Source organism: Barbatula barbatula (genome assembly GCF_947034865.1).
Source record: "Barbatula barbatula genome assembly, chromosome: 5".
NCBI lineage: Eukaryota > Metazoa > Chordata > Actinopteri > Cypriniformes > Nemacheilidae > Barbatula > Barbatula barbatula.
This window is the reverse complement of record NC_136769.1, coordinates 13,792,160-14,080,517: the sequence shown is the minus strand read 5'-3', so window position 1 is coordinate 14,080,517 and position 288,358 is coordinate 13,792,160. Positions and strand designations below refer to the sequence as shown.

Below are 288,358 nucleotides of genomic sequence, written 5' to 3'. Positions count from 1 at the left end.
GTACCTACCGGCACCCCCCCCTTCCTCACTTCATCAACGCTACAGCCACAGGCCCACCAAGAGAGGAATATCCTTACCTGAAGGACGGAGAAGTACCTACCAGCCCCCGCTTCTTCATTGCGTCCACGCTACAGCCACAGGCCCACCAAGAGAGGAATATCCTTACCTGAAGGACGGAGAAGCACCTACCAGCCCCCGCTTCTTCATTGCGTCCACGCTACAGCCACGAGCATCCCCACCCCTGCTTTTATCCCTTTTTAGATTAATAAAGAAACTTACCTTTTAAACTCATCCTTGTTGTCCGCCTCTTGGTGTTCTCTGGTGTCTGCTCCTCCGGAGTGTGGTAAATAACCCTCGGCCCTGTCACCGGGTGACACTAGTATTTGTCAAATTTATCGCTGTAAACTGAATAATCATGAACATTAATGACACAAGGAAGATCTGAATATAAAATCCCCTCTGTGAACTCACTGCCTATGTGTAACCGGGGCAACAATACCATATCCTCCGTTGCTGTGGGGGGCGCTCTTGCGCGCAGGTATGATTGCAGTGTACGAAAAAGACAGCGAGCGAGAGAGACATCTGCCGTTAGTATAGCCAGGCTTTTGGCGAGGAACCGATAATATTAAGAAAAAAAAACAGTTTTGCAAAAGTAAGTTTCATTAACAGTCTTCTGATTTCCCGATCACCGTGAACACGTGCGTGTGGTAGATCGCCAAGTGGAGTATACGGGCCACAGTGTTGGTGATTGCGCAGGGGAGAGTGATACGTGATTGTGCGCGGAAGTCAGCAGCTGTTTCCGGTTACGAAGAGTGCGCTAGCATTACAGAGTATACAAGTCACTACCGTTGTTTATTTGGGGTTATTTCTTTACTTTATTTTCCAAGAGAAGTTTAATGTTATTTTATTTGTTAAGTGACATTTTTGTGAACTACTTTTGGGTTTTCATTGTTTTCTTTAAATATTGTTCATCCTCTTTCACGGAAAGGGAAACTCCACAGACTTTAATGCTGCGTTACTTTTGTGTGGCGTGGTCACAAATAAAGAATCTTTTAAGAAGCTGGCTGTTGCGTTTGACACTCTTCATCATATAGGCCCATTAGCACGGTCACATTTGTATTTGGTGCCAGTGAGAACTTTGTCATTTGCTGGTTTAAATGCTTGTAAACAACTCAGGGGCCGTCTCAAACAGTATAGAGTACACGGCCCCAAACTATCATCACAATTCTGGAAAAACAGAGGGTTATCGTGGCTCCAGCTGTCCCCCACACTTCCTCAGTGACAGTACATCTGATTAGATTTACGTGAGGACGACAAGTACCCCCACATCTTTTCTCTTTCTTACATAGGGGAAATAGACAGATTGACAAGGAAAGATAGGAGAAAAGGAAAAAAGGGTTAGAAAGACAGAGACACAGAATGAGAGAGGATGAGATTTCATTACTCACGTCTGATGCGGGACCCTTATCTGCTCCGGGGCAGGAGAAGGTGACAAACTCATGGCAGCGCTTGTGCACCACAAAGCAACAGACTAGAGGAAGGAAAGGGAGAGAGACATTTAGAACCAGACCACAGGGCACTTAGGAGACATGTATCTGTTCTGACAGCGGTTTTGTTTGATAATGGCCTGAGCTCATCCATGGGATTTAAAAAAATATCACTGCTATTCATAATTTACATAACATAAAAAACATATTTTACAGATAGCCAATTTGAATGAATTTGTAAGATTTAATTTGTACCTTTTTAGTATGATTTGCTTTTGTGCCAGTGATGTAAGGTTTAAGGGTGGGGTTAGGTGAGGGGCTTCAGTATAACTTTTTCTAATAATTACATTTTTATATGATTGACATTGTAGGAATTCATACGAATAAGCCTCAGGTTTTCAGAAATAAGGCCATATGCATATTACAGGATGGCACTGTACTATTTTCTAGCTATAGCATTTAATGATGCATCATACCAACGATATCAGAAAGATATTAGACACAGGGTTTGTTACACAGCCATGCTGTTACCATGAATCTTTGACCTCAAAGTCATATCACGAGTAATTGAGTCATTGGTTGCCCAATGCATAGTATCAAGGTTCCCAATTTTGTATCCATCAATTAATGACGCCTTATCTGAACAGACTGGCAAAACATTATACAATTTTAAACACAAATCAACCATTTTAAAGAGATGATAATATAAAGTATTGATTAAATGTATACCTTGAATGAACTGTAGAAGTTGCTTTTAATAAAAACATTTGCCAAATGCTTAAACGTACTTTAAAGATGACTAGAAGGCACTCACTGAATTAAACAGAGTTGTGAGGTCAATGTGCTAAGGCCTATGACAGCAGTGTAACTCCTAAACCTTGTCATACAATCCAGCAGCGAATCGTATACAGACTATACGTACGATGTCCTTCTGAACACATCACAAATGACATCAACACCTCTGCAGTGTGACATATTGAGGTCATTGTAAGTGCAATATCCTTACTGCTGCAGGTCACACTGTTCGCTGCAGGTCGCCGGCTGTATTTCAGCTACGCGTCTCGAAAAAGAATGAATATTTTTGATCCCCATCAGACTTGAGTAATTATAGCCATTTCTCTCTGGATATTACATAAGAAGTCTCACACATCTACAGTAATCTCACAGGATTCCGCAAAAGTCGACAGCAACTACAGCCAAAACACAACAGCCAAACTTCTGAGACTGAACAGCCACGGTCACCCACACACCAGAATTAGTCCAGTAAAAAGAGAGAATGCAGAAGACAGATTTGGAAGAGGACTGAAGTGTGTTTAATCAACGTTTGCTCTTTTTATCATTGCTTTTATCCTAATCCGAGCAATGTCCAACTTTTTAAGTTAAGTACAACCTTTGATCAGAGCAGAACATTGAAGTACCATTTAGTTATGAAAAATGTTCAGTTAAGTTTTCAGAATAATGACATCAAAAAATGCTTCTTTGCTGAAGTAGATAACGTATTTATGAAACTCTGTAGAGCAGTTTGTCCGTTTAGGGCTACTGTAGAAAAAACATAGCAAATTCCATGCAAGTGGACCTGCGGTATATGTAGAGAGAAATAGCTCGTTCAACCCCACACTGGGTCAAATAAACCTGGAAAATATTTATATTTGACCCAACAACACAACCCAGCATTGTTGAAAAACAAACCCAACAGATGGGTTTGTTTCTTTTTGATACAACACTGGCTTGAACATTACCCAGATTTTATTAGAAAAGTGCATTAGAATGAGTGCATCAGAAAAAATATATAAACGTCCATTTTTTAAATGTCTATTCTGCATAGCACTAGTGTACAAGCAATGTTCTAAAAATAAAATTAAAAATATATAAAAAACATGCAACAAATGACCAACAGCTTGTTTGCAAATAATGACAGTTGTCATATTTCTTTATGATTTTTATCTTGGTTTGCATGTATATAGAAAGTCTAGCATCTCTCTTCAAAGGGCCTACTGAACGCTTGCATAACATCCAGCCTGGCAGGGAAGAATCGGCCTTTAAAGGAGTTTCCCTAACTCTTTCTCCCTCCGCCACTCTTCAAATGTCACAATAAGAGACCGGCTCATGTAGCAGCCTGCAGCCCTTCATAATTAACCAGCCCATTAAATATCCATGCCACGCTAGCAGCTCAAGACCTAGCAAATGCACCCATGCTAAACACCCCACTTACAGCACCAAACTGTCCCAGAGAACACTGTCACAGTCTAATTCAACTAACTCAGAGAGGGGGGAAACACAAGGGCTTGTTTTCTGCTGCTAAACAGCCAGTCGCTTATAGATAAACAGCAATAGCGCACACCCACGTACTCATACACTTACAGCTCTGAGAACACCCACACAAACACACATGCACTCAACATCCAAGCGTTTCTGCCTTCTGGACAACTGTGAACCTTAAAAAAGAGCCTCCAGTTATAGCAAGCGAAGTCTGGACGGAGGAACTGTAGAAGAAGAACCTTTCACGATTTTAATTCACACTGTGAAGAGATGTCCTAGTTATCCCACGTTATGACAAAAATGACTAGATATTGAATTCAGCCCAGCTGTCCGATAGATGCGGAAAAGGAGCGAGCATACTTGTCTACTAGTAAAAATAATATGCAGCATGCAAAAGACATTCCTTGTGCAACATCATGAGGTCTCCAGGACTGCAACAATCAAATGAGGGAATGGCTGAATATTTTAAACGTCTTGGTTTTCTTGTCCAGACACTTGGTTTAGTATTGACTAACACTAACATTAGTTAGTGATAAAATTCAAAGCTTTGGCATTTAAAGAACAGTTGACACTTAACACTTAATAAAATAAAAACCACAGTTGTGATGACTACTTTTCCATCCTATACCATGTTAATATCTTTTAGTCACAAACTAAAAGTTATTGTGGTCACACAGAAATGTCACACGATACAGATGAATACTTTTGTCTCTGTAGTAGATTCAGTTTAACATTTGTTTAAAACTCTTCATAGCAACAGGAAGGAAACTGATAAGTAATTAAAAAAGGAGAAAAGCTAGGGGGAATAAATGCAACACGATTCTCTTCCTAATTAAGTTCATATGCCAACTTAAAATTTGTATGTCTTTTTCCAGCCATGACTGGGTTTGACTGTGTGGAAAAACGATGCTCTTTAATGAGAAGACACCTAAAAAAAATTCACCATTTAGGACACAAAGACCTGCAGTGATTTCTTATAATGCAACATTCACGCACTGTGACACATGACATTTCATTTCTTACTACACACAGACCTCATTCAAAAAAATATAAACCTGAATTACTCTATATCTCTAAACATCAAAGCATTAAGAGACTGAATCATTTTAAACGAAGTCAACAAATAAACAAATAAAAAAACACTCCCCACACACCATTACATTCACATCAACACCATCATTCTGCTTAAATCAAAACAAATGTGACACTTGATCACAAAAACAGTCTTTAGTAGCACGGGAATATTTGTGACAGTAGCCAGCGTCACAATTATCCATTTTTATTTTATGCCCAAAATCATTAGGAAATTAAGTGAAGATCATGGTCCATGAAGATGTTTTGTAAATTTCCTACTACAAATAAATAAAAACTTTATTCTTGTGAGTGTATACAGAAAAATTGCTCACATAAATGGCGAGGTACACGCCTACAAACTTCACTCACTGCTGCCTGCTATTTGAGAATGAATTCCCCACTCAAGTTTGACATCTGTGTGAAGCTTAGAATTTTAGTTTTTTGGTTCATTTACCAGATATCAACCATACATCAATGGAAAGCTTATTTATTAAACTTTCAGATGATGTATAAATCTCTATTTCGAAAAATTGACCCATAAGTTTTGTTGTCTAGTGTCACATAGATTTTTTCAGTCATTACAGATTTTTCCTTCTAACCGAAATGATGTATAGATTTCAGTGATTACATTTTGTCTGGTAACCTAAAGGATATTGATTCACAGGTTGAAAGTCCCATAATGGGAGATGTCTATTTTGTCATCCCTTTACTCTATGAAAGTGTAATTTAAATTAGTTTAGACAAAAATGTCAGCAGTGAGGCCTGACAAGATGATGTGCACATGAGCTGAAACTTTGAGGCGGGTTGCTTATACATGAGAAGCGAGTTCAAAACTGGCTTCCAACACTTCTCCCGATCACATTATATCCCAAAGGACATTCTAAATGAATACAATATTAAGTTTCATGTTCATAACCCAAACAGACAAAAATAAATCATCACTACACGGATTGACTGAATGAAGGCGTTTCACCAAGCGAAAAAATCATTCGCCACAGCAGGCGATCCACGACCAGTCAAATGAAAGAGAAACATACTGCGGGAAAAGTCTAGAGTTCGTCAGATATCCCCTGCTTCCCATATGGCCTTTATATAATACAGCTGCTGAGAACTCAATCAATGAAACCTCCACCCACCACGCATTAAGCCACTCAATAAAGGAGCTGAGCACAAGGCAACAGAGAAGACTTGTTTTTTTTCACGACTATGTATTCTTTCATTCTCCTTCTCTCACCCCCTCACTTTGATCTATTCTCAGGCTGGCACACCGGTTCGCCATTCCAGCGTTATACTGCCCTAGCACTGTCACTCGCACGGCGAATCATATGCATTCCAATGAATCCTGGCATTGAGGCATTATAGACACAAACAGATCCACACACACCTCATCCATTCTTCAGCCAAAGCGTGTCTCACGCAGGCCGCAGCGTTTCTCCCTGAAATCTAGATAATGACAGAGAATGGCTTTCCCTGCTAATGATTGTCTGGCAGCTGATGTCTGTCACAGGCTTGGCTGAACGCTTCGAGCTGGCTGAGAGAGAAGTGGTTCCTGTTAGAACAGAATATACATGCCAGAGACAGTGCGAGCACCTGTGTCTCTCTTTCTCTGCCCAGCCGAGAAGATGAGATCTTTGTTTGAGGATCTTGGGCCAGAGTATCCTGGATCGTGGCAGCGGCACATGCTTGTGTTTTTTAAATATAAAATAGATATCTGTAATCGTTTATTCATAATAATGTCGTTCAAAACCGGGATATGACTCTTTTTTTCTGTGGAACACAAAAGAAGATATTTTGAGAAATGTTTCAGTGGTTTTGTGCCCATACAGTGGAGGTCAATGGGGCCCAATGTTTTTCTTTCAGTGTTCTGCAAAATATCGTCTTTTGCATTCTGCATAAGAATGTCATTAGTACATGATGAAAGGACTTTTTTGGGAACTATACTCTGAAAAAGGTGCTATGTAGCACTAAAAGTGGTTATTGGCTCTTGATCATAGGGGAACCTCTTTAAAGGTCCAGTCGGTAATATATTGCAGGCAAGGTTGCAAATTGCAACCAACCGCTCACTCCACCCCTCCCTTTCGAAACACTAAGACAGCTGACAGAACATAGCAAATTACATGCAAGGGGACCCGCAGTGTATGTCGATAGACAAAATAGATAAAAACATAACGCTTCATTGTGTATGCTCTTTATACACCTCTCTAAACATAGCTATGCATATTATATTGCATTTCTATCAATAGATCGTCCCAAAAATGACACACTCTACCTTTAAGTGCTCCATAGAACCGTATCTTGGTTCTTCAGCGGTTCTTTGGGATGACTGAGGTGATATTAAGCAGTGGTTCTCAACAGGGGGGCCTTGGGCCAAGGGGGCCTCAGGATGACTCAAAATAGTTTAATAAGACAAATTGAGCATTGAAATACATTTTACAAAATACGGTTTATACAAAGATTCATTTTTTCAAAGTTCATTGAAAGCTGATCACATCCCTTCAGAACTGTATGATGTCACAACAACTGAGATCAACAACTGTCACAACAAATGATGTCACAACAAACAAAAGCAGAACCCCATCTTCTGACCTTGCATTCACTAAACGGATTGACTCTTCAGTCAAAGATGTATAAGGCAATAACTGTATAAGTCAAATAACAAAGCAAGAAGGAGAGAGGTAAAGACATAAGGGTGTTCAAGAAGGTGTTCTCTTTTTTTTCTACAGATGCAGCAAACGATTGTTCACGAAGAAAAAAGGTGTTTGATTTTCACCTTTTCTGCTTGTGGTAATGGGAGTTATGCAAGTGAGTAGGACCGGCCTACGCACTAAATAAAAATACTGCGGGCCACTGAGCGCTACGCTGTGCTTACTGCAGAGATGCAGGCCTGGGGTCAGTGAGTCAGTCATCAATGCACAGCTGTCCTCAACTTCTCTATTCTCACTACACACACACAAACACACTCATCCTCCTCTGTACTGCGGCCTGCAGCTATAAATGTAGTGTAGCTCTCCAGCTCTGTGCTGAATGCACCAACGATAAATGATGCCCTTTACAAACATGTTCAAAATAAGGATCTGAATGATATCTGGGGGTGAGAGGATCGGTAACAAGCTATCGGCTGGTTTAATGAAGCCACACATGCAGTGCAAGAGTCCAAGAGTGTAGTAAACAAAACAAATGGTGTTTACGTTATACATAGGGAACTTGAATGTTCTGTTTTAAATCAAATGACCAACAGGTTAACCAGTGAGACGTCTCTCCTTCATATATTCAGTTGCCTATTGTGTGATGTACACTTCAAAACTTCATCTTGACTTTGCAAAAAGTCATACTGTACTGCATACGTTTTGACTGCTTATGACTCCTCCCACAATAAGACAAAACTGTATCAAAGGATGACAGCTGACATAATCATTTCATCTGAAAAACAAATTAGCAGCCATCTCACGATAAAAATATTCTAATGGTATCATCATTGTAGCGTAATACATTATAACACTCGAGTCACAGGTGATTGGGTTTAAAGGAAGTACGTGTGTGTACCATTACAGGTCTCCACTCAAACCATCCCATCTATCTGAAGAATCCTCTCCACTGACTGCTTGTACGGTCGCTGAAGAGTCTCTCTGCACAGCATACCACCCCCTCTGGACCACGACCCCCACCGCTATACCTGCTTCCCTGCACAACCCTCCCCCCACCACCCACGCAAACACACACACACAGACAAACAGCGACTCCGGAATGGACCGACGAAAAAACCTATAATACACATGAAGATAAGTGGGACACAATGGAAAAGCTTCATTAAAAGGAGGATACAGCTTGTAAAAGCATTAAAATCGAGAGAGAAGCTAAAGGGAAAACACAAATGGGACATTGATTAAATTAACCTGCTATTCTGTCCAGAATACATCAGGCAGTGGTCTAGTTTTGGTTTGAGTGACCAAGACTAAACTCACCTTATTGTGTGTATAGAACACTGGAGTATTACATTAATATAATGTTGAGTAAAAAGATAATGAGTATGACATTATAAATATGTTCTTTTGTTGCAAAAGAACATCACACGTCAAATTACATTTCAAATGTATACTTCTATATTGGCATAATGTAACGCTTGTTGTAATCTAAACTGTCTTTTGTAATGTTGTCCATTTATTTTATTGCATATAGAGTAAATTGTGCAAATCTATAATGTAGACTTAATCTTTTTCATGCTGTACAGTGCGCACACCGTGTTTACTAGAAGGTGTGACTCTCACATCGTCCTGTTTATACAACAGCTTACAATTACAATAGCAAGTTAGCAACCTGAATACTGTCTACATGAATGAATAACTAAAGTCAAACTACTACTGTAAATAACACCTTTAACCATGACAGTGATAAATGTAAACTGTCCCTCTGGCTAATAACTGAACTGTGTGCGAATGTAAATGTATATAGAAATCTAAAACAAAGTTGACAACCGTATTCTAATAAAAAAACTGAAAATAACTGAATCTAATGTGCACTGTAACCTCCACACAACCTACTGATCTAATGACATCACATCCGTAAGACCCAATATGCAATGATAACAGCTGCATGTGTGCTGAATTTACAGCTACCGATGGCAAAGGTCAATGTAAATCATTCATGAATAACGATCATCGATATACAGTAAAACCTCAAAAGTGAGCGGTCACGTATGTGTGCACACGTTAATACTGTAGATCCCGTACAGTTAAAACAGAGAAGAGATCTTTCAATTGATCCAGAGTTCATCCCGGCACACAGAACACTGTTCTGGCAGGGTTGAAAAATAGACCTTATCAAATCTTATAAAAGAGACATACTTTTAAAAATAACTTGATCCAGTAAAAGGGAGTGATGTTTACTTTTGTACATTACATGCATTACTTTCTTCTTTAGTGTATGAAGAATCAAGTATAGAAAACTGACCATCTCCAATTCAATTGAAGAGAAATAACTGCTATTCCTATTAAACTAATGCCAGGTACTATGTGGCACATGACTTCAGAATCAGCGAGTGATCTGTCATCATAAAATATATGATCTTGGCCACAGGTCTATTTAAAGTGTATGAATTACCTTATTTATGTAACAGATACATACAGGTGTGAAATGATCACGTCTGTGAACGATGATTAATCTGAAGTAGAAGCTAAAACAAACTTCGAAACCAAAGGGACGTTAAATATACTTGAATCTAGAACTTTTACTCACACGTTTGCTTGCTGACCCAAAAAACACTTCTGTTTAGCTGAATATAATCTAGAAGCGGTGATATTTGGGACAGTGTATCCACAAGAGTGACAGAAGAAGAGACAGAAGGGGAGAGGGAGAGAGAGAGAGAGAACTTCAGGAGTAGTCGTGTACTATAAGGCTATCCATCTCCTGTTGCCTAGCAACTACAGCAAGCAGGAGTCCTATGGGTTAAAAGGGTTTTAGGAACACTGCTGTACTATAGCCAAATCCTTCTTCTCACTGCTCGTACATGTCTTTACTTTCCCACTCATTATCAGCAACATCTACACACCCTTTGTACTGTCACTCAAGCATCATGGTGTATAACATATTGACATACCCTGCAATTATGCATATAGCATCATCTATGTGATCAATGTGACAGTATGAATAAAAAGTGAGACATTGAAAGATGCACACATTAAACTTCTGATGAATTTTCAATGGAAACCTACATGTACATGATGTGCTTATGGTCCCTCCTCAGAATGTCTGAAGAACGACATTCAGGGCAGATATTAACAATACTTATAATATAAATTATATGCAATAGGCAATAAATATGTAAATAATATCTCGTTTATCCATACTTGGCTTTTTAACCTTCATTGTCACCACATATGAAACCTATCTATGGAGGTGTCACATCAACAACACAAGAGCACTTCAAGGCCATGACAGCTCCTATTTGCAATTGTATTGAATACAACACGACATTCAATAAAAAAAAACATATTCAACTTCTACCCAAAGCCTTTTATACTGCATGTGGTGTAATGTTATTTGAGACATATTTCACCATAAACATGTGCTTAATCAATGTAAATAAAGTATTTGACATTTCAAATCAGTGGAAAGCTTGCATATGCATACTCCAATAAGGTCAATTAAATTGCTTGCCAGAGGGAATTTACTGCATTAACATCGAACAAGCTCATACAAAAGCATCAATACCCAGTAGGGTCAATTCTGAAAGAATTTCAGTGTGCTTTATTTTGAGGGAAGGAAGAACTAGGCACAGCTAGGGGTCTTGTGGTTAAACCAAGTAGATTATTCAATGACAGAAGCTAATAATGATAGTGGGGTAAGGGTGATCAATAAAATTCAGATATACTGTATTTCATGTTAAATTATTTTCCGTATGCATTTTAGTTAGACAGCATATATGCAAGGTTTAAATAAAACAACGCGAAAACTGTCAATTTAACAAGCATATACAGTAAATAGTTAATGCAGATTACCGCTAAATATCTGTTCTTGAATCAGTCTAACACACTATTTAAGGTGATTTTTCTTTCATCATCTACTCACCCTCTCAACCCGTTTAACTATATGTTCTTCCACAGAACACAAAAAAAGATATGTTAAATAATGTTGTTAACTAGCACCCATTCTCTTGCATTGGTTTTGTGTCAATACAATAGAAGTGAATGGGTGACGGCGCTGTTCGGTTACCAACTTTCTTCAAAATATCTTCTTTTGTGTTCTGCGGAAGGAAGGAAGTCATACAGGTTTGAAATGACATGAGGTGAGTAAATGATGAAAGAATTTTCATTTGTGGGTGAACAATCACTTTAAGGCCAACAGTAATGCAACAAAAATAGCAACCTGAAACCATCACATTCTGCATGAACAACATTCTCTCTGATCTCGTCTGCTGAAGCTGAAATCTGTTGAGCTTTACAGTCTGCCTGCTGGTGAGCTGAATAGCTCCCTAAAGTACATTACATTCTGAGATAAATATCAGTTGCTCTTAAGACATTTATACCTTCCTATATTCCATCAAACCCATTATGATTCTGGTTCCACTCGGCTAAAGTAGGTTAAACATACACATCGCTGCTTTTTGACATATTTTTAAACATTCAAGCAGAACCTCACACTTACTCAGCTCAGGTAAAGACAGTGGCCTAAAAAGAGCCCCTGTGTCCTAACATACTTGCATTTCAATTAAATGTGTGACTGATAGCCTAGGGAAGCCTCAGTGGATAGAGCATGGCACTAGCAATGCCAAGGTCGTGGGTTCAATCACAGGGGTACACTGGTCCACATAGAGTATAACAAATGTATAGTACAATGCGATGCAAATCACTTTGGATAAATGTGTCTGCCAAATGCATAAATGCAAATGTTAATGTAAACCCAGCAGGCCCATTCTGAGATTGTCCATTTTAATATGTGACTGACTGATTGATAGTGAACCTTAATACAAATACACCTGTAGTTTCACCCCTCAATGTCCCTATGCTCTGCTAGATGAGCTACAACAGCACATACAGTGTGTTTTATAGCTGTAGGATTCTGCTCTGAAAGTGATCATACATGAACACTTCATCAAACATTGAAGATCCTGCCATCACTTTAAGACAAAAACTGGAGGGTACAGAATATTGGATGGCATAGATGCTCCATCTGTACTGGATGAATGGCAGCAGTATTCTGCTCGAGACGTTGTCAGTTAATATCTGGGCAGCATGGCACTGGGGCTTTTCTCTGGAGACAGGACTGTGATCTCCATTCCGACAGCAATCTCAGTGCTCTTTGAATCATTGTCAGTCACTGTGATAATACTGAGAATCAACCACAGAGCTACAAGGAGAAATTACACATGCTGATAGATATATGACAGAATCCCACACTCAAAGCACTAGCACAGTTAAGTGGAGGCCTGGGTGGGTGGTGAATATCTAAGATGCCAGGTAAGTGCTGACATCTCACACAAATGGCTGGAATACACTACAAGACTAGACATCATAGACTTGCAGACACACTAACGGATCAAATCTGCAGACTGGAACAGACTGAAAATCTGGACAAAATCTAAGCAAAAGAATCTGAAACGTGTTTTTTTACAGATCTGACTAAATACATTTGGTATGTTTATAGGTGTGTCGGTGTTGCATCGAGATGGCAATATTTTAAAATGTCAGAGTGCCGCGTGCACACCGCGGGTCATTTGACAAGAGAAAGCTGCATGGCTGGCGATTTTAGATGCGAAATGTGAATCGCTCCTTAGGTCGCTTTGCTCAACTGGTAGAACATTCAATTCAATTCAATTTTATTTATATAGCGCTTTTCACAATTTGCATTGTTCCAAAGCAGCTTTACAGGGGAAAAACGAAAAACCCAAGAAAGGGTAAAACACACTACATGGTGTTTTATATAATAAATCCAATTATTCTAGTAAATAATATCTAATGTCAGCATCTCCTGGTGGTTTATTTAGCATATTTTGCATTAAGTGAATGCTTGGCTGAAAAGATGCGTTTTTAATCTAGATTTAAATTGGGCGAGTGTGTCTGATCCTCGAATAGTGTCAGGAAGGCTGTTCCAGAGTTTAGGTGCTACGTATGAGAAAGCTCGACCCCCTTTGGTGGATTTAGTTATTCTAGGTATTATCAAAAGTCCTGCATTTTTAGATCTTAGAGAGCGTGATGGGTTGTAGTGTGATCGAAGCTCTGTTAGGTAGGTAGGGGCTAAACCCTTTAAGGCTTTATAAGTGATTAAAAGTACTTTAAAGTCAATACGATACTTAATGGGTAGCCAGTGAAGGGTTGATAAAATTGGGATTATGTGATCGTATTTGCTGGACCTGGTTAGAACTCTGGCAGCTGCGTTCTGAACTAACTGTAGTTTGTTTATTGATGATGCAGGACAAACACTAAGTAGCGCATTACAGTAGTCAAGTCTTGAGGTCATAAATGCATGAATAAGCTTCTCCGCGTCAGCAACACACAGAATATGTGACAGAATAAACTTGGCAACATTTCTTAGGTGGAAAAAGGCTGTTTTTGTGACATTTGAGATGTGATTTCGAAATGACAGGTTGCTGTCTAATATAACGCCTAGATCTTTTACTGTATTTGTTGGAGTAACAGTACATCCTTCAACTTGCAGTTTATAATCAGAAATATTTGGTTTGCGTGTCTTTGGTCCGATAAGTAATATTTCTGTTTTATTAGAATTTAAAAGAAGGAAATTACAGGTCATCCAATGTTGTATATCTTCAATGCACTCTGCCAATTTGGATAGCTGGGAGGAATCATCTGGTCTTGATGAGATATATAGCTGAGTATCATCTGCATAGCAATGGAAGCTAATTCCATGTTTTTTAATAATGTTTCCGAGGGGAAGCATGTATATGGAGAACAGCATGGGTCCCAGAACCGATCCCTGAGGTAATCCATAATTTACTTGCGTTAGATTGGATGATTCCCCATTTAAATGGACAAATTTATGTCTGTCTGACAAGTAGTTTCCTAGTTCATTTGGGTCTAAGTTTGGTTTCTTGATTAGAGGCTTAATGACGGCCATCTTAAAGGGTCCTGGGACATGGCCTAGATTAATTGACGAGTTGATAATGTTATAAATGGGCTCAATTGCAACAGGTAGTAACTCTTTTAATAATAGTTGGTATGGGATCTAGTAAGCAAGTTGTTGGCTTAGAAGTTGCGATAAGTTGAATTAAATCTTCCTGTTTTATTGGTGAAAAACGCTGGAGCCTTTGTTTTGGAGCGATGGTTGGTGCTAATTCATAGGACAGATTTGGAGGTTGAGTTTTTACAATTTTGTCACGAATGTTTTCGATTTTCTCTGTAAAAAATGTCATGAATTCATTGCTACCGAGGTGCGACAGAATAGCCAGGTCAGGTGGTGTTTGTTTATTTGTTAATTTAGCGACTGTGCTAAATAGAAACCTTGGATTGTTTTTGTTGGTTTCTATGAGGTTACGAAGGTGCTCAGCCTTTGCTGCTTTTAGTGCCTTTTAATAACAATTTGCACGCTCTTTCCACGCCATTTTAAAGACTTCTAATTGCGATTTTATCCATTTGCGCTCTAGTTTGCGTGTTTCTCTTTTAAGGGCGCGAGTGGTGCTATTGTACCAGGGTGCAATATTTTTCTCATTAATCTTTTTTTGACTTCGTAGGTGCAACAGCTTCTAATGTGTTAGAGAAAATAGTACCCAATTTCCTGGTCATGACATCCAGCGATTCTTTATTTATTGGTATGGTTATTAAAGGAGTCAGATCTGGCAAGCCCTTTGCGAAGCTATCTTTAGTAGCGGAGGTGATTGTTCTACCCTGTCGATAACGAGTTAAAGGGCTGACTCCTGACGTGCGCAAAGTACCCGTTATAAGATAGTGATCGGTGACATCGTCGCTTTGAGGCATAATATCTATATTGGTTAGATCGGCTCTGTGAGATATAATCAGGTCTAGTGTATGATTAAATCGATGAGTGGGTCCTTTAATGTGTTGTATTACTCCAAAAGATTGTAGTAGTTCTGTAAACGCCAGTGCTAATGCATCGTTAGCGCTATCTACGTGGATATTAAAATCTCTGTCAATTAGTATTTTATCAACGTTAACCAATAGGTCCAATAGGAAGTCCGCAAACTCTTTCAGAAAATCAGTATAGGGACCAGGGGGTCTATACACCGTAGCCAATGTAAAAGAAAGCAATGGTTTTTTACTTTTGTTAGGAATAATTATGTTCAACGCAAGCACTTCAAATGATTTAAATTTATGCTCTGTTCTCTAAGTTACAGTAAGAAAGTTTCTAAATATTGTAGCGACGCCGCCACCCCGACCAACCGGACGTGGCTCATGCATATAACAGTAACTTGGTGGGGTACACCATTTAGGCCGAAATAATCATTTGGTTTAAGCCAGGTCTTGGTAAAACAGACACAATCAACTTCAAGGTCGAGGGTTTGATAACACAGTGTAACCGTTTTTTGTTTCGCCCAACCTTTTTATAGTTTTTGTACAATTCTGTGGTGCTTATTATTTTGATAATATTTATTTTTATGTAGCATCAATGTTTTTGTTTACACTTTATTTAGCTCATGTAAATTTCGAGCTTATATCATTAATTACGATATATCGCTATATTGCAAATAAACAAAAACTGTACTATCTAATATTTTTTTTAAAAATCAAATTGTCACTGTCAGAAATTTCTAGAAATTTGAAAGGATGGGTGACTTCATCTGGAACTTGGTTGGTGAGGAAAGTATTAGTCATAAAACACAAATGTACAATTCTGAATTGTTGGACAACTCCTTTTTGAGTTACTGTTGTTTGTGAATGTCAACAGTTTTGATTCAGGTTTGACTTCCAGGAAAAACTCCCTTTCATATACACACCAGAAAAAGAAGTAAGTTTACATAAAAACATAAAACCAGAACAACCACAACACTATTCTCATACTAACACAGCTCCAGCATAGCAAGCAGTATCATTTAAGACTTTACTTCCCTTTGCTCTGCCCATTTTCTTACCAACATGTGTCACAGTTTATGTGTATGGCTTGGGTGTGAGTGAAAACTTCTAAACTTACAGCTAATGATGCTAATGTGTTGAGGGTTGTGATGCCTTTGCTAGGGGATTGCTATGTGGTTTCTAGAGGGCTCTGTTGCCAGATGGTTAGTTACTACTTCCGCTATGTAAAGTTGTATTGGAATTCAATTCCTAACCTCATGCAGCAAAATAAATGCTTGCCTTAGTAATGACAATAAAGGCCCAAGACACGAGGCCTCAAACTGTAATTGAGATGAGAGTGGACCGCCTCACTGATAGAGTGAGATCTCTCTGATGTCCCATTTAAAAGTTAGGCCAACTAACACAGAGATGGTCCCCTCAGGAGCTTAAGCCAGCCTGTTTCAGACACTCAGACAGAGAATGTCTCTCCTGTCCTCCTAACCCTCTTTCCATCCTCCAATGGACAAATCAAATGAAGACACTGGGACACTTCGAACAAGCACCTGACCAATCAGCTTGTACGGTGAAGGTCAAAACTCAGTCACTTTGGATTTTGGACATGGAAATGTATTTCAAAAAGCTCTCGCATTTAGTCTTTGGCTCCTCGGCTGAGCCATCAAAACGAAAAGCCAAACTGGAAGATATAAATATTAAAAAGGATGATTTAATATATAGAGGAGTGAGCTGAATAAAGTCCAGCAGAGAGGAATATAGCTCATGCATCTTGTCCTGTGAGACACTGGAGCCATTAGGTCAGACATGTTTGTTCTAAACAAAAGGATCCTGTTCTGCAGTAAACAACCACACAGTGTCAGTAGAGCACGATTCCTCCCGACGGTAGCTTGAAAAACACCGGCATTATCTAATCTGACTAAAAGCAGCGGTTATGGCTAACAGAGTTTCCGAGCTTGTTGAACATGGAAGCACTTTACATGTATGGCGTGTATTGTTTTATTACGCATATTCTTTATCTGCAATGTGACTCTCAGCAGACCTTTTTATTAGGCCCTGAATACTGAACAGGTTGCTCTTATAGAGCTCTTGTGTTTGTGTGTAATAATTGCCTCTTGAACACTCAGAACTCGGCTAAAACGTCAGCGATCAGCTGATGGCTATTCAGATTTACCTCCTAAACCGAATGTAAATTAGATCACAGCAATGATCCGAAATGAATCATTTAGATAAAACATACTGAGTGACAGTGGTAGAATACAGACGGACCAGAAATACACGTATGCTATGCCATGTGAAAACATGAAAATACATCGGTCAGTGCTCTTTTTAATCCTGCTTAATCTCGTTCTGTAGAAACAAAGTTTAGTTGTTTATGTAAGTGACAACACAACTGAATTCACAACTAATAACATCCCTTTAAGTATTCTCCATTCATTAAAGGGTCAGTTCCCAAAAATGAAAATTCTGTCACCACGCAAAAGAAGATTTTGAAGAATGTTGGTAACTGGCACCCATTCAACGGTTACCAACATTCTTCTAAATATCTTCTTTCGTGTTTTGCAGAAGAAAGAAAGTCATACAGGTTTAAAATAAGTAGGGTGATTAATTGATGACAAAATGTATTTTGGGGTGAATTATCACTTTAACATTACAGAACAAAAGGCCAAATTTTTAACTATTTATGTTAACCATACAGGGTTTTATAGCCTAATCTAATCCAGTTAACTCAAAGTACCTGATATATTCTTTAATAAACCCTGAAACCAGTAAACAAAGACTTAAATGTAACATCAAGAACTGGTTAATGCTTAAAGACCTACAAACCAACTCAAAGGCATTATATAGCAAAACAATGTTCTAAGATAATAGAAAGCATTCTTTGTGAACCTTAAAGTTATAAAGAACATCTTTGAAACCTTTATTTTAAACACTGTAGATACGCCCAGTTTAAAACAGCCCATCTCTATATAACAGCTTTGGATAAAAAAAAGCGTCTGCCAAAATGCCTAAATAACAGAAAGCGGATGTTCGCACCTGCTCATGTGCGACACGGGGCAGCCCGGTGAGCAGACAGGGGCATCTCTGCAGTCGCATTCATTAATCACCTCCTACTCTATGCTAATTACCTCCACCTCCCCAAACACCTAACCCAAGCTGTAAATGAGCAGATCTGTATCAGAGCTCCAGGTGTACTCCACGAGCTTTATGGGTAGATGGGCTCCCGCTGAGCAATGACACTCATTCCTCCAGATGTGTACACAGCCACAAATCCGGTGCATTTGCAGGCTGTCGCTCTTGTACTCTCTTTTTGATATCTCTCACGCTGAAATGAGATTGAATCGAGAGCAAATGGAGCATCATGAATCTCAAGAGATCCAAAATCTTACACGTTTGCTGAAATTCTTTTATTAAGAGCAAATTATTTTAGCTCTGGATAGATCAAATCCCTCTGTACATACACAGTGTGTCAAAAACATCTCATTTCCAATTTTCACCAAAGAGGGCAAACATTATAGACAAAGGTAATATTTTCATGAAATGTCTGCTTAGATGGTACATACACAGACTCATTTCATAAGGAAAAAAGCAAAGCCTTATGTTGCCATTGATCATTTATAGTTTTCCTCTCAAAATGAGGCTACGGTCTACATCACCTCATTTCAAAGCTGCTAAAATGGAGCGAACACATGAATTATTCTCGCAAAAACAGGGCAATGACGTAGTACATCTCATGCAATGATCTCTGATGATCGCTTAGCTATGTTCTGCGTTTCAAATACCACAGATCGCCCGCACACCCACACATAACCCCCCCCCCCAAAGCACCGTTCCACGGAACACTTGTGCTATTTATAGAAGCTTTAAACGACCCACACTTTCAAATGTGGATATGTTCTGCCTTCACATAAGATCAGAGCGAGGTGTGAGACACCCCTGCATTACAAATATATCAATGTAATTTTAGTGGGCTTCGGTTTTCCAAGCATTTAGGCAGAAGGTGAGTGGCGAGATGTGAACTCATCAACGGAGGCTTTTTTTTATGATTTCAGGCATATAAATAAGGAAAACGTCAGTCAGAGGAGCTAGTCTGGGTTAACAATATGTCATTAGTCGAATTTAAGGAGTATTCCAAATTCTGTCATCGTTTACCCACTCACAACAAGCCATTTAAAACTGTATTTCTGTGGAAACCAAGACAAAACTTTTGAAGAAGGTTCTTGGTCTTTTTCATGAAATTACAATGAATCGGGAATGAAGATTTCAATATTTAAAATGGACCATGAAAGTATAAAAACATGCATTTATGGACAAACCTTTAAAAATATACAGCCACTGAAAAAATTAAGAGACCATTTCTATTTAAAATTTTGGAGAAATACGGATAGTAGTTCACAGCATTAAACGAAAATGATAATTTTACCTAAACACATATCTATAAATACTACATTTCAAAGTATGATTTTGTAATGGTAATTTGTCCACAGCTGTATACTTGAGTCTGACCTTAAAAATAAACTTTGAATTATGATGTTAACTCCAGGTCTTGGATCATTAAAAAAAAGAATCAAATAAAAGCAAAATACAGACAAATATGTCTCTCGACTTCAATTCTCTACTCTGAAAATTTCACTCGTCACTTTATGCAAAGTTCAAACACCCCAGTACCCTCCGTTCAAGACTTCACTTTTTCAACTTCCTGTTCTCTTGCTACTTACTCATTCTTTCTGACCACTTGTCAAATTTTTCATCTTTCGTTTTCTCCCGCTCTCCTCCGTCTATCCAGCAGCAGCGTTACACCAGCTCTTCATGAAACTCGTAATTTTGCAATTAGGAATGAGGCGGCAGGAGAGGCTCCTAAGCAGCTGGCTCACCGTCAAGCTGACAGAAAGAGGAAATCCTCTTGTATTATTTACTCACTGTTCCCCACACACTGATGATTAAGGAAGGACCAGATCACAGCTGGGCTGCTTTTCCATAAGAACCTTCCTAAGCCTTCTCTCATTTACTTTCTCTTTTTTTATAAACACACTCATAATAGAAGTGCGAGCTGGTGGGAGAGTGGTTAAACTTGCAATCTGTCTTACTTTACTGCTGGTAATATTTCTTTGTGGCTTCAACAGTGAAGATCAGCAGAATAGTAAATAGCCTGTTAGTCTAGACTAAGGGTGTGTTCAGATTTGTAGTTTGGTTCGTTTGGTTCTTTTGGGCCTGACCAAAAAATAAATAAATACATGTAGTCCTGGTTTGCTCAGCGTTCGGACTGGCATTAAAACAGCAAACCTAAAGATACCGAACCTAACTGCTTACGTGAAAGGTCGCAAGGTGAAAGCTCTTATGATTTATATTTTAGAGCGGAACTTAGCGGACATCTAAAACAATGCTGTGTGCTGGGATATACTGTACGCTCTGTACGAGAGTTCGTTTGAAAGCGGACCGAGACCCATCATTTCAGCTGTCTCGGTGCGCTTGTTTGGTGCGCACCAGGGTTCGGGTGGCAGGATTCACACTTACACAAATAAACCACACTAACAGAGCAATCGGAGCAGAGTTCATTTTAATCAAACCAAAAAGGGCATATGTGAACACACCCTAAAGCTGCAGTTCCTGTATTTTCACCAGAAAATTAATTTAATTATGAATTAATTCTCTTGGATTGTGTAATGAATGCAACACATCAAGGTTGCTGCTCTAATCCCACATCAGGGTGACCCAAGAACTGTAGAGCGAGTTACACGACTGTACTGCCCTTGAGCACGGCACTTAACTGCAGGTTCCTCTGGAGGACTCAGTCTGTAATTAATATACGGCAACAGACCATGAATGGGGAAAAAACTCCTAAATGAAAGAGAGTGTCACACAATGTTTCTCCCTATTAAGAAGTAAATGTAAAAAGTAACTAAAGTCTAATGCAAGATTTGATAGTATAAACTAAAGGCCATGGCATGTAGGCATAAATATAGTTCACCCACCATCCTGTTATTATCTCATCATTCTGATTTTGCCTAAACAATGTTTGTTTTGTAGATGAAATAAAGTAAGGATTTATCTAGTAAAACATAGGCTTCTGTTTTCCATATAATGAAAGTAAAAGGGACCAGTTGTTATCATGCTTAGGACAGCGAACATAAAAGCAGCCTGCACAATTTATGGTATACGGACACAAATATGGTACAAACAAACTGATCACTGTCCACTCTCAGTGTTTGTAAAACAGCCAGCCAACTGTGTGCATTAAGCTATCTTAAAATGATTAAATATTTTGTGACGTGAGTAGATAATAAAATAATTTGTCTAAAGTATTTCTAATAACTATTCCGACATTTATCCAAGTTCACATTTACATTACACTTATTCATTTGGCAGAGTTCAGCCCCTTATCACAGTTGAGACATTGTGTTCAACAGAACGCCGCTCTTTTGTACACAACCTTCTGTAGGCAGAACTCCAGCAAAGACCCTCGGATTCCAGCAAGTCTAAGCTTGTGCCGAAGAATCTCTCGCCAAGCACCAGTGGGGTCCAGCACACCAGATACAGAGCTGCTCTCACAAATCAATGGAGAGCTTCAACGAGTTTAGAGGGAATAGGAATAGAGATAATGACTAACATGGTGAGAATCAAAGTAGGGAGAACCAAAACTCCACATACTCATCTGTGCACCTTTAATTAGAGCTTGTACCAAAGCCTATGGTGGAAGAACGAAGACGCACAGCATCGTAGAGGGAGCCATTGACCTGCTGTGACCAGTAATTGCAGACACCTTAAAGAACATATAGTTCCTTAAGTGCGTAAGGAGGGAACACAGATTAAAATCACTTTTCCTGCATAATTTCCACTTGTACAGAGGTGTGCGCAATTGTCCTGATGTTGATCATTCACACAAGAGGCAAAAAGAAATGCCAGGTACACATTTTATGCACAGCATAATGTATTCACCTTACCTTTAATCATTGATCAGATACGTTTATCCCTTTCAAATACCATTAATTTATTTAGTACAATTTGCACTTTTACACAATTAGGATAAAGCTAAATCCAACCTGATATGGTCTTCATAAAGAATGCGGAAAAATCTGTTTGAATTATCCCTAAACATTTTCGACATGATTCCACATGGGAAATGAAAATCTGTTTATACTTGAGAAACTATTTGAAAGGGGTCCCTCAGAAATTTGGCAATTAGACACAATTAGACACCTGAACACCTGCGGTGAGGATATTGAACAAATCCGAACAGCCGGGAGCATCATCTTATCTTATCCTAGCTTATCACTTTGTCAAGACATTCAGAGGTACAAATGATAGATTCTCCAATTTCATGTGACAGAAGGAGATGTGTGCTTACTGGCAAATGCTCACTGAGGCGTATTAAAGAAAATATGTTCAACGCTTAACCACCTAATATGCATAACAAATGGTTCCGTGATCTTTTTAGTAGGTTTTCCATTCATTTGGCTACATTTATGTTCCTGCGCTTCCTAAAGCACCACATCTGAAACAATATCTAGCAGAGCAAGACATGACAGCAACAGGCGGAACTGTACACTTGCTGGAATGTTGTGAAATATGAAATGAACTGTAAGTTCCTACCTTGACACTGAAATCCTTGTTTCCCAAATCCCCTAAAAGAAAAAAAAGCAGTTTTTGACCATTGACACTTCACATGCTGACACTAAAACAATAAGCCACTTGTTTGACCTGTCTCACCGAGAATGACTCACAGATTCCAGTCCTAATTTTGAGTCATAATAAAATTCATTATCCATCGCTTACACACTTGTTTCGACTTTGACATAACATTCATTACTTCGGGTGAGTATTAAAACGCAAGAAAGCATTTTTATAAAAGAGCGTTGTCCACTATAAACAAATGAAGCAGTGTTAAAAGATGTCCAAATAAACATCTACTGTATATTTTTAATAAACTGGCAATGCTTGTTGAGTCATAATAAACATCTTATCGTAAACATGTAAACACTTCTTTAAAGCGTTATCTTGCGCACGTGACCAAACGACCTCTTTATGAAAAGACATTGCTTTGACAGTAACAGGTTCACTTCAACAGGCAATAAACTGTCATTACAGAGCCTTCAAACTCTCGCTTACCAGATAAAGTCCGTGCAGTGGCTACAGAAAGTAGGTTGCTTGAAGAAGCGGGCGATAAACTTATGATTCTTCACTTCGTGTACGTTTTTCTGTCTCAGGGCACCTTGCCGGGCGAAACCCCTCATGGGCTCGCTTCCCTCCTCTCCATCGCTGTTGGATTGCGCCGGGTCAGACATTCTCGAGTTCTCGCAAACCTATACGCCGGAGTGAGTTGTGAGGAGTGCGACCATGTAACGCAAAGCTTCAGACTGCGATGAACTGTCAGCCTCTACGCTCGGCGTCCCTCTCCGCCCAAATGCCCTCCTTACGCACCGGCTTCTCTCACACACGCGCACACACTTGCACGCACTCTGACGTGGCGTCGTGGGACTCCTCCCCCCTCCTACTCATTTACTTTTGGCAAGCAGAGCTGATAGAGATTGTGTCAGCCCTCTTGCATTTACATGAAAGCTCTTAAAAGCATGAAGGAAAGACAATAAGAAACATTTCCATGTAGCTTCTGAAACAAATATGCTAATGAAAGCAACGGATGTAGGTGATAAGGAACTGACTTCATACCAATTGCTTAAAGGATATGGAAATATAATCGTTTACATTTTGTTCTGCTGCTTCTTGTCTATAGGGCAAGATATGAATATGTCAAATATAATAAAGTTGGTGGGTTACGTTCTGTACAGAATGCATCAAGATGTCTCTCAATGCTGGTCTACAGGTGATGTCCCCAAAGCCTGATGCTGCACAGAGAGCAATGTTATTTGGGGTGGTTACTCACCTGAAATGACGCCTAAGCTTTGTAACATACATTTTTGGTTCTGTGTCCCACCTGACTCTATTCACTCGAGATGTTTCATTCCCGTTCTGTGACGCACTGTGAGTAGGAGGCGAGGACATCCAGCGTCTGAGAACACAATGGCACCATGCACTTACAGAAAGAGGCTGATGTTCTCATATGTCTGTTGATCGTATAGTGCGATTCATTCTTCTTGACAAACTGCCGTACTCAGATATGATGCTTAAACCCTTTTGATAAATAAGTGTACGCTAGACTTTAGAGATGCAACTTTGTAAGCTAGTGGTTTGGGACAGTTTGGGAAGTAGCGTGTGGGAAATACCAGTTATTCTGGGACATACAAAATACATACATAAACACATCCATGAGCTACATAGCTCATAAAATCAAGACTTGTGCGTTTTACCTCGTGTGCCAGTTAAACCCTGTTACAATGCAATATATGCATTAGGGAATTTAGAGCCTTCCCTTCTTGGAAGTCTGATCAAAAATATGACATTTAAATGTGAATGACACAAAAGAAGACATTTAAGTAGTGCTGGTAACCGAAAAACAGCAGTACCCATTGACTTGCATTGGTTTTGTGTCCATACAATAGAAGTGAATGTGAACTGTCATTGTTCGGTTACCAACATTCTTCAAAATATCTTCTTTTGTTTTATGAAAGTCATACGGGTTTGAAATGACAAGTGGACGAATAAATGATGTCAGAATTTTCATTTTTGGGTGAACTATCCCTTTTATTTGGCTATTCAAAAGGTGTGAGATTTTACTGTTTAGATATACATCTCAACATGTTAATGTGTCAAGTGATTTTTCCTCTCATCTCTAGTAAACGCTTCAAAGTTTATGGTTTCAAACTTTGACACCAGACTTTGACCATTTCCGACAGCATTTACTCTATAAAAATGTTCAAGCAGTGGTGTTAAATTCATATCTGTTGCTGATAAACGTCTTTATAGCCATGGTGTTGCCTGCATGCTTATCTGTCAGTTTTGTATCTAGAGCCATTGTGAATGTTTGTTGCTGTAAAGTGAGACTTGTGTCCGCATGTAAAATGGACACAAATGCTTCCTAAGATTTCAGAGTTTTGCATTGATTGAGATTGATTGGATTGAGAGCGATACAGTGTTAAGTGCACAGAGATCACCTGTTACGGGTAGATGCCCACTATCTGACAGCAAAAAGAGCAACTTACCTGCTCTGTACACCCACAAAGCACTACACTTCTTGTTGGCAGTTGCCCACACATGCACACACACCTACAACCTTGTAAGCTACAGTGATACAGTGAGGTTGACAGAGGTTCCTGATAAGAACACAACTGTAGAAACCTATTGTGCATGTAATTTACCTATAATAAAATATTGTATTATATATAAATAAATAAATATATAAATATATGCATTCTATAATGTGATAAGTATATATTTTGTGTTTGGTCAACGGAGAACTTCAATAGCAAGACTTAAAAGGTGAAATTCTGCCCTCTACTGTTAGAACGTCTGCATTAAAATAGGCACAATGTACGGCAGGAAAAACAGTTTTTTAGTTTGATTTTACTATTATGGAATGTCACTGCACTTGATTTTTGTATAATGCAGACTTTATTAACATTTGCATACAAAACTCCGAAATATGTCCACAAATATTTTCTAGTGCTTGATCTCTTTTCCCGTAGACTACTCTCGAGCTAAATGGAAAAGGTTTTTTTCTTATGGTTGCTATGGAGATGCCTGTATATGCTGATATATATTTATAGGACGATCACATCCTTAATGTACTTGGATTGCTTTTTTACCAACGGTTTTAACCATGGTAACCGCACAGATATTAACATTTGGTGGTTCACATGTGAAAAGCATGATTTTTCATAGTCAGGACAGTATTGTCACATCCATAACGCTACTTATTCCTCCTGAATAAAGAATCTATTTTATGTTCTATAAATAGTCATCCCTTCTCCATTCATTGGTTTTATTGCTTCAGGATTGTGCATTTTATTTCACAGAAATTCTACAAAGGTTGTCGTCTCCCAAAAAACTCTCTCTTTTTGTCACATCCATAGCACATGTTTATTTCCTATTTTTTTAAATAGAGGACTTGTTCATAGACTGACATTTTGTTATGTTTAGACTATCAAAAAGGGTTTAGTAGAATATAAACAGATGGTTCAATATATTCATAACAAATTCATTCTCTGAGCATTTATATATCAGGTCCATAACGTTGGAATTGCCCTTATGGTGAAAAGCAATGACTTGAAAACCGTTTGAACAACAATTAATAAAAACACAAAATGTAAAACAGACATAGAAATCACTTTATTGAGGGAATACCAAAAACAAATTTATTACCCAAAGCCTTAATGTCACTTAATCTAACTGAAGCTAACAGCAGAATAAATTCCACTGTGCTCTCCATGGTAAATCTGTGTGAAATCATGAATCCTTGCATGGCTTCAAATGAGGTAAAAAAGAAAAAAAGGAGCAAGAAGGAACCAGGCTGAAAAGTCAATCCCTGCTTCCCACATACTAAATGGTCAAAATATGAAACAAAAGGTAGAACGTAACAACCAGTTACATAAAATAGGAATAGAAAAAAGCCATTGTCTGTAAAATGCAAGGATTTCATTTTACTCAGTTACTTGCAGTCAGCATGTCAGATCAGTAAAGCAGGGGCATCTGTATGTCACACCACTGAATGGATATAGAGGATGCACAGCTCATGTGATGCTCTTTCATTACATCTTTCCGCTCGCTCTACTACCAGGCCATAAGATTAAATGACGACCCATAACATTGACTCAGAGAAAAATGAGACATGGTAAATGTTGAACAGGAGATGCAAGTGGTTGGGTTTATTGTGACTGGGTAGACAGCCTCTCCTCGGGGGTGTTGTCAGAGGCTGGGGGTTCTGCTGGGGGTCCAGAGCTGCTCTCAGACGGAGCAGTGCTATCGCTGGTGCCCTCATCTGTGGCGCCCTCTGCAGGCTCGAGTTGGGCTGCTTTCTCTACAGGTGTGGTAGAGGCACCCTGCTCTGCCTCCTGAGGTCCTTCAGGTGGCTCAGCAGGATTCTCATCTGCAGAGAAGACACCATACCGTTCAGTTAAGACCAAAACATTTTTGAATCTTTAGACCATTTAAAAGGGTAAAACTGACCCGTATCCATAGGGGTGGGCTTGTCTTCTCCATCCTTGGTCTCGCTGGAGGAAGTCTGTTCTGCGCTTGCATTGGCCTGGGCACTGGATGCCTGCTGATCTTCTTGAGCAGCTCTCTCGACCTGCTCCGCTGCTTCCTTCTCTCTCTCCTCTGCTCTCCGGCGAGCTGCCTCCTCTGCAGCAGCCATCTCAGCTGCCAGCTTCTCCATGTCCACCTCCACCTTCTGACTGCACAGCTATTCAAATGCACAAAAAACACACATCAGTCACTGACAGTGCATTTGCCATTCAAGCTTAGTCTAAACAGGAGGGCTATTAGTTCACAACAAAACCAGATTTCACACCCGTTTCAGCTCATTGTTGAATGAGTCTGTGCTCTCCAGGAACCTTCTCTTCTTCTCCTGATGTCTGTCCTCGATTTGAAGAAGCTCTGCTTCTAGCTTTCTCTAGAATGATACAAAATAAAGACAAGCACGTAAAGTGTGAAAAAGTCCTAGGCTTAATGCTCATGTGTGTCGGTTAATGTGTCTACCTGGTGAACCATGAGGGACTGGACTTGGCGTTTGAGGACCTGCATGCGAGCAGTGGTCACCACAGAGCGAACATCTGGCACCACAACTTCACTCAGAATGTCGCTGATCAGCCGGTGGTTCCTCTGGAAACGAGATGCTGCTATATGCTTCATGGAGAACCCGTCGTCATAGTCTACACAACATACACAGTGGCTGAGTTTGGGACACTTCGTTAACAAAAATTAACTAAAAGATAAGGTGTAATCTCTCTCAACCCCCGAACCCGCAGCTGAACAATACTGTGGACTCTGTATCGTACCAATTAACATGTGATAAATCGCCAATCTCACCATCAGGGTCCTCAGCAGGTTGGATGCTCATATAGGGCTCGCCTTTGTCTAGTCGTGACTGCCTCTGCCTGCTTTCCTCCTCTAGGGCAGCTTCTGCACGGTTCTTGGCATTGACGTATGCCAGGTAGGCTGGAGAGTTGTGGTAGGCCTTCAAAGAGTCATTATACTCAATCTGTGGGCAGATAAATGGCTTAGTGCTCACGTAAGATTTTATGAAATGCGTTGAAATAAATCTCAATTGAAAAAGGAGAAGCTGTCTTTTTTGAAAGCGACATACCTTCTCGGCTTCGTATTCGTTTAAATAGTCCTGTTTTTCCTCATCGGTGAGGTCTCTCCACATACCACCGATGATCTTTCCAATCTCCCATAACTTCAGGTCAGGATTAGAAGCTTTAACTTGGTCCCAAACCTTTGAGAGAAACAGGTGTAATTTCAGAGTCAAAAGAAACCAGTGCGGGATCCTGGAGGCCGCCAATAAAAGGGGGAGGGGTTGAAAATAAGCACCAATAATGTCTTCCTTCGTGCAAAAGATGAAAGCATGAAAGTATGAGTGTAGTGGAGCTGAATATAATGCACAGAGAGCATTTTTAAAGCTCACTATTAGTAGTTACATTGCATGTTATTTTGCAGAATTTAACTTTTAATGTTCTGTCAAATAGTCAAAGTGCTTGTCCAATCAATAAACATTTTAATAACAGGGACTATCAAAATCCCAGGAGGACACAAAAGCACTGTAAATGGATCTCAACAATTCTGGTTAACTTTCACTGTATGGGGAAAAGCAACACATAAAGGGCCAATATACTCAAATGAAGGCAGTTATTTATTCTCCCTTCTGTAGGAGTTTTTTCAAGAATGTTGGCAACCAAATTACTCCGGTTCTCCATTGACTTGCCTTGGTTTTGGGTCTATATAATAGCAGTGAATGGGTACCGCAGTTGTTCCGTTACCAACATTCTTCAAAATATATTTTTGCATTCGGCGTAAAGGTTATACAGGTTTGAAATAACAAGGGTGTGAGTATAATGGCAATTAAATTTTTTTGGGTGAACTGACACTTTCACACTAAATAATGCCTGTTTCGCTGAGGAATGAGATAAATAATGTATTAAAAAATCAAAATCAAAAGCATTATATCCATCCTTTATACACCATTTTTGCTCACTACAGAACGAAAACGATGATTGGTAAGCTCCCCAATATGCAGAAACGAAACAAAGAGATCAAACAGAAGTATTCCATGAATTCATGATTAGATGTTGGCCTCCCAGTCTTTTTCCAACAGACAGAGATGAAAGCAATGAAGCGATGTTGAGGTCTACCCTCAGGAAGAGCGGGGTCAGGCCATTGTCCGCCCCAGCGTTCAAGCTGTTTGCAGAAGCACTCTTCTCAGAGTTTCAAAATACAAGCAGTAAAAGCAGACACCGTGGGTGTCTTACCTTCCTGCTTACCTTCCGGCTATACCGCATGTAGGGCATCAGCGGCTTGTCGGGCGGTTTGGGCGGCTTAGGAACGGTGATCCCCGAGGAGTTCTGTGGGAGAAAAGAAAGAAGCCCACCAGGGGTGTAAGAGATCACAAAGTCATAAGACGTCATCACTAAACACAAAAACTGTCATAATGGAGCACTATGAAGGAAGGGACAGCAGGCGAGAGCACGACTAAAAACAATGACAGCATGATTTGCTTTGGATGTGGAACAGATGACGTACCTGTACGACACACCACATTATCATTACACTGACAAGGCCATGCATTAAGCTATTTTGGAAACAAAGCAACTGTCTTTAATGGATTGTTTCCCTAAAATGAACCAGCCAAAAGCTAAAACGCCCCAAGCTTGCTAGGAAGCTGTGCCAAGTCACCAGCGCATGATGCAGCGAGCCAAAACTGTTTGGCACGGGCATGATGGCCATGCCAGCAGACGGGCATTAGTTCTCGTGCATGATGAAATGATAGGATGGCCAATGGGGAAGGGAACGGTTCTGAGAAGCAATCACTTAATCCAGAGGCCGTCCAATTACACCAATCTAGAAATCGATTGAGTGACTACTTCACAGAAACCAGAGGATCATGAACACTACTAGTTGAGAGCTAGACAACTACCTAAGACTACCCGAAATACTTGACAAAAATCTGCACTCTACAAAATCTGTACAGTTGTAAGATCATTTCACTATTTTAAATATAGGTCTGGCTGGTTTGCTTTAGCGTCCTCTTGTTTATGGTTTTAGTCCCTCTGCTGTCGCTATGGCCCTAGTTGGCACCGGTCCGACCATTACCCTGTTGTTCCCGCCGGGGTTCCCTCCCAGCCTGTAGTTGTTGTAGGCCAGATGGCTGTATGGGTTGTACCCCACAAACCCAGGGGTGGTGGGCATTTGCTGATGGAGACAAATGAGACAAAACACGAATGAGAAATGACACAAACAAGGAAGGAAGGGACAAAAAAATGAAAAGGAAAACCGGTTTTGCTTTCTGTCGTGATTTGCATAAACCATGCAAAAAGCAGCAATCATTGATAGCAGCGCAACCTGGCATTATTCTACATCCATTCGTAGCAAAGCCACAGGCACTATGGTTGGTGTTGATGGGCCGGACTCAATGAGGTGCTAATAGGATTCATTAACTGTACTGGCTTTAGAAATGGAATATATGAGCCAAAAATGCCGTGTTAGCATACTTCCTTCTCTCCTAATAATCATTTTGAGGACTGGGGCTGTAATCTGACCAAAATAACAGTGTCTGCCGTGACTGGGACATAAAAACTAACAAACTGTGATATGGAAATATTTCACCCCTTACCTTTATAAAAATGACAAATTTTCTAGGTGTACGAAATCACAATTAGAATGGTATTTCAATGCTAAATTTATTGCTAACAATTTGCAATGCATGATGTCAAATCAAATCCTTTTAATGAAAATGGGCTTGTTCGACTTCATGTGGCATCGCAAGACAGACAAAATGTGCAGTTTCTCAAAATCAGCTGCGAATGCCTTGAGATTACTACACACTTTAGTCTTACTGGCCAAACTGTTCATGTGTATATATGACGTGTTTTGCGCGTTTATTCTGTGTTACCTGAACTCGCACAAATTTAAGTTCTATATCACCTTTGATGTCCATTGTACTTATCTTAGTGCAAAAACATTTCCATCATATTCACTTTTCAGTAATAAAGACAGCAAAATCCCATGGTCAGCCGAAGGTTCAGCACACTACGGAAAGCACGAAGTGTCTGACCCGATGGCCATTTCTTACTCCTCCCCCACCAGCAATGGGCAGATCTCGCCAGTCGGTGGGAGGCTATGGTTCAACTCAAACAAGCCTAATGGGTCAACTCTCCTTGCATAAAAACAGCCACCCCATGTAATACTGTGACCTTTCATGTTCCCACAATCCTCCCATCTCTTAGTAACCTAAGGTATAGGTTTGGATGATGGAGGGGAAGGGTCATATGGTATGATTGACATGTACTGGATACTTACTGTTGTGGGGGCTGGGGCAGGGGGAGGGGCATAGGATGGCCGTTCTGTGAGAGAAAGAAGGGGGAATGTACAGGTTGTTACAAATTTGCACAGGCCCCCTTGGTATAGCCACTGGGCAAAAATGCAGTTGTCACTTTTAAGTAAAGCCTGCTTATTAGTGACATTTGCACAAATTAAAAACGCTTTAAAGGCCATTACAGATGTTATTATACATCTGGTTTTACCCAAATACTAGGACAAAGCACACCCAGATAAAATATCTGGCAACACTATAGTAAGGTTGTCTTTTGTTTACATTCAGCAATTATTGATCTTTGTTAATGCAAAAACGAGTGTTCATGTTAGTTCATTGTGCATCACAGTGACAGGTCACCCAAAAATGGAAATTCTGTAATCATTTACTCACCCGTTTGTCATTTCAAGCCTATATGACTCTTCCGCAGAACACAAAAGATGATATTTTGAAGAAAGTTGGTAACCGAACAACACTGGCCCACCCATTCACTTCTATTGTACGGACACAAAACCAATGCAAGTGAACGGGGGCCAGTTAATAACATTCTTCAAAAGATCTTCTTTTGTGTTGCGTGGAATTAAGTCATACGGGTTTGAAATGACACGAGGGCGAGTAAATGATGAAGAGTAAACTATCGCTTTAATGTTAACAGATGCAGAACGTTTACTTGTATTAGTAAATGCTGAAATTAACATGAACCAAGCTTAATAAATACTATTATTTACGATATTAATAAAGTATTGTTCATTGTATGTTATGTTAGCCAATGCATTAACTAATCTAAACAATGCAACCTTATTGTAAAGATTTAGGAGTTATTTATAACAAGTGCAGAATTTTCTTAATATACCAATTTTGAAGGTTTAATAAATAATGGGCGGCATTTTAACAACAAAGGTCTAAACTGACAGTTACATGAAATGTATTCTTACTTGACATCTTGTTTGTCGGATTGAGGATATCAGGCTATGCCCATCATTTAGTTCTGTAATAGGGAAAACACGTATTAGTCATACTTTCATTTTGCTAAATCAAGCTGTAAATATCGAAGACTTTTCAACTTCATTAACTCAACATGATGAAAACATATACTATTCATTCGCTTGAGAAACACCCTCCGGTTTGCTACAAATGTTAGGTTTAGAAACGTTACATATAGGACCACTCAATGTGTGTTGTATGAACAAATACTTCATAAATATTGATAGGATGTGTGTTTAAAAAGAGAAATACGCATGTTTATATGATTCATCTCAGCCCCGTGCTGTATACGGATAATAGCGCACACAATGAGGCGAGTGAGCTTACAGCTCGCTAAGACATGTCCTTATGAAGAAACTAAGGCAATTGTAACATATATTGAGATATGTCTTTAATTGAGTATTATTAGCACAAATGTGAGGTAACGTGGCGATCTATAAGCTTTAAAAAGACAGTAATGAGAGCCGGTTGAGATGCTAACATGCACAACATCAATGAATGAAACAGGCTAACACTAACGTTCGATGCTAAACACGGATCTAACGAGAGAAGACAAATCCAGTCGTGTACTTCGGTAAGAAAACGTGACTTTAAAAAGCCACGATTATAGCATGTTATGTTTAATACTGGAACAATCATCTCGCATTACTTATTTTATTAACGAAAGTCGTGGTTATCGAAACAACGTTAGCAAACCGGTTAGCAAAATCCGAGAACCGTTTTATATGCAAAAACCATAGCGCACCTAAAAAATAAAGAGCCTATATTACACTACCGCTATATTATAATATGAATGTATGCTGCTTACTGAAAACAATAACATATGTGGAATAAAATGTAAGATGTTTGCGAATGCTCACCCCTACTTCTTTGTTCCCTCAATGGTGCTCACTGCTCCGCCAGGATATGACACACTTTGAGCTTCATCTGAACAGCTTTTCTAGCGCCCCCTTTTGGTCACAGCTGATACTGCGGACGACGCTGCGCAGACCAACCAGCGCATAATAAAGTACCGCGAGAGCGAATGCTTTGGAGTCGCGGTACTTTGATGTCATACCGATTGATCTGCGCAGCGCCGCATGCAGTCAAACATGCCAATAATGAAACAATGATTTGATATGCTTTTCTAAAAGATAAATCTACAACCGTTTGACAATTATATAGCTAAATCCAAGTCACTTCACAGAAGCACATGCATGAACACCCATAGAAAGTGTCAGTTTCTCCAACATTTTAATGACATTCACAACTTTTTCAGTTTTACATAACCCCATTCCCAAGCTATCATGAGTAAAGAGATAACCACTTCATTGGCCAGATATCACTCAGTTCATTTATCACTGTAAACACTAACTTAAGGAAGGCAACATGCTCAAAATAGTCCAAGGTGTAGGCTTGAAATCCCCTTGTTTGCCTGATATAAAAGTTTATATCCTTGTGCAGAAAGCAACACACGTCGAGTGCACCTGCTTTGTGGATGCAAACAGTGTCATGGTGGACTGTACCTCAGCAGCGTGCTGAAAATGTACACTTTTATTTGTCCATGTGAACAATATCCTGGCTGATAGAACTCCAGTCAAAAAAGATAAATGAGCAACTGCTTTCACTGTCTCTGATTGATGTATAGGCTACTATTATAAACATATAAACAAGTTTAAAAGTAGTTTCTTTTATATTGAAGAATCCTCTTTTCCTTTGTTTTATTGATAGATTCATCTTGCAGTATTTGATCAAACGTCTTCTGTCCGTCCGCTGTATTCTGCAGCTGCTGCCGGAAATCCCAAAGTAACTAATCAATGTCAAACCGTTACTTCAGAAGCCATTCGTTCACTGAAAAGAGCAGCAGAGAAGACGTGTCAGATATCTGCTAAATCAGATTTTCCATTTCGGTCTGTTTCAAGAGCAATTGTTATAATAAAGCAGTTCAATAATGAGATCGCTTATTTATATTGAACATTGTATATTGAGCATGCATTATTGCAAAAAATTGCTTACGATACATTTCGCGCATGCTATTTATGTGCAGTGTGTTGGTAAGACAGACCTCTATACTGCGGCTTCATCACACGATTGTTGGGACAGTCTCTTCTCTGACTAAAGTTGATGTTGGTGCGGATGCAGCGCTGGTGGAGCAGCTGCGGTGGTCGCATGTTGTCACCCATACTCAGGAAGATTTGAGACGGGTTATTTTGACTGAGAAGTCGAAGAGATTGCATCTGATGACAGTAAAGAGTGTTAAGTGCTTATCTCCTCATGTAACAAAGTCAAAATCATCAATCAATTTCCCAAACTGTAAATGTCCAAAGTTAATATTTGACCAATGTACTGTTACCTCTATCTGTGAGATGTATATTGGCCTATTCATTAAGATCCAGGTGGCTGTCTCAAGGCACGGTGGAATAGTTATGGACCCCTCATATGTGATAAACCGAGAGGTTTCTGGATACAGCTCTTCAATATCAAGCCCCATCAGTAAGTACGCGTCATCTGAAAAGATATCAAATAACTGAGATCTAGGCTGAGAGGTATCACACGCATTATTATAAAATACCAAAAGGATTTCAAGACGCCTAGATATATTCCTACAGGATATAACAGGATCACTTCAGCATTATTAGATGCAGAGAGGATACAATATCACAATATAACATCACCAGTTGCATTGATAAAGGCCATTTTTGCAGACTCACCTCCGCCTCTGCTATCTTTGTCACTAAAATTTCCTTCTGTGTTATGAAAAGTACCCCAAGTTTGTAAGAGAATACAAAATAAATGTAAACTTCCCCAGGCCATAGTGTTAAACATTATTATAAGTGGACACTTACGTTTATATGTAATCCTTGTAACGGTCTCTCGGCTCAGCATTCGGTTTAGAAATGAATTAGTAGGCTCTGAAATCTGAAAGTAATGGAAAATTAAAAAACACTATACAAACCAGATCTGCTAATTTATCACCCTTGAAAAATAACTGAAAAACAACCAACTTTTTTATCTGATGCCAGCCACACTAATGGTTTCAGGAGACAAGGAATATATCAACCAATTTGATTTCTTTGGTCCTTTTGCACTTGACATACTATAAACTTGAGTGTGAAAAGTAATTTGTGTTCCTCAGAAAAAAAACAATAACATGAGCTTGTCACGACAAAAGGAGTAAATAACGGCAGATTTTTCACTTGGGGTGAACTATCCCTTTAATAAAACATGGCTTTGTTCAATACATTAATCACAAATGGCATAAGCTACCGCTGAGACCTTTCATTATGAGATAACAGTATCTCCACTATACACATTAATTGTCTTGTAGAATTCATTCTGGTGCATCTCGTGTTTTTCCGATTATTGAACACGTATGCCTTTCATCCAAGTGGCTTCATTAGTTATCTTTCGATTCTTACGCATCACGATCACTGTGTGAAACCAACACTGCATCCTTTCATCTCAACCCTGGCTGTTCTGCCTCAATTTTCTCAAAAGGCACGATATACACCATCAGGGAGGCGATACCCACAGAGATTTGCTAGTCGTAAGATGTCACAGTGTGAGATAAAGTTAAATGCTGGCCAATCGCCACCATTTTCCCTTCAGTTAAGATGGAAAAGACAAAATGTGAACTGATGGTCTAAAATAAATTCTACATAACATTCTACAATGACCCAGACAACTAAAAGTTATTTTCAGACATGATCAATAATGTTTTAATTTGTACTAATTACTAATATTTATTTATTTGCTAAAATGCGGAATACAAAATTGCTTGGTAACATTTCATAATAGCTTTTATTAACAGTCTAATGCATTTTAATATAGCCTCAGTGTCATTTTTGATTTTCTTCACACTGCAAGTAAACTAATGCCTAAAAGATAGCAATAAAATGTAAATCAATAAAACGCTTTATTGTGGTAATGTTACTTTTATTAATCAATTCCTAGCATTATGCACTGTGTATGAGGAATTTTCAATCTGAAAAACTGCCTTTAGAAAAGTATGTTTCTATTTTACATATCAAAAATATGATTTGTTTATTAGCAATAACTAATAATGTCAGAAAAATGTTTTGAGGAAATGTTTGTTGCATGGAATAGTGTTTGTTGCATGTAAGCAATATTGTGCATCAATGGAATGTTCACAAATGCTATGAATGCTAACTCTTTGGATAATTTATTGATTTAATAATCTGATCTATTTATTAATAATCAATTATTACTTACTGTATTTTCAATATTAAATTAAAACGTATATTGTAAATAAAAGTTTTTAATTCCGGTTAGAATCGTCATGGAATATATTGCTGCTGTCCTTCTGAAACTTTATCTCCATATTTCGTGATTTAATCTTTTTGCCATAAATGATTATTATAAGTCACCCTCTAAGTTTGTCACTGGGTTTTGCAAATACTGTATCTACCCAATAAAAAAGTACTTTTCAAGTAAAAACACAGTATTTAATGATTTAAAAGTACAGTGTTTTTCCATTTTCTCAAAAACAGTGCATTTAAGGTTTTTTAAGGACAGCAACATCATATATCATATAAAGTGTGGATGTACGAACTACTGGTCTTATAAGCATTATATCATGATCGTCAATAAAAACGTTTTAATATTCAAAGGACCTGAACCTACTAACCTTCATGAAAATAGAAACAACCGCAATTCCATTAGGGCCCCTGGCAGCATCACTGTAATTTAAATACAAGTCCTGATTGTAATGGATGAGCTGGACCTGTAAACAGAAGAAAACACTTTAGATAACACCTGCAGGGTAAATGTGCATATGGAGCCATAATATTACGACTTTACGTCTCAAACAGTATATATCTGCATTCATAAATTAACTTTTAACTGTCAGCTAGTAATCTTACGTAACACAGTAACGAGTTTCAGTACATCACTCTATATAAATATTTTGCTTTGTTTTGCGTAAATTGTTAATGATTTGTTAATGGGAAACATTATGAAGTTCCTTTATGCTCCTCCACTGTGTTTTATCGTTATTTCAGTGCAGCTCAATGGAATCAGCAAGATGGAAGCCAGCAAAGCTGGCGCTTAATTTTCAGTTGCTCAAAATTGCATTGGAGCTCATTAGAAAATATGCTACAGTCATCAGTTATAATGAGCTCGCCTGTCTGCCTCAAAATGAAGTTGTTGGAAAGCTGTTGCCCATATAACCTCATTTGGATTAGGAAAATTAAGTGAGGCTGCTGACGGCAGTGAAATCAGAGGTGAGGTGTGGATTACACCGGACGGTACTCGCTCGAGTGGCAGCATGTAACTCTTAAGTTTAGGCAGTTATTGGATATGTGTTACTTGTATAACCTGATGAATAATCTTGACCATTTACGAAAGGCTCTTGTTGGAAAGTTTGTATTTCCGGCTCTTGTTGGAAAGTTTGTATTTCCTTTTGAAGTATAAGCTAAGTAGCTGGTTTTGCCTTAGGACCCAGAAGTCGTGACCCAGTATGTACCAATATTGTTTAACACACAAAATGAAATGCCAGCCAATAATTCACTGCACAAAACACTATTCTCTGTTTGACCTTGTTGCAGGTATATTATTGGATGAGGTCACAAAGCTCCATGTAGCCATCTGCCTAATGTGGCTATTGCTTCCACACCAGTGATAGATGAATTTGCGCCAAATATCATTATGCTTGAATGTCCAGACTCTGACCCTTAAAATGTTTCTCTTTCCTTTTAAAAAGTTAATAAGCCTATTTTGTTATTTTTATTGCGCTGTGCACGATTTTATGGTTATCTGCATTTTATTGTTTGCATTAATCATTGCATTTCCCTGCTGTACTCAACCCTATCAAAACATTGACCCATTTTTGGGTCACAAACCACTGAAGTAGTCTCCGACAAAGCTTTAAAAAGCCACCTGCCTTTGTGATGCATGGGGTTCATATACACATAAAGCTGCTGATCTCATTCTCAATAGAAAGTTTTTCATTTCTCAACTATACAAACTGGAACATGCAGTAATTGACAAAAGTGATTTCCAACTTCAGAAGACTCTTATGCAACACAAATATTATATACAAAATGTTACCAAAAAAGAGGATCAACAATTCGTAGCCTTGGAATTATAAGGTTCTATCTGACATTTTTGTCAAAATTTAATTATTCACAAATTTAATAACACTTATTCTAATTTATTTACATCATGTGATGTCTTTTCTTAACGTTGTGTACATGTTGTTTTTAGAAAACAAAAGGTTTTATATGCAAAGACAAATTGAGCTCAATGTTTTAAAACTGCCCAGAATGTATATAAGGAGTAAAGATGCAAAACATTTAAAATCTGGAAGGCGACCTTGTCGTTTCAATTAGCGTTTATTATCAAGCACCTACATTTACTTTCAGCAATAACAGATATTTCAGACTGGGCAGAATGTGGTACTCATCAGGTTTTGAAGCAAAATGAACTGAGTAACATATACAATGTGTGTGGAGCATTTACTCAACATCACAATCTCCTTTTTGACGGAGGTGGCTTTTGGGGGGTTTTGCATCTGAACTCTTCATATAGAACCTTATATTCCAAGGCAACAAAATATTAATAACAGATAAAATTGTGGTAACTTCTTTTCTTTATTTCCATTGAGCATTTAGTTTTCTGAGCATTTTGGACCATATCTACACCTCATATTTAGTTTCATTTCACCTCAGGGGGCATTAAAAGCAAATATTGTATTGCATATACAGTCAAGCTTGCTGTTGTTCACTTTCTTTAGTTTCAATTGCACGGTTGCCGGTGCAACCCTCACTTTAGTACTAACCTTTCTTCTAAATCCAGAATAAAATACATTTCATTTATGCTCAATAGCACTGCACAGTACACATTTTCTGAGAAATTACTGCTCGGATGTATCACTCTAGTGAAAGATGGAGCAAATGACACGGCTTTGAAAGATTTTTCAGAGATCACTATGTTCAAATGAAATGTCATTGCGGTCTTGTAACTCTATTTCACCTTCCAGTTATTGGAAAGTCGACAGAGGAAAGTCGATCTTTTGAGTCTCGTTCGAAAAATCTGTGATGAAAGGGACTTACTTCATTTTAGCTAACATCATTACCTTCAGTGCCAATGCCTTTAAAGGTTTATCAGACTATCTAGACTTTTGAAAGCCAGGTTTAATTTAATCCCACAGCAGTGATGTATTTCCAGGCTCTTTGTTAGCTCACCTCTCCAGGGAAGGCCTGGCCGTTGAGCAGGTGCTCTGAGCCCCGGCTGTCCTCGCTGCCAAAATGAAGCCGGATCTCCTCCAGCCTGTAGCTGTAGCTCAGCGGCCCACCAGAGATGTTCACCAGGTGCGACTTGTCTGGGCGCAGGGATACGTGTCGACCCGTGTTATACATGGTTCCGCTGACCTGTTAAAGCACCTGGGTTATATTTCATGGATTCAATTTTTCTGCCATTCTCATCCCTGACCTTTTTGATAAATTGCTGTTCCGAGTGCCTCAGACTTACCTTGTTTATACAATACGTAACCTTACTGCAAGAAAAATAATAATTTTCAGCTGGTTAGGCTAAAAGGAATTATCTGCAATGCTGGACATTGTGCCTGCAGCGTGAGGAATCCCCAGAAAAAAGCATGAATGTAGTAAACGGATTAGTTCGGAAAGACCGAGGGGCATTTCAAGGTAAACATGGCTGGCAGGTGAAAATGCTAAGGTAGAAACTATACAGCAAACAGTCTAGGCTGCAAAAATAGTACATGTGAAAAGATGTCCGTTTAAAGTTGTGATTACTAATTAAGAACAACATGTATCTGATTATGGCACACTAGTGAACAGGAACACCTTTCCAAAGAGCTGTAAGTGTATTCACAAGTGTATTTTAATGAGGAGGATTTCAAATTAGCCAATATGGATGGCTCATTTGTGATCTAGGGAGAGTTTAAGAAGTGCTGATCCCTCAGGAACACGAGGATAAGCAATGAATTTAGCCCAACTCTTTTATCTCGATAAATGCGAAGCGAGTGGTAATTAAGCTCACTTTGGTCCGTGGCCCGATATAATTCAATGTAAAATGGAAAGTTAAGCGGCACTAAACTACGTCACGCTATTATGAATGACACTCATTCTTTTTCCGCATTAATCTGGACTATCCAAGACAGACGATCGAGATAAAGAAGAGAAGCAATCCAATATTTCCACTCAATAACTTAAGAATGAATGAATGAAAGCCTGGCAGGTAACATCGTTTGTCCATCTAGAAAAGACTTCAAAAGTCAACGTTTCCGTTACAGCCTTAGAGTTTCCATGCATAAATTCCCGTTATATAACAGCCCCCCTCCACCCCCCGCCCGGTAACTAATGCAGCCAACCAATCAAACTCACAAAGAACAATTCACAAAGAACATTTAGGTCTCCAATGGAATTTTCTACAGGAAAAAACAGAAAACACAGCCATTACAAGCTCCAATGAGCAAAGCATACATAAATGTAATTAGGTCTCTTGAAATAGGACCAGAAACATCTCACGAGAATATCGCCAACTTTTATTTGGGCTCCTGTCTGGGATACTAATGTATTATTGAGTGAAGATGAACTACGGTATATCGTCTATAACCACAACCTCTCGAAGCTTCCCTGGAGAATCCTTCACTGACATCCCCTGTCAGCACAGATGGTGCGTCTGCTTAATCTCCCCCAGCAGATGCACAGCAGCATTAATCATAAAACAGGATGTTAAATGAGGAATTAACTCTTTCCCTCCTTCGTTCTGAACTAAATCCCGCCGTTTGCTCTCAGTGGATCTACATCTTTTACATTTCACTTATAATCAATAATCGAATGCCGGATCCGTGTCAGTCTTGTATTGATTTAATTGCAGGTAAATGGGTTTGGTCACACTAATATGCTAGCAGATAACAGGTGTGCCGCACTGAAAGCAAGCAATTTTCCATGCCAGTGAGTATTTGTGATCTCATTACTACACCGCTGTAACAAACTAGCAGTTTAGAGCATTAGCCATCAGGCCGGCACATCTTCAAAGACTTAATTTGGAAAGCTTTACCGCAATGCCTTGCAAATATAATTGAGGATCTGGTTCGTTGGCCGGTGGAGTATAAACCCGCTACTTTAACATTCAGCTGCACACTTTAACAACCTAAACAACTGCCTGTCAAATAACAGCAACCGAAATGAATACATGGGTGATTACATTTGATAAATGGACTGGCCATGGCAGTTTATCTAAGCTAGTGGTTTATAAACCAAACGTGTCTAAATCCCTGTGAATTATGGGACTGGACCAGAGCAAAGAATGATGAAATCTACTCCTTATAGAGCTGTCCGTCTTCTAGCCGTTTAAAGTTACAGATATTGTAGACGAAATTATAAGGCGGCGTCTATCGTGGTGTTATTGCTATTCTAAGCCATGAGTATGATAAAGGGCTTTATCGTTGCCATTACTTACCTTTCGTTGCCCGGCGTTGAGCCGGAGCGGGCCAAGGAAGGGGTCAAATATCATTCGACTGGTTTCGATGTTTATAGGCGACTGTCTCTTTCCAATAGCGCAAAGGTTCCACGCAGTGTTAACCAGTCCCCAGAAAGACGGCACTGATAAAATATAAACATAAAAACAGAGTCCTGAAGATGTGAGAATTACATTTCAGGCTTTAAAGTAAACATTGTTGATTCAATAGCTGTGGGCTGCTCGCTTTGCTGTTTTGAAAAGGGTCACGATGGGATATGTTTGGGATTATCACAGATTGCTCATCCCGAATTTAGTCTGTGAGTCTCATCCACGGCGTAGATGTGGGTTGTGGGTGATATTCAATATTTGGTCTAGCAATCAACTTCACTACTTACTGTGCTGATTGTCATTTCAAATGAGGTCGATAGCGTGCAGGACTTGCATCCAAGTCAAATAACTATGTTAATGTGCTTCAGTTTACAAAACAAAAAAACATAAAACCCACACAGATGAAATTAGTCAGCAACATACCCAAAGGACAGGCTTGACCTTATGATTAATTTATTCTCCGAGATATTTTGCTCTTCTAAAAGCAACTATGCAACTCTTTTCCCTGATGGGAGAGAGATGTTTGGTGCATTGAACCGCAGAATGCAATATGGCCGAAGGAAACATCAGCCCGACACCAGGGGAATCCCTTCCATTAGCAGGAGCCATCTATTGTGAGGTGCGAGAAACGTGTGCCTGTGTGAGAGAACAGGGTACTGTGTTTGTGAGCCTGCCCATAAACCTCATTAGATCATCGGCATCTAGACCGTTTCATTGCAAACAGCATCACCTTTTGTCCCCATAGGATGTGATTATAAATTAATCCAGCAGTTAGCTGACCTGATTTGCTGACCAGCTCTGTAGGATGTTTCCAGTGAAACTGAACTAGGAAATATAAACTAAATACGTTGAAGAATTAAATTAGAATGAGTAAATGCATTAAATGCAAAGATTATAGGATGCGTTGAAATAGCACACAAGCTCTGTTCAGTGTAATGCATCGAAGCCCAGTACTCCTGTATTTTCAGCGTTGCTTTGTACAGTGACCCAAATAAATGATTGTTTCCATAACTGTGATCTAACTAAAGCGTAATCCTGCTTTTGTCTGACATCCTGACAGCCACAGAGCTCATTACGTGGAATCTGTTTTTATTTTTTCCCTGTTGAAATTCCTCTTTCTGTGCTTCCTTAAATGTCAAGGACAGACGGAGTAGGAAGCTGCTAATAAAAGCGATATAAAAATCTGCTTATTTGAGTAGAAGCTTAGAGTCCCAGCTGGACCATCATTTTATTCATTCTGTACATTTATAGAGCTTGCCAAAAACAAGGCATCATTGTCTTAAAGACATAAAGTTATAATCTTAGAAGGGAAATGGAAAACACTTTAAAAGGCTGTTTCAAACAGTTTTATTATCTCATTTGTCTCTCCAAGGTGTGTAGTGAAGTTTGTTTTGTGTGCCAAGTGTCATAATTGAGTTTTTGTGGCCATTATCAACCCTTCTCTCTCTGAACAGTTTTGCTGCGATGGCTTTATGTAAACACCCTTCTCACTCCGGAATCTCATGTGAAATGAGATGCGGCACTTTACTGTGCTCACACACAGTATACTTTGAATTGGTCCGTCATTTAATAACTGTCTATTTGCACATCATTGTGATAGATTAAAACAAACAGTTCTTCTGGTATTTTGAGAAATAGTGTCTGTCATACTGTGTGGATTACTGTAATGGTTTGTTTATATATTAGTTGTGAATCCGCACAGCTAAATCTCTCAGTCCATTGTTGAGGTCAAAGCACTAGTCGTTGGGTTTGGAGTGATACAGTGATTTCGCTGTAGCAATTGATGAGTGCTAGACAGATGGCACCCTCATCCTCGGGGATCTGCGCCAGATTTGGCTTTGGGTTCAATACAATAATGAAAACTCTCTCAAAGTGGTTTTGGGGTATGACAAGGGAAAAATACTGAATAGTCACATTACAACACAATGCAACACTATAAGCGCTGATGTTGCATCATATTAAAAGTTGCATAAATACAGCAAGAGTGCATAAGTTCAAATGCTATTAATGTTTGCTTTTTACCTATTGCAGACCTTTGTATTTTTGAACATATGAGAGGTTATAGGCACATTTAATTGTTGAAATGGAGCGATAAGGCAATGTTTGCTCTGTTCAAAGTTTCTTGGAAAAAGTGTTAATGGAGTGTGTTGAAAATATACATTTAATCATAGTGGTGAATTGCTTCTGAGCTCTGCGTAATACTAGAACATGAGCGCAAACACCAGAAACGCTAATTATTGTTTATCTTTCAAAAATGTTAATGAGTTCAAAGCAAGCAATGAGCTTTCCAAAGCAAACGCTATTAGCTGAAACCCCCCAAACATAAATTAATGGTTGCCAAATGGGGGGAAACCAAGGTAAAGATGAATATAGGCACATTTTTTAAATTAAAGACCAAATTAACATTAAAACCATTTAACCCTCTTGTGTCAAACACCACATGGTCAATCTAAAATGAAATAAAAGCAAAATACAATTTTACAAGCAACTGGATTTCCATAATGAAAGTAGGGTGCCCTGTAGCATGTAAGTATGATGTTGCCGTCAATCCAACAATCCACCTCAGTATTGGGATGCTCAGCTTCTGTAGAAATGCATCGAAAATGCTTGCTCACCTTGGGTTTGGCCAAACGTGCTTTTATAAAATGACAGCTTTTTGCGACCTTGTACCTTTGCAAAAGCAAATGCACAAGCATGAATAATAAATACAAACACAGACTGTACATATTAACATCGGAAATGCAAGTAACTTCCCACACAATTTCTCATTAATAACTTAATCTGTTATTTAAAAAAATCAGTTTGGAATTGTTATTTTGTACCCAGTAACATGCTTTGCAAGTTTTAAAATTAAAGTTGTAAAAATTCTGTCTTCATTTACTCACCCTCTTGTAATTTCAAACCTTTATGACTTTCTTTCTTCCGCAGAACACAAAATAGATATTTTAAAGAATGTTGTTCACTGGCACCCCTTCACTTACATTGGTTTTGTGTCCATACAATAGAAATGAATGAGAGCCAGCGCTGTTTGTACATTTACATTTATGCATTTGACGCTTTTATCCAAAGCGTCTTGCATTGCCATGTCCTATAAAGTTGATTCAAAGTATGTGGAATCCCCTGGGATCGAACCCAAAACCTTGGCAATTGCTTGTGAAATGCTCCACTGAGCTACAGGAAAGCTTTGGTTACCTACTTTCTTCAAAATATCTTCTTTTGTGTTCTGCAGAAGAAAGAACAGCATAAAGGTTTGACATTACAAGAGGGTGAGTAAATGGTGACACAAGTTTTATTTTTGAGTGAACTGTCACTTTAATATATTACTGTATAATATACAATATGTATCTTAATATAATATATTTTGTGTGACTGTAGTCTATGTCTGTGAGTCATGAGGGAGGAGGTACATAGAAGGATGTTTATGGTTTGAGGAAGTACAACACTGAGAAACACTGACATAATGGATCTTGCCCATAAAGTACTTGCGCATTAGGGTACTAAGATTAATACCACAATTACGCCGGCAACTCAAGGCCATTGGTCAAGATCTCAAAAGCAAGAATACAACTAATAATCTTGAAATTTAAAATAAACTTGCGCTGTTCCCTAGCTTCGGATAGCACACCAATGGATTGGCCGCAGTTTAACCAGCAAAAAGAAAAGTAGAACATGTCACGTAGCAGTCTCGGCTCTTAACTCATAATCAGCTCTAAAACAGGACAGTTATTCATTCATTAATATGTACACTTTAAACAGGCGGTTTATGAATATGTAACATCATACCTCAATGAAGTTATTTTAAATCTGACTTTGAAATGAAGCCATGCCCTTTAATTGTCTGAGATGAAAGTGTAAACACTGTGACTCTGTGGTGCTTCTATAAAAACATTCATCTGTCTTTTTACATATCCCAACCAGTTCGACACTGCAACACTTAACATTAGCCACGTTATGAGCGAGATCAATTTAACAACAAATGTGAAGTAATATACAATAATCACATACATTATACGCAATAACTGTTCTTCGCCGACTGAACCAAGTGTCACAAGCACTTGAGGCGAGCGCTTAAGTTAAAACGATTAATAGTAAAACGCCTTCAGTTTTCTCACATTGGACAAGGAAATGAATGCTTCACATAAGAGTAATGTCTTAAGATTAATCCAGACATGTTGTGGGGGGACGCATGACATTTGCTTCTTGAAAGCTTTCTCATTTTCTTTCTTTCACCGGTAGTCTCAAGGACATTTATGCAATATTAACCCAGTAGCTTTTCTCTCTCGCAGAACACTTTCAAAAGAGGTAAATTTCGGTGCAATATATATATGTATGAGTTGCTATAGGGCTTACTTGATATCCAGTGCAGTTATGATTGATGCTATAGCCTGTGTCCTTGTACAAGTTTGCCTGTTTTGAAGTATTCCTCAGGAATCATCTCGGATTTTACAGCTCTGTCTGCTGTAGATTGTTTTTATTAAAAGCTTTTAAGCATGCAGAAGAGGAAAACACCATTAAAGTTATCACTAGTGTTCAAAGAGCTCTTTTGATGGCTACATACATTTATTCGCCTTATACATAGCATTGACTGGACAATGAATTACTTCAAATAAAACTCATAAAGTGCCTCTGCTGCAGTATACATGAATCAGCTGAAACCTGCTGTAAATATGGATTACATGAAATGTATTTACTCTTAAACCCAATGAGGCACTTAAAGTCGGGGTGTGTAATTTTTACAACTAAAATACTTCCTTCCATTCCACCTTAGTGTGCGAGACAACTACAAATAAGCCATGTGTGCGTGTTAACACAGTGACGCAGCAACACTGGCTTTATCAAAAATGGTACATTACTTTTACTTCACATTTAAAAGAACAGTTCACCTAAAAATGAAAATTCTGTCTTCATTTACAGGTTCCAAATCTGTATAAATGTCTTTGTTCTGATGATCACAGAGTTCAGATTCTTCCAAATATTCTCCGTGTTCATCAGAACAAAACGATGTATACAGATTTGGAACATCTCGATGATGACAGAATTTTCTTTTTGGGGGGGGTAACCCTTTAAGTTCTCCATCGCATGTAACATGCTGTTAAATACCTTTTTACATTGTCTGTTACAATTCATATATTATACTGTGCATGTGTGAGTCAAGTAGAATTAAATATTCATATGCACGGAAAACTGTTGTGATAATGGTTTATGACAGCACGCAAAGCCTCTGTGAAAAAAGTAGGTTTCGTGCAAAGCTTGCAAGCTTTAGTGTGACAAACGCCATGACTTTTGACAGGATGCATTCTGCATAGTCTTGTCTTTTCTTTAGTTTTTTTAAAAGGCTTACCTGGTATAAAGCTCCCTTGGACAACATCTTTGTAAGCCCACCAACCATCGTGAAGCTTTGATGAGACCGGCTGTGCTGCGAGAAAAGAGAAGATTCACACATCACTCACCCACGGCTCTTTGAAAATACAGTCACACCTGTGAAAGACCTCAGCTCCCCACGGAGAGAAGTTTTTGCTGTCAAACGTCACGATGAAGCCGTTTCTTCCCACATTTGAAGGCCTCTCAACAATCTCAGTTAGAATTACTTATACCTGAGCCAACAAATTCGACTAAGATGTAGATATATGTAAACATGGTATAGATTTATATTTGCCTAGCGTAAGGTTTAATTGGCCGAAAAACTAATTTGAGAGATGACAACAGAAGCATCCTTGCTTAGCTATAGGCCCTATCAGCGGAGAGGGAAAGTAGGTCACAGAGGCAGCAGACTCCAGCATTTTGAATTCACTCTGTTATCTCACATCACTATTCACCTCACCTCTCTCCCTCAGGCTCCAGGCTGCAGCTTGCATCATATCCACTGCCAAGTCAAGCACCCAGGGCCGCTCTTTAATACACCGCACCACAGCCCTACCCTCACACCAGCTCACTTTGATGTGCCCATCAAGAACGGGGCAGAGGATCATTCGGCAGCAATTTGCCTCCATGCCAATCTATCGACATCTGTATCTGGAATATGAGAAGCTTGTGCATTTAGTTTGAGCCACTCATTGGAAGGCGCTATTCGGAATCACGGTCGGCATCTGGAGCGTATGAAGGATGGACTTGGTTTGCATGGATTTGCTACATGTGCAGGTGAAAGGCCTGAAATTCACACACTCAAGTGAGCCCCAGCTACCCTATATCCTCTAAAATACATCCTTGGAGTGTTAAATCGAACAGAACATAGCGAGATTTATATAAATACCTTTTACATAAAGAAGGACTCTGTTGTGCGGCGGTGACCCCTACACTTCTAAATATGAATCTCTCTTTCTGCATTTTGGACACGCGTGAGTCATTGAGACAATATTTACTGGAAATAAGAAAATAAACCACATGCATTTGACCAGGTGGCACAGGCACCCACAAAGTATTCGATTTAGCTCATATCAAACTTTGTGTCTTTACAATGAGCCACTTGCATTTCAAATATATTGGACCTGCAAGCACAGATCCCACTCTTTGAAGATCTAACTTGTGTTTGTGTTTGGGAGATGTTCAACCCCTGAAGAGAAGATGACGTCAAACTCACGACTGCCAACCCACTGTGGGTACTTCAATAGCAAGTGCAAAAGACTCGAGATGAGCCTTACTTGAGCTTCAGCACATGAATCACTAACAATCTGCCAAATAATTTTTTTTCTTTGAAAAAACGTTTTATCCTTTATACTCTGATCACCAATAGAGCATGTATAGTTTATATATTGTATGATATGTGTTAAAATATTTTAACACATTCATTTCCACATTATGAACGTTACACCAAGGACAGATGTGCAGCAAAATGATCAGGATGCCAAATACGAAAACGTCCACACAGAAAGGCTCTAAATACGGGTGAGAAAATGTAAATCGTCCTTTTTCCATTTTTAAACGACTACAGTAAACATTTAGGCTAAACATTAAACATCAAGCATTGCAATGTAAATGTGTTATAGAGAATCACCGAGCCTATCAATATTAAACGATTTACATTTGTACGTCGATGCATTATCAGGCAACTGCGTTAAAGATAGAATACTGCACTAATAAACGTAAACCACTTAACTATTAAGAGATTCCCCCTTAAACACAACTTACCTTCTAGAAAGATGACATTAATGTTGAGAATGAGAATGAACTCCAAAACGTGCGGCATTATTCATTCAGTCCGTGTCCATCACGCTCGTCTTCGGGTTGTTAACTCTATACGACTTGCTGAAAGTGTAAAGCGGCACAAGCTCCGTCACTCGCTGGTATGAGCATCATCCTGTAAGTCGCGACCCCGGACGCTCAATTACAAAACGCCTGCTCCGTACACAGAAACTTATAAGTCTGGATTTTGACTAGACGCTGTCGGTCGCGCAGACCGCGGAAGAAAGAAAACGTGTGAAGGTTTCCTCGTTCGTGCTGTCTGAGTCGCGGATGCTGTTGCTGCGCTACCTGCCCGCGGATGAGAGGTTTAGCGCGCAGGAGGGGCTCGCGCTCCCGTGACGCTCGCTTGAGAATGCGGTTAGTTTGGACATCCATTCAAACTCTAATGCGATTACTCTTATACACGATTACTAATCATCAAATTCATGTTAATTACTAACAAAATTAGTAACGTGGGCTGAGAAAAATCACAATACGTGCACTTATTATTAGAGAGAGATCATGCTTTGAGCACTGAAGCTGCCTTTACAGTTTATTGACAATGAGAGAACACGAATGACTCGAAAGACATGGCAGGCTTGTAAACAGACACTTAATTGGTAACACATTTCGTTTTAAATACAAAAATCAATCACTGTGTAAAACATTAGATCCACAAAGTCAGGACAGGTCACAACAATTTTACTTGGACAGATACCTTTTCATCACACACATACAAAAAAAAAGCCTGTAATATAACCAAAACCTCGAGTGTGAAATTCAGTAAAAAGGGACAAGAAGAGAACAATATAAAGCTCAGTGGAAATCAGAACGATGCTGAAACAAGCCGTGTTTGAGAGGAGGTCCCAACAGCATACGCTAGGAATATGTCTTTGTTTTCTGGTCTGCGAATGACAAGATTAGCATTCACAATTGGAGTACTATATTTGTGTTAGTTTGCTGTTAGCAAAAATGAGGACTTTTGAAACCATCCATGTTGCATGACCTGATGCGAGATAAAAATCCACCTGATGGCTGATAAAATCCATTAAAATACATAAACCAAGAAGCTAACGGAGGAATGAAAGAATGAGTCATAAATGGCCTAACAGTTTTTGTAGAAAGTCTCCAGAGAAAATACAACACTTGGAGCACAGAATGTACAAATCCTCAAAGAGTTAAAGGCAAACGAAAGAAAATCAAATGCGGTAGCTGTACAGCATACACTGATAGGTCTTCGGCTAAACTGATAGTTCACCTAAAAATGAAGAAGATATTTTGAAGAACGTTGGTAACCGAACAGCGCCGGTACCCATTCACGTCTATTGTACGGACACAAAACCAATGCATGTGAATGGGTACAGCCTTACCTATATTCTTCAAAATATCTTCTTTCGTGTTCTGCAGGAGAAAGAAAGCAAGGTTTGAATTGACAAGAGTTTAAGTAAATGACAGAATTTTCATTTTTGGCTTAACTGTCACTTTAAGGAACTGTAACAAAACAAACGGTTTGCATCCTCACAACTCACTTTGGCTTAATTGTATCTGGGATCCAGACAAAGTTCATATCAAAATCAAACAGAGTTGTATTGATTTCTAAAAACAAAACGTTCTCTAAAGCCTTCTGTCTCTGAGAGACGTATCGGAGCGCTTTCATCCGTAGTACGGTTTGTTGTCTGTCCAGCTTGTGATCCAGTGCTTCTTCTTGGTGTCAATGATCAAAAAGCCCTCATTTACGTGGTACTGTTCCATCTTACTAATCTTCACTGCGTGGTGTTTCTGCAAAGTGTTGAAATTGGCAGAGCGCTTAAAAAATCCACCCTGTAAAACAACAGAGAACATGAGACAGCATGCTTTACATCACAGCAAGGGTTAAACAGCTTATTAGAAAACGGTGAAATCTACATGAACCATTCGAATGCTGGGAAACCATCTACTGTTTACGATTATTCCAAAATGACTTAATCTTTAATAGATATACAAATTATATGCATATTTATTTACTACTACTACTACTACTACTACTTATCTAATTCAACCTGGATTATTAAAAAGATTTATGGATTGCACCTATTTAAATATTCACTATAGGAATGTCGATGTTTTTTAAATGAATCTAAAGCCAAATCAAGATTTATGATTGCGACATATTTAAAGCCCAGTTTTGTTTTTTTAATGGGACCTTTAACCTGCTTCCCCCAAGCAGCCTATTTCAATAATAAATATGTCAACACAGGAGAAAGCAGCATTCGTTGAGTGATGTAATTGGGTCTTATACATTATATAACAACTGAGAAAACTCAACCAAAACTATAAAGATATGGAAACAGAATGAGCGTACAAAACCCAGCCATGGATTCTACAGCGGGTTTTGAAGCGGAAAGGAAAGCTTGTTTGTTCTGCAAGAAAAGAAGTGATCAGAAAGAGTTTGTTGCCTCGGCTGAAAGCAAAGCTCTCTAACAGAGACACAAAGAAACGAACACGGTATCACAGAAGGAAATTATTAGTCATGTCAAGGGAAGAAAGACTTCACAAGTTGGATTAGAGCAATATGCAGTTGCTGTTTTAAGACATCCGTGTATCTCCAAGATAACAGCATCAAAGGCCTGAGGACATAACAGAGTTTCACGTATCAATTTGTTTCAGAAAAAAAAAACATTGCTTTTGAGAGCAATGATTAGACTCAGAAACAGACACAAGGGAGGTGTTAAATTGCGTCTCATGGCACAACAGGAAAAGAGAAATATAAGATCGGCAGAGCTTACGCAGAATAAATTATTGTTAATTAAGCAAAGCATTTTAGAGCTGGAGAGCTGTTGACTGTGACACCTACAAACTTTGCAATTTGTGACAGAGGCCCAGTAAGTGCGACAAATCTCAGTCATCCTCTGTAAGCCGGTCATTTTCTGATGGCTGAGTTTTCATCTCTGCCTTCTGGGCCTTGGCCTCATAAAGCTCTCTGGTGTTGGCCCTCTTGAAGAAACCACACTGGGGAACAGGATTCAGATATGAGCAGTTAAACAAAACAGAAGATATTGAAGAAGAGATCCAGGCTTGAAATCACTCAACTGTTCTTCTAGAACATGGTGTACAACAGATTCAAATATATAAGCACAAATGAAATCTATCTGTGTACCTCAGTGTACAGTAAGCTGTAATCTCTACTGTTTATATTTTAATTGTATTTTGAAGATATTGTCCTGTAATGTGTGTTGCACCATCCTGTTTACCACAGATTTCCAAAGGCGTTGAGAAAGCGAATTAAAAATGTGTTTTTCTATAGTGAGGTCAGAGACCTGAAAGGCTTATATTTTGCAGCTTATTAATTGAATGGTTTTATTTGTATCTTTAAATTATATTATTAATAGGGCTGTCCAACGATTCATGATTTCCAGAATAAACGCATGTGTTTACATAATATATGTCTGTGTACTGTGCATAGAAATTTTGTTTTTAAAAACACAAAAACATACACAAATGTATATTTATTTAGGAAATATTCATAATTAATGAAATATATATCATATACAGGTATATATCATAAAATATAATGTTATTTATTTATATTTTCCCATATTATTTTATATATATATATATATATATGATATATTTTCATGTATGTGTTTATAAATACACAATTAATATGCACAGTACACAGACATTTATCATTTAAACACAAACTTTTAATTCGAAAGAGATTAATCGCGATTAATCATTTGACAATTAACATAATAAAATATGAATTTCAGATTCGCATTTTGTATGTTTCTATTGCTTAAATGACAGTGTGCATTCCAGATGGCATGAACACCACATGTTCGTGTAAAACTTGATGATCCGTGTTATCACAGCATGATGTGAGAACGCTCCAAAAAGCACCTTGTGTGTCTCTATGGAAGCAAGGACAACCTGACCTTCTGTATGACCCATTAGTGACCTACAAAACATGCATAGCCTAGTATGTGTGCAAGTATATTTAATTCGCTTTTTTATAAACTTTTAAAGTTTACCGAGATTTTGAGCTCTAGATTTCAATGTGGACTTTTGAATCCCACTGTTCTGTATCTACATACATCACATAAAAATGTAACTATTAAAATGTGTGGCAGAATGTGTTGTTGATCCTCACAAGTTGTTAAAGGCGTTCAAGCATAATAATGTGATCAAGTGAAGTTGCCATTCCATCCTGAATCACACATGAATGTGAGAACACAATGACAGATCCTCACCTTCCATAAGAGAATGACAATCAGACTCAGCAGCATCACTCCTGCCAGCACAGACACAATGATAATCCACATAGGCGCTTCATATGCCAGTTCTTCAGCCAGTGCCGGATCTATTGCTACTGTGAACTAAACAGAAGAAAAATCTTTGATGTCATTTACCGGGAAACGTAAACTGAAAAATTGTGTCATTTTCATATTTATTAGATTTTCCCTCGCTTAGGCTAAATGTATGCGAGAGCGAGTTCTACAAGAAGAGGAAACTATAAGATGTTGAATTAGTACCTCACGGGTGTCGTTGATCATCTTGATGGTAGCTTTGTCTGTTTTTAAACTCAAAGTGGCATTACCAATTACAAATACCCTTGCAGCAGGATAATCCTGAGAAGACAGCAGTAGACACATTATTTTTCACTTTAGAAATTGTGTTACTAACATGTTTGGTAACATTTTGTGACCTAGTTAGCCATTTGAAGGGATAGTTCAACAAAAAAAGGATGTTGTTCAAAACCTATACATTAGAGCTTTTTTAAAACAAGGTAGGCTATTTTAAGATTCTAATCTTAAATGTCTCAGTGGTTTTGTATCAATGAATGAGGGCCAATGTTGTTTGGTTAGAAACATTTTTCAAAATATCTTCTTTTGTGTTTTGCAAAGGAAATCATACAGGTTTAGAAATGAAGGTGAGTAGATAATTGAATAATTTTATTTTTGCATGAACTATTCCTTTAATGGTATATTTGTTTATCAAAAATATATAAGTTGTATATAATGTAAATATCTTAAACCAAAAGATGAAAATTAACCCCTCATCCTCATGTCATTACAAACCTGTATGACTTTCTTTCCTCTGCAGAACACAAAAGAAGATATTTTGAAGAATGTTGGTCATCAAACATTGGCACCCAGAGCTGTTACTAGTTTAGAGAAAGGTGGTAACAATACTAGGGGGCCCCACAAAACCCAACAGTAATACTATAAAGTAAGTTTGTTTTGTAAATAATTTTACTACTTGAATTGTATACATGACATTTTAATGAAATCCAAAAAAGTGTAATTTGGCAAAAAATGGTTTTCTAAATAATTGTGAATTCCCCTCCCCAAAATGGTTAATCGTATAGTCTGAAAGTCAGACACCTAGCTCTTGAACAAAACCAATCAGAGTTGAGGCTCTGCCGCGGCAGGCAGCTCAGCTGAAGTATGCTATGGTGAAGTTAAAGAGCAGGAGTCAGAAATGTCATAAAAAGGAGAAAGGAACGCAGAGAATTGCTGTATAGCAGTCTATAAAGACGTTGCTTAAAACGTAGGGCTCTGTAATTCCCGCGATGTGGAACGGAGAGCTCATGGAGTTGTCAGTATCTGCATCTAACTACAAAGACGTAAACAAATGAACATCTCCGAGCTGTTTTGAGAGTTAACGTCACGGTTTCCTTTGAGAAAAGCTACTTATCTCGCACTGAAACTCAAAGGTCTTCGCAGCAGCCCGAAAATAAAAGTCTGGTTAATTTACATGACTACCTTTTTTAAATTTTTTAATGTTAACTTCAGTTATTTGATAATAGACTGATTGAAAAGACTATTGTACAGTACTGCTGGTTATTTTTACATCTGTTTTATTGATTATTATTTCATAACGTATGTCTTTTAAAAAACTAATGAAAGAATAATAAAAGTCTTGGTGCATTTGTTTAAGACAATGTTTATATAGAAGTTCATATAACATTTAATTAAAAAAAGGGTTTACAACAACACTCCCATCTTCTATTAGATGTAACTGGACTAGGTCAAAGTGCTATGACATAAATAAAACTTGATATAAAATGTCCCTCTGTTAGTTGGAAGGCGGTGGGTGCTCACATACACATTTTTTCAGGGGGCCCACAATTCACTAGCTACGGCCCTGCTGGCACCCACTGACTTCCATTATTATGGACACAAAGCCCCGACACATTCTTCATAATATATTATTTTGTGTTACACATATATAGTCATATATAGGTTTTGAATGACATGAGGGTACATGAATGATGACAGAATTGTTATTTTTGGGTGAACTATCACTTCCTGTATCTAAAGTACAATACTTGTTGTATGAACAGAACAGCAAATTATTTTAGTATAAAAGTTTCCATCTTGCATCAATTAATTTATAGATAAAATATTAGAGCAGAATATACAGTAGAAACCAGAATATAGATAAGTAAAAAATGAATATTAAGAAATATTTGTATTCACTGCAGAAATGTCCATGACCTTTTAAGATATTTAATATGTAATTATTTCCTGGAATGTCTCAGGCTAAAATCTAAAAATGTGAAACGCTATGAACCCACAATAAATTTAAGTGAGCACAAACTTTCAGATTTATCCTTCAGAGTCTAACATCTGACAAGCCTGCAGTGATGAGATGAGTCGTGGTGAAGTTTTGTCTGAACACTGACCTCAAGCATGGTGCTGTTCCATAAGTGTGCTCTGACAGTGAGTGTGGCTGAGGTGTTCATGTCTAGCAGGGGGCAGGTAAAGGTTTGACAGAGTGCAGTACCTGTGGTACAATCCTGACATTGAGAGCCAATGAGGAGTGACAGAAAAACACTTAATTTGTTTGAAAAAAACCTGTTAAGTCTCTGTTGTACACTTGATCATGCAAACTAGCAGAGAAGACATGCCAGTTTTATACAGTTGCCTAGCAACCAAACAATGGTTAAGGAGACTGATATATTCACCAGGTTGACAGTTCTCCTGTGGACGCCCCGTGGGATAAGAAAGGCCCGTGGCTCAGATGGTTCAGATTCAATGGAGGTCTCGTCTCTCTTTTTCCTTCCAGACTTGTGCTCTGACACCTATCCATGAGACATAATACATACACATAATTATCAAGGACATTACATTAAGTGCATTAGAATAAAAAGATATCGTTCTGTAACATTAAATCATATTGATGAGCATAAATCAGTTTAATTGTGTAACAAAGGACAGAGTTGAAGGTTCCAGGAGCGGAATAGCATTGGTTTAGATTCTTCCTAAGGTAAATCCTATATGGCTTATATTTGGGAGAGATTGCGGTGAGAGGTGCGGGTTGCACATTTTTGGAAAGGACGAGCTTCACAATCCAGTGCTCTCGCTTTGTGATTCAAAGGTAAATTACACAAATTAAAACCCTTTCATAAATTTCTCACCATAAGATCCACACAAGAAGAGGAATTTAGGGCACTGATAGTAATTTTCATTGTATAATGCCAACATTATGGTAGGAATGTCATTTGGAAGTTTAGAAAGACACTAAAGTACATAAATGATAACATAAACATTCATTTATGTGTGAGCTTGCCCTTTAAGAGCACTGTATTACAAAAAAAAACTGACAGTCATACATCCAGTTACTTACTGTCCTATTGAGAGGGTTTATTATGTTTCCTGCAGGGACACAAAAGGGTTGGGATGTTCCTGTCATCTGAATCTCTGACAGGTAAAGTAGCCACTTCTCATTGGCCACAGCATAGGGCCACTGAAAGACAATTTCTAGATGGCCCAGATTTCCTGAAAGAGGTTTTCCTGAAAGCACCACCTGCGGATAGATACACACACACTACACTGAGTAACTGTCTTTATTAACGATAAAACTAGTTTTTAAATAGCAGTGTGTTCTCATAACTGTTAAAAATAGGACATAGAACTATATTGTGAATTATTATTTTATTTTTAAAAAAATTATACAAAATTATTTATCAGTTGTTATTTTGGACATCTATGATTAAATATTGCAGGTCCTTTTACAGCATATTGAATCATTGTCTTGGTGAAATGGCAACCCTGACACAAAATCGTGAGAACTCATCGTGATTTTGTTTCTCATATCTTGTTTTTAATGATTTATTTGTGATATGTGAGTATTATTTTATTTATACAGTGCCACATGGACTAGAGAAATAAAAACCTTTAGACGTCGTAGAAAACATCTACTAATGATAACATTTCAATTGAGGTAAAAGTTGTTAGCAAGCAAGCTGCGCCGGATTTTCTTTTACATAAGCCATATTGTTTTTCCATTTCAATTAAGAAAATGTGTGATGTTATCCGTGGTATTCCTGTGCAATTTTAAATCCCTGTCTAGCAGTTTTTGGGCTGTGAGTTACCGAAAAGGGTAAAAATGGTCTTACCGTGAAGTTGAATTCCACTGGGCTTCCCATGTCGCTGGTGGACTTTGTAGCCGATTCCCCCACGAGTTTGCCACTGAATTCTGTCCTAAACTCAGAGGGAGATCTACAGAAAAAGAAAAAGTGAAGATTTTTAAACAATCTATAAATAGACATAATCCGATTTTTATGTAGCTCTTGCAAGTCTTTAAAGTCAGCCAAAAAGAATACAAGGTGCCAGGCTAAAATGCTAAATTCACAACTGTAACATGAGTCATTTTTGACGTTACTTTGAAAAGCAGTGAAGATGCGCTGAAATGCTTTAAGCGTAAAATAGCACATAACTCACACAAGAAAGGTAGGCCGGAGGTTGTATTCCACCATCAGCATTTTCGACAGGGGCTGTAGATCATTTTGATCACTCCGCCTGAGAAGTACAAATGCAATCATCAGCAAGTGTCCAAATCTGAATCAAACCTTTTCAACTTTATCTTCATTTAGTTAAAGCAGTAAACCTGACTAATGAATCACTTTGGGGAACTTGCAATGCTTATGCACTGGATTCTCAGTAAGAAGCAAAAATGGCAATTTTAATGATATTAATAGGTGTACCATGAATAAAAATATCCTTTTTTTACAGTTCAAGTTAACAATCTATCTTAGAATCTCAATTCATTCATATCCTTTCCGTACGTCGAGAGTTGCAACTCGGTCTGAATCTCCGGCATATCTATCATGATTCCCGTCGTTTCAAAGGTGATCTCAATCTCGACCTGTGAAAGACAGAAGTGACCACAACAAATCACTTTATCCATCTTAAAATCCATTACAGCTCTCCTAGTAATGCTATCCATTAGTAATTTAGGCTCAATTCAGGTTCTTTTACCACATTTACTGACACCAATAAATAATCCTCGAGGATCATATAAAACACGTTGAATACTAGATGTAATCCATGCATCATAGTGTAGCTCTATATCGTGTTATACATGTCTATAAATGGATGTGAGTTCGTAGTCATGAGAACCCACCTTCTGACTGCTTTTGAAAGGATCTCCCAGTGGACACAGAAGAAAAGGCAGACCCGGAGATAACTCAACAATCAAGTTCTGTAAAACCACAAAACCATGGACTGAGTAAAGAGATTCTAGTATAAGAATATGTATATACGTATACAGTAAGTGTGCAGAAATAGTGAAAAACGGGACTGGTTCACCCTTAGAAAGGTTAGGGGGCAATAAGACCCCATTAACCACAAGAGCCAGATATGAATTCTCTTTAGATCAATGATACCCGTAAACTATGTGCTATAAACAGCATCTTTTATCATAATGATATATATTTGTTTCTAGTTAAAACTCCAATATGTCATTTATTTGGCTCATTATACAACCTTGTAGACAATAGAATTTTAATGTCTATTTAGTCATGTGTATTTCCCAATGCAAGACTCATCTTATTTGATTACTTTCTTTTTCATCTGGAACTTGATAGATGCATAACACAAAATGAGATTACTCATAACAAATAAATGATAAGCATCACTGCAAAAACAATCTGAGATTATATAACACTTGAGTTAAAAACAAAAGACAGAATTGCATTATAAATGTGACTGGATGAGCCTCATTTGAGGCCGTTATATAAACAGCTGAGACACACACACATTTTGTTTAATAATGCGTTAATATGCCAACTCGCTATTAAACAACCTAGTTACACAGCGTTTACACTGGACACAAGTGTTACATGACAACATGTAAATCCCTCCCACTATGATGCTGGTATACTATTATAAAAATGGTACAGCAGAATGCTGAAACATTTGTGGCTGTCTGTGAAATTAAGGATTAAATCTCAAAATCTATTATTAGATTAAAACTACTCAAAAGTTTATTTTTCTACCAGAAGTTAAGTTTGGGCCATCTATAGAACAGATTTTGAGAGAGTATTCAAATTGTCATTCATTTATTAAATTATCATTATTATTTAAATACTGAAACTCATTATTTTATTGTAACTATGTATTTTTGGTGTAAAATAATAAATGTAAAATTGACACGGCCTTACACAGTCTATAATTAAAATGTATATTTTCATTTTATGTGGCGCCATATTGTCCAGTCAAGAAATGAAATGTCAAAAAAAGGTTTAATATTGTTAAACCTTAAATTGTCGACATTTCTGACGCTAAGGTTATTTTATGTACCTTTGCAGGTATACAGAACATAATATAAAGTTGTACCTTTTGGGGTCCATTATTGTACCCTGAGGAACAAATTTTAACTGGTATTATTATTATTAGGACCTATTGTGTACATGTACACAAAAAGTACAACAATTTATTTGTTGTATACCTGTTAAGGTACAAAAAGGAACCTTTAAGGTTACCACCCCAGCGACAGTTTTTAATGACGGTGTGATTTTTTTTATACAATGAAGAGTAAATGAGAAACTGGTATGTACTGTGCAATGAATTATTGTATGTTTAGACAGAACTGACTTGTAATGAATAAAAACTCAAATTATCTTAAGGCCTTTGGTTCTTACCTTGGGGCTCAGACTAGAGAAACTGAGTGAGGGGGGAATAGTGACATTTAAAACAGCACTGTAAGCATTTTCTGCTCTTCGGTCCTCTGATGGAAAGTTGGTTACTATTACCATCAGCCTCAGCTTCTTCACTTCAGTGGTGTAGAGGAAAACCTGCCGCCCATCCTGCCTGTAGAAACAAAACAATGTTTATTAATAAAGCAGCATCACGAAACCAAAAACCCTGCAGGTATACTAAACACCCAAAAACCCTGTTTGGCCGTTGTTGGACATAATTCATTTGACGTCTGTTATATGATGTCTTCATTCAGTGTGGGTAAAAGGGAAGACATTTGCATCACCAGTCGCCCTTGTAGGAATTAAAGATCTGATTGGCTGTACTCTCTATACAGTAGCATTGCCATTGATTCAGTCTGTGAACTGAAGCACTGAATCATCTGTTTCTCCTTTCACATGAAGAGCAATACGTGACTTACGTGGGAAACGGTCTGTGCTGCTCATCTGTGTACACAGCTGTCATTTGAAGGTTGCTCTCGCATTTGTTATCCGGTCCACAGGCTTTCTGAATGTGAATCTAAAGAACGAGACGGCATTGGTTGTGCGGAGCTGAAAACACAGCCAGGTGGTGCAGGGCAACCATTAAGTTTCTAATAAAACTTTATTTGCGCTCCAGCAAAGCAAACTGTGCGATACCTCAGTCCTGCCTGTCAGAACTTCCTTCTGGCTGATCACAGGAAAAGCACTGAGATCCTCCACCGCAGCTCCGGCTGAAGGAGGAGGTTCCAACAACGACATGTTCAGCAAAAAAACTATCGGAGCCACTTTGTCTTGAATGTTGGACTGTCATAGTTAGACATAGACACAGATGTTAAGCCTCATACTGACAGACAATTCCAAAACATATGAGCTTCTGTATCAAAGAGCAACAATATGAAAGGTTGAAAAGCGGCCTCGTTTCATACCGCAAGCTCGAGAGTCAGAGAACGACATTCACCGGATGGTTTAACGGAAATGCTGCCCTCTCTCTCATGGAAACGAACACGAGCACTCCGATGAAAGGGATCAGCATCTACTGTATATAGAAAAGCTGGCAAAACAACAGAGCTTTCTTAGAACTACACGTCGGGTCTGAATCCAGACACTCAGAACATAAAACGGCACGTCGAATCATGCTTGTAGGATGCTTGGACGTGTATTTAGGGCAATACATTGTGATGTGGCACTTACTAATACTCTTCTGGGAACTGGTACTGCCCGTGCTTAGTGTGTAGGAGAGACATATTGTTGCTTTTATACTGGAGTGAGAAAAAACAATTGTATGGTTTTAAACAATGCATTGACTGGAGAAAAGAAAGTCTGACATGGGGGAAATCACAAATTAAACTTTTGGAATTGTTTGTCTATATTCTTTTCTCAAAAACCTAGCATATGTGCCAACAAAGATGTTTTTATCAAATCACTGAACTGTGTGTATTTCTATGAAAGTCAACTTTTGTACCAGGAATCACAATCATTGGGGTCAATAACTTCTGGTGTCACAGTAAAAGTCTTCTTTAGGTGAATCACAGGACGGGCCCTTATGAGGAAAACCGAAGAAAATACAGTAAGATACAGTTCCCAAAATGCTACACCAATACATGTAGTTTATCTTGGAATTTCTTTTATATTTGCCAGCTTTATGTTTCCCAACTTCACTATCAACTCACCTAAGCAGGACCACACGGTCATCTAATGATCCAACCAATATATCAGGGTAACTGTTGCCGTCCACATCCAAGCCACCACTGATGGAGTAACCAAATGTCTGGAATCCAGCACCTATGATATCTTTACCCTCAATGACCTGGGAAACCATGTACAAGCTGAATGTTATTCATGTACAGTATGTTTTAAATGCACGCTCACTTTCGATCAAATAGTTTTGTTGTATAGTTGTATTGGTGTATAGTAACAGTTATTTGGAGGGGGAGGGGACATTTCAGATTTTAATGAAAGATTATGCATGCACATGCAATAAAAAATAGATAATAATTTTAATAAATAAATAATGACCCCACATGGATTAATCACTCATAATAAAACTGCATTATTACATTAAAAAATGTGAATTGTCATTTTGATTTCATGGCCACTTCATTAACGTTTATATACAAATCTTTAATATTTTGCAGTGATCCTAGAAGTATACATTAAGACCCGGTCTCACAGAAGAGGCTTAAAGTTAGTCCCAAACTAAAATAAATTTTTAAAACTTGTCCTGAAATATTTTTAAACATATCAGTGCCATTGTTCTGTTGCAAGATAAAAGCAACATAAATATCTTAATTCATCTAAGGCATAGTCCAGGCTTAAGTTAAGCATTGTCTGTGAAACCGGGCCAGTGTACTGTAAATAGGATAAAATGCATAAAAACCTGCATTAAATAAGTAGGATCAAATTTGATTTATTTTAATGTTTCTTTAAACTCTTACCTGACTAGGCGTGTGTGATATGCCATTTTTGTTGCCCATCCATACAGACACAGTGCCTGACTCATGATACGGAGCCCCAACAGCAAAATCTGTGACATACAGAAAAGAGTGAGAAAAACAATCACTGAGAAAGTACATCTTAGTAAAGCCACAAGAAGGCAGCAGAGTGAAATGTTCTTGGCCTCAGCATTTGCCGTGTCTGACTGACCTCACACATAACAGTGAATTACTGCAAATGACCATCACATTAGAAACCAACATTCATGTTCCTGTCATGAGGTATGGACAGAACCCAAGTGCAGGCAGCGGTTTGTTTGAAACAGCAACAAGGTAACTCCAATGGAAGGCAGGGTATCAGGACAGACGAGGTGGGTAAACGTGCAAAATGAACCGACAAGGGACAGAGGGAAACTGGGGCTTGATAAAGGGGAACACTAATGAGGACTGAATACACAGGGAGAGTGGCAGCAGGTGACAGGAATGAAACACTAAGGGGAAGATTGTCGGGGACGGTGACAGGACTAAACACTAATGCCGCTAACAGGGAAATAAGGGGGCGGGGCTTAAGGACGCGACACCGGAGAGAGAGCATGGCGTTTCAAACCAAAACAATGCTCTTTCTCCACACAAAACACATGGGACTGACATGATCCTGCCACAAGACTCGAAAACCAAGACAAGGAGAGGCAGGATCATGACAGTTCCCTACACTTATCTAACACTGGGTGCAAAACAAGCAAATCTTACTCAGATCTTACCTTGGAAACCGTCCTGGTTGACATCACCGATAGCCACAACAGCCATGCCAAAAGCAGAGTCTTTAGACCCGTGGAGGACCAGGTCTGCATTATTGTGAAAAAATCCCATCTGGTTCATATAGATATACACCGCCCCACCTTCAAGTTTACTCCGCTCAAAATAAAAGGGGGCTCCGACAATCAGATCCTTCCAACTGTACGGATAATAAGACTTCATTAATGACTTCATAATGTCTAAATCAAGGATTTTGTTTTATCGATGACCACTAGTTATAAAGAAATAAGCCAAGAATTGTCTTTACCCGTCATTGTTAAGATCCACAAGAGCAATGCTGTTGCCAAAATAGGATCCAGTTTGCTCCCCCATGAGAGTAATATTTACTTGGAGTTTTCCTTCCATGCCACTGGATTTTAAAGATTTAGCTATTATCACTGATCCATTGGCTTCATGTCGTGGGGCTCCTGTTACCACTGTGTATTCCTTAGTGCTTAATATCCCATGATCCATTGCTACGGAGTAACCTGGCAAGAAATGAATCAATCAATAAATCAAGATCAATCACCAATAGCAAAGTGCAACTTTCAGTTTTAATATGCTGTTAGGACAATTCTTGACACAATCTGTTGACACAATAAAATTGGAACTCGAAAAGAAAAATATCTATCCATTACATGCAATCACTGTGTATTTATTATCTACAGTAGTAAATAATGAGTGATTGGTTGCAATTATGGAATAAATGTCCATCACTGATTCTTGAGATGGGACTGATTCATGAAATTGGTGAAATATGCTTGCTATCGAAAAGAAAAGAATTGGAGAATTTAACATTTTTCATAATATGGAAAAACAGTGTATCACTTAGCTTTACTGAACACCATTGTTAAATAACCACAGACTTAACACTGTTGGCAAATTATTCAAATAAAGAACGTGCTTTTAAGTATGTCTGACATATTTGACACAAGTAATTAATAAATGTAACATTTTAGGACAAATAAAATCATAATCCATTATCTGAGACCTTTGTCTATACACTGATTTATTCCTAATTAACGAAGTACTGCAAATAAATAACAATAAAGATGTGTTCTTTCCCTTATCTCAAGAATCAGTGCTATAAATCCTAACCACTAACAAAACCAATGTAATTGTTTTGTTTCACAGGGAATGCTTGTACTGATTAAAACTAATCCGCCATATCCATTAATGAAAAGACAAGGTATATTTTAAGAGATGATATATTATTGAATATTATAGAAACACTATACTCTGCTTTGGATAAGAGTCAAAATATGGTCATATAAATCAGAAAATGAACATTTTCGTAGCATACATTTTCTGTTGAAAACCAGTAATGAAGTACTAAAATATGCTTGTCAACATAGTATTTATTCATTTAAAAAGTACAGTGTATTTTTCATTTCCTGAATCAGGATCAAGAAGGACAGCAACGACATTAAAGCTGTGCCACTGTCTTACCAATATAAATATTCCCTTTATCCAAATCTGGAACCTTGCTTTTCAGTGTAAACCATACATCTGAAGGATCATGCCACTTCAAAAATGCATTCCCTATTAAGAGAAAAGGGGAATTTAACAAACGTCATTCATTATGCAACTGATTTAAAATATTGGTTTACTGGACGCAAACTTCCCTTACCTTGCCAGTTGTAGCAACCGGGCGCACCTACGATGACGTCAGTCTGAGTGAAGGCAGAAGACATTCCAGCAAGACACATGCCCTCATTGTCTTTATTTCCACTGGGGTCACACAGCTCATCGTGTGACTGCCATTGATGGTCATCCTTGTCATACATTAAATTATTTCCACGGATGAAGCACTTTCCAATCATACGGAAGTTGGATGACATGTTCCTGATATAGCGATGACCACAAGCCTATCAGAGAGATAACATTTTTTCAAAATTCAGTTGCAACACACGGTAGAGTAAATGACGACCAAACTTTTTTACCAATTTAAGAAGGGGGGATTATTATGAAACTCACCAATACACGACCACCTGGATGACTCTGACTGGCAACAGACACACCTAGCCACATTCCTTCTATTACCTCTATGTTAGGGTTTGGCATGTCATCAGGATCTGCACAAGACCAAGCACACAATGATCAGTATATTATATAAGCTTGAAGCTGTTTTTATTAAAAAATGCTTAGTGGTTAACGATACTAAACTATGACCAATACTCATTTAGCTTATTAGTCTTTCAGGAAGAATTAGTGGAGAAATGTTACATTTATGTTAATAACACACACGCTTCAATTATTCCTTCAGCACTCTGTATTAGATAAGTATCTGTGTAAATATATTTTTCTAGTCATGCAGGTTTGGAGTGACATGAGTAAATAATGATGGAATTTCATTTTGGGTAAACTATCCCTTCATATTTGTATTAAAAATAGCCTATAATATAACAAAAAACTTTCATACTTTCATAAAGTATAAAATTGACAATAATGCTTTTAAATAATTTATCAATTGCATATTTCAAATGTAAGTTTGGTGTGAATGGTTGGAAAATTACTTGATTTAACAAGGTTCAGTCTTTTACAGTCTTTGGGATCTGCTGTGATTGGACAGGCATACATATCTCCAGTCTCATTGGCAGGCAGCCCAGACTCCGCCTTCTCCTTAGGTGCTCCTACAAGAAGTCTGGAACAAGCAAAAACCGTATTCAGCTAAAGCCTGTCCTGTGGCTATATATTAAGACACAGCTGTCACAGAGACACGTTAACGGTTATTTAAGAGAAAAATGCACACTTTTAAGCAAAGGACTTAAATTCACATTCAGCTGTGTATCTATCACTTCATTTTATTTCATCTTATCTTCAAAACTTAGCGTTCACTGCAGACAACCTTAAGCACGTCTAACGCACATCTGTCTGGGCTTGTTGGGCTTTGTCAAATGATTTTGACTGGAAGGACTTGTCAGAACCCATTACCGCAGGGGCACAATGCACATAGTCAAAATTCTGGTGAAATCAGCCAAGTTAACTTTATCCCCAAACTTAGAACATAAATATAGAAGTAAAGCATTTTTGCAAAAAGACACTTATTTAAGTACATTTAAGACACTGTTGATTGTAAAGTAATTGCAGTGCTACATTATTTTCATGACAGTTACACAGGTCTTTAACTACTATTAACTTCTATGGTCCAGTCTGTCATTTTTTGGAGTATCTATTGACAGAAATGCAATATAATATACATATCTCATACCACTAGATATCACTACATTTCATACACTGGACCTTTAAATTTGGCCGTTTAACCTACAATATATGAAAAAGCAATAAACAAGGTAAAAACACACGTAAACTGATGTCATCACTACTTTTCTTTAATCCCACAGGCGTGAAATTACAATGTGCACCCTGCATTCTTAACCTTCATGCTCTGGAACTGACGTGTGACTGATGTGATTTCAATCACAAAACTATGCATCATTAAAACACAGACATCCAGATCTTCTGTAATGGATCAGATAAAATCCTCAAGAGCCTTTAAAATGTGGGCCAAACATTTCATTAAAATATAATCAGTTTCATTTCAATATTTTTCTGAGAGTATCACTCCAGAAGAGATGCCTGCATTAAAGTTTTATGATTTTTGTACACATGCTTTAGCTGTTTAATCCACCTTTCTCCCTGAGGCCTCATAAATATTCCGCTGTGTGAAGGATGAGTGCTCATCAGATCATGACTTGTGTCTAACTGGATTATAAATGTCCGATGCGGTTCATTCGTCGTCTTTAAAATTCAGGGTGTTGTTTTAATGGAAATGTTATGTCATGAGAGAAGTTACGTTATATGTAACAGACGAGACAATAGCATTATGTTAGCATTATTTAATCAAGTGTTTAAATACTAGTGACAGATGATGTAGGTATTTAATGCAAAAAGCGAAATTTAAAGGGGTCATATGGCACGGCTAAAACTAATATTATCGTTTGTTTTAGATTAAATGCAATGTGTAAGCATGATTTAAGGTTAAAAAACGCTATATTTTCCACATACCGTGCACGTTTGAATCTCCTCTTCGCCCCGCTCGTTGCTCTGAAAAGCATGGTGTGCTATGATTGGCCAGTAAAGCAGTGGGTAGTGATTGGTCAAATACTGCAAGTTTGTGACGGAAACCACATTTGGAACATCAGGTTCCAAAGCAATTGTACTGACAGGTACACCCACCTTACTTGCGTAAACATTTGGGCGGTCTTAAATCATACCCCGAACTGACGTAAATTTTTGGGGGTGTGGTCACACGAGGCGTTTCAGGCATGCACGACCTGCATCTTTTAGAATAGATAGAATGCATCTTTTGTTCCGATACTTACATTTTGGAAATTTTACGTGTCCAATACATGCACGGGCAATTTATAACACACCAAAGACAAAGAAAAACACGTATTTGCATCATATGACCCCTTTAAGGCCTGACATACAGGTAAATACTAAACGAGAAGCATCTCCATACTTCAATAGTTCAGTTAACTGCAAGTAACTGCAGCCCACGAATGCACGCAAGCGCATTAACATTTGTTAATGTTGTCACTTTGAAAACGTGAAAACATATACTGCCATTGCTGTTGGATAGTGTAACTGTAAACTGTAAATCATTTGATATATTTTGGTTTTCTGTACAGTTCAATTTGTTACCATCCAAATATTTCCGTTGCCCATGAAGTGAATATAAGAATTATGAAAAACACAAACTATGAGGTCTCCTTGGCTCACTTTGACATTCCTTCCATTATTCTTAAAGTGGGTTTATTCTCATTTACTTGTTCATATGCATCACACATTGTGATGAGGTAGACTGTGATGAGGACACACAGTCAAAGTCAAGGCCAGATGAAGGAGACAGACATAAGCAGACAATGAAAGACAAAAGGTGAGGTAAAAGATAAAATCCCTCCCTGTGGGCTTTATTTCATTTGGACCCTCGCTGTCACCCCCCTCAAACCACCAGCACTACCAATCTGCTTGTGTTCCTGCCTCATGGTTGTCATGTGACTCTAAATCTGGTTTCATCAAGGACAACACAGGAAATGAGAAAGTCAGGAAAAAGGTGAATGATAAAGAAGGAATGTCCTATTCTCCCTCTTATCTGCACAGTAAAAAATCACAACCTATTCTTTCCAGGTTAAATTCATGATACATATCCTTGCTGTAAAGAGATGGGATATTTGTTTCTGTCTGAAAATCAAATGGTGTCATTTAGATTAAGGACAGCAGACACGTAATCATTAAAAATAAATCATTTTTTAACATTTAATGTCAAAATTCTTTAAAGGGGTTTTAACAAAATAGAGGTTGGTAATTTGTTGATCCAACTTAATGCTATGCAAAATACAATAGTATAAAAAAAACTCCAGGCCAATACAAAATGACCCAAAATATGTCTACAAACGTCCCTCCACATTTTCAAGTCAACAGTGTTTAGTGTTTACAAACCTCCCACATAGGGCCCACTATTATTCCAAAAGACCACATGTAATCATAATTCAATACACAGAAAATGTTTCATGTGAATCAATGTAATACACTTTATTTACCCTTCCATATGTATAAAGTATAGTCACACATTAATTTAGTGCTGATGAAAATACAAAATCAAACTGCACAGTAAAGTACACTTAAGGGCAAGTTATGGTTGTTTGTAGGACCTACGCCGTAGCCTCTACCCCATAGGCAACGCGCCGGTTTTGCTTAATACTGGTGCGCTGTCCAACATATTCTGGTGCAGCCTTCAACCCATGTGTAAACAAGACCCGACCGCTGTCGCGTTGCGCCGTATTCCATAGCCAGAATCTGTCGATCTATACTGTCAATACAACCATTTGAAATCGCCCCTAATATATAGTAAATAGTTTAAAGGCCTTTATATGAATAAGCGCGTGATCACTGTATATAATGTAAAGCTAGACAATGATGACAGAAAAAACGGATGTTGCATTAATGGTATTACATGTATTTATGTTGACAGTCCTAAAATTAAATAATCTTATTGACAGCTGTATAACAAAATTCTTCCAATCCTAACCTGTGGATAAAACAATCCGGAGCAACAGTTACAAAATAAACCAATTCCACAGGAAAGCCACAGACCGGCTCGCACCGCTCCAATATGGCGGACAACATACATATGGTGGCCCAAAGAAAAAGATGCTAATGCTAATCTAGTCGATGTCTATGGTTTGAGAAGCATTAGCAGTGATATCGGCAAGTAAAGTCACTTTACATAAGAACAAATAATTGACTTGGATAATTCATTCGGAAATGCATTTGAGTAAACATGACGCTATCGATCACTGAGTTTTTTTTACCTGGGGGAGGGGTTCAAACAGAACAATCACAGCATTTGCATTATCCCTTGAGTTGATGGGTTATTATTTTTTGAGAGGCGCATTTCAGGCTACGTAGAGCTACGAACAGCCTACAGCATAGGTCCTATGCATGATCATAAATTACGCTAATTATTAAATTACGCTATAAATTAGATATTCTCAAGCTTATCTTAAAGGAACTGTGTGTAATAATTTTACTGTAAATCAAAACAATACCTTCATATTTTCAAAGACATTTAGGAAACATGCTAAATTCATATAAATGCAATAGCGAGTTATTCCACTCTGAAATGTGCGTTCCGTGCAGGAATGTCTGTTTTTGTTTTGGTCCGTATGTCCCCGCCCACTGACAATTTACCCACTTGTGTATTTCGATACCTCGACTCCCAGTAAGCGATAATCACTGCATATTGCAGCAAACAAACGATGTGGGTCAGAGCAGATTCCACCCTTTCCGGTACTATTACGTTGCAAACTTAAAAATAAAGAATTACTATGATTTTACAACTTTCAAGGAGTAATATATAATTTTATTACAGTTATTTATATGAGACAGCAATATGGCCCGTAAATGCGATCAAAATTTAAGGTCAAAATTACAGTTTCATTGCAGCTTCAAAGGGCTCTCTAAACGATACCACATGATGAATAAGGGTCTTATCTAGCGAAACGATCTGACATATTCTAAAAATAATTTAAAACATACATGCTTTATAAACACGAATTATCGCATTGCTCTCTCAAGAAAATCCATCTCATCTTCTCCTCAAAGTTCAAAACATTAGTCCGACATTATTGTTTTACCTTTTAACTCCCTTTTTTTTGTAAATGGCGTTTGACTTAGTATTTGCACATTCAACTTGTAAAACTGACTCTGTACTTTCGCCTAAGTCAAGCGTGAGTTTTCAATGTAATTACATATTATGTGAAGTCATGAATGCGCTTCGCAGAACAGAGCAAGGCGAGCATTTGTGTTTATAAAGCATTTACATTTTCAATTTTTTTTAGAAAATGATGAGCATTTCACTAGATAAGACATTCATTGTCCGTTATTGTTTAAAACCCTTTGAAGCTGCACTGAAACTGTAATTTCGACCTTCAACCGTTTGGAGTTCATTGAAGTCCATTGAAGAATAATGCTGGAATGTTTTCATCAAAAACCTTACTTTCTTTTCGACTAAAGAAAAAAATACATAAACATCTTTGATGACAACAGGGGTTAGTAAATTATCAAGAAAATGTTTGTTGAAAGTGAACAATTCCTTTAAGAGTTTATGTAAGTGTCTGGCAACTCCTGTGAGTGTCGAGTCTGAGGCGGAGGAGGCGCGGGGAAAAACACTCACCAATATTTTGAATTTGGACTGCGATATCATGCTCAACCGCTAGTTGTCAATGTTACATACAGTTTCCTTAAGAAGTTATAAAAACTACATTTAACGAATATCATAGTGCACTTTGTCTAGGTGAAGGATGAAGCAGTGCAAACCAAACGGGGGTCAATGTCTAGCAAGTTTATTCTTCTTACTAGTTTCACATGCCCTGGCTTTACCAGAAATCTGAAAAAACTCCCAAATCAGTCTGAGACACGAGGAAAGTAAAATTTAGCCATGAAAAAACTAATTTAGAATATAAGCATATAACTCAAAATGATAACACTTATGATGTACTATCTGAGAGACCGTCATAAGATGCCATTTATAAATACTATATTCTCAAGATCAACTGCAGAGAATACACAATCAGTTTAATACAAGTCGCATGACGTGGATTTTAGTAGAATTACACACAGGTCACCGTCTAGTACTTGTAGAGCACCACATTCCTCAGAGGCAAATTATGGAACTGGCTGAGGAGCTCATTTGCACTGGTGCTTAATGTTATATAGGCTTTGAGAGTACATGATTTAACCCGAATAGATGCTAAAGAAGGTGTAACATGCTAAAGTTGTGTCTGGCGTCTCTCTGAATGAGGCGCACAGCCAGAGTTCACATTGCAGTTTTATTTGGTCTCCGTGTGTGAAAGTACATGTGAAAGTAAGTCCTATTTTAAGGGCCTGGCCTTTAAGTACAAAAACACAGCCCGCAGAGAAAATATTTCACTGCTGCGCTCTGAATGAGATTGGCATGCTATAAACAAAATGCTTGATTTGGAGTTAAAACAGTAGCGCACAGATTCATGTTTAGACAGGTAAAATCTCCCACATGTAGCCTACATGACGAATGAATGAAATGCAACCAAAATCAAAATCAAAGTGCCCACATTTTTTTTAACTTTTTTCATTTAACTTTTTTCAATGCACACAAAAAATACAAAATCAACTGTTTATCATTCAATAATCCATATGTAATCTATATAGCAAAATTAATGATTAACACTGTAGCAGTTTAAGTGATAATCAACCAAAAATGAAAATTCTGTCATCATTTACTCACCCTCATGTTATTTCAAACCTTCAAAACTTTCTTTCTTTCGCAGAACACAAAACAAGACGTTTCTTCTTTTTGGTAAACATACAGCACTGACCCCTTTCACTTCTATTGTATGGATTCAACACCAATGCAAGTGAATGGAGTCCAGTTAACAACATTTCAAAATATCTTCTTTTGTGTTTTGCAGACGAAAGAAAGTCATACAGGTTCGAAAAATTTAATTTGGGGTGAACTTTCATTTCAAAGCCTTTAAATAAAAAGTTATTTAATAATCTATCACAAGACTCAATAATGCAGAACTTTCACTTGATAAGTTAATTTACCTCTTCACCACTAAAGGTGTCTTCAGAAAAGTTAGGGCTGCTCTGTGACTGCTAAAAATTCTTTGCAAAGACGTGATGTCCATAAAAGATTACACCTGCTCTGACCCACCTCTGTCCCTAGTGTCAAAACAAGTTTATCCCCTGCAACTGTTCAGGCAGTAAGTTACTGGACCTCAGCAGTTATCTGGAGTCAGTTTAGACAGAATTGTACTCATTGGGATTTAGGAACAGAGTAAAGATCTTAATTGTTCTTATTACTCAGTGTGTTCTATCAGTAGTCGCTTCTGCTGCTCTTGTTAAATTCATTGCAGGGAGGAAACAGATTATATGAGCACGTGGGACAAATGTCAAAGATCAGACTCCATCAGGAAGAATTGCCCCAACGCTAGACGTCCTTGTGTACTTCTCTACCCAGAGCCACACGAGGACTGACCCACATCTTTATGCATTTGACCAGATGATGAAGGTCTGGCCGGTTCAATTATATAATTGCGATTGGTCTTGGTTCTCAAATCAAATCAAGATGATCTCGAATGGGTTGTGTGTACATTCATCTTCTGAATGGGAGGAGGGGTCATCTTTTCAAAATGTGTAAAAAAATATTTTTGTCAATTTAACAATTTATAGAATTTTATTTGTATTTTTGTCAACTTCACTGTTCCTCTTAACATTTGTTTTTAAAACAGGATCGGCAAAGATGGATCTCTTGAAGGTGACAATGACAAGCAAATAGGAAGTCAACAGCAACACATAGAGAGTACACATTAGCTGAGAGTGTTCTTGTACCTTTATTTACATCTTTATATAAGAGACTTGGTTCTTAACTTGTTGTAGGTTTTAGGATGTCACTTCTGAATGCTCTAAAAATACAGATGTTAGCATTGTTAAAAACTGATTTAACACCTGAAGTGGGAAATACTGTAGTGTTGCTGTGTTATGTGTCAATCTGTCAACAATAAGCATGCCATAGCAGTTTATATATTCTAAAAATAACCAAAATGTTGCCGAAAGTTCAGAAAACAAAACATAAGTCATTTATTGCTTTTGTTATGGCCTTATTTATTGTATATTTGCTCAAAGTTGGAGATTGTATTGTGTGACACATCAAAACCTTTTATGAGTCAGTGGATTTACATGCACGGCTGACTCCCTTTCTGAATTCTCTGGAATTCTTATTTCCTGGGGATATGATCAAATTGAAGTGTGCAAACCAATATGCGTGTCTACTGTAGATCTACATGCGCTCACACGCTCAGTCACATTTCAAACTACATCTGCAATAAGGGTTTGGATACACATTCTGCACAAGATGTAACACCATTCCCATCAGCAAATTGAAGATGCTTGTACAGTTTTCTCTGTGCAAGCCATCAATATGAAAACATACAAGGTCGCAGGCAAATTATTTTCAGGATTAATTCAGCTCTTTATTTCCTACCTATAATGTTATGTAATACAAGTACTATACGATAAAATATTAAATTAAATAAAGTAAATTGTTATGTAACCAAACACAGACCACAGGTTATCTCTGGGCCAACACATACGTCGTCCGATGACACAGTCTGTAGTAAAACTGCTTAAAAGTAAAAGTCAGCTTACCATTATTTGTCATTTTGATAACCATTGGCATTATCATAATATCGAGGAAGGTTTGTGGTTACCACCAAATAAAACTATGGTTAAAGTGTAAAAAAGTAACGTTAGTGTTGTTTTAGGTGTAATTGTTAATAAAATAAGACACATTTGAGGTTACCTGACCTACTTTGGTCTAAGTTAGAATCTTGATAAATACTTTTCTCCTTATCATTTACTATTGCGTAAGAAGAGTCCAGAGAATAGCGCAAGCTATAAAGTTACTTCCGTCGATCTTGTGAAATGCTTGTTAATAATTGACATGTGTTCATTTATCGCCACACCTTGAACAAATAGAAACCACGCTCATCCATTGTTGTAATAATATGAATTGGAAGAATCATAAGTGCGCGGCATCATTTATAACTTTTACACGTTATCGATCTCTATAGAAAAATATACGTTTCAGCTCGCAAACGAATAAGCAATGCATCTTTCAACAGGTGGACATTTCTTGTTTATCCCCTTACTGACAACGAAAACCCTACTTACAGGTATCTCTGCTCTCCAACGAACTGTTTGTGCAGTGAAACAGAAAATCCAAATAAACTTCCAGCAGTTGTTCCCTCTTTGACGACTGGAAACCTCACATCCAAGTTGAGCGCATGACAGCAGCGAACAGCGCAGAGTGTCAACATCAGGACGACCGCGTTTACATGGACCTTTCGGCGATCAAATACAGTCATTTTTGATTTAATTGTTTTAATCCTCTGTACGTGGGACTGTAATTTCGTATTTCTTTTGTTTGTAGAGTCCGAAAGCACATAAATCTGGCCTGGCGTGAAAAGGAACAGGCGCCGTAAACTAGTAATTCTTCCGGGGTGTGCGCTGATAGGTAAAGTCTGTACTGGAGGGCATTGAATATTACGGCCACCTTGATAGAGGGCATGCACGTGCTAGACTACACACACCCAGTTTCGTTTAATGCATCTGTGATCTCATTCAACCGCGTTTTATTCATCTAATTCAGATACCTTGATTTAAAGGGAAATACTGTCATCATTTACTCACACTCAGATTGTTCCAAACCTGTATAAATGTATTTGTTTTGTTAAACACAAAGGAAGATATTTGGAAGAATGTGAGTAACCGAGCAGATCTCGTCCCCCCTTTTCTGCCATAGTAGGGGGAAATACATTCTGGGGGACAATTTGCTGACATTCTTCCAAAGATCTTTCTTTGTGTTTAGGAGAACAAAGACGTGCACAGGGTTGGAACAATCTGAGAGTATTTTGGGGTGAACTATCCTTTAAATCGTGTTCAATCTTCCAGCTGTATTTCTGTGCCTTCAGCTTTGTCCTTTACTTGCCTATAAGTATCAACTTGTTGCTTTAAATCACAGCAGTTAACAGTTCTTCTGCGGTGTGAAATTATGGATACATGTCTTTCTGGTTATTTATATTACACACGACACATCAATATTATACGACACATCAAAGCTATGTAGTCTAAATTTATTCAGGGGACACAAAAATACATCATAAGATCGCAAAACGATTTAAAAAAGGCGAAACTGTAATAAATCTGTTAGGCAACCCGCAGTGCTGCACACATAGAGCTGCTTGTGACTAATGCATGGAGATTTACATCCCTCTTGGAGTCATAGCATTGCCTGAGGAAACCATTCAAATTAGCAGCATTAAATTGATATCACCTAGAAGTGTCAGAAAGGATCTGTGAGGTTCTATGTTGTACTGAGACTTAACCTTCACCATGCCCTGGGGCTATACTGATTCAGCCAAGGGAATATGCCCAGCAAGCATGTATTTCGGGAATCTATGACACTTGCTCTTTTTAAAGAATCAGCCTGCGTGTCCTTATCCGCCCTCATTTTGGATTGTTCATGCTAAACGAGTGATGCTGGCAAAGCTACAAATCCTTATAAATAAAAGTGGCCCTCGATTTCAAGCTAATAACAATAGCCTTGATAGAAAATACATTTAAGGACTGATTCTTATGTTGTTCAGGTTTGGTCTCTCTTATCTTGATGCGAATCATGCTGTCTGTCCTCAGGAAACACAGTCATTGATTAGAATCACAAGATGCTGTGGGAAAGACGCTTGATTTACTTCCTTGTTCTAACATGCGAGGTCATGTACCAGCTCCAGACATGTTTTTACACATAGTATGTACCAAATAATCTCTGATATGTCTGGTCTGGGTATAGTTCTGAGAGTAGAGATGGGTAAATATCTCAGTGTATCATTAATGGAATAAAAACACAAAATAAACGGAATAAAAACACAACAATATAAGTAAGAAACTAATTAATTAGACTATATGTATGAAATGACATAAACTTTCACAGATGGTGTAGACCATTTGTCTTTTTTTAATGACAGCTCCCAAATAAAAATGCAATTACACTTTTTTCATGGCTAAATTTTACTTTCCTCGTGTCTCAGACTGATTTGGGAGTTTTTTCAGATTTGTGGTAAAGCCAGGGCATGTGAAACTAGTAAGAAAAATAAACTTGCTAGACATTGACCCTCGTTTGGTTTGTGCTGCTTCATCCTTCACCTAGACAAAGTGCACTATGATATTCGTTAAATGTAGTTTTTATAACTTCTTAAGGAAACTGTATGTAACATTTGACAACTAGCGGTTAACTTTAGTAATGTTAAAGGGGGGGGGGGCCCTTCCTTGAACCGCCACCTTAACGTGGTGGAGGGGTTTGAGTACCCGAGTGACCCTAGGAGCTATGTTGTCGGGGGCTATATGCCCCTGGTAGGGTCTCCCAAGGCAAACAGGTCCTAGGCGACGGGTCAGACTAAGAGTGGTTCAAAAACCCCATATGATGTTTACAAAAACAAGGACCGTGACGTCGCCCGGTATGGCGCAACCGGGGCACCACCCTGGAGCCAGGCCCGGGGTCGGTGCTCGTATGCGAGCGCCTGGTGGCCGGGCCTTTCCCCACGGGGTCCGGCCGGGCTCAGCCCGAAGGAGCGACGTGGGGCCGCCTTCCCGTGGGCTCACCACGTGCGGGAGGGACCATAGGGGGTCGGTGCATTGTGGATCGGGCGGCAGTCGGAGGAGAGTGCCTCGACAGCCCGATCCCTGGACACGGAAGCTAGCTCTAGGGACGTGGAATGTCACCTCGCTGGCGGGGAAGGAGCCTGAGATGGTGCGGGAGGTTGAGAGGTTCCGACTAGAGATAGTCGGGATCACCTCTACGCATGGCTTGGGCTCTGGAACCACACTCCTCGAGAGAGGATGGATACTTCATCACTCTGGAGTTGCCCATGGTGAGAGGCGGCGGGCTGGTGTGGGTCTGCTTATAGCCCCCCAGCTCTCCCGCCATGTGTTGGAGTTTACCCCGGTGAACGAGAGGGTCGTTTCCCTGCGCCTACGGGTCGGGGTTAGGTCTCTCACTGTTGTTTGTGCCTACGGGCCGAACGGCAGTGCAGAGTACCCGACCTTCTTGGAGTCTCTGGGAGGGGTGCTGGAAAGTGCTCCGACTGGGGACTCCGTCGTCCTACTGGGGGACTTCAACGCCCATGTCGGCAACGACAGTGACACCTGGAGGGGCGTGATTGGGAGGAACGGCCCCCCTGATCTGAACCCGAGCGGTGTTCAGTTATTGGACTTCTGTGCTAGTCACAGTTTGTCTATAACGAACACCATGTTCAAGCATAAGGGTGTCCATCAGTGCACGTGGCACCAGGACACCCTAGGCCGCAGGTCGATGATCGACTTTGTGGTCGTTTCATCTGACCTGCGACCATATGTTTTGGACACTCGGGTTAAGAGAGGGGCGGAGCTGTCAACTGATCACCACCTGGTGGTGAGTTGGATCCGATGGCAGGAGAGGAAGCAGGACAGACTCGGCAGACCCAAACGTACTGTAAGGGTCTGCTGGGAACGCCTGGCCGAGTCTCCTGTCAGAGAGATCTTTAACTCCCACCTCCGGCAGAGCTTCAACCAGATCCCGAGGGAGGCTGGAGACATTGAGTCCGAGTGGACCATGTTCTCCGCCTCCATTGTCGAAGCGGCCACTCGGAGCTGTGGCCGTAAGGTCTCCGGTGCCTGTCGAGGCGGGAATCCCCGAACCCGGTGGTGGACACCGGAAGTAAGGGAAACCGTCAAGCTGAAGAAGGAGTCTTATCGGGCCTGGTTGGCTTGTGGGACTCCTGAGGCAGCTGACAGGTACCGGCAGGCCAAGCGGACTGCTGCCCGGGTGGTTGTGGAGGCAAAAACTCGGGCCTGGGAGGAGTTTGGTGAGGCCATGGAGAAGGACTATCGACTGGCCTCGAAGAGATTCTGGCAAACCGTCCGGCGCCTCAGGAGAGGGAAACAGTGCCCTACCAACGCTGTTTACAGTGGAGGTGGGAGGCTGTTGACCTCAACTGGGGATGTCGTCGGTCGGTGGAAAGAGTACTTCGAGGATCTCCTCAATCCCACCGTCACGTCCTCCATTGAGGAAGCAGAGGCTGAGGGCTCAGAGGTGGACTCGTCCATCACCCAAGCCGAAGTCACTGAGGTAGTCAAGAAACTCCTCAGTGGCAGGGCACCGGGGGTGGATGAGATTCGCCCTGAGTACCTCAAGTCTCTGGATGTTGTGGGGCTGTCTTGGCTGACACGCCTCTGCAGCATCGCGTGGCGGTCGGGGACAGTGCCTCTGGGATGGCAGACCGGGGTGGTGGTCCCTCTTTTTAAGAAGGGGGACCGGAGGGTGTGTTCCAACTACAGGGGGATCACACTTCTCAGCCTTCCCGGGAAAGTCTATGCCAGGGTACTGGAGAGGAGAATACGGCCGATAGTAGAACCTCGGATTCAGGAGGAACAGTGTGGTTTTCGTCCAGGCCGTGGAACGCTGGACCAGCTCTACACCCTCTACAGGGTGCTGGAGGGTGCATGGGAGTTTGCTCAACCAATCCACATGTGTTTTGTGGATTTGGAGAAAGCATTCGACTGTGTCCCTCGCGGCATCCTGTGGAGGGTGCTTCGGGAGTATGGGGTCTGTGGTCCTTTGCTAAGGGCTGTCAGGTCCCTGTACGACCGAAGCAGGAGCTTGGTTCGCATTGCCGGCAGTAAGTCGGACCTGTTCCCAGTGCATGTCGGACTCCGGCAGGGCTGCCCTTTGTCACCGGTTCTGTTCGTAATTTTTATGGACAGAATTTCTAGGCGCAGCCAGGGGCCGGAGGGTGTCAGGTTTGGGGACCACACGATCTCATCTCTGCTATTTGCGGATGATGTCGTCGTGTTGGCCCCTTCAAACCAGGACCTTCAGCATGCACTGGGACGGTTTACAGCAGAGTGTGAAGCGGCTGGAATGAAAATCAGTACCTCCAAATCCGAGGCCATGGTCCTCAGTCGGAAAAGGGTGGCTTGCCCACTTCAGGTTGGTGGAGAGTTCCTTCCTCAAGTGGAGGAGTTTAAGTATCTCGGGGTCTTGTTCACGAGTGAGGGGAGGAGGGAACGGGAGATTGACAGACGGATCGGTGCAGCTTCTGCAGTAATGCGGTCGATGTACCGGTCCGTCGTGGTGAAGAAAGAGCTGAGCCGCAAGGCGAAGCTCTCAATTTACCGGTCAATCTACGTTCCTACTCTCACCTATGGTCATGAGCTTTGGGTCATGACCGAAAGGACAAGATCCCGGATACAGGCGGCTGAAATGAGCTTCCTCCGCAGGGTGGCTGGGCGATCCCTTAGAGATAGGGTGAGAAGCTCGGTCACCCGCGAGGAGCTCGGAGTAGAGCCGCTGCTCCTCCACATCGAGAGGGGTCAGCTGAGGTGGCTTGGGCATCTGTTACGGATGCCTACTGGACGCCTTCCTCGGAAGGTGTTCCAGGCCCGTCCGACCGGGAGGAGACCCCGGGGAAGACCTAGGACACGCTGGTGGGACTATGTCTCCCGGCTGGCCTGGGAACGCCTCGGTGTCCCCCCGGAAGAGCTGGAGGAAGTGTCTAGGGTGAGGGATGTCTGGGCATCTCTGCTTAGACTGCTGCCCCCGCGACCCGGCCCCGGATAAGCGGAAGAAAATGGATGGATGGATGGATGTTAAAGGGTTGATACATTTCCATGAGCCAGTACAATTCATACAGTTACAAACTCTATTGTTGGTTTGTAAGTGTTGTCCAGAGGCTGTTTGTTTCAGTTGCTTTATTTCTGGTCACACTTTTATTTGCAAATGTGTCCAAGACAAACCTCAAAGCAACAGACCACAACCACTTTCAGGCTATCGAAATAAAGAGTGAAGACATCCGTTTTTTAAAGTGTGACAAGTCTCTTGTGGTCCACACTGCTGAATATATACAGTTTGAGTGCCATCTACTGGCCGACAGTAGAAGTGTAGAGGCCTTTCGATATGGATTCTTGCTGATTTCAGCTTATGGTTTCCCACAAATTGTTGATTTGTTGTTATATATCATGTAGATGTAGTTGTAATCATTAATGCCGTTATTTGTATCTCACCGTTTGGAATTGCATGTTTACAGATGTGAGGGACTGGCTGTGATGTGTCTGCTTTGACAGTTATTGCTGTTATCAGCATGTCTGTGTTTTTCTTTGATGTACCATTTATTAATACAGTGTGTACATGGAAATACTCATTTAGTAACATGTGGTTGTCATATAATCTGTTTTCTAAGAGAAGGCTCAGGTTTTGGTCTCTATTATCTTCGCCGTGAATCATGTTAAACATTAATTCGACTTTTCTTTTCTTCTGTCGGTCCTCAGGAAACACAGTCATTGTTTAGAATAACAAAATGCTGTGGGAAAGACGCTTGATTTACTTCCTTGTTCTAACATGCGAGGTCATGTACCAGCTCCAGACATGTTTTTACACATAGTATGTACCAAATAATCTCTGATATGTCTGGTCTAGGTATAGTTCTGAGAGTAGAGATGGGTAAATATCTCAGTGTATCATTAATGGAATAAAAACACAACATAAACGGAATAAAAACACAACAATATAAGTAAGAAACGAATTAATTAGACTATATGTATGAAATGACATAAACTTTCACAAATGGTGTAGACCATTTGTCTTTTTTTTAATGACAGCTCCCAAATAAAAATGCAATTACACTTTTTCATGGCCCATTTTAACTTTGTAATGTTAAAGGGTTGATACATTTCCATGAGCCAGTACAATTCATACAGTTACAAACTCTATTGTTAGTTTGTAAGTGTTGTCCAGAGGCTGTTTGTTTCAGTTGCTTTATTTCTGGTCACACTTTTATTTGCAAATGTGTCCAAGATAAACCTCAAAGCAACAGACCACAACCACTTTCAGGCTATCGAAATAAAGAGTGAAGACATCCGTTTTTTAAAGTGTGACAAGTCTCTTGTGGTCCACACTGCTGAATATATGCAGTTTGAGTGCCATCTACTGGCCGACAGTAGAAGTGTAGAGGCCTTTCGATATGGATTCTTGCTGATTTCAGCTTATGGTTGTCCATAAATTGTTGATTTATTGTTATATATCATGTAGATGTAGTTGTAATCATTAATGCCGTTATTTGTATCTCACCGTTTGGAATTGCATGTTTACAGATGTGAGGGACTGGCTGTGCTGTGTCTGCTTTGACAGTTATTGCTGTTATCAGCATGTCTGTGTTTTTCTTTGATGTACCATTTATTAATACAGTGTGTACATGGAAATACTCATTTAGTAACATGTGGTTGTCATATAATCTGTTTTCTAAGAGAAGGCATTAGATTTAATCATTTTAAATATACTTTTTCAGGCTCAATATAAATCATAACTATGTTGAAAATTAGATGTCAGCGAGGGAAAGGTGCAGGAAAAAGGAAACAAGTTAGGTTAAGCTAAGCTAACAACACTGAGACATTTCAGTCATATACTTTAACCTAAAATATGTTATTTACATGATTTCACAACAAACCAAATTAGCTATTGTATTTAAGTAAAACAATATTGAATTTACTGAATCTGACTACAAGAGGTTACAAAAGGTACCAACCGTGATAATCAGTGAAGCTTTTGGATGCCTTTATCCTGAAGATATGACAATATTTGAAACTCTGCATTTCAGCAACTTGCATGTTTAGTAGCAAGGGCACTGGCGAGAAGGTCAGTCCGCTATTTTAAGCACAAACCTACATCCTCATGCCCTAACAAAAACAATTTGCCATCCAAAGTGAGAGATTTGGAGAAATTAGCGGTGTGTGTACATTTTTGGATGAATAAATTGAATACACAACATAAAAAAATGTTCAAGCATTGTGAAAAAAGGAAAAACACAAAAACAATAGAACATTATTAAACTGATACTTCACCCAAAAAGGAAAATTCTGTCATCATTTACTCACCTTCAAGTTGATCCAAATCTGTATAAATGTATTTGTTCCGATGAACACAGAGAAAGATATTTGGAAGAATGCTTATAACTAAACAGATCTTCCCCCACTGCCTTTAAAAAAAAGAAAAGTTGCACACACAAATATATCTGCGAAAAAAACATCCCACTTCTTTTCCTCACTTAACATTATGATGTCATCCTTCAGCAGATGGCAGTATGCTGCATTGTGACGTGTGCTTATGTTGGGAGCTGCCATGAACAACAGTAGTGTGGAATGGAGTAACATAATACTGCAGTTGCCTCTCAGTACTAATCAATGAAGTACACATGCTCATGTCCTATGGTATTAACACACTACTAGTCCTATGAGGATGAAAATCCACGAACATGTATGACGACATTCATCTGCCTAGCCAGGTATATTTACTAGTACATATGATACAAATATTCTAGGTTACTGTAGCTTTGATTATCTTTCCTTCAGCATAAAAATAGACAACACATTTAAAGAAAACAAAACGCATGTACACAATATTTGTTTGCAAATGCAATTTTTTATATAAAGTAGATAGAAGAGTTGACCAAAGTCATTGCACGAACTCACATTCATACACACCCATATACTGTAACAGATTGCTTCTTTAAATATATTTTAGTTACATCTCATTTTTGTTTCATGTTGCTCAACAAAGTTCACGAAACGTGAAACCTAAGGAAAAGAGAAAAATCAAATTCCAGTTTGTTTCTTGTTGCTATACAGTTTTTTTAAGAATGTTACATCAACCACAGGAATTGCATGAAACATAATAACACATTTTTGTTTCTTAAATTGTCCATGACAAGAGGAAGAGTTTATATGCAATTGATGCCCCCTTTCTCACCCTTTACTATTACGGCCAGTTATCCTTACATTTTATTCTAGCCACATATTCATAGTAGTACAGCATCAATGCATATACAGTAATTTGCCCCATGTAGTGTACAAGACTTTATTACATTCAGCTAACCAATGATAAAGGTCTTGCTTATGGGTAGGACATGATCTCTGCATCAATAGCACCATCAGTATTTACCAGAATATGGCTAGACATAAACATGGGTGATAAATGTAAATGCAAGATACCAAAAGGAAAAAAACTGTACAGAAATAAATGATGGACTTAACAGAAATAAATGATGGACCTGTTGTCTGTTAGTTTTTTCCATAACTGATCTTTAAAACTTCACGTGTGCATAAACTTTAGCAGTTAGATTTACATGTATATTGCTAAACATAGTGCAATCAGGTCACAGTTTTTGATCAGTTGTGTGCTACAGGAAACTTATCATAGTGAAATTACATCCTGACACATGTGTTAAATAACACATGCCAGTGTGTCAGCATTTGCATATTGAAACACTGCTTTTTACGGAGACTTGTCAAGCCTCTGAAAAATCTATTCAACCTCTTCTGTGAAAATTTTGTTGGACCTGTGAACTGTTCAAAGTCTTTCTCTGATCATGGTTGATCATCCTTGACAAGTCCTTGTTCTCGAGCGGTAGAACTCTAACTAAACTCTCATTTATGGGAATGCCGGCATTTCAAAATATCTCATCAGCAAACACAAATATTAACACTGGATTGTAATGTGTGTCACATTAAGTAAGTAATGTACTGTATGCATACTAATGAACTTCTGGTTATGATGAATTATATATAAAACACTGAAATCGTTTTTCTTTTCTTTGTTTTGTTATTTTTTACAAAATATTTGTGACATTTTATGTCTTCCGGTAATGTCTTTCGGTGATTTCCTATTTCTTTTTTCCTTCAAAAATATCTATTCCTTATGAGAAGGCTACAAAAGCTTGCTGTACATTTGGCTGCTGTTCTGACAACTTTAACTTTTATGTCTGTATGGCACATTAGTTTGGAGCACTGTCCAAAAGAAAATCATACAAAGATTGTGACCATCAAATCATAAACAGTGATCTTTAAAAGTGTGTGGTTGGTCAAAGAAGCATGCATTAACACCCGTATAAGAACATACAGTACTTGTTTTTGAAAATACAGAAAATATCCACCTTGCCGGTAATTTGCTCCCCTTTAAAGATTTTCTGTTCTCTTGAAGATAAGAAGAGGGCGTATAATGGAAACAGAGGGATGTTCTTTCTTGAAGTTGGAAATTCCATTCTGTTGAACATCGTGCAGTCAGTTTGTCATCATAAATAATTTGACCTCCGATACATTTGTTTGTCACTCATCACAATGGTTTCACACCAGTTGGACAGAACATCTCATGAAATGGTTCTATACCTGCTGCAGTTTGAGACCCAGACCTTCTTAAAGGCCACTAGGATATGCTAAACAAACAAAACATCTTGAAGACATGATGCCATGCAAGAGACAGCCTGACCAGTAGTTCATGGGATCCTAACAAAGGAATTTATCAGTAACTCAGTTGAATTTGTTGTGTGGGATTTATGTTCATGGAAAAACTGTAGTACCAAGAAGCTCGAACGAGCGCTGAGGTTAAGCTGAGTCTTTGGTTTGCTTCGGTTTTGAAAGGGTTGCTAGCATGGCTCCACTGAATATGTCCTGTTTTCACACTAGTTAGTCTGTTTTGTGCACAAATCTAGGCTTTCAATTCAGGGGTTTTCGTTTTTATTGTGAACAGAATTACTGAGAATTAAAAATGACAGGTGGTCATGTTTTGATCTAGATGTGATTATTTCAGGAAGATCAACATGCTGCACTGTTGGTCAAGATTACTCCTTGTCTGTTGCTATGGTGATGAAGCGTCGGCTATATCTGGCAGTTGACCTTAAAATGCCACACAACTGGTCAGATAACACCTTCTTGTTTGTGGTGGTGGTGGTGTCCTGGTTGAACCTCAGCAAGGTCTTTATAAGGTTTACAATGTCTGATCCAAAGTCATTCATTGCTACAAATAAGCTTCAAAACTATGCTCCGAAGCTTCAATTTAATAAAGATTGAATACTAATACTGACACTAAAGAGTTTTTTTTATTGTTTTTTTATTTACAAAGCTCACTTATCGATCAAGGCCTATGAGCAGTCGGCTCTCTTCTTCTTTCTGACTCTCGTTCTTAAGGTCAGCAAAAACCTGGGTGAAGTAATGCGGGTCAGAGTTAAGCTGAAGCATTTTGCTACTCATGCGATTGATGATAGCCAAGCTGCGATTCCAGAAGGCATCTTTGTCTGTCTCCGCCAGAAAGGGCTTGAGCGGGTAAGAAATCTCATTCCCCATGTAGGAATAAGACAGGTAGAGGCAAGTGAGGAGCTCAGCCTGCAGCTCGCGCTCGCTGGACACCTCCGCTGAAATGACCTCACGGCAGAGCATGTACAGGAAGACCACATTAGCTGGAGTAATAAAGCCCTGGTCCTGCCAACCCTGCAGCAGTAGGGACCGGTCTACGCTGCGCAGCCACAATACAGGGTCAGCGGGGGAGAGGCGCTTCAGTCGGTAGCAGCGTCGGCACAGGAACTCACCAAGACTCCTTAGCAGCTCGCTGGTGGAAGCCTGCACGATCACTCTTTTGGGTGTGCCTGCATTGGTGGCTTGGCCCACAGATCCAGTGATTGAGGTCCTTTTTGCAGTTGAGGCCACATTTGCTGTGGTCTTAGATGTGGGTATGGAGTTCACAACTGGTTCCTGCGTGAAGTTGGAAAGATTGGCAAAGGACTGGGATTTCTTCAGGTTTTGGCTGTTGAGGGTGCCCACACTTTCTTCATCTTGACTGTCACCAGAGGCCAGCTTCTTAGAGCCCTTTCTTTTGGCTGAAGCCGCCACTATGCGCTTCCATGGCAGGACATTAATGAGGGACTGCCGTTTCAAGCCCTTGTCCTTGGCGTTTTTGCTGTTCTGCACAGCTGTGTAATGTGCCAGAGGGGGTGGTATTTCATCAAAGAGGCCAGCCTTACGGTAGCTCGGAGAGACTGAGAGGACAGTTCCCATTATGCCTTTATTATAAGGAGATGTGTAGATATGGAATATATGCCTGATAAGAGAACATAAAATAAATATTGGTCAAAAATCTGATTCCTAATTAAGCAACACAAGCGTTTCATGAAACCACCCTCACCGTTTTAACACAGCATACATGCCCTTGCTGATGAACATGCGCAAAACTGGGCTATGCATACAGAATCACAATTTATCAACGCAGTCTTTTCTTGCGTTTGAAACATTATTTCAACCCATACAAATGTATACTTAGCAAATTGTTTGAAAGACTGATCCAAATGGATTTCCTGTCTACGTGAACTGAACCGGTGGTATGCGATTCAGCATTAATGCAGACTATTTGAAAGCATCCATCTTAGCTACAAAATGGATGTCGAGAATGTAAACACATTCAGTTTTCATTAATTACTGTGAAAACCCATCTAGCCTACTTGATGAGAAAACAGATAGCATTACATCATTTAATTCAAAACGCTCATAAAGCCATAATAATCTCTTACTGTTATGTTATGGGTCTGATAAGAGTTGGCCCAAATAAATGATCACGCTTCAGAGTCAAAACGAGCTTTTGTAAATAAAGATTTCGCCGTTATTGCACACCAAAAAAGCTCACTTTGGTTGTAATATTACAAATGTAATACAATTATATTTTTATATTACATAACCTTGGTGCAAGCAAATTTGCTTTTGAATGTAAGATTATTTGATTTAAACAGCATGGACTGGCTATATATGTATACTTTTGGTTACTTACCAATGAATGCGTCTTCCGTGCTGTGATTAATGTATAAAAAAAAATTATATAAAGAAATATCCGTCGAATAATCCGGCAACAATCTCGCTTCCTCGCGCCGTGAAACCACCGTGTTCGTCGTTGTCCAAGGTGCTGAAAATGGAACGTCAGTGATTAATTATGCTTTTACGTAAAAGCGCGATGCAGTCAATGGGTGTTCAGGATTCTCCGGTTGCTGAGGTTATTTCCCAGATGCAAATCACGTCTTTCTACACAAACCATTCCATTCGATGCATTGCAATTGGAAATTCTTTATTTTTCCTCCTCGAGCTTCACCATCACACGCGGCTGTTTCACATCTGCCCGTCTGTGATCCCCTAGGTCAGACGAACGGCTAAAACGCTAAGCTAGAATCCTCGAAAAGCTTTATCGCAGACCTAAAACTAAAAACACACACCCGTGTCAAAGGTACAAAAATAAATGGCAACTCCTTAAGTAAGACTTTGCGTTAATTTGGCCCAATGTTTCCAAATGACAGCTCAGAGAGAGAAAAACTGGCCCTGCAGCTGGGTGGGAACTTGGCAGTGGCTTAGCACCATGTAGTCAAGATGCTGTCCGTCAAGTATGGTCTTAAATACCCCTGGTCACATCAACATTTATTATATAGCGCTTCGTTGTCTTAAACGCTAAAGGTAAAATCTTTAATCACGATAGAAACTACAGCATAGAAACTACAAATGATCATCAAGAAAGATTGACTTAAATCCTAATGTGTGCATCGATAAATCTCAGTGGCGCAGAGACATGAATGGGCAACCCCCTTTGATCACTTCTTCCCCACACGCACACGCCCACACACGCGCGATCTATCACGTTTATCCAATCATCATAGTCAGACATGCAGTTTAAGGACGTAGAGTCATTTGCACCCATTTATGTTAATACGTTTTTCCCGTCATCACGTTCTTGATGAATTGGCGAGAAAAATACTTTTAAATCTAAGGGTTTCCATTACAAGTATCATCAGCTGTTAAAAACCATTGCAAAATATTGTGTTTCTTTTCATAGTTGAAAACCTACAGACACCAGCCTATTGTTTTCATTAGAACCAGTACAATTCCCATTACAACCATTACATCAATTAGAATCAGAATATTATATATATCTATGTTTGCTGAAACATCCAGAACCCCGCTTTCTTGACTCAGTGAACTCAATCTCCCGGCATGCCTCAGTGGCGCTTCCGGGGTAGCGTATTCAATGATGATTGTTGTGTGAATCAGGCAATTGGTGAGTGGTAAGATGGCGGCTGCGGCGGTAGAGTTTCAGAGAGCACAGTCGCTGCTCAGTACGGATCGGAACGCGTCCATTGACATTTTACATGCTATCGGTAAGCGCGTCCCGTCCCGCTTGCTTTCGTGGCGCTTTTATGATGCTAGAATCCAAAGCTTCGGTTTGAACCTCAGGCTTGTTTCCCTCATGGCGATGTCTAGATCAGCAGCTAAATGTGTTAGCCGGTGTCATGCTGCTGACTCACTGTGACAGACGTGAGAAAGCATTTAACGTTAGCTGCATAAATGATCACCACTCCTGCTAACTTCACATACGAGTTGCCATTTATTATCCTTTGATATTGTTTAATTCCGGGGAGCTCCTGGTGTTAAATAAAGCAAATTCAAGTAAACTGGCCCCGTTGAGTCCGTTAGCCAATCAGCTAGCTTCATTTTCAATGAGCTAAATTATTTCTTTGAGGTAATCGTGACTAAACATGTTTGAAAAACAAGGGAGGAAAGGTCTTTGTTATGTGGTGGATTTAAGCCTGTTTGTATTGGTCTTTACTAATGAATTGTCTTTTTAAGACAGTAAATGTTAGATATCTGACGCGATTCTAAACGACGTTGGCAGTAACTACCAAAAGTTGTCAACTGATAGCTAGCAAAGTAGTCGTTTCTCCAAACTAACGTTACTTATGCTAATGTGAGGATCTCCATATCAAATATTTTGTCTTCTGAGGAATTTTATTTTGTTTTAAAATGCTTTTAATTTGTCATGCATCTTACCAACATTGTGAGGAATGCCATTTAGGCTTAATCGTGTCAGACAGTAACTTGGTCATCGAAACGAATAACGTTTCTCAATATAATCTCAAATGCTTTTTGTATTATTGCACATTAATTCCGTAAAATTACATTGTTGATAGTTTTGTTTGGCATGTAGCTTGATATGTGTGTGCTTGTCACGTATAATGTGATATCACACCAAGCCATTTTTTGACTGTCAGCGTATTAATAAATTGAGATAAATATGGAGACTTTTTTACTTTAACGCCTTGTCTTTGTGCACAACAATGTTTCCCAATAAAATGTGTTAAACTTAGCATAACAACATAAAACTACACAGATTGTATATTATTTAAAAAAATAACCCAACACTAAGAAATGTCTCAATTGTTTTAGTTAGTTTAGCTCATTTTAAAGCTTGTTTTATCTTTAGGCTCTAAACGCTGCTGCAGTTACAGTTGTTTAGTCATGGTTGGATGTTTGGTTAGTTTAAACGTTTTGTCATCAGAAAGTAGTGCCTTTGGTTTTTCTTTCTAAATTTAACCATGATGTATTGTAACTTTATGGTAATACAAATGGAAATCAATTGGCCAACAACAACACTTTATCTATTATAAAACCATGGATACTGTCCTGTAGGGCTGTACTTAATATTTATTAATCAAATTCGCCACTTTCATTCCACAGTCAAACGAGACATCCAAGATGATGATGAAGAAGCTGTGCGTGTCAAAGAACAGAGCATCTTGGAACTGGGCAGACTGTTGGCCAAGACTGGACAAGCTGCTGGTAAAGATGTTCAACTAGTCAGCTCACGGAGTACACATCACAACAAAACATTTGCTTCAGTTAAACATTTGGCTGAAGGTCACTGTTGTGTGGTGAGTTCTCATTGCCCTCAAAGTTAATAACTATTTTGCCTACATTCCTGCTTTACATAGAATTGGGAGGTCTGCTGAAGTATGTCCGACCGTTCCTGAACTCTATCAGCAAAGCAAAGGCGGCCCGGCTTGTACGCTCCCTGCTTGATCTGTTCTTGGACATGGAGGCTGCTACTGGTCAAGAGGTGGAATTATGTTTGGAGTGCATTGAGTGGGCCAAAGCAGAAAAGAGGACTTTTCTACGACAGGCCCTGGAGGTGAGCACCTGGCATTGTAGATTATAAAATACATTAGTGCTGCTTGATATCTAGGAGTTATAATCTGTGTTTCGCAAGCAACACTTTGTCACTTAATGTTTTGTGGAACAACAGGTTTTCTGGAAAACAGATCAGACAGTCATATTGTTATTGATCAGATGCTGGCTGAAGTGATTTCTCATCAATGTTACTTAATATTCTTTCAGGCACGTCTGGTCTCCCTGTATTTTGACACCAAACGGTACCAAGAGGCTCTGCAGCTCGGTAAGTCTTGGGGAGGAAATGCTTGTTGACTTAAATCCTCTTACAGGTTATTTAAAGCCTATAACCACGGCCCACCTATGCCATATCCAGGCACTCAGCTCCTGCAAGAGTTAAAGAAGATGGATGACAAAGCTCTGCTGGTGGAGCTGCAGCTGCTAGAGAGCAAGACGTATCACGCATTAAGCAACTTGCCCAAGGCCAGAGCAGCTCTCACCTCTGCCAGGACGACAGCTAACGCCATCTACTGCCCTCCAAAGCTTCAGGCTGCTTTAGACATGCAGTCAGGTATGTTTCTATGAACTTTCATCCTTCTGCAAGACTTTTAGTGTTAAGAAAAAGCTATGTGGAAGGTTGATGACCAATAAGGTTTGACAGTTTCTTAGCCATAGCTACCATGCCCTGGCAGCTATGGTTAGTTATGTCAAAATACACATTCTCTCAGCATTTACTCTCCATTATGCTACAGTTGATGAGCTGTGACATGTTAAAAATACAAACATAACTAATAGATCAACAACAGCACCTGCATTCACATATTATCACATCATCACACAAGAACTGCAGCATTTTGGACAATGGAGAAAAACTAAAATAATATAAAACCAAAGCATAAAATAAATGGGCAAGAAAATAACTTGTAACAGCACGTTGTGAGCGCGTCTACATTTAAAACAACGAACTTGAGCAAGGCTGGCAATGACGTACTCCGTTTGGAGGAGTAAAGCCCTGACAAATGTAGCATCAACAATCAGATGAATTACACTTGTCCAGTTTCGTCAAAAGGTTTGCTGATAGGTTTGCGTGAGTTAACACATGTTTAGCATATTTTTCTTTAACCATACAGAAAGCTAAAAACATGTATTTAAAAACGTATTATTAAATGATTATTAAAAAATATCATGAATGTTATTTAACTTTACCTTTAAAATCGTTTAACTGATAGTCTTAATCGATCAAAATTTCAACGGTTCAACGGTCAATATGAACATCCCCACTTCAGACTGCTCACAATGTGCAGATTGTCTTGGTTTGAGCAAGTTCCTTATAAACATAGAAAATAATAAATAAAGTATGTTTCATTTGTAGATTATTTTATACTTTGGAGATTCCAAACATGGGCATTTTCTCTTGCATATTAAAATAGACCATTTCTTTATTTGCAAAAAATAATGATGTCTACTGTTGCTGTGAAGTCAGTCATAATGCCAATCCCCCCTCTGTCTGTTCCTCGAAAGTTAAATGTTTTTGTCCTGATTTGTCAGACTAAACAGATCACTCTCACTTTCTCCTGCAGGCATTATTCACGCTGCTGAAGAGAAGGACTGGAAAACGGCGTATTCGTATTTCTACGAGGCCTTTGAGGGCTATGACTCTATTGACAGTCCGCGTGCCATCACTGCACTCAAATACATGCTGCTCTGCAAGATCATGCTTAACTTGTGAGTCCTTACTGTTTTTACTGTCTTAAGCACACATTGTTATACTGTGCATGTTATCAGGATGAGTTGTACTTGTTTTTCATTTGAAAAGAATAGGTTGTTTGTATATTTGGTTTCAATGTTCATTACAGTTTTGGTTTGTGTGGTTTTTATGACCGTGAATTGCTGAGGTATGTTTATGGACTCACTAACACTGTTTGACATTGCAGGCCAGAGGATGTTCAGTCCCTGACCAGTGGCAAACTCGCCCTCAGATATGCAGGCAGACAGGTAGATGTCATTTCTTGTGCTGGGTTATTGTGTTCATTATCCTTGTGTGTTTAACTTAAAGCCATTATATTCTGTAAAACCAGCAAAATTATGCTAATGCTGAAATGTAAAAATCAGTGGAGGATAATATGCCCTATCTTTCTCTTTCTGTAGACAGATGCACTTAAATGTGTGGCCCAGGCCAGCAAGAACAGGTCCCTCGCTGACTTTGAGAAGGTTGGTCAGATGTCCTGACTTTAAAGGTCAATACAATCCAAGTCCACCTGTTTTCACAGTTATGATATTGTCCATCTCTTTTATCATGATTTAGGCTTTAACAGAATACAAAGCTGAGCTTCGGGATGACCCCATCATCAGTACCCATCTGGCCAAACTCTATGATAATCTGTTGGAACAAAACCTTATCAGGGTCATCGAGCCCTTCTCCAGAGTGCAGGTAATGTCCTGCTTGATTATGTACACTTCAATGAACATTAATTTATGCATGCGATTGAAGTTATTTACATAACATGTTTATCATAAACCAACAGATGGAACACATCTCTGAGCTGATTAAACTCTCAAAGGTAAGAATTTTCTTTGCACTTGGCTCTGCGAAAGACCGTTTTTCCCCTATTGAAACATCCAGCTGCTACATTCAGATTTGTCAAACAAATGTTCCTTATACTGCCAGGTGTGTCTTACATTTTTTGACTGTTGTTTTAAGCATCCTTTGAAATAACTTTGTTTTGCATTATCACCTCAGGGGGATGTTGAAAGGAAGCTGTCCCAGATGATTTTAGATCAGAAATTCCATGGTATGATTTCACTTGATTTACAACTGTTCAATACATTGACCAAGTCTGCAATAAGCATTTTTCTGTTTGGGTGGTCCCTCTTTGTTTGTGCCTGATGAATAATAATTTACTCAAATCATAGGAATCCTTGACCAAGGGGAGGGTGTCCTGATTGTTTTCGATGAGCCTCCGGTAGACAAAACATATGAAGCCGCCCTTGAAACAATTCAGAACATGAGCAAAGTAGTGGACTCGCTCTATAACAAAGCCAAGAAATTGACATAGGTAAGTCTATTGTATTATGTTCTTGATAACCTAAATAGTTGAAGTATGTTCGCTGCTACAGCTTTTTGTTTTTCTGTGTATAGCGCAATATATATTATTTCTGTTAATTACTTGTATTGTGAAACAATTATTGATCGATTTGGTGAACTTGGTTTTATGCAGGTTGAGCGTTGGACCCTGCAGCTGAGAGCATGGCCAGTGTAGGAGACCCTGGGGGAAAGGGAGGGAGCGATTGCAGACATCAAGTAAAAAAACACCCAAAAAACTGACTGGTTCCTGCTGTCCTTCCTGGCTTTCACTTGGACATTTTTTACCACCTTCCTCAATGGACGAACTACTTCTAGTACTACGGGATCACCTTTATTATTAAATCTTTTTGCTGGTAATGCATTTCTTTGTATCGTGGCTGTGCTTAATCAGCCATCAGGGAATCTTCGAAAAAATAAAAACTCCCCTGCATTGTAACGGTTTGAAATGTATATACATAGATCTCTTGTAGGGCAAAGCTGATTTGGCCAGTCCAGGGGTCACTGTTTTGAGTTGTAGACTGCATTCCCTATATAACGGTTTAAGGCCTAAGCCTACTCCCCCAAGGAATCCCCGGCCTACCTCTCAGTTGAGACAGCATACTTGGACTTTGTCATGCAGAGAATTTCTGCAAAGATGCTGTTTGGATGGGGACACGAGTGGTTTTCGTTCCCTGGCCCTTGCATTCCTGCCCTTCCTCTTTGTATATAACGTTGCCAAGCGCCTCTATCTGGCCTGTCATGCTGTTGCTCTTTTTTTATAAAGCAAAAAACATAATAAAGTCACCAAGAGAACATGACTGATGAAGTGCTTCTGTATCGAGCATCTGAACTGTTTGTATGATGTTTAGTCTAGTTCTTATATTTAAGTGGGTCAAACTTAGAAAGATCATTAGGCACATCTGTAGGTGAGCTATTACAGGCTATCAATCATTATGGGGCATTAAATTAGGAGATTTAAGTCCATTTAAAAAACATACGTTACAAAAAACATTAGGTCTTGAGATGAAACGATCGCACAGATATATTTTAAGATATGCCAATGCAAGTTGTTTTCGATCAAGAGGCCTCCAACGTGCAAGTTAGTCTGCGACTAGGCTAAAGCCCCGTCCGGGAAACCGCCCCAAAGTGTCAAGTCATGGTGGCGTATTTAGTACCCACAACATCCTGGTATTGACACAACTACTGGTTTGTGGTGGGTTTTACCCACTAATGGCAGTTGGGGTGGGGTTCAGGTCACCTGACATTTAGCAGTCTTCCAATAAGGTAATCTGTTTGTATCAAAACCTTTATCTTATTAAAATAAAGCATCAGTAATCATAAAGAGAAGAGATAACACCAAATGGGTAGTTTTGTAAAAAGGTGCTTAGAGCGCCATCTGTTGGCGCTATGAGGTTTTGCCTGGACTACCTATAGCGCATTTAGGATCAAGAATAAAATCCTTGTAGTAGTTACGCTACACTTTCTTTTGTTATGCTTGAAGGGGGTTCACACTTATTTATCTCAAAAACGTTATTATTGCACAAATACTGAAACGCAGAAAAACTGCTACATGGGCTCGCGAGTAAACCATCTGTAGGCCTAATAATCTGTAAGCGTGCAATGTAATTTAATAGTCGGATCCATTATTTATCATTATTAGTTTGTGGTTGCAACGTATACACTTATTAGAAAGCTGTCGTACGATCGTCGCACTGAAAATGAGAAGAGACGTCACATTGCGGGGTTAGTTTTAGGCACCTGTAACGGAAGTGCGCATGCGCTGCTCTCGCCCGTGTTGCTGTTCACTGCTCTGGTGCTGCTTTAGCGCTGTGCATCACCCAACGCAAAGATGGCGACTCGGGTAAGATATGCTTCCATTTCAATTACGAATAAACTACGATATTAAGAGTGATCTTTTCTCTATACTATTTATGTAGAGCGCGACTGAGATGAGCTTTGGCTTGTTATTTCACAAAAAGCAAAACATTTGATTCATTTATTAACCACAGATGCTGTAAATGTACAGAAGTATTGATCGTTGCTTTTCATAGGATGGTAATGCGTGCATAGCCTACTGGGGGATTAACATTTGTTGTCCAGCAAGCTATTTGTATTGACTCGGGAAATTTAGGCGGTTATTTTATATAGTGTGAGCCCATTGGTGAAGCTTATAATGACTACGCAAAGGTTGATATTTGCAATTGCAAATCGTACAGCATCAAAACATCGGGCTATTTTGGTTGTTTCATCAATGATTTCATATCGCTGGGCCTGGTGTTTGTGTGAAGTCGTGTAGCATGTTTTCTTTTGAACATCGGTGATGTGGAGCGATATATCACAGGATACCGTGATCCATTGCATTGAGTGATCGAGCAGGGGATTTAACCTTGGCTCGCGTAATGCTCACATAAGCGCATCACAATCGCTCACGGTGCTTGTGGTATATAACGTTGAGCAAGCCTGCGCTTGATGTAGGCCTATTTAGTTCAAAATATCGACAGAAACATATTTCCCCAATGCAAATTTTAGTTCGCAAAGCCTCTGTACAGCCACCCCTCGCCTATGCGGAAGATTAAAACGCGCTCACGGTGGATTGGTAGTCGCAATAGAAAAGCCTCATGAATAGCAATTTCATCATTATTGCGGTCATAACATGAAAATGTATACTGATAGATCGAAATAATAATATATCATTCAGGTTTAAATTGTTATCTATTTTGTAAAAAGGATCAGCATGTTTATTGCGCATCGATTGTGATGCATTTTTATTAAACTCATACATACCTGGTTCTTGGTTGGTCCTTAGGATTGGACTTGATTGCCACGTCACTATAATGGAAGTCATCCACTATTGCAATGCAAACATTTATATTTCATATTGTGATAATATTGTTATTGTGAATTAATTTGGCCACAATAATTGTTTAGTGAAGATATTTTCTGGTATGCCTCTAGTACACAAGTCGGTGTATCTTGAGATAATTTGTTGTTTTTGTTGAGCAAAAAGGAATGCATTGTGACTCATTCATATGATTTTTGAGAATGGGAAGATATGTGTTTATAAACCGCAGATTAATCAATCAAACTTACTTCCAGACAAATGCTGTGTGAAATGTGTGGGCACAGAGTTCACTAATGTATAATATATATATATATATATATATATATATATATATATATATATATATATATATATATATAAAACTCAGTCAATACTTAATTTTCCAGATCTCTGTTTTTTTACTGTGCATTCCAATCAAAGTCCAGTTGGGTTGTTCTGATACAGCTAAATAATACAATAAAACATCATAAAACAAAGGTTTTTGTATTATTTTCAATCCTATGATGTCTGACGGGGCATGAATGTAAGGTTGACGATTTTATTGTTTGGTTTGGTCCACACGGCTAATTAGGAAACACAATCTTCTCAAGTCACATTTTCGGTTATGTATTTGACAGATGTAAACAAGAATGCACTTCACAATATACTTTTTATCACTATATGTGTTGCTGTGTTCTCTGGGAATTAAACCTACAAACTTCGTACTGATAATGCTGTGTTGAGTTGAAGAACAAGAACACTCGGTTATAATAAAAACATAAGGCAAATTCATCATGCTTTTGATAACTCCTTAAAACCAATGACTATGTAATGTCATTTGAGACACAGAACTCATCAGTAAAGAGTTTTAGTTCGCTCTCTGCCATGGAAATGTTTTCAATTAGGTCTCCCTCCGGGGTGATTAATGACACATTAGAAAGATAGATTTCTTAAAAACGTTTTGTTGAAATTGCAAGTCATGTTAAAGCAGTGACATGAAATTTGGTATGTCATAGCTTAATTGATCTGTAAATGGTTGACTTATTGGAAATCCTAAGTAAACCATGGTTTTGTTCAACAGATTTGAATAATAAATTACTTTTTCTTGGTTTGCTTGTTGGGTTATAAGTTGTGGTTGACTTATTTGAAGCTTGATGAGATTTATTTTGCAGAATAATGTGTGGGGGACAGATGTTTCTCGGTCATATTGTTTTCTAGATTTTTACACACTAAATAATAGTTTTATCCTCATGCACACCTTTCATCATCCTCCCTAACTGTTATGCATTTGATCAGAAGCAATATCCTTCCATTCCGAAGTATCCAGCTTCTGTATAGGCTATATATTAGTTTAGGATTTATTTATTAAGATATTTTGTGTATTTGTTAAAGCCTTTTCGTTATATTTCATGTTGATTATTTCTCCGTTACATATTTCACGGTGTTGCTTATGAAATTGGCATGTACATTGAGGCAGTTAGAAACCAATAATGCTTAATCATAGTCTGGAGGGGAATAAGTCATTTTCTTATTACACAAGCAATTGTAGTAAGTCCTGTAACACAAGATTCCCTAAACAGTCTGTGGTTACTTCTTGACAGTATTGATGTTCCTCATTTTGTATTACTCTAGAGGCACAACCCCATTAGATAAGGGGAGCAGAGCTGCTTGAAATAGCTTTTTCTGGAAGATGAAATGACAAGCAGCATTTGGTATTTGTTTTGCGCTGAATTGGTATGTTTAGAAATATATTGCAATTAATTTGGGGATGGACCTTAATGTTTCCTGTTTTATTTTAGGAGTTTTCTAACATTGTTAAATTTCAACTATAAAAAAGAACAGATATGCAAGAAGAGTTCATAAGGCTGTGTCAATGCTTTAACGCTTTTTTATTTCCACAATCATGATGGCTTGTTTTGGATTTGAGATTCACTACAAAATTTCAGTTTGCAATCATTAACTCTTCCATTTTGTTCCAAAACCAAATGAATAGCTTTTGTCTGTGGATCACTAAATGAGATGTAAACCATGGTTGACCAAAGTGCTTCACAATGTCCAAAGGCAATCACACACAAGCAACACTAATACAATGGAAAAATAATTAATAGGAATATAAATATATATCAAATATATACACTCACCGGCCATTTTATTAGGAACACCTTACTAGTACCGGGTTGGACCCCCTTTTGCCTTCAGAACTGCCTTAATCCTTCGTGGCATAGATTCAACAAGGTATTGAAAACATTCCTCAGAGATTTTGGTCCATATTGACATGATAGCATCACACCATTTTAGTGAACTCATTGTCATGTTCAAGAAACCAGTCTGAGATGATTCACGCTTTATGACATGGCGCGTTATACTGCTGGAAGTAGCCATCTGAAGATGGGTACACTGTGGTCATAAAGGGATGGTCTTTGTCAGCAACAATACTCAGGTAGGCTGTGGCGTTGACACGATGCTCAATTGGTACTAATGGTCCCAAATTGTGCCAAGAAAATATCCCCCACACCATTACACCACCACCACCAGCCTGAACCGTTGATACAAGGCAAGATGGATCCATGCTTTCATGTTGTTGACGGCAAATTTTGACCCTACCATCCGAATGTCGCAGCAGAAATCGAGACTCATCAGGCCAGGCAACGTTTTTCCAATCTTCTTTTGTCCAATTTTGGTGAGCCTGTGCCAATTGTAGCCTTAGTTTCCTGTTCTTAGCTGTCAGGAGTGGCACACGGTGTGGTCTTCTGCTGTTGCAGCCCATCCGCCTCAAGGTTCGACGTGTTGTGTGTTCAGAGATGCTCTTCTGCATACCTCGGTTGTAACAAGTGGTTATTTGAGTTACTGTTGCCTTTCTATCAGCTCGAACCAGTCTGGCAATTCTCCTCTGACCTCTGGCATCAACAAGGCATTTGCGCCCACAGAACTGCCGCTCACTGGATATTTTCTCTTTTTCGGATCATTCTCTGTAAACCCTAGAGATGGCAGTTTCTGAAATACTCAGACAGGCCCGTCTGGCACCAACAACCATGCCACGTTCAAAGTCACTTAAATCACCTTTCTTCCCCATTCTGACGCTCGGTTTGAACTGCAGCAGGACGTCCTGACCATGTCTACATGCCTAAATGCATTGAGTGGCTTCCATGTGATTGGCTGTTTAGAAATTTGCGTTACCAGGCAGTTGGACAGGTGTACATAATAAAGTGGCCAGTGAGTATATATTTAATATAAAAACATCACAATGTCTCCGCTCAGCCTGATATAAAAGCCAAAGAATACAGGTGTGTCTTAAGTAATGACTTAAAAATGCCAACAGTCTGAGCAGTTCTTAAATGTAAAGGTAAACCATTCCGCAAATTTGGTGCCACCACTGAAAAAGCACGGTCACCTTTATTTCTTAACCTGTTTCTCGGAACATCAAGAAGCATCTGATACGTTTATCAAAAGCAATTTATAAATGTTAAATCTGTTATCAGTTTATGCGTTCCCTGTGAATTTAACCCATGCCTTTGGCTACACTTTGAACTAAAGAAACATCTTATTTAGTCTTTCACAAAACAAAGTAAGTTGTGCATGTTTGCATGTTTGACTCGCCATGATGGTGAAAAAAAGCTTTACATTTTAAATTATTTAAGATTTATAAATGTCTATGTTTGTTGCCGACGTTTGTCTGTTTAAAACGTCAAAAATGCAGCAAAGGTATGCATTCCCCCATCTTAAATTTCAGCATTTGCCTGCAATCTGCTATTTCTTTAAACCCATATGCAATCAATACTAATTCTGCACTGCATGCTGCACACTCGACCATACGCGCATCTGCTTTTTTCGGCTGTTTGAGCTCAATGTGTAGCTTGCTATTTCAATTCACTTATGTCCTTTTCCCCTCCTTCCTGCTTGCATGCATTGGCCCCCCCAAGGTCGTAATATTTTTCAAGGTATGTATGCTCTCCAAATCCCACTGCCTCCACTTGCCTTACTTGCCAGTCTGGGCAGTATGCTAGTATGCTTCAACAGCTTTGCGCTCATCCTCAATGTCCTAAGACCTGCCAGGCCATAACCCCTGTTGCTCTGACCCTTCATAGTAGCATCACCCCAGGTGAGCTCTACAGCACAATATCTTAACAAGGCACCACAATGCTGTAGTCATACAAGCCTGTTGTAAACCACAATTCAGTATCCTCACATCTGGATCAGGTTTCACTCTTAGGTCGAATAAAGTTGGCCTATACTGTAGCAGTTGTGTAGTGTGAGTCTGTCTGGTGAATTTATTACGCATGTTGTCAGGGTGCGAGCTCTCGGATTAACCTTTAAGTTAAGTAAAAAGGTAATTGCTGGACTGCTCTTTGTTAACAAAATGATGGAGACCTGTTGTGTTAACCTCTGCACTTTGAATCTGCATAATGAAGCGTTAGGTTTTTATTACATTAGAATGAGCTATTTCTATCTACATACACCACGGGTTCCCTCGCATGGAATTCACCATGTTGTTTCTTCAGGAGCCCTAAACGGACAAACTGCTCTACAGAGCGTTACGTTCATACGTGATCTCCTTCAGCAAAGAAGCGAAAACATGATGACATCTTTGTCCTGTGTCACCCACCCTAAAGTGCTTTGAAAGGGCAGAGTGGAGTGAGCGTTGCTTGCAATTCGCAGCCTCACCACTAGCTGCCGCTGAATTTCACAAACTGGACCTTTAATTCAGTTAAAAATGGGATATTTATGTGTTTATTTCTACACTACATCTAGTACATTCTAAACAACATCAAAGCTGCATTCTAGTTCCGTTACTGTTTACATTGAAATGTTGTTTTATTTTTTCATTGACGTCCTTTCAATTGTTGTGTTGCAGTCTGCAGCTGCTCTCTCTGTGCAGCTCATTCTGTTCTCTACTTCAAATACCCGATGGGAACGCCTGGTGCTTTCTGCCCTGCTTTTATTCTCCTTGTTTAGGAGTTTTATTTTTGTGCTTTTGTATGTGTAGCAGCAAACAAAAGAGGAACAAATAAAACTAAAACACTAAGCCATTGCTGCCTATCAGACTTGTTGTCATCTATATTGCTGCTGACTCACCCATTATGTTTTTGCTAGATTGTGCTTGCCAGTCTAATCTTTCGTTTCTTGGTTAATCAGCTCACCGTAAAACACTCAACCTTCCATTTTGTCATTTTGTACCGTGGGATTTGCTATTTTTGAAGTCTTGCAAAGAATCAATCGTGCAATATGTTTTTTTAATTTTGATGAGGGGAAGACTGATCTTCTTTATACTTGAGGAATCCAGTAGGCTCATATTTTAAATATGGAACAATGTTGCCAGGCTGGTGTTTGTGGCAAAATGTCTTCTTTATATTTGCAAGGAAAAGTCAGCTGATACCTCTTGGCATCTCAATATCTCTCTCTCTTTCTGCAGACGATGCAAGCGGCCCGATGCCCGACAGATGAGCTGTCACTGACTAACTGTGCTGTAGTGAACGAGAAAGACCTGCAGTCTGGACAGTGAGTATCCACCTACACCACAGACCCTTACAGATGCATCATGGTTAGACATTTAAAGTGACCAAATTATCTTTTGGAATTTAAAAAATAGTGGCAAAAATGCCCACATACCACCCCAGCACCTTATTAAAAAGTACTAAGACTGCTGACCTTTTAAGTTATGTAGAATCACGTAACAACTGTTGTGTGCGTGTTGTTCGGACAATGTATTTGCATCATGTGATGTGGCTCGTGAGGGATACTGTAGAGAAAGTGCACATGGTCAGAACTCCTGCAGCAGAACTGATGATTTTCCTTTGGGCTTGTAAAGTGTGTGTGTGTAATGCTGATTCAGTCCAGACGTTAACTCAGACTGACAGAGTCTGCCGCAGTCCTGCTGATGTCTCATGTCCAAAGGTGTCGCAACATGAAGTGTGTGTGTGTGTGTAGGTTTGTCCCACACTGACGCATATTGAAGTTTTATATACGCGGATTGTAAGTTGTATATTAATGCACATTTATAATATATGTCTTTAAACACAGTATGGGTCCATTTTCAATAGAGAATACTGTCAAAATGCCTGGTCAAATAATTATGTTGGCATTAACATGTGCCACTTATGACTTTCGAATATGTTATATAATGTTTTTGTACTAACCACATACTACATATTCTATATTCTAAGATGTAATAAACTGCTAATAATAAAGTCATCACACTTCATGCTAAATACCCATCTTTATCCACTTTGTGTGATTCTCACGGTTTTCAGTCTTTCGAGCATTGTTCATAGAGGCTTAATCCTATCTGCATCTCTCTCCAGGCATGTGTCTGTGAGGACAACACCCACCCACAAGTTTGTGTTCACAGTGAAGTGTCATCACTCTGTGCTTCCTGGAACAATCGCTTTCAGTTTGCCACAGGTACACAACTACCGCCAACATCCTTTTATCTGTATCACAACAACGAATGCCATAGGGGCAAGAAAAGCCCATGCACCACACAATTTAAAAAACACACAACTTCACTAGTTTTGTCAGTAAACAGCATATTTTGCTATTTTATTATATTTCTCCTCTTTTTTGAACTCCTTTACATAGAGGAAATGGGCAGGCCTGTCCATTGGACAAGAAATAGACGGTATGTTCTTCTGGAGATTCTTTTAAAACTATATTTAAGGCTTAACTTTAGATTGTTAAATTAACCTACTTACTTATATATGTTTTCTTATCATTTTCTAACCAGTGGCAAACTACAACTTTGACAAATCCATGCAGTGCATTGGTGCCATGACCATTGAGATTGACTTCCTGCAGAAGAAGAGCACTGACTCCAGTCCCTATGACTCTGACAAAATGGCTGCCGAGTTCATCCAGCATTTCAACAATCAAAGCTTTAGTGTGGGACAGCAGGTTAGAGCGACTTCACCAAACACTAAAGTGAAATTGAAGTATATTTGATGTTTATTGTAAATAAATCATTATATCTGTCATAGCTGGTCTTTAGTTTCTGTGACAAGCTCTTTGGCGTGGTTATAAAAAGCATTGAGGGTATGGACCCCAGCATACTAAAGGGAGAACCAGCATCTGGCAAAAAGCAAAAGGTACTTTGTGCGATTCTTTTCTTTTTCAGAAAAAAGAAAAAAAGAATAACTAGTCATTTCGAATCATGTAAAATATAAATACGACGATGTTGATAATTTAATATGATCTGTTTTCACAGATTGAGATTGGTCTGTTGGTTGGAAACAGTCAGGTGATCTTTGAAAAGTCAGAGAGCTCATCTCTTACACTAGTTGGTGAGTTTTATACAGTTCGAAAATAATTTATATTTAACAGCCCAGTATTCGCTATTGAAATCTTGTTTTTTATCCTTTCGTTCACCAGGCAAGGCCAAGACCAAAGAGGCACGTCAGACCATCATTAACCCTGACTGGAACTTTGAGAAAATGGGTATTGGTGGTTTGGACAAGGAGTTCTCGGATATCTTCCGTAGGGCCTTCGCTTCCCGAGTATTCCCTCCTGACATTGTGGAGCAAATGGGTACGCTTGGATTTCCATATCAGGAAATTAGTAATGTTTCTTAAAGATTGTTGGCTGAGATATTGAACATGTACAGATTTATTGCTTAAGACTTAAAGCTAAAGTTGTCTCCTCTGCACCGCAGGTTGCAAGCACGTGAAAGGCATCCTTCTCTTTGGTCCTCCTGGCTGTGGTAAAACACTGATGGCCAGGCAGATCGGTAAGATGCTGAATGCCAGAGAGCCAAAGATTGTCAACGGTCCAGAGATCCTCAACAAGTATGTGGGTGAATCTGAGGCCAACATTAGGAAGCTGTTTGCAGATGCTGAGGAAGAACAGAAAAGGGTGAGATGATAAACCAAAGTCTTATGACCACAGCCTATGTACTACAATACACTTTACTTTACTATACATTTACATTCTGTAATTTACGTTCTGTGCTATATTATATTGAACTATATTGTATTATACCACAATATGCTACACTACACTATACAGCTATATTTTGCTATACTTTACTGTACTGTGCTTTACTATTCTACTACTATACTCTTTATTTAGCTATATCTCCTCAATACTATGCTCTTTTTTGTCTCTGCAGTTGGGGGCTAACAGTGGTCTGCACATTATTATCTTTGATGAACTGGATGCTATCTGTAAGCAGCGTGGTACAAGTGCCGGCAGTACAGGTGTTCATGACACTGTGGTCAACCAGCTCCTGTCAAAGATCGATGGAGTGGAGCAGCTCAACAACATTCTCGTCATAGGTGAATAACTGCACAAGATACATTTGATCTATTTATATATATATATATATATATATATATATACACAACAATAATGTGATGCATATTGGTCTTTATGAGCTTATGAAGTCACTGGCTGTAACATCTTGGGTTGTCTATTTTTGTATCTCTGATTGACTGTTTTTTGCCGTGCACTTTCTTTTGTCTAAAAGGCATGACTAACAGGCCTGACCTGATAGATGAAGCTTTGATGAGACCGGGCCGATTTGAAGTGAAGATGGAGATCGGTAAGACTTTATCTTTGTTCTGCTGGAGGCATGTATGACTCTATCTGTGTTTAATGTCGCATGTCTGCATCTCTGTCATTATTTAGGTTTACCGGATGAGAAGGGCCGTCTTCAGATCCTGAACATTCACACTGCTAAGATGAGAGAGTTTAACCTCATCTCTACTGATGTGGATGTTAAAGAACTGGCCACCGAGACCAAGAACTACAGTGGAGCGGAACTGGAGGGTCTGGTTAGAGCCGCCCAGTCCACTGCCATGAACCGCCACATTAAGGTACTGAGTACTGCCTCCCTCACTCTACATCATGTATTTTTACACAAAAGGTGTTCAAATAAAGTTTTGAACAGTTATAGTATAACTGTAACACCATTGTGGACAGCAATACATTGCATGGTTGTGAAATAAAATATTTTATTTCATGATTTTGAATTCAAATGTTTACTGTAAGAAGTTGCCAGCACAATGTATGAAGGTAAAATTGAAATGATCATGTTCCAGGCCACATCCACTGTAGAGGTGGACATGGAGAGAGCAGAGAAACTCCTGGTCACTCGTTCAGACTTCATGGCGTCTTTAAATAATGACATTAAACCTGTAAGTATCTTAAAGCTAAAAACCTTTTCCAAGCAAAAATAGTATCAATGATTATTTGTTTTTATTAACTTGCGAGTGATTTCATGCTTTCGTCTCTTGTTAGGCTTTTGGCACCAACCAAGAAGACTACACCAGTTATATAATGAATGGGATCATTAAATGGGGTGATCCGGTCACGCGTGTGCTGGAGGATGGAGAGCTGCTGGTACAGCAGACCAAAAACAGTGATCGCACACCACTGGTGTCTGTGCTTCTCGAGGGTTCGTTTTCATTTGAATTGTTTTAACAGTATTATATCTAACACAAGGGTTTGAAACCGTATTCAAACGTACGCCTGTGTATCTCAGGACCTCCTCACAGTGGCAAGACAGCCCTGGCTGCTAAGATCTCAGAGGACTCGCAGTTTCCATTTATTAAGATCTGCTCTCCGGACAAGATGATTGGCCACTCGGAGATCTCCAAATGCCAGGCCATCAAGAAGGTTTGTGGCAGTGAATTAAAATATGTTAGCAATGTTATGGATGTTTAATGCATACTGTTTTTTACAACGGACACTATTCCTGTTCAGTTCTTTGACGACGCGTACAAGTCTCAGCTCAGCTGTGTTGTGATTGATGACATTGAACGTCTATTAGGTTGCAACTTTCTCCTCATTCTTATATGAATTGGTGTTTTTTGGAATAAAAGAAACAGTTTTAATGAACTTTGTGTGGTAAAACAGATTATGTGCCGATTGGTCCCCGCTTCTCCAACCTGGTCCTTCAGGCTCTGTTGGTTTTGCTGAAGAAAACTCCACCTCATGTAAGTGCTCGTGTTCTGAATGTTTTTTGTGAATTTAAATGCATTTAATTTATATTAGATTGGGAGATTATAAACATACAGTAACATGTCCGCTCTTCCTCTTAAGGGTCGAAAGCTGCTGATCATCGGTACAACCAGCCGCAAAGACGTTCTGCAAGAGATGGAGATGCTGGATGCGTTCAGCACCACTATTCACGTGCAAAACATCTCTTCTGGGGATCACCTGGTTGAAGCTCTAGAGGTGAGATACATCACAAGTTAGCATAGTAAGTCACACATTCTAAAATCGGAGATGCAGGATAGTTGAACTATCCAGCAGAGGGTGCTGTTTAATCACACTTAATCATGTTACACACCACCTCAGACGTTTACAAACACAAACTGTTACATTTCTAATCTTGTTCTTTTGTGTTGATCTAAAGCTCCTGGGCACCTTCACGGATGCTGAGAGAACCACCATTGCCCAGCATGTGAAGGGAAAAAGAGTTTGGATTGGCATTAAGAAGCTTCTCATGCTTATTGAGATGTCTCTGCAGGTAAGCTATAGGGAACAATACTACGGAGATCTGTAAATAGTGTTTAGGTCATTACAGGTCAGCTAAACACTCCTAAAAAACGCAGAATGAATAGGAAAATTTGAAGGCACATCTATTAGTATGAGATATGATATTAATATGTGAAGAAGTGACTACCGATTCCATGTCTGATGTTTTGTTAATATAAATGAATTTTGACAGCATTAAAATAAACATTCATAATTAAATTAAGATGCAGTTTTTCACAATCAAGAGACTATATTAATGCATATATTTTACATGACATTGTTTTGACTGTTATTAGTTTATACAACAAGAGCATTCAAGTATGCTGCAAATAAAAAACACTAATAATATTAATGAACATAATAATTAATAGTTCTATAAGAATAATACAAATAATATTAATAACTGTGAAAAGTTTCCATTGCACATTCGTATTAAGTGACCAAAACATTGATGTTAATAGATCAAGTTAATTTGATGTCTTTCACTCTTTATTTCTGCTAAAACTTTGCTTTTGGTGCACAACACACATTGTAAATGTTATGGAATTGGCACAGGAAATCTTTCCATCATCACACTTCATTTTCTCAAGTGCAGCTGCAGTAATCTCTTAATGCTGTGAGGTTTGGACAAGCAATTTGATGAGCCCGAGCGCCTTTCCAACGTGTATCTTTTGAAGGGCATCTAAATAATTCATTCATTTTATTTTTCTGCCGCTTCACGTGTTGACTCACACAGATGAATAACATGGCAAATCTAAAGCCTGTCAGTCCGATGAGTATCTTATGACAGAACCGCATAGACAATCAAATAACCTAGCAATGAAAAGAGTTTATTTATAGAAGCTGATGTTTACTCTCCTCTCTCTAGATGGATCAAGCGTACAGAGTCAGCAAGTTCCTCTCTCTGCTTAGAGAAGAAGGAGCGTGAGTATTCGCCGTAACTTTATGTTTGTCGCTGTGATGCATTTAAAGTATAAAACCTGCTGCCTTGCGTATCTGGAGACGAGATAAAAAATCTGATGTGGAGTTCTGATGTAGCGCATGTTTTTCTTTTTATTTGAATGTTAATTGACAGGCTGGATGAAAACAATCACATCCGAATTTAACGTCAGCATGATGGTAAGGGTTTACGGTACAGTGGAGTGTTCTGTACTCAGAGCCGTCCAAATAGTGGCTTTGAACTCTCCTTACACTCAGTTTCAACCTTAAAGGGATAGCTCACCCAATAATGACATAATATTATGTCAATAATATAACATTGTCAGAAACAAATGTATAAGTACAATGCAATGTAAGTCGGCTTGGATAAAAGCATCTGCCAAATGCATAAAATGTAAATGTAATGAAAATTCTGTCATCATTTATTCACTCCATCATTCCAAATCTGCATGACTTTCTTTCTTCTGTAGAACACAAACAAAGACATTTTGAAGTACGTTGGAAACCAAACAACACTGGCCCCCATTGACTTCCATTGTATGCTCACAGAAGCACTGAGACATTTCTCAAAATACCGTTTGTGTTTGTGTGTATGGAATGAGACAAGGGTAAATAAATGATGACAGACATTTTTTTGGAGAGGGGGGTGAACCATCCCTTTAAGTGGGAAACCTGGAAAGAGAAACTAGAAACTAGTGTCCCGTAGCAACTCAACCTGTGTGTGTTTTATCTCTGCTTTGAATAGTAATATAAAGGACACATTTAGAATGTAACTTTACTGTCCTATCCATCATTAGATACTAAGAATGAGTTTTGACGAAAGTAACAGACGTGATAAAAGGGTACAAAGAGAAATATTTCTTTATTTGGAACAACATGCTAGTTGTGTACTAAGCAGAAACATTCAAGCAGAGTCAGTCTTAGATAAACAGTGAAGAAGGGCAATTATTTACTTTCAGATGCCAGACATCAAATTCACTGTGTCTCAGAGTTTGTCTTTAAATTTGGACTTCCTTCAAACATCAAACTGCACAGGTGTCAGAACCAAGGTTGAATAAACACAACTCAGAATCACACTTTCACCGAGTACACAACCAACACCATCTCACCCTCTACCTTCCTCTACAGAGACCGTGGTGTCTACGAGTAACACAAGACAGAAGACAACCGAAGGTATTCACTGCCCTCTGCATGTTCCCTTGGCAACTACGAGCAGACTCACCATCCACGCAAAAATTGATATCCCGACAGAGGTCTCAGAGCCCTCGTGTGGTCTCCGCTCATATCCAACCACAATATCGTCTTGTGCTTTGTGAAATATTTCTGTATGCTGTTTGTTTACATGAATATGTTTAAATCCAGTTAATCTCGGTCTAATCGAAGCCATGAAGATGTAAAAAAATATTCTGATTAAAAAAACATGTACATATGTTGCTACATACAGGACACATATGTAGTGCGTCTCTATCACGCAACATCTATAAGTAGGATTTAAGAAAGCTTTTAGTATGTATACAGTGAAAATGAGCCGTGCTGTCTGTAGTGTGTATACGCAGAACCTTACCTTTGTGATTGTGTTGTGGTAACACAAGAAAACAACAAATAGATCACAGTGTTATATTTATGATTTTATACATAGTTTGACCGCAGAGTTAAGTTTTTTGTTTGGTTCTATTTTTAATCTTGGTTATGGTGTCAGAGCTGGTAAAACATACAGTATATAATATATGTTCATGTGTGTTTGTAAGCACTTTGTGAAGAACCTTGAATATAATATGAGAGATCAGATCTACAGTTGATTGATAATCTGAGTATGCGTTTTAGTGAGTGAGTGTGTGTGTGTGTGCATTCAGAAGCTCGCCCCACAAGTCAGCTTCAGTCATCTCATATGTGTGGGTGTATTTATTTGTGTACTGTGTGTGTAGAAATGGTTTTTGAATGTATTATTTATGAAAATGTTGCTTTCTGTATTGCTTTTTTGGCTGAACTTTGTTTTCTCAATGGTTTCTGTGACTAGTGTTTGATGTACAGATCTCTGTGATCTGTTATGGCTATTGGAGATGTACAACCAGATGCAAAATTGTGTTACTGCAATAATAAAAAAACAACAACAACCTAATTACTCTGATAGGTTTTTTCTGGTGTGATGAAGAACTGTTTAGTGTAATGTTCACCCTAATCTAACTTCAAACCTGTATTTGACTGTTATGTGGGACACAGACGAAGATATTCTGAGAAATGTTTTCCATGTTTTGTGCCCATACAACTTAAATCTATTTGGAGGAATGTTATTTTGTTACCAATCCTATTTCAAATATCTTATTTTGTCTTCTGCAGAAGAAAGTCATACACGTTTGATGATGATGACATAATGTTAATTTTTGGGTGAACTGTTCCCTTAACTGTCCAGACGGTGGCAGCAGAGTTCAGCTAAATCATGGTGAGTGACCCAAAATGATCTCTTTGAAACTTTGTGTATTGACAAAGACTAAGAGTTGAGATTAGGCGTTAAATGTTAAGCATGCAAGAGCAGGGCCTCGCATGCACAGGCCATGTAACTGCAGGGTGTATCATAAACGTTACACTCCTGAAAGATCTCTATCTCCAACACTGCGTCTTCCCATAAATGTGTGCTTTTCAACAGCATCTTTATTGTTAACTCAAATGAAAGACCTGTAAAATGTGATGCCATTATGACGAGACAAGCTTTGACAAATAAGAACACGAGGTACTAGGAATGGCAGATTTTGTTAGAAAGAACTGATCTCAAAAGCATTGCATGTCTAATGTAGCAGAAAGAACAAGCATTTTAAGGACACGCTATTGTAGGCTACAGTGCAAACAAGTAACTATGGCGAATGAAACATTCCCATTTATCTATCAAGACATTCATTATCAAGTAAGCTCTGGAAAGTGTCTTGAAAGGTTGTCCTTGGTTCTTTTGACTTCAGCAGGACTATACATATAGAAATACACCACATCACTTCAGTTCAAGTACAAATGTTGTGCGTGTGAGTCTCAATGTTAGGGAAAGTGAGAATTTTGTAACCATATACCCTACAGATTTGTGCACGAATCAATGTTAATGAAAATGTTTTCAAACTTTTTTTCACAACCCAATTCAAACAAATTATAATGGCAGAATTTTGAAGTCCAGACACAGACTGAGTTTGTGTGGCATGATTAAATCAGTTTACCCAGTTACATATGGTTGAGGGTTTATCACTCAGTATGCAAAGATAGAAGACAACCGCCACAAACACGGACATAACTCAAACCTCACACACACATTGCTCTTTAGAAGTTGTTTCTGAGTAAAACACTTTCATCTGTCTCTGCTTTGCCCTGCAGGGGTGACTTTGATATGTGCTTTTAGGGGATCAACTGGAATTGGATTTTACACGGTTATTATGACAGAGGTCCCCCCATGTTTCTGATCCGCTCTCTGGTCCTCTTCTTCTGCATAATCCCCACATGTTCTACTCAGTCTTGCTAGTGGGAAGCCCACGGAACATGGGGAATGTTGTCTTCAATCAGCCAGATCTCTAGCAAATCTGATCAGATTTGTGCACTTCATTGTTAGTGCATTAATAAAATGAGAAAATTTGAGATTTTTATAAGATTTTCATATTTACCAACTTTTCACTTTATTCCTTCAGTTGTAACACAGTTTACCTTAATACTTATAATTTGTTCAAATTCAATTGAAAAGGGTTACACATTTCTAATGATGTTTTGGACTACAAGCACCTCATATTGTTGTTGACATATGTAGGATTTACTTAACAAACTTCAGATTATATACTGTACAGTCTTGCACAGACCTTTGGGCTAGTGCTAATATTGTTTTTTGGGGTGGGGGTGTTGTCAATGAGGCAAGGTGCCTGTGTCATAGATGCAAATTTGATTTTAATTCCAGTATCTTGTCTACTAAATAAGTGACCAAGCAGAAAATAGTGTTCGATGGACCAGTGCACTAAAAACTGGATACCAGTCTCCTTTTAACTGAATGGAGGGGACTGCCAGGATGAACAGGTAATGTACGGAAATGTACTCATGTTATATCATTTAATATAGTAATGCAAAAGTACTATATATTTCTCCTCAGGTTTCCAGGTTGTGCCTAGCAGACTAATTTAAGTTAAACAAATAAACATGTGTCTTTTTAAATAGCACACTGTACTAATAGCTGGTAGTTGAATATCTAAAAGTTAAGCTATTACGCAGGCTTTCTTAGTGGTATACCGTTGTTATGTCCCCAAGGATTAATTTAACCCTATAGATTTAAACTTAAGTCTATACAACGGCAGATCTACCATGAGACCAAATTACAAAAGTGAAAGTGTGAGAAAGGCAAATATATTCTATTGCCATGAATATCATTTCAAAAAATATATTTGCCTCTTTAGTTTCTTGGTGGGAGTTGTGCTAAATATGTTTAGTTCTGCATTCTCTATACACGTTAATGTAACAGGAATAGAAGTACAATCCCATTACCAATACAAAACACACAGAAAGCACACAGAAGAGCTCAGTTCTGCTGGCGTATCACCACACCATATCAACCAGCAATGTCCAAATAGAAAGCCAGACAAGATTTTAATGAAATGTAATTTTTTAAATGTGGACACTGAGATAAGAGCAGAACAGTTACACTTCCTTCGAAAGGGCAAGGCAAAAAAACGCTTCTCAACCATAAGCAATTTGTATTACAACTGCATCACAACCCACACTCTTTATGAGCATTATATCTTTCTTTCGTGTTGATTTAAGAGTTAATACCATTGCGTGTTAGCTCACCTGGGCCAACCTGGATATTTATGTCAGAATGTATATTTGACTTTCCTAAATCACTAAATCACTCAATGACTGACACACAGTAAAAGCCCCAGGCAAAGCCACGTCACTTTTCTCAGTGTTTTGACTCCTCTTTGTAATCTTGCTTAAAGTCCTCTGGCAATACTGACATGTACTGTATAGGAACACTATGTACTTTTGATGTTTCAAACAGTAATTATCATGTTCCGAACCATATAAAGTGTTTTGTTATATTGTCATATGTGCATTGGGCAGTAGTGAGTCAATTTCAATATGAGAAATTGGTGTGCACAGTTGCCTCATGAGTGTAACAGTGGTTGGGACATTTTAAACAAATTAATAAAACATCTCAAAGTTAAAAAAATCCTTAATGCTTATTATTCTTACTAAATATTGTTTGTTATCCCTAGCTACCTCCTTGAGATGTCATAATATGTTGCCTAATGTTCACAGAAAACTTTTTTCAATTCTGCGATCTGTAAAGACCGACAAGCCCTTGTCTCGTGAAGTGTTACGGGGTAATGTATCACAGACATGGTTAAAAAGGTTTAAGCTGTTGCAAACCTGTAGAGAGCAGCATTTGATATAGTCAGATACTTCTATACCATCAGCTCGTCCTTACCGTAAAGGGGGTGGAGCGACTATAGTAATGCTCTTGCATTTTCCTGTACTGCTAAACATAATCGCTGTACACTTTCACACCTAGACGAACAAATTATGTACCAACTGCCTTTAAGTAGATCTTTTCCAAAACTACCATTTAAATTGTTTTAGCGCGGTGCAAACGTAGCCGAGTTTCTCCGAAACGTGCATCGCGTTTAAAGCTAATCCGGAATACGCTGAAGACCTTTCGTAAAGGAGCCCGGCTGGACCTCGGCGTACTCATTTCGGCATTTGGAAGCAGTTTGTCTTTCTTCAAAAGGAGGGGGTGAGTAATTTTCCCAGGTCAGCTGTCGTGTCGCGCTTCTCACTTCAGAAGTGTCTACTTATGGTGCGCGCAAAAGCGCAGAGCCTTAAAACATCTGCGAGGTGGTAGCGCCCATGAGCAGGCGCGTTCATGTTGTTTGATCTGCGCTTTGCGCACAGCGTGGCCGAACGCCTCTAAACTGAAGTCAAAAGTAAACGTGCTGCTACATAAGCTTGTCGATTTAGTTTCCATGTATGTGGCTTGAATACAAAACTGTTATACTGTTAAGTACACACGCTGGTGAGAGACTTCGTCAGCACCCCTTGTCAACTAACGTTGACATCTACACAGATCAGTTAGGTTCACGTTGAATGGCGTTCGTGTGGAACGGGTTAAATCAGTTTATACACACTGTTGAAGGTTGACCACTTATCGTGCAAAGATAAGACGCAACCGCCACTCGGCCATAACTCAAAACTGTATCATATTCGTGTGATGATTAAATCATTATTTGTCAGAATATTTGAACAGCTTTGAATAAGATACGAGCCGCTCCACGTCACGAAGGGCTGAATAATTCAGTGCATGTGTGCAACGCGGACGCGCGTCCTTAAAGAACCTAGAGTAGACGATGGGAACATAAACAGTCTGTCAGCTCCGGTCATCTCCAGTTTCCGTTTCAGACACCGTGGAGCGTTATTCTCCAATAGTGTAGCTACTCCAGGGGCTGGTGGGCCGTTTCCTTACGTGCCATGCGTGTGCGGCTAATTGCTAGCGTGGAGGTAGACGAGCGCGAGAGGAAGGAAATTAGTTTAGTTGCGTAACACCCCAACATAACAAGCACAGCTGACTTCCCGATCTGCGTTAGCGACGTGCTGACGTCAGAGGGGGCGTCGCGGGAGGTCGTATGAGGGAAAGCTCGCCTCGCGGGCGATACTCTCCGAACATAATGTACCCGGAGTCTGTACGCGAGCCTGCGCGTTCTTGCGCTGTCGCTTAAAGACTTACGGTATACAAATAGGGTTCTATTAATAGTGATCTATTTTCATTGCTGTATTGTTGACCAAAATTAGAACGGTTGTAATTTTATTCATCAATCTTTATAACTTGACAGAAATAATCAAAGCGGATCACGTGGTTCACAACTTCCTTACTTGAGTGCAAGTAGAGATACTACTGGTCAAATATAGAGGGTATGAACGTGTTGTCACTTTACCACGTGAACACCACGTGAGCACGCCCCCGTGAGGGGCAAAACATTCAGCAAAATGACCGCTTACATTATCAGGAAAGGCGGTTCCGTGCAAAATGTCAGTGTCCAGGAACACCTGATTCCTTTGTTTGTTATGGGGAAGTCGGATCACCGGTGAGTCCAGCTGCTTGTAATTTCAGCAAATAATTGCGTGTTTTAGTCCCAGTTTCCTTGTATCTCCTCAGCCATTTTGCTGCCTGTACCACTCAGGGGAACGTGTCCTAGCGCTCAAGGGGGGCGTGTCACGGAATGTTCACGTGGGAAAGTGACTCAGTACATACCCTCTATTACTCCACTACAAGTAAAAGTCGTCAAGACATGGGCTGTGTCCGAAATAGCCTACTCCCACACTATAAAATGTGTCATAAATGGTGTGTCCGAAACATCAGTATGCAAAAACAGTAGGCGAGAAATACCCGGATGATCTGACGAGATTAAGGAGTGTGGATCAGATGGACACTTATCTATCCCATGGTGCCACTGGAGCTGAGCAGAAGCAAGTGCTTTTAAAAGTACTCAAGTATTAAAAGTAAATTTCCTTTTTGTCAGGTGTGCATTGTTTGATTGTCGCCTCTGAAGCAACCCACTGAATACACGGAGTAGCTCATCGATGGTATTAAATGAGTAGTTCACTTCAAAAATTCAGTATTCCTACTATGGAGAGTCAATGGGGACACATTTTGAAGGCTTTGCTACTCCTTTAAGTCCTTAAGCTTTATATGTTTAGTTTAGATATAATCCTGTATGATCATGTAGCCTAATTATCCCCATTATAGCCCCTAGGCCTATATGTATTTATGAGCAGTGTTTTGATTTTTGTATATTCCCTTAACCAATTTTAGCTGCAATTTACCAGTAAGTGGTAAGGTTCTTGTATATAGTGAAGTGTAGAAGCCATCTGTTTGTTGGATTTATAACAATTTGTATTACAATAGTTGAACTACAAAACATACACTGTAGCTATAATGAAACGATGGTACATTTATGTGGTTTTACTAAAAAAAAAAATAGGAGTATAAATACTATATAGAGAAAATGGTTACTATATAGAGTCATTTGTGGATACTGTGGTTTTACTTCAAACACCATCCCTGCAATAGATTTTTGAATTCGAACGAGATTTTCTAGGAAATTCCTCTTTATAATGTGTTTTGGGTTTATTCCATCAGGGATTTACCATCCCATCAATAGAATCCATCACATTCAAGTATGTACAATATGCGATCTCCGAAAAAGTTACATTTCCCATTAACTCTGTCATGTGGCTCAAGGTGTGTGTTATGTTTATTTGCCTATCATTTACATGACAATGTCTTCTATGATCTTTGAATGATTGTAGCGTGCATCACACACAGTTGAACCCACAGATGATTACACCACACTTTAGCACTTTTGCACGTCTTGTTCTATTTGCCTTTTAAGAGTGCTTTTAGCTGTTTTAGTAGTGCCGACATTTACATTCGTTTAGCGGGGAAGATCCCAGGGTTGCCAAATGGCCATTCAAAGCTAGCCGGAAAACTGCAAGCTTCGAAAAACTTATATATAATAAATGGGAACAGTGAAATGTCCTGTCAGATCGCACGCCAGAAATATAGTGAACACAGGAAAACCCGCTACAAAGAAACGACTTTCTACTTTTGGACCTTTTTGTAAATGTACGATAGTAAAAAGTGTGATATTTGAAGTGAAGTTAAAGTCACAAGTACTCAGAAAAACTAATACTCAAGTAAAGTACACATACTCAAAAAGTGTACTTACATTTACATTTATTCATTTGGCAGATGTGACGCTTTTATCCAACGCGACTTACAAGTAGGAGAGCATATAAACTCAAATCAGTACCATTAGTTTACAAGGCCATGCTTCTAGGTGGATTAAAGCTGGACTAAGCAAAGGACAGAATGAACAACAAGATTTTTTTGATTTAAGTACAGTCCTCGGGTAATTTAGCTTTGTTACTGTCCACCTCTGTTGGTTTCTAATGGAGAATGCATGTTAGAAACTAGCTCATATTTTAAACATATTTAACGCACTGTTTAGCAGTTTTGTGCCTCAAGAAGATATTTTGCATGTGATCAGGAATGAGTCCCGTTTCTATTTTTCTAGGTAGTCTATAGATCTGTCTGCACATGTTTCAGCCTTGTACCAAAAATACAACTCTGACACACCTCTCGGGCCTCTCAAATTTCAGAAGACATTGTTAGTTCATTCAAGTTTGACAACAATAAAGAATGTAAACATATAACTGTTATAAATATAAATTCACTGTCTCAGTAGGGTTGTGTGAGGATTGATTTTTAACAACACTTGAAGGCCCAGTTTCACAGACACAGCTTAAGCCCGAATTATGCCTTAGTAAAGTTAAGATATTAATGTTGTTTTACAAAAATGCCCTAGAAGAATACATTACTGCTGTGCATCTCGAGACAAAGCAATGGCACTGATATATTTTAAGTTATATTCAGTTAAGAGAGGTCACACATTTGTTTTAGTCTGGGACTAGCCTTAAGCCTTGTTTTTAAAAATGGGCCATTTTGTCCTGTCTGGGGATTTGTTCTGTAGTGGGGCTAAATGGCTTTTATAGTGCCTGCTTGCACACATATCATATAGTTTTCTCTGATATTTTGTCGTGGGGCACTAAACAAAGATTTTAATTCAAATGTCCACTGATCTTAAAACTAAAGGAGATTAAACTAATTACGGAAAAGGGTACATATAGCTGTAATTAAAATACATACAAATATCAGTCTGAGATGAACACAATGTTGCTCTGATTCTCAATGTTGCTCTCCATTTGTCAGGTCTAGGATCCACTTTGCATAGATCTTGGTGTGGGTGTGGATCTTTCTTTTGTAAAAAATGTATTGCGTTGATAAAGACCCGGACACTATCTCTCACCACTAAGCAATTATTGTAGACCAAACAACAGGATTCCTGTGTTACAAATGAGACTGTAATTGAACTCACGGACAGATGGATATGGTCCCATGGTTACTGTAATGATGACCAGAGTCATTCAATGATTCATCTTTGTGGTCAGTTAGAGCTTTTAGACCACATAGGACTGAGCTTTTCTCTGCCTTCCAGATTTTTTTCAACTAGGCAGGATTGGCTATGTAGTATGTACATTTGTTAGTGTGTCAATTGCATTTTCATGTAACGATAAGATATGCAATTATATATATATTGGATTAATCACAATTAATTGTAAAATCCATCAACTCCTGTACAGTATTGTGGTAAATTTGTGAATGTAGTCATTTACCGTTTTAAAACCTGTTTTATATCTGTTCTGTTTGTAATATAAAAAGTATATTTTTATCAGTTCTTTTACTCAAAACCTATATGCATTGCTTTGTTCTGTTAAACACACGAAAAAGAATGTAAGCAAGTTTCAGTTCTGTGCCATCATCCACTACTATAGAAGGAAATAAAATATTGTATATTTATTTTGTTGTTGTGTTGAACACAAAGTGAGATATTTTGAACACAAACAGTTCTTGAGCACCTACATTTTTCCCACTATGGCAGTCCATGATGTCACCGAGAAGGATATTTGGAAGAATGTTAGCAATGTTCAATTCTGTGTTCATCAGAACAAAGTAATTTATACAGGTATGAAATTACATGAGAGTGAGAAAATTATGACAGTATTTTCATTTCGCTCCAAACATGACACATTATTTTAAACAAATTCCCCCGTCATTTCAGTCTGACCTTCACAATTGGTGTGGAACATGTCTGCACAGATTGTTCCTGTCACAATGTAATGTGGGGTTGCAAGAGGCTGCTATAGAAGAATGGACCAGTGTGTTATATTGGAGCCACACCAGCAAAGAATCGGGGGTGACTACTGAATTAGTTGCAAAAAGATTGTGAATCAAATATGTAATAATTTACATTCCGCAAAAGTGACTGTCTAATATCTAATTACTTTACGCGATTGTAAATGTTCATTTATCTTACCTTGATATACTTTATTAGATTATTGCTAAATAATTTATTAGTATCCATGATTACCAGGGGCCAGTTGCACCAGCTGGATGTAAAGATTTCTCAGTCATCTTTGACTCGGTGTAAGATTTAATCTCGGTTGTCTACACCTACAGTGTAGATAGTGCAACAGGTACAAATTGTATGTAGGACTTCATACGCATTTTACGTCCATCCTAGTCTTACAATGTGGTTTACGTCTAGCTGGTACCCATAGCTGCTGGAAGTGGGGGTGCTGCAGCACCACCTGCTGTCGAGCTAAAGAAAAAGTTAATGTATAAAGGCATAGACTATTTGCACTAGGTCCAACAACCAATATGTTATTGGAATAGAGAAAGTGTAAGAACGACACCATTTCAATCAGTGAGACCTGTTGCGTATGGTGTATAGCCTGTCTAGCGTGACACAGGAGTTTGTGGTACTAATCCAAATCTAGCTTGAAAAGAGAGCTCATTATAGGTTCAGGGCTCCAGACAAAAAATCTATTAAGGAGCCATTGGCAACTATGGATGAAAAACCAGCCGCCAAATTGTTTTTTTTAAGAGCCACTTAACACGAACTTGAAACTACTTTTAGTTATCCTGTTGTATGTACATCTTCCCCCTCATAGGTTTTGCTTGCATAACGTTTTTTTCCCAAGTTGTTTTTCCTCTTAAGCAAGTACATACGGAATCTGCAGACTTTTCATGTTGATTCTGCACTAAAATGTGGGGAAAATCTGCAGGATTCTGTGGAATAGTATCAAATAAGATTTTTCCTCAAAAATAATTGTGTGTAAATGTGTTCAAATAGTCTTAAAATGCTGACTGTCTATACTGTATATTTGAATGCAGTTCATAGCAGATTTGGTTCTGCTTATTTAAAATAATGACATTTTTCCGCATGTTCACAACACAATGTAAAGATAACTTCAAATAAAACTTGACAAGAGAATTCGCATATCGTTTGTTCTCGCTTTGGTGTCTCGGGTAATAGACAGATCAATTACATTCCCTAAACTTTTTCGTCTCAAATATCACATTGTTCGTCCTCAGGCCTTCATCCTATGTCAGAGTAAACAGCGCACCATATTAAATCCGCTCATGTTGTGTTTGTATATTTGTCAATAACAAGCACTGAAATCAGCGGAATTCCATGGAGTTTTATTCTGCGAGCACTTATTCCTCACTGCCTCATTGGGCTCAGGTGCAAAAAAATGGAGAGCAAAGCGCTGGCGCTCCTGCTACGAGGCATGGGAGTCGGGCCCTCCTACGAGGAAAGACCGCAGCCTCTAGTTTGTCGCTAGAGCACCACTTTGGGTCGGGAAGTGAGGTTTACCCTCAACCCCACTTCTCTTTCCCGTTGGCATTCGGTAAACTGGATTTTCTTTAAAAAAATGTTTTGTTGGAAACTATTTAAAATCGAGTACATTTGCATAGTCGCCAGTGAGCGTTTTAGTCGCTGTCTGGAGCCCTGTAGATGTTTGGGTGGATAAGCCGTTATTTTCTGTAATCACACTGGCATCCTTCTTTATTCTCGGCACCAACTAACTGACTCCGTTATTTATTAACAATAAACTTTATGGAGCGGCTCCATAATAGCACAGTATCAAAAATCACAGCACCCCCCCTCAAAAGACGTTCCGGTGGATATGTTGCTACAAGCCCTGGGCTTTAAATGGTGGAATGCTTTGGGAAATCAGCGTACATCTTGGTTACAGTAAGGCTCTAGATGTAAACAGATTGCAATATATTCACCCACCTAGATCAAAATAACTTGTAGAATTTACTTATCAAAATCGTTTGATTATCAAAAACAATTGGCAGGAATATTCTTTTAAATGTGCTGCTATAATTCTAATACAACCTACAAACCAGAATAAAGTAATCTACTTATTAAGTGCATTTAGTATTTGTTAAAATATTAAGTAAATATTACATAAAGTGACCAAATAAGACAAACAAGTCCTTTTTACTGAAAAACGCTTAAAATGACCTGGAAAATGTATCTCCTAATGCAGCCAGATGCAAAGCATGCAGGGAACTACAGATCAACTGCCACGGTAGTTATATATACAAAAATGATGTAGTCTTAACACAAAATAAATAAGTTAACTTAATCTTACCAATTTAAATGGGTTTAACATGATCAAATTAAGTTGGATTTACTTAGTTATTTGTAAAAATTCAAATTACTCAAGCAACTAAAGTTAGTACATTTTATTCCCAAGATTTTGACGTTATTTTTTTCTTACAGAAAAGACACAATTTTTACATGTGATCACATGTGTACATGTGTTTTATATCAGCAAAAACACAAAGAAAATTTGTTTTGTGCGAATCCCATGTTATTTCCCATGTGGAAACAAATTTGATCATTTTCATTAAATCTACTAAGGCACATAATCATTTTCTTTTCAGTGCAAATGAGTTTGTTCCCTTGCTGGGATATTTGTTTGTAAATATTGGCTCTATATTTACACAGGCAAGGCCGTTTCACTGCCAACACTCATGCCCTTGTTGCTACTGTACTTATAATATGCCATGCATTTTAAAGTCCCAGTGAAATAAAAGATTACAATACCTATTTTTTCATGAAATATTGCAACAGGGTCATTCTCTTTTTTTAAATCATGTGCCCTCATAAACGTCAGGTAAAATCTGAAAATGCACTTACGTCCTGTAATGATTATACATCTAGACGGCTTGGGCGGAGCATCCGTTAACTCCTCCCTTTCAACTGTCAGTCTGCTGCCAGTTCCATTTCAAAATGCAATACCTGGTTTTATACATTTAATCAAATCGCAGACTCACAGAATCGCTCACTATTTTTCTCATTCAAAATTCCATTTCACTCAGAAATGCGTCAAAAGTTGAAGCAATCGCAACATCCGGTTCACAGGGACTTTAATGTTTGTCTTGCTTAATTACTGTATTGAATAGCATATTGTAACCACAATGTATGCTTCTTTACCAAAGTATAATTGTAACACTATTGTCTTGAGTATTTCAACTTCTGCCTCAATTGATAGAGCCAAACTTGTGTTGGACCCCTAACATTCCTAAGGCTAAGTTTGTGTCAGGCAGGGGCTGGTTCTGGCCACGGTTCATGAGCCAGTTTCTTAATGTAGTGCAGATTCAGAAGCTTATGGCAGTCTGGCTGGTTTGCATGTCTGGTCTGTTAGAAAATATATCTTGCCACAGTTCTGTTTTTACAGTTTTAATACAGTTTTAGCTGCATTAGAAAATCACTGTGTAGTACGGTAATGTTCTAAGCATGAATTTTGCCATAATTGTACATAGTTTTGACTAGCTGTCTTCTTCCTCACTTCCAAATTGGCTGAGGAGAATGATATTATGAGATCTGCAGTGCCAGAACTTTTAATATTTTCTACAAGACTATGCAAGACAAATGAGCTGCATGTACAATAACAAGGCCTAACGCTTTTTACCAGCTTATAAAACAAGGTCAAAACATCTGAGCAGTATACATGAAAACTTTATCATGATGGATGATAATTTGGTCAAGATTAATGCACCGCAACCCTTAATCAGTCCTGGACTCTCATAACACTAATGTAAGACATCAAAGACACGTGATCCGGCTATGTTGTGTGTGATGAATCAGTTATTATAGAGCTAAGTGGTAAGACGGGGGAGGCAAATCTAGTGAGACATTTAATAATAAAAAAGGAGAATTTTGTGATTCAATAATGCTGGGATAATGAATAACCTTCACACAGTTAGTAAAGCAGGTGTCAATTGACTGTAAAGATGTACCGTAAATATAACTGAGAGATACATTATCATCATATAAATATGTGCCAAAGGCTAATGTGTGCAGTGTTTGTTTGCAATCCTTGTGTTCATTGTGTGTCGAAATATGGCTGTCGGTCTATGATTAGGTTGTGAGGTTTAGGTCGATTGTATTTGATGTTAAAGAATAAAAGCAACACCTAGTCTTGCACTTGCATGGAGTTTTTTTCAAGAATGCTAAACCTAAACATTTTCCAGGTGGAGTGTGAACAGATCGTGTGATGAATGGTAGCAACAGATTTGGCTTCTCAATACTTGTGCATTTTTGTTAGTCACTGCAGGCCGGGTTTGTCTAATTTCCTGTACCAGGATACTGGAAGTTGTTGTTTTAGACCAGACTCTTCACTGACAACGTAGAAGCACTTAGGAAGAAACGCTCTGTTTTATCTGAATTAGGTCTGACTTCTTAAACACTAATCTTTCTCGCCTCACAATTTTTTTATTGTTTTCTTGTTATTTTGACATAAGAGTTTATTAAACATATATAATGGCAACTTTCTAAGCTTAAATATCTGGTGTATGTTACCCACTTTTCACAATCTGACCAAACCCCTGCCCTAAATTTGGATAAAAGCGTCTGCCAAATGAATAAATGTAAATGTAAATTTTTTCTTGTTGTGTATCCTGTTGCTGAAGTAAAATGGGTTGCTAAAAATGTCCCTTGGTGACTTTAAATATTTGACCCCTTTAAAACGTTGATACTGTATTGTTTATTGAAACTGCAAACAAGTTGGCCGAAGGTTGCCTGTTGGTTAATTAATGACTCCTAGTGGTATACAGTACACTATAAGTACAAGGACACCGAGTCATTTGGAAAGTGAAAACTATACATTTAACATCGAGAATTAACGCTCATGGCTCTGAAATAGTTGTCCCGTCCCACCCCCACCGAACAGCACAGCTTATAACACCAGAACTCAACATATGACATATAATAACGTGTGTCCGACTTTGATATGTTGTGTTTGGGCGGTCATCCACACGAGAGTTTATCAATTTTCAAATCACAGTTCTCTAATTCTCAGGTGGTATGATTAAACCAAATGCCCGATATAAAGAAATACATCACATTACTTGACTGCTCTGTGTGAACGCCACAGCTGGTGTCAGTGTCAGTCAGATCTGCACGGCTGCCACTACATGACCTAATTCTGCTTGTTTACTTCATATCCATTTCCTTATGCAATATACATTTAATACACTTCAGAGGTTGAGCTATCGAATGCTTTTCCCAGAACGCTTTTCAAAGGAATTCGATTCTCCCGGTATGTTTAATGCACGTGTGCCTCTGTGTACCGTGACTGTATGAGGTGTCAGTAGCCTGATTGTATAGAGTGGCAGCTTGTGTAAATGGCACAGGTGCAGTGGAACTGTCCCCAGGGTCAAACCACGACCCTGTACATCTGCCAGCCGCAGCCCCAAAGATTATTGTGCCTTACAGTGACTGCACTGTAAGCAGAAGATTGAAGTAGATCACATTTCATTGGCCTTCTTCTGCCCGCTCACTCAGCTCGTGCTGATCTGTGTGTGTGTGTGTGTGTGTGTGTGTGTGTGTCAGTGTTATTTATAAAAAATATTAAAGTGAAAATACCAACAGTTGTTTTTGGGTTGTATATTGTGTTATTAATAAATAAATCACAGGAAACTGCCTGCGCATGCTACTAGTGTATGTGCATGAATGAGGAAGAGCGACATTCCTGCAGGATGATTTATGTGTTTGTCGGTCTGTCAACGTCTCTGTTTTTCATCGGAAGTATGTGTGTCTTTGTGATGTATTTTGACATGTGTGGTGAGCTGGTGAAATGTCTGTTTTGACACTTTTGATGTTGCCATTACTTAAACTCCACGGATACACAGTATAGGTTGATGGGTATTCACTCAAACAGACTCATGATCGACAATGTCTGTTTCTGGATATCCCATTGAAGTCCACTGGCAACAAAGCCATCAGCATAAAGATTTTCACATTTTAAATGGCATGTAGTTCCAGTTGTTCAGCTGGTTGACCGTGCTGCTTACATAGCCAAGGTCTTAGCTTTCATTTCCAGCAAGCATACAAACTGTGCATACTTACCCTCGAGTTGTTCTAAATCTGTAAACATTTCTTTGTTTTGATGAACAGAGAAAGATAATTGGAAGAATGCTTGTACAGTTCTTGGACACCATTGACTATCATAGTAAATTAATTGAACTACCATATAAATGTCTTTGTTAGGTCGAATACAGAAGAAGAATGTAGGAAAGCAAACCGTTCTGGGGCACTTTTGACAACCATTTGACAACCGTTTTTCTCCTATGTTAGTTAATGATGGCCAATAACTGTTTAGTCACAAGCATTCTTCATCAGACTAAATACATTTATACTCAAGGGTGAGTAAATGAAGACAGCATTTTCATTTTGGGTGAACTGTTCCTTTTAATGTTATGTTGGGGTATAACCCACAATATCATCCAGCATTTATCTGTCATAGGTCTTTTATGAAAATCAGGATATGTGTGTCACACCTCTATTGGCTTACAGATTGTACAAACTGGCTGTGCTTCATAGAATCTAAAGTCTTTATTTTGGCCTGGTCACGTGTTCTCTGGCTCTTCAGGAATTCTTGGCAAAGCCCAGCTAACTTTTACTCTATTGCTTACACTATAATAAACTTGTTTTGTAGATTTAGAAAGGATCAAGGGCTGTTGTGAATGCAAAATCAAACATTGGGGTTTTTGTAGCATTATCACCACAATCTGATTCATCCTCCATTGGAATTCTTGAGAAACAGAAACTCGAATTTTGCTGGAGCGAAAGTAGGCATTCCTCCCCAGATAAAGGGTATGTTGGACTTTCATGCCGAATGACGGTTGCCTTACATAGTTTAGGGCCAGTATCATTGTGGGATGGCTGGGAACAATTGATTTGGGTACGAAATGTCTCGGAAGGAATAGAAATTGTGCTGTAGCTTATGATTAAATCATATTTAATCATTCAATTTACAGTTATGACAGCTGTGTGTTAGTGCGCATTTAGCAGTAATACTATGACATCAGCTTTGTTCAAATTAAAAATAGGGAAAAAATGTTTTAAACCACTTTGTTTTATTAATGCGTTACAGTGCAGAACTTGTCCTCTGGTGTATGTTGAAAGCTCCCTGGTTGCTGTCTGTTTTTGTAGTTTGTTGACGTCACATGACTTGCATCCGTGTTTTTTGTAGTTTCCCCACCCTAATTGTGCCTTGTTTATCATGAGTAGTTTTGTGTATATATAGCCCTCATGTTTCCGTTGTCTCAGCTTTGTTTGTTCGTGTTTACCTGCTGTTTGGTGACTGGTGAGACTCATAGTCAAGTCAAGGTGAGGTCAAGTTAGGTCAAGTCTAGTCTTGTCTTGTTATAAATAGACTCTGGTTTGTCCTCATGTTGTGACTGAACGCATTTTACATCCTCCAGCAGACTTTAAAAAAATTAAATGTGAAATATACCCTGGTAACAAGTAGAAATAGTAAACATTGTTCATTGACCTATTACTGATATTGTAACAATACATATCGACAAAGTTACATTAAGTTCACATTCTGTGATGATTAGAAGCTAAATTTGCTGTGCATTTAAAAGAGTGCAGGCGTTTAGCCTAAAGCAATCTTAAAGTGAGCACAAATCCCTCTGGGCTGTTTCACTTGATACGACCCGAGGCCTGGATAGTTTCACAGTAAATGTACAAGGCACCTGCCAGAAGTTCATTTGGTCTCTGTTGCCGCATCTTAATTAATCACAATGTGGTGTCAGAAATAAATCTGCTTCTCGATGTCGCCGGACACATCGCACCCTCACAAACTGATTCACTGCTCAGACTCTTTAGACGCAATTGCGATTGACAGTGCAGAATGAAAAGGGGCACGTGAAGCGATGGAGCTTTGACAGTGCATTTCCATCCAGCAGTCATGACCTCAACTGTCAGTGCATTATACATAAATATTACAGCTATTCACTTGCTGAATCAGGGGACAGTTTCACTGGCAACAAGCAGGAGATTGTTAGAAATTGTTTAATCAAGTTTTGATGTATTCGTTTAAGGTATGAATGTGATCAAACATATTGTACAACCTCAGATACAGTTATAAAGCCAAAACATGACCTATTATTTAAAGAAAAATACATTTTACACTTAATTTACCATTAAAGGTTCTGTAAGATCCAAAACCCTTTACAGACAAAGTCCAAAACGTTAAATGTCAACGAAGAAGAAAGGATCCACTTAAAGCTTCACTCTGTCATTGAGATATGTTAAATGAAGGCAGAAATGTCACCACCATGTAATTTTATACTCTTGAGAGTCGACCATTACATTTAATTGGCCCAGAGATGTTTTTTAGACAGTGCTACACAGTCGATTTGGCATTCTTTTAGATTCAACAGATAGAGCATTAAAAGTTTTTATTCTGGCACTCACCATAATAGGTGTTTTATGTAGAATTTTCTTCTTGGCAGGTTTATGTTTTGTGCAGGATATAGAAATATAGAAATAAAACTCTAACTGTAATAATAAAAAAGAAAAATTAGCTAAATGTGAAATGCGGTATATACAGACAGGAAAGTTATAAAGGAAATTTTCAAACATTGTTTTTATCTCACCAAGTCATAAAAATATGCAATTTATCATTACATTTATAATTAAGAGATATAGCAGATGGAGAACCTTGGTAAGAACCTAACAAGATTTACAGTTAAAAAAGGGGTCTGAAATGGTAAACAGATGGCAACTATAATTTCTGCTCCATGTCCTGGTATAACACCTTGAAACTCCAACCCGTGCAGACCCGAGAAATGTACTACCCGACCCGAATATTATTTAAATGCTGAACGAACCCTATCAGCACATATTTCACAACAAATGGCTATTTACGTTTTTGTCTTAACTTCGTCCACATTTTGCACGAAGGAAGCCCAGACAGAAGAAGTGCCAGTGGGTTAACCTTTTTTCACGTCACCTGTGTTTGCTACTACAAGCTGTTGCGACCTAAGATGACGCAGCCTTTGAACGGAGTTGCAAGTTACAGTTTTTTTCCAATCGAATCAGGTATTACACAACAGTTCCACTCTAATTCCAACAGTTTAGAGAGAAACTGAACACTTGAATTCATTTTAGACTAAAATCTTAGTTAAAATGTATTCGGTTGCTTACGTAACCTCCCTGAGATACGGCAACGAGCTAGTACTGCTAAGCAGGACGCTATGGGGAAACTCTTTTTTCTCAGATGACTGAAGCGTTTTCCAATAACGCAGTGAACACTCAACACTTACAACATGACATAAAAACACAGTTTTCCACAGAACGGGGTGCTTGGGCGCTGAAAAGAGCTTGTTTGGATGGAGGTCCAGCAGCGGCGAAACTTTGTTTCTTCCTCACCTGAGTCTCAGGGCAGAGCTTGAGGCTTAGGATCCAGCGTGATCTTGGGCTGGGGTCCTTGGCGTTTAGAGTGAGAGAAGCGTTTTCCCAAGTGGCAGGTTTCCGCTTGTACCCTTCAGAGAGAGGCATTCGTGGCACATGATAATAATCTGATGGATAAATGAAGAAAAAGCAGAACACTTACCAGGAGTTGCAAAAATACATATTCCGATAATTATATAAAAAGTATATTCTTTATGTGAAATACACTATGTGCTGTATGCTGTAAAAAAGTATTGAACACGTCACCATTTTTCTCAGTAAATATATTTCTCAAGGTGCTGTTGAAATGAAATGTTCACCAGATGTCGGTAACAATACAAATAATCAATACATACAAAGAAAACAAAACAAATAAGTTCACAAATGAAGTTATGTATAATAAAATGGAATGAGACAGGGAAAAGTATTCAACACATGAAGAACAGGAGGTGCAAAAAGGCATGGAAAGCCAAGACACCAGCTGAACCAACCACAACAAGGTGCTCCTTGAAAGATTTATGACAGATGAGTAAAAATAATAATCAGAAGTGTGGTCAAAACAATAAGTAACATGTTCAACAGCGGAGGCAACTTGTGGTGAAGAATGGGATAAAATCACACCTCAGCAATGCATGCGACTAATATCTCCACACACAAGGCGTCTTAAAGCTGTCATTATTAAATACATTTCAGTAAGCGTGTTCAATACTTTTCCATGTGTCATACTATTTTATTACATAAAACTTAATTTGTTAACTTGTTTGTTTTGTTTTCTTTGTATGTATGGATTATTTGGGATGTTAATAACATCTGAGGAAAATTTCATGTCAACAGCACCTTGAGAAATATATTTACTGACGTGTTTAATATTTTTTTGCCCGCTGTATGTGGGGAAGGGCTTCACCACTGAAAGTCATAAATACATGAAAGTTGTTGAAATTGTGGCGCACAGAAACGGGCGCGGATGGCCATTTGGAGCTCTCGGTGTAGGCCGGAGCTCATGTGGACGAGTACTGCTCAATGTGTCTCATTCGGAACTCAAACAGACGGAGGGGACTTCCGATATTGAGGAAGGGGGTTTCCCGACCAGCGGAATGCAAGTCGCCTCGCACAAGCACCCGTCTCCCATACCGGAACGTTCACCAGTTTGTCATGGATGCGAGTTAGGCCACAACAATTGCACAACTGTGTTTTATTCGGGAAAGCTTTTAGAAAAGAATACAAGTGGACTTTTAGACTCTCTCGTGAAGGTAGTCTGTGTCAGGAAGGCCTGTGTCAGGACTTTTCCATCTCTTCAAATGTGGTTACTGTCATTTTAACAAGAACAAGGTTATTTTTGCATTTTGTTAACAATAAATACACATATTACATGTAGTGGTTTCTGTAAAACAGATGTGGCTTGAAAGTATGATTGGTGTAATGACCATAGACTGTATCAAACAGGTAATGACTAATATATTTTAAGATGTGGAATCGGATCACTGTCTCTCGTGCCCTGCCCACTCCCCCACTCTTCTTCTCGATGCGTTCATGCCCGTTGTAGTTGCATTTTTCAAAAGGACCTGTGAGGTAGACTGTAGCCGAAAAGGGGGGCTAGTTCATGACCCTTTAAACATGACCTAAAGATAGCTCTAAATTTCATACCAAGCCTGTGTGAGTCTTGGCTCCACCACATAATCCTTTAGATTCCATCTGCTGTTGGACCACCAAGAACATTGAGAACTTATATATATATAGGACTGAGAAAAACAAAAATACAGCCATTCAGCACTGATCAATAAAATATTGACTTAAACAAAATGTAATATTGACTTTGTTATATTGACACACACTCTTATGATATGCAGAATAACTTGCTAAGTGGGCTTTGAAAAAAAATACAAGCCCATCTGCACCCTACAGTATTCCTATTTTAGTGCCTATACTGTATAAGGACTGCACAGAAACGTGAATGTAAATATACATTATGCTATATATTCATTCATTTAGAAAGTGACCAACAAAGAGCTATACAACCCATCCTTGAACTCCAAACAGAAACACAGACTGCAGCGGTTACACCAGAATATTTGTGGATACATTATACTATAGGAGCTGTTAAGGTCAGGACGTATGCTATTCTATAGCCAAAAATGTATCCAACAGTACAGGTACCAGATCAGAGCAGACATGCAGAACCAATAAATTGTCTTAACAATATATTTCGACAACCTAACTTGGCATATATAAATGTACTATTAAATACCTTTGTGAGTTAGTGCTGGCTATTTGCAGGGGGTTAGCATGTTCACCTGATACATGAGGGACATTTTAATAAGTGTTTAACGGGGTATGACACATCCATCACAACAAACTGGTTTCCCAGTTTGGAATGGACCCAGATATTCAAGTACAAAGGTGAACATTTCTCGGAAATAAATGGAATAAGAAAGTAAAAGAGAGACAAAAAGCAGAGCTAGTGGTTCAGTTGCTCAAGGAGGAAATGAGAAAGAGAGGCCAGTTTTGTTTTTCAAATCCAGTCAAATTCTTGGCAGCCTATGGTGCTTCCTCAGCCAAAATGACATATAGCCATATGGACTGTGCATGCGCTGTATGCATATGAATGTCCACTTTACTGTGTCCTTGAAAGTCTTAAAGAAACTTTTCACTTAAAAACGCTTCATCACACACAGAAACCGATTGCCCCATCACAGCGTCACAATAGTTATTTTTTAGAACTATTGAACGGGACAATGTAACAGAAAGATTGTTATACAGGATAATGTAGCAGGGTTAGGAATATCTTTTAATATCAAGCTGAATGTTTAACATTTGATTTCTGTTATTAGATCTTGGCAGTTGAGCAATGAGGATTTTTAAACTTGCATTTCTAAAAACATTGTATAAATAAATAAAAACGTATATATAAAAATATATATTCATCCAGTTAACAACTTTGACAAATGAATCACTCCTGTTGACCCATTGACTACTGAGGCGTTTGGCATATTCAGTATTTTTTGCACCCAATTTCTAAGAGCACCATTTGATTCAGAACTATCTCTAGATGGGAGATGTAGCCTATATAACACATTTGAGATGCTAAAGTGTGACATGCAGGTGATAATGTGTGTCAGGGTAGCGATAGATGGGTGGAATTCAAGGAAGAAAGGTGTAGCGTGTTGTGACACAACAGGCATCCCTCAAGCCTTTTTGTAATCTGTGTGATGTCTTCATTGTAGCGTGTTAATAAAAGAGCTGGACATTCCGTATTATACTGTGGTATATCTACAACATGAATTAAAAATGAAATACCAAATAGAAAAATACAGTCTTCTCAGCAAGCTGTGTTAATGTATTATGATGGATTTATAGCATGCGTTACTAAGCGATGGCTATGTAACAGATTTTTATTTTGAGAAAAAATGACTATTAAGTTACTGATATAAGACTGATGTAAGATGTTGGTCATTTCGCACACACGGTCCACTTTTCTTGTTAATAAACAGAATTTATTTATTTAGAAGTTTAGACGGACGGTCCTTGTTCTTGCTTTTGTTCAAAGTTTGTTGGTAACATCTAAATGAAATAAATCCTAAGGTGGATTGAGCGGGCACGACTGCCAAAAATGTAAGCACTGAAGCTCAGCCATTAGGGGATAACCCAGTTCAGCCTTTCTATAATTAGTCCATGGCCGGGTGGTTACCATGGTAACAGCAGAGAATGTGACCTTGCAAAATAAAACCATATAACTTACTAAGCGGGAATGGAAAAATAACACACATCAGATACAAGGGATGTACATTTATCAGTTTCCCCTTTTTCACTCCTAATAACACCTGAGGGCAAGAGTTCAGATAGGATGATATCATGTGCATGCGCACCACCATGTGTTGAAACAGTGTCACAGCTGGTTTAAAGATACAGTCTGCCCATAGGTGCCGTGTAGTAAATATGAGAGGATGAATCAAGTTTTAGAGGCTCAAACACTGTAAATATTAATAAAGAATTTGGGATTTCAATTTCTTGTTTTGTCTTTAACAGGTATAATATCGTGTAGTTCGGCCCAGAGTCTTGTGGCCATGTCCAGTGGCGGCTGACTGATCCTGACCCTGTGTATGCTGATCAGGCCAAGGCTGGTCTGCCTCAGTCTCATGTGATTGGACGCTGGATGGAATTGAAGTGAATGGAACACAAAGAGCAGGACCTTAACCTGCCAGAGGGAGATGAGACACGGTGAGTTATTCTGCGTGCTTGTCTCCAAAGAGCTATGTCAGAAATTATAGCTCTTAGTGGCTATTTCAGTTATTAACCCACCCCCCCCCCCCCAAAAAAAACGGTCATGCCATAATAAACCTGTATGACTTTCTTTTGTTTGTCTAACGCAAAAGAAGATGTTTTGAGAAATTGATAGTGGTTTGGTGTCCATACAATGGAAGTTGTTTTCCCCCATTCAAATATACAGTATAAGACCTCTACTTGTATGCTTGTTGCATAGATATGCAACATATACAGCCACTTTTTTCATTTAATCAACATTTCAAGATGTATTTTGGCAATTGTATTGTCAAGTGTATGTTGAATTTCAACAAAATCATACCTCATGAGTGAAATAAAATCATACAACAGCAATGTGGAAGACTGACAGCATGACAAGAAACATGGAAACTGTGGTTAAAAATCTAGGTTTTCACAAAACTCTTTTTGCACTTTTTCTACATACATGTACAAATATTACTGTTGTATTGCTTAAAATGAATATAAACTTGTTTTCTTTGCAATATTTGAGATCTGAAAAAAACGATTGTAATGTAATTGTAATTAGAAGTGCCTGCTGATTGGTTTAGGCGTGTGAAGTGTTCTAGTGACAACTGTCAACAGCAGACATTGGATTAGATGAGGAGGATGAATAGAGAGTGAGATTAGAGTGCGAGAGAGAGAAAGCTGTAGAGATACAGAAGCCAGATGGGGCCACGGTAGAGCAAGGGACAATTCAGGACACTGAATTATGATGACAGTCAGTGGATTGTCTGTAAGCAGCGTGTGTGTGTGTAGCAAACAAGCACGTGTCTCTCTGTGTGCTGCCTCATGGTCGCTCGCTCCCTCCCTCCCAAATTACTGCGTGCACACAAACTCACGCAGTTTCAGGCCCCTATGGGTCAATTCTGGTATTATACGGAGCTAGAGAAGCTTCAGACGTTTATCCGCCATTTAATTACAAATTTGTAATTTGATTAGCAGCAAGTGCAGATGAGTGAACATTTAAAAGCTTTGCTGAAGCGTTTATTCACTGTGGGCACGCGCACACGCATCTTAATGCGTGTTCTGCTCAGTAGCATGTGCTGGGAGGAAGTGCAACTATGACGTAGGCCTACTCCTGTGGACTTCGCTTTGATGTGTCATCACTGCACGTGTTTCTTCAACCACGTGTTTCGAGGGTAGAATGTGACATTTTGGGGCATGAAGAAATGTAGCAAAGTTGTTTACAATCGGGGTGATTTAAAAATAATTTTGATGTTTGAATGATTTGATCACATTATTCTTTTTGAACTGATATGCAAGACTAGGGATTGTTTTATTTGTTTTATATTATTGTTTTATTTATTTACTATATATATTTATTTACTATATATATAGATTGAGTTTATGATAAACTCTAGATGAGTTTATCATTGGCAGAATATATTTTTATATAAAGAATATTATAAAATTATATTAATATATTATTATATGTATTTATTATAGCGACCCGTCAAATGGGCAAATTCATAAAAATTGATATCTGCACTGTGTGTATTGATTTAAAGGATTGAAATGATGATTTATGCATGGATGTCTTAATATTCTACAACCTCTGAACATTAAAGCTGAGCTTTAAATGCCACATCTGTCTGCACCGTAGCAGGCGATTTTGACAGATGAGTCCATATGTCCCCAAAGCAGATGGCATAGGGTCCTTTGCTTCATCCTGTAAGATTGTGTTGGCGGAAAACAGAGAACGAAGAGGAAGATGAGAGCTGTGGGTTAGGGATGAAGGAGGGGTGGAGCTCACAGAACACCCGTGACACATGGCCCTCTAATGCACAGGAGCAGTGGCTGAGGGAGGGATGTGATAAAAGTGTGTGTGAGGGAGAGAGCGAGGGGATGGGTGGGAGAAGTTGCATCCTACCACAGTCCCTGTAACTGCAGATAGATTGCTTACAGCTTGGCAGGAGGAGAGACGGCAATCATGCACATTTTACAACCCCATTATGTCAACAGGTTTGAACATCTCTTATTTTTCTGGCCATCGTCTGTGTCAGTGTGTGTTCGGTCATATCTGTTAATGTATAAGCAGAATGTCGATAGGACTTTGGGATGTAGAATACTGTGATCTCCAGGAGATCTTCAGCGGTTTGATGTTTTGTCTTTGAAGTGCAAATCCCCAAGATGTGTTTTGAGATGTCAATTTGTTGATTTGCAAAATGATGCATTTGTCATTTATTCAAGTTATTCATGCTTGTCATTATGTTGTGGTCTTTTAGCTCGGGAGATTGTTTTTCTGACATCACATCACTTTTAAGTGTATTATTATTATTATTATGAGTGTTTATAAGGTTATACGGGTGTTGTGTGGCAGTGTTTATGGCTCATTGCATCACTTGAACTGGACTGTACACAAGTTCGAGGGGGTGTGTCATTGTTTAGCTTGCCATAAATTGCCAGGCGTGATGTTTGCCTTTGTTGTCCAGCCTACATGCCGGGATACATTACATGATCTGTGATTTGATCTACTGCTGTTCTTTAGGTTTCACAAGGTGATGCAACTCTGTTTAGAGCAACTTAATGGCAGTCAGCTAAGGGGAATTTCTTTTTCCAAACAGTGCCACCACATGGTGAAATATATATATAATCTTTTATTGAAAAGCATACAGAAAGTCTTAGAATGATTATGCCACTCACTACCAATGAGCAAAAAAGGGTTCATGGCTGTACATATAGACAAATATAGCCTGTTCATTTTGAAAAACAATGTCTGATCAGTTATGAAAATTATAAATCATAATCACGATTACTTTTACCAATATTGAGATCAATGATTATTATATCATTGACTTTGTATTTATTAAAATATTTATTAAATAAATCAATAATTCACAAACTTGTATTCAAACACTTCAACTTCAATTAAAAATATGTGTAAAAAATGGATACACATTGATATACATTTATAGATTATAAATAAAATTCAGTTACATTCAAATAAATTATATACAAAATTATATCAAATATAACTCTTTAACGCACATTTAACATTTTGGTATTAATAATAATAACTAAATTCAACTGATTAAACACACTACAGCCTCACAGAGAGTTAAGGATTTAAGGATTTATAACACAATGAAATGAGACAATCCATACTAAACGCAATGTGACGCAATAATCGCTTTACCTTGATAATTATGATTTCATAATATATTGTTTAATATAATTAAACAAACCAATATGAAAAAAACTAAACAAAAATAAATTATGAGTTATGGCACAGCTCTATTATGAAAAGAATGATTGCATTGTTAATAGGAGAGCTTGACCATTTACAGTTGATATAATCTAAACTATGTTCTTAAACAATTGACACGGATGTCGTGCAAATTCAGCATTCTATATTTTAGATTGGTACAATTATCTTGTAAAATCTTTTTTTTTAATTAAACTGTATCTCTTCTGGCTATTGTCTTTCTCCAGGTGGCCAAATGGATTGAAGAGAAAAAGAAAGAACAGTCAATGCTCTATCAAGAGCCAGTCTGGTAAGTGTATCCAGCGGCACGTCTCTCAGAAATGTCATGAGTATCATTGCCAAAAAACTGCTTTCTACATTTCTTTGTTCTGTTGAACACAAAAGAAGAAATTTAAGAATTTAGTAAAACAAACCGTTCTGGGGCAACTTTGACAACCATTTTAATGGTAGTCAGTGGTGCCCCAGAAATCTCTGTTGCTAACATTCTTCCAAATAACTTTCTCCGTGTTATTCAGAACAAATAAATGTATACTCAAATGCTGTGGAAGAAATCAAACATTCAGTTTCAGAAATTAATTTCCCCACCCTCCTGTTGCTTTGACTTTTCCCCCATGGAACACAAGTGTAGTTATTTATATGTCAAAACCGCTCTTTTCATATAATAAAAGTGCATGATGATCACGCAGTTTTCTGGGTTTATTAAAGAAAACGGTTCAGGATTTGAACACAGTTCTCCTTTCATGCTAAAAGAAAACTACCACTAGACTGAAACATCTTGCACTTATGAAAGGGGAAAGTTATTACAAGCGTGTTTTCCTGGGTCATGTCTTATCAAGCCTGGTGCACAAAGAGTGCCAGAACTTCTGCTGGTTCTCCCCCAAGACTAAAATGAAAAATAAATGCATAAAGCTCAAGTCTTGTGATGTTAAGAATCACAATAAGGCTTTTTCTGCAGCTGGCTGATTCTCATAATATGATACAGGAAATGTTGTTCTGTCTTTTCATTTAATTATGCATGTTACTGGGTGCAGAGCTGCTTTCTCACACCGTCTCTTCACTGGACACGGGGCGATGGGACAAAAGACAATAAAACACATTAGAACCCATTCTAATTTTACATTTTGTCCACACTGGATGACAATCCCATTAGAACAAGCGGCGTGTTTTGTCGCACCGCGTCCAGGGTATACACGGTGTCAGGCTTGTAGAGGAGATCCAGTGTGTGTGTGTATGTGTTGTGCTGTAACAGCCCGTTTTCCTCCTCCTCTAGTGAAGAACATCTCTGTTCCAGGGTATGTTCCCAGCTATCTGGACAAGGATGAGCCATGTGTGGTGTGTGGGGACAAAGCCACCGGCTACCATTACCGCTGCATCACATGTGAGGGCTGCAAGGTGAGATTCTTAACCCTGAAGTCTCCCTGTAGCACTCAGTCTTGTTTTATTACTGCATTGGATTGTAAGTAGCATCAGTTAAATAAACTCTGTGATGAATGTTATAAAAACTAAAACCTACGAGGAAAAATATTATTCTGTTTCTTGCTCCAAATTTACATTTTCAAAATAAAATCCCTAAGCAGATGACATCAACATTGTTTCACACAAGGTTGTTGGAAGGTCTGTTCGAGTACACATTTTTAACAAATACCATTTTTCCCCAGGGTTTCTTCAGGAGAACCATACAGAAAAATCTTCACCCATCGTATTCCTGTAAGTATGATGGCTGCTGCATCATCGACAAAATCACCCGCAACCAGTGCCAGCTGTGTCGCTTTAAGAAGTGCATCTCGGTGGGCATGGCCATGGACTGTAAGTGTTCAAACACACACACATTCTCACATTTGTGACCCAGACTTTGAATACAGTCCTTTCTTGTGATTTACTGTTACATAAACAAACTCATCCTACGTAATGTAAAGAACATTCTGTGAAAATATCATTTTGATATCTTTAATAGGACAGTCATGTCAGAACTTAAAGGGATAGTTCACCCAAAAAAGAAAATTCTGTCTTAATTTTCTCTCCCTCAGATTGTTCCAAACCTGTATACATTTTCTGGTTCTTCTAAACACAAAGGGAGATATTTGGAAGAATGTCAGTAACCAAACAAATCTCATCCACCATTTTCATCCTTCGTGTCTAGCAGAACAAAGAAATGTATACAGGTTTGGAACAACGTCGGGGTGAGTAAATGACAATCCCACTAGAATTGTAGTTAAAATCTAACTGTGGATCGTCATTATCTTTGATTTTGAGACTGGATTTTACAGACTGGGTCACATTTATGATGACCATTAATGTAAATAATTTCAAAGCTTAGTATTGTCTTAAAGGAACAGTTCACCCAAAAACAAACTTTGAACAAAATCAAGCTCTCATATTGTTAAAATAATGAGAGTTCATGACCCAAATTGTATGTATAGTAAAAATTATTAAATGTCACGTTTTGGAGCTCAACATGGACATTAACATTTATCATTGTACTGTATGAAAAGAGCTGCGTGACCTTTCTTTAAGTTCCTCTTTCAACAGCGTACAGGTTTCGAATTGCATGAAGACGAGTAAAACATTTTTTTATATTTGGGTGAACTTTATCTTTAAGTCTTTAGACAGTGTTTACCAAACATTAAATCAGCATGGTGGTGAGATTTCTATCTCAGTTAACATAAAAACTGTGTAAAACCCTATAAAGAGTCTATTTCTCTGAAAATGTGTCCCTTGTCTTGCGTATCATTTAGTCTCTTTAGTACTGAAATATTAAATGAATGAGTAAGTGAATCATGTCCCTGGCAGTGGTGCTGGATAATTCAAAACGTGTGGCCAAGAGGCGTCTGATTGAGGAGAACCGGGAGCGGAGGAAGAAAGAGGAGATCGTGAAGACTCTGCACAATCGACCTGAGCCTACGGTCTCAGAGTGGGAACTGATCCGCATGGTGACGGATGCTCATCGCCACACCAATGCCCAGGGCCCGCACTGGAAACAAAAACGCAAGTTTCTGGTAAGAGGCCTGCTTGTGTTTTTCACCCACTTTATTGTACAGATGGTTGGATTATCTCTCAGCACAGAGTTAGATCTCCAAGAGTATCTGGTTTTCATCTGATTCTTTCCCCTTCATCCCTTTTGGCTTGGCAACAATTGTCATACTGGCCTGCTTTGTATAATTCCTTCATCGAGGCAATTGTGTTTGAATGTCACTGGTCAAAACACGAGTTGCTAAGCAACCAGATGATGTATCAGATAGAGTGTTGATGATGCTGAGAGCTTTGATAAAGCCGACAAGGAATGTTGCTTTAAATGACAGCATGTGTACACGCAGCTGTCTTTTTAAACTGTCATCCGTTGGTGTCACTGTTGAATGATGTTACATTCGAAAAATAAGGTGAATAGATTATTGTATTGGTAGATGGATGGATATATTAACATCATTTTCTAGACAGGATTTATTTATTGGATTTTCAGAACAATTAGAGAAAAAATGAACGGTCCAGAATGTCATTTTGTGCAGGATCTATTGACAGAAATAAAATATAATTAAAATAAGTATGTTTTTAGAGGTGTATAAATTAAGGGTCATCTTTTTATTATCTCAGAATGAGCTATTTCTACTTAAATACACCGTGGGTCCCCCTCGCATTCGTCATGTTGTTCCTACAGTAGCTCTAAACAGAACCCTCTACAGAGCCTGTTTTGTAAATACATTATCCTTTTAAGCAAAGAAGAGAAAACATGATGACATCTTAGTCCTGTGTCAGCCACCATAGTGCTTCAGATGGGAGGGGCGAGTGGTGGAGTGAGTTATTGGTTGCAATTCACAATCTCACCACTGGATACTGCTAAATTTCATACAGTAGGCCTTTAACATACAGACATCAACATCAAAGGGAAAATTTATTTACATTATGTAATGTAAGGTAATTCTTTATGTTGTACGTATCGTGGGACTTTGTTTAGAAAACAAAAAGGTTTCCTCTACAAATCAAATGGAATGCAAAAAATTTGTAACTGAGAATGTAGATTGAACTTTATAATTCCAAGGCGACGATTTGATTTATGATTGATATATGTTTGCTTTTCAGCCTGAAGACATTGGACAGTCTCCAGCCCCCACAACAGAGAACGACAAAGTTGACCTGGAGGCCTTTAGTGAGTTTACCAAGATCATCACCCCTGCTATCACGAGAGTTGTGGACTTTGCCAAAAAACTGCCCATGTTCTCTGAGGTAATGACTGTCAAATTACTACATTTATATTAAAGCGGCTGAAACCATGACATCTCAGTTTCAGGTTACTTTTAGTTAATTCACATCAACAAGTACATCAACACGTGTGCACTCCTGTGGATCACTGTGAGTGTGTCCTTCACTCTTTCATCTTTTCTTGTTTGTTAGCACATATGAGTAATGGCTTAATAAAAACATCGCTGTGATTAAGGACCGTTCCTCCTCTTTTTACTGATGTAGTTGTTATTTTTTACTCTAATGTCACTGTAACTGTTCCCGCGATCACATAATCATCACGAACATTCACTCGCTGTCTTGTTACTTTCAATCTTCCCTCCTCCCTCCAGCAGAGGAGAGATTTTAATCTCAGAATACCCCGAATCTCATGATGTCTGTAAAGCCAGATCTATAAATGTCAAAAGCATCAGATGATCTGCGAAAGCACAACAATCCATTGTATTTGCCTTTGTGTCTTATTGACTTGTTGGTGTGCAGCTGCCTTGTGAAGACCAGATCATCCTGCTAAAAGGCTGCTGTATGGAGATCATGTCGCTGCGCGCCGCCGTGCGGTATGACCCAGAGAGCGAGACCCTAACCCTAAGTGGAGAGATGGCGGTCAGTCGAGAGCAGCTGAAGAATGGGGGGTTAGGTGTGGTGTCTGACGCCATCTTTGATTTGGGCAAGAGCCTGTCGCAGTTCAACCTGGACGACTCCGAGGTAGCGCTGCTGCAGGTGGTTTTGCTCATGAGCTCAGGTGAGAGGAAGGGGAGAAGCATACAGACATATGCGGGTGTCTATAAGCTGTTAAACTGGAACAGTTCCTCCACAAATGAGTGTTAATTCAATATTTACTTAGTCACTCTAATGTCATTCAAAACCTGTAAATGATCAAATAAAATAAATATATATAATGTAAAACAAAACAAAATAATAGAAAACAAAATAATAATAAAAAATGAATATTTAATTATTTCTGGGCACAGATCGTTCAGGACTGACGTGTGTGGAGAAGATCGAGAAGTGCCAGGAGAGATTCCTGTTGGCGTTCGAGCACTACATCAACTATCGCAAGCACAACATCTCCCACTTCTGGCCCAAGCTGCTGATGAAAGTCACAAACCTGCGGATGATCGGAGCCTGTCACGCCAGTCGCTTCCTGCACATGAAGGTGGAATGTCCGACAGAACTCTTCCCCCCACTCTTCCTGGAGGTCTTTGAAGATCAGGAGGTGTGATCAAGAGCCACAGGGGGTGGGGAGCATGCAACGGAGCAAACCATGAATGGTGAATTTGTTTGTGCAAAGCATAACAGAAGCACTTGTTTTACCACATATGCCCGATTTGGGACATGTATTTTTTGCACCGTTTGCTTTGTCCTGGACACTTCAACTTTGACCCCTCTCGCAGTCAGAAAAAAGCTAGCATGCATCAACCTACCTCTCATACAACATACCTCCCAACTTCTGAAGGAGTTTATTTTAAAAGCCTGACAAGGAGACCATATAGGTTCCTCACAGAATCTCACTAGATATTTCATAATCTGTAGAAACGCTACAGTAGCTTTTTCCAAGCCATCAGAACATCATGATTGGGAATAGCTTTCATCTAAAACTAATCCTCAAACCACCATAGTATTTTGGCATTCACGTTCCTCTTTGCAGCATTGAAATATCTCCTTTGTAAACATAACTACCTGTGTCGCTCACATGCATTCTGTACATACATTAATATGTTGTGTGGACTTGTCTGGGTTTGAACCGTCTCATACCTCATAAACACCAGCATACAGACAAACATGTAGCAACATGTACATATGTGACCCAGGACAACAAAACATAATGGGTCCATTTTTTAAACTTAGATCACCTGAAAGCTTAATAATAAATCTCTATGATGTATAGGTGTTAGGATAGGATAATATCTGCCGGAGATACAACGTTTAAAAATCTTAGGGTCCAAAATAATAATGAGAAAATTGCATTTTAAGTTGTTAATCAGAGACCACCCACTCACAAAAAAATAAGTTTTTATATATTTGGGGTAGGAAATTTACAAAATATCTCCATGGAATATGATCTTAACTTAATATCCTTATGATTTTTGGCATAAAAGAAAATTCTCCAATACAATGTATCTTTGGCCTTTACTTTGGCCGTGCTACTTAAGACTGGTATTATTATCCAGGGTCACATATATGTATGCATACTTGTGAGTCTACCCACATGCCTGTCATCATACAATGCTGTGTATACAGTTCTCTCTTACCTTCATTGAAAACCAGTGTGCTTGTTACTTAAGCTGAAAATGTTGTGACCTCATCTTTTATAGTCTGTTTTTGCTTTCCGCTGTAAACAGAGCTGTCCTGAGGTGTCCCGAGTGAGGTTGAAATATTACCCTTGAAAATCTATTCGTCAAAAAAACTTTGAACAATATCTGAATTCATGGTGGTTAAATATCCAAAGATGATAAGGAATTTGACAGATGACAATGATAGCGGAAGGGTTCCTATTCACATTCACTTTAAGAGTTAGAGGAATGTATCGGTGTAGCACAGGGTACAATGAGGCTAACACGCAAAAATATAAATAATTATGTGCTGATTCAGTCATCTTTGCCGATTTACAACCACAAGTATTTTAGTATAACGGTCAGGAATTACATGCTGCAGTCTGTAACTTTTTTGGTTAAAAATAAACAAAAACTACGCGTTTTAAATTATTTTCTAATCCCGATTCACAACAGCAAGATTACAATGATGACTTCAGCCCACTTAGATTTGTGCGTAAAGTAACCTGTAAATGAATGTTTCAAACATAGATGGCGATAGATAGGAGAAAGTTCTGCGAAAGAAAGAAAGTCATACAACTTAGAGAGAGTGAATAAATTTGTTTTTGGGTGAACTACCACTTTAAGAATGGTATTTCATGTATTATATTGAACATTCAATGTCTGTGTATTCATGTTTAACAAATGAATCGCAGTGTAGTCCCAGTTTACACATCATTCATAACAAAAAAAATTTCTTTTGTTTACAGAAAACAATTTATTTACAGTAGGTGCATTCTGCCTTGTTGTACCCTCCGTGTTCATTGTTTTAGAAAGTGGACAGCTTATAGTTTGAAAGAATGTGATATGAATCTAACATACCTCTCCATGTCTTTAAACAGACTCTACCTCACCCCTCACATGACACTCACATGACATACACATTTCTGCTTAAATGTACATTTACACTACAATGTCACACACATGTACAATATGTCCAGCTTGCCACCTCTCTTTACTCCTCTTTTACTTTATGATGTGGGACCAAGTGTCAGCCTTGCTCCCTGTTTTTTGAGGACAATGATAACGTGCCAGACCCCTTTTACATATGCCGTAACTGAACAGATTTTGCATTGAGGAAGCTCTGGACATGTACCACAGGATGCCCTGGAACCACATTTCTACAGTCCCCTTGCCTCCGAATCTGATCTATTAATGCGCAATCCCACCTATCAGTCCACCTCCCTCCTAAGAGACTCAAAGCCATACATGAAAAACTTGACTCCTGCCCAGCAGAGAACACAGCCAGACCCCAAAACAACTACTCAGTTTCTCTGGTTCAAATGCATAGCAGCCTTTTTTGACCGATACTGTGTCAGTCTGGTTGTAAAACAATCAGGATTATGACTCAATGTGATGTGGCTTCTACTAAATCTACTGAGAGTGACACAAAGCGGCACGAGGACAAACTCACTGTGACTAGCCAATCAGGCTTGGAGCTCCCATGAGACCCCAAGCCCTACACCTGACTCAGGCACATCCAATCCACCAGCACTGCCCACAGTCTCCACTGCACCAGCAAAGGTCAATGTACCTGCCCACAGATCCTGTTACTATAACGGGGAATCAGGAAGCCATCTAATCTGGATTTATAAACTTGGTTTACAGCACTTACATTAAAAGAGGATTCGCTCCTTCACATTGAGCTAAATCCCTATGTTGATTGGAACTTTGACTCCAAAGGGGTCAAATCAATACTTCTGTACTTCTAAAAATGTGTTTAATTTCAATAAATGCTTATTTATTGAAATTTAGCGGCAAACCCGCTAAAGAAAAGCGTGATAGGATCCATTTAACGGATGTAAAATGTTGTCAATTAAACAGCCCGCTGAAACACTTATAAACTCTGTGTAATAAACTCTAGTTGCCTCTGGATCGTGTCCACAATCTGGGATGTACAGCAGTAAATCATATCTGAGGTCCAAAGTTTGTGTAAATGTGAGAAAGAACTGCCATTCCATTATGAAAGCTATCCTGTCCTATCTTCTGATATGGAATGTAGAAAATAAAAGGACAGCACATTTTCTATGCGAGAAACATTGCTTTAACGTCTTGCTGTCATGCATCATGCGTTTTGATGCAGTGTGAACATTCTGCTGTAGCTAGATGTAAAACCCGGACTGTGAATTTTGAATGAATGGATTGTAATAGCAGAGGAGCCATTGTTCAAACAGATCCTGAACAAAGTTCATTTCATACACTGTGCATTTTTGTAATTGTGTTTCAATATAAACTGTATTTGTGGGTTTGTAAATGCTAGGTGTGGACAGTCGATGTGCTTCTCTTTGTTTTCAGTTCGCTTTCACGCATCTGAGTAGTATTTATATGGTGTCTGTCTCTTATGCTCCTGCAGTGATCAGTAGATTTCAGTGGATCAAGAACAAAAACTTAAGTGTGGCTCTAAATGAAAAGCTCTCACTTATGTCTGCGCGTCAATGTTGAAAAGCTCTCACTTATGTCTGCGCGTCAATGTTAAACATAAATCTGCAGTTCTCACTCTTCCAGTATCTTTAGCCAATTTACAGAATGCCATGATGTGAAGTTGCCTTCAGTGGTTAGATTGAAATGAAATTAAAATTAGCTAAACCAACACGATTAATACCTCAATCCAGACTCCATCTCCGGAGCACACCCTTGTATACAGTTTTAGGATTTAGCCCATAACAGGACCTCACATACTAAGGCGTGGTTCCCTCATGACTTTCTTTTGTGAGACATGCAATGAGAATGTAAGCAGAATGACAGGCTGCTTCTCTAATATTCTTACTTTCATGTCTTCTTGAATAGAATGAGGGAGAGTGAATGATGACAGGTTGGTTTTGGGGGGGGGTTCTGCTGAGGTGTGATTGCATTGGCTGAAACCATTTCTATCATCACCACAGGCTTGTAAAGACAATCAGGTCAACCCTAGACTGGGAAACTAGTTCAGTGCAATGTTTAACAAGTTACATGTACATTATTTTAATAATTGTTGCATACACAGAAAAAAACAACAAAAAATCTTGTTGAGATGCCCTCTTTCCTAGGGTTTTGTAGTGCATCATCTAGTGATGCAAAATTGCTGTTAAATAATTTCTGTAGCACTGTACCCTGCTATATTATCAAACCAACTTGTGAAAGACCTTTGTTACCGTGAATTTCCTTTGCCTAGGTTATATGAATAAATGGATTGTTTATTTTATGGGGGATTGACATGATCAGCACATTTTTAAACTTTGTACCTAATGGCCTTCATTTGTCGCTTGGTAAAACAGATATTTGCTTTCAGCAGTTACGTTTCGCGTCACCAATTTGACTATTAAGATCCTTCTTTTCACATGCTGTGTGGTTAAATGTTCTTCTTTTGCTCAACCTATGAACCTATCAATCAACCTATGTATATCCAAAGTCAAAGGAAGCAGGAAAGAATGTGGGAATGGTTTCAGAGTAACTCAGGTATGTGTGCTACTTTTCACTTCAGTAAATGTTTAATAAATGTCTGTTGTTAAGACCTCTTGTCTTTAATTGAATATTTATTTAAATAATGAAAACAAAGTTCAACAAAATGATGTCTGTATTTAAAAGAAGAGACTGCTTCCCAAAACGCATAAATATATATTTTTGATCATCATTAGAGGTCAGGAAAAGCAGAGTTATTTATTCCAAACTCAGAAACAATAAAACATTGGTAAATGTCCTTTTTACAGATTTGATATATAACAGATTTTAAAAATAAATCATGTCGAGTCATTTCAAAGCTACTTACCAGACCAGACGTTAAGCTCACAGAGCTGAAGTAGAAATCCCTCATTCGGTCCAATTTCATGTATTTCTCTTACTGTGGCCACAGCATCATGTACAGTCATCCTGTGATGTATCATGAGATATGCAATGACCAGTGTAGCCCCTTTGACAGTGCACATAAACCTTACCTGTAAAAACAAAAGAAACAGTGTGTTATTGCCTTACACAAAACACCGCATATTGGATTGGGGTTCATTCTGATATATTCAAATTGTAGGTTTTTAAATTCCAAGTAAATATATTTATGCAGTATATCAGAAGTGTGTGACTGAAAAGGACTTAAAAGTTGTATCGTTGCATTACTATACATCATTTATAATGTTATTTAGGGAGAGAATCTATCAATAATATTCAATATTTATTATATTAATAAATTTACAAAAAGCCTAAGCTGCAAACCTTCTCACCTTCTACTAACAAAGCCCTTTTAATGAAACCAGAAGCCTCTTCGAAATATGTTGGCCCATATTGATAGGATAGCATCTTGCAGTTCATGGAGATTTGTGGGATGCACATCCAGGACACGAAGCTCCCGTTCCACCACATCCCAAAGATGCTCTATTGGGTTGAGATCTGGTGACTGTGGGGGCCATTTTAGTACAGTGAACTCATTGTCATGTTCAAGAAACCAATTTGAAATGATTCGAGCTTTGTGACATGGTGAATTATCCTGCTGGAAGTAGCCATCAGAGGATGAATACATGGTGGTCAAAATGGGATGGACATGGTCAGAAACAATGCTCAGGTAGGCCGTGGCATTTAAACGATGCCCAATTGGCACTTAGGGGCCTAAAGTGTGACAAGAAAACATTCCTCACACCATTACACCACCACCACCAGCCTGCACAGTGGTAACAAGGCATGATGGATCCATGTTCTCATTCTGTTTACGTTAAATTCTGACTCTACCATCTGAATATCTCAACAGAACAGACATTTTTCCAGTCTTCAACTGTCCAATTTTGGTGAGCTTGTGCAAATTGTAGCCTCTTTTTCCTATTTGTAGTGGAGATGAGTGGTACCCGGTGGGGTCTTCTGCTGTTGTAGCCCATCCGCCTCAAGATTGTGCGTGTTGTGGCTTCACAAATGCTTTGCTGCATACCTCGGTTGTAATGTTCTATTAGCTTGAATCAGTCTGCCCATTCTCCTCTGACCTCTAGCATCAATGAGGCATTTTTGCCCACAGGACTGCCGCATACTGGATGTTTTTCCTGTTTCACACCATTCTTTGTGAACCCTAGAAATGGTTGTGCGTGAAAATCCCAGTAACTGAGCAGATTGTGAAATACTCAGACTGGCCCGTCTGGCACCAACAACCATGCCACGCTCAAAATTGCTTAAATCAGCTTTCTTTCCCATTCTGACATTCAGTTTGGAGTTCAGGTTGTCTCAACCAGGACCACACCCCTAAATGCATTGAAGCAACTGCCATGTGATTGGTTGATTAGATAATTGCATTGAGAAATTGAACAGGTGTTCCTAATAATCCTTTATTGAGTGTATATCATCTACAAGATATACAATAAGAACACTAAACCTTTGACATAACAGAGACAATCTTAATTGATAACAAAAAAGAATAATATCAGAAAAAATCTAACTATTTCTCAAACATTTTTTCTTCATTTTTCAACCTGTTGTTTAGCTCACAAAGCTGACGTAGAAATCCATTGTTTGGTCCAATTTCACGTTTTTCTCTGACTGCGGCCACAGCATTATGTACAGTCATCCTGTGATTCAGCATCAGATATGCTATGACCAGAGCAGCTGAACGACTGTAACCTTTCTGACAGTGAACATACACTTTATCTGTAAAAACGAAATAAACACTGACCATGTTAACATCTAACGAGTATCTATCACATGTTCAGTTATCATTCTGAGTTATCGGAATAGTGCTTTTAATAGTCATATGGATATATGATTAAAAACAAATTTTACTGTAGCCCTTCCTACCTTTTATTGACAAAGCCATTTTAATGAAATCAGAAGCCTCTTTGAAATATCTGCTGAGGTCAAAATGGTCCGTGTCAAATGCTGGTACTCCATGATAGATGATTCCTGATCCAGAATAAAACTCTGCACTAGTGTTCACGTGCATGTCTGACTCGCCTTCCGCTGCATTCAGGATGTGTGTCACTCCCAGCCGCTTCAGACGGGTCACATTTCTGACGACAGACCTGTCAGGACGCAGATTTAATAAAAAACAAACATAAAAAACACATACTGCATGCACACTTTTGTGACCCCAGCTTAACTTCCGGTACACATTCACAAACGATAGAGTGCCTGTAGATTATTTATGATAAAACCGAGACGTTACTTTGCTAAACTTGCCTCTCCGAAATTTTTTATTTAGACTGCGATAAACTCAACTGCTAAATGTCAATGTACCATACGGTTTGTTTAAAAGCATCAAAGCAAAATGACCCATTCAACAAATTGTTTATGTACCGTAATAAAATGAACATTCAACAAATTGTTTATTTAATACAATGATTATACAGAAAAATAGAAATGGAAATTAATATTAACATAAATTAAATTAAATATAAAAAGTTACATTATTATACACTAGCCAACCACAAACCGGGAGTTCGGGGTCAGTTGTTTTGGCTAGAAGGGATACAGCTACCTCCACTGGGAATGCGCACTTCAATATCGCATGATTTTTGTCATGCTGACCACAGTTAATTACTATTATTTTATAACTGTAAGGTTAGGTTTAGGCTTGGGTTGGTGTAGGCATTCGCTAATATAATTTATTGTAATTTTATGGCAAGATTTTGCATCTGTTCCGGCCATAGCTGTATCCCATCTAGCCACAATCGGGGTCAGTTTTTAACTGGCTATGCTTTGTAGTAGCCTATTCTTATATATATATATATATATCCCACATCCCATACTGTCCCATTGAATGTGGCCCTGCGTTCCAAGTACTATGTGTCCTAATAGTATTCAAAAGTAGAATTAGTATGTCCCAAATCGTAGTATCTTGAAAATAGTATTCCAAAGATTCCCGGATGGGAATTCGAAGTGCAGAATGATGACGGCTGATATTACCCACAACTCACTACGAGTAGGGGGGGGGGGTTAAATTAACAAGTGTGGGTATACACTATACATTACATACGAAATAATGAATGAATAAATACCTGCTGTATTTTGATGTGTGTGACAGTTATTGGCCACAATGTTGTCTAGGCAAAAAGAGCCACTTCCGCTTCCTGTTAGTATGTCCCAAGTGGAATCTATTTAGCCATGCACAAAAAAGTACATACTATTCCAACACAAACAAACAGCACCTACTATTAGGACTAGTATAAGTAGGCGAATTGGTAAGGAGGGTGTGACGTCAAGAGACCATAAGATGGCGTCCTGCGCACGAGGTAAAAATAGGCTGTTTATTTAAGAACTGCTCTTGGTTATTTGCAACGAGATACGTTTATACTTGCTCTTGTTTTGTTTTTACTTTGTAGAAAACGGGAAACTATTTAATCGTGAATGTGTACTGCAATTATGATTTAACTTACTGGTCCCCAAGGATTATTCCGGGGTAGACTTCATTAAAGTTTTTAGAAGGCATGTGGAAGTCTCCATTTTCGTCTGTCAATAGATCGTTGAGTTGTTGAACTGACACTTCGTAGTCTGTCATGTCCGAAATCAACATCATTTCTCTTGTGAGCAGGGGTTGGTTTTTCCAGGCGACGCGTGACGAGATTTGCATGCTTTGTTTAAATCAGTCCCATCGTCAATGGTCGTCTATATTGTGTCTTGTTTAAAACTATAACAATGCTATTCGCAGCTGTCTTTAGGCCTGGAGTGCACACACTACTGTCAAAGTGAAGTTACAGCTCGCGTGTTGTATTATTGAGACACTAGGTGGCGTCAGACAACCTTGAAACGCTTACAATGACTTCCCTAGAACGGCATAAATAACTGTAAATATATTTAAATGTCTGTTTAGAAGATAAATCACGATTAATTATACACACCACATTAATTATAATATAAATAAAGTCAATCATGTCGCAATTCCCCCCAGTCATCAGGTGTTAAATTCCTAAATCCGTTTACCTTTAATCTGAGTAATTTTGTATATTAGTCATTGCAGTAGCAGTTGTAGTGTATGCAATGTAAACATATCAAAAGCCCATGCATTCATTAATATTAAGCATTATTCATATATTAGAAATCTTAATAAATCAAGACAAGCAAGCAGATTTCTACCTTTGCATTTAGTGTCATTTAAGTAATTTAGCACGCTATCACTCAAGGAATCATATTTAAGGGCACCTGTATTTCTTAAATACCGCTGATGTTGCAGGCTTTGGAATATATGTAAAATGGTACAAGAGAACTAGACAATGGCATTTTATTTAATCCTACAAAAGAGCTTACAAAATCCAAAATATAGAGAGAGGTCAGGCTGTTTTGCCAGTCTTTCAGCAATTTCCCCACTCACACCTGCAAGCGACAAAACATTTCAGCAACACAAATCTTACTGACATACTGTGGAGAAATTCAAGAGAAGTCTTGAGTGCGAGTAAACTGTGCTAAAAGAGGGCTGGCGTGATCTGAAATTGAGTGTACTGGTAAAAATCAGTAGGGGGTAGATACACAGCAAATGTCCTACACATCCAGTCACATCATTTGAGTTCTAGGCATTGGGTCTTGGTGATGACCAGGGTACCAGTGTCCAAAAGAGTTCATATATCCTCCAGAATGAATGGGGGCACCCTTGGTTGACATGGAAACGTCCCATAGGGGTGGCATTCCAGGGGAACATGGCGGTCCGGAGATTGAAGCCGCTTGAAGGTGTTCTCCTTCTGGTCCACTTGAGCCATGTTTCATGATCTTTTTGTATTTGGAACGTTTGTTCTGAAACCATATCTTTACCTGCAACAAAGAAATGACCATTCGTTACATTTGTCCTGTCTGTATATATTGCCGATATTTTTTTTATATTTTCATAGTCATAACTGAAGATGACTATACATTTTTTTACTTGTATGTAATCTTCAGTCATAAATGAAGATGACTATACATTTTTTACTTGTATGTAATATTCAGTCATAAATGAAGATGACTTTACATTTTTTTACTATCAGAATAACATCACAAGCAGAATCTTCATTTTCAACCAACAGTTTTTTGCATGAAATTCTGGTCTATTACATAGGGCTCCTGCTAGCACCAACATGCCTTTAGCTTGCTGTAACTTGGAGGTGGAAAAAGCTTGGCAATTCAAACATTATTGCTGTTACTTTTGATGGGTTCAACATTATCTCAGCACTGTTTGCATGCATTTTTATAGCTATACGATGTTAACATCCCCTGATATCAAACACATAGTGTATTTCATTTCTTATTGTGTTGAGTGTGGAAAATTCATGCTAATTGTGATTTGACAGTGGTTGTTAAAAAACAGAGCTGTAAAACCTTCTGTAATGAAATGTAATTACATTCATGTTTTTCTGTTTGAAAATCCAATTACGCTTAAGGTTTTCTCTCCCAAATAATTATTTTAATTCAGGCATTCACAATAGTTTTTAAAAATCTTTTATAAATCTTGCTGCGCTCTCAGCGGAACACCTCTGTCATGTGGTATTCTTTTATGTTATTTTTAATCACGAAAATTATTTTCAGAAAGAACAAGCCACGGGGGCTGAAAGGCAGGAATGGTCCTAGAGGCAACATTCAAAGGGTAAAAAAAGTAATTATGATTTCTTTGAGTCGTGTCATATTTGAGTTGAACAAATGGGTTGTAATTACCGGTGTGGATTTCTCTGACAGCAATGACAGGGTCTCAATTTTTCTATCAAGGCATGAGATCGGTGCCACTAATGAAGAGTATTTGGCACGTGAATGTGGCCACATATTAAGCAATCCTCAGGTTTTATGTGTCTGTCTGCTGAATTGTGAGATATCCAGGCTTGTCCTGTAACGTGGTAGCATGCTAACCCTTAAAATGCATGCTGATTCAATCTTCTTAAATCATATACTTTACTTGAATAAGCTCAGTTAATTTAGGTGTCACCACATAAAACACCTTTTTTTAGGTTAGCTGTCAAACATTTTTAAATTGCGTTACTGCAAATGCCCTCAGGAGAAAAAACCAAAGGTAATGAATTAAATAGGTGGATCAATTCCAAACTGATACAAAAGAATACATTTACGGTGTAATTTGGGAGGATTCATTTATGCAACACATAATAATTACACTCTCTAAGTAGTTATGATAATAATAGCAATAAAAATGAATGATGTAATGTCTGGGACAAAATCTAAAACAGTATACATGTGTTTGTGTGATATTGCTTTGTATTTTACTATTATTGTAACCGTTGGTTATGGACTAAGAGTATTCAAACACATTTGTATCACGTTTTTTATGAATAAATAATTATATATTATATCTACATTTCAATGTTTAGCCAAGATATATCATATAATGCTGGTGGAAAATATTGTGTTCTTTACTAGGCCTACTGATTAAAATGGGTATAAAAACTCATAATTATTTTCTATAAAATAATTTAGATATGTGTATATGTATCAAACCTCATAATGGCAATAAATATGCTGATTATAGAATATGCTAAATTACAAAATCCAAAAGAGAGCACAGTGCATTAACAACTCTACAACCTGTGTGAACCAACCCCATGTCAAGCTTTAGTTGGCATAATTGTACAATACAGCATTCATGATCATACAAAATATTTAGTTGGAAATCTTGTATGACTTTATGTCATACAAGACATGTCTTAATGAAAACGCATTCAATGATTGCAGTAAGTTATTTGAGCACACTTGCCTTTTAAGTTCCATCATATTTATTCAGAGAAATATACCATGCATAAAATTCCATTAATATATATTTTTTCATATTTTTCTTTATTCCTAAGAGAAACTGATATGTTTACTATCATGTCAAGTCTATTAAGATAAAGATGGGAAACATGCGTTAAAGATGTACCACAAAATATCTGACATTCTACTTGGTGCATCATACGACCGGGCAAAAAAGTATTTCTCAAGTTACAATGTTTGTTTTGTTATTATATGATACCACCACCACTACATATTGACATAATAAAGAAGTATTTTGTGTTAATATTACCTCAATAGCTATTTAAACCCGCTCTCAATCATCTGCAAGAAATGGGCCAACTTTGACGCTAGTCTTTGCTTTGAAATTATATAAACGTTGTCATATGTCAGCCCAATAGACCCACACACATCTACCTGAGGGCTTTCAGTGGGTACACGAACCCAACACCTAAACCCCTACACACTTTGGCATGCATCCATTAGACACACAGATCGAAATAAACTTCTTATTGTTAGTCATCTTTCGTTCAGTGTCGTAGTTTTGACGTACCTGGGTTTGTGTCAGACCCAGTTTGGCAGCCAGGTCAGCGCGTTCAGGGAGCGCGAGGTACTGGGTCTGCTGGAAGCGCTGGTTGAGCGCCTGCAGCTGCAGACTCGAGTAGATGGTGCGGGGTTTGCGGATCTTCTTTCCCTTCCCGTTCAGTCGGATTTCTCCACTCTCAATAGAGCACTGCTTCTCCGATTCTTGTGTGAGAAAAAGGGGATAAATTTCCATATTTCATTTTTAACAAATATAGGCCCGATGACAATAAACGAAGAAAACGTTGACAAAAATGCAGTGAAATGAATGTAAATTGTTTGTCAAATGTAGGCAATTGTGTCGACAAAAAAGGTTTGCAGTCTGTAATGAAAGCATAAATCAAATAAAATTTAGATCTTAAGGGTGTGCTGACAATCTATCAACGAATATGCCAGCCAGCCGAGGTGTGTAGTCTATTTGTTTAGCACATTTCTGATGTTTAAAATTGTTGACACTTTTTAAAGACTGCATTATGCGTGTCACGAAACAACACCTAACGCAGAAGTTGTAACGCCTATATTTTTTATATAAATGTCAGTTTATTTTTAAATGAATTACAACATTTGATTAAAGTGCATTAAGGTGCAGGGTTTTTCTTGTCATAAAAGGAAACTGTAGACACGTGGGCGAGTGTGAGTTAGGGTCTTGCAGTTACTTGCGTTGCTAATTGGAGTCATTAAAGTATATTTGCCCATATGACTTTAACAGCATGTATTAAAGATTACAAATAAATACGAATTGCAAACATTTCAGGAATTGGAGCTGTGTAAACCTAAAATCAATGACTCGGATTCATGGAGATAAAACACCAAAGTAAAAATGTGATATTTTCTCACTCAATTCAAGAAGCTTGAAGATTTCATTTTAAATTGGTTGAGCCTTTAATTTTTGAGCCTTCAGTCCAGCTGTAAGCAATTTTAATACTTTCAATTGTAACACTTTGAAGTTTTATACTTTGAATTACATTTTAAAGTTTGTTTTATTTGTCTGCACCCATCATACTTCGTATAGCGTATTTGTTTAAATAAGCAAGAAACCCGTGAGAACGACATATGAATGTATAAAGAGTCTTGTTCCAAAATGAGAAAACTACCATTTCCAGCATTCCAATTATTATAAATCAAACTGCAGTTGGTTATTTTTGATTTAAGTAATAATAACTCAGAAAATACATCTTACACAATAAAAGACAATAAAATAACCTTTTTATTAACGTTATCTCATTGTGGAACCAAACTATTCATATTATGTTTATAATAACTTCTCCAACATCCCCATTCAATTAAATCACAACTTAAAGAGCAATAACCATACATCTAAAATAACGTATTAATCGACAGAACTAATTGTATTTTAGAATTGCTCCACTATGTTTAGATAACGAGCAAACTAAATCACAAACTAAATATAGGCTACCTTTGATGCAACGCGGGATATGATATTTTCTTCTCCCTTTTTTAGATTCGTTGCTGCAAAAGAAAAGCACAAATTACCTGCGTCCTCTAGTCTTGAATGACCGGCTGCGCTGTTGTGACTGTTGTGTTGATAAGGTAAGTAAGCTCCGGGATGGTGATGGGCGCTCGGGTAATGGTAACTTAATGGACGGCCGTAAGAAGGAGCTCCAGCGGAAAATGCCGTTTCGTACTGCGGGTGTGCGCCTTGATGTAAACCGTGCACGGGATAGTGCGCGTGAGATACACCGGGCGAATGCTGCTGGTGAGTCTGGTAGCCGTGACTGAACTCGAGAAATGCCGATTTTGAGGGATCTGAAGCGACCAAACTTTCAGACAGTGAAGTCATAGTCATTTTTTAGAGTTATGTCCATTAGACCGATGCACCATAAAACATCATGTATCAAAAAAAAAAGACTCATGTGATTTTCATCCCTTCAGAGATTCATGTCGTCGTTTTACCAGATTGGGTGAAAATGCGTCGCTCATGAGTTTGCTTTCGCTTTGAGCTGTGTCTGTGAAGTTATTCGCCACCGTCTCGTCGCATACTGGAGTTAAATTGCAGGAACGAGAGCACTCTTCTTATTGGCTGCGAGTGCCCTCTACGTCATTTGTTCAGACATAGTGACGTAATGAGAGTAATATTGAACGCATAGAAATTCCCACGTTCGCAGCAACGAAGCTTGCGTTTATAAACGTTTTTTCATAGTTTGTGTAATTTTTCTGATCAAAGTAAAAAGAAGAGAAATGTTACAATGCTAAAGGTTTATTTGAGACATTCAGAACCATATCAAAAATCAAAGTTTGCTGGCATATCTAGCATAATAATATAAGAATATTATACATTCGTGAGGATGTTTAGTTTGTCACGTTTCAACAAAATGTGCAAAAATATTAACGAACAAGGAAGACCGAGACAAAAAATATGGCCAGCCTCCCACTGCTAATTAATCCGCCTCGTTTGATTTCCGTCGAAAGTCTATGTCATTTTTTTATATGTCTGAGAGGAGGAGCAGCGAAAAGAGCCGCTACTGATGCAAGGTTGTTACATGTTTTGGTTGGAGGACACGTGTTATTAACTAAAAATAGTGACGTACACAAATTATAGGTGCTTTTATCTCAAGCCAGCATTCTTCACTACACAGGTACGACTAACCGTCACAACACGCCTAGTCAATGCTTCAGTCCTGATAGCTGCCAGTCCTGAGTGTGCTGCTGTCCTTACTTGCCAGTGCAATACTTGAACCTGACCTTTAAAGGGCAAAATTCGGAAAATATTGCAAAGAAAGACACTGCCATAACGTGTTTACTTAAAAACTGTTATATCACCCACGCCTTGCATTGCATTATTAATACAACATTTGATATAGGCTACTGTTGTTGTGATATGTTATAAATTACTCATTTAGTTTTAATCACCACACACCAGGATGAAAAAAAATCATAGAAAAACGGACACAAAACTTTTCCATATTATTGTCTAGAATCTGCGTGTTAATGGTTTAGGCCCAACACTTGCTTATAATTGATTAATTCTACATTGAGAAAGCACTGATTTAGAAAAACGGAAAAGAGAGGAGACGATGGTTATAGAGTCAGTGTGATAAACCACAGGCCAGAGTGAGGGAGAAAAAGAGTAGTAAGGGTAGCACTATACGAAAGAAAGAGAAATGTAGACTCCATCACGGTCTGTAATTACATGTACATTATAGAGGAGAACAAAGTAAGCCCCTGAAGTCATAACACAAGCATATACCCTCACGAAGGTTTTCATGGGGGAAGAGATCTTAATAACAATAGGCTACTTCTCATCCTTAGGCCAGACTAGCTGGCGTCGTCGTTATGTGCAAATCTTCTTCTGTGCATGTATGTATATGAATGTGCAATCCGTTGCCAAGATGTGAATTGTGTTGGTGTGTTTGTCTGTCTGTCTGTCTGATTTGAGGGGAGGTGAAATGGCACGTGTTTCACCATAGCCTCTCTTTTTGATCATTAACTTGTTTAGATGACGAAATATTTTACTATAACTGTTATGAAAATGGTAAGAGGATGTTTAGTTACACTTAACACTAATTGTTATGGAGAAGAGTTTTCTTTCAGATTATGGGGTGTTTTTTTCAGATATGCGTATTTTATTAATGACCTTTAAGGTACGGTTTACAAATAGGCTGCCTTGAAATGACATGAATTGAATATTTTGTCAATAGTTTTTGCGGTAAATAAGTTTTCCATCTGTCAAACTTCCGCAAGGAAAGGCAAATCTTAATTTTAAACGCAAACATCCCCGCGTCCACTCATGCAATCTCAAAAGTCCCCAAAAATCTGCTCGTACTTTACAGCTTCAACTGCTTCCCTAAATGCTTTGTGGGCTGGGCAGATAAAAACAGAAATTAAATATAAAATAAACAGACCGAAGCAGAGAAAGTTTGAATGCACAAATTTGCGTGTTTGCGGTAATAAAATAAGGCTTTCCCAAAAGTGTATCTTTAACTGATCACATATCGAGAACAATTTATTCGCATGTATTTGTGGTATTTGAATGTTTCAAAACGAACTTCCTTTGGATTAAACATTTGTTTTGGTTTGATAAAGTTTAATCTTCCACTCCAAAACGACGAAACGTCATTAAATTGTACATGCACGCGCGGACGATGCAGAAGGGACAGGTATAACATTTTAAGGCAAATAATGAAGAAAAACCCGTCAGCTCCTGTAATCCTTTGGCACTAACAAAACCAATGCAGGCGTGTCAAACTCAAATCTAAAACTAAACATCTCTCCTGGATCATTATAATGCACGAAACGGCCTTCCGAATTTATTTCTCTATTTTAATGTATTTCTATCAAATACAGCCTTTTAACCTTTTGCACAAAACGTTTTTTGTTATTAAAAACAATTATTATTATAAAGACTGAAATGAATATAGATTGTAACAAATTGTTCACTCTTTCATCAGCGAGAAGTAGCCTAATCTATCTTTATCAAAACAAACCAATAATTAGCTTTCCGTTTTGCTTTCGACGTTAACACGTAATATCTTGCGTCAAATGAATTTGGTTGAGGACATTGACGACATGTGCGTAGTAGTGTTATGAGTTTTGGATATTATATCAACATTCATTAGATCTTGTAAAATAAACAGAATAATATTTATTTTTATTATAATTATCAAGTTCTAGCCTAATAGTAAAATTGTAACGCTATTTCATCTCCCGGCTTATTATTGTTTAAGTACTCATGTTCAAGTGTAAACGATGTAAAACGTAATTTCTTCAAGAAAATAACATTTTAAAATAAAATTATCCATGAGCAAAATTGTCCAATTATAATGGAACATTAAATAGGCTATTACTGTCTTTTAAATGTGTGACAAAATAAGAATGTCAAATACATGATCTTGAAAACCGGGTAAGTGTAAATGTAAAAAACATCGTTTTAGGTCTTTGATATCAGATTTAAGTAAAAGAAACACTATTGACACACTCAACTTTTTTGGAGTAAAGACATTTCTCTCTCAGTGAACCATCTCTTCAGTGTTCTTGATCCATCTGGTGCTTTTGCATGATTGCTAAACAATGTAGACAATGCAGTCAGTACTAGTTAATAATACATTTGTCAGAAAACATGGATGAGATTAATTTAAAGGGACTAGTTCTCCTTCAAACGAAAATTCTGTCATCATTTACTCAGCTCTTGTCATTTCAAACCTGCATGACTTCCTTCTGAAGAAAACAAAAGAAGATATTTTGAAGAATGTTGTTAACAGCCCCCCTTTCACTTGCACTGACTGGTTCTGTGTCCATTCAATACAAGTGAATGGGGGCTGTTAACAACATTCATCAAAATATTTTCTTTTTGGTTCTTCAGAAGAAAGAAAGTCATGCAGGTTTGAAATGACAAGAGCTGAGTAAATTATGACACAATTTTCCTAATGAAGGAGAACGAGTCCCTTTAAATTAATCTTATCCATATTTTCTGACAGATGTATTATTAACTAGCACTGACTGCATTGTCTACATTTTACAGCACACAGGAGGTGAATAAATGATGACAGAATTTTCATTTTGAAGAAGAACTCCTTTAAAGTCATCTCATCCATGATGAAATGAGATGAGTTTCATCATGAGTTTCAATTCTTTGTAAGTCGCTTTGTATAAAAGCGTCTGCTAAATGACTAAATGTAAATGTAATCCGTGTTTTCAACCTCAAACACAATTAATCTCCAATCTTATCCATTGCAAAACACTTGCACAATCACTGAGAACAATGAAACTTTTCTCGGGTGAATGTATGACTTTCCTTTTAAACAACAATTAGTCTGAACAACTGTCCAGATATTCAACCTTTTGTCTGTGCTAAATGGTGAAAGTGAATATGAGAGATATCAGCAGTCAAGTCTGACCCCGTGACCCTGCCTCCCACTGATGTCTCAGGTGCCTTTACCTGTCAGAGTTATTAAAAGTACTTGACAAGTGTGTTTGTCTGTGAATGTGTTTTAAAACTAGCTGCAGGCTTTTGGGTGGTTTAAGGCACTGCTCAATCTGGGCGGTACACAAGAGAGACAGATTGTCTCCTTCTGTCTGGAGGCTGCCAGCAACATCAAAGGTGTTGATGTGGACTCATTGGTCTTTGAAACTTGCCGAAGTTCTCTCTACCTCTCTGTCGTTCCTCTTCTCTTTCAATTTCTGTTTCTCGCTCCTTCTTTCTCTCCTTACATGCTGTGCCATCTGCAAGCAGGCTCTGGCAGGACTACCCCAATGCCCAGGGCAGCTGGAAGAGAAAGAACAAGTGGGAGTGGGAAGCGGTGGGTAGATGGTTATGCAGGGCTGACTTACTCCAAAGGGCACAGAATTTTGGCAAGGTGTCTAACTTACAAACCCTGGGGACAAAGATGATCTGCTCATCCATCATCTAAACTCTGCAGATATTCTGTTGGAGCGAGAGATCGTCTGTCTACTTGTCTGACTATCTGTCTGTGCCACTGGTTCTCTGGCCAGTGACCAACAACAGAAACATTTAATAATGTCTGTAGTGTAACGAGTTTGTGTGGATAAACAGTGTCATATAATTAAATGTTTCATTGGCATGATGCATTGCCGTTGAACTTTCTGATTGCCAGACGTTACATTCATACTTTTGTTTTGCATTTGTAGAAACTGTACAAAAGAGTCACAAGCCTGTGATGCAAAGCAGAGCTGTGAAAGATTTTATTGTTTTTAGGAACCTGTCGTTGACGTTGAAGTTTAGTTTACATTTCTGTGTTGTGCAAGTACGTGGCATTTACTGAAGGAGGAAATATGAAAACTCTCACTATTTACTTTATTTACAATCACAGATGTACAGTAAATGACCTCCCTGCCAACCACAAACATTATATATATTTTTTTTATATAAAAATGTCATCCGAGTACGATTATCTTCTTGTATGGGAGTTAACACGGCGAAGCTCCAAAAAGCACATCCATCCATCAGAGTAACCCACATGACTCAAATGAGTTAATAAATGTATTCTGAAGCGAAGCAATGCGTTTGAGAGAGGAAAACTATCAATATTTTCAGCTTATTCATCGATCAATATGTTTTATCTGTGTAAACATAACGATCAGCTTGCTAAATCCAAATCCATGGCTAATATTTAAAATCCCATTGTTGTTGCAAGTCCTGTGATGAAATTTGCAATAACAACTAGTCATCATGAGACATATGAGAACTGATTAAATTTTAAGAATTGATTTAAATTTGATGTTTGCCCCATATCTAAATTTGGCGCACTAAGCAAGTGTACTGATATTCAACCTGCTTTCCCATAGTATACATTACACGAGGTGGCTTATTCGTATGAATTTGTACTTTGTGAATCGTACAAAAACGTACAATCACTTGAAAAAACAATATTGAATCCCCGCCCCATGATCACTAAATAGGCTCAAAATATGAATAACTTTCTGACAGAAACATATAGTTTAGTTTGAACTTAATGTAAAATTGTTTGTGTGCAGTTGTATACCGAAGAAAGGAATTTGTATACATCTTGCATTCATCTGGCATGAGTAAAATATGAGAGTTTCAGAGTTTTATTATTTCAATATTAAGTGTTTTTATATTGCTTTAAAAGCAACTATTTAGGAGTTGTTGCTCTTGTATTCCCTATGTGAACAGGAACAAGGAAAACTAAAAACTTGTACTAAACAGATGATTGAGATAAATTCTGTTACATAAAAATGTAACCTATACATTCGCATTGTGTTTTTATGAGATCCCATGACCTATTCAATGCTACTCGTGATTTCTTCATTGATAATAGCTGTTTCGCTAACTTAAAACATTTGCATGATGCTGCACTCACAGCCCTACAGTGTAGTGAGAGATTCCTGGAGTTTCGGCCTTAAAAACATGAACAAAAAAAAAAGTTTTATCAATAGTTTTTTTCATCTTCTGTTAGCATTAAGAGTTAAGTAAAGCAAGTAAAACCCAGGGACACTGTTTTTATCGCTTGGCTACACACGTTCCCTCTCCATACTGACTGAACTGTTGTCACTACAAGTGGGAGTTTTAAATGCCGTTTTGAATCATATCCAAGAGTCACATCTCTGTAACATACAAGTTCTCCGCTCAGCTCTCACAAGTAATCTGCCAGAGGAATGTAGCCCAGCTACTCTGACCAATTTGCCAAATCCGTTTTCAGAAGTGGGTGTGTCTGAGTCCCCAAGGCTCCAGAGAGGAGACAAAAAAATGTAGGAGAATCAATGGAAGAATCGCACCTTTGCCAGGAGGGAACACCCAGTGACCACCTTGTAGGTCCTAAGAACTTAATCCCCCTGTTCACACCCACTCACGGACTGTAAAGTTTCTCATTTTTAAGGTCATCAATCATTTAGAGGCTAACATTACAGCTGAAGTGTCAAAACGGCAGATAACTACGCTTTGGACAACATGGAATAATAAACAATAGAAGAATAACTATTTGTTTTCATTAAAAACTGAAACCCATTTATGCTCTTCTCAGTTAAAGCCTTACATTAAACATGGGTTTAATGGGACTATGGGGTTGTGGCAGCTCTCTCTATACGTGGGTGTGTACGTACACCTTGTACATTCGAAGAACGCCATGCTAACCCACTCTGTAATGTTATCATTATAAAATAATCATATTAATCATGAAATGTCTTCCATCTTTGTACACAGTCGAACAGCCCCCGCAAAAAGTTCATTTTGGGCAATGCTATCACTCATAATGCGCTAAATTATAGCTTTGAAAATGAATGTTGGCCTGACAACAGAGCTGCTGTATCTGCCAAGCACAAAACCATTGCTATTAAACTGTACAAAGAAAAGTCCACGTTCGCGGATAAAGTGGAATAAAAAGCTGCGACTGTTCTAGCACAAGGATATCCTGGAGAAAACCTGGAGAAATGACTAAATCGATCATGTGATTCTGCCAGATGTCTGCTTTAGTAAGTATAATTATCATTTATAACTTTACACTATAAAGACAGACTGTCGGCTCTCCAAGCATTGGCAGCCATTTGGGACGACTCTCCAAGCAACAGGTGTCCTAGTTTATTGTGTTATCAATTAAATCAGTTCAAGAGCGGTGCAACTTGATCAAAGCGAATGATCGCACTGGGATAAAAATGCCTGTATGACAACAGAGGCAAACAGGAACAATGGGTCTGAAGGAGCTGAACTTAAAGATGCTGATCTAAGACACGCTTTACATGTACTCTGGTTACAAAGAATGTAATTTTCAGAATATATAAGAATGCAGGATTATTTATTGATATGGGGACAAATTAAAAGTCACAAAAGATTCTTTATTTATTGTGAGATATTTATTTGAGGCTAATTTGTTAATGTTGGCACTTTGAGAGACTTCGTTAACAAAGTCACCTTGTGCAGTGTGAGAATGCTTCATCTCACACCCTTGGAAAGTAGCCAAACAATGGAGTCTGATACACACTGTACCTTCAGCAACCCACAGATTGAGTAGGCTTTGAATTTATCAGGCGTGATTGCCTCGGGGAATTCACACCTTTTGAGGTGTCAAGGTACTAAATACAGTAGTTTGTGTTGCACGGAACTGCTATTAATCCTCTACAAACAATTCAATGGAGAGATTGCAGCACCTTGACTCATATGTTCTCAGAATTTGGCTATGTCACCAGTCTGACAAACTTTGTGACCTTTTAGGCCTCACCCATTAAAAAGAGTGAACAGGGTTGCTTTGGATAACATGCTTAATATGTACTGTAGGTTATGTAACGTTTTCAGGCAAAACTTGCAAACATAAATTCTCATAGAAGGCATTTATTACCAAAATATTGAATCTACTGTTTATATTTCATTTAACCCCTGATAAGTCCAGACATCAGAAAAATATGCGAAAGTTTTCTAGTTTAAAAGAGGGGAAATGTATGTTTTATAGATTAAAACAAAATAGGACACGTTTTATGAGACGACATACTTTGTCGATTTCTATGAATTAAAATTTGCCTTTAAATCAATTTTTTTGTGCTTTGTTCTTCAATCTTCAATACAGCAAAAACAATGCTGTCTGATGAAAGTATGCATATGTTGTATTAAAAAATCCTGAAATACTATAAATTCAATAATTCAATAAAATAGTTTCATCCAGCTTTATTTATTTACACACATACATATTATTAAAGTGATAGTTTACCCAAAAATAGAAATTCTGTCATCATTTAAGGCCATTGCACATTGATTTCTGAAAACAAATTTCTGCACGTTAAAAAATAAACATGACCTCACGTTGTATCAATCACATTTACACACTGTCTCCGATATTTTTGTCCGTCATAATAAACATCGGACTGCGTTCGTTTTCCTGCTTTTCTGTTTCAGTAGCAAGCATTCTCAGAAGCATTTTGACATTTCAGACACCATACAAACGAGCGGCAAATACGAAAAAACACATACAAACATTTCAGACTGTATGTGCAAAGACATTTACTCACTCTCTAGTTGTTCCAAACCTGTATACATTTATTTGTTCTGTTGAACAGAGAGAAATATATTTGGAAGAATGCTTATAACCCCATTGACTCCCATATGTGGTTATGTTGAACACAAAAGTAGATATTTTGAAGAATGTAGCAAACAAACCGTTCCGGAGCACTTTTGACCACCACTTGTAATTTTTCCTATGGTAGTCAGTGGGGTCCAAGAACTCTTTGGTTAAAAGCAATCGTCCAAATATCTTTCTCAGTGTTCATCGGAACAAAGAAATGTATTCAGATCTGGATCAACTAGACAGTGAGTAATTCATGACAGTATTTCCATTTTTGGTTGAACTATCCCTTTAAAATATAAAACATAAAAACACCAAAGCAGTCGATTTCCAGTGACTCTTCACAGCTCAGTTAGTTTGGTGGTTGTTCAGAGGTCGATTGAACTGGGAGATAAGTTATCCAAACTCCTCCCTGTCTGACCCTGCTGTTAGCCGTGTACTGCGGTACCCTCTGTGGATTCTGAGAGATGGCAATCTGTCTGTGCCCTCCTCTGTGTTTACCCACCCAGTGGTTTCATCCTGGAGGCTGAGCTGCAGGCCTGGGGCACATATGGGAACTGGTGATGTGCTGGTGGTGCCCCTTCCTGTGGCTGTGGTTCATTACTCCCTGTAATCACTGCACTGTGGGTGTCTGAGCGCTGCAGGGGACCCGCACGTCACAGCGGGCATCAGGACACTTAGATAAACTGCAAACAGGGTGCTATGATTTGTCAGGGAATAAAATCAATGCAGGGAGATGCCGTTAGCCATGGAATAATATGATGGAACATCTTCAATATATGAAATCCTGTAAAATCTTTTTTTATCAACAGTAAACATTTACATAAGACAAATGTGAAAGTGTACAGGTTCTTTGTAAATGCTTTAAATAATGGCTGGTGGTAGGAATGGATTATTACATCATCATCATTTGAGAAACTTACTATGTTATCTTCTCTATATTCTTGGATTCATTTTTTCTCACTCTCATGGGGGGGGGGGGGGGGGGGTGCTATGTATGAGGTGTATATTTTTAATGTAGTTTTACCACATCACAGATTCATAAAATTCTCTGTGTTGCCCTGGACATGTTTGTATAAAGCGTATAGAAAAGGCACCAGAAATTCAGACACAAGGCAAACAGAGAAAGAAAGAAAAAACATTGGAATTTTTTCTCAGATCTTCAGGGTTTTAAAGCAATTATTGTGAAGTGTTACCAGATGTCTCGTGGTGGAGGTTATCTTATCCTTGAGCTTTGGTTTCCTTAAGCTTTCTCAGATTAAAAAAACAAAAACACCATACAACCACATGGCAGTGGACTATGATTTATGTTGTCATCCGCAAGATACAGCTAAATCAATAATATACTAATTTTATTCTTTTCTCAAGCATGTTTTCAGCTCTGATCTGTACATTTTCTCTCTGGAGTTTACTGGCGGTCCATCCGTAGTGGATTGCGTTTCAGCTGTGGCTTTTGAAATCCACTAGACCTGTCTCTGCCTTGGACTGAGCCATTTTGGCTTAATCCTAAAATTGCACTGAAAATATAGCTGTATTAGCGGTCCCTTTCTCTGTACGAATGAAATATTTAGTTAAACAATCTTTTTTAGGTTGTCTCAGTTATTTAACCCCAGGGCGGTTTCTATTTTACCCAAAGACAATGAGGTTTTTCAGAGAGAGAGAGTGCGTGTTGTTTTTGGATGGACCAATATCATGCCGCATTTGGTCTCGAGCAATTTTCCATGTGACAGTTTAGATTTTATTCAGAGAAACATGCAGAACTTGTTTCGAAGCCAAATCTTCAATACCCCTGAGAATGGGCAAATTGCAACGGAAGCCTGTTCTACTAAGTACCGGTCCTTCATTTCACAGATAGGGATCAGTAGGCAAGAGTGCATGGAACATACATCTGCGAAGTTTGATGCAACTTATGTGAGACGTGCTATAACATACAAAAGCTATCTTCATTGAACTGCAGTCAGTCCTTGGAGTATTTCATACAGAATAATATACAGAATGAAGGTGATTTGCAAGTTAAACAGACAAAAATATCATTGCGCTTAGATTTAACACTTTATAGCTCAGGAGACTTAATGGAGTTGGATGACTTGACTGAAATAATTTGGTTTTTGAAAAAATAAATCTCTGACTTTTAATTGAACTTTTGACCGGTACCTTGGCAATGTATTGTGAGAAATTGGAGAGATCTCTTCTTAAACTCTTAAAAGAAGAGATCTCAATTTCCATTTGCTCACTGTTCAATCTCATTGCAAGTAAGAAAATTAAGATTTTTAGTTTTTTCTTTCCTTATAATGAAAAGCATGAACAATAAAATGGAAAGAATATTTGTCTTTAAGTCAACTGGCAGGGAATGTCTGGCATGAATGTGAGATGGCAAAGTCTGCTTTCTCCAGTCTGAGGTGACAAAGAGCCTGTTAAGACCCAGCTGGAGGTTTAATTATGCCATCATGAAACATTTTATTGTCTAGTAATTGTGTGATGATGAAAAAAGCATTAAAACATTGAAACACATTTAAGCACATGCACATTTTGTCCTCACACGCACACATACAGAAATCTGATAAGTGGAACTAAAACAGAATTTCAATGGCACATTTAAGCTTTATTCTTACATTTGGTCCAAGCTTTGCACATATAATGTATAATATATAATATGTTGTATATATATATATATGTCCTCATATATAAACTATAATGTTTGACATGTTCAAATACAGCCATATTATTATAATATAAGAGACCACTCCTGTTTTGCCTTTAATATGAATTTCAATTCAATGTCTGTTAAATTTCAACAAAATCAAACCTCAGGTATGATATAAAGTCATCCAACAGCAATGTGAAAGACTGAACGCATATGACAAGACACATGAAAGTTGTAAAACAGCCTAATTGTATCGTATATACATTGTTGAACTGATCCTAAAATACATATATTGTAAAATATGAACGTTTTCTTTGCACTATTCATGATCTGCATTTTTGTTATTTCGACCACTTTGTCCTATTTCAATTTACTGCAGATGAATGCAAATAACACAATTGTTTTTATTTGGATGTTGGGAGAAAAGTTGTAACTACTTCACAGAATGAAAGAAAATGTTTAATTTCACTCGTGAATTTCAGAGAAAACACTTACGCTGACATAGATTCTGAAGATATTGAACAATAAGTCATCCTGTGAGTTCTGATTGCTTTGTGTAATTTATTTGACTTTAATGACATGATAGAAAAACCTCCAGCCCTTTAACTTGAAGTTCATTTAATTAGTGGCCTGCAGTATTGGGCAGAAACAAACATTTTGGATTGAGTGTGCGGTAGGGCAGAAGGACAAGGCTGGAAAACAAAACTGACGTAACTAGTGGCTTTATTCACATTAGGAACTTCTGTGATATTGCTTTTCAAACCTGACAACACTGAGCTTTTTAATCATTATTTAAACATCATATCAGTGAGAAACAGTTCCTGGAATATTAGTTCTATAATTAAATGTATTATATATTATATATTATAATATAAAGTATTACACGAAAGTGTTTTGCTAAATGCTAAAATGTTTATGTCAAGGGATTGCTCCCTGAATTCTTTGTAAGTCGCTTTGGATAAAAGCGTCTGCTAAATGACTAAATGATAATGTAAAGTAGCTAATGTAAAAACGGAGCTTCTATATCAAAAGGAAATGTAAGGACTTTTCAACCAAAGAGTCCAATTTAGGCAGTTGTCAGCAACTGTTTGTTGAGGAGATAAAATGGTCTCTTTTGCATTGAAGAACAGGGCCGCAATCAAATGTTTGATAAACACAAAGTAAATGAGCACTGTCACAATCAAGTAATTCCTCAGCGCTTGAGTCCACACACAGCATCACCCACAGAAAGCAAAATATTTGTAAACACTTTATTTGAACGCCTGTGTGTGTGTGTGTGTTAGTGGGAGGGATCGTCCAGCTAGCAGATCTGCTCCCCCTCTAGCCTGACTGCAGATGGCTTCAATTGAGCAGGAGATGGTGGGTGGACATGCTTGGTGGTAATTACTAGGACACCTCTCTATGATTCCTTAAATAGCCGCCTTGTTTGGACTAAAAATAAACCCTGGAGTACATAAAGAAATCATGACCTCTGACCTTTGACAGGAGGCACAAAGACTTTGACCATGGCCCCATAAATAGCGGAGGCCCCATACACAGCTCACCTGCAAGTGCGTGCACACACACACGCACACACTTAATGAGGTGTAATTGTAGCGTTGCCTCAGGCAGCAGGGTTTTGAGGTTGGATGGTAACTCCGATGCATCCTCACTGAAAATACAGCTGGACACTGACTTAGTATTAATTGAGGGTTTTGTGGGATGTCGTGAGGAGGATTCTGGAAATGTCAATATGTGTTCAGAACTTTTTTTAAAGTATTTACTGCCGACTTCATAGCCTGAAGCTATCTGCCAGATTGTTGCAAAGTTGAGAAGCATATTGTTTATAAAGACTGCATTTAACTAAATCTATATTCTCTATAAATATTTTGACTTTTGGATGACAGCTGGATAGAGACTGCATTGGAGTACACCCCAAAAAAATGTATCTAAGTCTGTCTATTTATGTCTAAGTCTAAGTAGCAACAAATTAGATGCGATTGATTAATATTGCAAGACACTTTTTTCCAAAGCGACATACAGTACATACAAAGCATGTATTTTATGATTTTGTGTGTTCCACTTGAAACTCATGACCTTGCTGTAGCTATCTCCATAATCTAGCAGTTGAGCTACAGGAACTTGCTTAAAATGACTCGGCCTTTGTTAAAAACATCAGAGAAAGCCAGCTGACTAATGGGCCGCAACAGATGTTTGGATCCAATTGAAAGTCTAAAACCTGCGTGAACTTTGACCCAGCCTTCACCAAGCTTCAGCCAATAGTACGTTGGCAGGCCATAGACATGAAGACAAATGGCCCTATCAGTGTAAAGTGCCTAATGACAGAGGCGAGGGGGGTCAGACATATGTGATGGTGGGGGGGTTGGACACATGTGGTGGCTTTTGATAAGCGGCTCTGAAAAAAGGCCTATTTGTGGGTGCTCTGTGGATGAGGAACCTCACCTCCAGCTGAGAAGAGGAAACAGGTTGGTTTGCTCCAGCAAAGCCATGAAAAATTAAACCACAAAAGCTTACTGCAGCAACCATTATCTGAACTTGACCATGACTGACAAGTGTACCGAAGCATGAAACCAGCTTCCAGGATGTTTTAACAGGAGAAATTTAGTTATCATTCATATACAATTTTAGGGAAATGAGTTCATATTGAAGTCTTTGACTTTTGGTCGTGGCAGATTTGAGCAAAATGTTGAGATCTCTTTTGAAACTCTGAAGAAGTCTTTTCATTGCTGTTTTCATTTCTTACAAGGATCTAAATTGTTTAGGTATTTGTGTAGAGTTTACATTGCGTAGTCATCAAAACATTGTAGAAAGAGATAAACTATGGCACAGTGTTTTCAGGAAAAACAGATCATGCTGTGCACATTTACAAAGACGTGGAAAGGTCTTTACATTTTCGTTTGGAAGCGATCCAGTCGGATAGAACCACTGCAGTCTCTGGAGAGGCTATGGCACGTCTTTGGCCCCAGTGGCTCTCTGAGACTGGGAACTGATGATTGCTTCAGTATGTGCACAAGGTAAAAGGAGGGAAGACGCATGAGATCCGTTCAGCTGCATTGTTCGAAAGTATTCCACATGGATTTGCGTATGTGAAAAATCACTTTCTTGCTGTGTAATCATTTGACATCCTGGATGTTTGTTTCAGGCTGATCACTTCCGTTAGACACTGTTTGCTTTTAAGAGGGTTATTTAGACTTTTTCATTGCGTTTTTCAAGACTGCTTATTTTGTGTTTGCGCAATTGAAGAACAGAGGTTGGTTTTAATAGTTTATCCAAACCCGTTTACTCTCTCTCACATACACTGTGACACACACAAACACATTGAATCCTTTTGTATTTTCAAATATCATTTAAAAAAGAAAACACTGTGATATCAACTATCTTTAAAATTATATATAGCCTTTTGATATTATACTATTACTGTAAAGCATTGCACAAATTCTCCATTTATATTTGTACTGTAATAAAACAATTCTATAAATATGGCCTGAAAAAAGAATTGACCAACTCACTTTGTTTTTTTAATACTTATGTTGTCATTTGTTTCATATTGTTTGACTATTAATTTTTTTGTATCAAATTTTATCAAAATTATTGCTACATTTTCATTATATCTGATATCTGTGTAAATCTGACTTTATTCTTTGGTCAATTTGTTGCATGTGTTTCTGAGAAAACCTTTATAATAAAAATGTTTCTGGCATTATACAGGTACAATAATGTTAAATATGATTTTATTTACTGAACAATTCTGCTGTTAACAGTGTAATTATTTATAGTGGAACAATAAATAAAAAGTGAGGTCAGGCACATGGCCTGTTTACACATAATTTAACACGTGGTTCTTAAATCTAACGCCGGAAAAATCTCTCTCAATGATTTTCAGCTGGTTTTTAAAACACTTGTGAGGGACAGGAACATCCAGCTGTTCAGTAATAGATTGTTCATGGCTGAGTATAAATGCTGAATTGTTTTAAATCTGAATTGGTTTAATCTGATAAATACGTTTTTTCTTTCAAATTTATTTTTGGCAAACTTTTCAAACGAAACGAAATCTATAATATAAATGCAGCAACTGGTCTACCAACTGATGACAATTTGTTTAATTGTTATGTTTCTTATAAGAAACAATTATGAATGTTGTTTTTCTATATCATTCAAACCAAAAAGGCATCACCCGGTTCCACAGTCTTATACGTTAACTATGTAAATATGTGAATAGGAAAGACCAGGTTGTTGGACACACTTTTCGCTCTTTATTCAATAGCACTAGTAAAACAAACATTAGTCAAATGAAAAAGTACATTTAAAAGCTTGGGTGAAAAGTCATTGGGTAAACCACAAACATTAAATGTTACAAAATATACTTGAACACCATTTGTACAAATTATGACCCACATTTGACTGCTTTTTTATTTGAATAATTTTATATAATGCAGCACAGAGGCCAAATATATTTTAATGATTTTCAGAATTATTTGTTTTGTATGTCACATGTTTCAAGTAACATTGCAAGTAAGTCTTTAGTAAGATGATCCTGTTGTTTCCTTATATAATTTATTATATTAGTTCATTAAACTGTATGAGAGATCAACAATTGGAAAATGTTGTAAACATTTGTTTTATAATTTATTTGCTGCATTTATTTGAGGTCAAACTCTTTTTTTGTTGCCTAGACTCAAGGATATCAGCAATACAAACCTGCAAATTTTACTGTAATTATACATTTATTTCATACTAAAATACAAAAGTTACTTTAGTTTTTAAACTTTACTTTTATTTTATTTCTGAATATGCTGAGTAAATTTTAATAATTTATCTGCTCTCTTTAAAATAGCCTGGGAAGTGGCAGCTTTGCTATTATGACTTGGGTAATGTCTCCACCTTGGTAATGCCTCCCACCATTTGTAGATTGTTGTATAGTTCTGCCCTCTACTGGTGATATAATTTCCTTCACCCTTATCATTAAGTCTAACAAAACACCTTTTGATTGTTGTCATGTGTCGGTCATATTCAGGGCTGGCTGGGAAGTGAAATCGTCCCAGGAAAACTTTTTATTGTCTAACGTTTTGAAATTTTAATAAATAAGTTAATTAAATAAGTTATTGCACAACCTAAGAAAACGCCTTGAATCTTATTTAAAACATCAACAACAAAACAGCCCCATATGTGCTTCCAAGCCGGAACTTGTTTGAAAGCCTGTGAATGTTAAAATGCCATTTTCCTAACCTCAGTCACACACTGTTCTCCCAAAAAGCGAAATGACCCACGTGTTTCGCTTTACTCATTGACAATAAACATTTCCCCTCTGACTTCTTCTGTTGCTTACAGATCCTCAAGGACAGGTGTTATTTCTCGAACAACTATTTCAGGGATTTCTTTCAATTTTATATGTGGTATTTAAAGATGAATCTTCACTACATATTTGACAGACTGTTTGCCCGACCTATCATATTTGCCCGACAATAGATTTTAACATTTAACAAGTAAAGGAGAAGGAAATGTACAGACTAAAATATGACTAAGTATAAATTACTTAAATAAAAAAATACTGAAAATACTCTTGCCACATACACAGAGGAGAGTTCAGGGCAAATTTGATTACATGGACTGACAAAACTAAAGACAGGGAGTGTTCAGTTTGAGCAGAAAAGCAAACACAGCCCAAACCCAGACCATTTACCTAACGGCAATAGTCAACAGTCTGCCTCTGCTAGACTAGGGAGTGTTGAACTATTAGATAATTGATCATAATTGAAACCACAAATGCAGGAAGGACATACTAAAAGGCTGGGAATTATTACCTCTGGTGGCGAGCTGGGGGATTGAAGGCTAAGAGGATTTGGCAACACTTTAGCAACCTGTCACTTTTTTGGCCTCTTATGCAAGAATACAGCTTTACAACCACCAAAAATACGAAAAAATATTTTTTTATGGTAAAATCGAAGTTGTTTGAATCGAATGTTTTGTTTATGATACATGTATATATATTGTGATATATGTTATTGTTTGCCGTTATATTTTAAATCGATGTTTAAATTCCTAATCCCAATCAGCCTTATGGACCCAGTTTCACAGACACGGCTAAACTTAAACAAGGACTATGCTTTCGTTAAATTAAGATATTTATGTCGCTTTAATAAAAATGCCTTAGAAGAATACATCACTGTTGTGCATCTCAAAACAAAACAATGGCACTGATATATTTTAAGATATTTCTGGGAAAGTTATATTCAGTTAAAACAGGTCACACATTAATTTTTTAGTCTTACTCACTTGTCTGTGAAACCGGGCCATAATGTTTTGTTGAATGAGAAAAAAAAGTTTGTTCATTTAAATAAAAAACATTCCCTTCTCGCCCTCTGTTATGTTTAAGCCCATTTGAATTGCTATTATTGTTATTATTGGCAAATCCAGAAAAATTTAAGGAATAGTTTACCCAAAAATTACCCCATTGACATGACAATTTTCTATTAATTTACACAATTAATGTTTCTATGTTGCTCTTTTTCAGATTTGGGCAAAACAGTCTATATTTGGAAATTCAGCTGTGAGGTATTAAAAAAATCTTCCTTAATCCAAACCTTTTCAAATAACACACCATCATTTCAGACGTCATTGCTCTGGAAAGGTTTGTCAAGTGAGATAATTTGCTCATTTATTTTGTAGCTGTCTGTTAAAGGTGTTGATCTACCACATCTAGATCTCATCTTGAGGTGTGATAGATGGTTTCATGCAAATATGGTGAATGAATTAAGAAGCTATCAACGAGTCAAGACCTGTGATACAGCAAGACTACTTCCTGCTGAGGAGTAATACCTGACACCTCCCCGGGGCAGAGCAGTTCTGCTCCATCTGTGTGTGATCTCACACAATGCCAAAGAAAAGAGAAATGGAAAGATCATTCTGTTTATCAGGAGGTTTACATTACTTGGAGACTTCTCTGATGTCACAATGAGAATATAAAGGATATATAAAATTGTTTTTATATTCCTGGCAGATGTGTTTAATCTAGAGCAGTGGCAAATACAAAAGCCCTTAAGAATAATTGTATTCTTACAGTTATGCTTTCCCAAATAGTTTAGTACATTTTCTTGTGAGCTGATTCATTTTTGCCAAATCTACAAATGTGTGAAAAGGCTATTATAAAAATGCATTGGCGTATTTCAACGAGAAGAAAACATTAAATGAAACGCTCACGGCTACAAGAATTATTTTGAATCTTATAAGAGATAAATGAAGAAGCCTTGAAAAGCCTTGTTAGAAGCATTATAATGTATTTGAATAATCTACAAATATGACAGACATGAAACTGACTAATACAGAAAGTTAAATGTTAAAAGTGTTGTTTTCTCAGATTTTATGCCAAAACACGGTACCACCAAATTCAGCATGGCTCGTATAGTGAAGACGTAGATTTATAGCTGAGGTGCATTGCTGAAGATGAAAAGCAACCCACTGTGCACTTTTTGATTAAGTGGGAAATGAGATTTTCACCAGCCCAACTGTTTAACCATGAGATTGAAACCTCTTCTGAATGAAGGACACTAAACATCAAGCTCTTGAACTGTCAAATGTCCTGGACTTGACAAAACTGACAGCTGTGATATCAAGAGCAGAACTGACAGGAGAAATTACTTGTGTCTTGCCTTCTTTTTACAAAATCTCATTCATCATTGCCCTCATCTCCTTTATGATTTCCTCTGATTCCGAATGAGCAATATCTTTAAGATTAGTACCATACATTTGAGAAAGACAAATCCACATATACTGGGAAATACATCCACACAAAAAAGAAAGACAAAATAATGGTAAGAAAAGATAGAAATATTGAAGAGCAACACATAGCGTATGCAACAGCATCGATATCTGAATGGGAGGAGCACGTTTCCCTTGCGTCTCTGTATAAAGATCTGCCGTACTGCACGGTCAAGTAGCATTTTGACTGAACTGCTTTTTTAAAACAAACTTCGTGAAAATAATAATCTTTTGTTCTCTAGATTTATTTATGGTTGTAAAGATAATGGATATTTTGAAACTTTCAGTTTTAGTGTTAGTCTTTTGCATACAGATGTGCATTACTGGATCAAGTGTCACTGAGGACAGAGATATCTGGACAGACGTTGAAAACTTGGAGGTATTCCGAGAATTATTGTATATAACTAGCTATTGATAATTTTTTTTCACTTTGTGCAGTACAGTTTAAACGTTGTTGTTTCATTTTTTCATTTATAGGTGATGCCATCAAAAACAGATGTATTAGTGCACTTTGCTGATCTGGTGAAGCGATCCAAAGAGCAACAATTTCATGGATTAATGGGCAGAAGTACAGGTAATGTAGACTTTAGCTCTGTTAGAAAACCCAAAACCATCATATCTGAAACCGTTTGGGGCTTCAAACACAAAAATTCATATTTTTTCCACAGCTAAATACATGATACTATGTTTGCATTACATTAAAACACTAGATCTCTAGCCAAATATTATCGATGCATATAGTTTTGTTGTTTTAAGTGGTATGTCAATTAAAATGAATTTATTCTTCCTTTAGGAATCACCCAGGCTGTGCGACTTGGTGGAAGAAGTAAGTTTATCTTGTCTATTGATGGATTTATGTGCATATGCTTATTTAGATAAAAAACACTCTTATTTGTTTTAAGGAAACAAGGGGGAGAGTTTTGTTGGACTTATGGGAAGGAGATCTCCTAGTAAAGGTAAAGATATTGTCTATGACCATTATATTGTCAAGGTTCTGAACATATAAACCCTTCATCTTCTTGGATGTCTTCTTTGCTTTCAGATTTTCAAGAGGAATGGGACAGACCACAACTTTGCAAACTATGCAACTGAATTAAGACCCACTGTCTTTAGTTTTTTTTATCTGCAACATATTTTATACATGTTAGGGTTTTTTCAAATCTTTCAAACTTTAAATATGATACTATAAACACAAATTGTGTGTTACATTAGGAATCCACAACATCAAGCAGTGCAGGCTGTATGGGTTTGACATGATTTAAACATATAGTAAAGATATCCAGTAATAAAAGTGCAATAGAAAATATGATTCATTTTCTTAAAAAACTATTCATTGAATTATAATGTTTGACTATATGACGGCGTTCCTGATAACTACATTTAAAAAAGAGGGCGTAAAACAAAATGATTGAATTATAAATAATGAATTAAATAATAATGAAAACTCATTTTTTGTTGACTTTGTTGAGTGTTGTCTCGCTGATTTCATCTGGTAGTAAATATGCCATCATTTTTGATACACATAAAATACTGTTTATAATAATAAGTTTTAAAACTAAGGAAAAGTGTTCAGTGGGTCTCGTTCATGAAACACGAGCAGAACAAATGTTTATGTCGATCGTTCTTAGTCATTCTAACAATACATTTTCGGATTCATGAAAATGTTCGTATTTTCAAAATGTTAGATCGTACGAAAGTTAGATTGTCCTTTATTAAATCATTCTCTACTATTTTTAACTTTGGGTAAAACGCAAACTCGTCACTGTCCTATTTTACACAGCCGTCCAATCACAGTGAAGCTGGACGAACACTACATTGACAAACCATCATACACAACAATGGAGAAGTTAATATTATGGTTAATTCATTTTCGTACTTAAATGTTTCTTCAAAATAAGATACTAGTAACAAGTAGGCTAACTGTTGCAACCAACGCATCTCCGGAATAACGCGTAGTGGCTCCAAAACGTTCTCAGGAGCTGAAGTGCACCAGGAATTATTTTAGCTGGCTAAAAACGCTTCTGTGGACACAGTTTAATTGATAAATTTATTGGTAAGCATAAGCATATAGCCTATTAGTATCTTGTGCATTTATGCAATATAATATAGCCTAACAAGAGAATGGACTCGAGAGGATTCCAGCATCGCTAGATACGTAATTTGGTACAGTCAGTCTCTTAGATATATGCTGTACAGCATTGTGACCAGCAGGTGGCGATAGCTGGCGTTCTGGTACACGTAGCGCTCTACACCGAAGAAGTCGATGTTAGTGTCTGTTTTGTTATTAAGTAAAATAGTATTGTAAATCCTTTCAAATTGCATATTTACTAACAGTCTCTGTGATAAAGGCTTTCATCTGCAGTCATTTAACCAACCCCAATGTTGAATCTGTAGACGCGATGGTGTTTTATTGTAGTGCGTATAACTGCAAAAACAGTACGAAGGACAAGAGTCTCTCATTTCACGCGTAAGCTTGTTCGATTCTCTATTACCTCCTTATGTATGCTCCGAAATCCAAATGATATATCTGATTAGATGCATTTCAGGTTTCCTCTGCACAACCCCAAATTGCTGAAGACCTGGCTGAAGAATTTAAGATGGAAGGACTGGACCCCAGCTGCACACAGTAAACTATGCTCCGTCCACTTTGAAAATAAATGTTTTATGTCCGAGGGGAAGAGAATAAGACTGACATCAGGGGCTGTCCCAACCTTATTTACATTCTCAAACCGAAAGGTGTGGACCCAAGTCATTATGACCGTCATTTGGATGTCTTTTTACATCAGGCACTTATTTTCTGGTTTTCTTACTGCAGGCTAAGATTGACCCAAGAAGTAGAAGGGCTTTGGTAAGTTACACAACCTTATGTGTGTTTTATTTACATATTAGGAATTGTTTAGGAATATTTATGTAACATGCTCTCCTTTGTTTATTAATCATGTCCAAATTTCCCCCTCACCTTTGATTTGGGTCTAAAGGGTATTGTTGGCAACTTGATTCCTTCTCATCCAGCTGTACAGAATACGACAGCAGACTCAGAAAAGTTGGATCAGTCCTGCTCTGAGAACAGTGCGAAGAAAAGATTAAAAAACACAACAGAAGACCTACAAAACAACGAGCTCACAGGACAAGAGGAAAGGTTTGTAATTGCTCATTAGAAAAGTTCTTAACGGGTGACTTTGTTGTAAGGGGTATAAGATCGCATTGTAAAATTAGACTAGAATAGACTTTATTCTTGGTCAACATACACTCGTCTTATTCACACCACAATCATCAGACGTCTGCTCTCATTGTTATTTCTACTTTCTGTGTATTTTCATGCCTGAACAGACCACCATGGACCATCCTGGGAGATGATGCTCTTGACAGAAGCATCACTATATCCAGTTTTTTTCACAGTGGATACTGTTTGCCAAAGGTATTGCATTTGTTTTCTTCTTATCTTTTTCCTCTTAAAGGGATAGTTTACCCAAAAAGTTTAAATCTGTCATCATTTACTCACCTTCGAGTTGTTCCAAATCTGTATAGATTTCTTAGCTCTGATGAACGTAGATAAAGATATGTGGAAGAATTTTTCTTTTTTTGGTAAAGTATCCGTTTAAAAGCTGTGTAGCACTTTATAATATTGTGTACATTTCTGGTTTTGCCCATCAACAAATTTTGAAATATGACAGATATTTGATTCTTTATAATATGTACTGTTGCCTCAAAATATTTATACATTTAAATCACACCAGAAAGGTCTATTTGAAGTTTTAAACCTAATGCATCTGACAGTAATAATAAAATGTTCAATATTAAAATGTGTTGTTTCCTTCACAGAACCTCCGCTGGGCAGGAGATGATGATTTAAATATAGTAAGTATTTATGTTCTTTGGATAATTTTGAAAGAGAACTTTTACATATTTAACGTATAAGGCAAACATTCTACAAAACACTATTCTCTCATAATCCAGGCGCCACATGTAGTTTATGGAGTTCCAGGACAAACAGAACCCCTTATAATTGAAGTAAGCTGGTTAACACATTATAATAAGTAAGCTTATAAAGAATGAAATAATTCAGTACAAATTATTATCCAGTGCTCAAAATTTTATCATGCAGGATGTATCGGATGCATTGCATTTTCTGGAAATAGGAAAGACCACATCAGATAATGACATTTTTTCCGCTGTGATGTAAATGAAATCCTTTCTCCCAGGTTAAAGAGAGATGGGAGTGGCTTGGCCTTGATGTCAGAGGCCCGTTCCTCCCTACAGTAAATAAGCACACTCACATCATGACCCTGACAGACTATCATTCCAAATGGGTGGAGGCATTTCCTCTGACTGACAAACTCTCGAAGGATGTGGCTGTGTGTCTCGTTGAAGTCATTCAACTGCAGGGATACCCTCTCGGAATTCTCTCCCGGCTTCCAAAGGGAACCATTGTGGAGGTAAGAGACGCATATGTATAATGCAAATCAGGAAAACTCATCGGTTTCTATATATTTTTCTGGTATTTCTTTAGATTAACCGGGAGTTAAAGAAACGCCTGCGTCTGAATGCAAATTCCTTGGTAATACACCACCGGCAAACTGGTTACCTGGATCTGGTCACTGAATCCCTACTCAATGAGTATGACATTCCACTGAATTACTATTATTTAAAAATTATTTAACCATTTATTTTGAAAACTCGAGTTCAAATTTATTAATTAAAATATTTAAATAATTTACCAAAAACCCAGCAGTGACCCTCCGGAATCTAGAGTTGTCTAGCCCTGACTTACTGTATGTTTCAGGATGCTGGATGATCTGGTAAAGAAAAACAAAGGCTTTTGGCATGTGGCCCTTCCTGCTGCCACCCTGCGCCTGTGTTGCATGAATCACCCCACGAGCAGAGAAAAACCCTTCACCCGCATGTATGCCAAAGAGCCGGCATTCTCATCTTCACCCAGACAACTGCCTGTAAGTCTGAAGGACACAGTGTCATCTACCTACAGTGTTGAATTGTCTAGTTGCCACAGGTTGTTTCATGAGAAGTTACACCGTGATTTAGTTTGTACTGGATTGTAAATTGTTTGCTTTTATCTCGTTGCTTACTATAGTACAATGCTACTGATATTCGCTTGAGTTCTTTTGTCATATCATCCACTGAAGCCAATAGTCTTAGAGCTGTCACAGAAACATTGGTAAGACCCTTAAACTAACCAAAAATGTAATTCTGCTGTTTGATTGGTTTTAATAATGATCACATTTTTTTCAGGTGCAGTTGAGAAATCCAATTTGACCAGCACAGCAGATGTCATATCATAGTTTACCTCTGAATGTTTAACTATTTTGTTTTCTTTCCTCTCTACTTTTTATTAATAGAAAAACCAACAGTTTGTCAATAAAAAGGCATTTCAATCACCCACTCAAATGTGCAATATTGCTTTGTACAAATGTTCAATTTATAAAAGATTAAAATATTTTTTTTAAGTGAGACATGCTCTATTAAAAATTATAAAGCATTTTTTTAAATTGCATCAGTGAGTTGCAGTACACTATAATTTGACAAATTAATTTTTAAAATGACAATTATCTCAACATTTTTGGCTTCAGAATGGTATGCATACAATTACAGGAAAATTCTTGAGAGCCCACAATTAATATTTAAACCTTTTTCTGCTTATTGCTATATAAGATGAAATGTGAGACATGTTGTGTGTTATGCACGTGTGCATCTAACAATCTACATTTCTATCTACAATATTATTTTTTAAATGTTTTCATAACAAATGTTGCAGGACATGTAACCTGTTTTGACCGCCTATCTTTTACAAACTGGCACTGCCAACCAGACCACAATTATAAAAATAATGTAATTCTACACAAAAACACACATACACATGACCTTACCCAGATGCCACCAAATGACAAAACTGAGATAAAAAACCAATACTAAAAAAAGATGTATGTGCATAAGGTAAACCTCAAACAATGAACAAATGTGCTTTGTGATCTTAAAATTTGACACAGTTGAAAATTACTGAGACAACTACAATAAAATATGATTGTGAGTTTTAAGGGCTTTAACTGAAAGTGTAGGGCAATGATCGTCCCCTTACATCTCCTGATTCTCCTTAATCTCAATGATCCTCTTGCTACTTCTCCAGAAAAGCCAAATAAATAATATACACATCAGATGATTTGTGAGCAATAATGTTTTACATTACGTTATATTCATGATTATACTATTAGAATCAATTATTATATAATATTCAATGCGGAAATACTAATAGTTGATGTCCGCTAAGTCCACATCAGCAGATGGCGCTGTCGAGCAGGTCTGACCTTGAAAGTGAACAGCGAACAACAACACGACATAAATACAGAAAAACAACGCAGATTACAACAGTACTCCAACTGCAAACGAAAGCCAGTATTTTATTACCGATCCCATCGCCAGAAAGTCGTTTTTAATTAAACAGATTATTAGAAATGAGAAAAATAATCATTGGAATTGGTGGGTGAGTCAAATAAACGAGCTACGTGAAAAGTATTGTGGTAACGTCATTCTCCCATTGTCCAGTCCATCGTTTATGAGTTCTTAATCATGTCTGACTGATGTGCTAGAATGACAAAGTAAAAATGAGTAAAATGAGTAAAAACCTACAGGAAGTTCTGCCTAACAGCTGTGTCGTTTCTCAAGACAACTTCTTCAAGGTACCACGCCCCCTTATAAGAAAAGTATGTTCTTATGTATGTCATTAGTATCCGAAACCTAACATGTCTTTATTATGTTTATGTGCTTCTTTCTCAGGTTGACTCTCAGGTCCCTGTCGATAGCAACGGCTTAAAGCTGTATGACAGTAAGAACAAAGTTCACATGTGTCCTTCTCACATATCATCACGTTGGGATTACATTGTCAATTCATAATGTAGAATTATATCAAACAAGCTATCCAGTGTTGCACTAAACTGTACGTTTTCATTGAAAAATCATTCACCTGGATGTATTTGATCTATTCTGCAGCTCTGGATGCCCTGCACATGGACGGGATGATGAGTGACATTGAATCATGGCAGAAGAATCCTGAGAGCTTCATGTCATCTCGTGGGCTCAGAGTGACATCTACAGGATCACAACAACCCAGTGTGTTTGCTCTCATAGTGGAAGGATTCCTCATTTTTAATCATGGGTAATCGTGGGGTATAGTGTTAAAATATAGCGATTAGCAATATACACATATATAAATATATAAATTGTTTTGTTTTTAAACATGCAGTTTGCATATATGTTGCAAATGGACCATAGAAGCCATGTTAGTTGTTTCATGTTGTTTTCACCCTTCACTCTTCGGTTATTTGGTTAAAACGTTGAGTTTCATTTTTACACATAAAACTAATATGGGCATTTGTTCATTGTTGTAAATGACCTCTGAATCTATGAATTCTGTGATATTTTTGTGACTGAATAATTAATTGGGTTTGTTTCATTTTCAGGCCTCTCAATATCTTATTTGATAAAAGGTTTTTCCTGCAGATTCCCCATGGGACATGCAAAGAGAGAAGAAGGTGGGTTCTGGACTCTTATGCTATCATATGTAACTGCTTCGATAAACACCTGCTTATTTTACTGACACCTTTATCTCCGTCTAATAGTTCAAGAACCTATGTGCCTCCAGATCCGCCAGGCTACTTTGATGGGCATGTTTGGCCCATGTACCTGAAGAACAGAAAAGAAATGAAAGATGCTGTAAATGACATAGGTAATGCTGAAATTGTTTCTGTTTTTTTATTAAATATTGTTTTAGTTATGTAATGTACTAAAATCTCATTGCAGTCTTTCAGACATGCCGGAAGTACTAATAGATTCACAGAGCTGAGTTCATATTAGTAAATCAACCAGTAAAGATGCCACATTCTACATAATGCTCTAAAGATTTCTTATGAAAAAACTTTAATTTCTGCTTTTACAGTATTTAAGTTCTCAGATTAAGTGTGGACAACCATTCCAAACTGCCTGTCACAAAAAAACCTATAACTACAATGTTTTAAGGCATTATACATAAATGTCTTGTTTTATCTTTATATTGTAATGCTTTTTGCCATAAGCTATGTGACTGTCATGTGTTATGTGCATAACAAAACATGTATTAACTGTGCTCCTGATAAGCATAGTATGGTGTGTGGTTATGATAATGCCATTGGAATCCCAGTTTTTCTGCATAGTCTCGTACACAAAACTCATTCAAATAATTCACCTTCAAGATGAAAAATATATCAAAATATCTTCTTCCGTGTTTTGCAACAGGGTGAGTAAATGATGACAGAACTTTCATCTCGAAGGTGAACTATTTATTTAAATCATTCAAAACTGTGTCATACAGGTTTGAAATGCCAAGATGACATTTTTGTTCATTTTGAAGGTGCTTTATTCAGACTAGTTTGATGCACTTATGTATTTTGTTGCCTATGTTGTTATAATTGCTTCCAATGTTTCCTCATCTGTAAGTCGCTTTGGATAAAAGCGTCTGCTAAATGACTAAATGTAAATGTAAATGTATTCCTTTTTACTTGAATTATTTTGCCATGTGGCTAATGTTTACAATCTAATGATTCCATTTCTTAATCAGCTATTGCTTTATGTCTGTAAATACAAACATTATGATTGTTTTATATATATATATGTATGTATATGTATATATATATATATTGCTTGGCCCATTTTTTTTACTGCGTTTCCTGACTCTGATGTCAGAGGTATTTCACTGTCTGTGTGGGTATGAGTAGATATAGGTCACCAGTGCTGACTGAAGTTCATTTTGCTTTGATTGATTGAGATACACTGTGCTTATGTAAAAATGTCTTGGGCATTTGTTTTGTTTTTATTCACTGTCGATCTCTGCAGCCTTGTTTCAAGTGAAGGTTAGTGTTTTGTATTTTGTCAGCATTTAACATTTTGCTAATAAGATTTGTTTAAAAGCAGTTATAGCAGGAAATCTGCTATATTTTCTGAATTGGCTACTTATTGGTATGTTTTCAGGTGAAAGGATAATTTTTGTCATTCTGTGAACTTCTTACAATATTTCTCCTAAATTAAAACAAAACATTGTTTCTATTCGCATTTATTCGCAGCAAATGAGAACTGGAGGTCAAAATAACCGAAGAGATGCTCTTTTTTTCAGACCTCAAATACTGCAAAGAATACTGCGTTTCATATTCACTTTTAAGCAAAACAATAGTAATATTTGGACATTGATTAAAAATGTAAAAAAAAGTATGATAACCTCGATTTTTATCACAGTTTTTGTGTGTCTTGTCATGCTGTCAGTCTTTCACGTCACTGTTGGATGACTCTGTCACTCCTGAGGTGTGAACTTGAAAATTTGTAATGGTCTCGTAAATTTTATCTATGGTTTTGTTATAGTTATTTATCTACTGAGTATTTGGTGTAACTGATTCCAACTGTTTTTTTACATCATATTTAGATGAACACAGATTTAAAGGCGAGAATTACTCCATTAAGTGTCCGGCACATGAGAATAATGCAGTCGGTGTATATCTGCACACCAGACGAGAGGTACATCGGGAAGTCCTGTATTACCATTTTAAAACAGGTGAATTAACAGTGAATAAAGACTACAGTGGACGTGTTAATACCAGTCTTAATGGAATGAGTCTGACAAGCAACATTTGGAACCTTCAACTGAATGATGCTGGAGCTTATTGGTGTTCAAGCCTCACATATTTGGAGACATGTAAAATGACAGCAGACAAAGGTGTTTTTCTTGTGATAAATGGTAAGTGCACATTTGTCTGTTTTTATTCTCAGCGTTTAGTTACAAACTACAGATGTAACAAAACAAATCTTTTTTAATGGCTTAAGCGATTTGTAATTGATCTTGACAGAGCCATCAGGTGAATTGGCTTCTTCCGCTGCCAAACAACACAATGGCATGAGTGACTTCCTGATACCAGTGACGGCTCTGACGGCTGGTAGTGTGCTGTTACTCTTACTCCTTTTGTTTGGAGTGTGGCTGGTGCCCAAGGTAAAGGTTACATGAGCATGTAACTTCTCAAAAATCATGTGAACATTGTACAGTAATGTTTTTAGATTTGTCTATAGGTGTCATTTGGTTCATATGTCTCCAGTCATATCTACATTATTTTGATCCCACTGATGATTCTTCTTTTTTCTAACGTGTATGCAATTTTGCCTAAATGTCATAAGCAAGTTGAATTAATCCTGTGTTTTTCCCAATCAGATAAAGACACGCACAAGGAGAAACAAAGAAGAGAAAACATCTGGCAATGGAGTTTATGAGGTTATGAATGTCCACCGTTCATGAGATTTTCAATGCTTCAGATTTTAATCTAAAAATCTATATATTCACATACAAATATTTTGCTTTTTCACTGTCACATCAGTGTGGGATCATGTAAATATAGTTATAGACATGTGAAAGCGCAACCTCTGTGTGTGACCTGTCACAAAAACAGTTTCTCTAGCAGCAAATGTGGTTAGATTTGACATTATGTCCAGTGATAAAAACAGTTTAAAATAAGGTGAGTTTTGATTATACTGAGCACTATATGTTTTTCTTCTGTGTACCACACTGATATCTAACTTCAAAGTTTCACGTAAGTTTTTTCTTTTTTACAACTGTTGGGGTTTTTTGGGAGGGTATTTTGCTGTGACTCAACTAGTCTTGTTTATCTAATGTGCAGTTTGTTTTTCTTTAAAAACATCAGATTTTTTTAATCTGACAAAATTTTGTAAATATGTGTTCTTAAACTTCTCATGTTATAATTCTATAAGCATTAAATTAATAACTAAGTTTGGACCATAACTCAAACTTGATGTTCATGCTTTATCTTTTTATTAGCTTCAGCTACACTTGTACATTTGTCACAAAGCAATTTTTCACTTGAATGTATGTATGTGGGTTGTAAACATACTTTTTTTTAAGCTAATATTCCTCACTGAGGACACATTTCAGACTACATTCAATTCAATTCAATTTTATTTATATAGCGCTTTTCACAATGTGCATTGTTCCAAAGCAGCTTTACAGGGGAAAATAAGAACAAAACGAAAAAGACAAAAGAGGTAAAACACATTGCATGGTGGTAATATAACAAGTTAAATAATTCTAGTAAATAATATCTAATAAATGCAGTCTCCCGGTCATTTATTTAGCATATTTGCATTAAGTGAATGCTTGGCTGAAAAGATGCGTCTTTAAATTGGGCGAGTGTGTCTGATCCTCAAATAGGGTTGGGAAGGCAATTCCAGAGTTTAGGTGCTACGTATGAGAAAGCTCTGCCCCCTTTGGTGGATTTAGTTATTCTAGGTATTATCAAAAGTCCTGCGTTTTGAGATCTTAGAGAGCGTGATGGGTTGTAGTGTGATAGAAGCTCTGTTAGGTAGGTGGGGCTAAACCCTTTAAGGCTTTATAAGTGATTAAAATAAATTTAAAGTCAATACGATACTTAATGGGTAGCCAGTGAAGGGTTTAAAACATTGGGGTTATGTGATGGTATTTTCTGGACTACATGTCAACTGCTTAAATACAAAATCGCTTTAAAAGTAACATAAGTGCAACTATACACGAATGAGATGTTTGTCACCCTGTTGCTGTGTAAACAAGATTTGAGTATCCTGTTTTGGCTGCAGATGATGTGTTTTCACCTGGTCTATGTGCCTTGCACATTGTACAAGTATGCAGACTTCCTTCTGTGGTAGACACCATTTATGTCAAGACCCCTTTAAAGGAAACCCACTTCTGCTTCAGATAATATGATCTTAGTTGTTCTGTTGTCAAAAACAATGCAAGATAATCCAGGTATTTGTACTGCTATGCCTAAAAATTATCATTATTTTTCCCAAATTGGCATCATTGTTTTTAAAAGAAATATCTAATTGTTTGTCCTGTAACATGTTGACAGCAGCTGGAAATGGAACTGTTGAATGGTTTTGTTTTTAAGACACCAGAGGTTTCGATGTGAGGATGGTGTTTTTCTGATGTCAGAGCCTCGGTGTGTAAAGGTCACGTATGAGTCCATTGGCTTTAGATGCAAACTTTGTCTGACGTGTCACCAATTTTCACCACGTTTCTTGTCATTTAAGTAAAAGGTTTGATTGCGCCCACTGTACAAATGTAACCAATTTGTTGTTCTCTCAACATTGTCAACCAATTGCACTTGTCAAACAATAATAGCTCTTCCCACATTATTTCCATTACATTGTTTTCATCACTCTTTTAAGTCGCTTTGGATAAAGTAAGCTAATGCTAATTATTATGTAGCGACAGGAGAGTGCTTTAAGGGTTATTCTGTTATATTTGTAACTATACATTGTGGAAGGGAAAGATAATTTGATATATTTGCATGTGACAGTTATGAGATTAATTATAAATATTCTATCATGAATGTACAGCCCTAGGGCATGTTTTCACATGTCACGTGACCTGTTCACAAACAGTACGAGTTGACTGGAGCTTATGACGTCGAAAAGAAAAGTTTACTTTTATGTGTACTTTTTTGACCCTATATATATAGCACTTGCAGGACCATGCAAGAAACTTAGCACAATGCCGATCTCCGTAAATATCGTTATTTCTACCCTAGACGTGGATGTTCTCCAAATAAAGTCCAATATTATTAACGTTACCTACATTTCCTTAACGTTACCCATACAGTAAGTCACCATCTGATTCGTGTATCTCTCTGTGGTGAGGCGGAGTTTATAACCCACAGGTGTGTGAACAGGTAAACTTCTGCGGTGTGTGGGAGTCACAGTCCTGACTACACTGTACAGGCGCTTAAACATAAAGACGAATTAAATCGATACATTTATTTACCGGTTCACGTGCGCTTTACCGATTGCTAAGGGAGACTTTAGCGCAACGAACGAACGTTCTTTAGATGTTGCGATCTCAAATACGGATCTGATTGACTGAAGTTGAGATCCCCAGGAGTGGCCTGTGAACATGAAGAAATCATATTCCGGTGAGTGTATACCTTTCCTTGGGTTCATGCCAAACTCCATAATATAGCTGCTTTCATATAACATAGCATTCAGATCGAACTATGTCAAAGTGAAAGAAAAGTTGCCAAGATCACTGTCGCTGTGCTACTTTAATAGGTAATATGTGTACTGTATGCAACCTAACTTATATTTGCAGTCTATTATTTATAGCCTATTTAATTGACGTAGCCTACACATCTTTTTTCAACAAAACTATGTGAAATCCTGAGAAAAATAGTTTTGTTCACATACTATAGTTTAGCCTAGTGCCCATTAGGTGGGTCAAATATATATTTTTTTAAATGTTCTATGCAACAAATCCACTAATACTATATTATTTTCAGACATGCGATTCATCTGTTGGTTATTATTATTGTTTTGAAATGTACACATGAACATTTTAAGCACATTCTTGCACTTTACTGTACTACTACCTACTTTTTAATTGACGTACATATGCATTTTTTTCAATAAAATAATGCGAAATGCTATGCAGAATGGTATCACGTACAGTGATCACATCCATCAAATATATTTATTTAAAAAAATCTATTACTAATCCACTTATACTGTATTCTAATTTGCACTTATATGATTTACCTGTTGCGTCATTATTTAATTTTAAGCACATCCAAACAAACTTACACAGCATTTTACTGTACTTGAAAGTAAGTGTGCTCCTAGATACTCACATCCCTAGAAGTAAACCTGAATGTTGGCCTATTTCTAGAACCGTTCAGCAGTGAGGGTATATTTTGTGGCATAGCGAACGTTTTTTCAGAGGATCCTTGCTTGCAATACATCCTTTTTCGTTGTGCAACGAAGCCTGGGGCGCTACATAAAGCCCTTCCATTGAGAACAGCCGTGTATTTCCTTCCCTATAATCTGAACACACGCATAAGGCGAACTCTCTGTGTACACAATGATTTGGCAGGAATGTAGCGTTTCCTCAGGCCTGCCAAAGTCATTGTCACAGCCCAACTCCTCTCGCACACATGTTGGATCATGTAATCAGTCTGTGCTTTTTCTCCGCCGCTCTCTGGCAGCACATTCTGCTGTGTATGTGTAAAAGCTGACCTCATTGTGAGACTATCCCTCACTAGTGGACTGCAAGAGAAACACACTTTATGTATTGATTCGTGCATTTCACGCAGCACTTTGAATGGTGTGTGCATATGTTGTGTCACGGACTCTAGGTCACGCCCTGAGGTAAATCAGTAACTCACAATGAGACGTATTCAAGTCTTACAGATAAGTGACATACTGTAAATCATACACATTAGTTATTATTGTGAGATTTTTGCAGCAGTTTATTGCACTCGGGTATTTGGGTGTAACTTGCACTCATTCATGTGCAGCAAATGTGGATTCGGAAGAATTCTGTCACCTCTATTTTGGTCTTCGGAGTGCCTTGTGTTTTGGCACAACAACTGTCAAGAATTGATACAATCTGACTTCTGCATGTGGGATTGCATGCGACGCTTTCCATGTGCGAGGTTTTATGCTAAATGATATCTCTCATGTCTCATCTGGAAGTGAATCATTATGGGTGGATAAATGAATCTCATTGTTAATTCTTTATTTTGGAAGATTGCCCAACAGAGCTTACTGAGGCAATAGAGACTGCACTATAACACATTTTTTTATCAGTTTCTGGCTCCTATGGCTTCACCACCGCCTCCTCCTTCCTGACTTGCCCTGTCATCACAGTCGGGCTGACAGGTGAGTCAGCGGCAGTGCAAACTCGCTGTGAAATTAACTCAAGGCCAGAGCGCTTTGAAATTCCTCTCGGTTCTTCGAGCTGTTGATCACAGTGATTTTCAGTATGTGTCATAGGTTTCACATGCACACCAACATCGGCCTCTCTGACAGCACTTGATCTGACACTGAAATTGACAGATGGTTTCTCCATGTCTCCCTGTCTTTGTCACTCAAGACTCAGATTGTTGGCTTTCTGATTACTCAGGAATGCGGTGGATTGATAATAGCACTTCATCTTGCAGTGTATGTGTAAAGACGGGACTCTTTCGAAGCTCTGTAAGCTGAATCCACATTTGCAAATAAGTTTTTTTTGTAATTTCTTTCAACATACTAAACTGAATTCAAAACTTTTAACCAATGATGGGTGAATTGAGAAAATATACACAGCTGTTTTAATTGAAAGAGCTTTATGTAGTGCTACAGCCTCCAGTGCACAATTAAAAGTACATAGTACACATTTATTGGTCATAAAAATTTTTTTAACCAGCCATAAACCTTTAATTAAACATGTGAAATGTTATTGCTTTATTTAAAAAAAAAAACTATGTTTGTCCATATGGCATTATGGGATAATTGAGCTGTTTTTGCTTGCCTACACAAGTAAAAAAAAGTAGATTTAAGAACACTTCTATAATGTACTTAAAGTGCTCTATTACCACATGTTAATATTTAACTTTTGTATAAAAAATATATTTTTTCCTACTTCTACAAATGGTGTCTCATAATAGCACAGTCAAGAACACTTAGATCTTAAGTTTATAAAATATTTTATATTACACTCTAAAAAAACATGCTATATTGAACTAAAAGTGGTTCTTGGCTCGTAATCAAAGGGGAACCACTTTAAGTGCTATGTAGAACCGTGACTTGGTGCTTTAGTGGTTCTTCAGATCTGAAGCGATTGCTGTATGGTTCTTGGGCGGTTCTATATAGCACCTCAGTCATCCCAAAGAACCACTGAAGCACCAAGTTATGGTAAAGTATATAGTGATACACAGAAGGTCCTTGTTTTGATTTTGATTTGATTTGATTCAATTTATTGTCATTACACACATACAAGTACAGTGCAACGAAATGTATTGTGAACAGAAAGTTGAGATTCTGTATTCGGACACATAGCCGAGTGAAAATTAACTTCAAAAAAGAAAATGAGTGGGTATGGCATGCATTTTGTGAATTGATTGGATGTGTAAAAAAGCTGTTGCATTGATTTTGAAATGAAAGGGATAGGAGTTAATGAATGCTCTGGCCAAGCCATCCAATATTCGTCGTTTGAGATGGATAGTCATTTTTATTCACAAATTTACTAACGCTACAATATTTCATGAAAAGAATAAGAATTATCACGTTTTAATTTCACTGGTTCCCCTATGATGATGAGCCAAGAACCACCTATTGCCCATTTCTTTAGAATGTAGGTACCAAGTTAGTGTGTTAAAACAGAACTTTGAAGTGTTTTATTGTACACTTTTTCACCAGGGTATAGCAGAGTCTTGTGACAGTATATTTGTCTAGCTACAGTGCATGAAATGGATTGTCTCTTTTAGCTTAGTTTAGTTGCTGGTCTAAAAATAAAAGACACTGCAAACAGTGTCAAACAACTGAGTAGATGATATACAGTGTCATAATGATCTGTGGTCTGAGGGAAGTGGCCCATAATGTTATTGCATCATATCTCCTTGATTATTAGGAAATACTGTAACCGTGCTCTCTATGTTTGTCCTGACTGTAAACTATTTGCACAGTAGGTCAGCGACCCTGTTCTTTAAACTTCATTGATTAAAAAGACTCACTGAATCTGATGTGAATTTAAAAAAGACAACAACAGAGCACGCAGCTTATGCCAGGGACCGGCAACAGGTTGGCCTGCCAGCAATAATATCTGGTCTGCACCAGCAACATTATTTTGATAACTTTGCCCACAGTGGTGCCTTCTAATATTATATTCTTTGCAAACAGCAACAACTTCCTTGCATATAAGACACAAAGGCGTTGTATTAACAAGGATGAATGCATAGTTCTCTTTCAATTCCTCTTTGTATGCCCTTTATACTCTTTAATAATGCAATTTTCTCTCACCATCTAGCTAGCTAAAATGTTAACATCACTCTGCACACGACGTAATAGCGTACCCCCAGCAGGCAAAACAATTCAGTTTAGTACATAAGGAGTGTAAAAAAATCTTAGTCAAATAATTATATAACTATTACATTACATTTACAAAAGTAGGCTATTCTAATAGCTTTTTTTATTAATACATTTCTTAAATTATCCTTTGACTTTGTTTTCTTGGCCCGATACTAAACTTACTTGCCGACCCCTGGCTTAAGACATCAACATTTTGAAAAAAATAAAATTATGTTAAAGATTTTCCCTCCAGTTAGTATTTTTCATTAAAGTTTTGAAAAGCCTCACGTTTAAATAATGACACTGTACCGCAAAATTGAAGGAGCACTTGAAGATAAAAGTGGCGCCATTTACAACTTGCAGTGAAAGAAAATTGAGATAGAATTTGTAATACCTGACAGTGTAGGTGTCAGGACAAACTGTATGTAATGCAACCCACATATGAGTCTGTGTGTTTGGCAATACTGGCTTGTTCAGTCATGTCTCAATGTTATGTGAGGGGACCCCTTACGTTTATATAGAAAACAACCGAAATGATCCCAACCCTTCCTTACCTCTGTAGTCTGTCAATAAAACAGGAGATTTTCAACCACTTCATTAAATCCGAGTTCATTTTGTCAGTAGTATTTACCCTGAGGGAAGTATTTGTGTTGTACATTTTTGCACATTATATTGTGCATTTCTTTCTCGCACCCAGCCTGTTTGTCAATCATTGTATGAGTATTTTATTTTATTTAGCTCATTATTCATTTTTATTTAGGATTTGGTAAAGGGTCCCAGAGAATGTCGACTGTAAAGTCAAGTCAGCGTTATTTATATGTCGCTCTTTACAATTTTCATTGTTACAAAGTAGTTAAAAACCACTATTTTGTTTAATTGTGAGAAAACACTTTATTGCTGCCTTTAGAGGTCCAGAATGAGAAATCTATCTAGTGGTGAGGTTGTGAATTGCAACCAACGGCTCATTCAACTACACACCTCTTCATTTCGAATCACTAAGGAGGCTTACAGGACTAAGATGTTGTCACGTTGTCGCTTCTTTGCCGAAGGAGATAACATATTTATGAAACGCACTCTGTAGAGCAGTTTGTCCATTTAGGGCTTCTGTAGAAACAACATGACGAATTTCCATGCAAGGGACCTGCAGTGTATGTACAAAGAAATAGCTCATTCTGAGGTAATACAAACATAATGTAAGGTGTTTGTACACCTCTGAAGACAAAGTTTAGTTATATTGCATTTCTGTCAATAGATCCTCAAAAAAAACACACACCTATAAGCCAATTATTCAAATCATTTTAACAACTGATCAGAACATGAGTTTTATTTTGCACAGCCAAGTCCATTTAAAAACAATCTCATGTTAAAATTTCAATAACACAGGTATGTTTTCTAAAATATTAAATGATGAACTATTAGAGCAGATGGTCCATGTTTTGGTTGGTGTCTGCCATTGTCCATAGATGCCTGTGATGCATGTTACTATCAATTGGCCTAAAACAATTTGATGACATGGTTTTTACTCTCATCATGCCAGATTTATTGGAGTTTGTACAGAAAACCACTGACACGTTCAGGGCTGCGTTGGATGTCTTAACCAGATGCTTGTAAATTTTTTTACAGGCAACATCCAGATTCCTTCATATAACCACAAAGTTTCAGGAAATAGTGTCTTGCAGGAATTTCGCAGAAATGATGAATAAACCTGCACATCTGTGTGGTGACTAACAAATGCTTTGTCAACACTGATGCACAGGTATCGTTATTGTTACAGCACTTGTCATGTGTCATAGAGTTGTTACCTCAGACAGGAAATTCACACATTCAACAGTGCCCAATGCTTTGGTATCAACATGCACTAAAAAAGCCTAAAAAGCTTAAATTGTCTATAAGCAAATTATAGATTAATTCACAAAATTATTGCCTTTGATTTTGGGGAAAATATGACCTGGAAGATGTCTCCACCTTATGCTTTGCACATTTATCAAGACACGTGACTTACACCACCAAACCCGTGCACTAGAGGAAATATTGGTTTGACCTTTCCAGAGTCAATCGTGTACTTACCTTATCTTCATGAAAACACTGTCACTTTATAATACACATTTGATACGTTCATTTTCTCCTATGGAGTGTTTTTATTCCAACAAAGACTTACTAAATAAGCAGCTTTTCATTCTTCTCTGTGTATTTGTGACCCATCTGCCTTGATTTTGCAGACACATGCAGCCCATAATGTTAGTTGGGCAGTGCGTCATTACTTTGATGTCTATTCCTAACACATCTGCTCTTTCCTCTGGTCTATTTCTTCTATATTTTGTGTCGTTTGTCTTTTCTTCAGCGTCCTTCCGTCTGCAGACACCGATTAGTAATTTCAGTTATCGTGTTTTTGTTATGTCTTCTGTGCTGACAGGCATCGCTCGGTCTACCAGCGGCAGGATGAGAAGGCCAGAGAAAGATGCAACTAGTCCTACTGGAACTGGTAAGTGTACACATATTTGAAACCAGTTAGATTTTTTTCTGCTCCATTTTTTGTATATGCATGCAGCCTAACCATTACTTGTGTCGTTTATGTTTTGAAATGAAAACATCTCGCTACACCAGGGTGGTGCAGATGTTGATGGATGTGTGCATCTCTATAAATAAATGTGGTAAATATGTGGATGTGTGCACATTTACACCTTGTGCATGTGAGCGCTTATATGTGTTAAGAGTGTGGTAATACCTCACCTCTGAAGCAGCAGGACTGGCTTTTGCAATGTCAGCACCTCTGCATATGGGGCTGGTTTAACATCCAGAGATCTGCATGAATTGTACAAACAAAACATGCACATGAACACATGCACACAAATAACATAGACTGGGTGAAGAATGCCTGCTAGTGCAATTCTGTTTGTGTGTGTTGTCCAGGTGATTATACATTTTAAATGTCAGGTTTTGTTTTAAAGCAGCTAACCGAGTTACTCATTGAGTGTAGGTGATAAGTATGTGAATGTGTTTTTCTTATAAAGGTAGAATAGTTGCAAAACTCGAGAGCACGTAGATGTGAATTTGAGACCTTGTACAATAAATATTTGCACTTGTATGCTACAACATTCGATGTGAAAACCTGTAAATTCAAAATCTGAAGTTGAACGCTGAGATTTGCACTCGCAGACAATAGTCACAAACCTGTATTCTGAATTTGAAGCTGCAGACAAGTAGTCACAAATGTGTAAAATGACAGACACAGCTATACAATGACAGACACAAACTTGAAATACATATTTGCATTTCTTCTTACATTCACATTCGCAGTACAACCTCAAATAGGCACTTGCAACTTCTCAAGTCTGTCACTGCAAGTTCAAATTTTGCGCTTCGACTTTTGCTACTCTTATCGCGATATATCAGTTGCAAAACTGATTTGTGCACTTGCAACTCAGTAGCAGCGAGGGGCGGGAGAGGCAGGGGTGGGTGGCTGCAATGGAGTCGTTTTATTGGTTGGCACCTAGCCAATGAAATCGGGCTTCTTTTCTACGCGATGACGTCACGACACCCGCAGCCTCGCATTCGCGACACTTTGGTTGTCATCGCGATGGCGGGATATAACGATCCGAGGGTAAGTTTTTCTTTTTATACAATATTTGTTATTCAAATTATTACATACATCACATATAACATACCGTGTAAATACAGTTGAGATTGTGTGAGATGTCTTTGTTATGACAACTTGACATAAACCAATACATCATATCCTGTCAGTGTCTTTGTCATAACAACTTGACATTACTAAGACAACATAAATTGTAAATTGTCATGTGGTTGGTTTTGACATTGGCTGTCATGAGGCAATTATAACTGTCTCATGAATATTTTTCTTGACCTCAACTACAGTGGTACAAATTTAATTTGTCATTAAAATGTTATAATGGCCTTACGACAGCCAATGTCAATACCAACCAGCTGACAGTTTAATGTAATGTTAACCCATAAAGCTAAGTGGTTTCTTAAGTTTGATACTTAATCTGCTATGTCATATTTATGACATATTTGTGACAGGTTGTGTTGTCTTAGTAATGTCAAGTTGTTATGACAAAGACACTGACAGGATATGATGTATTGGTTTATGTCAAGTTGTCATAACAAAGACATCTCACACAATCTCAACTGTATTTACACGGTATGTTATATGTGATGTATGTAATAATTTGAATAACAAATATTGTATAAAAAGAAAAACTTACCCTCGGATCGTTATATCCCGCCATCGCGATGACAACCAAAGTGTCGCGAATGCGAGGCTGCGGGTGTCGTGACGTCATCGCGTAGAAAAGAAGCCCGATTTCATTGGCTAGGTGCCAACCAATAAAACGACTCCATTGCAGCCACCCACCCCCGCCTCTCCCGCCCCTCGCTGCTACTGAGTTGCAAGTGCACAAATCAGTTTTGCAACTGATATATCGCGATAAGAGTAGCAAAAGTCGAAGCGCAAAATTTGAACTTGCAGTGACAGACTTGAGAAGTTGCAAGTGCCTATTTGAGGTTGTACTGCGAATGTGAATGTAAGAAGAAATGCAAATATGTATTTCAAGTTTGTGTCTGTCATTGTATAGCTGTGTCTGTCATTTTACACATTTGTGACTACTTGTCTGCAGCTTCAAATTTAGAATACAGGTTTGTGACTATTGATCTCAGCGTTCAACTTCAGATTTTGAATTTACAGGTTTTCACATCGAAGCTGTGAGTGTAAATTGTAGCATACAAGTGCAAATATTTATTGTACAAGTTCTCAAATTCACACCTACGTGCTCTTGAGTTTTGCTACTATTCTACCTTCATATTTTCTTATCCTTACTCATATTTGTGTCTATGAGTCAATAATAATAATTACTATACATTTTTTAGTGGCGTCTTACATGGCACTCAAGAACACCGTACAAGCAATAAAAACATAAAACAATTTACATACCAAACACTTAAAATGTCTATATGCCTGCCTAAAAAGATATGTTTTCAGACGAGATTGTAGTGAGAGAGTCACAATTACGAATGAGGGTGGTTGTGTGGTAAGCGAGCATAAGTTTTGTTTGGGTTCGTTACCGGCCCCACAATGTTGCATTGCTGTCTATGTGGGGAGTCAGAAATCTCTCTGATCTCATTAAACCTATCTTAATTTGCGTTCCAAAGATGAAAGGTCTTGCTATAGTGAAATTACTTGAGGATTATTCATTCATGACAGAATCTTTATTCTAACCACGAACTAACAATTTTACTGTAGGCCTATTAACACTACGAGACACAATGATTTCTTGCTTTCAGATGTTTTTTCAGCATTAAGAAAAATAAAACCACTTCAGCTTAACTTGACATATACACCACTTGACCATCATGCCTGATTTTCAGTGTTAATCTATTCTGTCATGAACAGGTAAGGGGAACGTGGTGGAAGAACCCAAGTGCAGGCAGACACGGGGATGAAGGGGTTAACAAAAACGTTTAATTATAAATAACAAGAACAAAACAAAAACCCACGAGGGGGTAAAACAAGACAGGATAAATAATAATGACACTAGGAAATGGACTAACTAGACTGAGGTAAATAAACACTAGGACAAACTCAACACAACTAGACTCACTAAACACGAGGTAACAAGAATTGGACGAAGGCACAGCAGTATTGACATCCAACTTACAGACTGGGTACAAAATACAATGAACGAGCACAGGACAATGAACACAAGGATGTTTTAAAGGGAGACAGACAAAGGATAATTAACAAGGGGCAGGTGCAGGTACTGAAACACTCAGGGAAGGTTAACGAGACATAAGGGCAGGAAACACTGACGAGACACGAGAAAGCACATGGCCAGTCAAAATCAAAACAAAGCCATGTCTTTCTCACACAAAACCCAAGGCTATGCCATGACTCAGCTGCAAGACCAAGAATAAACATGACATGATGGCGGAATCACGACACTATTCAACAAACAATGGCTTTTGGCTCTAGAAGTAACATGGTCAAGTGGTGTAACTGGTTTGTGTCATTTTGGCTTTACCAGTATTGTTCATAAAATTATAATTATATATAGGACAATGTATGTGTAGTAAAAGATATATAAATATGGATTTTTGCCATTTAAACATAATTTGTCCATGCTTTTTTTTGCCTGAGGCATGCTTTTAACACCAGTTTTAAAGGATTTTTTCATGTTGCCAACCCTGTTTTGTCACTTGACTTATTTTCTGTTGAAAATATGAACATGTATTAATTTCTTTACAGTATGTTGTGTGCTTAACAGAAATGGTGTTGGTTATAAAAGAACATCCCAGTCCAAACAGTATTATACTGTACAAATGATTAGGGAGAACAAGATATATTCTGCTACTGTGTGTTTGTGATGCCAGAGATGTGGCTGTATTTAAAGTCCAACTGCATACGATGTTTTACCACTTAAAACTCGTCATTAAGCATTTAAAATGCATATGTTAAAGTTTTTCCTGTAATAATGATTTCTACATGCATTAAAATGGCTTATGTACTCTACTCTACACCCTCGCTTCATTCAGCATTCGTAGATTTATTAATATGCTAATTAGTCCCCGTCTCCATTCAATGGCGTGAGCCCAGACCGTTGATTATAGGAACATAGATGCCTCATTCGATGTGTGAGCAGCTTGTGCTCGTGTTTCCTGAAGCAGAGCTGAAACAGCAGCGATTGTTTTAGTGCCATAAATATGCACCATTCTTACATATCTATGGCTTAAATCTGTTAACCTGATTGATTTCAGGGTTATGACATCCTAAACAGAGTTAACCTGTCTTTGGTAAACTGGGGTTTTATGGAGAAAATACTCCACAATGGTTTAAAATGAAGAATTTGCATATTGTTAATCTTAAAGCATATTAAAAACAACACATAGACATCAACATTACAAAACATGATTTTCATCCCAGGGGGACTTTAAAGCACACACTGTGCTAAACACCTTTGACTGGTCTAACGTTATGTTGAGTGCTGCCCTCTGTCACATTATTTTGAAAGTTTCTGATGTGGAACTTGTTTCTTTCTATTTAAACGTTTAAGGTAAATTTAAAAAGTTCTCCTTATTTCTGAGTCTTCTGACCTGAGCAAACACCACAATGTGACATCATGTTGGTGAGTTCTCTTTGTGGACTATAGTCGGTCATGTGCTTCTAGCACAGCCTATTGCTAGCCAAAACTGTGACACAGGCTCTCTTTGAGGTCTATGAAATGTCATGTGTTTGGGAATTTAAGGCTATGAGTCGTAACAGTGGGTGTAGATCCATGAACTCTCTCATAGAGGCGGTATTGTTCCTGTGTTTAAGGGTCTTTGGAGAGATTGCTTTGCAAATCTTCAATGTACAAACCTAAAAATCAATGGTTGACATTTGCCATTGTTTGCCAGTTGAAGTATGTTTTTTTTTCATTATAAATATGATGTAAATTTTTTTACTCTCTCGCAGTTTATAGGGCAACTTTGGATTAGGAAATCTGTTTTTAAACAACTTTGAAATTTGGGTTGCCTGATCAGTGTCCTGCAGTCTGAAGCAATCAATAAAAAATGATTTTTTTAAGTGCATTTAATAGTTCATAGAAGCTCCGATCTTCCTTGTACCCATTGTTTACCATGAAATATGAGGCCAGGTTACTGAGTTTGTCCTTAGTAATACACCAGAGTGTGTTTGACATCTTGACCAAAGTGTGTATTTCTTCTCAAGTATTTGAGCTCCTCTCCCAGCTGCCTGCTCGACAAATGACCCTGGACCTCCCCATAAAGATAAGCCAAAGGTCAGTCTCACTTCCTGAACAAAACCACATCATCCTCACTCAGAACGCTGGACTGCTATTGCCTACAGAGTAAAACCAAAAGAAAATGTGGCTTGGATGTTAAAATTAGGAGACAAGATATGAAATTGTCTGTGTATGGTCCGAACTGTGGAGTTTAGATGTTTGTTTTCGAGCACTCTGGTGTGGTGTTGGTCATCTTCTCAGCCCGTCACTTGTGATCACACGAACGCTCGCCAGGAAATCAGAGGGCAGTCCTGGATTCCTCAAGTCACTGAGAGAAGATATTTTAGGAGACACTCATATCACATGGCCTTGGGTTTCTAGTTTACACACAATGCTTCCTCAGTATCAGAGGACACAGCCAGAAAGACTGAGTGAGCAGAAACAAAAAACTAAAGACAACAAAAGCTAAAGAGCTAGAAAGCCCATATGATCAGCACATGGGTATGTTGTAATTCTGCATCCGCTCATTATTACAGCACACGGAAGAAATTTAAGAGGAAGATTGGGGTAGAGCTAAGGAGAGAGAGAGAGAGAGAGAGAGAGAGGGAGGGAGAAGCCAAAGAAGAGCGAGGGAAAGAAAACAAGGAGGAGAAAGTGCTAGTGAGCTGTGAGAGAAAGGGGAAGTCTGAAAAAACGGCTGGAGAGAGAGGCTACATGTGGCAGAGGAGGGTGTGCGCTTAGCCATGGAGGGCGACAAAATTGCAGGTAAGAGAGCAGCTAACCGGCACACACTCCCTTCTCTTTGAAACATTTTCCAAATAAGTTTTTAGATGCTGAAGTATGTAGTCTGGTGTTTTTCTCCGATTCATAGAGAAAGCAGTTGGTTTCTAGGGAAGTGCTCCTGTGTTTGTCGCTTTAGCTTGGATCTGGATAACTCTGTGTGTTAAATGCCTCTTTTGAGTTTATGGGATTTAAGAATCCATCCTGATATGCGTTTCTTCACATTCGTGTTTAAAAATAAATCTCACTCTATTGCGTTTTGAGCTTAAAACAAAAGACAAATTTAATGCCGTACTACTTTTGTCCCTGGTGGTGGTGCAGGCTGATGTAAGTTTGTAAGATTTTCCGTTGACAGGGCAGGATTTTCCATAGGCTTTGACTGGAAAAGGGAACCCGCTCATCAGGCTGTGACAACAGGCAATAAAGAAAGCTGTGTGTGTGTGTGTGTGTGTGTGTGTGTGAATGAAATGCTCTCAGATGCTGAATCAGTGCTGTGGTGTGTTTGTGTCTCTGAGAGTTAGGCTGCCAGAAAATGACAGTGCGGTGCTTTAGCTTTAAATAAATATATGATATAATAATGGCCTTGTTTGATTTGAGGGGACACACCTGGTGCCCTGAGTGAGAGGCAATGGCAAGATAAATACATGAAGAATGACCCTTATGATCTCTATGACACTCCGGGCTGGTCTGTAATGGATTTAGCAGGAACAGAAAAGAGACGTATACAGACAATAGGAGCGCTCTTACAGATGATAATGCAGTACTGTAGATGAATACTGCGGTTCTGAATGATATGACCACTATAGCTACCATGGTACTTTTGCTAGTGGTAGAGTGCTTGCACAGAGCTGAATGTACAGATTCTTTTAACACTTGGACACCACAGGAAGACTGAGAGATGGAAAACAGGAAGTGGTAAATAAGAGAAATCATGTAAGAATGGACCTTTTTGGTGTTTATTAAGATCATGGGTTTGATTTCGGGGAAACAAATAAACTGATCAAGAGTTTCCTACCTGAACCGCAAATTGCGTTAAATAAAAAATTCCATGTGCATTAATGTGAGATGTATGATAATGTAGGTGGCGAAAGCTATATCTCACAAATCACACAGGTTTACGCACTGTCATCTGTCACATAGCAGACGTCACTGTTTCACACAGTTTGATCCATTAGAGAGGAAAACAAGACTGCGTGGTTCTGCGTCTTCCGTTCTTTTATGTTTGTTGAATAGTCATGAAACAAGAATGATAATAGAAAACAAAGACATTGGTGAGCATTATAAAAATAAAAGACTTCAAAGCCATTTGAAACAAGCAATGAACAAATATGATTTGAACAATATCATGTCTAGTCTTGCATATAGCTAGTGCAACTCTTGTATTTTAGACTCACTTAACATGTTTTGTGACTTTCCCACAATGAAGCTGTTAAATGAAACAGCTATGTTTATGACTGGAGTCTCATCAGCAAATCCCTGTTTATTAAGGAAATTACTGAGTACACATACACAGGATATTTGTGATGGTTTAAATTATCTTTAAGAATTTTCACATTATTTATGTCTCAACCACAGGACTTTAAGTGGATTTTATAAATTGTTTCTTTTTTAATTAAGGTTACATTTTTATTTTGTGATTAACAACAGACATATTTGGTTTGCACAAAAAAGGGCTGTTTCCCATGCGTTCATCTGGATCTATTGACAGTACAATTGTCATAAAAAGGATGCACTTTTTGTTACTGTTCTGTGCTATTTGGCGACTCCTGTGGTCGAATAATAAACTGAACAAAATGTTTGAAAATCTCTTCAATCCAAGTTATGCAGGGGCCACACTAAAAGATAATTGCGTAGTTGGAGTTGGAGTTAAATCAGAGTCTGGAGTTAAAGCGTAATTTCCAAATTCAATAGTTGGATTTAAAATCTGTACATTATGAGTCTTCCCACATGCTCTTGTGTTTTGGACACTGGTCCCAGCAGGTTTCGTAAACTTGATACAGGCTGACCAAAAATGTTTCACTGGTCATGTTTTGCTGGCCCACTGCCACAGACCAGCACAAAGCAGACAAGGAGAGTGCATATAGCCTGACTTCAGATGACAGGCAGTGTGTAAACATGCCTATGGGGGAGTGGAAGGATACTTTACCGTTGCTTGGCACTTACATTTAGGGTAAGACTGGGAAATGATTAACACAATGCCTTAAATCACATCCACTAACAGGCCCAAACTAATAGAATGTGAAAAATACGTTTTTATTTTTCTACAAGCTCAAGATATCATGAGTGTGGGTCATTTCACGCTCACAGAGTGATCTGTGCTGACTGTGGTTTGTCAATCTGAAATGAGTTATTGGAGCAGACAGCGTGTTTACTGAATCCTGTCTCAGGCTGGTACAGATCTTCATGTTCAATTACAGAGTCTGTGAGATCTCACCATCTATAGCAAGAATCAAACCAGTTTATTATTTTTTAAGTTTCTGGATTGAAGAATTGAAATTCTTAAGTATCAAATCTCACTTCATTTTATGTGTTACAGTGACATCTAGTGGTTATAATTAATTTAATGATTTTATACCAATTCCTTCAGATATGGTGGCGGCCAGAGATCCACAGAAAGATTTAAAGACATGAACGCTAAGCACAAATTCTAAAAGTGCAATGAACTTAATTACAGTTTTATTTCTAAGTGTTTCATGATCTCATATTTTTCCACATTTTAGAAAAATTGTTAAAGTGTTCAAAAACTTTTGAACAGTCGCCATTTATTTATGCTTGGATGTATTCACTCACTACAGTAATTGTCTAGTATTATGTATATGCTCGTATTCATATATTATTATATAGATAAATCTTGTCAACTGGTTCTTGAATATTAATTAGATTTACATCTAATTTATTTTACTCTTCATATTAGACAGCCAAGTCTTAACTAATGTATGGAATTAAGCCCTAGCCATTTATGATAGATGCTTAGTATGCATCAGAATGGCATTGGTTTCTGCTTTGAATGCCCTCTTTTAGGTTACTCACAAACTGTCCGTCTTCCATTCCTCCCCACGTCTGGATGTGTGGTGTCTACGTATATATGTGCAGTATGTGTTTGGACATCTGTTTACAAGGGCCTGCATGGTGTTTGCATTAGACATGCCTGAAGAGCTGTGAAATATGCTGTATGATTAGTCGCATGCAGCATGAATTTCCTGTTTTTGTAGGCTGTGGTCCATAACACATCAGCCATCACTGCAACATGTAACCCCTTTATCTCCAACATCACTGTCCTGCACTACAGTGGAGACAGATATGTGTCATGGTGTTAAGGAAAGAGTGCAATTTCCTTCTGGGAAAACTCAACAAACCAGTCACACAGCATTGTATGAGCAGTTAGCAGATAAAATCTACTTTGCAGCTAAATACTAAACTGCGAGTCGTTTAACTGTCAGGACTGTCCCAAAGAAAGTGTGTGCTGGTGGTTTTAGAAGATGAGGTGTGGGCAGAAACAGAGCTCTGATGGAGTCCTCTATACAGATGAGGTCACCGGTTTACGACGCCCCATGGTCTCAGCCTCCTCCTCACTTCTATAAGAAACACTTGCATTGGCCCAAGCGGTAGATGTGCTCAGATTCAAGAAACTACTGTGGAAGCCGCAAGCGTAGACGTGCTCTCCTCAGGGATTCTGATGAAATACGTACTGCTGCGGAGAGCCTCCATTTTAAACATACATGCACATCTGTACTTTTAATGAAGGGTGTTCACCCACGTCAGCACAATCCAAATGAGTTGCATCTAAAAATACTAACGTTATCTCTTCTACAATTGCATGAAGTATCCAGTTTCAGTGAGTGCGTGGGCGTACTGGGGAGTATTCACTTGAATAACTGTGTGGTAGAAGCTGGCTGATTCAGTACGAGTAAGAGAGGGTGGAGAGAGGGAACGATTCAGAGAGAGAGAGAGAGAGAGAGAGAGAGAGAGCACAGGGGTGGGGGGTTGTCATCGCTTTCTCATTCTGAGGTCTGGTACGTTCAGAGAGTTGGAGGAAGTGGGAAAAACTAAGTTGGTCCTTTAAGAAAGTTGTGGGCTTGGATCTGGGGACTGCTCCGATCGCCTTTTTTCTGTTACCTCCTAATTTGGGATTTGTTTGGGAGCTGGAGAGCACAGAGTCTGTGAGAGCTTTGCCTTGCTGGGAAAGGTTGCTTTGATCCTTCAAATTTATCTACGAAATGTCTGATTCTACTGTAAATGCGCATTTAGAGGGAATTATCTCAGACTTTGAAGGTTTGTGTTTATTCTTTATATACACTTTTTTAAATACTTTGTGGATTTGTTATATAGCCAACGTTTTGCATTTAAAATGTTTTAGTACCACGCACATCACATTTATTTGGAAGCACTATTATGACTATTTTATGTTGGCTTGTCTACATTTTTTGTCTCGATTTCTATAGTGTGTGCTGTGTTTATGTCACACTCGTCATGTGGCTGTCTGGACTGTGTGTGTTTGTCCTGCACAGTATGTGCTATTGACTTTATTCTGTGAGCTATACACACTAAGCCATGCATGACAGGAAACGTCCTCGCTGCGATCAAATGAAAGCAACTATAAACAACAAGACGTCAGAACGCTGACCAAAGCCACGAGCATAACACCTGGCCCCTCTCATTCCTCCTGCTCACCTCTATCAACTCCTACTGCTCAAGCTTCACGTCTTTGTCTTTCATTTTTTCATCGCTGGGCTCCTGGCATTGATTTACTCTGTCATCTTCTCTTTCCTATCCTCCCTCTCTGCCTTCCTCTCTCAACACCTCTCATCCAGCTGCAGGAGACCCTCACGCCTCTCCTACCTGTCATGCACACACATGCACCGCACACACAAGACACATTCTCACATGTCCTTTTTTTCACTGTCATCGCTTCTTAAATCTTGGAATGCACTTTGTGGCAAATTTCAAATGGAATAAGGCAGGTTAGATGGAATGGAGTGGAGGTAAAGTGTGTTTGGGCTGGGTTGTCTTCCTCAGTGACCCGGCTTACCCGGAAAAGTGTCTTTAGCTCATCTGCGAGCCTCTGCACCTGGCTGCTTATCCCTTGACTAACACTTGGAGACTGTTCATCTCAGGAGAAGTGTCAAGAGCAGTGAATGGATATGTGTGAGTGTGAGGGAGATAAACATTGTGCTCTGGCTTTGTGCTTAAACGTACAGTTGGAGGGAGGAAATTCCACAGAAAGTGCTGAATTCTGCGGGTGCCGAAAATGGAAAATTCTTTATGTAGACCTGGACCTGAAAGGAAAAGTGTGTTTTTAAACGTACACTAGTCTACCATGTCCAGACCCTCGCCTAAATAAACAAAAGTTGTGCAAGATCATCCAATTGGATAAGAACTTACCAAATTGACAAACGTGCAGTTTTGTATGCTGCATCAGACGGTCAACAAATGGACTGCGGGGGGCCCTTGGGCGTGTCATATGAGGCTAAAATGAAACGAATGCAGAAGTGTAAACAAACAAAACAAACAGTGTCACTCAATAGTAAACAATAGAGTGTTCAGATGAACAAAAGATCATGTCATGTTTGATTCATACCCAGACAGACCTAAGTCTTTATGTGTCTCTGAATAGGTTTTTCTGAATAACAGCGTGCTTTGGATGACCTAAATTGGCGTTTGGTCATTTCAGCGACAAATGACAAGTATTTCAGACTATAGGGCTCATTACACTGCTGACAAATCAGACATCAGTATGGGAACAGCACTCTCATTACGTCTCTGACCAAACCACTTTCATGTTGTTGCATGTAAAGCTAAATGTTGCATCTTAATCCACCATCAAGCATGGCTATTTGAAGAACTTATAGGCAGGACTGACCACACTGTAAACAGAAGTATGTACTTCATACTGTGGTTAGCTGTAGCTTTACCTCAGGGCTTTTTTGTGTTTCAGCTCTATGTGCACAAGCTCATTAGCTTTAGTTTATGAATCTCAGTGTTTTGTGCTTCACAAAGTGTTTTCACTGACAGTTTAATCCTTTTAGTAGAAGAGAATTTCAAGCCGATAGAAGAATTTTAATGGAATATCAACGATAACAGTCCTGAAAGTGATAGTTCGCTTTAAAAAGAAAATTCTGTCATCCTTTTTTCACCTCGTGTCAAACCAGCACTTCCATTATATGGACAAAACCAATGATTCATTTCTCAGATTATCTTCCTATTTGTTCCATCGAAACAAACAAATGACTTCTAACAATTATAACTGTAAATCTATTGATAACTTCCTAAAACATGTGCTAGTATCTGCATGTTGTGGTAAGAAGTCACAAGACTTTCAGCCATCTATAACCGAGAGGATATTTAACGTTCTCCTTTATAAAGCATTATTAAATGTCCTCAATATAAATAGGATGGATGCATAAAGATGCTTTACCAGTTAACTCCTTGCTATGCTGCATGTGACTGAGCGACTAATATCAGCATTTGTTTAACCACAACTAAAGTCACAATTATGCTCACTAGCATCTTTGTGCACACACAGAGACACAAAATCTAAATGCGTAATGAACATAGCACAAACAAAAACATAGTCTCTTACTCTCACCTCCATTCTGTAGATTTGTGCACACCTCCATACATGTGAATGCGTATGTTGGTGTTTGTTTGTTTGCGTGCTTGTTTATGTGTTAATTCAATGCTGCAGCTGTGTGTACTGTGGAAGAGAGAGAGAGAGAGAGAGAGAGAGAGAGAGAGAGAGAGAGAGAGAGAGAGAGAGAGAGAGAGAGAGAGAGAGAGAGAGAAAGAGAGTGCTTATGCGTATCTGTGAGGCCTATTTCCCACCAAAGCCTCAGGCTCCCTGTTCTCAACAGATCAACAAGGCCAAACATATCATTACAGGAGAATCACACTATCTGTTTTATGCCGTTGTTTTTGTCTGTGTGGACCTCAAACACCTCTTTGGCTGTTTGGGGTTAGGCGGCTTCTGAGGCCTTTTTCTGCCTGAGCGGATCTGACTGATAATTACGACAGATTACAGTCAAACTGTTATGATAGTTTTTGGGGCTAATTTGAAACAAATAGCAATGAAATTGGGCACTTTGTTTTGTAATTAACAGGGCTCGCTGAGGCGTGTAGCTTAACCTGCGCTGCTGACGTGAATGATGGTGCAGGTTGTTGTGGAGAGCTGTTATAGTTCTTAATAGTTCTTACAGTTTGATTTGAAATTAAATGAGTTGGCAAATAATAAAACGAGTTAATCATTCTGTGGGTTTACACTGAAGGCTGAAAGAGGAAAGCATAATGCAATATATAATAATACATGTCTATATATTAGAACCAAGTGCTTATATCTATCAATTTGAGAGGCAAAATGTCTCATGTATTATTCAATAAATTCCAATACTGTAATATAGTAACTATAGATTTTTAGGTATATAATAAATTATTTGATATATTGACAGTTAAAATATATGAAGACCTATATATTTTAAGGGTGTAAGGGTACACACACACACAAGTACTGTAAGCCTATACAACATTGTATATCTGTGCAACGCTGGAACTCTCAGATGTTTCTAGGCACTCATCCTGTCAAAAATACACACATGTATTATATACTGTAAGAGATCATGTGTTTGCTTTGGCTGTAATGTACTATAAAGTGCTGCGACTGACTGTAACACCTCATATAGTGCGAGAGAGTACAGTGATAATGGAGTATACCTGTCTGAAATCATTCACTTCCTGTCTGTCAATGAAATGGCTTTTTGAGGATAGAGCCTAACGCAGTGAAATCCTGCTGTAGATCGAAGCATAATAGTTAATCTGTGTATGCCTCTTGTGAATGCTGGTTAATATAAAATAATGCAGAGTTCTAAGCGCAATAACAGTTGTACAGTGTTATTGCCTGAACCAAAGGAAAGAGACTAAAATTTTCTCTTCCTGTTTCACAGTCATTTTCAATTAAAACCCTTATCCCACCCAAGGGACATTGTGTGTGAGTGCATGGAGTTTTGTTTGCCTGTGGTTGGCACATACATTGAACACATTGCCCTACATAGTTATGCAATGCCCGTGGGTTTGTCCATTAGAGTCCATTTTAATCCAGTGGCTTGCTCCCAACAGGAAATGACATCATCAGGATGTGGCTTGAAAGAGAGCACCCCTCTCTGAACATGAGTCATGAAAAGAATGATCATTCTCTTCTTTGGCTCACGAGAAAAGCACACCAGTTGAAAACAACTTTGTATTATAAGACCAAATGTACTGTATCAGATATCCAATCATAACACCAGTGGTCTTGATTTAAAGTGTAAAAAACATGACTCCACTGCACGAAAATATGAAGCAAAAGAATTTCCATATTTTCCTCATCCAAACGCAAGGGATGTACTATAAAACCGGATCACACGCTTCCATCTGGGGGCCAAATCAGTTTTCCTGTGTGTTGGAAGAAACTTGATCTGTGTATTGGGATGGACACATTCTGATGTTAGTTAGATGTTATGATAAGCATGCCACTGACATTAAAGCATGTGGTAGAGAGAGGTTCATATAGACCTTCCTGAAATATTATTGGCCCTGAGAATCATTCAACCTGGTCTCCTGAAAGATCTGAAATTCTCACCCACTCTTAACATGAGACAACATATACATAAGAGACAATAGCATCAACTACATGCTTGACCTAGGGTACATGCACAGACTTTTCTTGGGGTTTGGACACCGGGTCAAAGCCTGCCTTCAATCAATGGATGAATATCATACATTAATGTCAATGGATGTAATTTATGCACTATATCAGTCATCCCGATGCATGTTTATGTTCTGAAGGATTTTAATAAAGAAGTGTGTACTAAGACACACAGTACAGGCATACACTCTTATTTTAGTGTTTCTGTGCCACAGCTGCTTGCATATCTGATCAAAAACAGCTATTGTTTATTTCACATAAATATGACTGCCAATAGGACTTCAAACACTGATCCACTCCCACGCTGAACTATGATCCAGCTGTGATTTGGTTGTTTTGAGGTTTTGTATTAAAGAAAAAGCAATACAGGCCTTTTGCATCCATCCAGCATTTATTAAATTCGATGCAAAAGGGTCAAACTACGAAAATAAGAGACTTGCTACACAGATATGCCACATAAAGTCAGAGTAAGTAGATTACACCGTTTGTTTTGCCTAATGTGTCCTTAGCACCCCTTACACACAAATTGTGCCAAATCTCTATTAATAAAATAATAGGCTTGACTGCTGTTGGCTATCTGGACAAGCATGTGCTAAAATGAGCAACTTGGAATATACTTAAGTTCCACACACGTCCAGTTTTCAACAAACAGCAGTGCCAACTGGCCATGCCATTATCCACACAAGAGATGTGTGGCTTAATGTTTATACAGACCAACTGGACGAGATACTAAGCACCTGCTCAGAACTTGGGCATAACTTAAAGAAAGTCTGTTTGCCATTACTATGACTGCTGTGTCTAGTATGACTTGTGTGTCTAGAAATGTCCTGGGGATTAGAACAGACAAATGTCCTGACCCACCGAACGTGCCTTTGTGTGTGTGCGCATTTGTGTGTATTCCTGTTGAGCTCCACTATGCGGATAATTGAAAAATCTACTCTCAAGGCTGCCCAGCTCCGGTTTCAGACCCTCATGTATGGATAAAAAATCTAATTTTCTTGACATATTCTTGAATGTCTTGACAAATACCAACAGCTCTTATTTCTTTGTACTGCTTTCAAAGAGCGCAAAGTGTGACATTGTTTGCAATATAATAACCATCATCAGCTCAAATCAGTATTACAATCAGCCAGTGAAATACATTAAGTAGGCTATTTTTAGAACGTTGACATGTCCTGAAGAGCAAAGTAATAAAGGCAAAAGAGGTAGGCTTAAGAGAAATAGTTTACAGTAGTACCAGAAACAATTATAATATATTATTTTGTCCTCATGCACTGATACATTCTTCAAGATTTCATGTTATTATTTTAAATTTACATTAAAACAATATGCACACATGTCAAACGAACCATATCTGGCCTAGAAAATGATATGGCTTATAAACACCTGTGCCTTAATGTACTGTTAAAACACCCAGACCATTTATTAAAAATCTGGTCACTGACCTGCGTGTTTCCCGTTGCATGATGGGCTTTATTTGGTAGGCGGTAGCGTTGTAGCGCCCTCTTCACACGTTGATAAGAATTAATTGTTTTAAACTTCATTTCCCATAAATCTCAGTTCAACTCATATCGCTCGAGTAGAGTCAGGTGATTATCGATATCAAGCTGCCATGCTCACGAGACATCTGAAACGCGTCAGGTCAGGTAAGTCGCGTATTTTACGATACAAATCCGAAAATAACTGTATCCGTACTGTTTATATTTCTCAGCCCAATAATAAATTAAGACTGCATTTTGCGATAAGGCGACGCTAATTTCTTTCCTAACGAACGTGAGCAAGGGGTTTTCAGAAGGGCAATGGGTAATTGCCCAGACCGCTCATTTTATGACGTCAAATTAGCGCGAGAGCGATGCTAAAGCATACGCTACAAAGTATGATCTCGCGGTACTTTAAAGTCATTTGCAGGTCGGTCTGCGCATCTCCGCCCGTTTCTTCGATGACCACGAGATTAGGTGGCGCGATCAATTTTGGTCGTTTTCTTTAAAAGAGTGAGAAAAGTAACGTATGTCTTTTTACTCCTAAAACGCACATATACGACGATACAGTATTAGTTCCCACTTCATGTGCTCTGCAGTTTAAAGTGAACAGAGCTTTAACAATCATTACAGTTTGTACTTTTATCCTCTGAGGATACAAATTCATGGTCTTTCTTTTCATGCTATCACACAATTCGTTTTTTACTTGAATAATTTTCGTTAGCATGTTCTTCTTTTAATCAAAACAAATGTTGTTTATTTTCCTTCAGAAAAATCTTGCTTTGTTAGAGTTTTGGACGTTTTTCTTTTGATGGCCTAAAACAAAATATGTTGTGTATGTAATTGAATATATATATTACCAACTATACATCCATAGCAGAATCTATTCAGTGAGTATTCATTCATTGCATTTCAGACTTTAATGCAAATACATTTTTTTGTTTTTGTTTACAGCACTTAAGAGATCATTTGAAGTGGAGGAAGATGCATCCACAAACCCATCCCCTCTCTCCCGCAGAACAACCAACCCTCTGCGCTCCTCCACTTCTTCCAGCAGTCGCTTCCATGACATGAGCTCCCGCAACTCTGAGTCCACCTCCAGGCACGCTTCCGATTCCTCCTCCAACCATCGATCACCAAAGTCCAGTCTCCGCCGCGTTGAGTTATCATCGGGCCGTGTTCCAGAGACTGTGTCACGCAAGACAGAGATCTCCATTGATATTTCTTCTAAGCAGGTGGACAGCTCGCCCAGTCCTGGTATTGCCCGCTTTGGCCTTAAGAGACCTGAGGTCTCACTCCAAAGTAAAGCCACAGATGTGCCCATTCACAGAAGGGCTGAGGGTAACCACAGCAGACCCCAAGAACCTCCGACACCCCCCAGGAGAGCTGACCCACCTCTGTCCTCATCCAGGTTACCTGAGCTGTCCCAGAAGAGAGCAGAACCTCCCAGTCCTCTCGAGATCTCTTCTTCATCCAGACGGGTCGAGATGCATATTAACAGACAGCTGGACACACCTTCTCCTGCCAGGGAATCGGAGAACAGCTTCACCTCAGCAGCCAGCATCACACCCACCTTCAATGAATACAAGACCCCTCCATCAGTGCAGGAAAACCCCATAAGGCTGACCGAGAGTAAGTGGACTTCTTCAGTGCTTGCTTGCTGTTCGGTATGAAAACTGATCACATGATCTTGACCTGATGTCTACATTCTGTGTTTGGGGTGTCTGGTGAGATCTCTTGTTGGAAGTGTAGTGTACTAAAGCTTTGTTATGAGAGGTAGGGACCCATGAGCATATCTTCTTTTTGAGCGCGATTCAGGTTGAAGTGATCACGTCGCACTGAATCTATCGCATGATAATGAGAAAAACAGAAACTGTTCGTAGGAAAGAATGTTGCTTGGAGCTCTGTTACTGAGTGAGGTCAACAGATCTGATGCATTGTCTAAGCACTGAAATTATCAGGTTTCCTTTATGCCCCCCCAAAAAAATCACAACTTTCTATAGAACCCCATCTGCCGACTCTGTGAAGGAGACATGTGGTGTTGTCTTAAAGTTTACTTTCAGTATACCAGTGCTCTTGAAAGAGTGAAGTTGATTTATATTTACCCTGACACTTCCTGCGCAACTGCATGCGGTTGTTATTAGCGAGTTGTTAGCTTGAGGCTCTGGACATTGTTGTTGGGTGCCATCGGCCAATCAGCATAGTCAGGATGTCATTTTCCTGCGGCTCCAGAAGAATTAGTGACGTGGTGTGTACAACTCAGTCTATAACTAAGTGTTTGAGAACAAAGATTTCAATGTAGATCATGTACTTCCTGAGGTGCATGTGCCGGCCAAGCAGCTAGTATTTGGAGCAATGGTAACGCTAACAAAAAGCTTTCTTCAGGTATTATATACATCCGAGTATAACACTGGCTCTTTCAGGAGATCAGTTGTGCATGATCCGTCTGTATTGTATGTAAGGTCTGTATTCCAAAGTCATGACTAACAACCATGAATCGAGCCAGTTTATTTCAACACGAGTGTAGTCTCATGTAAAACACCAAATAAAGAAGAATTGGCACCCTTGGAGGCAGACACACTAGTTTTGTCTTTTGTACAAGTGTGTCTGTGCTCTCTTTCAGTCTTTTCCAATGCAGGAATTTCTCCAGGGTGATGCAGGACCTCTGTCACCAAAATTGAAGATGGACATTTGTTTACAGCTGTTTTTTAGTGTATGTTTTCCTCTATTTAGGCTTATCCATATCAGCTCCACGAGACATCTGTTTGTGATTGATGTTATTATTGGTCCAAGGTGTCTCCCATCAGATTCCACATTTACATATGAGAGATAAATACGTCTGATGACTTTCCTCTTCCCTTTGGCCCAGTTGTCACGGTTGAGTTTGTGAGAAGACATCCTTGCAGTCTGCCTTTAAAGGACCTGTTAGTTCGTAGCACATGCATGCAGCTGGTAGCTGTGTGTTTCTGGACTTCATCAAATTCTCACCATAAAAATAGACATCAAATTCAATTTCAGCTTTTGCGCTGTTCACAGTGTAAACAGGATGGTTAACGATTGAAAATGCTTTTGTCTTTTGGTCTGTATTTTATTCATATAGCAGGAATCTGTGGACTTGTATGTGTGTGTGTGTGTGTGTGTGTGGTAATGTGGTTTCACTGTGTTTCAAGTATGAGATAGGCCAGAGAGATGGAAAACTTTTTCAGGATGTGATCCAAGCAGCCTGCAGCACATTTGAGTTTTAATTGCTGGTTCTCCATTCAGCGTGGATGCAGCAGGGCTCTGCTAACACAGCCCAGATAAGGAAAGCGAACAAGAGAGGTACTAACTTCCAGACAGGCCAAGTCGGTCCAGATTAAAAATGTTTAGAAAAAGAGTCAAACTCAGCATTGCATAGTCGTTGCCTTCTGGATCCCACACTTGAAGGGTTTTACTGTTCGCTTCTCATGTTTGACCTTTTATGAAGAGGCTTTACTCTCTAGTGGTTTAGTGGTTTGATTTGTGTTACTCATGAACGGTTTTCCAGTATTTGTTGTTGCCCCTACAATGGGTGCTGGATGACTGCATTGTGACTCGTAGGTCTGAGAGGCAGTTCAGCTTTCACAATGAGCTAAGCAGAATGACACATTTATCAGGTGACTGTACGTCTGTTTCTGCCATCCTGCTGTGAGAAAATTCCTTCTTATTCAGACCACTGGAGTAGAGGAAGTTGTTAAGAAATTTAGCTTTTAGAAAGCTGGTTGTATCATTTAAGACATGCACTAACCATGCGTGTACATTTGAACAGAATGTATGATGTTTAACATTATAAAAACATTTTATGCACTTAGCTGCAATGTGTAACTGCCTCTCTATCGCCATCTCTGTTTGAAACATGAAATGCAGGCTACTTTGTGACATTTCATACAAAATTGTACAGTTTGACTTGAATCATTACTATGTTTTGTAAACTTATCTTTATTTTTTAACACAATTTTTACGGTCTTTCTTTTGTTGCTTAAATGTAATTGAGAAATACAGTTGCGCAAAATTAAGAGACCATTCAAAATGTTCATGTAATAAGCCTTTTTTTTTATTGTGGTCATTCCAGTCCGGTGTCTGTTGAATTTCAACGAAATCAAACCTCAGTAGTGACATACAACAGCAATTTGAAAGACTGACAGGACCAGACACATGAAGTTTTAAAGTGGCTGTCCGTAAGAATGACCTCTTTGTCGCCATCTCTGTTTGTAATTGCTACTGCAGGAGATGTATTTTCTTAATGTGACTTGTGATTCAGCACTATGCGGATGTGTCGAGTACATTTTGGCCTGTGATAGTGAACCGGTGAGAATCTTCACTGTACATCAGTAGCACATAATAAACATAACAGATAACATGGCAGATGATATAACACGAAACAAATAAGAACAAACAGACCCAAATAGCGCAAAACTGCTGTTTTGGCCGGGAGTCGTTTTGTTATTTCTCATGGAAACTCCCATAACGCGAACCGGACAGAATATTCCTGAACGACCGCGGCTCAAATGCTGACAGTCACGGTCATATATCATTCTACACCATACAACTATATATACATAAACTATACACAAAGCCTTGCCATCATGTCTGGGAAATAAGTCAGTAAATTTAAGTAAAATCACAGGCTTCACTTATCCCATGCGAGTGCGTCACATGAAATATAGATGTGGGGAGGTAATTTCTAAATCACACGAGGTTCCCAGATAATACTAATCCCGTGCAAATAGGGCTTAAGTTACATTTATCGTGATAAACATAACAAAGAGAGAAAGGAGAACCGATGAAACTGTGTACCAGTCTGTAACACTACAAGTGCGCTACGTTTTTTGTTATATATTGAAATATTAAAATGTTTTACCTGTTCTGTTCCGAAGAAATAAGTCCATGTCTGCCAATATTAATTCTTGTTTTCGCACAAGTAATATCACATTCCTTTTTTCTTTGTAAACTCTCATCAGATAGTATTTCTTGGTTTTCACAACTGATGAATCCCCAGCACCCGCATTCTGTTCACGAATGTGAGGAAATTAAGCAACGAAAGACACCAAATAAGGATTTTTGGAAAATGTTGACCCGACAGGGAAAATTACAAACCATTATTACAAGCTTTGCGTGGTGAATCCAGCAAGGGTAGTGACGCAGTTTTAAACACCGTTCTTTTATGTACTTGCTCAGTAATTGGTTTTAGTTCATTTTTACTCAAAATAACTTACAGACTGCCACTTTAAGTTATCACATAAGTAAAAAAAACCTTTTTATTTTTCCTAAATGCATATGCACTTGTTTTCTTTGCAGTATTTGAGGTCTGAAAAAAGCCTATTTTCTGTTATTTTGACCTGTCTGTATGGTTTTTAGTTTCTGTAAAGAAATGCAGATAGAAACACAATATTTTTATTTGAAATTTGGAAAAAATATAAAGTAGTTCACCGAATTAAACAAAAATAATTCTTTAACCTAAACCCATATCTATAAATTGTCAATTTTAAAAGTAATAATTATGTAATGGTCTCTTAATTTATTTCTGCGGCTAGATATCCATCTTGCATGAAAATGGAAAAACTTCTGGCCTTTAGAAGGTTGTTTTTGCCTCTTCATTTATGTGACATTTAGACTGTGTTTGTGTTTTATAAGGAAAAATTGCTATGGTACTTGTGCAAAGTGAGGTCCGTTTATTGACTTTGTGATTTATTGGGACGTTATTTTCTTGTGTTAGGCAGTGAAGCCCATATGTTTTAACACAAATTACAAAATTTCAGACTTTTCTTTTAGCCACATGTATTTTTGAGTTGTCTCAGAGAACTTTGTGAGCAGGCCTGAGAGATTCATATGGCAATGTATGTGTATATCCTTCCCTCCGTCAACCCTAAGTATAATAGAAAATGATATGCCTGCAGGGACTGGGTCTTGTCATGACAATTTTCTTTTAAATGAGGTGTGACCTCTGATTAGACCCAAGCCACCCGGACAGAGATCTAGAATTCGTTCTCCTGATCCATGACCATCGGTTAGCTAGCATTTGGAAATTGCATTTGCATGTTGCAAGGAATATTGTTGCATTTTATAAAAGAATATAAAAGACATTAAAGAATATTTCTTTTCACAATATATATATATATATATATATAAGTGTAGTCTCTCTGAAACAGTAATTTTGTTTACATTTCATATATGCTAGTGCAAATATTACAGCAAAGCTGTGCTGGCTGTGTTGTCTTCATCCGGAAGTGAGGAAGTGATCTGAAGCGGAGTTCATATTCTTACACAAACACCCACTCATACGCACATTCGCATTGGCTTCCTTCCTTGTGCCATCAGCTGTGACTGGTTGACCTTGCTCTATTTCCTTTGGACTCAGCGTGGTAAGCGGTGTAGAACTGCTTGCAGCCTTTGCAGAAGCCTTTTAACTTTGCTCAGAGGCGTGTTGAAACTGTGCCGATTGTTTCCAAGGAGCTGGGAACAGGAAGAGAGAAGGTTGCACGTTTAGGTAATCACTACCAAAATCTGATCTCTGGTGTTTTGAATAGAGAAATCAATTAATGTTACGCAGGGTGCCTTACTTCCTTACTGTTGCTTTAATGATTCACACAGTGTTTATCCACATGCTGAGATCCTGTACATCCTCCATTACTTAAGAATGACCTCCGATCTGACTTCAGGAAATAATCCACGTGGTACAAACTCTAGTTAGCCGTGAAGTCAGAAGCCTTTAAATGTCATGATAATGCTGTTAAGTGTTTTAAAAATACAGGCTTAATAAATTGACAGACCTCCTATGTAAATATGCGTCACATTTTATAACCTGTTTGAGACTTCGATAATTGTTGACTCTGGTGTTTGGTCAAAGGTTGCTTTTGGTTTATTCAGCAATTCAAACTATCAGCTATGACCTTTTACGTTATGTGGGCTGTCATGAGCGAATGGATTTAATCCAGAAGACGACTAGATGAAGGTTGCTAAAATATTCTGTACGCAAGAGCAATGATGATTTTACTTGAATAGAAACTAGTTTATTACTGTACATTTTCTATTAATCTTAATTGCATACTTCAGCGTCAAAAAATTGGTTGTGTTGAAGGACTAAGTTTTTGAGTTGAGTGGAGTTATTATTGGAGTGTTTGGCACCAAGCTCTCCCCAGAGAAGCCTGCGAATGTCAGTGATGTGAGGTTCTAGAACTTTCCAGCGTTTTTGTTGTTTCTTTTCTAGTATGATCATTTTCAAAGAGGAGTCGGAACATAAGAGAGAGAGAGGGTGACATTGGGGTTAGCTGTGCTCATTGGTGCAGTGGATGGTGTCCTGATTTGCAGAGCGATCGGCCTCTGACCACATCGGTGCTTTGAGATAAAAAAAGCTAGCACCGGCCAAGTCTCGCAGTTTCATTTTCAATTTGGATAAATCATTTTCTCAGAGTGAATAGTCAGCCTCTTCTTTTCTGCTGTCATAAGAATGGGGTAAGCAAATACAAAATGAGAGGTTTCTTGCTAGGGTTGGGTACTGGACTCACTACTGATTGTTCTTGTTTAGAAAACTAAGGGCATACACAGCATACAGTTAAGGAAATGCACGCTCTGATGCAGCTAACGCACACACATAACACTGCTGGCACCGAATTCCAGGTATCGTAATGGTACCAGTACAGGTTAAAATGTGAGCTGTACCCTGCTCTATTTCTTACGATATGATTTGACTCTTAAAAAACGTTCCTACGGTCGATTAAACACAAACACACATAGTGTGGGATTGCTGAGTTGGCTTTGGTTGGTATTACTCAGTTTTAAACTATTTCTCTGAATTGTTACCTCGGTTGAGGTCCTTTTTACATTTACGCATTTGGCAGATGCTTTTATCCAAAGCGACTTGCATTGCATTATACTACACATTTGTTTCTAAGTATGTGCAATCCCCTGGGATCAAACCCACGACCTTGGCATTGCTAGTGCCATGCTCTAACCACTGAGTTATAGGGAATCTCATTTTGTGTTTTGAATGGTTGCTGGTAATATTTTCCAGCTACATCCACATCAGAATCATTCAGGTCTGATTGAGGACCAAAACTGGATTCAGAGGAACTGTTTCCATTAAGATCAAGAGCTACCTCTGCCTGTGAAAGGAAGTCACAAATACAGAAGTGGTTTTGATGGCTATTTTTTGTTTGGTTAGAAGTCATTTCAGGTAGAATATCTATTAAAAGAATTAAGAGCTATGCTGACTGAGTACCTCTCTCCGTGTCTGTCTGCAGTTGCTTTTAGTGCCAGTAGGAGTCACTGTTCCTTATGTAGATAGTATTATCTCACTCCATTATTTAAAGATTTTTGGTCATACTTCGGTCTCAGATCAAAGCACTTTAATTGTAATTCTTTGTGGTGTGTTCTTACACTAAACGTACGCTTAAAATATTTAGCAGTGTATATATATATATATATATATATTAATTAATTAATTAATTAATTATAAAATGCTGTAAAACTATTTTATGAACGCATGATATCGTGATGCTCTGCATTCATGTGACCTTGTTCCTTAGAAACACATCTGCAGATGTGCTGGCTTTAGTATGGACACTGCTGGGACTCTACCTGTCAAATGCAGCCAGTGAAGCAACATGCTAAATGGATGATGTATATAACAGATGTCTGATTCTCCAATGTTTTGAATCCAAGGTAAATGCCCAGATCTAGTCTCTCTAGAGATACAGATGCCATTAAAAGGTGGATGAAGAATGTTGGTAACCAAACAACATTAGCCCCCCTTGACTTTCATTGAATGGAGACAAAACCACATTTAAAAAAACATTTTTCAAAACATCTTCTTTTGTGTTCCACAAAAAGTTTTAAACAAGATGAGGGTGACTGAATGATGAAAGATTTTTTTAATTTTTGGGTGAAGTTTTTTTTATTGTTCTTTGATGTCCAGCCTGAAAAGACTGCAAAGAAAGTCCTGTGGTGGAATTGTAATTTTAGGAGGAAATATTCTTTCTTTGTGCCTGTCCCTGCCCCCCAAGTGGTACTATTTGTGCTTCATTAAAGGGGCAGTTAAGGCCACGTTTTCAACAAAAAATCGGAAAAAGACTTAACTGGAATGAAATGGTTATAGCTTGAGTTTATTTATCTTTGGCTCTGTGTCCCCCTCATTTCACACAAACCATAGAGGTTTATACAGTTTTGAAGCATGCGGAATCTCTGTGTGAGTGAATGTTTTCAATTCGGTCAGTAGTTCTTTGATTTGAAAAGTTCACGTTCGATGTCCTCTCCCACTGAGTGGGTTGATTTCGAGGTCAGTGAATCAGTCAATTTAGGCCAGGCCTAGATTGACGTCTCGTCTTCTAAATGAAGCAAATTTCTGAGTGAATCAGCCCCAGGTCTTGTTGTCATCTCCTCAGGCTCTTCATGCTGGAGGGAACAAAAGAGCAGCTGTCCAGTGAGGAAGTGAGTGGTGGTTTCTCATCTGCATGAAGCATACTGTAGTACTGAGCATGTGCTGACAACCAGGCCTTTGACAGCGTCCGTCTCTGTTTTCTCTAACTGCCTCTTCAGTGTGACTCTACATTCCTACAGAACTGGATGGCAGGGCGACAGACGCCCATTGAGGGTTTCTCCTCAGTCTGTGTGTCGCATGTAAAAGGTTTAAAAATGATTGTACAAGGTTTTTTAGGTATTTATTTTGTCTGGTGTCATGCAGCCAGTTGGCATGAAAATTTCAGATTGTTTGTGTATCATAAAGTCATCAAGCTTCAAGGAAAAAATCACGTAACAAACCTGTCTGACTTCATTTTTCTGTGGAACACCAAAGAATTACAGTGTTTATGTTTTGGTGATGTTTGGGATGTGGGTTTTTAGTTTGTGTCTTTAGACGGTTTCATCAGACGCATGTGTTATTTGGGTTTGGCTAGTGTCTAATAATATAACTATTTATGTTATTTAATTTGTTAATATTACTTTTTATGATTATTTTATTGTATTAAATAAATGACTTGTTGAACGGGTGCTGTAGTTTTGACGTATTTAAAGAAACAGTATAGTACATTGACATCTAGTATTTGAGCGTGTTATCGCAATCTAAATTCTAAATATTGGGGCAACGCAAAGTATGGTTCTTCAGTTTCTTCTGATTGTTATCAGAAATAATCTACAGGCACTCAATTGTTTGCGAATGTGTACCGGAGGTTTAGTTGGAAGTGCGTATGCGCAGTAACGTTTGTTTGTTGTTAAGATGAAACCGTCTATATAATGTATGGGGCATCTAGTTGTAAGTTTGCGAATTGCAACAAACAGCTCTCCACCGTTCCCCCCTCCCTTTCGAAGCACTACAGTGGCTGACACGTGACTAAGATGTCGTCATGTTTTCTCTTCTTTGCCGAAGGAGATTTTCAAAACATGCTGCATTAGTGCTCATGGAGTGCTGCAGAATTTCTGTAGAAGCTTTGGAGACACCATCTGTAATCTTGGAAATCTATTGGGGAAGAACTTGTGGGGTTCATCACACAAACTTCCACATTAATACAAATATTTACAGTGAAATAACAAAGTAATTTTTTGTACAACATGCAAGATACTATTAATTTAACAAATAAAGACAAACTGCACAACATGACACTCAATAGAAATAATCACTTTACAAACAATTCTGTCTGAATGCAAAAATGAATTGCAGTAACTAATTACTGGAACGATGTTCACCACCTTGCTGAGGCGTCTCATGAACTCCACATCCAAAGGCCTGAGACTATAGATACAATTCCCATAATTTCATTAGATTTCCCAGATAATTTCATTAAATGTCCAGTCTATGAAATTCACCTCTCCCTTTCGAAGCACCATGACGGCTGAAACAGGGCTAAGATGTCTTTTTATTTGTCAAAGAAGATAAAGTATTTATGAAACGTGCTCTGTAAAGCAGTTTGTCCGTTTAGGGCTAGTGTAGAAACAACATGACGAATTCCATGTAAGGGGACCCCGTGGTGTATGTAGACAGAAATAGCTAATTCTAAGGTGATAAAAACATAACGCTTTATTATTCAAGGACTTTATACACCACTGAAGCCACATTTATGTATATTACATCCCGTTTCTGTCAATAGATGCTCCAAAAAAAATGACACGCTGGTCCTTTAACTAAAAGGTTAAAAGCTTCGGTCCAATATTTATTATAGTTGCATGGAGAACAACAGTCGGCATAGACTTCATAATTGCTATTTATGGAAAAATGTCTGCGAATGATGACAGAATAATAATCGAACAGTTTTGGGTGGACACAAAGCAAAGTTGGTCTCTTGATTTTTTTTTTTCCTTTTGAGTTCTTGGCCATCTTAGTCCCTCTGTGTTGCCTGGAATAATAAAGAAGTCATCAAACAACCGCACAAGTTTTGTGCTTCTAGAAAACTTTGCCAGCAGCCTTTGTCCATATCTCTGGCTTTTGGCCCTGACTCTGCGGGGCTGTGGTTCGAACAGGGCCCTCCATAACTGCAAGTGTGTGATTTGCGCTGCACTTACCCTTTTATGAACCCCAGGTTTCCTTTTTCTTCCTCTTGGCACTTGTGATATTCACTGGGAATGAGCATGTACAGCTAGGCCTCCTTCTGCTGCGTAAGGCTCAGGGTCTCTCTGTGCCAGCTACACATCTAGGGCCAGGTGGACACAACCGGCAAGGCTTGCGACGGCAGCTTGTGGGCATATCATGTCTCATGGCTTGCTGAGGCTCCAAAGGGAATAAAGATATCTGTTCTTATCTGTCTGTCTGCATGTTCTTGAGGGGATAAACCCAATTGCAGTAGTGAGGGCCAAGTTGTTGATCGGACAAATTAGCACTAGATTCGAGTATGGGGGTCATTGTGCAGTCAGGGGGATGTAGAGACAAGAGGGTGTAAAGTGATACTCTTGTTATTTGTTGTGAAGAATGTTGAGTGATAAGCCATCTGATAGGGCTCATGCTACATACAGTATGTCATGATAATGGGTATGAATGCTGTGCCAGCTTGCAGAAAGTCCCCAAGAGATTTTCTCTTCTTGAAGGAATGCACATTTTAAAGGAAATCGCAGGTATAATTTCAGATATTTGCTGAAGTTTACTGAACACTAAAATGCTTTGCTATGTACTATGACGACTGATCGAGCGATTCTTATGCTCAGTTTCTCAACAAATTACGGTTACATGCCACCACAAATCGAAAGCCAGAGGGCGCTCTCATGCAGAAACTAAAAAAATGTGCCACAGGACCACAGAAGAAGTACGATTTACACATGTAGGCTGTTTCTCACTTCCAAAAACTACGCTTTGGTAGAACGAACTTGGATGAATGCTCTGCGGTTACTTCTAGGCCTTCAAGCGGGTTCCGTACGCGCACAAAGCTGCATTCGATGCATCCTTGATATCGAGAACACATCCTGGAACTTTCATGCGTTCTTGAGTATTGGAACCAAACTTTGACGGTTGTTGATGACGTAAAGCGAGAACACAAGGCGCATAATTTATTATGCATAATGAGAAACAGCCGTAGTTATTCGTCGTAGTCATTCAAGTATGTTTGACTTCGTATAAAGTAAAAAAGCTCTTCGTTTACTCTCGTGGTTTAGGTCAGAAGAATATGAATTAACCACTGGGACCCTGATATGAGTTGGTAATGTGTGCCAGATCATGATCTAATAACGGTCTGAATCTAACTCTCGTTTCTTTTATATGGACTGGGGTCCCACTGCAACAAAGATGTGGGAAATACAAATAGACGGCAATTATAGCAGCAGATGGATGTCATTTTATGCGCACGATTTGTGTAGAGTTAGGCTGGTTAATAATGTTGGGATAAGACAAGCTGGCTGCTCGAGTGCGAATGTGTTTCTGAATTTCAATGGCAGAGGTCCAAACGTAAAAGGCATGCATTTGTTTTGAATATTAAAACTAAAGAAAATTGTACCGTCAATTAAAAAATGTGTTTCATGTACTTGCTATCAAAAATATGTTTTTGTTACATCGAATGCTTTCCTATGAGGTTTTGCACCCTATGAGTGTGTCTTGCATTGTGTTACACACTCGTACAACCATGTAAGCTGTGCACTTGTGACCGCTGTAAAAGTGAGGCTCTGAGACAAATGGTTTGCATTAGTCTCACAGAGGAATAAATCAGCCTCGCTTTCTCAGCGCAAGGGCAAGAGGGGAAACAAAGATGGCGTGGCTCCATTGTTTATCTGCTGTAAGACCTCCTCGCACAGGAACAAATGTCTCTTATCCTCCCCCCTCCTGTCTTTCTCACATCTGCATGAAGAGCTTTCCAGTGACTGAATTTGGAATGCGGTGGAAGAAGTGCGTAGATGACATCGGCCACGTTTGCTCATCTGATAGAAACACTGGGGATTAGTGAACGTTGAAGGAAAAGTTGAAACACATGAAGTCTGTTTTCCTGTTATCACTGTAGAGTAGATATACATAGGACATCTGATAACCATAAAAACCACAAGATCTCCTGCTGGATTGTGTTTTAAAACAAGCATAGGGTCTCACTGGGTTCCTGCGTGAAGCATCTGGGAAAACTTTGGTGGCTCTTAACCTAAGGAAATAACCATTTCCATTCTGAGGGAAAAAATGCACAACCAATTAAGGAAATGCCTGTTGTCCTAACCACAGGTTTGAACACTTCTAGTATGTGGTCTTCTTTTAAACACAGAGTTTGCTCCTTTCACAAGCACTTCAGAGAAAAAGCGGAAAAGGAGCCCCCTGGAAAGATGCAGAGAGTGAGGGATTTGCCTTCGGAGAATGGGAAACGCTGGGATTGGAATTGTTGTAAACCGAGGCAAACATTGAAAGGATTTATTTTCACTATGTGCTAGTAAAACCTGATGTTGAAACCTAACCCCCCTCCCCTGGTGGCTTAAGAAAAGGGTGTTTGTGTGTCATGGCACTCATTTGAAATGACCACAATCATGCTCATTTCCCTCTAACATGCAAGTTTAGTGCAACAGAGACTGGGTGTAAAACAAACATTCATGGCGATGTTTCAGACTTGAATGAACCCGACAGATGGACTCGTTGATTTGTAACCGAAGCTTTTGTAATGCTGAGGGTTTTTGTAAACGCTGAGATGCAGGTTTTTTTAAAACTTTTCCTACATTATTGTACATTGAAAGGAATTAAAAGCTTAATAATCCATTTAGTTTTTTGGACGATTTCTATTTAAATGTTTCCAAATGTTGTATTTCAAGAAACAGATCAACCTAAAATAAAAATCCTGTCATCATTGACTACCATAGTAGGAAAGTGACAAAAGTAGTCAAAAGTGCCCCAGAACTGCTTTCCTACATTCTTCAAAATATCTTCTTTTGTGTTCAAAGACATTTTTCCTACTATGGTACTGTTTTTGTTTACAAGCATTCTTCCAAATATCTTTCTGTGTTCATCAAAGCAAAGAACTGCATACATATTTGAAACAACTTGAGGGTGAGTAAATGATGACAAGACATTTCATTTTGGGGTGAACTTTTCTTTTTCTTTTACTCAAAAATTCCTCATCAAAATATTTTTAGGGTCAGGTGACATTCTTATAAACCAAAATCTCTAATTTGGCTGTAGTTTATAATGTAACCCCATTAATTTCTCTGTTCTGTTCCGTACTGCTTTGGTTTTCCCCCTGAATAATCTGTATCCCACAAATTCTTGCAGTTGGATGAACAACAGCTCAGCTCAGGTAATTCATAGCTCATAAATCATTGGTGCTGGACGGTCCCAAATCTGAGCGCAGTCTGTTTTCTCTCAGTTCAGGCACGGGGAGAGATAGAAATCCAGCCCCTAAGCTTTGTGTGTGTGCTTTGTCAGGGAGATAGGCCTCTTGCTTTCTTTCCTGCTTTCCTCTGGCCATCTCTTCTCTTTTTTCACTGCTGGAGTTGAAGGGGGTGTGGTGAGTGTCACATGACACTGTGGGCGGAGCCAGGGAGAAGCCTAGAGATTCCAGCTGAGGCTCACACTGGAGGTTTGAGGCTGAGCAGGGACGAGCAGGAGGGTAGGTCAACTCACTTTCTCTCTCTCCCCCTCTCTGTTTTTCTTACTCTTTCAATTTATGTCTACCGATATGGTTCTGTATTGCTGTTTTTCGCTTGTTGAGCTCACAATGAAAGGACAGTTTATAGAAGTGGAAGTTTAGCTTTAGCAGTGGAGGTGTATGTGTCTGTAAATACATGAGCTTGCGTACGGATGATTTTTTCCATGTTCGCGCTCCGTCTGTTTTCCATGTTAGAGCTTTGAGGATGTTCAGGCTGGGAAGTTCTGAACAGGGGAGATTTATTGGCGCTGTAAGCATCTGTGAGTTTGCAGAGGGGGCGTGTTTGGCCTTTCCGCTCCTTTTTCATCCTTCACTCGCTGTCTACACCTTCTCTCTTGGCCTTGTAATTAAACTGTGCATGTTACAGGGCTGCGTGAGACCCAGACCCCATCGTTCGGTTTAATTTCACCTTTCTTAGGATCTCTTATCACCTTTTCCTGGTTGTATTCTGTGCTGTAGGCTTTCAAGGTAATTTTTATGAAAAACCTTTGAAGAACGTGCTTCTGACATAATTTGTTCCAAAACCATAAGAAATCATAATTAGCTTAAAATGAATTAAGTCAATCTTTAGCGGGTTTTTTTATTGCGGTCATGTGTTTATGATCGATTGTGTTTATTGTCTTTAAAGAAAACATCTTCATTCAATTACATACTCAATTTTCAAGCGATTCAAAATAATGTGGTTTAGTGAAATTAGATTCTCCAGTAACTTTCATACAATGTCATTCATGTACCTGCCCACTTCCTGTAGCACACAGTTCTCTTCCTCTTTGTCTCGACCACAATATGATCTATTTGTTGTATCAGCATTTCCCGTGAAACCTGTCACTCGCAGCAGCCACTGACATTTTAACAGACTCCTGATATTTTCTGAGGTGGAAGTATTAACAAAGATGATGTCAACAGATTCGAAATCCAGCCACTTCGACCAGACTCTGAGTTAAAGTCACAGGGTGTATAAATACATCATTTATATAATTTTCTCGCCCTGTGTGTCTCATTGTAGGTGACCATCTTAAAAAAAGCATGTTGAACGAAATGAAGCCGATCTTCCTGTCTTTTCCATAGCTTCCTAGCACATTTTGTCCTTGAGCTCCAGAGATCTCCTGGGAAAATTTTTGATGAGTCATTTCATAGAGCCCTCTCTATTTATGAAGTCAGTCCTGTGCAGCAGACCTCTGACACTCAGACTTTAGAGGGATTCTGTGCGAAGGAAACCTCTCTTATTGACTTTGTAGGGAATATTCATGGTGTTTGTTTTTTACACTCATGTACATTTCTACTATCACTAAGCCCTTTGGAGATCTACGGTAATGAGCAGCAGAATGCGTCCATAATGGACCGCTGAACTCGACTCATTTTCTTTCCTCCTGCGGTGAGGGCGAACATGTTGTTTCGGCCGCAGAGCTGAGGTGTCATAAACACCTGCCACGCATATGAGGTTAAACATGTTCTTGTGAACCAGACGCTGCTTTGTCTGTTACCAAACCTGTGTGACTGGTGATGATTTGAATTGCAAAGTATTGAAGATCGTCTGAATTTAACGGACAGTAAGGACTTTTTAAAGTCTTTAAGCCTCTTTCAAGTTTCAAGGATCATTTTTTTACACCTGTCAGCTTGTGAATTCTGTTTACCTATATGTGAAGTGTGCATCAATCAAACAGAACCAGAATTCAAACTTTACGTGTCAGTTTGCACTGTGAATACCTAAATAAACATTCATTTTTAATACAGGATAGATCTCTTGTTGAAGTTGGTCTGGCAAACCTCTGCACTTACGTCGGGTGTTTGGTTTCACACCACAGTACACAATCACATCTGTCCAATCACAAGACCAATTAAAATCTTTTTTTGCATATTTGAGCAATCAGATGACAATATGACTCAATGTTGAAATTCATCCAATGAACTGATTTTAAAGAACTGATAAGGGAACTGTTGATGGAACAGTTCAGCCAAAAATGACAATTTTGTCTTCTTTTACTCCTACTATGGTAGTTAATGGTGGCCAAGACATCGGTTCGGTTACAAGCATAAATATCTGTGTCTGTGTTTATCAGAACAAAGACGTTTATAAAGATTGGAACAACTCAAGGGTGAGTAAATGACGAAAGATTCTTTTTTTTAGTTCTTAGAAAGAACTAAGGCATGCGGAAGATTATCTATCTCTTATTTGATCTTATTCTCCTTGAGTTTTGTAGAGGTGATGTCATTGTGCTGCATCAGAATTTCTTCAGTGTTGTTGAGGGCAGCGTTTCACCACCCGGTCAGATTTAAGAATCTTTCTGCTCTCTTCTAACTGCCAGGCTGTAATTCCAAAGATACACTTTAACCTCGCTGGACTACTGTTGGTTCTTTTTGTTAGGAATGCAAGGAACACGTTTCCAAATGCTTTATCACTCAAACAATGCAGTAAAAGTGGCTCATGTATGACTTGTTGACTAGAGTAAGGAATAAAGACGGTGACTTCATTTCTACTTAAAGCTTTTTGGCAGATTATTTCCTCTTTAATGCATTTATTGCTTTGGCAGTTAATCACAGTCACAGTACAAAGCATAACAACATTTAAATGTTGGTGAGAATGTTATCCAAGTTGATTTATTTTCATTTCAGTTTCTTCAAACATGAAACTTGATGAGGTTTTGGAATATTACCGGTTCTTTGAGGATGAACTAATGGATGTTTTTCACACCGTCCTTATCGCCCACTTATACTTCTGGCATTCTTGGCCAGTTTGGGAGTATGATATCCCTCGCTTCCACACATTTTTCCATTGTGCACATGACACCATCTGCTTGTAAAACCCCTCAGTAACAGATGTCACGCTTTCCAGCCCGGTCAACCCTGATGAGTCCTCACACCCTGTGTTTGCGTAGAGTTAACATCAGTTTCCCTTTTGCATTGAACTGTTGTCTGCGAGAGGCCACGGATTTGCTCATTCTCACTGTCTTCCTTTGTCTCTCTCTCTCCCTGTCATTTATTTGTTGATTTTTCTCCCTGAACTGACCTTGCCTCTATAATGTTTTTGTAGTTTGCTGGAACTTAATTGTAATCTTTCATAATAGTATCTATGTTGTTGTATAATGCATATCCTTAGGCTTTATTTATTCCATGTGGAGGCTTGTTTTCCGTAGGCAATCAGATAAGAAGGGTTTTAGCAAACCGATGGCTCCCTACGGTAATGCCTATACTTTACTTATCTTTGAAGTGTAACGGGACATTTAATGGGTTTTGACTTATCTGAGAGAGGCGATAAATCCTCATCCTTGTGTTTTTTTGCTTTTAATCATCCTATATTAGGGAATCGACAAGGAGAAGAACAGATGTGACCAGTTTTCCAGAGCTCAGAGGAAATGTCCTATCAGTTTAAGTTATATTTATACATGAATTCATTTGATATGCAGCCCATGACGGTCTAGTCATCCGGACACATGAAAGAACTCGGGGATATCTAGTTTTCTTCTTTTTTTTTTTAGATAAATAATATTACGTTTGTTATACTGATTCTGGCAGATCTCAAACTAATTTGTCTTGTCTGTTAAAACTCATGCTTGTTAAGATGGCATTCATTAAAGAAAGACAGGAAGTTAGTCATGAAATGCGATCTGACCTTACAGCTTCAACCGACTTCCCTTAAACTAGGATGAGACATGAGATTCTCAGCTCCTGCAAATCCTCAGGGTGCACTACACAAGTGTCCCACCATGGACACTGTGATTTGCAGCTTTTACCTCAGGCTGAGAGGAATAAATCAGTTATTCGGTCTGACTTCCGCTCTTCAAACTCTTTTTTTTATTGCGGTGTTGGAGTTGCTGGCATTTATTTACAAAGCTATTGAATTCTTGGATACTTAGGAGAAGGAAGTTTTTTTTGCCTGTAATTGAAAACAGAAAGTGACTAACATTGTCCAGCTTTTGGCTTTCTGATGGAAAGCTTTGTTTCTGTCTTTTGAGGGTTTTGATCGATTTCAATGAAGGACATGGCACAGTGTTATGCAAAGCACAACATTTTACTTTGTGTGCAATTTCTTTAAAGTATGTTTCACTGATGATAATTACTGTTTGTTTGTGATGGCAGAGGAACTGTGATTTGGTTCTCATTATGTCAAGAATGACAAATATTGTGCTGATGGCTTAGAAACCGACTTGTTTTTTGTATGGCTGCCATGTTGTTTAAAAACAAGTCTTAGTGTGAAATTCACTAAGGAGCAGTTGTGCCAGTGATGGCTCGGTTTATTTCGCACTTGCTGTTAAGTTGCAAATAAGGAAACAATGGAAATGCTGCCACAAAACCTGTAATGCATGCAATTTGTATTGGTTTATACTTTTAGAGTGTGAGTGCTAGGTTATTGAGGATACAGCAGCTTTTACGGCGTAGATACACATACACAATTTAGAACGCCTGAATGAAATGGCACTACATTTTTTGTCTTCACAGTATGATCTATAATGAGCATCATTTGTTTTGAAGAAAAGCATGTTCAGTTGTTGCTAAATTACGGATAGTTTATCCATAAATCAAACAAATCTGTCATCATTTTAATCATCCTTATGTCATTTAAAACCTGTATATGTGAAAAACAGAAGAAGATATTTGGTGAAAAGTCTATACAGTATGCCCATACAAAGGAAGTCAATGGGTGCCAATGTTGCTTGGTTACAGCGTTCTTCAGAAATATCTTCTTTTGTGACGGAATTCAATTTTTGTGTGAACTATCCCTTTAAGCACATTTCACAGTTGGTTAGACTGAACTGGGAATATTTTAACCACGGAAATTTCATTGAATGAACCCTCTCAGTGTTCTGATCCAGGAAACGGCTCATCAGCAGGCGCAGGACTGCATGTTCACCTCCCCTCTCACCCCACGTTGTTTTTCTCTGTGGGTGTTTCAGCTTTCAGTCGGCCTGTCTAACTGTTATCTCCTCAGGCATGAAGATTGATAGCGGCTGAGTCTCCACAGACCTGTCAGTCGACACTGTTTCTGTCAAAGCTGTTCACTTTTGTGATGAATGACAGCAGTCAGATATAGGATTGATTGCATTTTCAGCTCGGCCTTGTGATCTTACTGTAATAGTGTCAAACTATTGCGTCTTCAAACGTCTTTTTGCCTTAAAGGGATAGCTCACCCAAGAGAGAAATGGAGTCATTAATTCACCCTCGTGCTGTTTCAAATCCATGTGACTGTCAGTCACTCGCGTTCCTCTTCGATGGGAGAAGGTCATGTGGAACAACATGGGGGTGAAACAAATTGTCCCATAACTGTCCCTGTAAATTACTGATGATCACATTTCTGTTTGGACATAATCTACAAACTCAGGCTATAATATTCCATCATGGTCTTTATTTGTAATACTGACCCATTCATGTGATTTAAATGATTTCCAGCTGTTTGCATAATTTGGGAATGTTTTGTAATACCCAGATTAATGGTACTGGAGATTTGTGGGGTCAGTCCATTCGCACAGACACCTGTGTTCAGCACTCCTTTTACAGGCATGTATTCCCATTCTGAAAGAAAGGCTGTGGGGGTCAGTTTATTTGACCAAGTTGCTCAATAGCGCTCAGGAAAAATGGCTAGCATGGTCCTGTATGAAGGGGAAACCGTAGATGTGTCATCTTGTTCCACTGTTGTGCCTCTGATGTTGTTTGGGAGTTCAAGGGCTTTCAGTATGATTCACAGTGATGAGTGACACTATTCTTCCATAAGCTGCTGTAGCTGATCCAAGAACAGATGAAAAAGTAAATGTGTACAAAACTGTTCTGTAGCAGTGTATTGCCAAGAAAACTTAGCAAACTTTGAATGGGTCAAAGGTTGTTCTGGGTTTCATTGGGAGGTTTTGAAATGCTCCACTTGGGTTCAGTGGAGTAAAATCTCAATGTTTGTGTTTGGCCAGCCTTTGTGATGTTTGTGAATTCCTTTCTCAATACAGGTGGGCTTTTGACAAGCCTCAAGCTATTGTGCTGTTGTGAGGGGCTTCATTGAGGGTATTTGGATGCCGGACATTGCTGTGAGGTTAAGAGGATCACCACCGAATTCTCCTGAGTGCAGGGTTGGGAAAGTAAAGGAGAATGATTCGTGCATGGGGTGACTTCACAAAGATCCCAATTGTCGAAAAAGGGACAGCACACTGTGCTCCTTACAGATTATAAAGTGCACAGGGAGGCCTTCAGAAAGCTCAGTTTGACTCTTTGCATTGAAAACCTTGAAGAGCATGTTTCCTGTTGTGATGTCAAGAATATAAACACAGGCCTTCTGTTAACATTGAGGGAGATTTGTGTGTCTGTGTGGTCACATGACATGCTCAGAGGAAGGAACAAGTGGCATTTTCTTGCAAATGTAATCGAAGTTTAACTTTCAATGACAGTGATGAAATGGATGAGAGATGACCTCTCCGTATTTCCTCAGGTAATTGTTCAGCCTGTGCATTCATCAGCTTGTATTTACTCAGGAGGTGAATGTTCATGCAGTGGAATGTAAAGGACAGGGTGATTCCTGCCTGGACCAGGCTGAATAGAAAGGAGGAGGGGATGCACGTTTTAAACGTCTGGACGGGAATGTGAAACTGAGGAAGTGGTCTGTTTGGGCCGTAGAGGTAGCTATAGGTGTGTCTCCTCACCACATGCAATATAAGTGCAGTGTAAACAGTGTGGTGGGGAAATATAAGTCCGTGTTCATACAGACTTCTGCGTATGATTGCTCAGGAAAATTATTGTTGCCGACATGCCTAATGGGCTGCATGCTTGCCAAGTGTTCTCTGAATACTCAGGGTTTCTCCAACACAACAAAGAGAGATAGATCGAGAGAGCGATATAGTCTGTTTCAAAATGTAGACCCACCATGAATTGTTTCTCAGGTTCATGTTGCGTTTCTTGGCTACACCAACCAAATGAAGGACCATGTCTGCATGTTTCAACATGGAGATGTCGTATGGATGTAGTAGGAGTATCAATGTGACTGTATCAAATAGTGAGACAGCTCTTTCCACTCGCCTTACTTTCCTGACAGCTGCGGTTCATTCTAGACGTATCTATTACTGTTTCTGTGCTGACTGCTCCACTGTAATACCTGTTGTGTAATATAATGTCATATAACTGAGAGAGTGGGTTAAAAAATCTGGGGGAGAGCATGTCTTTTCTGAAGGCAGGAATCCAGTGGCTGTGGGTTTGCTGGCTGGGTGCCCTGATGGGTGGAGAAGAGTCGACAGGCGTTCTGAATAACTTTACCGATCTGCCATTGGATCAGGTTACTGACTTTCAGAATGTTAACCTGGTATAAGGCTCGCTTTGGTTAGCGCAAGCTTTGTGATCGAGCTCGCTGAAGAGTAGGGCTCCATTGACTTGAGTGAAGATAACCAGAAAGAAGAAAATTGTGCAAACAGCTATTGATTATCGTGTGAAGAATGCATTATTTGATATTTTAGTCTTCATGAACACTCATCGTGATATTAGTCATGATGACTTATGACATGCACACGGAGGAAGTGGCACCTAATTGGAGTTACTTTTTAGGGATCATTTGTTTCTTTGTCTGTGTATGTCGTGATCTCGCTAAATGGAGGTGAAAGGACACTAAAATGTCTGTCAGGCCTGCCGCCTTCTGGCTTTTGGTATTTGTAGAGACTGCATGGTTGTCAAACATCATATATTTTATTGTAATCATGAGTATTCATTTAAATAATTGATGCCCTTATGAAACCTTCAATGCTGCATGATGTGTACTGACGTTCATCTCTCTTCTGCAGGGTCAGAGGTAATTTCGAGCTACAGCAGTAGTGGCAGCAGCAGTAGCATCATGGCAGAGTCCGTTATACCAGAGATGCCCCAATCCATGTGCCTTGATAAGCCTACCATGGACTTCAGTTATGTGGGCATCGATGCCATCCTGGAGCAGATGAGAAGGAAGGCCATGAAACAAGGCTTTGAGCTCAATATCATGGTAGTGGGTAAGTAGATAGACCTCTTAGCTTAAAGGCATACTTCAACCAAGAAACAAAATTTCCCCATGTTTTACTCATCCTCGAGGCATCCTAACTGAATATGACCCTTTTTTTTTGAAGAATAATGCAGTCTGAGTTATAATACCATGTATTGTTATCCCTCGGTTGCGCGGGATAAACCGGAGGCTTGCTTTTCCAGCAAATGATGTTGACGAAAGCCCCCACACAGAGGAGACGGTATCCTCCTTTTTATAAAACAAAAAGTGCCTCGTTCGTCACCAGAACTTACGACACGCCTGCGTCATTTGCCAGCAAAACAAGGCACTGGTTCACAGGAGGGATAACGGAAGTTAGATAATGGAAGTTAGATTATCGTTAATTGCACTATATGGATATTTCTCTTAAACAAACGCATCGATTTGCTTCAGATGACCTTTGTTAGGACTACAGAGCCTAGAGTTCTTTGATCGATGGATGCATTTTTTGGAGCTTCAAAAATTGTGCTTTCCAATTACGGCCAGAGTTGGTAGTTCATTTTCTCTCACCCCCTCTGGGACTCTTCGTTTAGGAGTCACACTTGGCTCCTTCGCGGTGAAAAGTGACTGAACCCTTAAAAATGTTATTTTTTATTTTTAGAAAAATGTATTTAATATATTTTTGTTTAATAATGTTTTTTCTTTTTATTTCGCATTTTAGAGAATTTGATGCTAATAATTAATATTTATGCAATAATTATTACCAATTTTTACCCACTGAAAAAAATAGTATATATATTTTAAGAATTGTTTAATTAATGCATTGTTTGTAGTTAAAACAGAGACCAGGTTATTAAATAAATTTTGAAAAACAAAGTTTTAAAGGGATCACATGGAAAGCCTTTTTGTTTCTTAATATCATATATCATAATATCATTAAGGAGTCCTTTTCAGGAATATTTCTTTCTTACATTTTTGTTTCAAATATTTCTTTATTTTGCGAGAATTTTATGGTACTCATTTATATTTATGGTATAATATTTTACATTTTTGCACAGTGGCTTATTTGTTTTTGTACCACCAAAAGAGTTTTCATATATTCCATTCATTTCCTATGTCTGTCATTTTTGACCTCGAAGGAGCCAAGTGTGACTCTTTTTTTTGTGACACTTTAACATATATGAATCATGTCCATAATTAGTTTTTTGTGTTCTCAGAGCTAATTTGACAAAAGTATTCTATGATTTCAAAAATAAAAATTTTCAGTCAAAAATGGCTGAAGAGTCCCAGATGTTTAAAAGATTTATTTCAGTGTTTACTATTGCTTTTCAGGCAAATTCATTTTTATATAATTAAATGTTTTTTCTCCACATTGCTAATTTTAGTAATCGCTGTAATGATATGGTCACATGGGGTGTACTGTATATTGGCTCTTTGGAGTCCCAGGAGCTTTAAACACAGCTCGTCTGATTCAAGTCATTTCATTTTTGTTTTATTTTCTTTTGCTTTGATCACTCGATTAAAATATTCAAACATTAGATTTATACGAGGCAGGTGAACTTCTTTACTGGGTAAAGAATGGAAAGGTAATCGGAAAGAGCCGTCTGTATTTTATAATGTGGCACAGAAGTGTTTAAAGCCTCCGATGACTGCGAGCATGTTAATGGAGGTGATACATCTTGATCACATTTGGTTTTAGGTAATACGGACTCATTTGGAACCGTCAGTCTTTTCGGAAAACGTTTCAACTTGCTTCCCAGAGGGTTTATTGACGCAGTTCTTGTACTAAATGTAAAATGATTTATGTGCTGTTTATGAGAGACAGTAATTAAGTTCAGTTAAAGACAGCACAGCAAAGTGAACCTGGCATCTTTGCGCACGGCATGGCGCTTTGGGTCTGTGTGGCCAAACGTGCTGTTGATTTAACCCAGTCAGAGCTGAGAGCGCCAACCTTCTCCACAGAACTCCAGCTCCTGTTCCCAGCCAACCAGCTGCAAACCCATTTGCTCTCTGACTCAACCACATTTCTTTATATATGTGTGAATGATAAGAGCATCTGGTCATACTTACCCATTTGCTAGGGATGTTTTGCTGCTCATCCGAAGGGCTCTAAAAGGAGGAGTCACACAAAAACTAAAGTTCAGCGGATCATTGATTAGTTCAATAATTCTACTTCTCATCTCTATTTTAGGTTCCACTTATTTTTAACTTAACCAGAGCTGGTATTGTGGTAGTGTATATATACCTAAGTGCTACTCATGTTATCCTATGGCTTTACTATATGAACTGTCCCAGAAGATTATCTGTTTGTCAGAAAAACATGGGTTAGTATGACAGAATAAGAGCATGCCCATCATTACTACAGCGTGATGAGCCCGTGGCTGACAGATGTGAGCTTGCTGAGGTTAAAGAAGACCGCAACTCAACACAAGCTCCTTTAACGTGGAGCCGGAGGGGTGCTAACTTCAGTCAAACCACAGGACAGCCTGAGAGAAAGAATCACTCATGCTCTGCCGATGAATTAGATCTTTTCATGCCAAATGCTCAACAAGTATGCGTATCAAATCACAGATGAAAGGATGTGTTAAAGAACGATTTAGGATAAAAATGCATTTTGTGTCTTTATTTCTAATGCTGATCTGGATTCATTTGTGTGCATGTGTGTACAGGTCAGAGTGGATTAGGAAAGTCCACACTAATGAACACGCTCTTCAAGTCAAAAGTGAGTCGGAAATCTGTCCTGGGCACAGCTGAGGAGAAGATTCCCAAAACCATAGAGATCAAGTCCATCAGTCATGGTAAAACTTCGCAGATTCAACATGATCATGTATTAGTGTGTCATTCATTCATAATTGTGAATTCAAACAGCCTTTCATCTGCTGCCATCATGTAATACATATGGGATTGGATGTGTTAGTTACTTTAATTATCTCTCTCATAAAGACATCGAAGAGAAAGGGGTACGAATGAAGCTGACGGTCATAGACACACCAGGGTTTGGAGATCAGATTAACAATGAGAACTGGTAAAGTAGAATTGTGTGTTCTTTATCATTCTGTGTTGTGTTGTGTTTGTGTTGCTTCAGTACTCTGTCTCTCTCTCTCTCTCTCTCTCTCTCTCTCTCAGTTGGCAGCCCATCATGAAGTTCATCAATGACCAGTATGAGCAGTACCTGCAGGAGGAGATCAACATTAACAGGAAGAAGAGGATTCCAGATTCAAGAGTGCACTGCTGCATATACTTCATACCGCCCACAGGACACAGGTCAGTTCACACGATTGTATGTATGTTCACGTCACGTCTGTGTACCTTTACAAGTGATTTGATGCAAACATTCTCTTCCTGTTATTGAACTTACACATCAAACTGAAAATGCATGCTTACACAGATGTTGTGTTCACATACATTATCAAGGCATGTGAACACCCTATTGACCTTGTTTAGTAACATTGGAAAACTCTTTCCGTCACATACACAGCCATACATATGATACATCTGGCATTAAAATGTAGGTTTGGTCAATTGTACTTATACTGTGCCAGTAATAGAGCGGAAGTAAAACAGCGCAAAATATACATAACGGGAAATGAAGGAAGAATGTGACCAAATAGATATCATCCCCCATTGACTCTCTCATAGTATTTATTTTCCCTTTTGGGTGAACTATTCCTTCAACAATTTTAGTCAAATATTTACAGTAATAATATAAATACAAAAAGTTTTAAAAAGTAAAAAAAATTCGATCCCACAGAATAAATATTCACATATGGTTGTTATTGAAAAGAGATCAGAGTTAAGATCAATCTTAAAAAAAGCACTTATAGATGGCTGGTAAACCGAGTGTAAGGTTATATAGATAAATATACTTTGTGCTGCTTACATCATGTTTGACTATATATCACTTTTATACTTAATTTAAAATACTAGATGTAAGAGAATGGTGTAGAATATAATTCCCTTTACTTGCCTCAAGAGGGCAGTGCTGCTTCTGCTGGAAATGCATCCATGAACATTTAACTTTGATGCATTTGGAAGACACTTTTATCCCTGTGTCATAAACATGAACTGGCCGGGAATCAGTTTTAGGAATTATGTTTTCATTACAGCTGGTAAAAACTGCCTTGTTAAGAAGAGGCCTCACACATTTAATTTTTCAACAAAACTGCCGGACCTCAGGCTGGACATCTGTGACTGTATAGCATTTGTTTCTAATTTAATTTCAGTTTAAGGTTCTTGGGGATTTTAAACATTAATAATATGCTTTGTGAGCAGTAACTAGTCAACATTTACCAGTAACTGCTTTTTTTGCATCCCAAAATATATATTTGGGCCAAGTGTAGTGGGTGGCCTGTTCTGGTGTTTGACTGTGATAAAGGATCATGTATGCTTGTGTTTTTGTAGCTGGAGAACATGTGTCTCCAGATGGATTTCTGACCTGTAGAATTAACTTGCAGTATTCCCATTAGAAACACAAAGTATCTGAAAATGATGGCTATTCTTCCATCTATCCCTGTATCCATCCTTACCTTCATCTATCCATCCATGCCTTTATCCCTAAACACACACTCCCCGGATGTGTATGGATTCCGTGTGCTGATGCCCCTAGAGCGTGTGGTGCTGGCTCTTCTGTGGCCCGCTGTGAATGAATAAGTGTTTCATGTGCGTCCAGTGCTGCAGATGTCAATAGTGGGTGTATGTGTGCTTCTCAGCAGCTGCAGTCTTGTTTTGAACAGCTTTGTTAATTAGAGTCTAACAGTCGGCCATAGAGACTGCAGGCTGGGTCAATGGCACAGTCACACTAGCAGGAGATCTGATCTGATCTAAGAAACTACATCTGCGTTTCTTCTCCCTTGGGTGCTTCTATCACATGTCTGTCAAGTAAAAGGTCTCTTTACACCTCCCAAAAATATGCCGGAATAATCTGAGAGCAGTTTCATCCCCAGCCTTTTAAGATGTGTATTATGTCAGGGTTTGTGTACCTCTGGTGGTCCATGTGTCAGCCTTTTTTACAGATGTGTAAAGTGTTTTACTTAGTCCAATGTCAGAAATCAACCTTTGATACTTAGCCCTTGAGCGAATTCTGTTTATTGTTTATGTATCTACATACACTGTATGTTCAAGGAATTTGTCATGTTGTTTCAACAATAGCCCTAAACGCACAAACTGCTCTACAGAGCACGTTTCATAAATATTTTATCTTCTTCGACAAATAAAACGACATCTCAGCTCTGTTTCAGAAAGAGAGAGGTGATCTATGAGGACTAGATGTGGCTCCATTTAATAGACTGGACCTTTGTTTGGTTAACTTATACCCAAGTATCTGGGACATCTAATGAAATTATGGGAATTGTTTATATAGTCTCAGGCCTTTGGATGTGGAGTTCATGAGACGCCTCAGCAAGGTGGTGAACATCGTTCCTGTCATCGCCAAAGCTGATACTCTAACTCTAGAGGAGAGGGATTTCTTCAAGAAGAAGGTGAACTAATGTCTCTAATCACTTCTACTTTACAGAGAAAAAGTTATTTAGTTACTGCAAATCATTTTTGCATTCAGACAGAATTGTTAAAAAAAAAGATTTTTTCCATTGAGTGTCATGGTGTGCAGTTTGTCTTTATCTGTTACAAATTAATAGTATCTGGCATGTTGCACAAACACGGTTAACCGCCAAAAAATGTACTTTGTTGTTTCACAGTAAATATTTGTATTAATGTGGAAGTTTGTGTGGTGAACCCCAGTGGAATACTGTGAATGCTACAGCTCAATGCAATTAAGCGTGGAAGAACTGATACATGCTGTCATGTTTTAGTTGTAGTGGGCACGCTTAGGCTTTTTTCTTCCCTAAGAGATTTCCAAGATTACAGATGGTGTCTCCAAAGCTTCTACAGAAATGCTGCAGCACTCCATGAGCATCAAAGCAGATTTATTTCTGGTGGTTTATTTATAATAATATTCATAACAATAAATATTTACTTTGGTTTAACAGGAAATGTCTTGATTTTCTTAATTTTTCTAATTGAACTGCAAGTCCCAAAGTTAGTTTATGTAGTCATTTATACAATTTTAGTAAATCTTTTGTAAGACTGAGATGACACATGATATGATGAAGTTTCGGTGTGCAACACCTGTTTTTAAACTGTTAGCTGCAGTTAAGAACCTTTTTTCAACCTTAACTGCCTCTTGTGCTTGTGCCGGCGTGCCTCTTACTGAAGGAAAACATACGGTTACATATTTAACAACATTTTAGGCTGAAGTTTCTCAGGATAAGATAACTTTGTTTGTCCATTATATAAATAATGCACATCTACTTTGCCCCCACAGGACTGAAGTATGTTTCTATTTTATGTAGATCAGGGAAGAGCTTCGGGCCAATGGTATAGATGTCTATCCACAGAAAGAGTTTGATGAGGATGCCGAAGACAGGATGATCAACGAGAAAATAAGAGTGAGTTTGCACTATTTAGACCATTTATCCATTTTGTGGTTGAGAATAGGATGAGACCGACATTACAATCTCACTGTCCTCTTTCTCCTATCAGGAGATGATTCCCTTTGCGGTAGTAGGAAGTGACCAAGAGTATCAGGTCAATGGACGGAGGCTCCTGGGAAGGAAAACAAAATGGGGAACCATTGAAGGTACGGTATGGTGACTTGCGTAAGCATCTCTAGAGTGTGTCGTAATGAGAGTGTGTGAACGTGATTAGTGAAGAATAGGCTATGCAGACACCAGCGCTCTTTAAGCACATCGATGGAGCTCATTAACCGTAGACACACGGCTACGAGTCAGGCATCTTTAAGCAGCTCTTATCTGCTGGAATTGAGGATCCACTCTGAAGACCATTATGACTGCGTTGGTTTGACTTATGTGAGTCAGCGGTCTGCTGTCGGACCGATAAGATGCATTTGTCAGGGAGCGGACAAAGCGATGTGCACCATCGTCATGGTGATGTCATTGTTCCTCTTGTTACATGTATTGTTAAATGAAGCCTGGCAGGCAAGATCATTGGCTGGCCATTTTTTTCGAAGGAAGTAATTTGAGCTGTTTAGTTGTCAGTTGTTGTCAGAGAACTTTAGGTTTTACTTCATTTCTGTGGGAATGCAACAAAAAGTAATCGAGTTAAAATATAAATGTTGCCTGATGGACGAGTTAAAATTTGAAGGCGAATGTCACACACTTACTCTCACATGCTTAATTCAGAAAGCCAACTGTAAGGTAAGCCATGTCGAATTCTTTCTACTGAAGATTAAAAACTCTTTCACAACATTGCTGTGTTTGGGAACATTGGCTTAACCCGTGTTGTGGTTTTAGTGCCAGATAATCTGTTTGTCCAAGAACTGGCAGATAGAATGATTGTCCTTCACTGAAATTACTAACCTTACCTTAAAGTGCACTTGTTGACTTGTTTTGTTGACAGCAATAGACAGATTTGTTGTGTGGTAACTGCCAGGATAGTTGATGGACAGAAGCAGTTAAACCCCCGCTTTGATGAGAAGTGTTCTGAGAGTTGACGGAGTTAAATTAAACTCCCTGCAATTATGCTGTAATGTTTTTAAAGAGATCCACTCTTTCTTTGAAAACCTTTCATTTTCTGCACGGATGTTTCTGTGTGGCTTCTCGGATGTTTCTGTGTGGCTTCTCCGTGGTGGCTCTCTTTGTTTTGTTTTTGGAGTCTGAGCTATAATTCAGAAGTATAAAATGTCTTCCTGTAGCTCAGCTAGTAAAAAATGGCACATGCTGCAGTAAGGAGTTAGATATCCAGGGAACACATGAATTGCTTAAATGTGTAGGTCACTTAATCTAAAGTTAAAAACGCATGTTAAATGCATTAATATGAAACAAGAACACATTTTGTGTCACACAGAATTTGATTGCCTTTCAGAAAGGCTTTTTTTTCTTATTTCTGTCCCCCTGCATGTTTTCTTGCAACAGTGCCGCCAAGTGGTAAAACATTACTCCACAGGGCTAGAGAGGAAAAACTGCACAATTCATCTGATTATTCCAGCCTTTGATTTATTAATGTTTAAACTTATGAGTTTTGTTTTTGTGTCTGCAGTTGAGAATATTGCCCACTGTGAGTTCGCTTACCTGCGGGACCTCCTTATAAGGTGAGTGGCTTTAAACACCCACAGTATATGCATGGTATAACAAGCTAATTTTGAAGGGATAGTTGTAGATGAAAATTCTGTCACGAATTACTTACTCTCTGGTTGTTACAAACCTGTATACAATTCATTGTTTTGTTGAATACAGAGAAAGATATTTGGAGGAATGCTTGTAACCAAACAGTTCTTTGACCCCATTGACTACCATAGTAGGAAATATTACAATGGTAGTCAAAAGTGCCCCAGAACTGTTTGCTGTCCATAATTCTTCCAAATATATTCTTTTGTGTTCAAAAGAACAAAACAATTATAAAGTAATTTTCCCTACTATGGTAGTCAATGCCGTCCAAGAACTGTTTGGTTACAAGGATTCTTCATAGATCTTTCTCTGTGTTCATCAAATTTGTAACAACTCGAAGGTGAGTAAAAGAAGACAGAATTAATATTTTTGGGTGAACTATCCCTTTAATGTAGTAATGTATCCAGAAATTATTTTATATTTTCTCTGCACTATTGGTCCACACCTATGAACTGTTCCTTTTAATGTCCGTTGAAAGTGTTAACGATACATAAATCCATGCTTGGCTGTTGTTCCGCAGAACTCACATGCAGAACATTAAAGACATCACCAGCAGCATCCACTACGAGATGTACCGTGTCCGTCGACTCAACGAGAACAACACCCAGGCCAACGGCCTCGGCGATCACCACCCTGCCTCCCACGAAATCTAGCTCCCCTGACTGAAAAACCCTCACCCCTTTCTCCCTCCTCTCCGCGTCACCTTACACTCCGTTCCTGCCGCTTCATTCAGCCGTGGACTGAGAGGAAGAGGTCATTCAAGAGAAGCACATAATGACTTTACATCCCACAAACCTTATGTCCACAAACCCTCCAAACATTTTATTCTGGCACCAGAGACCCAGAGCAAAGAGCTCTATCTTAAAAATAACTCTGATTTGCCCGGTAAAGAGCTTCTCCATATATTGCATGTGTTTGACTGATGCTGTGTGCATTAGGAGTCTTCGTTCAAACTGTGCAAGCTCTTTTACATGCAAGATTGAGTCATGATTATTTTACAGGGGTTTTCTCAGAAATACATCTTTTTATGTGATTTGTCAACTGTTCTATTAATATTTATGCTTTTTGAGCGGGCCCCATAACCGGCGAAGTCATCTTCTGAATCCAGGGTTTCATTTCCATATTAAATAATGATCCATTTGTTCCAGCTGTCTCTTTTCGGCACAGGTGGAGTTGATTGTGAAATCTCCAGGTTATCTGGTGTCTTTCTTTACAAAGCCAGCGTGCCAACATCAATCCTGCAAAACCTGTTGTGCCGTTGGTTTTGCTGTTTTAATGTGTTCAGATGATACAGGGAAACAGACATTGAACCCCTGGTGCCTTATTGAAACAGTAATGAGTGGAATCACACGGTTAGGATTTATATTACAAATATTGTGAATAGTTTTTGTCCATGAACAAGAAAAGATCTCTGAACTGACCAGTGGCTACAAATGATCTTATTTATTGTAGAATGTGATCTGGATTTGCACTGATGGACAACATTCAACAATCCCGCTGTCCATCATACTTCAGTTCAAGTGTGTGTACACCTGGCAGTTTTATCAGGCAAAATCGAGTGCCTTGTTTTTACTTTCAGACCCCTTGATTTTGGATATATGGAAATGTACACCATCTAGACAGCTTTTATTTGTCAGTTGTCTTCTAGCTCAGAGGAAAAGGCCTGCAGGAGAGAGAACTTTTAACCGTGCCAAGATTTCTGTGTGCCTGAACTTTTAAGGATTCCTGCCATGTCTGATAAGGAGCCACTTTTAAGAACGGCTCAGGCTTTTTTTGTGCAAAACTTCATAAATGCTCATCGTTGGGAAAATATATTTGTTTTGTCCTGTGCTGTGTATTCATAGTAATAATTTGTTTTGTATTATCAGAGTAACACAAATAACTCCTGGTATTTTAAAGGAATAAAGATTAAAATGAAAAATAATTATTTTGGCTTATTTCAACTGATCAGTTGACTCGCAAATTTGTCTCGACAGTGCAACTGGGAGAATTTGTTAATTTAGTCCTTTTTTACTCTCATTCAATTTCATTGTTATTTAGGTTAAATGAAATGATTAAACTCTTTGTTTTTATAAAGCCGTAGGATTTTGACATGCAAGTACTCTTGTTATAAAAGCATCTCTTAACTTTTCACCCATGTCTTTGTTTATTAGCTAAATTGTTTTTTGGTAATTACATCTATTTTGACTCCTTAAACCTTAAAACTAAACAGCTTAATGACATTTCCTACAGTATTAAATAAACGTAATTTATGGCATCAGACTCTTTCAAAGTGAAGAGGTAATTTCCCATGATGCTTTCCCCCTCCCAATCCGACTCAAAATGGAGATGCCCTCAAAATGGCGCCCCTCTTTCTCACCTTCAGGGAAACAGATGTTGCCCCGCGTTGCCAGCGCCGCGTGTCTTCACCACCCTTCCCTGCCCATCCCACACAACTCTGTTTTTCACATTCCTTATATCATGTATCCCACAAAATGAGAAAGCGAGGCAGCTGTTACCCACTATGATCTATTTGTTATCCCTCCTCCTCTCTGCTCCTCCCTCTAGATATTTACAGCATGGCTTTTGCATATTGCCGTAATTAAATTAATTTGCCATTTCAATGAGCTTAGTTTGTCTCTGGATGCCCACTTTACGGATGTTAGAGAGCCCTCCTTGTGGGTAGAACTCACGGTTTACAAAGCACTATACTCTAAAGGTGACGTTTATATCGCCCCTGAGGACAACTGCTATCTGCTGGCCATGTGGTTTGTATTTGCTGTCACTCTGAATAAGCCGTCCGTACTCATTCACATTTTGCAAAAATATATTTTCCCTAAAAATATATTATCCTTATGTACTAGATTTTGCATTTATAGTCAGCATGATGTAATTATTGCTTTGATTAACTGTCAAACTAAAAGCTAATGCTTTGGGTGGAAAACAAACTGCAAATAATCCTTCGACGTTTATAAGACACCTGAGCTTGTTTGCATTTGCAGTTTTGTATCTGGCTTGTGTAAGTGAGAGGATTTAAAAGCTTTGGGGATCACATACCTCTTGTTTGGAGTCACTGGTGTGTAAGATGTTTAGTCTGCGGTTTGTTTGTTTGTTATACTGATTATTGGGATTATGGAGGAGAGCATCAGTTAAGTCTTCCAGTTGTTAGGAAAGGCACAGAGAGGCGATGTTTATTTAAAACTTTATCTGCATTGTAAATACACATTGCTTGGATACATTTGCACAGTCTGAGTGTTCAAACCAGTGTCAAATAAAATGTTTAATATGGGAAAATATTTGCTGCTTGAATTAAAATTTCAGTGTCTAATTTAATCGATTGAAATGATCGCTACAGTGTTTAAACACACAACCAAGGCCTTGAATTATGAAATGGATCAAATATACTGAACTATTCATAATAGATGTAAAACAAAGAATTGTGTCCATTGTTCGTCCTTAAAATTTTGTGTTTCTGCAGCATTCTTGTGGCTTTCGGGAACATTTTGGCCTCAAACTCTGTTTAAATAATGAGGCATATTTAAGCTAATAGCGCAGTGTCAAATAGATGTAGGGGGTGTGATTCATTTAGTCTCATTATCTAGAGTAGCTTTACTCATCAAGTCTTCTGGTTTAACCCTCGTTCATCTCACCTCTTTCGTGTTTATGTTCTCGATAATCAGCATCTACTAGACCTGTCCTTGAGGTCTCCTTCATAATCATTAGCAGAACGTCCTCCAGTGGATGCTCTGCTACTGACTCCGCCTCTGTAATTTGCATGTGTCACTTTTAAGACCCTGTGTTAATTAAGATTGCATTTTTTTTTGTTGCATAAAAAAAGACCTTTTGGCCTTACCTTGCTTTAATGACACGCATCACCTGCCATTTTGTTTTATGTAAATGCTCGGCACTGTTGTGGTAGCGGTTCATGCTCGGACGTGCCCTTTTATTATCACCATGGGCATCCGTGTGGTTTGTTTCATACCGTCTTTCATTACTGCGTTACTTGCCTTTTTGTGTTCTTTTGTCACACCTCACCACCACTATGTCTACCCTGGTCTCTATGTTCTCTATTTCTTTCTGTCTGCTGGCTCCATGCCAGATGCCAGCCTCTCAGACATGCAGGGGAGGGCTGGCGGCTTCAGCCATATGCAAATCACACTGGACTTGATTAGGAAGCAGCAGCAAATTCAATTAATTTCTCTGTGTGTGTTGAAGGGGATGTCTGCCAAGTCAAGTGCAAGATATTGGGGCGTTAACATTTACCGAAAATAAAATTCCTTTTGACACTTGAGATGGTTTCGATTATAGAGGAGTCTTATTCCCTCCGTATGTTTACCAGTGTTTTATATTCTTAGAATAAGATCATATTGTGAGAAGCAAAACTGTTATTTCTAACTGAATAGATTTGCGTGGAACCCATCGTTGTATGTTTGCATTAAGGGGTTCGTTCTAGACGTAAAACAGCACAGCTAGAGATTGAGACAGACAGAGAGAGAGAGAAGAGAGGATCCTCCCTCATTTCCTTTTGATGTGATGGTTTTTCCTGAGGCTAATAGCTGTGAGTAATTACGCCAATCAGTTACCAGTGTTCTCGCTGTCGTGGCATCAAGTGAGACAATGCTGTGGCGTGATTCATGTATATTAATTGCGTGTGCGTGTTTGTCTGCTTGCGTTGGTGTATGCGTTTTGTCAAAAAGTGGACACAAAGGGCTGACATACAGGAAGAGGGTGTATGCAGTTTTTTTAAATGCTTCTGGTGATAGATATTTTCTGTTGTAGCAGCATTGGCTCTTTTGTTGGGTCGATACAACCTCTCTTTATGACGAGGTCTTTGGGGTGTGAAAAGGTGAACTCCACCTTCACACCCTCCTATTCCCTTTCACACTCTTGGGATGACACCCTTGGCACTTGGCCAAATTGGGGGTTTCTAAACTGGTCTTTAATGATTTGTGGAAATGTGGATGAGCATTGCTTATTAGTGAAGCACATGAGAATTTTGCTCTGAGCTCAGGAGGTTTTATGTTTTGGGGCTTCGGATCTGCATCTTAGATGCTTTTAAAATGGAATGTAAGAGCTTAACTCTGATAAATTTGTCTTGCAGAATTGTATAAGATAGATTTGGGTATATAATGAAATCTCTTTGGTGTCTAAATCTAGTTTCAGATATTGTCTATCTAAATTTCAACTAGAAAAACATCTGAGGTCACTGTGGCTTGTTTGGAGCAGAGGTCTCTGTTTACTTTTCATCTAAGCTCATTGCCGTTTTGGAGATATAAAGAAAATAGCCCACTCTCTGTTTCATGAATGTACTTTACTGCATACTGCTGGTTTGCCTTCTGCAACATTTCAGCTTTGTCCTCAAGATGGCTCCCCATCTATGGACGAGACCTCATGCAGCTTATTGTAATGTACTGTAGAGAACTTTAGACTATCCTTTCTATATAAAAATACGTGGATGCATCTGTGTTTTGTGTGTGGACAGTTCTTGCTCTGACATTTTGATAACCGTAGTTTAAAGGTATTTATTGCGCAATTAAGTGTAAATAATAAATGAAGTCACATTCTCCATTGAGTTACAAACAAATCTGAAAGTGCAATCGTGCTGTTCCTGAAAAAAGCAAATGGGCTATTATGATCATTATGGATGTGACATTTTCAGTTAAAACTGGAAATACATATTCTCAGAGAATGTATGAATTACCAATATATTGAATCATCCTTCTATATGTCACTTAACAGTACAGACATCAGAAAAATATCAGTCTAAGCATGAGTTTTCTATTTTAAAAAAGAAAAATCTTATAGATGTGACCAAAAAGGATGCACATTTTAGGGAGACAACATACTTTGTAGATTACTGTGAATTTAAAATGTGCACATCAGAAGCAAAACCCAACAAATAGAGGGATGTCTCCACTTATAGAAATAGTTACTATATAACATTTCATGTGCACATTATTGAGGAATATGCACCGTTATGTGACAATTCACTTAAACGATGCTTTAAAAACACAATTAATACTTTAAAAACTTGAAGAGAGACTTCACATGGGTATTTAAATCAAATATTGACATCTGGCCTATCAGTATAGTGAAACCTTTTAAAAGAAAACAAGATTCTTGCATCTTAAGGTTGACATTTGGATAGAATTGCACAAATGGTGGACCCCAGCACCTGGAAAAAACATTCCAAATATACAACTCAGGATTCAGTTCCTCTTCAAATGATCCAATTCCATTTTATCAGTTCTTTCTGAAATGATATAGTTATGGCAGGAGAATGTTTCTGTCATGCATGGGTTGAGTCAGTGGCCTGTTTCCATCTCGGGCAGGATATTGTTGTGCTGTTGCTCCACTGGAGTTAATTATCCCCATTAATGAGAGCGCCTCGCTCATTTATCACCATCTCATTCACTCTGCAGCTACCCACAAGCACCTTACCTTCCCAGCTCTGCCCCCTAGCACAAGCATGCGTTATTGTGAGATTTTGATATATGTGTATGTGTGTGTGCGTGTGTGATTTCATGCCACTTACAATCCTCTGAACTATTTTCCTTGTGCGATTGCCTTCACGCTGTTTTGATTTCCATATAATTCTATATTCAGTGTTCATATTCTGAATAAATTTAAATGTAAAAAATATATTTGTCCATGCACAATTTATATGTATTCAGCCTCCGTGAACAGCACCTCAGGTTTTATTTACAAAAATTGTTTCACTGTCCCGCTGAGATAAAGGCTTCTTGCTTTTTTACTTTGACTCTTCTAGAAATCACTTTTCTCATAAATCAGCCACTGTCCAGACGGCCAGTGTGTGTAGACACACTGGCCAATCCCTGTCCTGTGAAAGATACACCACATCAGAATCTATAAAACCAGTGATTCATTTTCTCTTGAGTGAGAGTTGACGCAAGTGTGGGCTTTCGATTCAGTTATAACATGATAACATTGTAACTTCCACACCTCTCCTGACTATTTAGGGTTTGCAGATAATTTGATGTATTCATTATGGTACGCTTGATTTTGGAAATGACTGTGTGCTGTTGATGTGTGTCTGCGTGGCGTCTGGAGGTGATGATGAATAGAGGTGATGACATGAGGGTTATATTCGAGAGGTTCTACCAGGGTAAATTGCTCTTTTTCTAGCATATTGCAGGAGCCAGTCTCTATTTCAGTCTTTACAGCCTCTGTATCAGCCCGTACGGCAGAAGTGCTGATGTGGGACGATGAACGGACACATCAGAGGTGAGGCAAATATATAATCAGGTACTAAGGAATTCATTTTCTCCTCGACTGCACTCTAATCGTGCAATGGGATGCAAGTAGAATCTGGAGATGTGCCGGTTAACCTATGTCCTCCGCTCAGCATTTCATTATAACCTCTAAGCTCGCAGGAAGATGTCAAAGGTCAACAGCGAGAAGTTCGTTTAAAGCCTGTGCTGCTTATCGAGATGAAGAAACAACACACAATAAAAAGGTTTATTTCTCTGTGCGTATCCCAACACATTAAATTGCAATTCATCCCAAATTAAATGTATAATTTTGTTATTTTTGCATAAATGAAGCCTTTTGCATGTCACGGTATCTTTAACAATTTCACACGTGTCCCCCTAACTTCCTCACGAATGCTCACTTTTAAAGAGTTCATCTTAAAATCAGCACAAATTAAAGTCAGTTCAACAAATACAAAACTTTATTTATGAATTCTGTTATTTAGAGTCTATGGTCAAATATAACCAGCTTATGTTCTCATTCCATTACTCCATCATGTCTAAGTGCTTGGGTGTCATGCGATGGTCCGCATTCTCCCCAGTTCCTTTAACGTTCACGGCCAGGGACATCAAGGCTCTGATCCTAAATCATCCCCACCCCCTCTCATCCAGCCAGCCTCCTAAAATTACTTATGCCTCCAACCTTCCTCCTCTCCCTCCAGCCTGATCATCCGCTGCTGTTAACCATCGACTCACTAATAGAAGAATTTGCAGCAATATGCAAAAAAGCTGCTAAGGCAAATGCAGGTTGCCCAGGCAACAAGAAGGTTATATTCCTGGCCGCTGATGGAAATCAGTGTGGCGCGTGTAGCTCTCGCATCCTGCTAAAAATTAGATAGGAGAGAATAAAAAGATAGACACATGGAGGAAGAGGGAGTGGGAAGGGTCCCAGGGGCCAATTCTACCTCAAACCGTGTTTAGTTTTCATCTGTGGCCCTGGCAAACGTGACGGCGCCTACTGCTTTATATATTTGTGCGGCTATAATGAAGAAATCAGATTCTCAATGCAACAGAAATAACTTGAGCTCTTTGTTGGGTTTTCATTGCAGTGCACATCAGGGAACTTGTGGATGTTTGTAAGATGTAAAGCCTTGTATTGGGCCTGTATTGTAGGCCTATCCTTTGTCAGGTGTAGACAGATGTTTCTGTCTTTTTCTGTAATTTTCTGTATTTTTACCATATTTTCAAAAATAATTTGTAAACAAATCCTGTAGAAAAATTGACATTTTCTGGCAAATAAGGCACCAGAAATGAATCCTAAAATGTAATTTCTTTTTAACCGTATTTAAGAAAATACATGAAAAATCAGATTTATTTTACAGTGTACAGAGAATGTTGTTCCAGGCACTTGTGAGTGATGTAATACTTCTGAGAGGAGTTTCTGATAAAAAATATAGAATCCAGCTCTGAACCTTTTTTCAAATACCTCAGAGAGACATTATTATTATTGAAGTCTTGATAAATGCGCCAGATACGCTGTCTATTTATGTAAAAATCCTCCTGTCTTCGGAATATGAAATAACTAAGATATCTACAAAGACGCAGCGGACCTCCAGTATGTTATTGAAAAAGAATTGTTTGTCACATCTAGGTATCGTGAATGAGGGAGAGGGATATTAGAAATGTCAAGAAGTCCATTGGTTTAACATAAGAATTTAACCTCAGATATTCATTAAATTTCCATCTTGCAATATCTTTTAAAACATCTGATCTTAAAACATCTCTTATCAAAACTCCATAAAGAATAAACAAGCATAAGGATTGAAACCATATTAAAAGCTTATCTTTACATGCTTGTGCTGATGACACCCTTGAGATTAAACATTACAATATCTGTAATAATTTCTCTTATTAGGCTCACGTATTCAGAAAATAGTACATGGATTACATAAAAAACTCAAGGCTTTATTTTTCGTTGGAATTTCTCTTAAATGTTTGGCTGCATTTTCATGTCATTTGACATTTTTAATTCCCATCCTTTATTAAACGTGCTCTTGCAGAACAAATAAAATAAATATCTGTAGGAACAGCCACTTACCAACAGACTACTAACCAATTTAACCTGCTGGTCCTGCTTTTTATGTCAAAAGACGTTTTTGATTAACTCCAAATATTTGACTTTCCTTTTCTCTTCGCTAGCTTAATCGAATCCTTAAATAACATTTCTGATTAGCTCCAGACGGCTCAGCTCTTTTTCTCAGCAGGTGTTCTCCTGCGGGGAGCTGAAGATCGCCGTGAACTACCACTGAAGGTCCGCTTGCCTCTTGATATTAAAACAACAAAGAAAAACACTGTTGCCTGTAGTGTTTCTCTGTTTATTAAAGGGGAATAAGGGCGTATGGGCTTCTGAACTGCAAATACGTTGCATTATTTCTCTTCTTCTCTCTAAGTTCCACACTGGATTTCTTGTAACATGTTAATACAGGAACATTTCATGTTGTTGAAATGACACGGAGGCGCAATTATGTTTCATTAGTAGCTGATAGGTATGAAACCAGCCCACTGGCATCTATTTATTAACAGACTATTTATAGCTCTTGTTGACCACTGGAAGGGCATATACGCAGAAAGAGAATGTAAGCAAAGAGAGATCATGACGGGAGAGAGTCTAAACGGGTGATGTTAGGAACAGTGGCAGGTTTATTTGCTCTCACTCCTACGCAGCCTTGACAATCTAATCCTGTCTTCTCCTTCCTTCCCACTCTCGACTTGTTTTCTTTTCCACAGGTCTATTTTTGATGTTGGAAATGTACTAAATGATTTAGAATTATCTATAGAATACAATAGGTTAAACAATGAGGCTTAAATCTATTAACATCAGACTTTATTAGCTTGACGGGTCCGGTGTAGACACGCTATTAGTGGTTCTATGTCCATACAATGGAATCAGGGGTCAATGTTGTTTGGTTACCATTTTTTCCAAATATCTTCTTTTGTGTTCTGCATAAGAATACAGGTTATTACTTGCAGTCAAACATTTCAATGCTTAAAATAAACTGTAACATGCAGTCCTTTGAATGTTATGACTTATTAGTAACTCATCTCTGCAATCACCTGACTAAGGATCAAGAAGTTGAAAATCATTCATGATTTAAAATAATAGGATTCTTAAAACACAATCTATGCCACTCTGTGCCCTTAACTACATTTCGTTACACTGTACTTGTATATGTGTAATGACAATAAAGTTGAATCTTAACATGCTGTGAAGTGGACTCTGCAGATAGGGCCAGACATTTTAATCAGATTTTGACTGAGGCCATACTGTGGCTGATACACACACACTGAATCACAGTGTCAGATAAGATTATTATCCTGCGATATGAGATGATCTCTGTCTTTATCTGATGGGCCTCATCAGTGTCAAGAGAGGAAATGTAAATGAAGGAGGGATGATGAATGGATAAGTGTAAAATCTTCACTCTGTCCTTTGACTGCAGTGACAGGCAGAGCACCTCCGTCCTGTGCCACAGCTTCTCCATTAGAGGAAATGAAAGCCCTTAGCTGGACTGAGCCACAATTACTGGCACAATTACTTCTCCAGCAAATCGCCTCAGATCCCTACGCCTGGTTCTCAAATTCGAGCTATTAATTAGCTTCCTGCTGTGTGTGTATGTGTGTGAACGGACTTATAGTCTTCTGAAACTGGACGTGTGTACCTATGTTTGCATCCACCTGAGTATCCTTCACATTTAGCCACAATGTATAACTGACAGGATTTAGTGATTGAGGAATAAGTTCATGCATTCACATTTAGTCACATTTTTATAGCTCTTAAAGGTCCAGGAGGAATAGCTTTAAAATGTATTTCTTTAATTATTTTAAAAAAAATTGTTTGAGAGATACTTTTCATATACATGTGATTTAAAGATGAGGAAAGTTCTGATAATAAATTCTGATAATACATTTCTGATAATAATAATATTTGTATTAGTTTATTATATATATTTTATTCTTCAGACATAGTTGATGTAGATCTTAGACTATATGTTTGTACGTTCCGTATGTTCCTTTGTACTAAAATGTTTTATTTCTCTCCCTTGCTCATTTTTGTGTTTCATCACATATCATATTTTTAAAGATTCCAAAGCAAATCTGTGACACTCTCGTCAACTACAAAAAGCATTTTCGATAAATATCTCTGAGAAAAATGAAACCAGACTTGGAAAGACTGAATGAAGTCTGATGTTGAGCAATGTGCTGGACCAATTCAGGCCTCAAAGCATAGGGAACTTTCCACATCTCTAAATCACAGTCTGTATATTGAATGTGTCACCTAATTGAAAGTGATTTAGGGCCCAGCATTGGCTGGCAGGGCATATATAAATTCACCCCTGACAGCCGCTCCAAAGTCCCCCATATCAACATTATGAAGAATTTGCATGGCAGAGCCTTGGAGATTATGCACCATGCAAATGATGGAGCTCGTTGGATGAGGTGATTTCAGCGCTCCCCGCACCCATCCCTGTACTCGCACCCCAGGGGACAGGAGCTCCGCCTTTGTTCGCATATTCATTTTTCCCCCCTTGTTTTGCATGTCCCTGGTTTTATATGCTTTTCTGCTTGGGCATCTAAAGGCATCAGCGCTCACAGGCACCTGGGACATGAAAAGCCATTTTTCATTTAAGACGCGTAGCAGACCAGCACTCAGCCCAACCCCCATTGTGCCTTTTAAATAATGCCCTCCGCTTTCCATACCCGACTGGTACCAGAAGATACGTTGCTGTAACAATGGACATATAGATCAGCTATTACCCTAAATATTTGCACTATGAACAGATTTTATGTGCAATGTGTAATTTTCTAAAATATTACATTTAGGCATTTGGCAGACACTTTACATTTTACATAGGTATCTGCAATCCCCTGAGATCGAACCCACAACCTTGCGTTGTTCTAATTGAACAAAGGCCATCAAAATGTTTTGTTTATTCTCTTATTAAATGTATATGAGACATGAGGGACTGTACATATAAAATCCGATATCTTTCCTATTTGCATTAAGAACACTGACAAACACTTTTCTGTGGATTTCTCTGTTTACTGAATATTTCTTTGGTACTGGAATCATATTGTATCATATTGACACAGTATAATGCTGCATCAGCTTTTATGGCCCTATGTGTTATTAACTCAGGCTCTGGGCTCAGATGATGACCGTTGCCTGCCCCGCCCCAAGAGATGCTTCCTGACACCTGTGTGTTTGACGACAAGCCGCTGCGCTTTATTCACACTGCATTAGTCTACCACTAATCTATCTACTGCTGAAACAAGTGGATTAGGAGTTATCATCCAGACGGGCAATAGCATCTGATGGATGACACCCTTCACTCTGCCCTGACAAGAGCTTCCCTCATCGCAGGAGAAAATAGAATCAGAAACAGCTCTCTTACTGTAATGACATTTTTCTCTCTGTGTAATAGGATTTTCAACAAAGTCTGTGGCTGTACTTGCAAACAACAGTGGCGGCAGTGATGGGCTTGTTAGTGTGTGTTTTTAAAACAGATTGGTGGGACAGGGAATACTGATTGTGCAAGCTATTGTACCAATGACCATAAGCAAACACTTAAGCAAAGACACCTATATTAATGCCGCATGACGACGTGGGAGGGATTGCCTACCCACAGCATATAATGCAGTCGCATGTGTCATTCCCTTTGTTCTTCAGCTCATCACTCGCGCTTCGGGCGGTTCGCTATACCCCGACTGTCTTGTGGCGCTCACGTTTTCATGGTTGAAGCCAGGATCACCCCTTCCACCGGTCTCGGGTGAAAATAAGTTAACAGAGCACGAAGGGGCATAGGCAGCAGGACTTACTGTCTGCCCCTCCAATGGAACATTCCTTGGCGGCATACCTGGCGACCTCCAGAAACAAGGTTACAACAAGCACTCCCACTCTTCCGACAGGCCCTTGGCGCTTCTCTTTTTTAAGGGGAACAAGCATGTGCGGCCAGAGCTCCAAGCTCTATGTCCTCTCTGTGGACATACCGAGCCATCTGCCTGGGAGATCTGAGCGAGACCATGCCAACGGGATGCTATGAGATGCGCTCATAGGGGAGGTACTTTCCACAGTGGATTCAATTCTTCGTGCAACCTGTGGGGTTCTGGGGTCACTGGGCCATGCTATGGCTGGTACAGTGGTGGCGCAACATCATCTCTGGCTGATCCTGGCTAACCTTCCTGAGCGGGATCGGAGTACGTTCCTCAGCGCACCGATCTCCCTGTCCGGATTCTTCGATGAAGGCCTAGACACGTTCCAAGCGCAGTTCGAGGATTCCAAAAAGTAGGCTGAGTCCTTGAGAGGCTCGATGCCGAAGAGGTTTTAACCGAAAGACCAAAAGACCTCCGTCAGCAGCATGCACCGAGACCCGATGCTTGAGGAGCGCAGAGCGCATGCCGGTCCTGGGAGATGCGGTATGTGTGGAGAAACCTGCCCTGTCCAATACAGTCCCAACAGTGAAGCATGGTGGTGGCAGAATCATGCTGTGGGGGTGTTTTTCAGCTGAAGGAACAGGACGAATGGTTGCAATCGAAAGATGAAAGCAGCCAAATACAGGGATATCCTGGACGAAAACCTTCTCCAGAGTGCTCAAGACCTCAGACTGGATCGGAGGTTCACCTTCCAACAAGACAATGACCCTAAGAACACAGCTAAAATAACGAAGGGGTGGCTTCACAACAACTCTGTGACTGTTCTTGAATGGCTCAGCCAGAGCCCTGACTTAAAACCAATTGAGCATATCTGGATAGACCTGAAAATGGCTGTCCACCAACGTTTACCATCCAACCTGACAAAACTGGAGAGGATCTGGAAGGAGGAATGGCAGAGGATCCCCAAATCCAGGTGTGACAAACTTGTTGCATCTTGCCCAAAAAGACTCAAAGGGTGCTTCTATTAAATACTGAGTAAAGGGTCTGAATACTTAGGGACATGTGATATTTCAGTTTTTCCTAAATAAATCTGCAAAAATGTCAACAATTCTGTGTTCTTCTGTCAATATGGGGTGCTGTGTGTACATTAATGAGAAAAAAAGAACTTAAATGATTTTAGCAAATGACTGCAATATAACAAAGAGTGAAAAATTTAAGGGGGTCTGAATACTTTCTGTACCCACTGTATATATATATCGAAAATAACTTTTCCCGGGTGTAATAAAGAGCGTCAAACATGGAACACAGCACAAACCATTTCCCCACTGTTGTTGGCTTCAATATTATTCGGTTTGACTAAAGTACTAATAATGTAAGTAGCTAAAATATGTTTGCAGCTTCTGTTTTAACATTGAATATATTTTATGATTATTTTACTCTGTATAAGCACAGCTAATTGAGCTTAGTAGTCGTATGCTTTGATGTCATTTCGGTCCAGGCCTGCTGTGTGTTTGATTGAACTATTTAAGTTCATAGAAAAACAACAGTAGATCGTTTCCCCCTATAACAGTAATGTCTTTGATGATGTAAGAAGTGAGCTGAACATGTAGAGGTAAGAGAAAGTGTCGAAAAGGAGATAAAGTAACCCAGAGATAGACAGCTTTGATTAATTAAAGCTCCCGCGCCCATCAGACTGTTCACATGGGTGAATGCTTGTGTGTTGATCAGACATTAATACCTCAAGGAAAGACGGATCAAGGTGGATGGAGAAGAATGAATATTAATGCATTTCTAACGCACGGTTTACTCTCAAATGGGTTTTGTTTGAGCCAAGTGGAATTGTTGACAGGAAACATGTATCCTACCATGCTAGTGCTAATCAGAATTCTGCACGTTTAATATGTTTCACATTCATACACGGGGAAGTGATGATGATGGAGTTTTTTGAGTGCTTCTTTAACTTTCAGCTATTTATTTTGCGCCAGTGCAACAACTGGTCAAAAATATTTATCCCAAACATTTCTGACTCTGTCACTGAACATTACAGAAGAAAAATGACAGAAAGTACCTTTCAGTATATATAGGGCTAAAACATAAAGACAGTAGCTGTGTTTCTATTAACCTTCAAATTGCACAAATTTAAATTTTGAATTGAAAAAACACCCAATGCAAAAACTAGCATATATCCCAAAATATATCCCATATATCGCAAAAGTGTTTTTCTAACTTTTCAGGCAGTTCGATAAAGGAATACAACACAAAATGTTGATGTTGCATTTACTGTCGTACATTATCATCACTCTTTCAAAGGGATAGTTAATTCAAAATGAAAAATCTGTCATAATTTACTTACCCTCAGGTTCAAACCGGTATAAATGTCTTTGTTCCGATGAACACAGAGAAAGATATTTGGAAGAATGCAATTTTTAGTTCTGGGTCATCATCCACTACCAAAGTAGGTTGTATACCTAACTTGTGCCAACCAGAATCACACGTTCTAAGTCATGTTTGCACCAGTGAAAAGCATTGCTGAAAGGGACGAATGCAAAGTGTCTCTCAAAGAGAAAATAGCGTTGACATTTACCCGTGTGATTGAAATGGCTATGTTATTTCTTGTCTTTTAACTCGCATCAATCAGGTCCTGCACTTTATCTCCCATAATAACTCTCTTAATAACACTTTATTTTCTCAATCCTATGACTTGGAGTATTGGGATTGCGAGGACAATATATTTATTTTTTATGAAAATCTTCTACCAAAATCCAAAGCCTGAAGAAAATGAACCTTTTTCACCTATTCCGAGTTTGCTGGTCTGAGTTTTGCACAAATCTGTCGGCTTATTGGAAACCCAGCTAGAGTTACGCTTTGTAGAATAGTCTGTTTGTCATGCAGTGTAAGAAGTATTGCTATGATGTTTAATGCAACGTTTGGCAATACCTTCAAATAATAAATATTAAAAGAAAAACAGAGGTAACTAAGCAGAAATTCTTGGATTTTATAAATTATTAAATTGCTTCTGTGCATTTCTGCAGTTACCTTCACAATCACACTTAAAAATATTTTCTGTAAAATAATTAGAAATATTTATTAGTAATAATATTTTAGAAATATATTCTTTTTAATCAAGAAAGTTATTTTTTAATTGTAGGATCTTCAAGTGGGCTACTTGATTCTTTAGAAAATTACGCTATATGTTACAAAAAGAAAACCTATAGAAAGTTAGTTGTGGATCTTAAAAAGGCTCTTTTCTGAAATCAGGTTGAAAAACCTCAGAATAAGACCAATTACTGTAGTTAGTTTTACATCAAATGCATATTATGTATGTAGCCTCAAATGTACTGGCACACTGCCTCAGAGATATACGTCATGAAGAGCCATCTGAGACTTGTATGAAGAGTCAATCAAATCTGTAAAAACAATAAATATTTCATGTTTGCCCAGGATCATCAGTTAATGGATAACCTCATTAAATTCCAAATTAGTGGCAGCCATAACTTTATTTCAGCTATAAACAATTTCCTTTGGCCGCTGTAAAGGTGCCTGATTGAATTCCAGTGAGAGCAGAGCCAAGTAAGTCTCTCTTGTGTGGTGGTGGTGGGAGGGACATGAAGCACATTTAAAGAAGAAATCATTAAATAATCAGTAAAAAAACGACTATTAATAGTTTGATAATAATCTATTCTCTCAATAAGTTTTGAATATCAGTTGACTTTTGGCACCTTTCCCCTGCATGGTACCGTCAGGTTTAGTACGACTCGGCTCAGTACAGCTCACTTCACTTCGGCTCAGTTTGCCTTTCCAGAGCTGTTTTGTTTCGCTTCAGAGTGAGTTGGGATTATAATATGGTCTCAATATCTTTACTCCTGTCACAAAGCATATAACAAAATGCCAATATTACATATTTAAATGATTCATGGGTTGCAAATCCAATGACGCTGGTAATGATTCTCTCGCCCAATCAGTGATCTGTGTGTAAACACGTCACAATTTGGTCTTGGTAAAGTACGCTTGGAACCTCAACCGAAGTGGTACTGTACCCAGTGGAAAACCACCCAAAAGGGACCTGTACTGCTCTGTGCCGTGCAGTACTATGCAGCGGCAAAGTGTCAAGTTTAGAATGGTGTCTGATAGATGTTTCATTGAGTTAGGTTGTAATATAAGATGAGCAGATATTCACTAATGAATCGCAACCACCACTGATAGTGGCATTTACTTGCACAAGCTGTCTGTGTTGTTTAGTGGCTGAATCACTAATAATATAATTATGCAAACCATATAACGGAATAATGCGCCTACAAAATCAGTGCTGAATGCTATTTGGAGCCCCGAATCCTCACCTTGCTGGGCCAGTTCTGGGTCTCAAGGAGGATGCAACAAGCTATTAGCATAAATAACTGGGACTTTACAACATCACTTCATCATTTTCACACTCTTTAAATAAAAGTTCTTTCTTAGGCTGTATGGTTTCAGAATTTGAACAGAAAGGGTATTTGTGGTGGATAAAAGGTTTTTCATATTATCAAATTATCACATTTTATCTGATCTCATGGGAATTTGTGACTGTTTTACGATGTGGCTTATCCGTAGGAATTTGTACATTCTTAATCGTACAAAATTTACGATTACTAGGAAAAAAGCAATACTGAAGCCCCACCCCTAATGTCATTGGTGCTAATCATACTTAAATATATGAATGAGATCGCACAAATTCATACGAATTAGCCAAAATCAGCCACATCACAGATTGAATTGTTATTTGAATGACTGAAAGATGGGAAAGCAAAAAAATGTAGATGGCACTGATGCAAAGAACCCTTTTTAGCATGTTTATTAAGAGTGCATTCCGAAAAAAAGGCAAGGAAGATTCTGCTGAAAGGAATAATAGTGGCTTTAATACACTCAGCGCAGTGTTATTTCGGCACATTTAATAAACTGGGAGTTTTTGTGCATTTATGTCTTTGTATAAATGGGCATTGCAGTCTTTTCCCAAAGTTATTTCTATATACTGCCAAAATGTACTGACATCTCAAGAGTGAGAGATGAATAATCTTAGCTTTAGTGTCAGAAATGATCAGGTTCTGTCCGTGTTGTGTGAATAAATGTGTGGAAACAGCGGGCGATGCTAAAGCCGGTCTGTTGTTAGGCAGAAAAGGGCTCTGGGGAGCAGTAGATCTGTTATCACACCTGAAGCCCTGCAGCTCCAATTATTTGCCCCCCTTTCACTGCCCTTACTCGCACTTTTCCAGCTCAAATGGCACTAGAGTGACAGGCTAATATAACCCGGCTTAGAATGTGATCAGTCCTCTATCGGACGAAACACAGAGCAGGTGCATGGCCGAGATGAGAAGGAGCTGATAAATAGACGGGGTGAAAAAGGGGGGGTGTCTGGATCGGATGGGAGGTAATTTACTTCAATCTCATGTTTGAATTGTACTGTATCAAGAAGCAGATAAAAAGAAAAGAGGAATGGGAACATGGATAAGAAATAAAGACATGGATAAGATTATCAGTTTTTGATGATCTTGTGATATTGGTGAAATATTCAGTACTCTTGTTCAACACTGCTGTTCTGTGTGTCTATGGAAGACAGATTTAGTTTTTTTACATTGGGTTCAATCATCTCATGGTTGGTTAAAATATGGAAAGAGAAACAGATATTGGACCCGTTAATTAGGAAAAATGACAATGGTAGTTAAAATGTCCCAGACGGACCGCTGTACATTCTTCAAAATATTATCTTTTGTGTTCAACAGATCAAAAAAAGATTTTTTTTCCTATATGGTATGTATACGTATATGTATGTGTATACTATAATGAATACAGGTGAGTTTACGGTACGGTAGCGCCCTTGATTGTCCGCTCATCATCACCAAACTCGCTGACTTAATTAGCAAAATGTCATTGCCATAATTACTGATTAAAAAAGCTCTGCCTCCTACACACTTTCCTGTGTTCTGTTTAAAGCAGTGGATGTTGCATTTGTTGACTTACTTAACGTCCCTAAGTGAGCTGATTACGAGACGAAGATGAAAGCGAGGTTACATTTGCCTGCTGAAAGAGAGTATTAAAATATCACTAGTGGTTATATTTGCAGAAGCTTTTAAATAGTAGCCTTTCTGTGCCCGGTGTTTATTAGCGTGATGAAGCTAACATAACTTCCAGCAGCAGATTGTGTTTATTTTGCTCGAGCTGAAATGCAGGGCCGGTCAATTAGAAATAACTCTGCCCTGGAGCCTGGATGATGGAGATCTCTTCCCAGCAGAATTGGGCCATTAGGCCATAGAGGATAGAGTATAAGGTTAGGAGAGCATAATTCTCTCTTAAATGAATACTATTTGCACAGTTAAGCCCACAGAAGCCCCCTACTGCTTCTGTAATGAAGCCGCTCACTTCATTTGTGTGTGCTGCACGCCACATACACACGTTATCACCAGCATCATCATCACATTTTCCACTCTTGCACACTTGTTTATGTCCACAATAGATTTTTCTTGTTTTTTTAATTAAACTTTCTTAAAGGGACCCACAACTCGACAAACAATATGTCAGTAACCTTTGGTGTTCGTGTTTTTGTTATTAGCCAGTAGCCAATGTTCGTAGGTCTTGTGTTAAATATGACTTTATATTTCTTTTCTGTAACTGACAAAAAGATATTCTGAAAAATGTAACGGCAGTTTTTGTCTGTTTAATGGAAGTCAACCAGAGGTCAATGTTGTTTGGTTCCAACATTCTTCAAAATATATTATTTTGTGTTCTGCAGAAGAAAGTCATTCAGGTTTGAAGTTACATGAGGGTATATCAATTATGAAGGTACTTATATTTTGGGGTGAACCGTCCCTTTATAAAACGTGTCTCATTCTCTTCAGTTAACAAAGCCCGTAACATTTTACAATATCTACTGTATGAACAATACTTTCAAATGCAGCTCTATGATAATATTGTCGTTTCACAGTTGTGTTCATGTGTTCTGAATTCATTGTAAAGCCATTTTAATGTTCTTTTACTGACAGTCGCTAAGCAGGATGTAGTAGGTTTTTCTGCAGCCACTGTGACTCATTGCTGTGTTGCCCTGGACAACAGGCTCTCTAAGGCCATCACCTGACCTGCAGCAAATACCACGGCAACAGACACTACATACTGTCTCCAGTGAGTTAAAACTCTGACATTAACATCATGATGTGGACGCTGTAGAATACTGTCTTCTGCCAATTACTTGAAGAACAAATGAAAGTTTCTTGGCACAGCCTGCATTATGAACATGATTGGTATTCTCAAATGGTATTCCAACTCCACAGATTCATTTTGTTCTTAATGATGAATGAGTTTGGACATTCTCTTTGCTTAAAATGAGGAGTTACACAAAATTCATTCCTAAACCAATTATTTTTGGAAGTGTAATTCATTTTGCAGCAGCTCGGAGAGGATAGGCACCAAGCTCTGCCTCTTGTGAGTTTCAGTTTTCCTCTGCAAATTAATTGCGTGTACTCATAACGCTCACTGTGCCTCTTGGCCAACAGTTGTTTTGTTCTAAAAATAATCTTCGCTGAGCCTCTGCCAATGACCCACTTATTAAAAAGAGAGTAAAAGAGCGAGAGAGCTAATTAAGCTGAATAAACATGAATAGTTGTGCTGCGACCGTACACGAGTTAGAAATACAAATGACAAGTCTGTCTCAGCAGCTGCTTTGATATCAGGTGGAGAAGGAACAGCAAGACAAACACCACAGTGTGATATATTTCTCCAACACTTTAAACAAACAGTAATGGACATAACAGATCGTTTTTTTCAGATGTTGTTTAAGAGGAAAGAAAGACCACAGCGCCTGCTCACAACACTCCTTAAGTGCTGTATTTCAACCAAACCCCAAGAGCTACACGTCTGTGAAAATTACCTACACGCACACACATTTCACCCATCCATCAGCCTTGCTCTTTACTGCTTTGGTCTGCTGCTCGGCACAGTCTGTCATGACTTTATTGTCTCCTGTGAAGGAATGGGTCAGATGCCGCCTGAGAGCACAGATGTCCGATGAAGCGGTACCCTGCTGAGAGACTGCGCGTCAGATCGCTGCTCATGAGATGCATAAATGTGTGACAACAGCTGATCATGCTGCATTTACACTTGAAAATTACTGAAGGAGAGAGAAATTGAGTCGGAGGGAAAAAATAACAAGCAAGGTGCTTTGCTACACCTGTGATACAGCTTGCTTGAGTCACTTACTAACTGTACAGTATACGGCAAGGGCACAGATATTATCACTTTGGAATATTTGGTAAAAGTCTGAAAAGTGATAACTAATCACTTTTACTGTAAATGCGTATTGTGTACAGGAAGCATCGATCACTGATGTTAAATGTCAAAAGCATTAAACACTCTGAGCTGTACACTGTGAACCCGAATAAGTTGGGAAAACGGTAATCAGTTACATCAAATCTTTTGAGTTATGATGTTACCAATTTGAAGTATTTGAAACATTTTGTTTGGTAACTTTTTTTATTTACAGTCAATTTAAAGAAAGATCTTATCAAGACAACCTAAACATTTCAACTACATCAACAATTAACAAACAGCCTTCACAGAGAGTGATGTACCACACGATTGCTATGGCACCTCTCTTCTGAAAGCTAACCCCAGAAGTAAAAAATACAACAAACTCTTCTAAATATCCAAAATATACATACATCATTAACAAGGCTCTTTCCTTCATATAAACTCATAAAATTACACTTAATTTCAATATGTGCTCTCCTAATGCAGTCTCACGCAAAGCATGCTGGGAACTGAAATTCATTCAAAACAAATCGTCTTGAATTAACTTGTTTAAATTGAGTTAAACTAACTCAAAATTAAGAATTAGCTATAGGAACTTAAATTAGTTACTTTTTTAATATTAAATAAAGTTTACACTACTTTAACTATTTCATTACTTTGAACATTCGGGTTTACAGCATTCATTCTTTGATCCAGACTTACCCCTGTGAATGATTTGGGTTGCCAAGGAAACAGGCTCATTTTTAGGTAAATTACTCTACTTGGCGCTCGACAAAAGTGCAATTAGCTCACCAGTGGCCTGAGCTGAAGCACAATTAAAACCCAGAGGAGATTTGAAGGAGCAAAGTGGATCATGGGTATCTGACAGATTGCTTGTTCCTAATCTTCTTGTTGCTGGGGGGGGCTCTTTGTGCAGTTCTCACTGAACACATGCGGTGATGTGGAGATGGCTGTAATTATGCAGTTTGTTCTTGAATATTTCGGGGTTTACCTTGTTAAATAAGGACTTTTCATCTGCAGACCTGTAGACGTTAAAACACATGCATCTTTGAATTTCCTTTCCTTTCAATTTGTAATTTGTTTTAATCTGTCGAAGATTTTGGATTTTCTAAAGGATATGTAAAAGAACACTAAAATAATTTACAATTTAAGAAACAACTTTAAGGGATAGTTCACACAATTGTGTCATCATTTATTCACCAGTATCTCTTTTAAAACCTGTGTTTGACTCTTTATTTTTGTGAAACACAAAATAATATATTTTGAGAACTGTCAATGAGGTCTAATGTTGTTTGGCCACCAGTATTCTTCAAAATATAATTTGTGTCATACAGGTTTGTGTGACATGAGGGTGAGTAAATGATGAAATCTTTTTTTAGATCTCTTTAAGGGCCCCACACAGCCAACACTGTTACTTCTTAAATCTTTGTTGCTGCAAAGAATGTTGCATTCAAAATATTAAGACTTAATATTTCCTTCTTTCACTACTTTTGATATTTAATGCATGGTTTTTAGGTTGTTTGCTTTGTCCCAATAATCGTTTTAACCGAAGCATTAACCAAATTATGCAAAAGCTGTTTTTTACCTAAACATTAGTACTATGGTGTGTGTGCACACATTACTGATAATCATGGAAGATGTGAGGGTAGGTTCAGGAGTGCTGTCATTTTCACACCGTTGTCATAAAACGGCAGAAAACAAAGCAGAGCTTCATCCTGTATGAAATTGCTGTCTCAGCAAGAACGTGCTGTTGGCAGAGTGTTTTTTTATCTTCCTCTCTCTCTTTAAAACAGCGCGAGTGAGGTAAGCCAAGGAAGACAAAGGCAGAGATACAGACCTGTAAGTCTCTGGAGTGCTGATTAAAAAGACAACTCGCAGACAATCCTGTTACTACCGAAACAATTCTGCCCACACAAACTGTATGCTACACAACCGTCACAGACAAAAGCAGAACCCATTTGATATCTATTTGCAATGCACTTCATAGCTTTTAGAATATGGGCCATTTTTGGAGTCATTGTCTAATGTTTTAACCTTCATCTGAAAGCCTTACTTGCTCCAGGTTTTGTCAACCAGTCATAAGGGAGCAACTTTTCAAGATAATGTTTTAGTTTCCCTCCTATTCTCATGATGGCGATAGCCTAGTGGCAAAAACTCTAAGCTGCAGACTGCAATAAATAAGTGACTGGGGGTTAAGTCCCAAAGTGGCATGATAAAGGTGTGGAAAAGTAACTGGAGAGCTCACCTTCATGTCATTTAAAACCTGTGAATGTGTCTTTGTTCTGTGGAACACAAAAGAAGATATTTTGAGATTCAATGAAAGTCAATAGCAGTCAATGGGGGACAATGTTATTTGGTTACCAACATTCTTCAAAATATCTTCTTTTGTGTTCTGCAGAAGAAAGAAAGCCGTGCAGGTTGGAAATGACATGAGATTGAGTAAACAATTAAATAATTTTCATTTTGGTATGAACCATCCTTAACTCTAGTCTAGCTTCTTCCAGACTGTTTGCTTGGAAAGTGAGGCTGTTTGGTTGCGAACATCTCCTAAGTCATGGGTAAAAATGCTATCCATATGTTATCTCATCAGCTCTCAACCAAATAAAAAAAATCAACTACAAGTGTTTTTTTTCAGTCAAAAATGTAATAAATTGCTGTGCAGTCATGAGGGAGTCACTGTCTCTCTCTGCTTTTTTTAGCAAGTGTGCAGCCCATAGGCTAACATCCACGCTTATGTTTCTGTGAGTGCGAATCTTCTCATTTGAAATGGGTTTGTGTGTCTGTGTGCTGGTGCAGTGAGATCTCATTAAGCGAAAAAGTAAGCCAGACTGTTTGATGCACTCATCCAAACAGTCTCAGAGCAATCGTCCCCCTACAGCCGCCTGCAGAAGCTCACAGCAAATTAAAACTTTAATCGATATCGATCATACACCTAATAAACCCAAAAGCTGCCGTCCAATCAGAAACAAATTTTGCCTTTCTCACACACAAGCATGTATGTGTTAGTGTGTGCTTCTCTCGCATCGATCAAAAATGGCTGCTTTCTCCATACATTCTGTACTTTGTAACATTTCTGTAGACGTTTGAGGTAAAATACGATCAAAAGCTGAATTTCTCCACTGTCAGATAAAATAAGAGTTCCATTACTTTTTCCTCTCCCAACAGGCAGGCTTGATGTCAACTTGAATGACTGTTGTTTTTTCATCTTGCCTACCAGTGGCAGACCAGTGTATCAAGACCCATTATGTGTAGAATTTTAACAACAATCTCAAAAACAATATTGGAAAGCGAAGAAATTTAGCTGGAACAGAAAAGGCATGAATGATTTTAAGTCAGAGACATAGCCGGTAGATTTTTAAAAAGGTTTCCATCTGGTATTCACAATAGGATCTTCGCTTTGAATGGGGGATTCAGATTTCCTAATTTTCTCATTCAATTAAGCGAGCGTCGGGCCAGTAATGGCTTTTCGAGGTGATGTGAGTCATGGGTTTTCTGTCTGAATGCATTATTCCTTCGAGAGCAGTGAAAGGCGGTTTGATCGGAAGACGATTGGGGAGCTGTTAACGGGCTAAGAGAGCAGCGTTAGGTCAACCCGGTCAGCCGGAAGCCTTGAACTTTGACCCCCGGCTCACACGAGATCCCTGAGGAGTCTTGTGTACCGGTCGATGGTAAATCACACACATCAGTATGTCTAGCCAGAGAAGGTTAAGGTCAAGATAATTTGACCTCTCCTTTTCCTTCAGGACATGCAGATATCGTACGGACGTGTGGACAAAGTGATCATTATTATTGTTTAAGACACTCATTTGAAGCCAGTGGTATTGTTAAAACGACCTTGAGCATTACATGTCTGCGTTTACGTGAAGATCACCGATCTAAAGGCAGACTTTTTTGATAATCATTTGTAAGATGCAAAGAGACAGGAGGGATGTTCAAAGTCCCCTGATAATGTAGTTGCTGTCTGTACTCTCACCACCTTATTGCGCCAGACCCTCGGGCTCTCTTACAGTCGACTTGTGTGATGCTATATGTTTCACGTGTACTAGATACACGACAACTATCGGGTTTAATCAGATTCTAACAGTTCATCTATGCGGTGAAGGTGTTCCTCAGTGCCATAAATGACTTTTCTTTCCAACAGAGGCCAATATATGCCAATGAACAATCCGATTTAAATGGGCAATCAATTCGCACCTTCATAAGACTCCCTCCCACCTCATAAAAATGGCATATTTTGAGATGGAGATTTTCAAATCTGCTTCACCCACACGTTCTAAATGAAAGTTATGTGGATTATCACTCTAAGAAGTGTTCATTGATATTAAATAGAAATGTAATGGGGTTATTTTTCAGCTGCATGGGAAGTGAAATCAAACGTGAGATTGGCACGTCTGTCTGTGCCAGCGCCTGCAGACACTTGAGCATTAAAGAAGACTCCCCGCCAAGCTGGAATAAGGCTCTTTGATTGTCACCTCTGAAAATATGGCTGCTTTGGACTTGATTGGGTGGCTGCCAGTTTGTTCTGGAAACAATTGCCAATCAGGGCTTTGATGCTTGATAGGGTGAAACCAGAGTGCCGGGCTTGCACCCCTCAGGGGTCACACTTTAGGCAGATAAAATTACAAGTGCGCCCCTTTGCTGTAGAAGCTCATTGAAGCTACGGTATATGTTGATGATGGATGCTCTCTTCAGATGTGGCCAACAGCCATTTCAGATGTGTTATTGTTTAAGCTCCTTCTAATGATTCCTGGCAAGCCTTCTTTGTTAAAGGGGACCGTTTAGTAACAGTTAGTGGACCATGAAAATGTTAACCTGCCTGTTAAAAGGACTGCAGCCTTTTGCAAGCAGTTGTACAATATTAAAACTCGCATAGCTTTTCAATTATTATTTTTGCACCAAAGGACTTAAAATGACACAGATTCTAATGTCACAATTTTTCTTACCTGGCGTTGTATTCATTTCCCAGATGGCTCTAAAATAAGAGGCCTAATTTGTAAATGGAGAAGCTACAGAAAAGACATTAACACTACTCTAACTTGGCATAAAATAACAAGCAGTTAAAGTCGCTGGATCTCCTCTGTGTAAATCTGAATGTAATGAGTGTGAGCCATAGTCATCACAAGCAACGAACTCCATGACATTTTGTCGATCACTTGCTTACTTTTCAGCCGCTAGCTCCACCTATTATACAAAACAGAACAAATGCCACCTACATCCATCACTCTTAATGTTTACCTTTTCTTCCTTTCTTTTTCTTGATCATTTTCAGAGTGCAAAGAGAAAAACCATTGAGTATTCTGGACACACAGCAAGGTGAGTGCCTTAAAGGGACAGTTCACCCAAAAATGAAAATTCGGTCATCATTTACTCACCCTTGAGTTGTTTCAAATCTGTATATATCGCTTTATTTTGATGAACACAGATAAAGATATTTGGAAGAGAGCTTTTAGCAAAACAGTTCTTGGCCACCATTGACTACCATAGAAATTACAATGGTAGTGAAAAGTGTCCCGGAACTGTTTGCCAGAACTGTTCCTACATTCTTCAAAATATCTTCTTTTGTGTTCAGAAAAACAACTTGAGGGTGAGTAAATAAAGACAGCGTTTTCATGTTTGGGTGATCGGTTCCTTAATCCACCGGAAAAAGATGAGAGAAGTAAAAATAATATTAATGTTAGAAAACCTTTACTTATTTCCTTAAATGTTCCTCATAATACGTCGGCTAATGATATTTACATCGTCCGCATATTCAATCTTACTTAATGAAGAGAGGAGTGACGTGTACTCTTTTCGGTTCATTGGAGACCAGATCTTTAATCTATGGCCATAGCGATATTCAGAGCTATGCACACATCTTGTCGGTGGTCTCGTCTCTCTAACAAACTGCTGTTTGTTCAGCGCGTTTGCTGGAGGCCTGTCGCTGCATTTTGTTAATTGTATTATCGGAGACAGGAGAGCTCCACCAGGCTTTACACAAACCAGCTAATACAATTTGTGCAGGAATTAGGCATATGATTTCCTAGAGTAGATTAAAAGATATTGTGTCTAAATGAAGTAAGTACTGCCCCATGAGTGCTAATAAAGATAATTTCTATGCTTTATATCAAGTCTGTCAGCTGCTCCACTGTCTAGCCCTGGCTTGTTTCTATGGCAAATCAGACAATGAACGAAAGTCGAATTTAACTAGTATTTTATATTTTTATGTATTGTATATAGAATCTATTAAATGCATATGATACTGGCTCTGAAAATGTAGTTCAATCACTATAAAAATGAACCATGGTTTTAAAGACCAATTTGGAAAACGTCAATGCTGTTAGTTTTTTTAACGCTACAGAGACGTGTATTTTTAACAAAATACAACCAACATAATATTTATAACCGAATCATGGTAAATATCTTTAGGATTTACATTTACATTTAGTCATTTAGCAGATGCTTTTATCCAAAGCGACTTACAAAGAGTTCGTTGAGCAATAATGTTTGAACGCATAAAAATAGCTAACTGCTTGCGGGTTTGCACAACACAATATGTAAATAAACAACAAACAAATAACATTGTCAGCTTCACACATTTTTGAAGCCCACACATCAAAACCTAAACTTTTTGACACCAGGTTTAGTTCTGTTTTTGTCATTCTCTGGTCATCTTTTTTTCACCGTTTGTGGAAATGTTTATTGCCAGCTGGACATTTTGCATAATACAGTCAGCAGCAGGTCATCAGTTATAGAAATGCCTGGCTGCAGATACGTTAAATCACCCCCACTGTTCTGTGTGCGGTGTGATAGAGCTTTAATTACACACTCGCAGCGCCTGAGGGGGGTGGATGTCACTCCTGGTGAATGCACATATGGCTGATGCCTAGAGAGACAGGTGCCACAATCATATATACAGACACCCACAAATCAAGATCTTTTACACTCATACTGTATACACACTCACATAAACCTGGTTTCTCTCAATGTGCGTCCAATTTAACGCTTCACACTTCTCTGGTGACCGTTTCTTCCCCAGAATTATTTTCATTTCTCCTTGACCTTTTCTCTTTGCCTTTGGCAGAGCGGCAGTCAGACCGGGCGCCTCGGTTGCGACGGGCACGCTATCGTTGCATGATTTATTCCCCAACCCCACACATACTCCACGGTGCATGCTGTCCCCAAGGGCTTGCACGTACACACACACACCAAGGCGAATGGACAAACAGCGCCCTACATCTCCCCTCCTCCTCCCTCAGCGGCAGAGCATAGATCACGTCACTGCGGCTCTCTGCTCGGGTTGTTTGCATTTCATTAGCTGAGTCGAGGAAGAGGGCACCACATACAGCATATGCAATCGCGCACGCACAGGTTAAGGTCTATGCAAACCAACAAGAGTAAACACGTAGACTGTGGCATACATGTGCAAGGGCAAACACATGCCAGCGTCTCTAAGCAAACATAACCCGATTCGTGTAGTTGTGTTTGTATCGCATTTGTGTTGCTGTGGGAAATGTAGTAACTTCAGCAATGCACTACCCTGTGTGTTAACATAGTAGGAAAAATTGCTTCATGAATTTCTTTGTTCTGTTTAACATAAGATATTTATAAGAATGAAGGACAGCAAACAATTCTGGGGAACTTTCAACTACCATTGTAATTGAACCTTCCATGGTAGTCAATGGTGTCCAAGAACTGTTTGGTTACAAGCATTCTTTCTCTGTGTTAAACCAGATTTGAAACAACTCAAGATCATTCTTGGGTGAACTGTCCCTTTAAAAGAGATGGTTTCAAAGACTCTCATCCTTTTAGCTCACATGATGTTTTGGCCTCAGTGTGACATCACTGCCATCATCTCTGTGACCTCAGCACACAACCCCAAACAATAATGAACAGCTAAGAGGCTTACTGGTTATGACAGTAATGAGTTTTGGATGGGAAAAAAGTGACCCAGAGAGTGTATTTACAGTATATTATAATATCAGCTGTCTTGTAAACATTCTTAAATGAACTGTAGATGGCAGTACCTGTTTTGTAACTTCGCTGTATGCTTCAAGTGCACGGAAAATCCCCACAGAGGTCATTGCAGGCCACCACAGAGACCTGGAGAGGGGTAATAACATCTTAGGCCAGCCTCGAGTGTGATTTTGGAGATTGAAATTGCCCATTGGGGACAGACTGGCTAGTATCCATACACTGTATATTACAGAAACAAATTCTGTACAAAGTAGTTTATAATTGTATCGCTTAAAACTCATATTTGATCATCAAATATAAAATATTTTTCATTTCTGTAAAACATTATTTATTCATGCTGTTAAATAGCTTGGGTTTAACTCTACCCTTGCTTCATTTAGTATATGCATACCCATGGCTATGCAAATTAGTCCCGCCTCCAACCAATACTTCGCTCCACACCTGGTACTACCACTTTGTCTACTGTGTGATGTGATTGGTAGGGGAAATTGTGACAACTGTGCTTTTGAAATTGTCTGTTCAGTTTTGGTAAAATTACGTTTTAAAGAGACACACCCACCGAACAACGGCAGAACCCATTCACTTCTATTATGGACACAAAACCAATGCAACTCAATGGTTCCTTGCCATTGTTCGGCTACAAGGCTCTTCAAAATATCTTCTTTTGTGTTCTGCAGGAGAAAGAAAGTCATACAGGTTTAAAATCACGAGAGGGTTAGGAAACGATGACAGAATTTGCAGAGATTGACAGATATATTTGCACATGGTTAGTCTTATTGCATATTAAAAACACCACTCATATATACCTGTATGATGACATAAACAACATTAAAATGTGATTTTCACCACAGGCTTTTATTAATAGAATAACATTTAACTGGTTTATTAATCCATTATGTTTAACCCCAACATGATGCAGCTTGCTTTCAAATCAGTATCTTACAGATGTGTCATATTCATATTATTTAACTAAACCTTCCTCATAGCATGACTATTACTGAGTGACAGATGATTGTTCAGACTCTTAGGAGCTTTATTGCCTGAAGGTAGAAGCTGTTTCAAAGTCTGTTACTTGTATTTTGATTGGATGCCCTGATTCTGTTTGGGGCAAGATAGTTGGTGTGTAAAGAGTCATGATCAGGGTGATTGGGGACCTTGAGGATACACCTGGTCTTATAAAGAAATCTATCTGAGATAAGATGGCCTGGATGTTTTGTAGCCTACAGCGAGTAATGAGCTTCTCTAAATTCACCAGGCACTGTGGTGAATTGTCTCATCACTCTGCACCCCAGGGCAGAGGCCGTAACAGGCTGTGATAGAGCACTGGTAGGTAAGGCCATGTTATGTGATGGCACGCCAATCATGTTTAATCCGTAAAGAATGAGGATGGGCAGTGGTGCTTTTTTTCTTAATGCTGGTGTGATGAGACCGGAAAGGTGATGTTACTTCTTAGTAAATGAAAACTGCTGACCATCCTGTGGGATCCTCAAGGATATCCTTGATCATTAGTTAAGGGGATGGATCACCCTAAAATTATTATTATTTTTCATTATTTCTTCACCCTCATGTCATTCCAAACCTGTATGGCTTTCCAACTTCTTCAGAACACAACAGAAGATATTTTGTAGAATGTTGGTAACCAAAACACGCTGACCCCCATTGACGTCCATTGTATGGACAAAAAGAATTCTTCAAATATCTACTTTTGTGTTCCACAGAATGAAATTGAGGTGAGTTGAATGACATTAAAGTGAGTAAATGATGGCAGATTTTTTCTGTGAACTATCCCATTAAAAACGCTGATGGGTTTCCTCCTAGTAGACACCAATTTAAAGGAAAAAGATCCTGTAAGGAATTTACATAAACACTCCCCTTCACCAGCACAAATACACCGATACTTGTCTGTCTTACAGGGAACACCCTGCCAACGTCATCCACCGGTGACATTGACGTTTGCCAGAGCACCCCGTTTTCAGATACATGAAAGTAATGAACAGAGACGCATTTCTCTGTCACCGCTGGCAAAGGAGGGTCTGATAAAAGCTTGGGGGGATCTGTGTTTGCATTTAAACACAAATTTCACTTTACTGCTCCCCCTTTTATTCCTTTGAAGATGTCAGTCAGGTCAAATTGTGTGACTCCCTTGATTGAAGTCATGATGCCTTGACCCGGCAACTGATATGTGAGGTGACTGCTTGGGTGTTTTTCTTTTAAAGCTGCTTGAACATAAACTACACTGCTACATGCAAACCAGACATGTGTAGTGTGCAGTAAAGCCCTCAGCTGTGTTTGTGGCTCTGTGTTTGTATAATGTCTCCTTTGAGATCATATCAAGGCAGTCAACATTGTGTTGTTCTTCAGAATCCCAATCGCGTCTCAAGAGATGATTTGCAGGAGAAAGCAAGATCCAGTTTCCTCCCCTCCTCTCTGTTCTCCTCTCCTCCCTATCCTCTGCTCTCCTCTCTTCCGCTCTCCCTTCCCCAGAGGTTGCAGCCTGGATTTCATTGTCTGCATTGATCTACAGATGGCACAAAGCTGGTGATCAATATTTGGATTAGAGGAGTAGACTGCATCTTTGGCTGCCTTCCTTGGCCTCAACCTTATCACGAAAACACCAATGCAAGTGCAATCACTAAGAGAATGGAAAGATCTGCTACAGGGCATGTGTTATATGGCAGACAGCCATTTGCTGTCTATGTCATTGCTGGAGTCTGCATTCACTCTCGAATCCATTGTCTATTACCAGGACATTAACAGCACCTCTCTTCATGAATACACTTCAGCTCTCTCACCCGCTTTCTGTTTCTCTCTCAAAGCCACCACACTTTATCAATATACCTTAAAGGGATAGTTCACTCAAAATCTCAATTAAAGAAGATTGTTTGGTAAATCCGCAGTACCTTGTGCTTTATATAATGCATGAATATGGGTCCACCTGTCTAAGAGTTTCTAATGCACATAATTCCAACAAAAGTGGCTCCTGGTGACATATTGATGTATACTAAGCGGAATAATCTATTTTTGCAATAAATTGAACGTGCATCTACAGAAGGGGAGTGTTGAGTGACTGACGCAGAAATGAAGTATGCGCGGTATCCCTCCCTTATTGCAGGTGGTGCGTAACGCATCAGAAGCCATCCGCCCACAGATACTACAAAGGCCTGTTTATACCTGGTATGAAGATGCGTTTTGGTCGATCTAGCGCGCCTCCATGTGAGCATCCATCTACCTGTGTTGTGCTTGTCAAAATAAAATCATCTTTTTTTATTAATTGGTGGTTGGCAATTAAATGTAATTTGTTATGATTTTATTATGCTGTATTGTTTCTAATTAGCATTTGTTTATTAATCTTGTTTAATTTGAAATATTTAATACCATTTATGTTATTAATAGTTAGGTTGTATTCTATTGAATTATTATGTTATGTCAAATAACTACATCCAATTCACAGCAATTTTTTCTCACAAATTCAAAGGCAGCTATTGAACTATTGTAGTTAAACGTCATATTATGCGACTACGCATTACTTTACGGAGATCTTGCCAACTACAAGCTATGTTCTGCCTTAGGGATACTTCACCCAAAAATTCTGTCATCATTTACATTTCTTTATTCTGATGAACACAGAGAAAGATATTTGGAAGAATGCTTATAACCAAACAGATCTCAACACCCATTGACTACCATAGTAGGAAAAAACAATGGTAGTCAAACGTTTGCTGTCCTACATTCTTCCAAATGTCTTCTTTCAACAGAACTGTGATGGCTAAGGCCACACTTATTTAGGTCAATTGACCAAAGGTTCCTTTATATATTATTTCTTTAGGAGAAATTGGGTTTTTGTCTTTAATATTTGGTTTCTGTGTGTTTATACAATTTTTTTTTCTGTTAATATACACCCAAAAGTATTGTGTAAGTTGCATGTTGTCTGTATGCGCGCATTGAACACCTGCTAGTGGGACAACATTTTAGTACTAGAGTGCACGCTAGTGTTTGAATAAATGACTACACAGATACGGGGTTAATATTCTTTATTTAGATATTTATTTAATAGTTTAAACAATTATGTATCTTACCCGTGGTCCCGCCTGGTTCTGTGGCTGCAGCATGGAACAAAGGTTGCCTATTAAAGGGCGCGGCATTTCCTGATCACCATTAAATCCTGGGTCAGGCATTATGGGAAATGTAGTTGGTACCACCCTATGGGTGGGAATTGTTTATTTAAACTTCTCTGTTAGAGGTCATTCTTGTGTTTATTGTAACTATTTGCTTTGTTTCATGTGATTCCATGTATGTGGGGTTTGGTTTGTGTATATTAAATACTTGTATTGAGTTTATTTACTGAACTGAGACCCCCCGGCAATTAGTAAATGGTTTAGCCCATGTGTTCAAATAGGGTTGAATTTTCGGTGGGGCGTTAGTTCTGGTGAGGGCTCCTGTGAGAAACATCTGAGACACAGAGCCCAATGTGGAGGGGTCCACTGTTATATCTTGTCATTCCAATTTTATTTTGTTCTGTTTTTGTGTGCACCGGTGGATAGTGCATGAGTTGGCGGTTAATAAAGAACCCCTATTGTACACTATATGAATGCCTCCTGATAATTTGTGGAAGAACCCTCACAAGAACAAAAACATATAATGTATTTTTTCCTACTATAGGAGTCAATGGGTGTTGAGATCTGTTTAGTTATAAGCTTTATTCCAAATATCGTTCTCTGTGTTCATCAGAACAAAGACATTTATACACATCCACTGCGTGTTGAGTTTCCCAGGTTCTATAGCTCCTGCCTGCCGTTGCCATGGTAGCAATCACAAGGCCCCAGCTGGCAGGTTAGCGCTGCCCTATAGGCTGTCTGTCTCAAAGCTGGCTTCTTCTAACCTGACAGCAGCCTCAACAGGCCTTTTAAGGTTATTTAATTAAGCAAATAATAACCCCACTTGTATTAACTAAGCATACTTAATTAAAGTCTGAAGGTTTGATGATTCTGACATCGATTGCTTTTTTCAGACATTGATTGTTTAAATTTGATAAGCAAGGGCCTGTCATTGGCTTTTGGCAAGCTATAAAAGCAAAATGGACCGGTTTGGATTTATTTGTCAGTGTAAAAAGAGCTAAAAGATTGAGCTGAGCTGACCTAGCTGAGAACGGTAGACCAGTGTAGGCTGGATGTGTTGTGCAAGAGGCGAATCTACGCAGAGGAGAATTTTGTTGCTTTTATTATTTTATATATTTATATATAAGAAGATTTATGGAATTCTTGGTTGTGTTTCATAAGTACCAACTTTGTTTTAGGTGTTTCTCATACGATTTCTGTCAAATGAGACAGTTGTTAAAATACATTAAGAGTATGAAGCTGTAGCATGAATGTAGATTGCATAAAGCAATCTGGATTTGGGTAAAGTTGTTGATAAATCAGATTTTCCCCCGATAGTTTCAAAGGATATTTTCTGTCATTCAAAAGAAGAAAAGAAAATGCAATTAATTTGTGCTCTGTATATAGAAAGTGTTAAGAAACATCACCAGTTTGATGTTCAATATTAATAGTCATTATATCAATAAATAACTTTCAGAAAGTTACGAAATATTAATTTAATATTCACAATCGCTATAGGCCGATATCGCTCTGATTGGATATTGGTGTCGGTGAAGGAATTTAGTATCTTCAATAATATTGTTTTTTATTTTTGTCAAACCTCTAGTTCCTCTCATTTACAGACTAATGTACTCTCACCTACTAACTGATGAGTTTTAGGTGCAATCACACAAAGTGAAATATATTGACATCATGTACGGTACAAATAGATGTTTTTGTAAAAATGAAGTGAAAGTGTGATACATGTATTTCATCATATTTAATCGTATTTGGGATTGTTGTGATTTATCACATTTATTTTGTAGAATACTACCCAAAATTTTAAACACCTCACTATGCATTGTTTATATCCTATGAATAAGTGAGATCAATCATTACATATTTAAATATCCTTGGTAATGTAGTTTGGATTCTGTCCTTGTCACCTACTCTATACATCTCAAACACGGCTCATAAGCTCATTTGCCATCTGATTATCCAGTAGGGAGAGCAGTTCAAGCAGGGTCCCACAGAGAGAGAGCCTGAGGCACGGGAAGGGCTGAGACAGCCCAATCAGAGCATATGGCCAACCAAACGCTTCTGTGACCGAAAATGACCTTAGATTAGAACACACAGGCTCCAACCTTCAGTTTACGGACAGCTAATGCATTAATAATAATGACTCGCTGGACTTAATGTGGAAGAGCTATAATTGAACATTAAATATAATTTTGTATCTTGAAAATTATGTAAATACACTTTCATTACAAAAGGTGGTATTTGCAAAGATATGCCATCCTTTTTTCTTTTTTTATATATATTTGCATATTTTACATTAAAGTGTTCATGCTGTGGTGTTTTTTTTAGTTTATACTAAGTAACATTAATAAGCAACATGTACTCAATGTATAATCCAGGTGCTTAGCAACATGCAGCTCGTGGTGTTTCTTTGTCAGAGAAAGTATATCTCTAAAATGTAAATTATTAATTTTGTTACATCTGCAGTGTTGTCCTGAATATCATTTGCAAAGACCTGGCTGTTCTTTTTTAAGACAGTCATATATTCAGATTTTGCTACGTACTACGATACCCCACTGTTCCACGTCCTTCATCGCCTTGTTTGGTTACGATAATGGGTTAACATAGTGAGTAATTGTCGCGGCATGAAGTATAGAGAAGAGAGAGGGGACAAGTAAGGTGTGCTGTCACACTTTAGAGTGCACTGCTGGCTAAAGAGGTTCCTCATTAGCCATGAGTTGATCCCAGCACTCTCTACACTTTCTCTGGCTCTGGGTATGAAACACTCTGAGGAGGCTGGCGCTCTCCCTTGGGCTCCTCTGTGTAGATGTGCAATTACGAGCTGGAATGCTCATCAGCGACACAAAGTGCAGACGCTCTCACACTCCCTGGCTGCCCGTTTCCCGTCTTAATAGGCACTTCTCCTTTATGCTACGCTCCCACCTCCAAATGGAGACATCAAAGATGGGCGATTGAAAGGATGGGTAACTAGAGAGATATTGAGAGGCAGAGATATTCTGGGTGTAAGGAGAACAGCCTTTGCTTTTATGAGGAGAAATCATGTATGTCAATTGGCTGATATTTTCTCATCAGAAAAGATTTACGGGAATTCTTTGGCCTGAGCATACCGGCTCTGGAGAGAGGTTTCAAAGGAGGGCTTAAGGTCAGTCCCTCATCCAGCCACAGTGCAGGCTGAGGTCACCGTTCAAGGTGTGTGTGTTCCTTAACCTCGTTTTAATGTCCTTCTATGGCAAGAGAGAAATTTTAAATCATTACTAGTAATCGATAATAAGTATCGTGCCATAGCTATAATACACACAATCACTCAATTCATTTCTTTTTTTAATTGGCTAAATCTGTGAAATGTATGATTGAGACATTGTTTTGGGCTTAGAATAGATGTTTTGTGACGTTTTTTATAAAGTTTGAGCTCTAGTCAAAATATCAGTTAAAAAGTCAATGTAATTTTTCTGTTTTGATATTTTCTCTGGTGAACTTTATTCCGGTCAAACTTTTTGTAATATCGAAACCTTGTCTCAAGCCAGGTTTGTAATACAGAATCTATTGATTCCTGTTCACGGACACAAATTTTCCATTCACGTAAGCGCAACCTTTTTTTGACAGTCAGCATGACTTTCAATACACATACCATTCGTACATATTTTATGGTGGATAAGCAATGATAAAAGCCCACCCTAACATCACAGGGGCATTTAAACGAATTAGTCACCTGAAAAATTCTGTGGGAATTCCGGTCAGATTGTGTTGAAACATTAAACATTTATACATATGCGGATGAAAGACACTAACTTTAAAAAACATTCAATTGAAAGTCGTGCTGAGTGACACGAAAAAAAGGGGAAATTTGTGTCCATGAACATGAATCAATAGGAGAAATTTTGCAACTATGTCACAAATTCTTGTCAGACTGTGTGGAATGTTAACGCTAAACGGAATATTGGACTGTAAATCTGGCAGCTATGCATAGTGATAGTATTCTTTCATGTGACTGTCATATCACTTTGTGCTCTCTTGCTCTCTTTTCTGATGATAAAACTAACTAATTTAAACTGAAATCAATATTTCATGTTAATTTATTCCCCGGTGTTATTTTGTAACTGGCAGAGATTTCCCTTTTACATTCTAGCTTGTTTTGCTCCTCAATGCTTAGTGCCATATCACATCGTTGTAGGTCTTTTCCATTGTCTTTGAAATATCAGAGAGGAAGACAATGGTTCCGCAACGATAACGGCAAACCTCCAGACCTCGTAGTCTGCCATGCTAATTCAACACTAAATCAAAAGCAGCATGCCACAGGAGTTAATTGATTTTGATCCAGTGACTCTATAATTACATTGTTGTTTTTAAGTGGATAAATCGCCCCTGTGTTATTTAGCAGTGCACAGTCCCCGGAATTACAGATATGGACCAGAATCCTACTGTACTCAGCAAACCGTGCGCTTCATAAGTGTTATTAACTGAACAGGGCGGTGGAGGGGGTTGTGTTGCCACGGCGCTGTAATCAAACACATAGATGCCTTCATTAAAGTGTAATTGCTTCGTCAAGTCTGCCGTTCATATGATGCTTTTTCATTAAGCTGCCCCACCATGGAAAATTGTAATTTCTGCTTAAGAAAAAAGTAGGTCAATTTTCAGGTTTGTTACCTAGTTGTATGTAATTGAGAGTGAAAATATAGCACTTCTGTTAATTTATACCATTATGAAAAATAGAAACATCAACAATTAAAAGGAGGTATTGAAGGAATTCAGAAGTCATTCAGACTGTGTATGAGGTTTGTTTGATTTTTTCTAAGGTATAACATGTGGACCATTTTGTGCATCTATTTGACTAATGTGTCTGACTCAGATGACAAGATGCAAAAAAGTTTTTTCAATTATAATTTTTCAGAAGCCATCCAGAAACATGAGGGGTACTTTAAGTTTTCTACAATGGCTTGTAAGTGTGTGGCTGTTGAGTGGTACTGAAATAAACCAGTGCATGTGAATGTGGGAAGGCGGAGATGGTCTGGAGTGCACTCTCTCTGCTGATAGTGGTCGCTGCTTACTGCAGGCAAAGCCAGAGCCATGAACACTCTAGCCATTAATAAACGTGGGGTTTATGTGCTCTCTCTCTTTTACTCGCATAAACTTACTCGCTGCCCCCTCTCTCCAACACACTTCCTCATACTAATTTCTCAGTGTGACACAGATGGTATATTACAGGATTGTTTATGGATGTTGCAATGCATTAACTAAACACATACTCCTCCAACCAAACTTGATTAAAATGTGACATTATAGAGTACATGAAAACAGAACTAAGAGACCAAATATAGGCAAGGGAATCATTAAACTGTAAGTGACAATAAGAGTGTCTGATGAAATGACTAATCCTTCTAGCGCTTCATCAGAAGGACAATGGGGAGCTGAGAGATTAAGACTCATCAGCCGGAGATCTCTGAACTATGTCACTTTACTGTTTCACTCTTCCGACGTCTGTCTTCACCTTTTACACCTCCATCCCCTTGTTGCTAGACAACCAGACACTGCTCAGTTTCTCACTCAATCTCAGCAACACACGAGCGTCACAGCTGCTCTCGGTAAAACAGCATTTCTTAACTATTTACACGCATATAGCACAGCACAGGTTCTGTCAATCACAATCCTAGAATATAACTGCTGTTTATATTACTACCTTGACTCCAACTCCACCTCTTTCATATCCAAAGGGTATTTCATTGCTCTTACCTTGCTAATATAGTTTATTGCTGCCTGACGTGAAATGTGTATTTAACAGCTTGTGAGATTAGACCATATGTCTCTTAGTGCTCTGTCTGCTCACCTGTGTGGATGAATTTGTCTCCATTTGTTATCTTGATATATCTTGGTTTTATTGTGTTTCTTGGTTGTCATTTCATAATCGCTATATAATATATGTGCTTTATTAATTCAATCCACGCAAACATATTTTGCAGTCTCATTCTTTACTAAATTCCTAGTCTGCATACCTCACAGTCCAAAAGCATTACAATTCTGTCCTATTCCCACAATGCACATTTTAATTATACAGTCGATGAATACTCATTAGAGGAAACGCACAGCACCACGGTTGACATTTTCAGCTGTACTGCATTTAATATGGAAAAATGAATATTAGAGAAGATGCGGTCATGTTTACTAATTGTTAGACTTCCAAGTGTGCCTTGTTAACAGCTGAACAGCATGTGCATGCTGAGAGTCGTGACCAGACATTTTATTATGTAATTCTTTTCTTACCGCAGAAGAAGAAAGGAAGAGATTTAGCTTCAATGGAGATGTTTAGACTCAGCAAACATTACAAATGTGTGGTTTATTACATTAAGACACTAATGACATCTAACGGTTGATAATGCCACAGGGAACAAAGTGGAAAGCACCGGACTCTCTCAGACAAAGGGTTTATTTTATTTCAGAAGGACAATCAAGGACAGGGCAATATTTTGGAATTCACCGAGAATTCATGTGATATGTTAAATACTGTAAAATCTGGAAATTCAAAGCTGTATAAACCTACACAAATGTTTTTGGGTCAATCTTGTGAGCTCTATGTGAAATGATAACCCGTTCAGTAAAACAGTTTATCAAAGGAATAGTTCACCCAAAAATTAAAATTCTGTCATCATTTACTCACCTTCGACTTCATAAATCTGTATAACTGTCTTTGTTCTAATGAACACGGATATTTGGACGAATGCTTTTAACCAAAGAGTTCTTGGCCACCATTGACTAGCATAGTAGGAACAATTACTTTATAATTATTTTGTTCTCTTGAACACAAAAGAAGATTTTTTGAAGAATGTACAGCAAACAGTTCTGGGGCACTTTTGACTACCATTGTTATGTTTCCCACTATGGTAGTCAATGGAGTCCAAGAACTGTTTGGTTACTTACAAGCATTCAGCTTTCTCTGTGTTCAACCAAACAAATACATTTGTACAGGTTTGGAACAACTAGAGAGTGAGTAATTTGTGACATAATTTTAATATTTTAATAAACTGTCCCATTAAAGTTCATTCTAATCATGGTAGTAAGTACATGTACAATATTAAACAAAACACATATGCTTGTAATTACCTATTGCTTATTTTTAGTAATTCACTTCCTAATTTATGGTATACATTCTTAAAAATAAAGGTGACAAACAATGCCAGAGAAAAAAAATGTTTTGGCTGTAAAGACACTCTAATAACCACAGAACTTTTCTGTGTCACCAAATGATCTTTGTAGTAGAAATGTTCTTAAACCAAAAAAGGTAAAAAAAAAAGAAATTGTCATTTTAAGAACCTTTGATTGACTGCATCTTTGGGGAAGAGTGTATAATTGTTTATTTGACATAGTTCATAGAAAGGCTAATTTTGCAGATCATTTGGTTTGTGTATCATCTTCATTATGTCATGATGTCATTCTCCAATACAAAGAAATGAAATAAACTTGCTATTTGTATATTTCATTCTCTATGTTGTATTTTATTTATTTAGTATTATTAATAATTATTTATTTTATTTTATTAAATTTGCCTGAATTTTCTTTGTGAATTTGTATGTAAAAAGGAAACTGTTGTGTTTTGTGTTTTATCTCTATTCTAACGACGTTTGGCTGTGAAATCATTATCCGTGCAAGACATATTTACCCAAAGCCTTGAATAGATTACATAGAAATCCATGCTGTGATGCTAAAAACAAAATATTAGTGAGAATTGCACTGTATAGGTAACCACAGCTGGATGTTATTTCTTATTGTTCTGTCGAGAACGACCTGTCAATGGCTGTTTAGCAGTCTGTATTCTGAGGGAAACTGCGGCAGTGAGCCAAGCCACCTCGTGTTTGTCTGTAATGGTTCATTGGGAGGAGACTGAAAACAAAGTGTTTGTCAGAGGCATGCTGGGGTGCTTTGGCAGGACTCTGCAGGTCGACACACTGGGCAGAACACACTCGTAAACATGCAACCACGCAAAGAATGCAAAGCCGGGGAGAAATCAATTCATTCAGGGACTTTCTGACATGCAATTCATAGGAAACCTCAGAAAATTAAACCCAAAGCATTTAACATTTAGGGAGGATAGAAATGAGCACATTATTGATTTGATAGACAGCAATTCCATTGGCAAATTATTTTTAGGTAGTTTGTCAATAAAGACGTGAGTCTCAGTGGATAAGAAGCTATTGAAATCTTGGAGACTATTAGCACGAGCAATGTTGAATTGTGTATAAGGCTGTACACAGTTTGATGAAGATACGAATTGATATTTAATCTGTTAAATAGATTGTATGTGGCTGTGGGATAAACACACTACATAGCTCTCTTTATTATGAACATTATCATTTATTGTAAAGCCCAAATGCATTCTATCATGAAGGTTCTTTGATGTAAATGTGATCATTATTTAGTTTGGAAAAACCTAGTTTGGTCACTCAGATTTTTGATGCCAAACATTACTTTAGAAAAACCTCTTTTTGCTTTTCCGAGTAGCAATTGAGATAATTTTATTTTCCATGGTGGTGCATAGATATCCAATAATAAAAAGTATTTACTTTGTTCATGCTGTATACATTTATTCATAAAAATACACAAAAGTGTCTATATTCTTCCAGTGTATTTATTTGTTAACCTCTGGTCACCTACTTCTCTCCCATTAATACTTCCTCCCTTGTTCATTTTCTCGCCTATCTTATCCTATCACGCACCATTTTCCATTATCTGCTTCCCCTTGTGCTTCTTATCTCGCTCTCTTTCACTCTCTTCCCCGTGGTTTAAGGTGACAGAGGTGTGTGTAGGTTACGGCGGAAGCACGCCTAGGGATAATGTGGACCACTTTAAATTATTCATTGCTCGTTGTAGAATATGTGTCCAGAATAGAAAATGGGGGAAGAAAGTGAAAATCTGTTCTCTAGAAACTCTTGGTGTGTCTGTCACCCTTTAACTCACTGTTTAATTCTAGAAGTGTTCAAATATATGTCTTTTGCCCGTTCTGTTCTTGTGCCACGTCCTGCATTGTATTCAGTCAGCTGACATCTCCAACCACTACAGTATATGTAAACAGTCCCGTCTGCCGCTCAAGACTGCATCCCTTGTCGACCTCTGTAGTTCTGCTGTCTCATGTTTACCCAAATGCTGTTACTGTCTACATACTGAATGTATTGTTTAAAATAGCTGCAAGCCATGACTGATGACATGATTGACCCCAGTTTAATAATTGAGCAAATTATCTTGCTGCTGTGACTCAGAATAATTTTTGAACGTTTATCTTGATGTTTATGCTCCGAACGAATTAGGAGAGTTCATCAAACGGTTGCTTTCCTCCTTCTGACTCTAGGCAATTGACCGGCGAGATATAGTAATTATTTTATGAGATTATGAGGTAGCTGTTAATTTTCTATTATATGTCAAATGTTCAAGTTCATGGAGCCAGCAATAGGTTTCCGTTTTTGTTCAGAACCCTTGCCTTTGCTGTCGGTATAGTCAACTCATTATAGAGCAGATAACAAACAGGATACGTCATCGTTCATAGGGGCAAATGGAAAACCTTGGCTGATTTGATTGGCTGAGTTTCTACTGGCAACATCGTTGTTTGTTACAGTCATGCACATCAGGGCAGATGTCAGTACGACATCTAAAGACTTCGAATCCACCATGTTTCATTAATTATTTTAAAGATCCAGTGTATGAAATTTAGCGGCATCTAGCGGTGACGTTGAAAATCGCAACTAACAGCTCACTCCACCCCTCCCTTTCAAAGTGCTATGGCGGCTGACACAGGACTAAGATATTTTTGCGTTGTCGCTTCTTTGCCGAAGGAGATAACATATTTATGAAACGCGCTCTGTAGAGCAGTTTGTCCTTTTAGGGCTACTGTAGAAACCACAAGGTGAATTTCATGTAAAGGGACTATCTGTGCATGTAGATAGAAATTTTAAGGTAATGAAAACATAACGCTTCAATTATGTAAGGTCATTATACACCTCTGAAGACATAGACATGTACTGTATATTATATTGCATTTCTGTCAATAGATCCCTCAATTTTTAACTAAGAATTGGCCTGCCCTGCCCATTTTCTTTCCATCACGGTCAGTCATGCTATTGTGCTCCTGTTGTCAGCTCATTAATATACCATCCTGCTCTCTTGCCCGCCTTCCCACTTCTCGTTCCATCCGTGTCTCTGTTCCTCCCGCCCCCCACTTCCATAAGTCAAGGTCAGGCAATTTTACCTTTAGTTTTTTTAAATCCAAAAACAGATTCATATCACACTCCCACCCCCAGTTCCATTTTCCTGGCCAGTGGCACTTGAGAGATATGCCACGCGTGAGCGAGCGTGTGTGTTTGAGCGCGTATGTGTGTCCTCGTCTTTGCTCGGTGGAGAGGTTTAATAAATGTGGTGTCACTCTGCTGTGTGGCATGTGAGATTGCTTACCCTGCTGTCTGTGACACTGGGGAATGGTTTTGAATGGCAGACCTCTATAATAGGAATGTGGAGAACGCACAGGGTCCAAGAACAATGCGGAATTCCATATGGAAACTGCTAATGAAGTCAACCGAAAAGCTTGTTTTCATTCAAATTGCTGTCAGATTACATTAGAGAGATATTGTTTCCACTGCACTCATTTGTTGCCAGATTTGTTTTCTTGTTTGCATGCTTACTTATAAATGAGTTTACGTGTGTTTGTATTAGTGCTTTTGCTTGAATGTCATAGGTCGTTTGAGAAGTCTTTCCACAATGGCTATAATATTTGTGTTGATCTGAGTGTGGTGGCCTAAGGGCACAATGAAATTATGTACTGTACATTTGACTGTATATATTTTAAAAATGAAAGACTGAAAATCAGGTATGTAGTGTTGTAGTACTTGAGACCGGTCTCAAGACAATTTTTTTATGGTATTGATGTGGTCTTGGTCTCGAATGCATTTGGTCTTGGTATTGTCTTGGTCTTAGACTTATACTAATGGCTGGAATACGCTACAAAACTTTTAAACAGATTTTTTTTTAATTAGACATTATACACTTGCAGACTTTTTGAATGTTTCAAATAGCTAACTGATCAAATCTGCAGACTGGCACAGACTGGCATCAAGTCCAGACTGAAAATCTGGGCAAAGTTTTAGCAAAAGTCTTGTAGTGTATTTTAGCCTTTTATCTTAAGACTGGTCAAGACCACAACTGCAGGAATATTACCTAATTGCCAGACTTTTTGACATAATTTGTTGACATCTTTAATCTGACTGCATGGATGTAAAACATTCTGCATCAAATACAATCTAATAATAGAGCAAGAGAAAAGTGTTTCATGAATAAAAGCATGAGTGCAAATTGTGATTAAGTCATTTTATATGAACATTAACAAGCTGACTATTAGGTGACTCACGTTTAAGATGCAATGTTTTTGATCTATTTTGTGTAGAAAAAAGTTTGGTGCAAATGCATATAGCTCTTTAGTATTTGTTTGTTCAAAGAAACTAAATGGAAATTCCTAAATATGATATTCACCTCTGCAAATACATTTGCATTTTAGGAGTACTGGTCTGATCTTGGTCTTGTCTTGGTTTAGGTGGTCTTTCAAAGCAAATTTGTTACATTATTTTGACATTTGTGTAAAAAACATCTTTATTTCCTATAAATATATTTCTTCATTTCACATACACCAACTGTTTTATGGTTCATGTAATTCATTTAGTAGAACATTTCTTTGTGAACTACAAGGTTCGATTCCCAGGTGAACACACAAACTGTTAAAATATACTTTATAGACTATATATTTCATCGGATTTACAGACTGGATTCGATCTGTGTTAAGTTATAATATAAAAATGTATTATATTAATTTATATGACGATTTGATTGTATATTGATTATATTAAATACATTTAAAACTTCTATACAGTTGTTGAAACCACCTATACGTCCAAATACATAAATATATCGTTTATCTTTCACACTTTTATCTAACTACTTTTATTTTCCCACAAAATGTTGTTTATTTCCAGGTTTTCTGTAACCTATAAAAACTACCGTTTTCAGTGTGGTAACCACTGTGTGTGTAGTTGAACCCCGTTCCAGCATATCTGTTCAATCTTTAATACCTCTATATACAGAGCCCATAAAGCCAGTTTGAGCACATATAAGATCAGAGCTGGTGGGAGTCTGATTCCTGGCTGAATAAAGTGAGTTATGCTGTTGTTACCTGAGTGGATTGGGAGCGTGCAGCACGGTGCAGAGGCTGTGCTCCTCTACTCTGTTCCTGTGACCTTGAGGGTCATTGAGAAGAGGGATCCATTCATCACTGTGACGCTGCCAATGGGGGAAGGCGAAAATGGGAGCTGTAGGCATGCAACTGTGGCACACTCATTACTAACACACACCCAACACTTTACCTCGGTTTTAGCGACTCTGTTTGTGTGTGTTCGTATATGAACTGCGCAGCGGGTTTTGTGGCTTTTGTTACTGGTTCTAGTGTTTTTATAGATTTATTCACTTTGCAATCACTTATGAGAATAGTTTATTTCAGATAGATCTTCAAATACATGACATTATATTCTGTATACAAACACTATCCTCAATCCATCTCCATCAATAAAGTGTAATGAATAAGAAATGGTGAAGAGGATGCCCCACTCCCCGAATCAATACTAGACTATTGATCAAGAAGAGCTAAATTCTCCATTTATGGAATTGTGTTGGATGGTTTTTTCACTTGAACAGTAACAGACATTTTGCACATAATACGATGAATAAAAATGCAAATAAAACATATTTTTTCATTTTTTTTCTTATTTTGTTTTTTCTTATCAATGCTTTGCATGATACTGTTATTTTATAGCTTTTTTTCGGTAGGGAGAATAATTTATCTTTGAACAAACTGTTGTCAGTACATTACATAAATGTAAATCTACAGTAAGTTACAGGCAAACCGCTGCCAGTTCTTCTGCTCCCATCTCTTGGAGACTCAATGAAGTTTCCTTTGGTACATCCTGGTATTCTGTCCACACGTGTGTATCGTAAACAAAGCCTGACAGCTGTCAAAAAAGATGATGTCAATGCACGACTGACTCTATTGCGCACCATTGGTCTGGGCTCCTTATCAATGCATTGACAAATGTGACCTGGGGGTATGCTTCTGTCGCTTACGATCTGGGGACAGGTTTGATTCAGTAAGGTGTACAGATTTATGATGAGCGCTGATGCAAGATCTACTATCTTCAAAGAATTCAAATGCTTTCTGCATTAGGAATAATAATTGTAGAGGAGCTATTGATCTCTCCTGTCCCATAGAGAGGAAAACATACTTGTTTTGTGTTATACGATAAAGATTGTTTTTATATAAACATACAAATTATGGTGAGTATATAACCTACAATGAACTGTGTTTTAATGGCACATAAAAGTGCGTCTTTGCCGGCTTTGCTCTGATTGCCTCTATGGGTTATTACGGCAGCTCATTCACAGGTTTCCATTGAACGTGAAACGCGGGTTTTCTGTATTTAATTACTCATTTGAATCTATAAAGGCAGCCAATTATGGTTTTGTGTGCTATAAATCTGATAAATCTCTCAGCTCTGCTCCCAAATGCTGTGGAGACCACAATGGTCTAATGATTGTTTAGCAAGTGTGTATGTGTTTGTGAATGCATGTGACACGAGGCAACAGGTGCTGATTTCTGAAATAAATATCATCATACGAGCTTAAGAAATGTTTTGGCAAGATGTGTGCAGTATTAGAAGGAAAATCTGCAGAATGGATTTAAGCATGGGTCAGCATAATTCATAAAACGTTGTCAATGACGGCCGTTCCAATTATGCACAAATCCACAGAGCTCTGCATGCGCTAACTCCGTGTGGGCCAGGTGGTAATAGATAATACATTTATCACCACTGTTTTGTATCATTTATTTGCTTTTTTTGGGACATGATTTAACAATAGCCTTCCATAAACGTGACAGTTGTATGTTCCAATTTCAACATGAGCGGTGTGATTTGTGATGCTATAGGTGATGTCTGGTCCGGCTCCATCTCATACCCTTATCCATTACAAAAGTCTCAAGGGAAATTAAGCCCGGAAAGGCTCAACCCATAATTGTGGCCCACATCCTGCAAGCCATGCACACATGTCGTTGAACTGTAAATCATCACAATGCTCCCAATACATGCACACCCTAAAAGTAATTAATATATTATTGTCTTAAGTTGCTCCCGAAAGGCAAAAGTTGA

At 38.4% G+C, this 288,358-nt stretch overlaps 14 protein-coding genes and 1 long non-coding RNA gene across 39 annotated transcripts in view; 7 read left to right on the top strand and 8 right to left on the bottom strand.

Annotated features, from left to right (window-relative positions):
* Positions 1 to 23,758, bottom strand: part of prkcbb (protein kinase C, beta b) — a 90,776-nt gene extending 67,018 nt beyond the window's left edge. The window contains exons 1-3 of the mRNA XM_079457743.1: positions 23,396 to 23,758; positions 22,880 to 22,911; positions 1,449 to 1,531 (exon numbers count right to left, since the gene is read on the bottom strand). Of these exons, the coding sequence (XP_079313869.1) occupies positions 1,449 to 1,531; positions 22,880 to 22,911; positions 23,396 to 23,571 (291 nt within the window). The 5' untranslated portion in view covers positions 23,572 to 23,758. The remainder of the gene's footprint in view (positions 1 to 1,448; positions 1,532 to 22,879; positions 22,912 to 23,395) is intronic.
* Positions 23,759 to 26,487: 2,729 nt separating this feature from the next.
* smarce1 (SWI/SNF related BAF chromatin remodeling complex subunit E1) lies at positions 26,488 to 33,667 on the bottom strand. 4 transcript variants are annotated; one of them, XM_079456346.1, is made up of 11 exons: positions 33,551 to 33,667; positions 32,642 to 32,694; positions 31,694 to 31,737; positions 30,488 to 30,586; positions 29,659 to 29,739; positions 28,485 to 28,616; positions 28,208 to 28,379; positions 27,878 to 28,050; positions 27,690 to 27,791; positions 27,347 to 27,581; positions 26,488 to 27,266 (listed from the first exon to the last, which is right to left on the bottom strand). In XM_079456346.1, exons 2-11 carry the CDS (start codon positions 32,646 to 32,648, stop codon positions 27,046 to 27,048), a joined length of 1,266 nt encoding a protein of 421 aa, XP_079312472.1. In that variant the 5' UTR covers positions 32,649 to 32,694; positions 33,551 to 33,667; the 3' UTR covers positions 26,488 to 27,045. The 4 variants fall into 4 exon arrangements, with proteins under 4 accessions (XP_079312472.1, XP_079312470.1, XP_079312473.1 ...); XM_079456344.1 differs by having other exon boundaries at positions 29,647 to 29,739; positions 33,551 to 33,640; XM_079456347.1 differs by having other exon boundaries at positions 33,557 to 33,603.
* A 239-nt stretch (positions 33,668 to 33,906) lies between these two features.
* On the bottom strand, positions 33,907 to 49,661 carry ca10b (carbonic anhydrase Xb). Its single transcript, XM_079456252.1, has 9 exons — positions 49,347 to 49,661; positions 47,563 to 47,637; positions 42,114 to 42,256; positions 39,875 to 40,060; positions 37,318 to 37,413; positions 35,516 to 35,588; positions 35,023 to 35,177; positions 34,735 to 34,906; positions 33,907 to 34,520 (listed from the first exon to the last, which is right to left on the bottom strand). The coding sequence occupies exons 1-9, from the start codon at positions 49,402 to 49,404 to the stop codon at positions 34,498 to 34,500; spliced, it is 981 nt and encodes a 326-aa protein (XP_079312378.1). The 5' UTR covers positions 49,405 to 49,661; the 3' UTR covers positions 33,907 to 34,497.
* A 258-nt stretch (positions 49,662 to 49,919) lies between these two features.
* itga3a (integrin, alpha 3a) lies at positions 49,920 to 75,121 on the bottom strand. The gene is made up of 26 exons (XM_079457051.1): positions 74,769 to 75,121; positions 66,068 to 66,195; positions 65,529 to 65,626; positions 65,182 to 65,419; positions 65,001 to 65,093; positions 63,820 to 64,039; positions 63,518 to 63,711; positions 62,760 to 62,848; positions 61,995 to 62,131; positions 61,787 to 61,864; positions 61,516 to 61,583; positions 61,251 to 61,375; positions 60,982 to 61,128; positions 60,765 to 60,862; positions 60,289 to 60,457; positions 58,770 to 58,847; positions 58,432 to 58,511; positions 58,088 to 58,165; positions 57,763 to 57,865; positions 56,991 to 57,170; positions 56,329 to 56,445; positions 56,047 to 56,160; positions 53,891 to 53,986; positions 53,609 to 53,734; positions 52,213 to 52,367; positions 49,920 to 51,200 (listed from the first exon to the last, which is right to left on the bottom strand). Exons 1-25 carry the CDS (start codon positions 74,960 to 74,962, stop codon positions 52,257 to 52,259), a joined length of 3,159 nt encoding a protein of 1,052 aa, XP_079313177.1. The 5' UTR covers positions 74,963 to 75,121; the 3' UTR covers positions 49,920 to 51,200; positions 52,213 to 52,256.
* Positions 75,122 to 83,087: 7,966 nt separating this feature from the next.
* cdk5r1a (cyclin dependent kinase 5, regulatory subunit 1a (p35)) lies at positions 83,088 to 88,841 on the bottom strand. The gene is made up of 2 exons (XM_079457375.1): positions 87,268 to 88,841; positions 83,088 to 86,547 (listed from the first exon to the last, which is right to left on the bottom strand). Exon 2 carries the CDS (start codon positions 86,502 to 86,504, stop codon positions 85,581 to 85,583), a length of 924 nt encoding a protein of 307 aa, XP_079313501.1. The 5' UTR covers positions 86,505 to 86,547; positions 87,268 to 88,841; the 3' UTR covers positions 83,088 to 85,580.
* psmd11a (proteasome 26S subunit, non-ATPase 11a) lies at positions 88,473 to 94,436 on the top strand. The gene is made up of 13 exons (XM_079457374.1): positions 88,473 to 88,636; positions 89,994 to 90,095; positions 90,248 to 90,444; positions 90,651 to 90,708; positions 90,799 to 90,993; positions 92,003 to 92,147; positions 92,357 to 92,417; positions 92,571 to 92,633; positions 92,728 to 92,853; positions 92,948 to 92,983; positions 93,163 to 93,214; positions 93,336 to 93,478; positions 93,641 to 94,436. The coding sequence occupies exons 1-12, from the start codon at positions 88,549 to 88,551 to the stop codon at positions 93,476 to 93,478; spliced, it is 1,266 nt and encodes a 421-aa protein (XP_079313500.1). The 5' UTR covers positions 88,473 to 88,548; the 3' UTR covers positions 93,641 to 94,436.
* An 838-nt stretch (positions 94,437 to 95,274) lies between these two features.
* nsfa (N-ethylmaleimide-sensitive factor a) lies at positions 95,275 to 109,843 on the top strand. 5 transcript variants are annotated; one of them, XR_013786697.1, is made up of 23 exons: positions 95,291 to 95,347; positions 101,718 to 101,803; positions 102,607 to 102,706; positions 102,884 to 102,923; positions 103,029 to 103,195; positions 103,279 to 103,386; positions 103,506 to 103,581; positions 103,670 to 103,825; positions 103,950 to 104,149; positions 104,406 to 104,571; positions 104,763 to 104,837; positions 104,924 to 105,111; positions 105,337 to 105,432; positions 105,536 to 105,692; positions 105,780 to 105,913; positions 106,001 to 106,067; positions 106,154 to 106,233; positions 106,340 to 106,474; positions 106,656 to 106,769; positions 107,646 to 107,701; positions 107,853 to 107,896; positions 108,676 to 108,765; positions 108,845 to 109,808. XR_013786697.1 is itself a non-coding variant. In XM_079457089.1 (22 exons), exons 1-21 carry the CDS (start codon positions 95,336 to 95,338, stop codon positions 107,881 to 107,883), a joined length of 2,244 nt encoding a protein of 747 aa, XP_079313215.1. In that variant the 5' UTR covers positions 95,275 to 95,335; the 3' UTR covers positions 107,884 to 107,896; positions 108,845 to 109,843. The 5 variants fall into 5 exon arrangements, 4 of the variants coding, with proteins under 4 accessions (XP_079313215.1, XP_079313216.1, XP_079313218.1 ...); XM_079457089.1 differs by lacking the exon at positions 108,676 to 108,765 and having other exon boundaries at positions 95,275 to 95,347; positions 108,845 to 109,843; XM_079457091.1 differs by lacking the exon at positions 108,676 to 108,765 and having other exon boundaries at positions 95,322 to 95,356.
* On the bottom strand, positions 102,819 to 113,445 carry LOC306894495. Its single transcript, XR_013786698.1, has 3 exons — positions 113,157 to 113,445; positions 106,313 to 106,468; positions 102,819 to 104,129 (listed from the first exon to the last, which is right to left on the bottom strand). It is a non-coding gene; the product is annotated as an uncharacterized lncRNA (long non-coding RNA).
* thraa (thyroid hormone receptor alpha a) lies at positions 113,155 to 145,198 on the top strand. Of its 2 annotated transcripts, XM_079457093.1 has the most exons (9): positions 113,155 to 113,462; positions 131,914 to 132,105; positions 135,601 to 135,662; positions 136,644 to 136,765; positions 137,032 to 137,179; positions 138,164 to 138,369; positions 139,448 to 139,591; positions 140,087 to 140,345; positions 140,575 to 144,166. In XM_079457093.1, exons 2-9 carry the CDS (start codon positions 132,056 to 132,058, stop codon positions 140,823 to 140,825), a joined length of 1,242 nt encoding a protein of 413 aa, XP_079313219.1. In that variant the 5' UTR covers positions 113,155 to 113,462; positions 131,914 to 132,055; the 3' UTR covers positions 140,826 to 144,166. The 2 variants fall into 2 exon arrangements, with proteins under 2 accessions (XP_079313219.1, XP_079313220.1); XM_079457094.1 differs by lacking the exons at positions 113,155 to 113,462; positions 131,914 to 132,105 and adding an exon at positions 133,955 to 134,130 and having other exon boundaries at positions 140,575 to 145,198.
* Positions 145,133 to 175,455, top strand: tac4 (tachykinin precursor 4). 3 transcript variants are annotated; one of them, XM_079457098.1, is made up of 9 exons: positions 145,185 to 145,350; positions 151,348 to 151,405; positions 154,577 to 154,665; positions 172,754 to 172,794; positions 172,909 to 174,376; positions 174,475 to 174,571; positions 174,791 to 174,823; positions 174,900 to 174,953; positions 175,040 to 175,455. In XM_079457098.1, the coding sequence occupies exons 5-9, from the start codon at positions 174,248 to 174,250 to the stop codon at positions 175,087 to 175,089; spliced, it is 363 nt and encodes a 120-aa protein (XP_079313224.1). In that variant the 5' UTR covers positions 145,185 to 145,350; positions 151,348 to 151,405; positions 154,577 to 154,665; positions 172,754 to 172,794; positions 172,909 to 174,247; the 3' UTR covers positions 175,090 to 175,455. The 3 variants fall into 3 exon arrangements, with proteins under 3 accessions (XP_079313223.1, XP_079313224.1, XP_079313225.1); XM_079457097.1 differs by lacking the exon at positions 151,348 to 151,405 and having other exon boundaries at positions 145,133 to 145,350; XM_079457099.1 differs by lacking the exons at positions 151,348 to 151,405; positions 154,577 to 154,665 and having other exon boundaries at positions 145,189 to 145,350.
* Positions 147,171 to 149,561, bottom strand: dusp3b (dual specificity phosphatase 3b). The gene is made up of 3 exons (XM_079457096.1): positions 149,232 to 149,561; positions 147,655 to 147,878; positions 147,171 to 147,507 (listed from the first exon to the last, which is right to left on the bottom strand). Exons 1-3 carry the CDS (start codon positions 149,423 to 149,425, stop codon positions 147,299 to 147,301), a joined length of 627 nt encoding a protein of 208 aa, XP_079313222.1. The 5' UTR covers positions 149,426 to 149,561; the 3' UTR covers positions 147,171 to 147,298.
* Positions 150,061 to 156,218, bottom strand: dlx4a (distal-less homeobox 4a). Its single transcript, XM_079457095.1, has 3 exons — positions 154,609 to 156,218; positions 153,086 to 153,279; positions 150,061 to 150,597 (listed from the first exon to the last, which is right to left on the bottom strand). Exons 1-3 carry the CDS (start codon positions 154,919 to 154,921, stop codon positions 150,343 to 150,345), a joined length of 762 nt encoding a protein of 253 aa, XP_079313221.1. The 5' UTR covers positions 154,922 to 156,218; the 3' UTR covers positions 150,061 to 150,342.
* Positions 175,456 to 175,768: 313 nt separating the features above from the next.
* LOC306893778 (uncharacterized protein) lies at positions 175,769 to 179,580 on the top strand. 6 transcript variants are annotated; one of them, XM_079455810.1, is made up of 13 exons: positions 175,769 to 176,050; positions 176,392 to 176,464; positions 176,544 to 176,733; positions 176,813 to 176,845; positions 176,976 to 177,136; positions 177,328 to 177,415; positions 177,820 to 177,855; positions 177,955 to 178,008; positions 178,200 to 178,433; positions 178,508 to 178,614; positions 178,781 to 178,946; positions 179,087 to 179,170; positions 179,245 to 179,580. In XM_079455810.1, exons 2-13 carry the CDS (start codon positions 176,397 to 176,399, stop codon positions 179,266 to 179,268), a joined length of 1,245 nt encoding a protein of 414 aa, XP_079311936.1. In that variant the 5' UTR covers positions 175,769 to 176,050; positions 176,392 to 176,396; the 3' UTR covers positions 179,269 to 179,580. The 6 variants fall into 6 exon arrangements, with proteins under 6 accessions (XP_079311936.1, XP_079311939.1, XP_079311934.1 ...); XM_079455808.1 differs by having other exon boundaries at positions 175,798 to 176,262; XM_079455809.1 differs by having other exon boundaries at positions 175,798 to 176,262; positions 176,346 to 176,464.
* A 721-nt stretch (positions 179,581 to 180,301) lies between these two features.
* Positions 180,302 to 185,135, top strand: LOC306894038 (uncharacterized protein). Of its 2 annotated transcripts, none has more exons than XM_079456257.1 (8): positions 180,302 to 180,686; positions 180,784 to 180,832; positions 180,997 to 181,162; positions 181,467 to 181,538; positions 181,626 to 181,732; positions 183,455 to 183,766; positions 183,876 to 184,015; positions 184,232 to 185,135. In XM_079456257.1, the coding sequence occupies exons 1-8, from the start codon at positions 180,612 to 180,614 to the stop codon at positions 184,313 to 184,315; spliced, it is 1,005 nt and encodes a 334-aa protein (XP_079312383.1). In that variant the 5' UTR covers positions 180,302 to 180,611; the 3' UTR covers positions 184,316 to 185,135. The 2 variants fall into 2 exon arrangements, with proteins under 2 accessions (XP_079312383.1, XP_079312384.1); XM_079456258.1 differs by having other exon boundaries at positions 180,380 to 180,686; positions 180,997 to 181,116; positions 181,649 to 181,732.
* A 1,579-nt stretch (positions 185,136 to 186,714) lies between these two features.
* septin9a (septin 9a) lies at positions 186,715 to 243,954 on the top strand. 9 transcript variants are annotated; one of them, XM_079456994.1, is made up of 12 exons: positions 186,715 to 186,977; positions 193,298 to 193,366; positions 210,507 to 211,184; positions 232,336 to 232,536; positions 235,175 to 235,303; positions 235,449 to 235,530; positions 235,632 to 235,769; positions 237,865 to 237,982; positions 238,853 to 238,948; positions 239,043 to 239,139; positions 240,558 to 240,609; positions 241,206 to 242,757. In XM_079456994.1, the coding sequence occupies exons 1-12, from the start codon at positions 186,959 to 186,961 to the stop codon at positions 241,336 to 241,338; spliced, it is 1,812 nt and encodes a 603-aa protein (XP_079313120.1). In that variant the 5' UTR covers positions 186,715 to 186,958; the 3' UTR covers positions 241,339 to 242,757. The 9 variants fall into 9 exon arrangements, with proteins under 9 accessions (XP_079313120.1, XP_079313125.1, XP_079313123.1 ...); XM_079456999.1 differs by lacking the exon at positions 210,507 to 211,184 and having other exon boundaries at positions 186,826 to 186,977; XM_079456997.1 differs by lacking the exons at positions 186,715 to 186,977; positions 193,298 to 193,366 and adding an exon at positions 199,301 to 199,385 and having other exon boundaries at positions 241,206 to 242,817.
* The last annotated feature ends 44,404 nt before the right edge of the window (positions 243,955 to 288,358 follow it).

Excerpts from the sequence above, each read along its gene's own strand:
- smarce1 (XM_079456344.1), bottom strand. Across the intron at positions 28,051-28,207 it reads ACCTGCTGAGGACCCTGATG|ACTATGACGACGGGTTCTCC; the intron begins GTGAGATTGGCG and ends TATGTTGTGTAG. Across the intron at positions 27,267-27,346 it reads GCCCACCCCTATGGATACGG|ATGAGAATCCTGCTGAGCCA; the intron begins GTCAGTTTTACC and ends TCTTCTCTGCAG.
- ca10b (XM_079456252.1), bottom strand. The coding sequence starts at position 49,404 with ATGCCGCACGTTTTGGAGTTCATTCTCATTCTCAACATTAATGTCATC. Across the intron at positions 35,178-35,515 it reads TACAAGGATTACATATAAAC|ATGACGCGTACTTACTGATG; the intron begins GTAAGTGTCCAC and ends ATATCTTTTCAG. Across the intron at positions 34,907-35,022 it reads TATACATCTCACAGATAGAG|ATGCAATCTCTTCGACTTCT; the intron begins GTAACAGTACAT and ends TACTGTCATCAG.
- itga3a (XM_079457051.1), bottom strand. The coding sequence starts at position 74,962 with ATGACTGTATTTGATCGCCGAAAGGTCCATGTAAACGCGGTCGTCCTG. Across the intron at positions 58,848-60,288 it reads TCTCTAGTCTGAGCCCCAAG|AACTTGATTGTTGAGTTATC; the intron begins GTAAGAACCAAA and ends GTGGTTTTACAG. Across the intron at positions 57,171-57,762 it reads CAGTGGAATTCAACTTCACG|GTGGTGCTTTCAGGAAAACC; the intron begins GTAAGACCATTT and ends ATCTATCCGCAG.
- cdk5r1a (XM_079457375.1), bottom strand. The coding sequence starts at position 86,504 with ATGGGAACTGTCCTCTCAGTCTCTCCGAGCTACCGTAAGGCTGGCCTC.
- psmd11a (XM_079457374.1), top strand. The coding sequence starts at position 88,549 with ATGGCGGCTGCGGCGGTAGAGTTTCAGAGAGCACAGTCGCTGCTCAGT. Across the intron at positions 92,418-92,570 it reads TCAGATATGCAGGCAGACAG|ACAGATGCACTTAAATGTGT; the intron begins GTAGATGTCATT and ends CTCTTTCTGTAG. Across the intron at positions 92,854-92,947 it reads AGCCCTTCTCCAGAGTGCAG|ATGGAACACATCTCTGAGCT; the intron begins GTAATGTCCTGC and ends ATAAACCAACAG.
- nsfa (XM_079457091.1), top strand. The coding sequence starts at position 95,336 with ATGGCGACTCGGGTAAGATAT. Across the intron at positions 103,196-103,278 it reads GCTTTAGTGTGGGACAGCAG|CTGGTCTTTAGTTTCTGTGA; the intron begins GTTAGAGCGACT and ends TATCTGTCATAG. Across the intron at positions 106,475-106,655 it reads ACCTGGTTGAAGCTCTAGAG|CTCCTGGGCACCTTCACGGA; the intron begins GTGAGATACATC and ends GTTGATCTAAAG.
- thraa (XM_079457093.1), top strand. The coding sequence starts at position 132,056 with ATGGAACACAAAGAGCAGGACCTTAACCTGCCAGAGGGAGATGAGACA. Across the intron at positions 137,180-138,163 it reads GGTGGGCATGGCCATGGACT|TGGTGCTGGATAATTCAAAA; the intron begins GTAAGTGTTCAA and ends TGTCCCTGGCAG. Across the intron at positions 140,346-140,574 it reads GGTTTTGCTCATGAGCTCAG|ATCGTTCAGGACTGACGTGT; the intron begins GTGAGAGGAAGG and ends TTCTGGGCACAG.
- dusp3b (XM_079457096.1), bottom strand. The coding sequence starts at position 149,425 with ATGCAAATCTCGTCACGCGTCGCCTGGAAAAACCAACCCCTGCTCACA. Across the intron at positions 147,879-149,231 it reads GGAATAATCCTTGGGGACCA|GTCTGTCGTCAGAAATGTGA; the intron begins GTAAGTTAAATC and ends GCGTCCTGACAG. Across the intron at positions 147,508-147,654 it reads AATGGCTTTGTCAATAAAAG|ATAAAGTGTATGTTCACTGT; the intron begins GTAGGAAGGGCT and ends TCGTTTTTACAG.
- dlx4a (XM_079457095.1), bottom strand. The coding sequence starts at position 154,921 with ATGACTATGACTTCACTGTCTGAAAGTTTGGTCGCTTCAGATCCCTCA. Across the intron at positions 153,280-154,608 it reads TTCAAGACTAGAGGACGCAG|AATCGGAGAAGCAGTGCTCT; the intron begins GTAATTTGTGCT and ends TTCTCACACAAG. Across the intron at positions 150,598-153,085 it reads TGGGTCTGACACAAACCCAG|GTAAAGATATGGTTTCAGAA; the intron begins GTACGTCAAAAC and ends TCTTTGTTGCAG.
- tac4 (XM_079457097.1), top strand. The coding sequence starts at position 174,248 with ATGGTTGTAAAGATAATGGATATTTTGAAACTTTCAGTTTTAGTGTTA. Across the intron at positions 174,377-174,474 it reads CAGACGTTGAAAACTTGGAG|GTGATGCCATCAAAAACAGA; the intron begins GTATTCCGAGAA and ends TTTCATTTATAG. Across the intron at positions 174,572-174,790 it reads ATTAATGGGCAGAAGTACAG|GAATCACCCAGGCTGTGCGA; the intron begins GTAATGTAGACT and ends TTCTTCCTTTAG.
- LOC306893778 (XM_079455810.1), top strand. The coding sequence starts at position 176,397 with ATGGTGTTTTATTGTAGTGCGTATAACTGCAAAAACAGTACGAAGGAC. Across the intron at positions 176,465-176,543 it reads AAGAGTCTCTCATTTCACGC|GTTTCCTCTGCACAACCCCA; the intron begins GTAAGCTTGTTC and ends GATGCATTTCAG. Across the intron at positions 179,171-179,244 it reads GAGCTGTCACAGAAACATTG|GTGCAGTTGAGAAATCCAAT; the intron begins GTAAGACCCTTA and ends CATTTTTTTCAG.
- LOC306894038 (XM_079456257.1), top strand. The coding sequence starts at position 180,612 with ATGAGTAAAATGAGTAAAAACCTACAGGAAGTTCTGCCTAACAGCTGT. Across the intron at positions 181,539-181,625 it reads ACATGCAAAGAGAGAAGAAG|TTCAAGAACCTATGTGCCTC; the intron begins GTGGGTTCTGGA and ends TCCGTCTAATAG. Across the intron at positions 184,016-184,231 it reads GAGTGTGGCTGGTGCCCAAG|ATAAAGACACGCACAAGGAG; the intron begins GTAAAGGTTACA and ends TTTCCCAATCAG.
- septin9a (XM_079456994.1), top strand. Across the intron at positions 232,537-235,174 it reads GCTCAATATCATGGTAGTGG|GTCAGAGTGGATTAGGAAAG; the intron begins GTAAGTAGATAG and ends ATGTGTGTACAG. Across the intron at positions 237,983-238,852 it reads GGGATTTCTTCAAGAAGAAG|ATCAGGGAAGAGCTTCGGGC; the intron begins GTGAACTAATGT and ends TATTTTATGTAG.